Source organism: Elgaria multicarinata, chromosome 2, assembly GCF_023053635.1.
Source record: "Elgaria multicarinata webbii isolate HBS135686 ecotype San Diego chromosome 2, rElgMul1.1.pri, whole genome shotgun sequence".
NCBI lineage: Eukaryota > Metazoa > Chordata > Lepidosauria > Squamata > Anguidae > Elgaria > Elgaria multicarinata.
Window position 1 is genome coordinate 18026771 of NC_086172.1, and position 288358 is coordinate 18315128.

At 43.5% G+C, this 288358-nt stretch overlaps 1 protein-coding gene across 1 annotated transcript; it reads left to right on the forward strand.

Moving 5' to 3' along the window:
* Window positions 1–20130: 20130 nt before the first annotated feature.
* CPS1 (carbamoyl-phosphate synthase 1) lies at window positions 20131–204920 on the forward strand. Its single transcript, XM_063116089.1, has 38 exons — window positions 20131–20256; window positions 38854–38963; window positions 51803–51947; window positions 52352–52441; window positions 54769–54825; window positions 58085–58177; window positions 72995–73084; window positions 74323–74451; window positions 75100–75206; window positions 77048–77189; window positions 79704–79781; window positions 85452–85550; window positions 88840–88935; window positions 93033–93222; window positions 97918–98075; window positions 98910–99038; window positions 102385–102529; window positions 103224–103434; window positions 104796–104994; window positions 107721–107897; window positions 112021–112139; window positions 144945–145086; window positions 150756–150821; window positions 154086–154149; window positions 156176–156357; window positions 157790–157984; window positions 161036–161103; window positions 167198–167273; window positions 170775–170852; window positions 172305–172412; window positions 175354–175443; window positions 177280–177450; window positions 182867–182941; window positions 190325–190423; window positions 198576–198635; window positions 200395–200507; window positions 201493–201622; window positions 204822–204920. The coding sequence occupies exons 1-38, from the start codon at window positions 20131–20133 to the stop codon at window positions 204918–204920; spliced, it is 4506 nt and encodes a 1501-aa protein (XP_062972159.1).
* Window positions 204921–288358: the final 83438 nt, after the last annotated feature.

Consider the following 288358-nt stretch of genomic DNA (forward strand, 5'->3'; position numbering starts at 1 on the left):
GCACCTGCAGCTTTAACTATTGTGATGAAGAGGGAATTTCACCAGATGCTGTATGCATACAAATGACACCTACTGAAAATCCCTTTTCTCTACAACTGTTAAAGATACAAGAGCACTGTCCTCCTTTTCATATGGTCACCCTATCTAAATACATATGAACTAGAACGATTTATAAAAAAGCTCATGGCAAGCGCTTTTATTCAAGATGTATATAAGATACATCCAGAGGCCTTCAAGGGGCAGCTGGACCACCATCTGTCAGGGATGCTTCAGGGTGGATTCCTGCATTGAGCAGGGGGTTGGACTCGATGGCCTAGTAGGCCCCTTCCAACTCTGCTATTCTATGATTCTATGATTCAAGCCCCTACTTATTATTTATTATTATTATTATTATTATTATTATTATTTGCATTTTTATACCGCCCAATAGCCGAAGCTCCCTGGGCGGTTCACAAAAACTAAAACAATTCAAAGTGTAAAGCAAACAGTATAAAAACATGAGATAAAATACACATTAAAACGAATTAAAACATACCATACATGATTAAAACATCCTGAAAACATTCTAAACTTTCACTGGATAGGCCTGCCCGGAATAGATCAGTCTTTATTGCTTTTTTAAACTCTAAAAGACTGTCAAGTTGACAGATCTCCTCCGGCAGGCCATTGCACAATCTGGGGGCAGCAGAAGAAAGGGTCCTCTGGGTAACAGTTGTTAATCTAGTTTTTGCTAGCTGAAGTAGATTCTTCCCAGAGGACCGGAGTGTGTGGGGTGGATTGTACGGGAGAAGGCGATTCCGCAGGTAGCCTGGACCCAAACCATGTAGGGCTTTAAAGGTGATAACCAACACTTTGTACTTTGCCCAGAAACTAATCGGCAGCCAGTGAAGAGATTTTAAAACTGGTATAATGTGGTCATCTCTAGGTGTACCAGTGACCAGCCTGGCTGCCATATTTTGGACTAATTAAAGTTTCCGGACTAAGCACAGAGGTAGGCGGCGTACATAATTCTCCTCCTTTCTGACTCTCCATCTTCATTCCGTGGCTCTCCATCACCATTTCTGGTGGCCATTCAGATTGCCAGGCCTGCTCCTTCCTCCAGTGACCAATAGGAGATGGCCTTCTGCTGGGATTCCCCCCCCACACACACACACCCAGTGTGGCACCGGAGTAAGGAGGAAGAAAAGTCTGGTAGGAAAAGTCTCTGACTTTTCCGCTGTGCATCATTGTTTCTTTGCCCTGTGGTGGCATTGAAACGGTGGTGTTTCATTTAATCAACACAGCGTGCTGATTCGGAGCCACCGCAGGAGAAAGATGAGGTTTAGGCAGCCCCCCCCCCCTTCCGAGCATTAGTGCCAATGGGCTGAGTGGGTTAACAGAATTGTCCACCTGGTTGCCACCCTTGGTTCTACTTGGTAGCAAGGGTTTACCTGTGAGGAGGGAGTCCCAGTTATAGCCAATGAGTGTTTCAAACTTTGTGGACAGATTCTGACTTCCAAACAAACTTATAAGTATTATTTAACAAGACCTTTGTTATAGAGCTCTCTCGAGCAGTAGCGTCTCTCTCCTCAAGCCAGAAGCAGTGGCTGTGTTGCCCTTAACTACTTCCTGGTTCCTCCCAGGAAGCACAACCCATTCAGACTAAATCCAGCAGTGAGCAGGGTTTTAGCATAACGCATCGCACAAGACACTTTAAACCCTGCTGCTTAACCAAAAACTTTAACCAGCAGGGTTTAAGGTGTCTTCTGAACAGGCCCAAAGAAATGGACCAAAGAAACTTTGTTTGCAATTGTTTGCATTTTTATGCAAGAATACTTCTGAGTAAAGCTTTTACTATTTCATCTCTAAAATAGGATGTGGTCTGTCTCTCTCCCTTTCTCTCTCTCTCTCTTAACCTTGTGCGCATGTGGGAATGGTAAATGCTCATTCTGTTACGTCTTTTGTTTTTCTCTGCTAGCTGCCTTTTTAACAGGAGGCAACAATATCAACTAATTCCCATCAGTTTGGTGCTCCCATTGTTGCCTTGAGCCCAAGAATGTGGCCATTAGGATGTTTCCAGGTAACCTGGTACTCAGGAGTATCCAGACAGCTCAAGTGATCACTTCGGTTTGAATTTGTGGCCAAAAGCCTGTATACAAGAGGATAGCCTGTTGTGAGTTTCCAAGCACCTGTGATCAGCCAGGAAGAGAGGTCCTTTGTGTTTAGGGTAGCCACAGGAATTGTCAAAGAAGAAGAAATACATCACCAAAAAAACAGAGCAAGAGAGCAGAGAAATGTATAAAATGTGCATGCTAATTTAAATAGAAATACCGTACATACTTGTTTTGATCAACGTTGACTGTTGTTTTTAAGCTTATTTCCCCATTTGAAGTAGCTAATTTCCCTGATTTTGTTGAAGTACAATGCATACGTGCATGCTATCTATACGTGTGGGAAAGATCACTGGACAGATGCGCATGTATGAATGAGGACATATGGTAAAAAATGATAAGATTATTCATTAGATTATTTGCAAGTGATTCCATAATTCTCTTAGTCAAACATAATTCTGAAATGGTAGTTATTATCTGACAAATATTAACAATGCAACTTTCAAGATTAATGTTCTAGCAGTAGGGAACCCTGAGCTAGAATTGTTGATTCATCGGTTGGTGTACCAAGTTCCTACATTATAAGCTCCATCTGACGAGCATTTTATTCCACGCTCATTACTGGGCACTCATGGAGTCTGCTCAGGTCCCTCACATGACATCGTCCGCCTCCTGGGCCTCTTCTGCCCCTTCTGGCCTTCCTTGCGCAACAAAAAACCTCTCTGTTTAAGTCCGATATATTTTTAAACTCGGAATCGCTGCTCTCTCCTGCTGTGTGCAGGAGAAGCAGCGCCACTAGAGCAGCAGACTCAATGGGCCTCGTGCTTATTCTGTATTTCCTCTTTTGAAAAGAGGAAGTAACTGAGGAACGAAAATACGGGCAGAGAAGCGAAGGCAGGGAGCATGTTAACCCCCGGTGTGATGGAGCTATATAACAATGCAGTTACAACACACACACACGTAAGGATTACATTTAGGTAATGCATGTGAAGTGCCTTGAACACTTGAAAGCACTATACAATTATTGTTATTGTTATTATTTCAGATCATTGTGAAATAAAACCTCTACCCTGAAACATTAAACTGAACAACCCATGAAGACCATTGTATATCATTTCAACATAATATTTAATAATCATGGATTACCTCCTTGTCAATAAAAAAGCCTTTCTTACTCATTCATTGGTTCTTTCCTACTTAAAATGCACCGTGGGTGGGTTGGGGGGAGATCGGGGAGAAAGAGAGAGAGAAAGGAAACCTTTTCCCATGGCTTATTTAGCAACACTGAAGATATTAAACACCTAGACCTGAAATCTAAAGTGGGCATGAGAGATTAAACAAAAGATGTATTCCGTTCCTATTTAAAAATCAATCATAATTTGTTTCACCATATAAAGCCATTTTGTAAAATGGAAACCCTAGCCATAAAATAGGGTAACTGCCTAATCCTTAAAAGAGCAGAATGGCGACTTGCTCCGTTTGATCTCAGTCAAATATCCAGGGCATGCTAGGATCTTCAATATCATAATGTAGATCAGAAGCTCCAAAGATTTAGATGCAGAGTGAGAATTGCATAGTGGAAATTTTAATGGCAAATTTTCATTTAAGACTCTCAGAAAGGCATAGTCAAGACACAAATCTTATCTGATATAAGTTTCTTTGCTCAAAGGCCTTTACTCCATAATAATAATGAAGAGTAAAGAACGCTAACAACTTGTCTAGGTGACAATGGGCTGGTTTGCTTGACACGACCGTGGTTAATAAGCCACAGTCGCTTGTGAACCACCCTGTGTGTGCCAATTGCGTGCCACCTAACTTACCTACTGTAATTACCCACTCCAGGCACAGGTTCTGTGTCATCTAAACCTTGTGAGGGTGGCTTGCTGGTTAACAAATCACCAGAATCCATGGGCTGTGGTAGGATAATGGGTTGATTTGTTCACCACCCCAACAAGCCACCCTCGCCAGCTTTGGAATAACTGAGAAGTCACGGCAGAGGCTTGCATCAGCAACCTGGAATCTGTGGGTGCCACAACCCACCGTGGTGCAGTAATCATGGGTCTCTGGTCACTGCCTCTTACCTGTTTTGCAGGTCGGATGGGACAGAACAGGATGGTGCCCAGTGCAAACTGCAACCATCAGATGTGCATTGGACTGCCTCCAGTGAGGGTCTGGCTACAGAAAAATGCTGGGTAACACATGTCTGAATCCCACAAATCATTATTATTCTTTTTCTAAACCTCTTGAGACTGTTGGCCATTGTTACATTGGCACCTAATTCCAAAGATGAATGGATAGTGTGAAATCAATGAAAACTATTTTTCAGTTCAGGAGCCGAATAGTTTTAGAACAACTAACCAACACGCCCGTCTTCCTTTGCTTTGTTGATGGGAAGCCAGTGGCTGGCAGCATGTGAGAGACTACAAGGCAGCCTCACATGTGCTTGCACGTTTTTGCAGGTGAAAACATGCACGTGCTGTCTCGAACGGAGGTTTCAGTGAGCTAAGAGAAACGGCAGGGTAAGGCCAAGCCTGGCAATCTCAATGGAGTTACTCTTATTGTTATCAGTGTTTTGTGATTACATTTTGGGGGGGGGGGGTATGTGGGAAGAGGAAGGAGACAGAGTCTGGAGGAGAATGGCTACTAGTCCTGATGCTTGTGTGCTATCTCCAGTATTCGAGGCAGTAAGCCTGTGTGCACCAGTTGCTGGGGAACATGGGCGGGAGGGTGCTGTTGCACCATGTCCTGCTTGTTCTTCCCTGGCCGATGGCTGGTTGGCCACTGTGTGAACAGAGTGCTGGACTAGATGGACCCTTGGTCTGATCCAGCCTCAGGGCTCTTCTTATGATCTTACTCCTGCCTTAAACTGAATCCAGACTGGACTGATATCTCTATGCTTGACCTCTGTCTGTTTCTTGATTTGCCTTTGGGTTGCCCCTTAGTTTGTTCTAACACTGACCCTGATCCAGCCATAGCAGGACACTGAACAGACTGTGGGTCAGCTAGACAATAGGTATTCCTTGAGAGACCTATTGCCTTGTATATCCAGATAGAGCTTTGAATTTAGTCTGGAATAAGCTTTCATGGACATTGTCAATTTAGAATCCATAAAAGCTTATGCCAGACTGTACCACAAGGTTCTTAATTGTTTTGCTGCAACAGACTAACATGGCTACTTCTCTGGAAACTGTTCCATTTTTAAAGCATCAATTTCCTTTTTACTTCTCCCTTTTCTCACTTGTCTTTCCCACATTGATCTACTGCAAAACAAAACGAAATGAAACAAAACAAAACACCCTCCAAAACAAAGCTACATTGCACAAAATCTTCTTGTTCTCTTTCTTCCCTCTCACCATCTGTGCACAGCACTTACACATATGATAATCTAATAATTCTATTTTGGACTAAGTAGTCCAGAATAAAAATTAACACCCCTTGTGGCTGCTGTTACATTCACTAGTAAGTTTAAAATACTCATTCCATACATAAATGGACACTGAAAATGCAGGGGCAACCTATCCAGATCCTCAGGGCAAAAGGATGGCGGAACAGTGTTAAGGGGTAGCTAATCTGAGTTCACGGATATCTACTCCTAAGCATACATCTTTTTGGTTTCATTCATAATGTCTCGTCACTTACGGTTGATGCAGCAGCAGTCTGTTGAATGCCTTCTCAAGGGGATTTTTTCCTCAAGGTATCCGTTGAAACCGCCTCTACCCAGCGTGACCCAACTGTCATGGAATTCTGGGCCTTCAGTCGTCTTTACTTGTACTCCTCAGTTAATGAACCATTTCTGCTGAAGGTGTGACAAGAATAGGTTTGCCTGCAAAGTTAAGCTTGGTTATTCTTTGGCTGTTACATCCCTTTCTTCCACCTTTGTCTGAAATGCTCCTAAAACAAATCTTGCCAGGTGCACTTAGGGCAGAATCCTATGGTGATGATTATGGGCCTTCAGATCTGGAGGCTTACAGACATCTGATGCAGGGCAGGAGGGCCGGTGGAGGCGATCTTCACTTCCTTGTCCTCCCACCCTGCATTTTCACTAAATGGGCTTTTTGCCCATCTAGCAAAAGCCACTCAAAGGGGGAGGAAAGGAGGCTGGACAAGACTCAGGGTAGCTTGTATCCTGGTCTCTTTAGTTACCTCCCTCTCTGCCCACCAAAATGCCCCCTTCTCTCATCCTCTGAGGTCCCGATCTTGGAGAGCAGCCAGCGCTGTTCTTTCCATGCCAGCTGCAAGAGGGAGGAGGAAGGAGCTGGAGCTCCAGTTCTCAGCTCTGAGGTTGGAGCGCTGTCTCCAACCTCAGATCTGGGAATTTGAACTATCCTAGGGGCTGTGGGATCATTCCCATAGTAGTTTAAAAACAAATGAGAGGGAAAGGCACAAATTATGTACCACCACCACCACCCAGGAGAGAAGGTATTCGCAAGTGCCTGAAAACAGTGCTTTAATAAGTTCAATATCTTTTGGAAATATATTTCTTTTCCCAGGAGTCAATCATCTTTCTCCATGTATATTTTGATTTATTTGTTTTTGAAGTGATTCAAAGCAGAGGAAGTATCAGTAAGATTTTACAACTAATAAACATATACAATATCAACACTGCAAACAATACCCCAAAGTGACAAACAGAAGAAAACCAAAAATCAAAGATGATAGAAAGTTAAGAATACATACGTTTAATTATATTATATCTGTACATTTACATTATTTTGTGCATCTTTTACATTAGTCAATGTAAATCTACAGATACAATGTAAATAATGTAAATGCACAAATACAATGCAATTAAAACATTAATGAATATAAAATGTTTTACATTTTAAAGGTGATGAGAAGTTATTCTGGCAAACTGAAAGAGTTGAGAAAAATCCCCTCCACCCTGTTGCTACTTTAAGATGATAAATAAATTCCTTAGCAATCGTGAAATCCTGTTCCATTCTATTCAAATATATCTCCATGGATTCCTTTACTAAGTGGATCAATGTAGCTTTCAGAGCTCTGCACTCTTCATCAAACTAACTTAATGTTTCTTAAAACATGAATCACAATGTAAAATTGAACCAATGTGTGTAACTAACATTATTTATTAGCACATGGAAAGTTGTCAATGGCACCCCTTCCCCTGTAGTCTATGGATAAAATAAATAATGTGAGGCAAAAGGGAACTACAGTACATTTGAGCTCATCTTTAGTACATACAGCTAGACTATTAAAACTCTCAAGGAAACCTTGAACCCTAGTCCTAAATCCAGTCCTCCTGCCTTTAATCTATAATAAAAGAGGAAGTACCAGTCCGTATGCCAAGAGCCATTGTGCCATGATTGTGAAACCTAGACACCTGAAACTTCACATGCATTCTAAGGGGACCCCAAGGGTCTGCACTTCAAGGTTATTTCCTTTTTAAAAATACATTAATTAATTTTAATTAATTTAACTTGTTTTTGTGTGATTGAGGCCTGCAGTAATATCTTCTGCCACTAGGAGCACACTCCCTGATCTAGCACATAACTTTGCAGTTCTGCCCCCCTTTTGTGGAGCAGCTCACCATCTAGGGCATAGAATGGACAGAACCATCATTGGGGGGGGTATAGGGGTGCACCATGGCAAGGGCTGTGTCTAAGGAATTTTTCACTCAGATGGGGCAGCCATAATCTGTCCAACTCTATCAGCTGTGTAAGTTTGCTTGAAGGCTTTGCTGTATCAAAGTAAGGGCTATTCCAACCTGTGTGAAGCCAGGTCCCTCCTCCGTTATGGAGATACAGTTGGTAGAGGAAAGTAGACTAATTTCCCCTTTCCTGGGGATCCTTTCAACAGAGAAGTGGCACTCCCCCTCCCCGCTTGTGGGCTGCTCTCTGTTGTGGGAAATATTTCCCAGTATTGTGGGCCTTGCTAGACCTACCAGATAATCCGGCCGGGAGTCGGGGCGACAGCTAGCGCCCTTTTCCAGACATCAGCACATGACGGGGCAAGGGAAAGTGTGCTCCGCGTTTCTCCCCCTTAAAGGGCCATGTGCGCAGGAGCGCACCGCCGAAAAGGTAAGTCTTTTAAAAATAATAATAAAGGGTTCACCGCTCCCCCTGCCCCTGATTCCCCCCCACAATGTCTGATGCCCCCCCTGCCTGCTCGCTCGCTTGTCCTCCCCTGTCCACCATGCCTTGTCCCCCGTTTTTCTCCTCACTCTCCTCTGCCATGCCTTGTCCCCCGTTCTTCTCCCCACTCCCCTCCGCCATGCCTTGTCCCCCGTCCGCTCGCCCATGCCCGCTTGCCATGCCCTGGCTCTGCTCTCCCCCCTCATCTCTCCTGCCGGGTTGGCTCTTTCCTCCGGCCCCCATCTCCCCCCCCATGATTCCCCCCCCCGGCCCGATGGGCACAGCGCTCCTATGGAATGCTGTGCCTAGTCCGTGGCTTCTCCCGGCTACTTGCAAGTAAGCGAGCAGCCAGGAAAAGCCACGGACCCTGCTAGACCTTCCGCAGCCCCGGCCTCAGGCTTATCCCGGCTTAAGGGAGGTCTTAGCCCGGCCTGACCCCGGAATCCGCTGTGCGTCATCTGGATGCACAGGAGGGAGACCGGGCCTCACACCGTGCTAACGCCTCATCTAGCAACGGCCTGTGAGGGAAGAGAAGCAAGGTGTAAAGCAAGTCTGGGCAACTAGTGGGTTTCCAGGTGTTGTTGAACTAAAATCCCCGTTACCCCTCATTGTTGGCTATGTTGGTGAAGGCTGACAAGAGCAGCAACCCAATACCATCTGGAGGGGTCAGAAAGATTCATCCTAATTCAATTTCCTTGCAAAGACAGAGGGTCTGTAAACCCCTACATTTCTACCCTCAGTGTCTGCATAGAGACAATGAAGCTTAGAAATAGGTCAATCCCACACTGGCTTGTCAGGAACCAAGCCCCCACCTATATGACAACAGGATTGCTCCTCATTAAATATAAACCTGAATTTTCATTGATTCGAATCTAGGTAAAGAGCCTCACACTGCAGCAACAACAGCGATTTATTTCCTGAAATTTTTTATAGTGCAGTTATTAATGCGCATGTACGCATTATCACATATACGATGCTATAGAGTAGAGCCGAACGAAGCTATAAATCTTATCTGCGGAGCTCCGCAGATTCATAGAAGAGGAAATGTGAGTGGGCAAAGGAACGAGGCAGCAGATGAGGATGCGAGCAGGGGGCTGAACATGTCTCCTGTCTCTCACTGCCCATTCAGCCCTCTTTGTTTTCATTTTAAAAGATGTATCTGTCCATTCCCCATATAGGACGAAAAGCAAGTAGGGAATGGAATGAGGTAGTACAGGAGGATGTGAGCGGGGGACTGAACAGGTCTCCTCTCTCTCGCTACCCGTTTACCCCTCTTTGTTTTCATTTTAAAAGCTCCATCATAATTCAACATCAAAACGGCGGGAAGGAACGAGGCAGTGAGAGGACGCGATAGGTGAGAAGCCGGGGAATCACCCAATCACTTTGTTCTACCCTCAAAGCTCTGCCCACATGTTAAAATGTGATTTAACTCCCCCGAGGACACAGAACCATAATATGGTACAAACTCGGACGTGATCTAAAAGTTGCGGTAAATTGCGAATGCGAATATGCGCATTATCGTGCTAAAAACCCCGGCGCTACGGCGAATGGACGGCTGCGTCATGTGTCCTGAAATGTGAATGTGCGCATTTAGGTCGGTGTAAACAAGGCGTATAGACAGGCCCCAAGCTAAGCCATTCAGCTACTTCAACAGAAGCAAGTTGTTGTTTTTTCAAGTCCTGCCAGTTGAGGGCACTGTAGGCCCATGTCTTTGAATAGACCTGGTTCCTTCCTAATCCTTTGAAGGAGCATATAGTCACATGAATATCCGGCTTATGCACAAGGTTGCTTCACCTATTACGTTCAAATTCTTCAGTGAGAGAACAAAGATACATTTCTCAGGTTGAAAATTGGAGCAACAATTTCAGCTGACTTAGCGGATTTGTTATATTCCCCCCCCACACACACCCCGGAACATTTTACTGGCCGATCAAAATTCACCTCCTTTCCTGGTAAACAGCATTGTAATGGAATGTAGACAGTAGAAATGTGCTGTCCCATTTAAACAATTGTGTCTTGCCTGAGGCACATCTCTGCCTACAGTGTATTTATGGGTAAGTTAAACTAACAGGCTAGATATATGCAGAGTGAATGGCAGCTGCAGCTTGTTGTTATCAGCGTTATCTGGGGGCAACAAAAGAAAGCAAAGGAAAATGTTGCAATTTTTGCCTCCTCCAAAGCATGAGGAACCAAGCACAGGGTGACATGGTAATTGAACAGTTGCGCTATAAAAACATTCGCACGAAATATTCAATCCACAAAATGGTCTAGCCTACCAAACTGAGCGCTGTGGTGTAGTGGTTAGAATATTGAACTGGGACTCAGGAGGGTTGGACTCGATGGCCTTATAGGCCCCTTCCAACTCTACTCTTCTATGATTCTATGACCCAAAATTGCAGATGACACCAAGTTGGGTGGGATCGCTAATACCCTGGAAGACAGAAACAAACTTCAAAGTGATCTTGATAGGCTGGAGTGCTGGGCTGAAAACAACAGGATGAAATTTAATAGGGATAAATGCCAAGTTTTACAGCTAGGAAATAGAAACCAAAGGCACAGTTACAAGATGGGGGATACTTGGCTCAGCAATACTACAAACGAGAAGGATCTTGGAATTGTTGTAGATCACAAGCTGAATATGAGCCAACAGTGCGATATGGCTGCAAGAAAGGCAAATGCTATTTTGGGCTGCATTAATCCAAGTATAGCTTCCAAATCGTGTGAGGTACTGGTTCCTCTCTATTCGGCCCTGGTTAGGCCTCATCTAGAGTATTGTGTCCAGTTCTGGGCTCCACAATTCAAGAAGGACGCAGACAAGCTGGAGCGTGTTCAGAGGAGGGCAACCAGGATGATCAGGGGACTGGAAACAAAGCCCTATGAAGAGAGACTGAAAGAACTGGGCATGTTTAGCCTGGAGAAGAGAAGATTGAGGGGAGACACGATAGCACTCTTCAAATACTTAAAAGGTTGTCACACAGAGGAGGGCCGGGATCTCTTCTCGATGCTCCCAGAGTGCAGGACACGGAATAACGGGCTGAAGTTAAAGGAAGACAGATTCCAGCTGGACATCCGGAAAAACTTTCTGACTGTTAGAGCAGTATGACAATGGAACCAGTTACCTAGGGAGGTTGTGGGCTCTCCCACACTAGAGGCATTCAAGAGGCAGCTGGACAACCATCTGTCAGGGATGCTTTAGGGTGGATTCCTGCATTGAGCAGGGGGTTGGACTCGATGGCCTAGTAGGCCCCTTCCAACTCTGCTATTCTATGATTCTATGATTCAAGCCCCTACTTATTATTATTATTATTTATTATTATTATTATTATTATTATTATTATTATTATTAATTGCATTTTTATACCGCCCAATAGCCGAAGCTCCCTGGGCGGTTCACAAAAACTAAAACAATTCAAAGTGTAAAGCAAACAGTATAAAAACATGAGATAAAATACACATTAAAACGAATTAAAACATACCATACATGATTAAAACATCCTGAAAACATTCTAAAATTTCACTGGATTGGCCTGCTGGAATAGATCAGTCTTTATTGCTTTTTTAAATTCTAAAAGACTGTCAAGTTGACGAATCTCCTCCGGCAGGCCATTCCACAGTTTGGGAGCAGCAGAAGAGAAGGTCCTCTGGGTAACAGTTGAAGCTCACTGGATGACTTTGGGTCAGTCACTGGGTCAGTCTCAGCCTAACCTATCTCAGGGAGATGTTGTGAGGATAAAATGGAGAGGAGGAAGACTTTGCAAGCTGCCTTGGGTTGCTTGTAAGAGGAAAATAGGTGGGATATAATTGTCATGATAGTAAATTTTTTTAAAAAATGGATGCACACAAAAATGTATAATGTAGTGGCTGTTTTAAGCCTTACCACGCAGAAGTCCTCCATAGCCCACAGCTTTATAGAGAAGCAAAGCATTAGCACGACCATGGTGATGCTCAGCCATTGTGTCAGAATTATTTTACTAGTGGTCACTATGGAATCAAAATGTCCACGAGATTTTGCACCTAGTAAACTTTCAGAGAATGTCAGATTCTGAGCGCATGCTTAGTGCATATACCAGCTTAAGTAATTAACCAGTGGCCTCCTTTGTTTTGGACTTGAGGTAGGTGGGCGTTCTGGATGTCATGGTAGATGAATCACTTCACTAATAAATGTGGATTGAAATAGCAGGAAAACCACACATTTTCTTGCTCTAACTGCCCTGATTATGAATCCAAAAGTGCACTCTAGGATAGCAATTGCTTTAAGGGATTCAGTTGTAGGAAGGACAGGCAGAGGTGCTTTCCTGAACCTGTTTCCCCTCCAGGCTTCTTAGTAGAAATAGTGGCTTATATGAATAAACTATTCATGGCTAGGCCTCCCATTTATTTAAAGTCTACTCAAGGGCAAGATTATATTGTTTCTATATGCTACAGCAAACAAACCAAGGGGATCCTTCATTATAGCCTTCCAGGAGCTTACACACACCGACTTAAGGAAAGGAAATAAAATAGAACAGACCTTGAGCAAGATGTGGGAAGGACACATTATTCTTAAAGCGTCAAAAGGAATGCGTAGCCTCAGGGCAGACATCTTTTTTCTTTCTTTTTTAACCCTGCATACGGAATGCCTCCAATCTCCTGATTTCTTATTTGAGCAAAGTCCTTGTTTCCAAGATAAACCAATATCAGGAGAAAAAGGTCAGGCAAACTATTAAAGCAGAATGCCATTTCTTTTAAATTAATCATTATTATAATCACTAATTTGTCACGATAGTGGTTATCTATTTATTTATAAATGGATTTCTGCTTGGAAAAAGGTTTCACGGGCATCAGGGAAACGTAAATAGCTGGAAAGAGTAATTTAAAGCCCAACGCTCTGCTTCTATGAACGACAGAGGATCTGATGCAAGAGTCCTGGTGCTGGTGCAAAGTAACAACCTTATCTAAGGCCAGGAAGAAACTTTACCAAGATGAGATAGCTGGTGATTTTGTTGCTTTTTGTCACATCTGTATATTTTACTAATGTGTAACAGATTTCAGGAAACAGTGGGTAAAATCCATCATAGGTCCTGCTTAGAGTAGATACATTAAAATGAGTGGGGCTTATGTTAGTCATAACTAAAGTTCCATTGATTTAATGGGTCTAGTCTAAGTAGGATTGATGGTGGATTTTATGAAGTATAATTGCTCATTTTAAAATTCTTCTTATTGAAATTGCACAGTAAATGATGTTACCTGTTATGTCCCATTAATATTTGGATGGCAGCTGTTGGAGGAAAATTCTGAGAGTGCCTTGGACTGCAAGAAGATCAAACCAGTCCCTACTCCAGGAAATAAAGCCAGACTGCTCACTTGAGGGAATGGTATTAAAGGCAAAACTGAAGTACTTTGGCCACATAATGAGAAGGCAGGATACCCTGGAGAAGAGGCTGATGCTAGGGAAAGTGGAAGGCAAAAGGAAGAGGGGCCGACCAAGGGCAAGATGGATGGATGATATTCTGGAGGTGACAGACTTGACCTTGGGGGAGCTAGGGGTGGTGACGGCCGACAGAAAGCTCTGGCGTGGGCTGGTCCATGAAGTCACGAAGAGTCGGAAGCGACTGAACTAATAAACAACAATGTGTGGGAGAATACATTTTTCACAGACATTTGGGTATGGTTTTATCTCGGGGCGGGGCGGGTGGGGGCTGGAATAGAATACATGCTGAGGACCAATTACATGGCCAAGTCGTAAGGCTGAAAACATTGTATGAGTGTGCAGTTTTGGGCAGCGTCTTGGGACCTCTTGGCTTATCATCACAGTAGCCAAGTGCTGAAGGACTGAAAGGACCCCTGGGATGGGCCTTACTCCCATGGTTCTAGACTTTCTAAGAGCAGCACAGTAGCATGAGAATCAGCAGCCAAGCAAAAACAGTCTGATGGTGCTTTGCTAATATAAAGGTGCCCTCAGTGGCAGAATAATAATAGTAATACTATACCGCCCCATAACTGAAGCTCTTTAGGTACACAGTGAAGCAATCTCTCAAGCATTTCACTGAATATTTAATATTGCATTCAGCCACTCAACCCTGATGTGCCAATTTGGGCACATTGGACACTCCAGTTCTATGCAACTCTCTCCCTAGGTACAGCTGGAACTCCTCTCGAATAGGAATTTGTGATTTTGGTCTTCTTAAGCCATTTTGGAATCCCTATGTACACAAGTGTCCTTTAACTATTAGGATGGTATTCCATGTATTTTCTGTGTCAGCTGATTCTGCTAATTCCGTTGGCAATGGAGTTTGACCTATTCTGCTGAAGATAAGGGAAGGCCCTTATCTCTCTAGCATTTATTTGTGGGGAATATGGGCCCTTTGTCTAAGGAGGAGCAATCGTCTTTTACTAATAACCCAAAAGAAGAATATATATTTGAAAATGGATTTTACAAAGATAAAAGGAATTGAGATAGAAAGAACAAAGTTAAGGATTTTCCAGCGAGGTGGCTGATGATTTCAGGTTAACTATCAAATGCCCGTTGCCTTTGTTTGTTTGTTATGAGAATGGGTCCCTCTACATCTGTGAGTAGCAATCAGTGCAGTCTTAGGAAGCTTTCTTGTTTGTACGTGTGCCGGAAACCTGCAATTAGCTGAAGCTTTCCTGCATGTACATTTTGTTTGTAGACTCAGCAATGTGGATAAGATGGGGAGATCTTACACTAATTCCTACAGCGCAGTGCTTTTCCTTGTAGGTATTTTGTAAGAGTAGAGAGCCCCAAACTAAGGGTGAAGGATAAGAGTTTTGTATCTTCTGCTAAATAGAATTGTGGAAGATTCAGTTCCCACACTATTTTTCATTTAGTATTTTGCAGGATTTACACTACTGCTTTAAAATGGTTTATAATGGTATTGACAACTGTTGGGGCCCAGGACACACTCCCTAAACAGTTTTCAAATCATTTTCAAAGTGTTGTATCCTTCTTGGTGTAGATCTGGGGCATGTCTAGATATCCCGGGGATTGTCCCGGGATCGTCCCTGTGCGTCCACATGACGCATAGGGGATCCTGGGAGCAGGGAGGAACGTGGAAACTGGAATATTAGAAAATAAACACCCATAATAGAATTTTTGAAGGGGCATTTGCTTAATAAAAGGAACAATGGAGAACATATCAGAAGCAGGATGGCCATTAGACCAATGTGTGGGTCTGAGAACTATTTCTAGAAGATAGACAGAATACTGTGGGTGGGTATCCTTCATGAAAAGCTTGGGAACGAATATTTTGAAATACAATACGTGGAAGTGAAAGGACTTTTATATTCTGAGAGAGCATTCCTACGGCATCTAGGCAGTGTCTGAGGGTCCATAGGATAGTTTGGATGCCTAGCTCTGAAGCCGGAGACACCACTCTGACCTCAGACCCCGGAGTCTGGGCTCCCCCTCTCCCCGTTGCAGCCAGCAGAGCAGGAGGAGTACAGAGGGGACAATCTGCATCCCATAGGGTTGTGCCCTTAGAATCTTAAAAAAAAAAAGTTGCAGTCTCAAATCCCTAAGAGCACAATCCTATGTCCTACAATTCCCAGGGAAAAGCTAGGAGTTGTAGGACTTTTCTCTGTCTAAACATGCATAGCGTTGCACCCTAATTTCACTATATCTAGGTATGAACTAAAGGGAGCATCAAAATGCATTGCTTCCCTTTAGGAGTTTTTCAGTTATTTGCTTTGAAGGCTCAAAATACTCAGGAAGCATTGCTTGCACTCTGAATTGGCTTTGTTTGGCCTGAGTGACATTGTCGCATAGCAAGATCCACCTGATTATGTAGTATTGGGATATTATCCCATCCACCCCATGGTCCCTGACTAGCTGAGATCACTTATATGATTATTCCCACGAAGAGTCATAAGAACATAAGAACAGCCATGCTGGATCAGACCAAGGGTCCATCTAGTCCAGCACTCTGTTCACACAGTGGCCAACCAGCCATCGGACAGGGATGAACAAGCAGGACATGGTGCAACAGCACCCTCCTGTCCATGTTCCCCAGTAACTGGTGCACACAGGCTTTCTGCTTCGAATACTGGAGATACCACACAACCATCAGGGCTAGTAGCCCTTGATAACCTTCTCCTCCAGGAATTCATCCAACGCCCTTTTAAAGCCATCCAAATTGGTGGCCATCACTACTAGTCAGTAGTTATTAAAAACAACACACTGAAGCAACAGTGGATTAGGGAACAATGCCAGTGAATAAGATCAAGAAAATGTTAACATTTACACAATTCATATTTTGTTCCAGAAATGTTTCTGCCAACTCTTGAAAGCTCTCCTCTTGACCTGAAGATGAAATGGATAAATATTCAGAACAGCCCTGATTTTGATGAGCTTTTCTACACAAGTCATCTTATTGTGCGTTTGTCATTTCTTACTTACGGTTGTTTATGGGTTCTTTAGTCATTGTGACCCTCCAGTTTCGCTTCTGTTCTTCTGTTTTTTTCAGAGCACTTTCCAGTGGGGGAATGAAGTATTATTTCTGAAAGTGAAAGAAAATGTATGTTCTGACCTGTGTTATTCTGCTGTAGCACAGTGCCACCTATATAGCAGAAAAGGAGACACTATTTGTGTAGATCTTGGATCACAGTTCTGAGATGAAACTAAAGGTAAATACAGTGGATTATCAGCCTTGTGCAGAAAAACTCTATATTGGCTTGAATCCTAACTTGCTTTTCCAGTCACCTAAGACAGAAACAATTTCCACCAAATCTCCACCATCTGAAGCCCCCTAACCATATCTCCTACTATGCCCATGGGTCAAAAAGCAGGATCTGTAGGGCACAGGGGTCTGCAGAAGGAAGGGTGATGTGGGAAAACCCCATTCTATGAACTTTTTATTTATCTTATTGACTGATTTCTCACAAGTTATGTAGGAAACATCTTTCTCTACAAGGGAAAGCTAGGTTAAAGTCAGAAAATGTCACATATTTGAACTGTGAGAGGCCTCTTTCTGCAATATTTCGTTTTCAAAAAAGTAGCACGTGTTCACTCAAGAGGTTATGGCTATGGAGGGTTTCCTCAGAGGTATATGTTTGTTTTAGAACAGTGATACTATCTCTTCCTCTGGAAGTTGACCCACTGATAGATTCCGGTAATCCATCCTCATGATCAGTGGTCATACCCAAAGCCTTGCCCAATTCGTTTGCTATGGGTCCAGTACCTTCCTAAAGGGGACAGCATCAGTCAGGTGGTTGTTATTCCAAAAGCCACTGACGCTGATCTAAAACAAAACAAGCAAACAAAAATTATGTTTTGCAAGTTTGCCCATTGGTGGTGAAAACAGGCAAGGCCCTTGGGCTCCAAACGACTTGCCTCAGCAGGGAGGGCACATAAGCACAAAAGCAGCGTTGCCAAATAAATGAATCGGTCAAATGTATGCCCTGCTTTTCTGCTTTATACAAAGCACTCAAAGCAGCTTACAAAACGATTCCTTCTAATAGCAGTTTGGAAGCAATATAGAACCATGCAATAATAAAGGGTTGGTTTTGACACATTTGCCGGGGGGGGGGGGGGCTCTAGGTATGTGGAAGTGTAACATTTGTAAATTAAAATATTCAAAGCAACATAAAAGTGCCCTGAGAAGCACCTTTTAGATCCCAGGGCTTACAGAACGTTGATGGCTGTTGAGCCGAGAGAGCGAGAGCGGGTGGGGTGGGGTGGGGGCTACGTTCGGACAACACAATAGTCAATGGTGGGTTAATAGTAAACTCCAGGGTTGATTATTGAGGGGGTACTCCCCATACAAAATGTTCCTACACAACTGTGGAGTGGTTGGGGCTGGCGTTGAGTGGACTAATAGTCAACCCGGTGTTTGACTGACACAGCCCCTACCCCTCTCCTTGCCCTCCCTCCTCTCTCAGTGCAATCCCAGCAGCCTTTGCAAGTTGTGCTGGCTGTAGCAGAGCAGCTGGTGCGGTTTTGGCCATTCTTGCCCTGGAACTCTGTAGCCAGCCGAGATAGTCAACTTAACCCTGCAAAATAGTCCACTGAACCTGACAGACAGCACACTAACCAACGGTTGTGCAGATAGTCAGCTCAACAAGCGTTAGTTATCTCTTGGTTATTTTGAGGAAATAGTCAACCGTGGGGTGGGTTTTGCCCAACAGACAACACAATAACCAACCGTTGACTATTTAACCAACGGTTGACTACCTAAACCACCATTGGCTATTGTGTTGTCTGAACACAGCCAGAGAGAGAGATAAAAGGGACTAAAACAGGGGTAGGCAATCTGGTGCACTCTAGATGTTTTGAACTATAGCCCCCATAAACTTCAACCAGCATGGCAAATGATCTGGGATTATGGGAGTTGTAATGAAGGATGTCTGGAGGGCCCAAGGTTGCCTACACCTTGTCTAAAGAAACCAGATGATGGGCAGCCTGACTGTGCAAGTTTATCAATTTACAGTGCAATACTATGCATGTCTACTCAGAGGTAAGCTCCATTGAGTTCACTGGGACTTACTCTTAGGAAAATCTATGGTTGAGAGGAGCTGAGACATAAAGACTCCATAGAGGGTTACCAGGAGCGGCTAAACGAACCAGGGTGGCTGTGTCCCTGGTTTGGTTAGTATTATGTCCAAATCAGGAACTCTGGCTTGTCTCTTGCCTGACAATCCGGAGTTGTAATCCAGGGTTTGTTGTTGGGTAGCAGAAAGGAGCTGTCCCCTTTATTCTGGCTTTTATATATGCCTTTGCTCAGAATTCCTGAGGACCTAAATAGACATCATGTTAAAAGATGTAAAAAAAACAAAAACAGCTATGTCTTTTCTTTTTTTATTTTGGGGAATTGGATTGAGAGCACAATGGGGGAGAAAGGATTAAAATGCCCAACCTCACACTAGGATCCCAATTCAGTCTGGTCCCCTGCACTTACACTTGAGTAAAAAAGGATGAAAGATGCAGCTGACTGCTATGTTTTTAATGTAATATCTGCTTGTCTACAAAGGCGGCTAAAGTTACAATCCTAATACACTTACCTAGGTGTTAGTCTCATTGAGCTCAGTGGGGGTCTACATCTGAGTAGGATTACACTGCATAGGATTACACTGTTAAGCTCTGAAATGTCAGTTTAAACCATTGCTTTGGGCAACTTTAACTGATCCCATGGCTACATGACCCTCAATTTCTCTCCCAGTGCCATTTGTTCCATATAACTTAATGAGAGCTATTGGAAACCAAGCCAGCCCTAGGTTCTGTCCCCCACCCCACCCCATCATACTAGAAGAGAGGTGGGCAGAAGGTAGACTATGGTCAACTGGTGGACAGTAGGCCAGTTACTACATCACCACCTAGTAAGGCAGCTGGACTACTTGCAAAAATGCTGGACAAGGTGGTCTAATCCAGAAAGGCATTTGTTATGTTCTTAGGAAAGAGTGCATACTCAAGACATGGATTAACTCCTAATTTGTCCACATTGGGGAACTTTGTGAGTGCTACAAGAAAAGAAAAGAAAAGCGCAAAACTGAAGTCAGTCCATCCCTGCACGTGAGTAGGGCAGTCAGACAGGACCTTGGGAACTGGCCAGAATAGGAGATGGTTAGTGAATTATCTGTCTAAGGTAAGCTACTGTGTGTGACAAAGGAGGAATTCCCTCGTCTTCTAATTTCACAGTTTAATTGAAATAAACCCTAATAATTCCCTGCAGTTTCAGCTGCTTTTCACTAGTAGGAGTGTTTATGGTTGGTACAGCCTTTCCCAAGGCATACATCTCTCTCAGAATTGTGGTAGACACTCCTCTAAGGAGGAGCAGAGAGGGTGGAGTTTAGCTGAAGCCTTTTTATGAAAAAAAATAATGAATGAAAATGCAAAGCAAAGCCTGCACAGTTGAGTCAGTAGATCAACTGCTCCTCAAACTTTGCTCCCATATACATTTGCATAGCTTCTATACCCACTTTAAAAAAGTAATTTTTATTTTGCCACTTACCTCAAGATGACAAGAATTTTGACAACTTGCAAAATGGTGAAAACTTTGAGAGGGGGCTTTCGTGTTTTCCATAGGGCTGTTCAACATAACCGAGATTTTTCAAGAATTGGTATCCGATCACTGAGTATGAAGGTAATTACAACTTTTCATCAACTATTGGATTAATTCTGTGTGATGTGTGTGTGTAACATGATGAGGAACTCTTGGCTGCTGATAACTTTGCATATATACAAGCAAATTCCTGAGCAAAACTAGGGTTCTAAGTTCTAATTTATTATAGTCTGTTGTCTGCAGGATGTATTGACTTAGCAAATAGTTATGTGTACCCTGAGTTATAATCTATAGGATAAATTCCTTAGGAAGGTGAAGGTCAACAAACCCTGTTAAAATATACAGAGGTCTTTAAATGAGCCAGATAATATGGCTTGGTGAAATAACTAATCTTTGCTATACAGGCGTGAAAAGACCTGATTATTTAATCTTAAACCTGGTCTTAAGAACAATGCTGGGATATCAGGCATCAGGGACATCACTTCATTTTACACGTGTGAGACTTTAGCCATTACTTTTATGATGCATTCATGCACCATACTATCTCCTGGCTTACTGAGAAACAACATTGGAAGCGTCCCTACTGGGTGGAGGGTTTGTGTTTCTCTCATGGTACTTTAATGTTACACTCAGTTTAAAGAGACAGGGCAGATGGTTCTAGCACTCAGAGTACACTGGGACAGTATTCTCGGACACAGCCTCATCTTACCGTATATGAGGCCATATGGGATTGCTATGTCCAACCTGAAGTGGATAGCTAATTGGGCATGATCTATGGCCTAGTTCTCAGGTGATAAATTTGTGTCTGCTCGGGACTACACCCAGTGGAGGCTGGTGTCTCTGATTTCGGTGGGCCTGTGAATCCATTCTGGGTTTCAGTCAGAACCAGCCAAAATTCTAAAAGCACTATCCAAGGTGCTGATCCTTTTGGGGGGATATGGTTCAGCACCTTGCATAGCTCCTGTATAGTTCAGGCTCGTTCTGACTGAAACCCAGAATGGATTTATAGGCTCACCAAAATCGGAGCCTCAATCCTCCAAAACCAGAGCCATTACTTCAGGCTGTAGTTGGGGGCTCATATGATGGAATGCTTCTCCATACAATAAATTAATAAATAATCATATTTTTCTCTTTTATTTATTACATTTTATCCTGCCTTTCTTCCAGGGAGCTCAGTACAGTGTACATTTTCCCGACCACATTTTCCCCCCTCACAGCAACCCTATGAGGTAGGCAAGGCTGAGAGTGTGTGTCTGGCACAAAGTCATCCAGTCAGTTTTGGGGCCTGATTTGGGATAGTCCAACACTCTAACTATTACACAGGACTTGCTCTCCCTGCATGCAGTCATCCCAGGCAAAACAAGGAGAAGGCTAGGCTGGGACTCTTCTCCATGACGTTTAGTTTCCAATCTGACGGGATTCCTTTGTTTGTTGGTTTGGGTAATAATAATAATAATAATAATAATAATAATAATAATAATAATAATAATAATAATAATTTCCTACCCGCCTCTCCATTTTGATCAAGGTGGGGAACAACAGTAAATATAAAATACATAAAACTGAAATAATACATAATATACATTGTTAAAACATCCTAAAAACATTCTAAAAACATCCTAAAATTCCACTGGATTGGCCTGCCGGAAGAGATCCGACTTTATAGCTTTCTTGAATGCTAATAAACTGGTAAGTTGACAAGTCTCCTCCGGCAGGCCATTCCACAGTCTGGAAGCAGCAAAAGAGAAGGTCCTCTGGGTAACAGTTGTCAATCTAGCTTTTGCTGACTTAAGTAAATTCTTCCTAGAGGACCTGAGTGTGCGGGGCAGATTGTACGGGAGAAGGCCATCCCGCAAGTAGCCTGGACCCAAACCATGTAGGGCTTTAAAGGTGATAACCAACACTTTATACTTCGCCCGGAAACTAATTAGCAGCCAGTGAAGGGATTTTAAGACTGGTCATTTGAGCCCCCACCTATAGTCTAAAATGCCCCTAGATACAGGTTTGCTACCTCATAGGCCCTTTTCAGACAACACGCTAAGCCACAGTAGTTAAGTATTTTGAGCTACACATTATGGCTTAGCATGTGAACCATGACATAACATGTTGTGTGAACCATTCCTAACCATGGTGGCTACATAAACACAGTTTAAACACGCTCACTAACCATTTGCTGCAAATGGGTTAGCGGCCTAACCATGGCTTAGTGTGTTGTCTGAACAGGCCCAGTGAGTATTAGGTCTCTATTTTAGGTTAGCCATGGATTTTCTGGAAACAACGTTTCCTTTAGATTCTTTTTGCCAAATGGGAAAACCAGGTATCCAAGATTTGTGTTTTAAATTCATAACTCTTTTCCACACAGGCATTTTGGGATGCTGTGATTCTGACAGTAGAAGTGTATGCTTGTCCAATCTGTATTGACCTATAATGTCAACTGAAATTAGAAATTTTGGGGGTGGTTTCTCTGAACCCTCCTGTATTCATATACTGATCCATGATACATCATCTCTCTTGCCAGTTAGAAAAAGTGGATGGCAAAAATAACCACACACTTCTGAAGGTCCACAAGTTCAGAGATGCGCAGGGCTCACTAGCCCCGCCCTCCACTGCGAAATGGAGGTTTGCAAATGGAGTTTGACACCGGCATCAGCCGGCTTTTGCCTTCAAGACACGGGCTGAATGATACTACTTGGCTTCATAATCAAAAGTGCTGTTGCAGGGCGATAAAATTAGCGTGCTTTGCTGGAATTTGTTTATCTGGCACAGGCTGATTTCAGAGGAAGGGCAATTGTCAATATCCCTGGCTTAGTTGCAGGAAATTGATGGAAGGGGTGTAGACTGCACAGCTCCTCGCTGACAGTGCATGGCTGCTTATTCATTAGGTCTTCCTGCTTATTTTGCAGCTTGCTTCCATGGGTCCTCTCTCTGCTGCTGAATGCAGCTAGTAGTGGCTTGTTTTAACCCTACCCTCTTAATACAAAGCAGCAACAAACCCATCAATCCAGTCTGGATAATCATTGGGAGAAGGAGACGCCAATAATCATAGGATCAGCATAGTGTACAAGCCCGGCCCAAGCTCCCATTCATCAGTGGCAATGGCGGTGGATGGGCGGGGCAGTATGTGTATAAACTCCCAGAACTGTTTCTGCAGCTAGCAGTCTCTAACCTACCAGGGCCTGTAATGTCCACTCTCATTTTTCCACACATGGATTAACTCAGTTTGGAAATAAGATATTAGATTATACAAGTCTAGATCCACGATGTATTTTGCAATTTGTTTATTTTGAACCTTTTCTAAAAAATAACATCCCAACTCCCCTTTTCAATAAATGAAGGGTAACATTCATTTGATTTTAAATATTCCTTTTTAGTTTTTGTTTATATTGCTTGCTTTAGGGACAACATCTGTGTTTGAAGTTTTGTTGCATATATTTTTTGTTGAAAATATTAATTATATTTTCATAAGATACATTCTTTGTTTTTATTAAATTGTGTCTTCATATTTTGCATTACTTTTCGCATTAAAATATTATTAAATGTATGCTAAAGTTAAACATGTTTAAAAATACAAACATTAAAACATTAATGTAGCAATGTGTTTTAGCAATAATTCTTATTTTTTTCTTTCCTTCTTTTATTATTTATTATTTATTTTATTTACAATATTTATATATCACTCCCCATTTAAAATTTCGGAGCGGTGTACAAGATAAAATGAAAATAAAAACAGAATAAAACACTTAAAACAGATTTTAAAAGAAGCAAATATAGCAACTCATGGCTGGACATTAAGGAAAGTCTTCCTGGAATAATGATGTTTTCAGGAGGTGCCGAAAGGAGTACAAAGTTGGTGCCTGCTTGACCTCCAGAGGCAGGGAATTCCACAGGAGGGGAGCCACCACGCTGAAGGCTCTTCCCATGGTGGACTCCAATTGGACCATAGGTCCATGTGGATCGACCAGCAACATGCCCTCAGATGACCACAGTGGCTGGGCAGGGTGGTGAGGGAGAAGGCACTCTCTCAGGTAGAATCATAGAATAGCAGAGTTGGAAGGGGCCTACAAGGCCATCACGTCCAACCCTCTGCTCAATGCAGGAATCCACCCTAAAGCATCCCTGACAGATGGTTGTCCAGCTGCCTCTTGAAGGCCTCTAGTGTGGGAGAGGCCACAACCTCCCTAGGTCACTGGTTCCATTGTTGTACTGCTCTAACAGTCAGGAAGGTATCCTGGTCCCAAGTTGTTTAGGGCTTTGTACACAAGTACAAGAACCTTAAACCTGGCCCGGTAGCAAATAGGCAGCCAGTGCAGTTCCCTCAGCAGAGGAATTACATGCTGGAAAGGGGCAGCTCCAGACAACAGCCGAGCTGCAGTATTCTGCACTAGCTCCAGCTTCCGGAGAAGCTTTTAAAAGACACTATATGTTTCAAGTTACCGTGTTCAGTTCATCCAGTGTTTCTACTTGCTTTTTTAAATATATCAAGCAAAGATTCAGAATCAACATAGTGGAAAATGTCCTTTCTGTAAAGATCATCCGGGGAGAGCAACCCCATGGCCTCTAGACAGAATCTGGGGTGGGAGGGTGGGGGCATAGGTTTCCTGGATCAGTACTCTGACATTGGACCCAGGAGTCCAAGCTTGCTTCCTCATTCCCTCCACAGCTGGTGTGAAGGGAAATGGGCCAGCTGGTTCTTCCTCCGAGAGGAGGGAAAGGACTTGGTTCTGTGGGTGCAGAGGGGAGGGACTCGGGAGGCCAGCGTATGAAGAATCCTCCAGCCTCCTCAGCTTCCTCCCCTCCTGCTCCACAAAGCCCCAGCTAGATGGGTGAAAAAACTCGTCTAGCAAAAATGCAGAGCGGGAGGAGCATGGAGGCGAAGATCGCATCTATGCTCCTTCTGCTCTGCATAGGAAGCCCATCATCCTCCAAATTCAGAGGGTGACAGGCATCCCGATAGGATTGTGCCCTAAACGTTGCTTTGCTTCTCTTATAATCTCAATAAAGTTTTTCCTTTCCTTTCTTTCCTTTGCTCATATTGTCTAAAAATGCAGATTGTGCTTGTCATTATATGTATCATATCTCTCTCAATAATGTCTCTTGCTCATGCCTTCCAAGGATGATAAAGTTCCGGATCTTGGGGGAATTAATTTTTTTCTTGACTGCTCCTTTAGCCTCCTTTATTACTTCGCTTCCTTCCTCATCTCAGTATATTATAAATATTGTCATTTTTCTTTTCTTTTCATGTTTAGATTTTCAGCTTATTCAATTTAGTTTATTCTCTTTTCTTACGTTTCAATCATGCAGCTATTCTTGCAGCTGCTCCACACATTACAGTTTTAAGATTTGTTCTGTTGTGTAAGTTCCTATGGATGTGTTGTTTGATAATGAACTATCACTTTTCCTCATCACTTTTTAAACCTACAGTTCTGTGACCTGAGGGTGTGGCATGATAGCTTTTCAATCACTGTCTTACAGTATATATGACCCCAGAATACTTGTTGAAATGGATATTGTCTGTTTTTATCCTTTTTATGGTATATTTGCTTTTTAAGGTTCACTGTTCGAATTTTTGTAAACCGCCCAGAGAGCTTTGGCTATGGGGCGGTATATAAATGTAAATAATAATAATAATAATAATAATAATAATAATAATAATATTTCCAAATAGAAAGTCACTCTCTGTCTCAGAGTAAAACAACAACAACTTATTTTCTTTACACCTGGAAAGTACTTTGTACCTTCAATTCCTTTTCCCAGCTTTTAAAAGTTTATAGCTGCTGATTCTAAATTTGGTGAGAAATTGCCTTTCTTTGACCCATTTCACCAATATGAAATCACCCAGTGGTGTGGTATGTTCTGTCTCTTGACTGTAAACAGCAGGTCTACTTGTTGCAGCTTTTGATTTGTGCATTTTCAGTAGCTTAAGGCACAATCCTATGCATGTTCTGATGACAACAACTGGTCTGGAGGTCCCAGCATGTGTCAGCCAGCATGGCTAGTTGGGGGACGTTGGGAGTTGTAGGGTTTTCCCCCCTGTTTGAATTTATTTATTTTATTTATTACATTTATATACCGCCCCACAGCCGAAGCTCTCTGGGCGGTTCACAAAAGAAAACACACATAGGATTGCACCCTTAATTATTGGTGTCTTTTAAGCACTGGTGGTGATTTGGAGGATGGATGAATGGCATATATACACCAGGAAGCCATGGGCACAAACCTCTGGCTGATGGTAAGCCACCCTGAGTGCCATCTTTGGGAGAAAGGTGAGGTAAAAATCAAATAAATCATCATGATGTGTTAGGACACTAGCTTAAAAAAACTCTCTCTCTCTCTCTCTCTCTGTGTGTGTGTGTGTGTGTGTGTTTGTGTGTGTGTGATGGAGGGTGATGATGAAAGGCGGCCCTGATCTTTTTGTGAGAGCAGAATGCTGGATCAGAATACAGCATAGCTCTTTTTATGGTTCTTGTGTTATGTTCCTACGTTTCTTGTGTTATGTTTCTATGTTCCTCAGTTGGGGGGCGGGGGAAGCATGTCTTATATCAGGAATTTTACAGCCATTCAAAAGTCTTGAGGAAGATCCAGCTATTGAGAACCAACAGCCAATCTCCCTAAAAAAATGATGTACCTGACAGCTTTGCCAGGATTTCTAAGGCAGTCTCCAGTGGTACAGCTGGCTCATCAATTCCCAATCTTACAACAGCATCATTTGATAATACCAAGCAGAGCTGACCCTCTTATGAGGCAGGGGGTGAGTCATGGGAGGGCCAGACCTTGTCACAGCTGATGGAACAGGAGGACTGGTTCCATGCTACCCCCTCCCCAACAAGCCCATCCCCCCACTGGTTGCTCTCCCAGTGTGGCATTTGCCTTTGCCAGAGTGGGAGTGGAGGGTTGGTGGCGGGGTGCTCCAGAGCTGTTGCCCACACAGTGGCACACAGTGGGTGGAGATCCTGGCTGGCTCCCCACCCCCGTCCCCGTTGCAGCAAATGCCACGGGGGAGAACAACCAACAAGGTTTTCTGGATCCTCTCAAGGCAATCCAGAGGCAGGTTGGGGTCCCTGAATAGTCACATGCCCCCCCCCCAAAAAAAGCAGTTGACACAGCTCTTCAGAGACATTGTGAGAAGGATGTCCAAGGACTGTACATGTTTTCAATGTCAGTTTCTACAATATGTAATCGGCCAACTTGCATTTAAAATCTACTCACAAAACCAATCCATTAGCCTGACCTCCATAACATGGGGGCCACAAACTCATATGAAGGAAAAGCAGCAAATTGTGTTTTTCCAGCTCAAAGAAGAGAAGAGGCAAACTTGTGTGTTAGCTGCACTGACGTCAAACAGCTCCCACAAGTTGCTTAGAAGTGACTCTCAGTTTTTCATGTTGCATATTGCAAGTGCTTTTGCCTTACTGAGTCTGTATCCATAACACACAATGGCCTATTGCATTATTTAGGCTCCCCTGCTCCTCCGTAACCTTTTGGAATATCTAAAGAGAGAGAAATGATGGATGGTGACACCAAAGGACTTCGAGTGGGAGCTCGGCAGGAATAGCATTACAGAGACTGATCAAGCTGAGCTATGATTTCCTTAGTGAAAGTGCTGAGCATTATAACAAATTCCGAAATGCTTTGTGACAAGAGGGTTGCAAGTTTAGTCTTGATGTCCACACAGTCTGCATCACAGGGATTCACAGATCAAGTTCACTTCGCCCCCCTCCCCCCAACATATCAGGAAGGACTGGACAGCAGGGGAGGGGGAGATCTGGTTACAAGCACATCACATCCATACCAAGGCTACCAATGTGGCATTTTTGCGGACTGTAGCCCAGAAAGAGGCAGGGACAGGGCCTTCATTAAGCTTAGGCATGCTTGGGCACCTAAACGTAAGACCATAAGAAGAGCCATGTTGGATCAGACCAATGCTCCATCTAGTCCAGCATTCTGTTCACACAGTGGCCAACCAGTTGTTGACCAGGAACCCACAAATAGGACACAAGTGCAACAGCACCCTCCCACCCATGTTCCCCAACAACTGATGTATAGAGGCTTACTGCCTCTGATACTGAAGTTAACACATAGCTATTAGGACTAGTAGCCACTGATGCTCTTCTCCAGGTATTTGCCTATTCCCCAAATTAGTGGCCATCACTACATCTTGTAGTAGTGAATTCTGTAGTTTGTGTGACCAGCTGATGGCCCACACCCCAGCAAAGGTTTACTGATAAGTTACCTCTAGACGTCCTCCTCCTCTTCACCATTGCAACTTGCTTGTTCCCCCGTCTCTCGCTCTGGCCCAGACAACAGTGGTGGTGAGAAGCAGCAGCTGATGCCATGGCCTACTTGCTCACTGTCTCTCTATCAGTCAAGCAAGCAAATGATAGCGATGAGGAGGAGGAGGAGGAGCAATAGCATTTGGTGACAGTGACAGTGAGAAGGTAGACTTAGGGAAGAGGGGTCTCATTGAGTGCTCTCAAAAAACAAGCTGGCTCTGGGAACAGCGGTGAGGTGAGGCCTGGGCTGAGAAGACTCAGCTGCAGCTTCAGAAAGGCCAAGGAAGACACAATAAAGCCTGGTGCCTGTGGGCAGGGTGTCCGTCTCCCTTAATGGCAGGGGAAAGCTTGCCTGGAGAAATCCAGGGCCAGGGTGCTTTGCGCCTTCCTCCTTCAATGGTAAATTTTTCTGGGGTACACCAAACCACCGCATGAGATTAATTTCCCATCGTTGTCTTTTGGGGCTCACTGCTGCTGTAGGATTTCCAAATCCAGACCCTGAATGGGGCCCTGTGTGGAAACTAGAATTAAACCAGGAGTGGCTTTCTTACTATAGCTTTGCAGGCCTTTGCTAGACCTACCTGAATGTCCGGTCAGGAGGAGGGGCTGTTGCCCCAGGCTATACGTCAGGCGCAACGGGTTAAAGGAAAGTCCCGTCGTGCCCGCCATTTTTTTTCATTTTTAAAGGGCCAGGTGCGCAGGAGAACACGATCGACAAAGGTGAGTTTTTTTTTTTAAAAAAAAGGCTCCCCCGCTCCCCCCCTACTCCCGATGGGTGCTGCACTCCTGGGGAGCACTGCAGACATGTGCGCGGCTTCTCCCGCCTATGTGTAAGTAAGCGCGCGTAGGTGGGAAAGCAGTGGAACGGTCTACACCTTCTGCGGTCCCAGGCTCAGACTGCGAAAATACTGGGCTACAAGTGGAGCCCATTACCCTGGGGCAAGGAAGGGTTGACCCCTGCCTAAACCCAGGATCCTCTGTGCATCATATGGACGCCCAGGGGTGATCCCGGGTATCAGCCCAGGCTAACCCCGGGTCTAGCAAAGCCTGCAGTAACAAGAGAAGATGTTTTTCTCACCCTCCTTATGCGTCTGTTGAAGCTGCCCTCTTAGGGTTGGACCTCCCCTCCCCCCCAGCTCTCTTGCCTGTGGTCCCAACTTCAGGCTTCCAAACCTCCCTTGTCTTCATGACTTCTGCTTCTATTTCTGACCCTGCTCCTATAACTTGACCTTTAAAGCCTTAAATGGGTTGGGACCAAATTCCTTGAAGGGTCACCTTCACCCATACCACACTTTAAGAGAGACCCTCCTAATCTACCCCCTTGTGAGGGCAGTTAGGAAGGCAGCGATACAAGAGAGCGCCTTTTCTGCAGTGGCCTCCCACTTCTGGAATAAGTTGCCATTGGGAAAGCCCTGAAAACGTAGTACTTTACTCTGCCCTTCTCCTGATTATGTTTTATTGGACTGTTGTAGCTGCAATGATGTGTTGTAGGTTTCGTCTTATGCTGGTGTTTGCTATTTTTTAGAACATTTGCTGCTGTTGCTGTTTTTATTACCACATCAGTTTTTATCATATCAGTTTTTACTATATGCATTTTTACTGTTGTATGCTGTCTTGGGAGGCTCCTGCCAAGAAATTTTTTAAATAAAGAAATATTAGGTAAAGTTTTCCCCATGACTTTATCTCTCTGCTAGGAAAACCGTCACCTGCTTAATTTCAGATACCTGCCTGGAGAGAGCCAGGAGGAGAGCCAGGAATCTTGGGAACTTAACTACCCCACTTCCTTCTGCCATTCCTGGTTTTCATCCAGCATCTGTTATTGCTGAGCATTAATGGTTCTTCTTTCACCCCCTTTATGTCAACATGTATAATTTTATTTATTTATTTATTTATTACATTTCTATACCGCCCAATAGCCGAAGCTCTCTGGGCGGTTCACAAAAATTAAAACCACGAAGAGCATAAAAACAACCAAAAAATTTAAAACACAAATACAAAATACAATATAAAAAGCACAACCAGAATAAAACCACACAGCAAAAAATTAATTTAAGTTAAAATATGAGATTAAAACAGCAAAGTTTAAATTTAAGTTAAATTAGGTGTTAAAATACTGAGAAAATAAAAAGTTGGCGACGGAAAGAAAACAATGTAGGTGCCAAGCGAACCTCTCTGGGGAGCTCATTCCATAACCGGGGTGCCACAGCGGAGAAAGCCCTCCTCCTAGTAGCCACCTGCCTCACTTCCTTTGGCAGGGGCTCACGGAGAAGGGCTCCTGTAGATGATCTTAAGGTCCGGGCAGGCACATATGGGAGGAGGCGTTCCGTCAAATAACCTGGCCCCAAACCGTTCAGGGCTTTGTATGTTAATACCAGCACTTTGAATCGGGCCCGGACCGATGTCTGCTCCTTATGTCCTGTGTGAGCTTTTCCTAATCCCTCCCAATACTGGTCACTCTTTTCCTCACCTTTTGTACACTGTAAACTTCTATAAACCTTTGTACTAGTTTAACTATCACGGCTTCCCTCAAAAACAAATAGGAATTCCAGCTTGGTGAGAGGCTGAGAATTCCCTGCTAGATTTGTACGCCCTCTTCACAAAAACTACACCATGGACAAGGCATAATTATTAAACTGTGACTCAAAAATGTCTGATCCAGGCTGATCAATACCAATCAGACCAGATATCTCAAAAGAGTTGGATTAATGAGACTGCCTACAAGAGCTGTTCTAATCTTAAACTGATTTATTTGTTCACAAAGATTGCATGTGGAAATCACATTTAAATCCAAACTGATATAGACATGAACTTTTGTCAAAGAATCATAGAATAGCAGAGTTGGAAGGGGCCTACAAGGCCATCGAATACAACCCCCTGCTCAATGCCTATTCAATGATACTGGAGATTGTGGGGTCCCAAGGTGAGCGTCTTTCTGATGTCCTGGGAACTCAGACTGGGACATTTGCTATGCCTACTTTATATACATTTTACCCAGCTACTGATTCACCCAAAGATTCTTTATATTATTTTTCTGCCCTTTAGATGTTGGCCCATAAGTCAGTATCAGTCTTGTTGCTAATGGTGCAAGGCCCCTGGAACGTTGTAGCTGCTATTTCGAGTTGTTATTCCACAGGATGTTGCAACTGCTGATACTACAGGTAGTGAGAGACTCTGGATAGTCTGGCAGGCTTCTCCACCCAGTCTCCAAAAGTGCTAATGGCTTATGGCTTCCTGGGATTCCCATTAGGAATGAGTGAACTCCTCCATGTGCTACTCATACACCGCTCGCCGGTCTCCTGACAGGTGTGTGGGCCAAGCCGTCAGGTGGTCCACAGGTGCCCGGCAGGAGCTTGCAGCTTCCCACTTTTCTGCAAGCTGCCATTATGCACAAGCTATTTATGGAAATCACCACTTTGCATTTTGCACAAAATGGTGGTCGTAAATAGCACTAATTGCACCATTCATGCCTGCAATTTTGGGAAATGGCACTATTTACAGCTGGCATTTTGCACAAAATGGTGGCTAGTGGAAAAGTGTGGAACTGCAAACTTGCCTGACTCATTGTGTGCTGTTTCGGGGAAGCTCAGGAATTTGTGCGCGGGGCGGTGGTGCGGTGAGATTGGCAAAACCTCACCAAGCTCAACAATCAAACCAGATTCCTCCAACTTCCCTATTCCTAATAAATCGTAACTCAGGGCCCATCAACATTCACACCGCTGGAACTTATTTACCTACAATGTGATGCATACAATGGATGCATAAAATGTGATACATAATGTGCTGTCCAGAAAATATGATGCATAACTTCTCAGTTTAAATCGGTGGTGGACCTATGTCCAGAACATTTCCTCAGGCCTTATATATTGTTTACCTCACGTTCTCTTAGGTCCCTGTATCCACTCTACTGTGGATTCTTGCCCCGCTCCTATGGTTCCCTATCCCTGCCCCAAACGACATGTTATGTGGAGCTACCAACCTGTGTTTCTGTTGTAATATTTAATTGAGAAATGTTGTTCTCTTCTCAGCCACCCCCATTGGGTTCTATTGGAAGCAATGGGAAATGCTAATGCCATAACACCATGCTCTCACCCCCAACTACCTGCTACCAGGGGTATATGGGTTGGTTAGGTGCAATATGTCTTCCCTAACATGTAGTGGGGCCTCAGCTTCCATGTCTCCTAGACCTTCTGCTTGCTCATCCTGGATTGCTAATATAGCCCCTCTTCTTCCCAGGATCAATGTGAATGTTTTAGTTCTAGCCAATGTGACCACACACTCTCCTCAGAGGAGACTGTCTCTGAAGATTTTTCATTCCCCCGCCTTGTTATCAGTGAGGTGGGCAAACTAGTGTTTGAGTCAGGTTTCCCAATACCTCAGGCAAGCACACGTTCTGGCAAACTGCATGGGGACAGTGAAACTTCTTTATTGCAGTAAATCTCATGGCAAAGGCTTAATGGTTACACACTTCAGAAATCGTATAGCTGAGGGTCATTAGCTATAGGCTCCAAGAAATTCCAGAGTAGTCAAAAGCTAATCACTACTACTGTGATGAGATCCCCATCAATGTGGTTTCCCCATTGCCATCTTCACAGTTCTGAACACAAGATCAAACCCAGTCTGCCGATGCACTCAGCTGATGACAAACAAAGACACACAACCCACAGCAAATGAGAGTTCAATTGTATGAGAAGCCTCACAGTACTTTTCATGGCAAGCCCTTCGCAATCCAAAATTCCTATTAGAAGGGACCATGTGCAGAGTGCCTCCAGAGTCTCAGATGAGGGTTTTTTCAGCAAATACAGACTAGATGTTCCTAGCAAAGTCTCCTTGCCTTTGCGTCAGCATAGGCCTCCTCTGGACCACTTCACAGAAAGGGCCTTTCAGCAACACCCTTGTCCAAACAGGGCAGCGCTGCTCAGCCCACCAAGACGGCACTTCCAGCTGGGCGTGCCTTATGCAACCCCCACTCCATCCTTTCTCTATCAAGTTCTCACAGAGAGCTCCCCTGCCAAGGCCAGGACAAGCAGGTGGCTGCAGGGAGTAAGGCAACTCCCATTCCCTGCTCTTAGAACGCTGACAGAGATTGACTCACACAGATTCTGACATTCCAGAGGCTGAACAGGCCCAAAGCCTTCCAGACTACTTCTCATTAAATCTTAGCTAAAAACTACAAGCCCCACGGCAGTACCTTAACTATCTTTGACAGCTTGGATTGTTCCTGCAAGTGGAGACTCACATGACTGAAACGCCCCTCCAGATAAAATAAATAAATAAATAAATAAATAAAAACATGCACATAGAAGGCTAGATATTAGGGAGAAGGAGCTTAACCTTCTCCTCCATGTATCCATTCTTCACTAGGTAGCACAATTAATATTTATTACATTTTTATACTGCCCAATAGCCGAAGCTCTACCTTTTCATATATACCTTTTCATGGATCTGTTTACACTCCTCTTTGGCTCAAGATGGTGAGAAACTCTTGCTTGAATCATCCACCCCTTTGACACCTAATGGCTCAATATGTGTAGGGTGACCATGTGAAAAGGAGGACAGGGCTCCTGTATTTTTAACAGTTGCATAGAGAAGGGAATTTCAGCAGGTGTCATTTGTATATATGGAGAACCTGGTGAAATTCCCTCTTCATCACACCAGTTAAAGCTGCAGGTGCCCTGCCCTCTTTTAAATCTGGTCACTCTAGTATAGCTCCTGCACTTTAATTATTGTGATGAAGAGGGAATTTCACCAGGTTCTCCATATATACAAATGACACCTGCTGAAATCCCCTGTTCTATGCAACTGTTAATGTAGGGTGACCATATGAAAAGGAGAACAGGGCTCCTGTATCTTTAACAGTTGTATTGAAAAGGAAATTTTAGCAGGTGTCATTTGTATATATGGGGAACCTGGTGAAATTTCCTCTTCATCACAATAGTTAAAGATGCAGGTGCCCTGCCCTCTTTTGTATCTGGCCACTCTAGTATAGCTCCTGCAGCTTTAACTGTGGTGAAGAAGAGGGAATTTCGCCAGGTTCTCCATATATACAAATGACCCCTGCTGAAATTCCCTTTTCTATGCAACTGTTAAAGATACAGGAGCCCTGTCCTCCTTTTCATATGGTCACCCTAAACATGTCAAAATTTGGGAACTACAGATATAGATATTTTGTTATCAAGGAACATGCAGGAAATGGTTACATCCTTTTCTGATCCTATCTCTTAAATGAAAAAGGCAAAGCTGGCATTTGTTTCCTGATTAAAGAGATCATCATAATTAAAGATAATGATCTAGTATTGCATTCCTACAACCACTAGAGGGCAGGAGAAAGACACAGTTTTAGGAGCAGGAAGAAGAGAAGGCCAGCACCAAAAAGCCAAAAAAGAGTCAAAGTCAGTCAGAATAGTACTCAGAAATGAAAGACTTGAAATATCCAACACATTTCAACAGATAGTCTTCATCGTGATGTCATTTAGCTGGCTTTTTTTTTTCATTCCTGAAAAACACACAAATGTGATGAAATAACAGGTAGGAATATCTCCACTGCTTTGGTCATTAGCGGAGTCACCATCATCAGTTTGACTGTGGTTACATTGACAGGTTTTCCGTTCTGTAGCTTTTGCTTGTACAAACAGTTATAAAAGCTCATGACATACCGTATTTCTTTGATTCTAAGACACACTTTCCCCCCTAAATAAACAGGTCTAAAAATGGGGTGCGCCTTAGAATCGATGGCGTCTTAGAATTGAAGAAATATGGTACATTGAAATGGGTTGGGTACATCGAATATCAGAAACAAATTCCTTCCTTCAGCACTGTCTGAGGTTTTGCTTCTTTTAGGAGCTTTTTGATATTTTGATTAGCTCAGGCAGCAACAAGAGTGGACATCGTTTGCATAGCATATCCAAATAATCCAGGGTTGGGTTATTCAAGGCCTTCAAGAGGCAGCTGGACAACCACCTGTCAGGGATGCTTTAGGGTGGATTCCTGCATTGAGCAGGGGGTTGAACTCGATGGCCTTGTAGGCCCCTTCCAACTCTGCTATTCTATGATTCTACCATGGGAGAAGTGACTCTGGGCTCATGATCATCTGTTGTTTGTCACCTCCTTTGTCACCTTCCCTATTAGCTTTCACCACAGACCCCAAGTGCTGGTAGCTGGTCTGTCTGGCCTGGCTCGTGGGAGAAGGGCAAAAAAGCTCACAAGCATCATTAGCTTGTTTGTAAATTCCTCCAGCAGCAACTGTGCAATTCATTTCTGAGTTAGCTCTACAGGTGATCCAGCCCTTCTGATTTTGTACCTTTTTAATAGCATAGAATATATGTCCATGATGAACTTGGATAAATACATTTAGTGATAGTTTAAACCCCAGGTGTGCAGTTCTGCATATACAGGGGTGCTAGTTACAAGACTGATTCCCCCTTCAATCTCAGGCTGATCCATACTGATTTGGCCAATCCCTCAAGAAAGAGGCAAAGACATCTAATAAAGCCAAATATTCATTTGAACAGGGGCTTCCTTAGAAAAAGTCTGGCTGCAGTAAAGTTTCACTGCTTTTCGGGAAGGTGCAGAAGCCTCAGTTTTTGAAGTTGGCATCATTTAATACACATCTGAAGACACGGGCTTTAAGGAGTGGGTGGGGGACGTAAAGAGAGCAGTGTGAGCAAAGCAATAACTAGGGAGCTTGTAACAGTACAGCCTACTGGGCAAAGGAGAAGACTGGGAGATCCATAAAATCCCTGGGAGCAAACGACAAAATGTAATTAAAGGAAGAGAAAAAATATTGAATGCCGGCTTTGAAGACGATTTCGGTGAACAGTAAAAGGACTCTCAAAATATTTGAAGCACACAGAAAGGAAAACAGAAATTTATTTCACTGGAAGTGGAGAGGCAGAATTGAGTGAAACAGGGAACAAAGAAATTCTTGTGGCCCCAAAAGGAAGGATGACTTCAAAGGAATGGGCACAGTCCACAGAGAAGTTCTCCTGCAAAAGCCCCATTGAAACAAGCCGGGGCTGTGCACCACATGCCCAGCTGGTGTGTTGCACCTCATGTTAATGTGCTAAAACAAAAACAAACAAACACCCAACCGTTTGTTTAATTCTCTTGTACGTATAAGCAGCTGGAATTATTCACTGAAAAATCAACGTCAAATTCTGTGTTTGGAATGGATTTTGTTTACTTGATTTCCATGTTCTACGCAGTTGGAATGGTTTCAGAATTTGAAATTTGGGAGCGTAGAATTTAGAATTGTCAAAATGGATTATATCTGAATCAGCCTTGAACTGTATTGAGCAGCAAACTAAGAAACTCAGGGGATCAAATCCTTAGCTGTAGAAGAAAGATGAATGGAAGATCGAAGCAGGCTGAAACAAAAGAAATGGTATAGATGTAAGGCAATGTGAAAGAGGCCTGCATTTGGGGACCCAGGAACATACAGAGAAATCCATTTGGGACTTAAATGGTTTCTCTAATTAGGGATCTGAAGAACAAGGGAGATATCCAAGTACTCTAGTGATGGGAATGATCCAATTGTGTCCCGGCATAGGCGCTAATTATGTTGCGCTATCCGAAACCAACAGGTGTGCAACGTTAACTGTATATATGGGATGACCAGATAGGTACTGAAGATGATATATTGTTGGAAATGTCATTTCTACATTCTTTCCACACTAATTCATAAATACTGCCAAAAGATATGTTGCAAAGAGGTAAAAACACACACAACACAACCCTCATCCACGTTGACATTCTGAACAAAATTTGGGGACATTGACACCCCTCCCCACCTTCAACTCAGTTAGTAGAGAAATCTACTACGAACCGCCCAGAGAGTTGTGAACCACCCAGAGAGCTTCAGCTATTGGGCAGTATAAAAATGTAATAAAATAAATAAATACTTAGTTTCACCAGGTGTTTTAAACCATATTTTTAGTATGTTTTCTTAGCTATCCTGGAGACTTTTAATCAAAAGGCAGGTTCTAAATATTTTAATAAAGAATAGATTCAGAGGTGTTAGTACATGCCCATGAACTGCACCAGCATAAATAACATGCCATTTTAAAAAAAGAGTGCATCAGTGCATGTTATCAAATATGTCCAGTTAGGAGATGGATCAAGAAATCTTTAATTCCATTTGAAGCTGAAATTGTTCACATTGGGAACTGATTAGCCCAGGTGGCCTTTTCTAATGGTTTGTAAAAAAAAAAAAAAATTGTATTAGAAAGCCATCAGCTGAGGGATGTGTGATAATGTCCACACTTACAAGTCGAGTAAAAATAATTGCTTTAGGAATGCTGCATAAACAAACCTGTTCTTAAATAATGATGATGATAAATCAAAACCAGGAAATACCTGCCTGTCGAAATATATACATTGCCAGGGTACTGTTCACCTGTGCTAGATAAGGCCCTTTGGGCAGAGTAATAATAAGACCCCATAATGCTTGCTGATACCGCACTTTTATACCTTGATTGCAGTAGCCATGTTTACTTAGGAATCAGTCCTGTTGAGTTCAGTGAGCGAACTTCCCTCCGGGAGAGGGTGCAAGGGTTTATTGAGCTGTTAATCCTTAATTTTGATTGTGGGGGGAAAACCAGTATCATTTTCATTTTGCTGAAAGGGAACTGAGGTTAGGAGAGGGACAGGGTGACTTACACAAGGCCACTATCATTGGGGAAGGTGAGGCTGAAATTCAGGTTTCTACAATCTAAGCCTGTCTTCCTGACCACTTTGATAACTTCATTGAGCTGCGATTTGACAAGGACTGTTGTCATTATTTCGATTCATTAATATTGTAAACTACATCAATTCTTTACTGCTCTATATTTTTCTCTCTAGTGTAATTATCTTCTGAAAGAACGGTAAAATATAATGTGTTTAATATAGGGTACCTAGGGGTGGGGGGGAAAGGGTGTGCAGGACTGAAATGGCTTAACCTCCTGCAGTGGGGCTGTAAGATGTTGTATGTTATGAGGATTGATGCCATACCGGTGGGTACGATTGGCATTGCCCCATTCTTAGCTCCATTTCTCTACTTCCACCCTCTTTGGAAGGAGCCTGCAAAGAGCTGTTGTGTCAGACCAGGCGTTTAAAGACCATTTTAGCACAGTAAAGTTAAAAAAATAAATGCTGCAGGAATATAGAGAGGAAGAAGCATGTGATTTGGACCACTAGGCAGTGCAACAGGAATCTTGCATACTATTCACCCCATGGTCCTTGGCCTGATGTAAGAGAATCTCTAGGATGAATGCAGGACCAGCCTCCCATCCCAAGCTACTGTACAGATGATGGGACAGTTAATAAGGGTAGAAGGAAGGAGGGTTTAGATTTTGGAACTGATGACACAGGGTAAAAAGAATGACATACATGTAAACATATAAATGCTGAGTCTCCCAAACTTTTTTTTTAGGCACAGACTGCCAGTTTGGTGCTGGAAGATGGAACCAAGATGAAGGGCTACTCATTTGGCCACCCGTCCTCCAAAGCTGGGGAAGTTGTATTCAATACTGGGCTTGCTGGGTAAGGGGAAAAAACCCACTGTTTGTCTTGTCTTAGAATTTGCTGTCATATTGCAGTGACAAAAATGTACGACTATCTTTTTTAACAACTGAATGAGCTGTTCTTCCTTCTAACCATTTTGAAGTGTTTTTTTTAAAAAATTATTTTCTACAATACTTAAACATACACCATTACAATTAAAGAAACAACATACTACATAAATGTTGAATAACATCAATATCATATCTATATAACATAATCAAACTTAACATATAAGTGCACCCCCCACCTCGGGATCTCATTCCTGATTCCAAAATCTCATACTTTCTTCTGCTGGCGGTTTCCCACTTCCCTTAGAAAACAAAAATATTAGGAACTGTTTCCAAATTCCTTCAAAATCATTTGTTTTAGCTATACCTCTACTCCATTTAATATTACAAGTCAATTTATCATTAATAGCTATATCCCATACTTCTTTATACCATTCTTCAATAGAATACTTCAGCTCTCATCAGCCCCAAGCAGCTGGGAATGCTGGGAGTTGTAGTTCAAAACAACTGGAGGTTAGAGAATGCTGCTAAATGTCTACGTTCAAACTTAGGCCACAGCTAGACCTAAGGTTTATCCTGGGATCATCCAGGGTTTGTCCCTGCCTGAGCACTGGATCCCCTGTGTGTCACCTAGATGAACAGGTTTGACCCCTCGATGATCCAGGGATAAACCTTTGGTCTAGCCATGGCCTTAGTTTGTTCTCTGGTGCTATTATAAAATGATGTGGATAATGTGAATTTGCAGATGTTCTACTGTCAGAGAAACATGCTGAATATGGTAGGGGATGATCCTCCATCTGGAACAGAACTTTTTAAAGATCCAAACTTAATGAAGCTCAAGATTTTAGGTCAATATTGAGTATAGCCTTAGCACAGATCCTGTACAAGCTCTGTTCTCCATATGTATGAGAATCACCACAGCCCAAGAGAGGCTCTTACATAGTTTCACTGGTGGTGCTAACACTACTTTACAGCACGGGAAATCTGCTCACAACGTTTTGCATCTGAAAGCCATTATTTATGCTTTCGACAGTACTAATTACTAGCTACGTTAATATACCTGCCAACAAACAACTGTTTAATATAGATCAGAATGATGGAGGGCACTGGAGTTTTCTTCCCTGTGATAGATTATGGGCAATAAATCTTGTCACATCACAAAAGCCAAGCAGCACCTGATGGATTAATTCCCCTTCAACAGCATGGCTCAGTGTCAGAAACTGTGTCCATTTATTTTGCAGACCATACTTTGAGCTTGTTTTCACATGAATTCACTCTCGGTTCTTGTTGCTTTGACTCATACGTCCATGTATCCCACGAGCCATTGGACTCATAGTGCATCTCAAAGGATCTGATATCAGGGCTCCGGAGACAACATGACAGCACGTGATGATCTCAGACCCTTCCACACATTGGGCGTGCCCAACAGAGTCTTCTTGTGCAGCTGTTATGATGCACCACCGGCACAGCGTATCTCTGCAGCTCAGCCTGTAACAAGTAAACAAAGCATGGCAGGAAGCCCCAAGTCAGGATGAAAGCGGAGGAGGGAGTAGAGAGGGGAGACCATCCAAGCAGGGCCGGTGCTACCTATAGGCAAACTAGGCAGCGGCCTAGGGCGCCAACCTAAGAGGGGCGGAGCGGCAGTGCAGCACTCAGCCAAAGTCCGAAGAGTGCACGCGCGCGTTGGCTGCACGAAGGACAGGCGACCTCCTTTTCACTGCCATCAATGCCTGGCTCCTGTCCGTGGCAGCGCCCAATCCATTCTTCCAGGGGGCGGCAGCGGAGCTGGGCTGCTGTCAGGCAGCGTGGGGCTGTGAGCCGGCCGGGCAGCGGCCAGGCCCGACCTGATCCCACTCTTCCATTTCAACTTCCTGCGCCTGGCAGTGGCAGCCCCTCTTGCTGTCTCACCTGGCATCGCCGTCGCCTGTGCAAATCGCCCTCATGCCTGCCTCTAAGGAAGCGCCTTCCCCTCCCCAGCACCTCCCCTCCCACCTTCCTCTCCATCGCCCTGAGCGGGCTTTGGCAAGGGAGGGAACCGGGCGCAGGGCGCTGCCACGGCCCCGAATCCGCCCCCACGGCCCATGCACCTAAAGGACGAACACCCAAGACCAGGAGCCACCCACTGGAGAATTGCCAGCTCCGTCGCTCACGGTAGTCAGGAGAGTTTGGGGCCTTGGTGGATTCTGAGGCCCAGGAAGGAAGCCGCTGCCACATGGTGATTTTTGTTTATTTATTTGTAATGCCTCTATACCGCTTGATATAATTAAATCTCTAAGTAGTTCACATATTAAAACACACATTTAAAATACAGTATTAAAAACTGTGGTGTGGCTGTCCACTGGTGATGAACTCAGTTCCAGTCCCGGGCCCAGTGCTCTTCAACATTTTTATTAATGATTTGGACGAGGAGGTGCAGGGAACGCTTATCAAATTTTCACTAGAGGTCTTCAGGGGGCAGCTGGACAACCATCTGTCAGGGATGCTTTAGGGTGGATTTCTGCATTGAGCAGGGGGTTGGACTCGATGGCCTTGTAGGCCCCTTCCAACTCTGCTATTCTATGATTCTATGAGTAACGTGTATCAGTATCGCTGGGGGACTGAGTGGAGAGTATGGGCAGAGGGGATTTTGGGTGGGGTGGGGGTGGACAGGGCTTCCATGGGGGGTGGGCACAGTAAAGGCTGCAAACCCCCTGCCTTCAATTCTCCAGCTACAACTTATGTCATGTTATTCCAATCAAGTTTGCAGAACTATGACAATTCAGAGCATAAATGGTACGAGATCTTTTCCATAACCCAGTAACATTTTATTTAGTGCTTAATTTCAAACTGAGGTAAGTAAATGGGAAATACTGTGGTAGCATGAGGGGTTGGTTACGTTAAGTAACCTTAAATAGTATATATACTTAAAGTAAAAGGCTTTAACGTTGTGTTGCCAATGGCAGAGGTATGCATTATACCAAGTACCCCTTAGTTCAAAATGATTTGTGTGCCAAAATATATTTTTTTGTATTTGCGAAAGATAATCAAAGATTGATTATTGCTTATTCTTGCAATTTAAAATAAATTTAGCAGTTTTAAGTTTTGTGTTTTTTGTTTTTTCTACAAAACACCTGCTCTTAAAAATCGAGGTTGGCAATTTTTGGGGTGTGTGTGTGTGTGCAAGTAGCTTGCCTTGCCTAGGGCACAAAATAAACGGCTTGGGGCCAAGCTATCTGAAGGAACGCCACCTCCCGTATGTACCTGCCCGGACCCTAAGGTCATCCTCAGGGGTCCTTCTCTGCGAGCCCCTGCCAAAGGAAGTGAGGCAGGTGGCTACCAGGAGGAGGGCCTTCCACAGGCACACCGGCTGTGGAATGAGCTCCCTAAGGAGGTTCGCTTGGCACCTACATTATATGCTTTTAGACGCCAGGTGAAGACCTTTTTATTCTTCCAGCATTTTTTTTATTAATTTTATTTTATTGATTAACAATACACTAATACAATACTACAATATTCAGAACACAAGACAACAAAAAATACATAATACATATCTTAATTATCCTTATAACATTTCTAATTGATATTTTCACAACATTACATGACATAAAGTGCACCCCCACACCCCGGGATCTATTCTTGTTTCCAAAATCTCATTGATTCTTCTGGAGGTGGTCTTCCACTCCCCCTAGATAATACATATTCTAGGAACTGATTCCAAATTCCTTCAAAATCATTTGTTTTTGTTATCCCTTTCCTTATTTTTATATTACATGTCAATTTATCATTTATAGCAATATCCCAAATCTCTTTATACCAGTCCTCAACCTGATAATCTCCTTGCACCTTCCAGTTCCTAGATATGATCAACCTTGCTGCTGTCAGCAAATTCGTTATCAGTTCTTTTGTTTCTTTATTACATTTTAAATCTTCATATAATGATAGCATTGCCACTGTGGGTGTCTCTTCAATCTCCATTCCCACTATATCATTTATCTCTTTAAACACCATTTTCCACATTTTTTGAACAAATACACATTCCCACCACATATGTAAATACGTTCCTTTTTCTTTACATCCTCTCCAACAATTTGCTGAATTCAGCTTGTTTATTTTATTTAATCTCACTGGGGTTAGATACCACCTCCATACAATCTTGTAATAGTTCTCTTTTATCCTCACTGACATACTTCTCAACACTCTTTGTCTCCATATTCCCTCCCAACTCTGTTGCCCTATTTGTATCTTCAAATCCGTTTCCCACACCATCTTACCCATATTCTCTGACTCCCCCTTCCCAACCAATATTCTATATATTTCCCTCGTTAAACCTTTTATCATTTTATTTTCTCCTTTCTCAATTTCTTTTTAAAATCATCTCAAATTTCATTAACTCTCTACACTCTCCATTATCCTTTAACCATTTCTTCGTCCATTGCTCTAATTGAAAATAATTTAATCATGTTAAATTCTTCTCCTTTAATACCTCTTCTATTTCTTCTCGAGTGTTCATCCTCCTTAACCAATTTTTTAGTTTCATTATATCCTTCTCTATTAATATTTTCCCTAATTTATCTTTTAAATTCCCTGAAAATTTTCCTAACATTATCACTGGTGTTATTGGAGAAATACTTGGAAGTAACTCCTTTTTAAATACTCGCCATATTTCCCAGTGATTTTTTAGAAGGGGGTTCTCTATTTCTTCCCCCCATTTTTTATTATATTCTCTAAAAATATATAATTCCCAATTTCCACTCTTTATCCATTCCTTTTCTATCCTCTAACCAACTTAAATCTCCCACTCCTAACATACTTCCTACTATATGTATTAATCTATTGGCTACATAATATAACTTTATATTTGGGAGTCCTAATTTTTCTTCCAGCATTTTAACAGTCTATAAATAAATTTTAACTTGGTGTTTTAAATTTGTAATTTTGCATTGCCGCTGTTTTTATCTGGTTGAGCTTTTATATCGTATTTTATATTATGGTTTTATACTGTTGTTTTATAATTTGAACGTTTTTAATTTTTGTGAACCGCCCAGAGAGCTCCGGCTATTGCGCAGTATAGAAATGTAATAAAATAAATAAATAAATAAGTACTCTGGCACCGGCCCTGCATCCAAGGGCATGCTAGCAAAAGAGCCTTTCTTTTCAGATGCCTGAGCGAGTTCCTTGTCCTTCCTCTGATTGTGACTGTTGGTCTGCAACCAAGAGTAGCAGACTGAAGTAACTCTGCTCTCGTTAATTGTTCTGGGAAAAATAGGGTGACCATATGACCGGATTTGCCCGGATGTGCCCGGGGTTTTGATGGCAAATCCGGGAGGGGAAGGGGAAAGCCGGATTTTTTTCCAAAGAGCAGCTCTAATGGGAATTAACAAAAATGCTTATAACTCCATCATTTTTAAGATAAAGACATGAAACTTGGCACAATGGTAGCTCTTAGGAAGGGATTTAGTCATACCAAATTTGAAACAGATCCGTTCATCCATTGATTTTTTAGGATTTTTTTAAAAAATTAGGTTTTAAAATTATTATTTTTAAAATCGTCATTTTTAAAGATAAAGAGATGAAACTTTGTACAGCAAAACCTACAAAAGTAGGAGTGAGTGAAGTTAATTTCAGATACATTGAATCTCTTACTTGTTCTTTGTTCTTTATTTCAGTGATTTTAACATTAAGATGTTATGTAGAACAGATTTGTCTTAAATGTATGCTGTAAAATCAGACATGTGACCAAGGCTATGTTCGGGTGCTGGACACGCCCCTTGGGGGCAACCATGTTGTCCTCCTTTTTGGTTTCCAAAATATGGTCACCCTAGGGAAAAACCTATAGCTGTTTTGGAATAAGGCATCTCCAGGTACTTGACTGGCAGAGTTGGGTGCCTAGAGACCTTTGGTACACTTTAGTGACTGCCCTTTGCCAAACCTAGGCCTTAGCTAGACCTAAGGTTTATCCTGGGATTGTCCCGGGGTTGTCCCTGCCTGCTCCTGGGGTTCCCTGTGTGTCATTTACATCCTGGGATAAACCTTAGGTCTAGCTAAGGCCTTAGAAAACCTGAAAGCCATCAGAGCAGCTCCCAGTGGAGGCTGGTGGCTCCTATTTCAGTGGGGCAGTGAATCCGCTCTGGGTTTCAGTCAGAACTCTAAAGCTGCTGAACTCAGTTTGGGAGCTTGGATTCAGCCCTTTGGATAGCTCCATTAGAGTACTGACTGGTTTTTAATGAAATCTAGAACGGATTCACTACCTCACTGAAACAAGAGTCACCAACCTCCACTGGTAACTCCTTGTGTCTTACAGGCTTCTCTTATTGCTTATTAATTGCTGTTACGGCTTCTTCTTCTTCTTCTTCTTCTTCTTCTTCTTCTTCTTCTTCTTCGTCAGTGGATTTTATAGGAACTTCACAGGACAGATAGAAAATTCAGCTAATTCTAACATACATTATTAGCTATGTCAAATTACTTCTGTAATGATATGTGCATCACTGAAGGAAATTTGTACAATCCAGTATCAGGTAGAAAGTGGAAAATAGCTGTATTTAGCTATAAACACATTTACACTTAGCAGGAGCCCATGGCTGCAATTCATAACTGACTTATTTCAGAGTAACCCAGCTGACTTTAATAAGATTACTCTAAAATAATTGTAGCTTGATTGTGCATATTTATGTATGCTCAAGGCTTACAAAAAAATCATACATTAAAACTAAGGACCTCATTTATTTTAGTTGGCGGCAAAATCTACATATTCAAAAAAAACACCACACCGCACTCTGGAATATTTCATAGCAATTGTTTCATCTGACACATAATTTCTCTCAATTGGTTAATACACTAAATCGTTGATATCAGCCTGCAACCATTCTGGATTATTTAAAGAGTTTTTCAGTGCGTGACAATCCATCTTTTCACAGTGATGTCAGCATTCCATAAAAATGCCTCTTGCAACTTGCTGATATTTGAAAAACGGTACGACTATTCAATTATACATAATTTAAATAATAACAACAAAATAAATTAGATTTTGCTTGTTTAAATCATCCTGAAGAATCCCAATGCACTTGGCAAACAACACATTGGGAATACTTCATCCTCTTGCAGTGTGATATATACCCACTGCTGAAGTGAAACTCATCAGTCCTAGAAGCACAACCCACAAAAGTGCAAAAATCCTTTAGCTAACTGAAGAGGAATTTTTATTTATTTATTACATTTTAGTACCATTGGAAGAATATGGTCCTACACCCCCCTTCAGACATTCTCACATCAATCTCCTTCATCTATACCCGGCCTAGGGAATTCTGCATATAGGTGGGGTTTACATTTATTTATTTATTTGCAGTATTTATATACCACTCCCCCTTCAAAATTTCAGAGCGGTGTACAAGATAAAATAAAAACAGAATAACACACTTTAAATGTAAAGTGAACCATGGCTGGTCATTAAGGAAAGGCTTCCTGGAACAATGACATTTTCAGGTGGTGCCGAAAGGAATACAAAGTTGGCGCCTGCCTGACCTCCAGAGGCAGGGAATTCCCTAGGAGGGGGGCCACCACACTGAAGGCTCTTCTCCTGGTGGACTCCAATCGGAAGATGGGTCTATGTGGAACCACCACGAGCAAGCCCTCGGATGACCTCAGTGACTGGGCAGGTTGGTAGAGGAAAAGGTGCTCTCTCAGGTATCCTTGTCCCAAGTTGTTCAGGGCTTTGTACACAAGTACAAGAACCTTAAAGCTGGCCCAGTAGCAAATAGGCAGCCAGTGCAGTTCCCTCAGCAGAGGAGTTACATGCCGGAAAGGGGCAGCTCCAGACAACAGCCGAGCTGCAGCATTCTGCACTAGCTCCGACTTCCAGAGCAGCTTCAAGGGCAGCCCCACATAGAATCGACATTGAATCATTATCATCATCAACAACAATAACAACTTATACTACAACGTACTTTGCCAAGCCACCCAGGAGCTATGATTTCAGATCTCTGAGAATGATCGAAGGTTCCAGTGCTCATATGCAGGGTCATTGAAGTTCTGCACACACATGAATTGCATGAAATTTTAGGGATTTGAGAATTTACCTTTCTGATGCAAAATCCTGTGACAATAATATTGGAGTGCCTAGCAAAGCCCATACATCTTTTGGTGGTTGTGGTGGGGCAGCGTCAACATTACCTGAGGTGAGAGACAAAGGGCCTTACCTAGACATAAGGTTTATCCCGGGATTGTCCCAGGGTCATCCCTGTTCATGTAAATGACACACAGGGGATCCCGGGAGCAGGCAGGGACGACCCTGGGAGGTTTAGCAAGACCCCCCTCAGCTTGTGTAAGATAATGCCCTTAAGCAATCTTACTGGCCACAGTAGGATGCTGGCCTCATCTCAGAAACTCCTGGACAAAATTAGAAGAACAAAGAGGCAGACTTGGGGCTTAGGGATCAAAATCAACATCCTGGAATATTTGGCATTTAAGATTAGGCAGATTTGATATTTGAGCTCCAAAAGTGATTTTTGCAGGGTCTGAACACATGTCGTCAGTATTCGAGTACATGTAAGTATCAGCTGAAATCTGAAAACAAACATTTTCCGGCAATTAAATATTTAAATTATGAATTTGAGGTCCTTCAAAATTGTAGTATTTGTGTGTGTGTGTGTGTGGGAGAATTATAATGTTGAAAATCTGAGTGGGAATGGCTATATGCAAATGTGAAAATCTAGTTAAATTGTTCCTCTTAATGCCTGACTGTGATGACTCATTTATATTTTAAGATGCCTTTTTAATGATGTGCTGCTTTTAATAATGTATTAGTTTTAAATGTTTTAATTACTTAAATGTATTTTATGGTGTTTACATTTGTGTTGTACCCCGCCTCGATCCAGAGGGAGAGGCGGGTAACAAATAAATAAATAAATAAATAAATATATTATTATTATTATTTTTATTGTTAAAACCCAGATGTTTCAGTTGACTTTCATTCAGGTTTCCACTATCCAATGAAATCAATGAAGACTGTTTGCTTTGTCTTGTATTCAGGGTTGGGCAACTGGTGGCCCTCCAGATATTTTGGGCTCCAGCTCCCTTCATTCCTCACCATTGGCTATGCTACCTTGGGCTGATTGGAGTTGAAGGCCAAAAACATCTGGAGGGCCACATGTTGCCCCCACCTCACCCCTGTTGTAGATTATAATAAGTAGCTACTCTGTCTTGCTGTAGTTGTAGCCATATGACATAGTGTTGAGTCTTGTGGTGTTTATGAAGCAGTTCATAGTGGGAGATGTTGTATACACTACATGTAAAATAGTGATGCTGTTCAAAAGCATTATCTTTGAAATTCATTCAGTATTGTGAGCTGTTTAGAAAAACGGAATGAATAGTTGATGCGGCATGATTTGTATATCACAGAATCTTAGAATCATAGAATAGCAGAGTTGGAAGGGGCCTACAAGGCCATCGAGTCCAACCCCTGCTCACTGCAGGAATCCACCCTAAAGCATCCCTGACAGATGGTTGTCCAGCTGCCTCTTGAATGCCTCTAGTGTGGGAGAGCCCACAACCTCCCTAGGTAACAGGTTCCATTGTCATACTGCTCTGTCAGGTTGTTTTTCCTGATGTCCAGTTGGAATCTGGCTTCCTTTAACTTGAGCCCGTTATTCCGTGTCCTGCACTCTGGGATGATCGAGAAGAGATCCTGGCCCTCCTCTGTGTGACAACCTTTTAAGTATTTGAAGAGTGCTATCATGTCTCCCCTCAATCTTCTCTTCTCCAGGCTAAACTTGCACATGTTAGGGTGGAATCTGAAAAACAGACATGAAACATGAAAGGCAATATCAAAACGTACAAATACAAAATGTTTATAGTACATGTATCAATTTAATGCTGCTTTTATTTGGGAGAAACCATGACAGTCAAATTATTCTGCCAAATAATTGTGGCAATTGTAATCTAGTGAGATGGTGATAATTCTCTGATAGAAATCCTGAGCCCCCTATAATTCCCATGATTCTCTGGGGTTCAGAGGGAATTATTGTTTAAACCAGTTGACCTAATAGAGAGGCATATGGTATAGAATATTGCTATACCTGCTGCTAACTTCAGGCTGAGCAGAATATTGTTAAATCTTCCCACTATTACAGCCTTTCCATACATACCAGTTCTTGTTTGCTTGGCTAGAACAGTATGATGTTGGTTACTGAGGGGAACTGCACTTATGAAAAGGTGGTGTCGATGGGGGAAATAAACTTACAATGCTATATTATTAACATGACGAAAGTGACACAATGTTAAAACGTGTTCAGTTTACTTCGAGAATTTGATCATTGGTAGTGCCAAAATTAATGACCATCCCAGAAGATGAGACTAGTAGAGAGAATTCTCCTTTCCTTTCGTTTTTTAATCTGACACATACAGACACTTCAATTATTCATGATTAATGTAGGATAAATAAGTTGGATTCAGAAATGGATACATTGCCTCCTAGTCTGGTCAACAGATCTGTAGGCACCCAACCCTACAGGTCATCTATTGTTGGTCCTCCCATCACATCTGAAGGTTACTATGGACTTCCCTAAAGTTACAAGCCAGAATAGAATTACTTCAGCCCATTGCTCTTGGCTGTAGTCCAACGGAGAAGTTAAATCCAGGGAAAGGCAGAACAAGGAAGGTGTGCTTCCCTGGAAGCCATGAAACCCCTTTTTAAGAGTGGACATGTCTTTGCTGGTTTATGGTCAAACCACCTTTTCACTCTGTGCCCCTTCCTTGGCTTTAATTCTGGCCTGGGGGGGGGGAAGGTTGTCCTGGGGCAGGCCATCCCTGGAATGGATGACATCACGTTACTTCCAGCCTTGCTCTGTTTTCCTCAGGTGCTACTTAGCCCTCAGCAGGCTTACAGAAACCAGAGTACTTCATGCAGCCACAGTAGAATCATAGATACATAGTCATGTCATTTAAATTATTTAAAGATTTAAATCTGGAGTTGAAATTAATGTTAGCATTCCTCTCACTGCATTGTTATAGGCCACAGCTAGACCTAAGGTTTATCCTGGGATCATCCAGGGTTCGCCCCTGCCTGAGCACTGGATCCACTGTGTGGCACCTAGATGAACAGGTTTGACCCCTGGACTATCCAGGGATAAACCTTAGGTCTAGCTATGGCCCTAGTCTCACAGCAATTGCAATTTCAGGTTAGGTCTACCAAGATAACACTACGGCTTATAAGGCCAAACCATGCTTTGGCAGTCAGGAGCAAACGTCTGAGCTCACACGCTCCTTTTCCACCTCTTTTTTGTGTGAGTTCCGTTTTCCAAACCCTGAGTAACCTCCTAACTGGAAAACTATGTGATAACCTTGGAACTATGTTTACAAATTAACTTCAAATGGTGTTTTCAAATCATGGTCTGGAGGCAGGTGTTTAGCCTAGTTTACTAATTTTGACGACACAGCAAGCCATGGTGGGGAACTCAAGAACGAGGAGGAGCAAAGGAGGGGAGCTGGGGAACTTGCAGTGAATATTCCTGATCACCAAACCATGATTTGGTGCTACTTGTATGAACTGAGGCATTGTTTTATATTTCTTCAATGCAATTTACCTGGACTATTGTTTTTCAAGCATAGTTGCTGCTATTCTTTGTTCTTAACAGTTTATTATGGGATGAGCTTCCAAAATACACAGTCCATAAAATTTATAAACCAGTTGCAACCCTATACACTCCATGTATTTATTCACTGAAGGAGCAGGTTCGTAGCTTGGGGGTTCTCCTAGAACCATCTCTGTCACTTGAGGCCCAGGTGGCCTCCATGGCACGGAGTGTCTTCTACCAGCTTCGGCTAGTGGCCCAGCTACGCCCCTATCTGGACAGGGATAACCTAGCTTCAGTTGTCTATGCTCTGGTAACCTACAAATTAGATTACTGCAATGCACTCTACATGGGGCTGCCTTTGAAGACGGTTCGGAAGCTGCAGCTTGTGCAAAATGCAGCAGCCAGATTGATAACTGGAATAGAAGGTGTGAGCATATAAGACTGACTTTGGCCCACTTGCATTGGCTGCCTGTATGTTTCCAAGCCCAATTCAAGGTGCTGGTTTTAAACTATAAAGCCTTACATGGCTTGGGACCACAATACCTGATGGAACGCCTCTCCTGACATGAACCTACCCGTACACTGCGCTCATCATCTAAGGTCCTCCTCCGAGTGCCTACTCTGAAGGAAGCTCACAGGATGGCAACAAGGGAGAGGGCCTTTTCAGTGGTGGCCCCTCAATTATGGAATGATCTCCCTGACGGGGCTCGCCTTGCGCCAATGTTATCTTTTCGGTGCCAGGTCAAGACTTTTCTCTTCTCCCAGGCATTTAACAGCATATGCTGAGTTTGTTTTAACTAACCCCAGAATAGTTGTTTTAAATGGATATTGTCTGTTTCTGCTTGTATTTTATGCTTTTTATGGTTTTAAATTTTGTATATTTCTTTTTAATGTTCACTGTTTTTAACTTTTGTAAACCGCCCAGAGAGCTTTGGCTATGGGGCAGTATATAAATGTAATTAATAATAATAATAATAATAATAATAATAATAATAATAATAAAAAAAATCATACCCCTCCTTTCTAGTACACATGTATTACACATGGTGACTTATATAAATGAAAATCACAATATAAAAATGTAACAACAATATATAAAAAAATCACAATTTAACAATCACAAATTGGAAGTATAATAATATGAGTAAGAGAAAACATAGTTTTCCATGTCTGGCCTTTATGCTTGTTGCAGTGGTAGGGAGCTTTCATTTTGGTTGGCTTACCTCTTGCTCATGAGAGCAATCTTCTAATGTGTTGAACTCAGATACACCGAGAGCCTGACTGACCCAAGCTACCAGGGACAGATTCTCACACTGGTTAATCCAATCCTGGGAAATGGTGGTGTCCCAGATACTGCAGCGTTGGATGAAACGGGCCTCAGCAGGTTCTTGGAGTCTGATGGCATCAAGGTAAGCAGAAGTAACATCTATACTGATTGAAAATACCTCAATTTAGAAACTGGGGCCATAGCTAGACCTAAGATTTATCCCTGGATCATCCAGGGGTCAAACCTGTTCATCTAGGTGACACACAGGAGATCCAGTGCTCAGGCAGGGGCGAACCCTGGATGATCCCAGGATAAACCTTAGGTCTAGCTGTGGCCAAAGTTTCCTGGTTGTGTCAATGGTGAGTATATTGGTTTCCTTTCCATAGGGTGTAAATGTTAAAAGGGCACTTCCGGAATCCTCCAGAAAATTTTTCTAAACCAGTATTATGTTGAGTGTCAAATTCTGTTTGTTTTGTCTTAGAATTGACTTCAGCTTTTTATTTTAAAATAGCTTCTTACAGTCATATTTGCCATCATTCTTCATAGGTTTCAGGTTTGCTGGCGTTGGACTATAGCAATGAATTCAGTCACTGGCGGGCTGTCAAGTCTCTTGGGGAATGGCTGAAAGAAGAAAAGGTAAGGAATTATTAGATAACCCAAAGCATATAATTTCCTGCAGAACATGATTTTTAAAATGCTGGTTGTTGAATGTCTTGAGCATTGTGATAAAAATCAGAGGAAAAATATTATTCATATATTTTTTAAAGACTGTCTTCAAATCATAGAAGGCTTTTTGTGATGCTAAAACAAACCTGGAGATCTTTGTCTTCATCAGGTTCTTGCTAGAGATTTAGTAACAAAAGCAGTGTTTTTATCCTCCTTTTCCCAGTCCCCACAACCCACAGTTCATTTGTTATTGAAATTGGAACTTCAGATTGCATTTTGAACTGGTTCAATTGTCAGCGTTTCTCTTCTTGGCCCTTCGCGATTTCTACAAATGGTAGTTTTGAAGAGAATTCTCTCAGAGGGCAGTGGTCCCCTCCTTTCAGGAAGCCTCAGGAATTGTTGTTCAGGTAGGGCACACAGGGGGAGAAATCTCTTACCTGAGAACTCCCAGCTTCATGCTAGACTACAAGTCCCAGGATTCTTTGAGATAAGCTATGAATATTATAAATATAACTTAACTTGATAATGTAGGTATGACTTAAAGAGCTCTTCAAACAATTACAGTTCCCAGGATCTTTAATAGGAAGTATGACAAGTAATAAATAATAATAATAACCTAAATGTGTTCCAAGAGTTGGAAGACCTAAAGATGGTAGTGCACACACTGGTAACTTCGAGGCTCGACTTCTGCAATGCATTGTATATAGGGTAGGGTGACCAACTGTCAGGATTTCCCCGGATTTGTCCTGGTTTTTGTTCTTTCCATGGTGTCAGGGGGGATTTTCTATAATTTTCAATAATGTCCTGGAATGACACACCTTCCTCTTTAAGGCTGCCATTAGCATGGCTGGAGGGAATGTCATGCTTCCTTGAGGCACATCATTCCCCCACCCTGAGCTCCAATTGAGGTCTTAAAGGGGAAAGTGGGTCATTCCTGGACATTATAGAAAAGGCCCCAATTGGAGTGGATGGTGGTGGTGCAGAATGAAATCCTTTCCCCTCCTCCACTCCAATCGGGTTCTTTAAGGTGGCGGGGGAATAACGTACTTTCTGCAGGACTCAGAAAGCTGCTTCCCCACACACACACTAGGTGTCCTCTTTTTTGGTTTCCCAAATATGGTCACCCTAATATAGGGCTACCTTTGTACCTAGTCCAGAAACTTCAACTAGTTCAAAATATAGCAGTCAGGTTGGTCACCGGTACACCTAGGGGTGACCACGTTACACCAGTTTTAAAATATCTTCACTGGTTGCCAATTAGTTTCCAGGTGAAGTATAAAGTGTTGGTTATTACCTTTAAAGCCCTACATGGTTTGGGTCCAGGTTACCTGCGGGATGGCCTTCTCCTGTATAATCTGCCCTGCACACTCAGGTCCTCTGGGAAGAATGTACTTCAGTCAGCCAAAACGAGGCTGACAACCATTACCCAGAGGACCTTCTCTGCTGCTCCCAGACTGTGGAATGGCCTGCTGGGAGAGATCCACTAGCTTAATAGTCTTTCTGAATTTTTTAAAAAATTATAAAGACAGATCTCTTTTGGCAGGCCTACTCAGTCGAATTTTAAAATGTCTTAAATTTTTTTATGATTTTAATAATGTATTGTTTTTATGTTTTAATCAATTTTATGCATTTTATATTTTTGTATTCAATGTTGTTCCCTGCCTCGATCCAAACGGAGTGGCGGGTAGGAAATCATCATCATCATCATCTCCTTTTGTGGCACTGACCATATAGCTCCCTTGCTTAGTGTCCTGTAGATCACAGGAACTGATGTTTTGCTAAAATCCACAATGGTTTAAGGCCCAGTTCTTATGTTATTCTTGATGTGTTAAAGATTCCATGTGGCTTCATGTCATAAATATTCTATTTGCATGCATCTTCCCTAGATGAAGGGTCTTTGCTATGTCTCACTGTTTCTTTATCCTAAATATCAGGTCAAAAGGATACCTTAAATCAAAAATATTTATTTATTTATTTATTTATTTATCATATTTATATCCCGCTCCTCAGCCAAAAAAGGCTCTCGGAGCGGCTTACACTTAGCAAAAAAAGACACCACATAATAATGACAAGGCAAAATTATCTCATGGTGACTCTTATCAAAGTAGCACAAGAATTGGGATTTGGAGCATTATACATAGACTCTGTTGAAATCTTGGCTCTGATTGAGATCATTATTAATTTTGTTGATTTTGTCAGTATCGTCTTCCACAAAGTGAGTTGGTTTCAATATACTCATGGAATTCCCATTACTTTCCATTTATAATTTATAGTTTTCTTGTATTTTTGTTTTTCAGGTCCCAGCTCTTTATGGTATTGATACCAGGATGCTCTCTAAAATCATTAGAGAAAAGGTAGACAAAAATACATGTTGCCATATTGGCCCATTAAAAAAACCATACAGGGCTACCGCCACAAAGGGCATGTCTACCCCAGCCCTATATCTCAGGATCATCCCAGGATCATCCCTGTGCATCCAAATGACACACAGAGGATTCCAGGAGCAGGCAGGGACAATCCCTCCATCTTCCTGGGATAACCCTTAGCTGTAGAAAGCCCCAAAGCCATTCACAGGACCAACCCCCCAGAAAATCACAAATGTACAAGTTTTTGAGTTCACTGGAACTCCTTCTTTTGTGGAATGTTAAGCAGAAAATCAAAAGCAAAAAGAGGAGGAGGGATGAAAATGATATTTTTCTTTCTCTTCATGTTTTCCCTCTTCCAAATGTCTTCCTCCAAGCTGATGTTTGCCCCCAAAGCCAAACTGCCCCAATCCCCAAGACTCTCAAGTGTCCACTCTAGTGGGGCATACAGGGATAATGACAAAAATGGATCATGGATGGATCAAAATTGCCTTACAGTTTTGTAAACCGCCCAGAGAGCTTCAGCTATGGGGCAGTATATACATGCAATAACTAACTAACTAAATAAATTACACAAGGAAGAAAATTTCAGGCAGGAAAAGTGTGACGAGAACATTTAAAACACCCTTTTCTACCTACTGCTCTGAACCAACTGGAAGTACCCTCTTTGTGCAACCACACTTCCATAAAAATATATGTTAGGAAATAAATCATGGATCTCCCACATACTGTGTAGTTTGGCTTTCTCCTCACCCCTAGTGCTTCCTAGAGCAATCTTGGAAATGAGCCAAAATGCTTGTTTTCAGAACAAGACAGCAGAGCTCTGCTTTCCCCCAGAAATGAGCTTTTTGTCTCCAGTTGCTTTAAGAAGCATTAGGTTCCTATTGCACTATTATTATTATTATTATTATTATTATTATTATTATTATTTATTTATTTATATAGCACCATCAATGTACATGAGTAAAACGGTACAGAGTACTGTTGTACAGAGTACTGCTGTACAGAGTAAAACAGTAAATAGCAAGACCCTGCCGCATAGGCTTACATTCTAATAAAATCATAATAAAACAATAAGGAGGAGAAGAGAATGCACCAAACAGGCACAGGGTAGGGTAAAACTAGCAGTATAAAGTCAGAACAAAATCAAGTTTTAAAAGCTTTAGGAAAAAGAAAAGTTTTTAGCTGAGCTTTAAAAGCTGCGATTGAACTTGTAGTTCTCAAATGTTCTGGAAGAGCGTTCCAGGCACAAGGGGCAGCAGAAGAAAATGGACGAAGCCGAGGGAGGGAAGTAGAGACCCTTGGGCAGGCGAGAAACATGGCATCAGAGGAGCGAAGAGCACGAGCGGGGCAATAGTGTGAGATGAGAGAGGAGAGATAGGAAGGAGCTAGACAGTGAAAAGCTTTGTAGGTCAACAGGAGAAGTTTATATTGGATTCTGAAGTGAATTGGAAGCCAATGAAGAGATTTCAGAAGTGGAGTAACATGGTCAGAGCGGCGAGCCAAGAAGATGATCTTAGCAGCAGAGTGGTGAACAGAAACCAGCGGACTGATGTGAGAAGAAGGAAGGCCAGTGAGAAGAAGGTTGCAGTAGTCCAACTGAGAAATAACCAATGCATGAACAAGAATCTTGGCAGAAGAGACAGACAAGAATGATCGAATCCTGGCAATATTATACAGGAAAAAACGACAGTTTTTTCACTAGCACTAGGCCCTGCTGGTGTGTGGATCACATTGAATAATTCCTATAGTAGGTACTGTATACCGTGCCACTAATTTCAGCTATGACAGAAACTTCGGAGGAAAAGTGTTAGAATTATGCTTTTCATTAAAAACAGCTTGGCAACATTTGCTAAAGCATTGCCTAAGCCATCTGGGTGTAATCAATGTGGGGTATTTATGGTTACTGTTATTATTGTTTATTTGACTCAAACACAGACTTGCACAATCCCTCTTCCCCTTTCCTGCGCCCTTCTCCCTCTCAGCTTCCTTCTCACTTTGATTTAGCGGTAACCATACTTTGCTGTAACATCTAAATTGGCAAACTATGGGCCACTGCTTGCCCTCCAAACCAAAATATAAAAGGCACTTCAAACATTTGGACTAGGTTCATCTGACCTGGAGCGCAGTGTGCAAAATGCTTTACAATTTGCATCACACCTTTGTAACAAATTGTGACATATTGCAGTATGAGGTACATTGGCTTGTCGAATGTCACCCTATCTAAGGCCTTAGCTAGACTTACCTGGTAATCCATGATGGAGGAGGGAAGATCTTGCATTGCGATTAATGTGAGATCCCTCCTCCGTTTACACGTGAGGCGCGATGACCTCAGGAAGAGAGGCATTGCGCCCGCCATTTTTTAAAAAAGGGGACGGAGCACACAAATGCTTGTGCACTGAAGGTAAGGTGGTTTTTTAAAAATAATTTAGTTTCCCCGCTCCCCCAACCCTAACCCCGATGGGCGCAGCTCCAGGATCCGCGCGAGTAATCGCATGGAGCCAGGTCAAACCGCGGAAACGGGCCACACATTCTGCGGTCTCTGGCTCAGCCTGAGACCGTGGAAAAAGCGGTCCCTAAGGGGAGTGCTCTATCCTGGGGCAAGAGAGGGATGATCCCTCCCTGATCCCGGGATCCCCTGTGTGTCATGTGGACACACAGGGATGATCCCGGGGTTCGCCCTGTGATAAAGCCTGGTCTAGCTAAGGCCTTAGTTTTACACTGAACAGCTTTTCCATGACAAGTCATGCACAGATATGCTGAGAGAGAGTCTCAGAAATGTACAGCAAACACCTAATGGGCGCGCATAAGACATCAAGATAGCAAAGCTCTAAATACCCAGCCCGGCAAGAGAAGAGTCAGGGAGATCAGGTGGATCAAGACCGTGAGATTCATCTTGAGAGGTGAATCTTGCGGGAATTTATCCGATCCATTCACACCATCTTATTGCTTCTCTTGAATCACAGTTAGTTGTTACAGCCTTTGGAATTTTGAGATGTGAACTTGGCAGGATGGTAGTTATGGCTGTCACAGGATACTTCTACTACTTCCCATTTCAGTTGTCTTCATTCTCCTTTAAAAAAAAATCTTTAGAGTGACTAAAATTACAAATATGTTAAAAAAGGGAGGAGGGGTGGGTGGGAAGGAAGAAAGTCAGCTATTTCGGTTCCTAAGGGGTTCTGTCCATCAGTACCCTTGGTGTCCTGTTCTTCCTTGCTTGAACTCACCTGTTTAATTTTTATTTCAACAGGGAACTGTTCTTGGGAAGATTGAATTTGAGGGTCAGCCTGTGGAATTTTTGGATCCAAACAAGAAAAACTTGATTGCTGAAGTTTCAACCAAGGTAAAGATTCCATCATTAGTGTAGAGCCTTCTACAAGTACAACAGGTACCTTCGGTTGTTCTACACAATTTGTTTATCTGCATCATGATAACGAAATAACATCTATATGTAGCTGGCTGTGTGCGGTGTTTTGGGGTAAGCCTGAGCACTTAGCATTGAAAGGGATTTTGTAAGTTGCCAAAAGATTTTTTTTTTTTTTGGCAGTGCCAATGTTCAAAATAGTCTTTTGACAGCACATGTGTGCTAGACCACAAAGGCCATGGTGGCTTATGCCAAGATATGTTTGCTAGAAGCATGCCTCGTGAGGAAGGAGAGGGTCAGGTATGATTATGCTCTCATGGTCTGTTAGTGGTCTGGAGTTGGCTGCATTTAAAGGTGCCCCCAAACAGACCTTGTGCATCCTACACGTACTTTGAAAGTGCTAATAATGACTCAGGCTTAGAGGGAGTGGTAGGATCCCCTAACCTAATCGAACCTCCTAGGTCACTTTGATGTGGGAAGGTGGGAAGGCTCAGGCTACTGCTACACAAAACTCAACCTGGTCTTTCCTGGCAGGTTTGAGATGGCAGTGATCACAGCTTGGATCCCTATGTGAGTTGCTTCTGAGGAGGCAGATTACAGAATTGTTTGGCATTGCAAGAGATAGGATGGCCCCCAGTGCTTAGGATAGAGGGAGACTCTTCTCCCTCTCTCTTGGACCCAGCTCATGTACCCATTGTGGATTATGCTGGCAGGGTTCCATTTCTTTTTCCTAAAAAGAGAAGGTGTTGCAAAGCAGAATTAGCTGAAATATTATCAAGAAACATTTTCTACTTGCTAGAACAGTTTAGCATTGGAACAAGCTTCTCCACAGAGCATCTATCTGGAAATATAGGGTGTCTTACTGACACCCTATATTACCTTACTGGCAATGTCCTTTGTCCTTTCTGTAACTTATTGCCTTACTGGCAATGTCCTTTGTCCTTTCTGCTTCTTTTGCACAATTGTAATGGGCTGCATTACATGGGCGGAGAGAGGCAACCACAAGGTTTGACCATGTGGTCTGTAATTTAAAATTCCCCCTCCTCTTGGTCCTCATATACGTGAATGGGGCAGCACCCTCTAGTGGGTGCTTTGTAGCACAACTTTGGCTGCACACAGTATGAAATCCCATGGTATTTCAGAAAAATCGGGATATCCAGGTTTTTTTTAGAACGAAATTACTGAGGGAAGGGTTAGGAGACGTCCTGGAGGTTGACGGCATTGTGTAATGGACCCATAAACTTGTGTAGTAAATCATGAGCGTGCAATAAATTGCTCATGTAGAGACAGCTATAGACAATCCTGCCATGGGAAGGAGTAGGAAAACCTGACCCTCAGGTGGACAGTTCAACATATCGCTGGTCCATGTATGTTTTGTATTCATTCATTCACAAGTCCATTCTGTTTCACTTTCATATCGATCTGTAAATCTGAAGTAAGATGCACAAAAATTTACAATATATATTTCACTAAATACTCATTTCATCTTAAAACACACATATTTTGTATGTATTGCATTTTAAAAAGCCTTTGTTGTGCATTTTACCTTAAACTACACATGCTGGTATGTTTTTTCAACTGAGAACTATATTGCAAAATTCAGAGAAGTGCAAGAAATGAAGGTTATCTGTGTTCTGATCTGCATATTAGTCCAGGAAGTGCAAATCAGGTCTGTTCAATAAAAATGGAGACTGAACAACATCACTGAACATGGGAACTAGACTCTGGCCAACAGTCTGCCTGCAGCATTCTGGACCAACTGAAGTTTTTGAACAGTTTTTAAAAGCAGCTCCACAGAAAGCACATTACAGTAGACCAAATGTGATGTAACTAAGGCATGTGTGACCGTGGCCAGATTAGACATCAAAGACCGCCACTGGAAACAGCCGTTTTGTGTCAAGTTTCATTGCTGCTCCCCTACAATATGGTTAAGGGAAGGGTGTCGGCAGGTTAAAAGAGTCAGGGCATGGATCCATAAGGCTCCCCCAAGAATAGTTATATATGTAAACATTTTGCAAAACTGTCAAAAGCTGAAGAATGCTAATATACTAATTTCTATGTTTAGGTATAATCACTAGAATTTATTTAAATTTCAACGAAGACAAGTCAATTAATTTCCCATCAAAATTACCCTAAATTCTTTAACTTAACCCCACCCTGCAGATCATCCCAAATCAGAAGTTCCTCTTTATTTAATTTACCTTCAATTCACAATCGCCCAAATCACCTTTAGGTTTAAGCTAGAGAAAAGTATGAAATACTTTGGGTGATAGTCAGAGAAATTAAATACTTCCATTTTTTTTTCTTCAAGTGTGAGTGTATGTGTGACAGAGTGAATGAATGAGAGAGAAGTATCGGTTTTGGGGTTGTTGGGTGAGATATGAAGTATAACTTCTCAAATCTGTCTCTCTGTTTCTCTCTTTTTCTCACACACATATAAGCCAGGAACGTAGATATCAGTGACATTTTCTAAAAGCAGATAAGAGAACAAATCTGCTTCCCTGATCCCTGCGGAACCTAGATGCCACTTGCTAGGTCCAATTGTTTAGAACTGTGGGCTACAAAGAACCTGGATTTTTGCACTTCTGATATAAGCATTTTAAAGATGGGTATGACACTCTTGTAGTAGTACTGATGTGTACAGATGTGTTCGGCCTGAAATGTACCAGTTTTTAATATGCCCTTCCAATAATTGCCAAAATTGCCCAAGAGCAAAAAATAATTACCAACCCATCCAGGGTTAAAGAATTTCAGTCCCCCAAATCTCCTTTTCATTTTTTTTTTAAAGTCACAGTTTCTTTATGTAATTTGTGGTTGAGCCCACAGGAATGTTGTTCAAATGTTAAATAACTGAATGTTTTTAGATATAATTTGTGCAGGAGAGAAGATTTGGAAGGCCAGGCAAGGAGAAAGATATTGAATTGGAGGAGGGTTACGCAGGCAGTACTAGGAGACAGGTTGTACAGAAAGGGGCAGCAATTAGGAAGGGTGAACCGAGGGCAAGGCAAAGAAGGCCCCTATACTTTGTACAGCCATGTAGAAAACAGAATTGCTGCAGAGGCAGCACATCATGGTGTGTGTGTGTGTGTGTGAGAAAAGCTGCAGGTTCCAGAATTCCTTTTATCGCACAACTATTAAAGATACAGGTGTTCTGTTATTGTCTTTGCATGGGATGGGAAGGGGGGAAGTGTGTGTGTGTGTGTGTGTGTGAAAGGAAAGACAAGTTTAAGGAATAATGAGGTAAGGCTAATGGCTGAAAAAAACCATGAGAAGAGAAGTATAATGAAGAATTGTTCAAGAGCTTGATGCTCTTGTGAAGTCAACAAGCAGGCCACAAAGGCAACAGCCATACTGCACTGCTTGTCCTTGTTTGCACTGTTTGTCCCCCAGTAACATTGCTTTTGAAAAAGTGGTCCCATTATCAGTGCTAATTTCCTTTGATAATCTTGAACTCTACTCCGTAATCTACTTAAAAAGAGAAGGGGGGGGGAAAGCAATGAAGGCCAGGGCCCTCACAACAATGCGTGGCAGTGAATCCCATTTAATTACTCATTGTGGCAGAAAAATGTGTGTGTGTATATGTGTGTGCGCACTAGGATGCAATATTTGGAAAAAGTGGTGAGAAATTTGTCATAGAGATGCAAAGGAGAGAGAGAGAGAGAGAATGGTTTTGCATTATGGGGCCTTGGAAAGAAGCTCCTCCTGTTCCTGAGATTTGGAGCCCACATAAATAGTTGGGGGCGCAGGCCCCTTATGCTCACCTGTGGCAACACCCATGGCAAAAGGTATTTGATTGGCACACAGTGCTACCTTCAATGAGCATCAATCAAACACAGAACCTTAAAAAAATGCCAAATATCATTTTTATTCAAACATAGTGGGTTGGATCCCAGCAAAGTTAGGTGCACTAATGGACAAGCTACATGTGATAGTAAACACCTCATTAGGAAGCCCGTCACGTTTTTAAATTAACAGCAGCCGTGGGATGAGACCTGATTTTTCGTTGGCACCAAAGTACGCAGGGAGAGAAAGTGTAAACTTTTCCACCCCCTGTCCCTACCCTGACAGAAATCCCCTCCCCGTGTGCTGCTATTAGCCACAAGGGGGAAAAAAGCTTCCACTAGTTTTGTGGGGTTAAGAACCGCGGGCAGCAGGGTTATTTTTATCTGGACTGCAATGGGAAAGGAAAGGGTTAACCTTATACTGTACAATTCTAATCACATTTAGCAATGAATAAGCTCCATTTAGCTCATTGGGACTTGCTGCTGAGTAAACATACTTAAGGTCACGCTGTGAGTTGTATACTTTTCAACCCTTTCGCTGGAGTATTATCTCTTATTGATTAAATTGATATTCTCTTGGGTTTTTGATACAGTACTTGGGCTGCACAGAATAAAAAGTGGACTGTTTGCAGAATCCTTGAGATTTAAAGCTTTGTTTCAGTTTTAACTATTGTAGAGAATAAATAAGCAGCCGGAGTGGTTGCTGTTGATTGTGTATGCCAATAGCAAGAAGGGATTGCTATAAAAATGCTGAAAATAGCATACATAAATGAGATATAAAAAGATTAACAGAACTCCTGTGATCTCATTATCTTTATAACTTTATTTTATAGGCTTATAAAGTCACATCACAAATAAAGCTGACAATTAACTAAGCTCTTCAATGGTGGTAATTATGGGACATGATAATCTATGTCCTAGCAAACAACCGTTTTCATGTAAATCAAGATGGGGTAACAGTCAAGCATTTTCTTATCGATGGTGGGTTAGAAGGGATTGGTGTTGGTTTTTTTAAAAAAAATTCCGTTGGAATTGCAATAGACTGTTTTTGCAGAATATATTGATCCAGTTGAACACTTAGAGCTCCTTTCATTTGCAATGAGTTACATAGAATCATAGAATAGCAGAGTTGGAAGGGGCCTACAAGGCCATCAAGTCCAACCCCCTGCTCAATGCAGGAATCCACCCTAAAGCATCCCTGACAGATGGTTGTCCAGCTGCCTCTTGAAGGCCTCTAGTGTGGGACAGCCCACAACCTCCCTAGGTAACTGGTTCCATTGTCGTACTGCTCTAACAGTCAGGAAGTTTTTCCTCATGTCCAGCTGGAATCTGGCTAGATTCCCACAGGAGATTAACAACACTGCACATTTCCAAAGGTCCAAGAGATTATTTCCATACAATATGCATCAGACCCATGTAAGATGTGATAGGAACAGTCTTGTTGGTTATTTTTCACCAGCCTCCCCTGTTCATGTATAAAGCAGATGGTAGAGGTCTAGAACTTATATCAAACAATGTGCATGGAGGAGGAACCCTTCCCCACCTTAACACCCTGTGCTCCTGGCTGGTGCATCTGTTTATAGGTGTTCACCACTGAATTTTCTATAGTTATGAGTGTCTGGGGGAAAATGTAATTGTCTCCCTCTGCCATTGTGACTGCAATGTTTGTGATAAGGAATGTTGTGTGGACTGTGATTCAATTAGTATCAAGGGCATACATTGGATAGTGCCTGCAGACACAAGTCCATCCACCCACTACCCAGACCATTTGGAATGGTTGTTATTATTATTATTTATTTATTTATTTATTTATTTATTTATTTATATAGCACCATCAATGTACATGGTGCTGTACAGATTACACAGTAAATATCAAGACCCTGCCGCATAGGCTTACAATCTAATAAAGTTGTAGTAAACAATAAGGAGGGAAAGAGAATGCAAACAGGCACAGGGAAGTGTAAACAGGCACTGGGTAGGGTGAAGCTAAACAGTATAGAGTCAGAACAAACTCAATATTTAAAAGCTATAGGGGACAGAAAAGTTTTTAGCTGAGTTTTAAAAGCTGTGATTGAGTTTGTAGTTCTCAAGTGTTCTGGAAGAGCGTTCCAGGCGTAAGGGGCAGCAGAAGAAAAAGGACGAAGCCGAGTAAGGGAAGTAGAGATTCTTGGGCAGGCGAGAAGCATGGCATCAGAGGAGCGGAGAGCACGAGCGGGGCAATAGTGTGAGATGAGAGAGGAGAGATAGGCAGGAGCTAGACCGCGAAAAGCTTTGAAGGTCAACAGGAGAAGTTTATATTGGATTCTGGAGTGAATTGGAAGCCAATGAAGAGATTTCAGAAGTGGAGTGACATGGTCAGAGCGGCGGGCCAAGAAGATGATCTTAGCGGCGGAGGGGTGGACAGAGACCAGCGGACTGATGTGAGACGAAGGAAGGCCAGAGAGAAGAAGGTTGCAGTAGTCCAACCGAGAGATAACCAGTGCGTGAACGAGAGTCTTGGCAGAAGAGACAGACAAAAATGGTTGAATCCTGGCAATATTATACAGGAAGAAATGACAGGATTTAGCTACTGCCTTGATATGAGGAATGAAATGCCTTTGCCATTTCCCCTAGGTTTTTTTACTTCTTCTCTGTTGTTTTGTATTATATCTTCTTGTTACATAAAACAACAAAGAAAACGATATACACTTTGTGAATAAAAGTCAGTGATAGTGCGACTGGGTTACTGGGCCTTTCCTTCCCTCTGTCTTTTTCACAGGGAAAAATCTGTATGGACTCATAGTGTGAATACACCTCTGGCAAGACCCAGGCATACCTCGGAACCAAAGAGTTCAGCCATGGGCCTAATGCTAAGCCTTTCCTGATCATGGATGGGAAATTTTGCACCTTGTCAGAATATTAGCAAGCAGGCCTTCTCCCTCTTTCATCAGGGACCGGGTAGGGTAGCCTTGTTTTACAGAGGGCCGTCCTTTATTGGCCAGTCCAGGTGGGAATCTACACTGGTGTTATTCTAACGTTTTGAATGGGTTACTGTGACGCATAGTGTTACGTGACCCTGGATCTCCCACGTTGTAAATGAGTCGTACTTACAGGTTCTGTTTCTTAGTTCCAGTGTGGCTGCAGATTCATGTGCCTCCTTATACTGGTAATTCTCAACTCGCAACCCAGAGCTTCTGAGTTTGCTCTGCCCACTTCCTGTTCTCCTTCCTTCGCCCCGTTTGCTATCTTATCTGCTACAGCAGATAAATCACACCAGCCTTATACTGTGCAATCACTGACAATTGTATGCAAAGGACTCAGAAGTTTTCCATCTTAGAATCTGCTTTTATTGTGAAGTACTCCCATGCATCCTGCCTTAAAATTTGAATCAAATTGGGTCATCGGTTGATTTTTTATGATTTTTTAAAAAAACATTTCCCCCCTCTTTGCAAAGGAGCTGTAGCTCCCTGCAGGAAAATTAACAAGGGTCCAAAGTCCAAAACTCATGACCAGCAGGGCTTAAATGCGGCTGCTGCTAAAACTTTTCAATTTGGTCTCCCATCCCAACCCTGACCAGACCCGACCCGACCCAGCTTAGCTTCAGCAAAGTAGATAGCTCCTGTGCATTCAGGCAATTCCCTAGGACTTGTGTTAACATGTTTTGGGAGGGAGTGAGTTTGTGTGTGCTTATGACTTGCCCTGCACTGCTAGCTAGGAATGAGGCAGGCAGTGGGCGGAGCAAACCCAGCAACGAAAGGTTTTAACAATGTGCCCTGCAGTAACGTTGCAGCTACAGAGAACCGATACAGAGAACCATGTTAGAAATGGACACTAGCAACGTTATAAGACTAGTGTAGATCCGGCCCAAGTCCAGTTTAAAGATAAAGAGCCATAGGAAGACAGCGCAGCAGGAGTCGAAGTGGCCCATCAACAGTAAGCACTTGGACAGGCAGGCACAGAGGCCACAGAGGGCCAGGATCTCTTCTCGATCCTCGCGGAGTGCAGGACACGGAATAACAGGCTCAAGTTACAGGAAGCCAGATTCTGGCTGGACATCAGGAAAAACTTCCTGACTGTTAGAGGAGTACGACAATGGAACCAGTTCCCTAGGGAGGTGGTGGGCTCTCCCACACTAGAGGCCTTCAAGAGGCAGCTGGACAACCATCTGTCAGGGATGCTTTAGGGTGGATTCCTGCATTGAGCAGGAGGTTGGACTCGATGGCCTTATAGGCCCCTTCCAACTCTACTATTCTATGATTCTATGATTGTCATGGTCTTCCACAGTATGGTGAGATGTACTGCATTTCTAGATAAACTAATAATTATTTTAAAATCAGCATTTAAACATAAATTAGCATATGCTAATTTAAACTACATTAAGGCACAATCCTATCGGATGGGCCGTGGGTACTCATAAGCCTCTGAACTCAGGGGCTTACAATGCAGAGCACGAGCCCCCTCCTGCTCTGCATTTTAGCTGGCCAGGCGATTTTGCTTGTGTAGTGGAGGTTTCGGAGAGGGAAGAAGGCTGGAGACGGCTGGGGATGCCTTGTAGCCCTATGCCCCCAGTCTCCTCCCCTCCCCACCCCTGGGAATGACTCCTTTTCCCTATTCCTGCCCTCCATTTTGCAAGCGCAGATAGGTAGGCAGTGCGGTTCTTTCTGTAGCAGCTACGAGGGGTTGGAGTGGGGAGTGGGGAGTGGGGGTTTCCTGGTTCTCAGATCAATGCCCTGCCTAGTTGCTCAGAGCCAGGAAGCCAAACAATCCTATGTCCCCTCAGAATGATGCTAGGGGATATCATAGAATCATAGAATAGTAGAGTTGGAAGGGGCCTATAAGGCCATCGAGTCTAAACCCCCTGCTCAGTGCAGGAATCCACCCGAAAGCATCCCTGACAGATGCTTGTCCAGCTGCCTCTTGAATGCCTCTAGTTTGGGAGAGGCCACAACCTCCCTAGGTAACTGGTTCCATTGTCGTACTGCTCTAACAGTCAATAAGGTTTTCCTGAGGTCCAGACAGAATTTGGCTTCCTGTAACTTGAGCCCGTTATTCTGTGTCCTGCACTCTGGGAGGATCGAGAAGAGATCCTGGCCCTCCTCTGTGTGACAACCTTTCAAGTATTTGAAGAGTGCTATCATGTCTCCCCTCAATCTTCTCTTCTCCAGGCTGAACATGCCCAGTTCTTTCAGTCTCTCTTCATAGGGCTTTGTTTCCAGACCCCTGATCATCCTGGTTGCCTTCCTCTGAACACGCTCCAGCTTGTCTGCGTCTTTCTTGAAGTGTGGTGCCCAGAACTGGATGCAATACTCTAGATGCAGCCTAACTAGGGCTGAATAGAGAGGAACCAGTACCTTGCGCGATTTGGAAGCTATACTTCTATTAAAAGGAAAGGAAAGGAACCTCTCATGCAAGCACTGAGTCATTACTGACTCTTGGAGGGACACCAGCTTTCGCTGACATTTTCTTGGCAGGCCTTATAGCAGGGTGGTTTGCCATTGCCTTCCCGGGCCGTTATTACCTTTCCCCCAGCTAGCTGGGTACTCATTTTACCGACCTCGGGAGGATGGAAGGCTGAGTCGACCTGAGCCGGCTGCCTGAAACCAGCTTCCGCTGGGATCGAACTCAGGCCGTGGGGAGAGTTTCAGCTGCAGAAACTGCTGCTTTACTGCTCTGCGCCACACAAGGCTGTATACTTCTATTAACGCAGCCCCAAATAGCATTTGCCTTTCTTGCAGCCACATTGCACTGTTGGCTCATATAGGATTGCACCTTTATACATTTAAATTAGCCATATGTTCTCTTGTTTGTGTATAGCACTTTCCCTCTTCTTGGCAATGCAAAAGTGCCTCCCACCCCTGGGAGCAGAGTGTTATGGCTCTTGGCTGGGAATAACTGAAACTCCTTCTCTTAACAATAGGGACATTGCTGCAATGAGTCAGAGTAGCCTTAAGGTCATGCCTTAAGACTGTATTAAAAATAATGTTTTTTTTAATGGTTTTTAATCTTTGTAGCTTCCCAGAGAGCTTTGGCTACAGTGCGGTATAGGAATACAATGAATGAACGAATGAATGAACGAATGAATGAATGAAGACCTGGGTATCTGAGGTTTGATGGGTTTGAGGAAGCTGGACAGTGTTATTTCTGTACACCCCCCCGTGCTATGTGATGCAGCATAGTTGTGGATCAGGCCCTAAATTTAGATGGCTGGAAGAACTGGCGTTTTAATAGCATCCCTGTGCCCTTCAGATCAGTGTTTCCTCTGAGAAGCTTCTGTTTTCCTCCTGAATAGTGGTAGTTCACCTGTGAAATGATTCAGTTAGGAGATTATCATCTTATCATGAAGCCTTCCAGCTGTGAAATATCTGCATGCCAAAAGAGCCTGATTAAAAGGGGAGTTATTAAAAGAATAAGAATAGTTTGCTCAGCAGTAGATCAGACATGGACTTCGGGAAAGTATGCATTTAAAATTGTAGCTGTCTCAGGTTCGGTGGATTTGATGAGGAAGAAGAATGCTGAGTTGCTCATTGCTGGGGAACATTTTTGCTTACCGAGGAGGAGGAGAAGCCAAAGGTGTGAAATGTGTTCACATATAAGCATCTTCAAAGATTCTACAGCAACTTTGGTCAATTGGCCCTGTACCAATGTGGAGCCCAAAGGGTGAACATCAAACCTATAATGATGATTTTATTCAAAGTTGCCGAAAGGGTACAATGTCATAAACCATTGTTAGAAAGGTGTCGAGAAAATGGATAGAAATGATTTCTGTCTCTCTCATAACACTAGATCCTGGGGGCTTTCCTAACCACTGTATAGCTTTGCACTCTGTACAGCAGAGGAGAGGAACTGAGTTGGAGTGGGGGGGGTCAAAAGAACTCTGTAGGCCAGATGGCATGATGGGGCATGGCCATGCCCCCCTGACACCATTGTTCCCCCGCCAAAGTGCCAGCTGGAGCTCCAGCCTGTGCTTTGTGTCGGGACTACGCTGCCTGCATCACATCCTTCCCAATGGGTACAAAGCGACCTCAGCCAAAGCCAGAGCTGGAGCATGGCCTCAGTTGGGGCTACTTGAAAGACCGTATTCTCTAGGGATGTGCTCCGCTCCGATTAGGAGCGTAGAAGCAGTAGCGGATTGGCCTGCTCCGCCTTACCCAGAGGCGGAGTAGGAGCGGACCGCGGACCCCCTAGAAGCAAGGCAAAGAGAAGCGCCCATTTTTCGGAGCTCCTAGTTCAGGCGGAGCGCTCCGGTCGCCATCTTGAAAACATTTCGCCATAGGATTGCATTGCGGCAAATAATCGCGCATAACTACGTTGTTTTTGAAGCTATCATTCTGAAAATTCTTGTGCACAGAGAGTCGTGGATGGGGGTCATTTTGAGACCACTCTCACCTCTCTGCGTTGTCTGGGTCGCGTGCTATATTTTTGTGAAAATCGGGTCAACCGCGCGGCTCAAACGGCGTTTTCGGCTTTTCACTCATAGGATTGCATTGAGGGAAAGAATCGGGGATAACTGGGGGGGGGGTTAAGCTATCAATCTGAAAATTCTTGTGCACAGAGAGTCGTGGATGGGGGTCATTTTGAGACCACTCTCAACTTTCTGCATCGTACGGGTCGCGGGCTATATTTTTGTGAAAATCGGGTCAACCGCGCGGCTCAAACGGCGTTTTCGGCTTTTCGCCCATAGGATTGCATTGAGGGAAAGAATCGGGGATAACTGGGGGGGGGTTAAGCTATCATTCTGAAAATTCTTGTGCACAGAGAGTCGTGGATGGGGGTCATTTTGAGACCACTCTCAACTTTCTGCATCGTACGGGTCGCGGGCTAGAAGTTTTTAAAAAATCGGCGGGAAAAATACCTTTTTCAAAGGGCTGAGGGGCAGAGTCAGCTCCCGGTCATGATGATCCCAAAGTTGGAGGAGGGCATAGGCAAAACAGGTAACTTGGGATTCTGGGAAACTTCTCTTTCTTCATCTGAACGGGCTTTTCCCCGTGTTTTTTAACACAGTAGCCCCACCAAATGCACAAACACAACCTGAAATCATATACTAAGACAAGAATAAGAGATAGAAACACAGCACTGCTCCCCACCCTAACCTTGGTGAACAACTGAATAGATGTGGTGCAAGGGGATGAGCTCCCCTAGGGCATCTCATCGTGGACGTGCCCCCACTCTCTCCTGCACTGGAAGGCCATTAGAGCCTTCCAAAGAGAGTAAAACGGTGGAGCAATGCCTATCATGAGTTGAAGTGAATGGTCACTTTTCAGTGGTGGAGCAATGCCTGTTCTGAGTCGAAGTGAGCGTTTTACTTCTTCTCAGAGCTGTTGGTGGCTGTCAGTGTCTTGAACTGGCAGCTACTTCCCCCTCCCCCGGGCACGTCCCCCTATTGCTGGTAAAAGACAGATATAGCCTTTTTAAAAAAATTCTTCTTGCTGTTTATTGAGCAACACTGCTGCTTTTAATTCCACCCCTCCTTTGTTTATTGATTGATTTATTCCATTTTATATGCATTACTGGCTTATCCTTGGCTCACTTCCTTATGCCCCCAGAAATGCCAGCTGCATGCCTGCCTGCCTTCCCTCCCTCCTCCCCTGCCCACCTCGCAGGGATGTTGTGTGTGGGGTGCCCGATTTTCAAAAATTCGCCAAAAATCAGGGGATGATGGGATTGCTTTGAAACTTGGCGTGCGTGTGTATATCCCCATGAGGTGTCATGCTGCCAAACATGAGGTTTCTAACTTGAACAGAAAAAAAGTTGTATAATTTTTTAGCTTTCAATGCAAGCCTATGGGGGGGGGGAAACGGAGCTCCGGATCCGGATCCGGAGCTCCGGGCGGAGCGGAGCGGAAGTGGGCGGGGCGGGGGCGGGGCGGAGCGGCCCGATCCGGAAAATGGCGGATCTGCAAGTGAAGCGGAGCGGGGGGTCCGTGCACACCCCTAGTATTCTCCCTTATGAAGCTCAGCTAAAAACTTTTCTTTTTCCTAAAGCTTTTAAAACTTGATTTTGTTCTGACTTTATACTGTTAGTTTTACCCTACCCAGTGCCTGTTTACCCTACCCTGTGCCTGTTTGCATTCTCTTCCCCTCCTTATCGTTTTACTATGGTTTTATTAGAATGTAAGCCTATGCGGCAGGGTCTCGCTATTTACTGTTTTACTCTGTACAGCACCATGTACATTGATGGTGCTATATAAATAAATAATAATAATAATAATAATAATAATAATAATAAAGATATTCTGGAGAAGCCCTTCTTTCAGTCCCACCATCTTCACAGGCGTGCTTGGTCGGAACATGGGAGAGGGCCTTCTCGGTGTCTTCTCCAGTGCTCTGGAACTCTCTTCCTGTGGAAGCTAGGCTGGCTCCCTCCTTGATGGACTTTCGGAAGCAGGCTAAAACTTGTTTGTTCCAGCAGGCCTTTGAAGAGTAATTTGGTTCTCCATCTATGTTAATGACTTATAATTTTGTTGTGTATTTTAAACATTTTTTTTTACATTTCTTTTCCTATGTTTTAAAATGTATGTTTTAAACTTTGTAATACCCTTGAGGCCCAGTATTGGGCAAAAGGTGGGATACAAATAATAATAATAATAATAATAATAATAATAATAATAATAATAATAATAATATATTTTGCCCACACCACAGCCTCCCTGATGGGAGAAGGCGCAAAGCACTTAGTGTACCACTCACCTTCCCAATTGGGAAGGCAAGGGTCCCGCTAAAGAGAATCCATGTTACCTCTGATCACAGCTACAAGAACCAGCGATAACAGTGGGGTTCGCCTCCTTGTCCTCTCTGCAAGCTCCCTGGAGCCTACCAGAGTGGCAGCAGGGAGAGGAATGTCGCTGTTATCTCCAAAGAATGATCAAGGATAGCAGGGATTCCTGCCCCTTCCCAAGCCCCCAGAATCTTCTCTGCGTGTGTGGCTTGAAGAGGCAGTTCAAAAACTCTGTGGACTGGGTGGGGGAAGTTCATGGACTGGATTAGGCCCATATGCCAGAGGTTCTGCTCCTCTGCCATACAGTTTGAAACCAGGGGAGATTTGGAAGTTAAAGGACAGAATTATATGTCTGCCCCCTCCCCTGTGCTGTGGGACAGCCCCTCCCTCAGGGGAATGGAGTGGGAAGACCTCAGAGGGATCTAGGGGTGCACCATAGCAGAGGCCATCTCTAGGGGTGCCAGTGGGCTCACTCAGACAGGGCAGGAACAAGGTATCCAACTGTGACTGCTGCATATGTTTGCTTGCAAGCTCGCTGTATCAACATAAGGAGGGGATCTACACTAGTATATGAAACGTTGTTTTCACAGGCATTGAATGTTTTATTCTTGAACGATTTAAAATGTAGCTGGTTTTAAAACGTTTACTTACATTTTCTCTTTCCGTGGGAATGCATTCCTTTTGGCCACACTAAGAAAATACATCTGTTTCTTCTACTTCCCTGTCTGCAAATTTCCCCTCCCACCTCCTCTTCTCTCTGCTTCATTTGCCCCTCCTCTGTATTATGCACCTGCATTTAGAATTCAAACAGTTTGGGCGGGATTGTATTACTTTCACTTTAGACCAGCCTTCCCCAACCTTGTATAGAAGGCATGCCTGACCATTCCTGACCATTCCTCACCATTGGCTCTGCTAGGTAGGGCTGATGGGAGTTGAAGTCCAAGGCTTCACAGAAAAAAACGACTCCAACTTTGGGCATGGAATTTAAATAAACACACCCACCCAGGAATGTGATTGGCTAATTAAGAAGTAAAGGAAAGCTAATTAATACGGCGAAATTGGCCACATCATATCAAATACAACGAGCTATTTCAGAAAAGTTCAAAATAAAAACCAGAGAAAAGACCTCAATAAAATGTCAAAATCTGAACATCATGTGGCGTAATACTACGAAATGCACACTTAAAACTGGTAAGACACGTTCTAACTAGACTAGTGTAGATCCTCTCAAGGACTATTCCCATCTGTGCAAAGCTGGGTCCCTTTGCTAGTGCAATAAATAAGTTGCCTACGATAATGTCTCTCCTCGTCTTATCAACAGGAAGTCAAAGTCTATGGCAAAGGAAATCCAATCAAAATTGTAGCCGTGGATTGTGGATTAAAGCACAATGCGATTCGTTTGCTTGTAAAGGTACATAAAAAGCTGCTTTCTCTTCTATGGAACTAGTTTTATAATTTTGCTTGGAACATGACAAACTAAGTTGTTTACTTCTCAGGGAGTTTTCACTGATGTTGCAACAGTTTGGAGTTAGGACAGTGACACCAAAAATGGGGAGAGCGTTTCATTTGTAAAAACCTGGGCAGCCATGTCCATTCCATTTTCTCATTGGGTTTGATATTGTCAAGCTAAGGAATGGAATGCGTAAAGAGGAGGAACCTCTGAATATGTGCAGAGAGTGTTCATTCATTCATTCATTCATTCATTCATTTATTCATTCATTCATTCTGCTCATGTGGGTCTGCCTTATGGAGAAAGCCAGCAGCCATGAATGCAGCAGAAAGATTGCAAACTTCTCCCACTGTCTCAGAAGTTGTTTACAACTTGTTCCCCCCTCATTTGCATTCGGTCGTCAGAGCAACCTTGTGAAGTTGTTGAGGCTGAATGATAGTTGGGTGAATAAGGCTTTTTGCTTTATTCACCGTGGTTAAAGCCATGGTTTAAGGCGTCTTCTGAACACAGCCTGGCTTTCTGGCTTAACCACCATGGTTAAAGACATGGTTAAGGTGTCTTCTGAACACAGCCTGGCTTTCTGGCTTAACCACCGTGGTTAAAGCCATGGTTTAAGGTGTCTTCTGAACACAGCCTGGCTTTCTGGCTTAACCACCATGGTTAAAGCCATGGTTTAAGGTGTCTTCTGAACACAGCCTGGCTTTCTGGCTTAACTACCGTGGTTAAAGACATGGTTTGAGGCATCTTCTGAATGGGGTCAGTGACATTCTGAGAGCCCCAGGTTGTTGTGGTGATGGCCACAACAAAGCCATGGAAGGAATGATATATCAGTGACTGCTCGCCATGCTAGCTGAATGGAGCCTCCATTTTCAGAAGTGGGAAATCCTAGTCCAGGTGGAAGGAGGTCTCTTCTTAGGTTCATGTGCTTGAGTCTAACCAATGAACATCATAACAGGACAGGGATTTGAACTTAGTTTTCCAATATTCAGATTCAACAATACAGCCTTCCTCAACCTGGTGACCTCTATATGTGTTGGACTACAACTTCCATCACCTCAGCTCAGGTAGATGATGGGAGTTGTAGTCCAATGTATATGGAGAGCACCAAGTTGGAGAAAGCTGCTCTATACCGTACAATCAACTTAAGTTTTTGTTACCTAATCATCCTTTTTGTCAACCTTCTTCTGTTTCTATTCCAGAGAGGTGCTGAGGTGCATCTGGTTCCTTGGAATCATGATTTCACCAGGATGGACTATGATGGGCTTTTCATTTCTGGTGGTCCCGGCGATCCAACCCAGGCACATGAGCTAATTGAGAACGTCAGGAAGGTAGAGAACGTGCATTAGAATAAATCTCTTGCTCGAGACGCTGCTGTCCTCCATTTCCCATGTTGCATTGCGTCCATCTATAACCTGGAGATGTGTATGCTTTCAACCTTAGTGTTCACACATTATGCCTTGGTGGAAAAACCAGGATTGCTTTAAATTAGGATTGATTTTCTATAGATGTTTGAGAGAAAAAGTTTCATTGGTGGGAATTCTTGCCCCATAGCTATTAAATGTATACAAGTGATTGTCAAGAAAGAATTAGCTGGTGATTGGATTTTAAAAGGGACTTAGTATATTTTTAAATAAATTTTAAACACTGATTGATTAGCATTTAAATAACTTATCTGTTAAAAAGCCATCAAGTCAGTGTTCAGCAATTTAACACAATAAAACTAAAGCAATGAAAACAAGAACTTAGAAAAGGCAAAACATTAGCGCTAAGCATTTTAAATCACTGATTTGAAAAGGTGCATCTTTATACCCTTCCTAAAGGACAAGAGAGTGGGGCACAATCGTAGTTCTTGAGGAAGCCCATTCCATAGATGGTTGGGTTGTAGTTGTTTTGTATAGATCTAGAAAGGTTGCATTTCTATCTCTGTAGGTAAAGGCTCATTTGTATAGAACAAGATTCATTGTTTCCCCACCCAGGTTCTAGAGACGGATCGCCAGGAGCCTTTGTTTGGAATCAGTTTGGGGAATCTAATCACTGGCCTAGCAGCTGGGGCTTCATCCTACAAAATGCCCATGGCCAACAGGTACGGTGTTCCTGCCACTTACACCAGTCTGCCCTTGTGGCTATGGCATATGCAGAAACCAAGACACACGGTTGTTTCTCATCTCTTCACCTCATACCAATTCAATTGAGTTGGAAACTGCCAAGGTGTGGCATATTTAGCAGAAATCAATGTATGCCCATTGCCTCGACCATCTATATTGCTAGCTGCTACAGAGGGAGGGGAATTGCCTGTCTCTCTCCCTCCCAAGGTCTAGAGCCTGCTCCACACACGTAGTCCTTCCAGGCTGCTGGGCAAGGAGGTCGAGGAAGGCCCCATAACCCTAAATCACTCTTCCCCAACTGGGTGCCCTTCAGATTTTTGGACTCACTTAAATCAAAGCACCAGAACTGATTGGGAAGAGAAATTGAAAATATATGAATGGTGTATGATAAAAGAGGGGAGAGGGAAAAAGCCCTGTTGCACTATCAGGTTTCTGCTAGCGTAACATTAGACTTAGAATCATAGAATCATAGAATAGCGGAGTTGGAAGGGGCCTACAAGGCCATCAAGTCCAACTCCCTGCTCAATGCACGAATACACCCTAAAGCATCCCTGACAGATGGTTGTCCAGCTGCCTCTTGAATGCCTCTAGTGTGCCTCTCTCTAGACTTAACCTAGAGAGAGGAAACCAGAAATTAAGGGCCCTTCCTCTGGATTAGGAACTGGCTAGTTAAGAAGCAGTGAAGAGGCTAAGCATCAGTAATGCTGCTGCTGTGCTGAACAAGAAGCAATAGCAAGGTCAAAAACTGCAAGGAAAAGCTACTAATTAAAGTTGCAGGGGATCTTTGCTGAATGGGAATAGAGAAGGATCTTGGCTATGAGAGCAGGCACTGCTGAATAATGTAGCTCTATAGAATTAAAACAGCTCTCTACACTGCACTTTATATAGCACTATATTATCCAGCAATGCCTGTTCTCATGGCCAAGATCCTTCTGCAATGTTTTACTGGAAAGAAGTCCTGTTCACCTAAGATTCCTTGCAACTTTAATTAGTATCTTCCTTTTCGCAGCTTCTTCCCTCGTTGTTGCTTCCTGTGTTCAACGCAGCACAGTATCTTCTTATATAAGAATGCCGTAGTGTAAGGCTTATTACTCCGAGTTTTGTTCATTTTTGTTTTAATCGGAAGCTTGAGCAGTGTAGTCATGCAGAAAATGTCGAAAGTTTGGAAAAGTTCAAAGCTCGAGCTTTAATAGCAATCAATTTCCCTGCACCAAAGAGGCAGGGCAGCCCCTCTGCCTGCGGGATGACGGACAGCCCTGTTCAGTGTGCTGTGAAGTTGGGCCCTGGGTGCAGCCGCATGTGTAGGCTGTCACTGCCACGGGCTTCACGCTAGTTACCGGTGAATAACTTCTTTAGTGCAGAAAGGCGAGGCTTTAGCAGCTCTAAAGGGCCCCAGTGTAGAAGCAATCAGGATTGCAGGATCTCTGATCTTTGTTTGTCCCATATTGTTTTGTTTCATTGTACCCTTTGCCTTGTATGCCGTTGTAAAATTCTGCCTGTTGAACAGTGTGGTACTCCAGCTGATATAGTGACAAGCAGTCTAGCAGAAATGGCCTGGGCCTTGCCAGACAGAAGTCGTGATGACACTTAGTACTGCTTCACCACCAGGATTTCCTTGTTTGATCTGAAGAGGTTTAGCCTTAAACTTTTCGTCATCCCCCTGCAGAATGGCAATGAACAGTTCAGTGTATCCCTTCTGCCTGTCCTGTATAGTGTTAACTGTGGTCTTCTTACCTTGCCCTTCATTGCCCCCACACCCCCAATTCCCTCTCCAAACCACCTTTCCTCTTCTCTTGTCTCTTTGCCTATCTCTCTTTAGAGGACAGAACCAACCAGTTGTGAACATGATAAACGGACAGGCTTTCATTACTGCTCAGAATCACGGCTATGCGATTGACAGCAAGTCCCTCCCTCCTGGCTGGAAGCCTCTATTTGTGAATGCGAATGATCAAACCAATGAGGTAAAACTCCCTCTCTCTCTGGGTAGCTGTGAAGAATTTGATGAGACAGGGAAGATGAACTGTGCTCTGCTGAGGTGCACCAAAGAGCATGCTTGTGTCTCCTGTGCCTGGAATGTCCACCTTATACATTCATAGAATCATAGAACAGCAGAGTTGGAAGGGGCCTACAAGGCCATCAAGTCCAACCCCCTGCTCAATGCAGGAATCCACCCTAAAGCATCCCTGACAGATGGTTGTCCAGCTGCCCCCTGAAGACCTCTAGTATGGGAGAGCCCACAACCTCCCTAGGTAACTGATTCCATTGTCGTACTGCTCTAGCAGTCAGGAAGTTTTTCCTGATGTCCAGCCAGAATCTGGCTTCCTTTAACTTGAGCCCGTTATTCTGTGTCCTGCACTCTGGCAGGATCGAGACGAGATCCTGGCCCTCCTCTGTGTGACAACCTTTTATGTATTTGAAGAGTGCTCTCATGTCTCCCCTCAATCTTCTCTTCTCCAGGCTAAACATGCCCAATTCTTTCAGTCTCTCTTCATAGGACTTTGTTTCCAGACCCCTGATCATCCTGTATGTACCCTCCCCCCATTCCTCATTGAACTGTCTTTGATTAGTTACTGGATAATTTACTGGATTTTTTCCATACAGGTATAACAGAACCCCCACCTCCACCCCCAAGGTAGTGCGCAAGCTTTTGAGTTCACCCTCTTCTTCAAGCTAGATACTCAGAAAAAAGAGAGAGGGGGCCATGATGGGAACCCCAATCTGGGCATGATGGGAATCCCAATCTGTACTTGGTTACGGTCTTAATGTGGAGAGGAGAGGAGGTGTTTTTGCAGACATAATCAGGTTAGACTGTTCCAGGTGGAAAGGGAAGTTGCAGCAAGGTGTGTTGGGTCCAAGAAGAGATGACTGCTCTCCCTTTGAATATGTAAAAGCTAGAAGTTATTCAGAACTCCTTCTAGGATAAATTGGAACTCAGAGATCCTATATAAGGCAGAGAACAAAAATAAAGGAAATGCGGTAGTGCTTTTATTAGTACAGATGAGTATCTGCTGCTCTGCCTCCATGGTTTGTGCCAGCGGGACCCACCGCTATCACAACAGGCAGCGAGTGCTGCTTAGAGCCAACGCTGAAATGCTCGTTTCCGGAATGGGGTAGGTCAGCAGAGCTCCCTTCCTCTAGAATCATAGAATCATAGAATAGCAGAGTTGGAAGGGGCCTACAAGGCCATCGAGTCCAACCCCCTGCTCAATGCAGGAATCCACCCTAAAGCATCCCTGACAGATGGTTATCCAGCTGCCGCTTGAAGGCCTCTAGTGTGGGAGAGCCCACAACCTCCCTAGGTAACTGGTTCCATTGTCATATTGCTCTAACAGTCAGGAAGGTTTTCCTGATGTCCAGCCGGAATCTGGCTTCCTGTAACTTGAGCCCATTATTCCGTGTCCTGCACTCTGGGAGGATCGAGAAGAGATCCTGGCCCTCCTCTGTGTGACAACCTTTTAAGTATTTGAAGAGTGCTATCATGTCTCCCCTCAATCTTCTCTTCTCCAGGCTAAACATGCCCAGTTCTTTCAGTCTCTCTTCATAGGGCTTTGTTTCCAGACCCCTGATCATCCTGGTTGCCCTCCTCTGAACACGCTCCAGCTTGTCTGCGTCCTTCTTGAATTGTGGAGCCCAGAACTGGACGCAATACTCTAGATGAGGCCTAACCAGGGCCGAATAGAGAGGAACCAGTACCTCACGTGATTTGGAAGCTATACTTCTATTAATGCAGCCCAAAATAGCATTTGCCTTTCTTGCAGCCAAAGTGCACTGTTGGCTCATATTCAGCTTGCGATCTACAACAATTCCAAGATCCTTCTCGTTTGTAGTATTGCTGAGCCAAGTATCCCCCATCTTGTAACTGTGCATTTGGTTTCTATTTTCTAGATGTAGAACTTGGCATTTATCCCTATTAAATTTCATTCTGTTGTTTTCAGCCCAGCACTCCAGCCTATCAGGATCACTTTGAAGTTTGTTTCTGTCTTCCAGGGTATTAGCTATCCCACCCAATTTAGTTCCACTGACTTGTTCCATTCCAGAAATGAGCATTTTGGCTTATTTCCAGTTGCTTTATGAAGTACCAGCTTCCCATTACAATAGCAGCAGGTCTTGCTGGCACATGGCCAACTTTGGATACTGCCCAAAGATGGAAACTAATGTTAGATGGTGGTCTAAGTAGGTTACCCGTACTGGCTGGGAATGAAGGGACTTTGAAGGGAGTTTCAGAGCAATATCTCTGAAGGGCAACAGGCAGGGGAAGGCTGAATTGCACAGACGCTGTGGCGCTCACAAAAAAGTGAGTTGTTGAATACCTGAGTGGGTAAAACACTGTCCAAAGACCTGGAATAAAATGAGTTTCCACTCTGTCTCTAAATCATAATTGTCCTTTAACCTTCATTGCTGGAAAGATTTCAATAACTCTCTTGTCCTGAGAATGGAGACTGAGGTATCCTCCTCCTTGTTTTTTAACCTTGCAGGGAATTATGCATGAGAACAAGCCCATTTTCACAGCACAGTTCTACCCAGAAGCCAATCCAGGACCAACAGACACAGAGGTACTGTGAAGTTAGTGGGCTAAGTAGTTAAGTTAGTTTATTGCATTTGTGTCGTACTTCACGCAACTGAAAGCTGTCCCAAAGCGATTTATGAAAGGACAATGAAAACCAAACAACATTCCTCCGCACCCTGAAATGTACAGTAATGCATTCAATGAAATACATGTAAGCAGAAACATGCTGTGAAGGTATGATTCTGGGGAAAAAACAACACCCCTTGAATTAGGTAGAGATGGGAGAACCAGGGAGGCTTGAGCTCATTGAAATTTTCTGATCTTCGCTCCTATTCCTGTTTGCAACCTGGGTTTGTTTGTTTTTTTGCTATCGAAAGCTGTCAAAAGTACATTTTCCACCCTTTGGCTAGAGTGTGAAAATATGGTCTGTGTTTTTAAAAGAGCGCATTTTAAAAATGGTGTATTTTTTCATTTATGACCACATGTTAGAGAATTTGCGAACTTTTGCAAAACCAACTCCCGTTCACATTTGAGGTGTTGAACAGGGCATTTTTGAGCGATTTCCGAACTGAAACAAAATTCTCATATGTATCTAGATTTAGGCTTGGTTGAAATAATTTCATTGGGAGTGTAACATTGCCTAAAATTTGGAACCTTACAGAAACATTCCGTAATAACATTTCCCATTTAGAACCAGCCTTGCTCAGTATTAAGTCCCCTGGGCTCATGTATGTTCTCAGTGCTGTGGCTATGTGGTGGGAGTGCCCAAGATTAGTGCCAGTGCAAAGTTGTCCTGTACAACACAAGTCACTGGTTAAACCGGACAGGTAAGTTTCCTATGTGCGGAGAGAGATTACTGCATGGAAACATTCAGCCATATAATCTCATGCCTATATTTCGAGATGTTTAGAATCCGAAGGGAGCTGTATCATTTCTGATTGTGTAGATTGGACCTGAGAATATCTTGGCCACAGCTAGACCTAAGGTTTATCCTGGGATCCTCCAGGGTTCACCCCTGCCTGAGCACTGGATCCCCTGTGTGTCACCTAGATTTATTTATTTATTTATTTATTTATTTATTACATTTTTATACCGCCCAATAGCCGAAGCTCTCTGGGCGGTTCACAAAAATTAAAACCACAGTAAAACACCCAACAGGTTAAAACACAATTACGAAATACAGTATAAAAAGCGCAACCAGGATAAAACCACACAGCAAAGTTGATATAAGATTAAAATACAGAGTTAAAACAGCAAAATTTAAATTTAAGTTAAAATTAAGTGTTAAAATACTGAGTGAATAAAAAGGTCTTCAGCTGGCGACGAAAGCAGTACAGTGTAGGCGCCAGGCGGACCTCTCTGGGGAGCTCGTTCCACAACCGGGGTGCCACAGCGGAGAAGGCCCTCCTCCTGGTTTGACCCCTGGACGATCCAGGGATAAACCTTAGGTCTAGCCATGGCCTAAGTGCCACACAGGGCATCTACCGCTCAGGCAGGGACGAACCCGGGATGATCCTGGGATAAACCTTAGGTCTAGCTATGGCCCTTGAATCTGACTCAAGTAGCTCTATTCCTGAAACTAAGCAGGTCCAGGCCGAGCCAATACATGGATTGCTCTGAGCTTCCTGTGGGAAGGGGCAGTATACAAATGTTAATGAATTATAAATAGCGGGAAGCGGATATGACGATATTTGAAAAAGGAAGTGACATCCACAGTGGGAAAGGGATTGACTCTAAAGGCAGGTTTTTTTGGGGGTGTGTGTGTCTGAAGTCTACTGCAATCATCCATCACAGGGGCCTCACAACACAGGCAGGCTGTACACGACTGCTTTAAAACAGTTTATAACTGTAGTGACAACTGTTGGGGACCGTGACACACTCCACAGACAGTTTTTAAACCATTTTCAAAGTGTCATATCCTGCTTGGTGTAGATCTGGCCACAGTTTGACAAAAACCTGAATTGTTGTAAACTGCCCAGAGAGCTTTGGCTGTTGGACAGTATAGAAATGAAATATATAAATATAAAGAGGATCAAGAATAGGCATATGGGACCAGATAGAACATCCAACTAATTGTTTCCAGGCAACCTGCAAGCAGGGAAGAAGGTGATAGATTGCATCAAATTATTTACTTAGTGCAGCCGTTCCTAACCTTGGGTCCCCATATGTTGTTGGACTACAGCTCTCACCACTGCCCATGCTGACTGGGGATGATGGGGTTTGTAGTCCAAGAGCATCTGGGAACCGAAGGTTGGGGATGGCAGACTTAGCCCTTAGTTCTTGTTATGCTTTGAGTTGTGTGCGATATTTTGTATTGAACTCAACCGTCAAATTTGCAGAGGTTGAATTAGGCCCCCAACAGCTATCTATATAATTTATATAAACGAAAGTGCTCCGTATTACTGATTGGCAGCTATTTTTTTTTTCTTTAAAAGAATGCCTATTATCTTTCAAATGCATTTTGAATACTTTTACATTATTGAAGTTGTCAAGTTATGTAAATGGATTCACATGCACACGTTCTTGTGCTCACATTTGAAAATGAAGCTTAATCCCCTATCTGTGACTTCTCATGACAATCCCTACAGCAACGTATTGAGTAGTTGGGGGAGTGTGACTAAACAGCGTCAGGATGTATAATAAGGTAAAAAAGAAAGCCTGCCTGCCCAGACATAGAGTCTTCAGCATTCATTGCATGTAAACAGAAATACCATTTGTGAAAAAACATTGCATTTTAATTATTGTTTCTTGGTTAACTAATGTAGAACAGAATTTACTAATGGCAAGTGGTTTATGTGCCAAGTGGAACAATTAGGATTTTCCAAAGAGTGGGGAAGTATCTTGTCACTCTTTTATTTTGTTACACAGACATGTTCTTTTAAAGACACCTGCTATAAAGGAGATGAAAGCCAAACATTGATGTACAGTGTGTAGACAGTACTAACCCTTAAGGGCTGAATTGGGGCCTGAGAATCCCAGTCACTGCTGAAGAGCTGCAAAATGGAGGGTGTGAGTTAGACTTTGCCCTCCCCGCCACCGCCTTTCCCTGTAAGACCCCTCCCTCATTTATTTCCCCCCAAGTTAAAGCAAACACATATTATTATTATTATTATTATTATTATTATTATTATTATTATTATTATTATTATTTATATACCACTCCCCACTGAAAATTTCAGAGAGGTGTACAATGTACAATCTACCTGTCTGTTCTGGTGTCTTTCAAACTATTTGTTAACTGTTTCTTTCCATACTGCCCCCTCCGAGATTACACAAATCACAGATACACTGCAAGATGTTATATTGAAAGAAAGAATGCTACATCAGTCGCAGAAATCACTCTTCTGCAGTGGTTTCTTACATCATGGAATTCACTCAAGGAACCCACTTACATAGGGTTCCAAGAGATCTATCACCCAGGCATTAACCAAACCCAGACCTGCTTAGCTTCATCAAAGTGAATAGGAATGAGCCCTGCAGAATTCAATGGGGCTTACTTCTGAGTAGACATGCATAGTTATCAGCAATAATATACATGGCTCATTGGGATCCCTCCTCTTCTCATGGCATGCGATTTGCCAAGCAAGTGGGACGGGTCCTAAATTCCCATAAAAAAGGATTTAATTACTTTTTCTAGGGATTCACTGCTCTTTCAAATATGGAATAAGATTTTCAATATGAAAAGCAACCTTCCCCCCCCCCCCACAAAAAAATCAGATCAGCACTACTCCCATATCAACCAGTTTACCCTAAAAACAATCTGCATGATTTTTAATTAGGATTAGCCTAAAATATACATTCAGCAGAATCATTTAAAATATATACAGGAATTTGTATTCAATTTACTTAAAACAGCAAGGCTCGAGATTGCTCATTATTAAAAATGTTTGAAACATGTCTGGGAACTGCAGCAGGGGGAAATCTCATGGGATTCATGATGGGTAACAACCTGCCCGGTTTCATTCATCTTAATAACCCTTTGAGATAGATGGTGTTTATTCCTATTTAGGGCACAATGCTATGCGTGTTTAGACAGAAAAAAGGTGCACAACTCCCAGCACGCCCCAACCAGCCATGATCTAAGGAACTGAAGCAGGGCAAGGGGGACTTGTCCAAAGTTCCTTAATGGGGTTTTAGGCAGGCTGGTATTCAACTCAAGGTCCCCCAATACGATCTCAACGTTAGGTTTACGCAGCTATTTTCCTGCAACTTTAGTACAAATGAAGTGTGGAGGGGATGTATTATTATTATTATTATTATTATTATTATTATTATTATTATTATTATTATTATTCCGCCTTTTCCCCAGTACTGGGACGTAGGCGCAGTGAGTGCTTTTGGCTGGGTGAGGTAGCAACACAACCTGCCATCACAAGCCCTGACAATATAGCTGGGTACATGGGGATATTGGGGGCAGGGCTTGCGTGCCCAGCCACATCCCCTCCATGCGTTAGCCCTAGTCGTGTGACAGGTGAATGTCTGCATAGCGCTAGTCTGTCCGTTTGGACACGCAAGTGAAATCCAGTTTGAATGGAAACGAGGTAAAAACGTTCTCCACATCAACTTCTGTTGTAAATCAGCGGAACGCCCGCATTGATCTGCGTTGAGATTTTCATGTGGATGGGATTAGATGTGTGCCTTAAGCTTCTTAAGCACTTGTGCATTTGGTTTGTCTGGGATACAATACAAAGAGTGCATTTATTACTTAGGCTAATTATTAATTAGACTAATTAGGCTCGCAACCTATTTAGAGAAAGAGAGTTCTAATTGTACAACATAGGCAAATTCCAGAGGGGTAATCATGGTAGTTCACCGCACTAAAGCCCTTCAAATCCTGTGCTTATGGTAGGAGTAATAGAATTTATGCAAACTGCCTCAATATGCATATTTATATGCAAACCCCAGTATCTGAGTCTTTGCCTGATTGGGTGTTTTTGTGCTAAGGATTTGGAAAAAGTTTAGGAAAGATGGTCTGGGGCCAGGCTCTGTATGTAGTGAAACATGACTGGAGGCCTTGATAGAGGTAGAGATGTAATAGGTAGACACTATGCCTCCTGAAATAGGTTTTTGGAAATACTCACTCTAACCCAGTGGTCCTTTGGGGGCTCAAGGGCTCAATGCACACACAGCACTCCCCTGCCTGACCCACACATTGGCTGACCCATTGGAGTGAATGTAGAAGCAGCCCATCCACAAGAGCTCCACGTGTGCTTCAGATGGAGTTGAGTGTCTGCAGGGTTTAAAACAATTTCCCCACCGTGATGACCAGAAATGTCCTTAAAAACCAGAGCTTCAGGATTCCATCTTTCAGATCAGCTCCTGTACCATACAGCAAAAGATAGACTGTCCTCACAGTAGTGCAGAATGTGGGATCGTAACTTTGCTCTTCATGTACATGATAAATATGTGTTAGTTGGAATCAACATGGCATAACTCAGCCGTCTCCATCCTCTGGATGCGTTGGACTGCAATGCCCATTTTTTCCCAGGGAGCATAGCCAGTGCTGGCTGGGAAGTGATGGGAATTGCAGTTCAACACATCTGGAAGACACCAAATTGGGGAAAGTTGGCGTAAGTGATAGCAGTGGAAACCCATCACAATGAAGGATTTGGCTCTTAAGGCCCACGTGTCGTCCCCCACCCCCGCCGGTCTCTTTATAATGTGAATATAGAGTCTTCCTTTGTATACTGATCTGAATTTTATTTACTTTCCCTAGTTCTTATTTGATTCATTTATTTCCCTGATCAAGAAGGGGAAAGGTACAAGCCTTGCTTCAGTGCTGCCCAAGGCCACAGCTGCAACTTCGAGAGTGGAGGTCAGTGTATTAATGTGCTTTGCGTTGAGCCATCAGTCATACACTGACGGCGGCTGTTATTGAAAGAGATAGGCAGATTTGCTCTCCAGAACTGTGACCTGGGCATTTGCACAACCCAGATGCCTTTCCAAAGAAGTCCTCCTGATTTTGTTATTCATTAAAGTTACATCCACTCCCATTTTGCCTTGAAATAATTATTGAGACACGGGGATGTGTGAGATGCATGCCTGAAGCAGAATTCTTGGATGTTTGTTTAGATTTATTGCCTGCTAGATTGGGAAATGTCACACCTCTTTCTTTCATTTATTCAGGGCTTAATTTGAGCCAAAGCTCACCTGGGCTGAGTTTCTGTACCTGTTTTGAATGCCAGGGCTGAGCTTTGGAATGTGTGAAAATGATAATAAAAGTAGGGTATCTCTGCTGGCCACCCAAGGTTCCCCAGATGGCCACACCACTTCCCCCCAACCACTGATCATTTAGTGGTTTGCTTGCTTTGGTGCAGTTTTCTCCCCATTCTAAAAGGTTGACATGTCTCTCCTAAGGTGTAATCACTGGCATGATGAGCTTTAAGCTAAAGGTTGCTGATATTTCTGGCCCCACCCCTTTGCCTTTGACCTTGCTCTCTTTGCCTTTGGCTCCACCCATCACTAGACTGTGGCCCCTTAAGAGTGTCTCCCAAATTGGATTTGCTCCTCAAGCTGGAGGAGGGATTTGAATCCAGGTTCAGCTTGTATATTCTCAAGATTCTATGTCTCATGGGTCCTCATTTACTAGTGGCTGCAAATAAAACCACTTTTTAGATCCCCCCCATGACTTTTTAGATCCCCCTAATTTGTATTATAACCTCCCACAGAGCATCTGGGCACAGAACTTCAGTTCTGTGGAGTAAATAAAGGGGGCGGCTCACTCTTGATATGTAGAGTTGTATGGTTCTGGAACACCATCGGGGTCATGCAGTCCATCTTTTCAGCTGTTCTGCCCTTTTTGTGAACCGCCCAGAGAGCTTCGGCTATTGGGCAGTATAGAAATGCAATAAATACATAAATAGGCATGGCAATCCTGGACTCCAAACTCCAGGCTCACAGATCTTTAGTAGGAACTGTGTTTGGTCCTAGGTTCCTGGTCTCACCCTCTTTACATTGCTTTCAAGCCCATCATCTGACCCATACATTTTCTATATATGACCCTTATAGCAATACTTGAATCAGTATGAAATGTATAAAACCCATCTTGGCCAGCATGCTCATTTGCATTCCAAATGCCTCTGCATTTCTTTCGGCATGAACGGCAATCAGGCATTCACACAAATACCACGAGAGTTTCAAAGGTGATTGAAGGCTCGCGAACGAAAATGCTTAATATGGATTGTATTGCTGGATTTTCTACTGAGCCCTTCCACTTTGTACCAGGAAAACTGAATTTAATGCCAAGACATGTTCAAAGCACAATCCAATGCATGCAAATTTGCTGATTTAGTCATATATTGATTTGCTTTGTTTGAATTCTTTATTCAGATTATTCGAGGTTTTGCTTTTATACAAAGTACAGCATGGTGCAGTCCTGAGCTGAAGTGGGGGTGAGGCAGTTTTGATGAAAAACTTCATCAGAATTGAAATGGGGGCTTCCCTTTTAGCAATTTTTCAGCGATCACTGTGAAAGAGCTGAGAACCTGTCCGATTCTAATATTGATCCCTGGTTTGCTCATTGACTAGTGCAGGAAGCGTTGCCCTCACTTGAACAGACTTTAATTATCTTTAGTAAAGTTAGAAAATGGCTAACTCTGATTAGCTAGATAGGATTGTGATATCATCCCACTCAATTTCAGGATCCCTGATTGGCTGGGATTCCTCAAGAATGAATGAAATGAGAGTGGGGGGAGGCTGCTAAAGCAGCAGCTGAGAGAGCACACAACAGAGAAGGGTCACGCTGAACAATCAGTTGGATTAGGGCTTTCAAAGGGGGAATTTCAGCCCCCTGAAATTTCTGGTTTTGGTGCAAAAATTAAACCTGGAAAACATTTGGCTCACCACCAGTATGATGCAGTAAAAACTAGGAGACAGGGAATATCTATAGATTTCTTTCTAGAGTAGGTATAGGCAACCCTAATGCTCTCCAGACTACAAGTCCCATAATCTCTGACCATTAGCCATCCTGTCTGGGGCTTATGGGAAGTGTGGTCCAAAACATCTTCAGGACACCAGTTTGCCTACCCCTGTTCTAGAGAAACTTTACTAGAGGAAATGAAGAAAGTCAAGCAACCGTGTGGGACCCAGATTCTGATAACTCTTGCTTTATATCCACAACTATGTGGGTTGATATATTCTGATTTTATATACGAAAGCTAATATTTAATGCCAAAGCACATTTATATACCTACACACCCACACCCACACCCCTACTCCCACCCACACACATGAATGAGTTAAGGAAGCGCATTTGGAAGATACAAATCCGAATTAAACCAAGTTAAAATGAGCTGCTGTAAGGATGTTTGACTGCCAGTGGAGGCTGGTGGCTCCGATGTCAGTAGGGAAGTGAATCTGCTCTGGGTTTCAGGCAGAACTCTAAAGGAGCTCTCCAAGGTGCTGAAGCTATTGTGGAGATAGGTTTCGGCACCTTTGACAGTTCCTTTATTTATTTATTTATTTATTACATTTTTATACCGCCCAATAGCCAAAGCTCTCTGGGCGGTTCACAAAAAGGAACCGCCCAGAGACGGTTCTGGCTGAAACACAGAGCGGATTCACAGTCCCATGACATCAGAGCCACAGCTTCCACTGATGATGGCACTATCTGCTCTTCCTTGGATATGTCCCAACAGCATCCTGAATGGAAGTGCTGATTAGGCTTCCACTTGTGAGCTTTGTCCCTGGGAAGTGATTAGCCCATTTAAGAGGCACTCCTGTACAAGCAGTATTCTTCAGGATTTCTGGGCAGATTTTGCAAGGACCACTTCCATTATTAAACTTGCTTCTTGCTTCAGCTGACAGTCATTCAGCCTGCCAATGCAGGTGGCGGGCTGTCCGAAATCCTCCCTGCCAACCTATTGGCTTTGGACAAAGGGCTCCAGATGGAAGTGCTTAGAAATTCTGAGCTCTCTCTTGACACGTGAACTGCAAACTTGCAGTCAGCAGGAAAGGAACCAAAGAAGGCAAGAGCAGGCCCTTCCTTGTCCTGAGAACGATTTTGAAAGAAAGAACTGGGGTGGATAAAGCTTACTTGATAAATGGGGACTGATCGATCGTGGGCAAGCATTCTGACTTTCCACTGACCCGTCACTTGTTTTTAGGTGTCCAAAGTTCTAATCCTAGGATCTGGTGGTTTGTCTATTGGTCAAGCAGGAGAATTTGATTATTCGGGATCACAGGCTGTCAAGGCCATGAAGGTGAGAATGTGGAATGTGATTTTTTCCCTGTGTATTGCACATCCGTCCTTGCTCCTTCATAAAGCAGTTGGGGCAATCCTTTATGTAATTATACATTCTGCCTTGCTTAAATCTCTGGCAGTATATAGATTTTAGGCAAAACCAGCTGCATTATTCAGTGAGAATCAACCCCGCGTGTCCTCCCTGTGAGCTGATTCCATGATTAATAAGCTTTAAATGAAATAATTCACTTAAATGGTTTGTTTTAAAGAACTTCAGCCTCTCTGGTTTATTGTGAAAAATGCGTTCATTATTTGCTATGTACACTTTGGTATTTTCTCTCAAGTTCTGTCACTCTGTTTCCAGACTGGGAGACCAAGAAATGTTTAAACCAACGTAACAACAAATGACAGGTAACAGGCACCTGGGTGAACCAGAGCATAAAATAAAAATATCATATGAGCTAAAAAAATTGAGACATTCATGGTTTATGTATATTTTTCCAATAAACTGCTAGTCATTCCGGTGACTTAACAAAAACTGTATGTTGTGACCCCATCTGCAACAGGCGTGGACGAGAGCCATATTTGCAGCAGCAAATGTCAGGCTATGAAAGCCTTACATTATTTACAGAACACTGTGCCTGGAAGGGTGCAACTCTACAGCAGACATGATAATTAGATTTTCTGAGTAGATGGGGGTCTAAGGAATCTCTCCCAAATAGCTCATGTGTTAGGGTTATTTTGTAGCATTTTTCCAGCACAGAGGTTAAAACAGAAACAGAACATTATGTGGTAAGGGTACAAAATGTGATTTATTTATTGTTTTGAAAGACAGAACTCATCAGTTTTCTGGTCATGAGGATCAAACATAGTTCTTTTGGGAAAAGATGAAATGGGCATGAACCAGCCCAAGTTAAGTATTCTTTTTTTTAAAAAAAAAAGTCTCATTGATTTCAGTGGGAGAGTTAAGTACATATTTTAAATCACCGTCATTGAAATCAGTGACTTTAAAAGTGGTTAACATAAACCCTGTTTAGGCAAAACTCTAAACTATGGTAGTTAAGCATTTTGAGCTAAACATTGTGGTTGTATAAACCATGACTTAGCGTGTTGTGTGAACCATTCCTAACTATGGTAGCTACAAAACCATGGTTTAAACACGCTCACTAACCATGTGCTGCGAAAGGGTTAGCGGCCTAGCCATGGTTTAGTGTGTTGTTGCCCATTGGCTGGATTGTTTCCATTATATTTTTTAATATAAGGGAGATGGAAAGGTGGTTTCTGCTGCAGGTACATGGATGTTAGCATGTAGAAACATTATTTCTTCCTAATCTCTGAAAAAATACATTTATATAATCAGTCAGTCTAAACAGTTCTAAAGGCTGGAAAGCGCTGAATTCTCTAGGCCACGTTTTTGACCATGTTGCTGTTTGGCTGACCAAGAACAGACATTAGCCAGCCCCTAGAATCGGCGGTGTGTTTCATTAGGCCTTTCTGTGGCCTGGGGCGGATCTACACAGCGTACTGAAGGCGCTTGCATGCGCCTCCAGTGCGCCCTGAAAATGATTGTGTAGATCCCGCCCTGGAAGAGGCGGAGGAAGAGGCGGAGGAGGAGGCAGCTGGGAAATCCGGCTGCGTCCTTGCTGCCGCTGCCGCCGCCCACCTCCCCGCCGGCCTCCTGCTGCCGGTGAAAGAGCCACCCGGGTCGGAGAGCTCAGCGGAAGAAGGCAGGTGCCAGCAGCAGGAGGCCGGTGGTGGCGGCGGCAAGGACGCGGCCGGATTCCCCCTCCTCCTCCTCTTCCGCCTCTTCCTCCGCCTCTTCCAGGGCAGGATCTACACAATCGTTTTCGGGGCGCACTGGAGGCGCACGCAAGCGCCTTCAGTACACTGTGTAGATCTGCCCCTGGTTGATGTAGACCAGTGGTTCCCAAACTTTTTCAGGTCACTGCCCCCTTGGTTCCACAAACTCATGCCCAGTGCCCCCCTACCCTACAGTACAAAAATCATTATTCAGAATAGCGGTTTTCAATGACCCACTAAGGAAGATAATAACAATACAATTCAAAACAGTAACAATGAATTGAATATTTATTCAAAATCCGAAGCACCCGCCACAGGCTTGCCGAGGGAGGGAGGGAGGGAGGGAGGGAAAAGAGAGTGAACGCCTCTGTTTTGCAGCCGGCGTGGCGGGGCACACCAAGCAAAGTATGTCTCTTCATTAGCGTTTTGGTGCTTTTGAAACATTTCAATTCACCGTTAAAAGGACTCTTCTTAAACGGTATTAATACATGTGTGGATTCTTCCACTATACGGTTTGGGACCAAACTACCTTCCCCCATAAAAGTGTTCCTGGGGGTTAAGACCTTCTGCAGAGGCGCTTCTCGGAAAAGACCACCTCGAGCAACCTCCCTGCCATCCCCTTACCTCTTAACACCCCCCTATGCAACCCCAGAGCCCCCAAGGGGGCAGTACCGCCCACTTTGGGAACCACTGATGTAGACTGTAGCCAGACTCTTCGGAAGCATCACTGGCCTGTGATATTACCTGAAAAGCAAAAATGGATTGGAGGCACCCTTCTCTATATAAAGATCGTCTTGATTTCTGGAGAAAAGCGTTTCTTCCAAACATGACACTCTCCCACTCTCTGCTTCTCTTGCCTCCTGCTTTTATGTCTTAAGAGAAGTTATATTTTCCAGCAAATCTTGCCAGCTTGACCTTCCTTCTCACTATCAGCTAGCCGTCTTGATCTTGGTGCTAATCAGCCATTCCAGAAGCGACACTTGCTTTTGGTGACCTTGCCTCTAGCAGCCTGATTTACAATAGGATCTGAAGCCGAAGCAGTTTGCGTCGGTGTAGCATTGCAAGATGTGCCTAAGTATTCACATTGTTGATTGGGGACCAGCTTTAAGGCCAAACATAAACAAGCTATGTGTGCAAGTGTTAATTCACAAGAATGGCTGTGGAAAGAGCAGGAAGGAGAAATATAATGAAATAGTACATTTATAACCCATGTATATAGTACATGGGTTACATGTACATGTAACCATAATACGTGTAAATAATACATTTATAACACATGCTAGCACTTGAAAAATGTTCTCATACCTTTTGTGTTAGAATGTTACCAATAAATTAATACGTACTTTTTAAAAAAAATTGGTTGAAAAAGTATCTTTAACAACATTATGGGTTGGATCCAGACTTAGGCTGTTTCTACACCTACCTTTTTTCCAGGGATCGTCCCGGGATCATCCCTGTGCATGCAAATGACACACAGGGGATCCCAGGAGCAGGCAGGGACGATCCCTCTATTTTCCTGGGATAATCCTTAGGTGTAGAAAGGGCGTTAGTCATCCACAGAGTAGACACACTGAAATTAGTGATTTCAATTGGTCTAATCTATATGTATATGAGTAAGTTTAGGTCCAATTCGATGTATTTTACTAATTCAATGTATTTTACCAAGTTTAGCTCAGCTAAAAACTTTTCTTTTTCCTAAAGCTTTTAAAACTTGATTTTGTTCTGACTTTATACTGTTAGTTTTACCCTACCCAGTGCCTGTTTGGTGCATTCTCTTCCCCTCCTTATTGTTTTATCATGGTTTTATTAGAATGTAAGCCTATGCGGCAGGGTCTCGCTATTTACTGTTTTACTCTGTACAGCACCATGTACATTGATGGTGCTATATAAATAAATAAATAAATAATAATAATAATAATATAATAATAATTGCTTTTGTATCTCCCATTAAAATAGCAAAGAGTCTTGTGGTATATTAGAGATTAACAAATTTATTCTGGCGTAAATGTTTCTGGATTATATTAATCTTTTTGTCTGAAATTCGTATCTGGTGAACCCAGTTATCATGCAGCATTTAGTGCATGTCAAAATGCTTGTAGCTTGTAAATTTGTTTTCGATTTTAATTTTTTAAAGAGTTGTTAAGAGCTGTCAGGCCTAAAAATCGTTTATGTGGACAAAAACAGGTTCTATTTATTTCAAAGAAATTTCCTTCAAAGTTAGTGAAATAAAGAGAGTTTGAGTGCCTTTTCTATGCATATTAATTCATTGTTTGCTACACACTTACTGAAAGTACTGTGCTGTTATTGTTTTTCCAGGAAGAAAATGTGAAAACTGTCCTGATGAACCCCAATATTGCCTCAGTTCAGACCAATGAAGTTGGCCTAAAGCAGGCTGACACAGTTTACTTCCTCCCGATCACCCCACAATTTGTTACTGAAGTCATCAAAGCAGAACGACCCGATGGGTTAATTCTTGGTATGGGTGGGCAGACTGCTCTCAACTGTGGTAAGTTATGTGCTTCTCTTTTCCATTTCACCTCGTTGGTCTCCACTCATGGAATTCCGTTGTAGGAATTCCATATGGCGATACCGTTGTTGCCCTTAAATGAACGTTGGTACCATCTTTTATTGTACTTTATGGATATACAGGTTACAAGAGATACATAATTCTTCATCGGGCCAAATGAAAAGCTGAGGGGCCTTTGAGATTTGCATCTGCCAAGTTTCTAGCTGCAGCTTTCTGTGTGTATGACTTCTACCCCTACCAATGACACATTAAACGCTGCTATGTTACACAGAGATGTGTCAGTGGCCTTAGCTAGATCTACTCGTTATCCCATGACAGAGGAGGGAAGATCTCACATCGTGTTTAACATGAGATCCCTCCTCTGTTTACACACGACGAGCGACGACCTCAGAAGGAGAGGCGTCACTGTTGGGTACCAACTGTAGCAGAGTTTAATCACCCAGCATTCAGATTAGCTTCCTTTGAAGAATTAATACTCACAGACAGAGTTCTCTTCAGTAATGCTTTACTGAGGTATATTCATAGGTACATAACATCTTCCTTATTTACAGCATTAGCACAGTCCAGAGACATACAGTATCACAGCAAGTCCATTTTGTAATGACATACACACACACACACACACACACACACACACACATATATATATATATATATATATTGAGCTTCTATATTGTATTTTATATTATGGTTTTATATTGTTGTTTTATACTTTGAATGTTTTTAATTTTTGTGAACCACCCAGAGAGCTCCGGCTATTGGGCGGTATAGAAATGTAATAAATAAATAAATAAAAAAATAAAAATACATACATTGTCCAGAATTGGATGACTCATACTTTCTTCAATTAACGGTTGATGAGGAAATCTTCCTTATCGTTTTGATCTTTCCAGTTCTATAAGTCACCTGCACCTGGCATTGACAAAATATTAAGTCCAGCTCTCACCCAGAGCTAGAACAAATCTGTGGAAGAAATTCCCAGCCCTGACAGTCACACCCACCATTTTTTTTAAAAAAAAATCTTAAAGGACCAGCAGCACATGAATGCTCATGTGCAAAAGGTACATTTTTAAAAAATTAAATTACTTTCCCTGCTCGCTGCACCCTACCCACAATGGGTGCGGCGCTCCTGGCTTCGCGCAAGGAATTGCACAGAGCCGGGTCAACCTGCGGCACCCAGCCACATGTTCCGTGGTCTCGGGCTCAGCCCAGGACCGTGGGAAAACTGGGGCCAAGGGGAGGGTGAGATCCCAGGGCAAGGGAGGGATCATCCCTCCCTGATCCCAGGATCCCCTGTACGTCATGTGGATGCACAGGGACAATTCCGGGGTTTGCCCTGGGATAAAGCCCCATCTAGCTATGACCTCATGAGCCTCGTGTGGCGCAGAGCGGTAAAGCAGCAGTTTCTGCAGCTGAAACTCTCCCCACGGCCTGAGTTCAATCCCAGCAGAAGCTGGTTTCAGGCAGCTGGCTTGGGTCAACTCAGCCTTCCATCCTCCCAAGGTCAGTAAAATGAGTATCCAGTTAGCTGGGGTGGGGGGAAGGTAATAACGGCCGGGGAAGGCAACGGCAAACCACCCCGCTATAAGGCCTGCCAAGAAAACGTCAGCGAAAGTTGGCGTCCCTCCAAGAGTCAGTAATGACTCAGTGCTTGCACAAGACGAGCTATGACCTCAGTGAATAATGAGGGTTCAGTGAAATAATAATAATAATAATAATAATAATAATAATAATAATAATAGTATATTTATTTATTTCTTACCCACCTCTCCCTTTGGATCGAGGCGGGGAACAACATTAGTAAAGAATCAATACATCTTAAAAATTCTTGATTTTACATTGATCTGGATAGGCCTGCCGGAAAAGGGTAGTCTTTAAAGCTGCCTTAAAATCACACAGAGAGTTAATTTTACGAATCTCCTCCGGCAGGCCGTTCCACAATCTGGGGGTGACAGAAGGAAAGGTCCTCTGGGAAACTGATGTCAGCCTAGTTTTAGCTGACTGAAGTAAGTTCATCCCAGAGGACCTGAGTGTGTGGGGCAGACTATATGGGAGAAAAGTAGTGAAAAGTGTATGTTGATGAAACCCTCTTGCTATATAAAAAGGAAGGATACAAGAATAAACAGTTTTAGTCACATTAGATGAATAGTGGGTCTTATTACACAGAGCCTCTGAGCCCTTTAAACCAGGCAATGTAACTAATCCACAATACTGAGATTCTGACCCATAAAGCAGGAGTCTGTAATAGTTTTTGGTCAATTCCATCACTTTCAAATGTTGTGCCTGAAGCTTTATCAGAATTTTTGCATGAGAATCTTTTGCAGAGTGATTTCATTTGCGTAAGCATTTTGTCAACAATTAATTAGATGTAAAAAGATGCATTTTAGTTGTGCGTCTGTGTTTTAAGATGGCCTGCATTTTAATTCCTTAAAATGCTTAGAAATAAGTGATACCATCTTTTTTTATAACTTTTATTTTTATTTTGCAAATACAACAAAAAGACAGCATCACTTCACAATAACACCTGTATCTTAAAATGTACATTAATGTAAGTAGACAATATAAGGGAATAGGTATCCAAACAAGATTGACGACTGATGGATAAACATTCAAATGTAGAAAGAGCATTAAGATCCTCAGGCCATTGAATGGTAGATCATAGAATCATAGAATAGCAGAGTTGGAAGGGGCCTACAAGGCCATTGAGTCCGACCCCCTGCTCAATGCAGGATGCTCAATGCAGATGGTGGACGTTCATCCTTCCAACCTTGCAGTATAAGTCTCTTTGCAACCATAAAGGGCTCTCAGAACCCACCAACCGTAAGCCTTTTGGACAGAATAGTATATAAATTGAACTCATTGATTGGACAGCGCCCAATGTCCTTTTGTCACTACAGAAATAATTACTTTAGCCTTTGCCAGCCTGGCTCCCACCATAAGTGTTGGACTACAACTCTCATCATTCACAGCCAGCAGGGTAACACTGGCTTGGAATGAGTGTCATAGTCCAACACATCTGGGTGGCATTGGGTTGGGGAAGGCTAAATTACCAGTACAGATACTAAATGAATAAACAAATGTCCAAACAATGGCCTGGATATTTGGGAGCTAAAATAGCAGACGGAGCATCCCCAAGACTGGAGAGCTTGTCTACTGATATATTTATATATCTACTGATATATATATATATATATATATATATATATATATATATATATATATATACTGTCTTTTTTGCTAAGTGTAAGCCGCTCTGAGAGCCTTTTTTGGCTGAGGAGCGGGGTATAAGTATGATAAATAAATAAATAAATAAATAAATTAGGCCTGGTTCATATGCCTACTGGGTTGGCTCAGTGGAGGAATATATATATACATGTTGTTCCCCATCACCATGGATTTATATACTTTAATGTGAAGTGGACACTTTGGGTGGAGGGCTTGCACAATGTTTTTTGCCTCAGAAATGTTGGTGGACGATTCATGTCACCCAATTTCACGTGCATAGAGCTTCCACACAGGACACTGCCTTCCAAGCTACATTATGTGTGTGGGAAGAGGCACACGTTCGTTTCTCCACCATGTCATGAGGATTGCTGGCCCAGTGAAGTGTATGAACTGGGCTTGAGACATAGGATGGCTAGGGGACAAACTTTACAGAGGATAGTCCTCTATTTTGGAGAGCTAGCAGAGGGCAGTCCTCTATTTGAAGGAGTCCTCTATTGAATGGATCATCCAGCCCAAGTCTGGTTTAAAGTCAAGGCGAGCAGGGGCCTTGAAGGAGTCCATCAACAGTTGGCACTTGGATAGCAGACTCACAATGTACAGAGGTCACCTGGCCAATCTTCCTGACTACGGGGAGATGTACTGTATTTATATGTAAATTATTATCATTATTATTTCTAAGGGAGAGGGCCTTTTCAGTGGTGGCCCCCCAATTTTGGAATGATCTCCCCGATGAGGCTCGCCTGGTGCCAACATTTTTATCTTTTCGGCGCCTTTCTCTTCTCCCAGGAATTTAACAGCATTTAACAACATATGTTAAGTTTGTTTGTTTGTTAATGCACCCCAAAACTGTTGTTGTTTAAATGGATACTGTTGTTTTATACTGTTGTTTTTATATTTTTGATGGTTTTAAATTTTGTATACTTTTTTTTTAATGTTCACTGTTTTTAACTTTTGTAAACCACCCAGAGAACTTCGGCTATGGGGCGGTATATACTACTGTTACTTTCTACTGTTAGTTTTTCCCTACCCTGTGCCTGCTTACCCTACCTGTTCCTGTTTGCATTCTCTTCCCCTCCTTATTGTTTTACTATGATATTATTAGATTGTAAGCCTATGCGGCAGGGTCCTGCTATTACTGTTTTACTCTGTACAGCACCATGTACATTGATGGTGCTATATAAATAAATAATAATAATAATAATAATAATAATAATAATAATAATAATAATATAAATTTAATAAATAAATAAATAAAATTGCACCCATAAATATAAATTTTCATTTGCAAATGGTTGTCTTCTTTTTTGGTGACGTAATTCCTCTCTTTTTGTGATGAGCATTTGGCCACTCTACTGAGACAAGTGTGAGATAATCTGCCTTAGCTGGATGGATTTCAGAACGTGTTCTTCTTCCTTTAATGCTGACCCTGCCAACGCATTCTCTGTACAGGAGTGGAGCTGTTCAAGCGTGGCGTTCTGCAGGAGTATGGCGTTAAGGTCCTTGGAACATCAGTTGAATCTATCATGGCCACAGAGGACAGGCAGATATTTTCAGACAAACTGAACGAAATTAATGAGAAGATTGCTCCCAGCTTTGCCGTGGAATCGGTAAATTAGCTGAGCTCAAGTAGATTTAGCTGTGTTTTGAAATCGTTGAAATAGATAACGTATATGTGTGGAGGACGTGCCATACTAAGTTTGAGAGTCGGTTTTATTCTCCCACTTGTTTTCCCTGTCTAGGGCTGTTCAAAATTTCTGTAATGCAGGCTGGCGAAATCAGCAGTAAGACAGGACTCCAGTGAAGGGGATTTACAACAACCCATCGGCTCTGTGCTATTTTCTTTTTTCTTTTTAGTGCACGTCCATTTTCCCTAGAGAGAAAGCGCCAGCTGGTTGTGGTGGCAGGGCCCTCCTTTTCCCCGCCTGCCTCTCCCTAGCCCTGTTCATACGGTCTTTACACCTACAATGCGTGTGCACGTGGCATTATGAACAGGCTCTGCCCCCCACCCCTACCTAGGCACACTCACTGTGAAGTCTGAAAAGACATCATCCTGAGACACAATTGTGAAATTGGAAAGCTGGAAGGTTTCAGAATGCAACGTCTAGCCTCAGACTCAAAAGATAGGGCCATCCACCACCATCCGCCACCCCCCCCCCCTTCACAAGCTACTCTACATAATTCTGAGCATGCTGCATCACTTCTCATTACTTTTGACAAACCGTGATTTCTAAGGGGAAACCATGACAGTTAATCCAGCCTAGTCTGTGCCCCAACATCAAGATCTCAGAGCATTGAGCCCAAGCCTGATTAATATCCATGGCTTTTCTTGTGGCATGTTGCATTCCAACCTGGATGATATTGACAAGTGCAGACAGATTTAGAAATGTTCATAATCTTCACTATTGCTATGTCACTGTCTATTTGTTCTTCTATCATTTCAGATAGAAGATGCTTTCGAAGCAGCGGAAAAAATCGGCTATCCTGTCATGATACGCTCTGCGTATGCCTTGGGTGGACTAGGGTCAGGTTTATGTCTTGACAAGGAACAGCTGCTGGATCTTGGGACCAAGGTATTGCTGTGGCTGCTCTTTAATGTAAAGTAATGTAATTTGTGAGGCCCAGTATTGGGCAAACGGTGGGATACAAATAATAATAATAATAATAATAATAATAATAATAATAATAATAATAATAATAATGGTACTTCTGTACACATCCGGTGCCCTCACAGGAGTCATAGCAGAGGGGTAAGCCTGGGAAAAACCAACCAGGGATGGAGTTTATGGCACAGCAGGCAGGCAGGCAGGCAGAAGAGCAGACACACAATGCAGAGGAAAATATACTGTGGAGCCATGAGCAAGACGAGCCAAACCAGCAAGGCCTCAGTCAGAACCTGGGATGCTATTCTAGGACTGGTCTGGAGCCTGGTAAAGGCTGAGGTAGTCCTGTGTACAGTTCTGGTCACCACCCCTAAAAAAAGATATTATAGAGCTGGAAAAAATGCAGAAAAAGGGCAACTCAAATGATCAAGGGGCTGGAGCATCTCCCCTATGAGGGAAGGTTATACGACAGCTGGGATTGTTTAGCTTGGAAAAAGGGAGGCTAAGGGGAGGCATGATAGAGGTGTACAAAATGATGCATGGCGTGGAGAATGTGGACAAGGAGACATTTTTCTCCCTCTCTCAAAATACTAGGTGGGAGATTCAGGACAGATAAAAGGAGGTACTTCTTCACACAGCATATAGTTACATTACGGAATTCCCTACCACAAGATGTCGTGATGGCCACCAATTTGGATGGCTTTAAAAGGGGGTTGGATAAATTCCTGGAGGAGAAGGCTATCCATGCCTCCTAGCCCTGATGGTTATGTGCTATCTCCAATATTTGAGGCAGTAGGCCTGTGTGCACCAGTTGCTGGGGAACATGGGTGGGAGGGTGCTGTTGCACCATTGCCCTGCTTGTTGGTCCCTGGTTGAAAGCTTGTTGGCCACTGTGTGAACCAAGTGCTGGACTAGATGGACCCTCGGTCTGATCCAGCATCAGGGCTCTTCTTATGTTCTTATCCGGGCCATCAAAATCACCCTAAATGTGGTGATGATGATTAATAATATGCCAAGCTGCCCAATCTTGCCAAAGCGCATGAACTTATTCCAGTTTCAAGCCTATATTTGTGTGGTCCTATAAACTGTGGCTTAGCTTTTCCTTCCCAAGGAAAAAAATCTTGATGTTCTTTAATGATCCACCTTCATATTGCTTGCTATTGAGTTGGGTAATTTGAATGATTAAAGTGACATGGTATACTGCAGCAAAAATTTGTCAGAAATGGCTCTTAATTTGAGCAAATGATTTAGCAATTTGGGTCAAAATGAAATGTAAGAGCCTATATTTTCTTTGCTCTCCGAAACATATCAGGAGGGGAAATGTCACACAGAACTGTCCTGCATTGGGCTGAGAGACAGCAATGCACCAAGAACAGGATGGAAGAAAGCACAGGCAGTCTGTAATGGGTTGTCTGGGCCGATAGGATTGGGCTCCAGTGGTTCCTTTGAACTGAGCAGAGTTAGGCATTTTCAGTCATTGTAACCTCTGCCCATGTCACTCTTCTTAAAAACTGAAGGCATCTAGAGGCCTGTGTCGTCGTCCCCCCACACCGCCCCTGCCCAATTATAGATCGGTGTCCATTGTGAGCATAGCCAAATGGTAATCATGTATCTGGCTGTTTTCTAACCACCCTAGGTGCCAACTCTATGGAAAAGACACATGCAATCAGCCCTATCTATGTGTATTCATTTTTCACAAATATACCCTTACAGCATGGGATCACACAACACTCAAATGGCTTCCATGCTGCTGACTGTACCATTCTCAAGCTGATCACCTGGCAAGGCTACAGAGAGAGAGGATGTACTTGATCTACTACATAGCCATGGACCAGAAACGCACAGACTCCTGAGCTTTCAGCGTTTAGATGGACTGTGTGACCTTCTTATCTTAGTTGACTGAGGCCTTAGCTAGACCTAAGGTTTATCCCGGGATCGTCCCTGCCTGCTCCCGGGATCCCCTGTGTGTCATTTACATGAACAGGGATGACCTTGGGACGATCCCAGGATAAGCCTTAGGTCTAGCTAAGGCCTTAGTTGATTATATCCATTTTATTTTTTATATATTTTATATCCATTCCACTGTACTTCTGTTGGCATCTAAGAGCATAACCATTGCTCTGTTCTGGATCAAAAACAAGGTCCATCTAGATCAGCGTTCTGTCTCCAGAAGTGGCCATCCAGATACTTCTGGAAAGATCAATGGGGCAAGAAAGGTGATGGTCTACCACTGTTGTTTGTCTCTAGCACCTGGTATCCAGAAGTATGCTGCCTCCAAATATGGTGTTTCCATTTAGCCCTTATGGCTAGTTGCCCTTGACAGACCTAACCCCTCTGAATTTGTCCACCTCTTGTTAAAAGCCAACTAAGGATATGCCATAATATTATGCAGTAGTGAATTTGGAGTGAATTTTAACTGCATTTTTTAAAAGAATTCTACATTTATGGCTAAAACTAAAAGCAGCGCTGAGCATAACAGAATCTGGTGGGCATGGCTTGATGCCCATTCCCAGAATCCTCTTTTAAGCCTTGGATACATTGGTTTTGCTTCATTAGTGTTGACGGAACTCTTGTGGACATATGGCCAATTATCACTTTAATAGAAAGCAATTATGCTTCTCACTAAACCAATGTTCTATATGGCCATATGCCCTAGGGAAAAAAAAGACCTAAATTAAGGAACCAACAATGTAAGGGACAGAAACTTCTCTTTTTCTCTATACCCACTGCAATCTTTATCTTTTTTTCTTCTTCTTCTGGCATTTCTTGCCCCACCATCTCCTAAAGGTATCAGGGAGATAGCAAATGATGACTAATATATACTTGTTAATTATTATAGTAGAGTAATAAGTTCATTTGGTTAGACCATACATTATAACACAATTACAGTTTGGAAAAATGACAAAACACATACACACATTTATCATTAAAGCAATCCACTACATTAATTTCAACATTGCATATGCTGCCACAAAACAACCTTTGCTGTGACATTGCTATCTAAATTAGCAAGAGGAAATTCCATTTTTTGCGTGTGGATTTGGCCAAAAAGTGATACTTACTAAAGAGGTGCTCTCAATGTTTATATCTCAAGTCCTTGCAAAGAGCCCTCAACAAATAAGGGGGAAGGTCTTCTTCTATGCCCTCCTCCCAATAACAGCCTCGCAGCTCATATGGAATTTTCCTCTAATTAACTATTCAAAGGACCAATGACATTTGTTGAAACAAATGTCAGTCTTGCAGGAAATATCAATCTTCCAGAGTTCACCTGCTTAATGAAAACTTTCTTTTGCTCTCTTCCCTTTAAACCATCAAGGCATTCGCGATAACCAATCAAATCCTTGTGGAAAAGTCAGTGGTAGGGTGGAAGGAGATTGAGTATGAAGTTGTAAGAGATGCAGCTGACAACTGTATTACTGTCTGCAACATGGAAAATGTTGATGCGATGGGAGTTCATACAGGTAGGTTTGCTTAGATCACTGTGATGTTGATACTTGAGAAGGTTGATAGATATTGTCCAAAGTTGGGCTGCCATGGCACTGATCAGCCCCCAAATGATCTGAAGGTGCCTCATTCAGCTCTGGTTTCAGCTGACTCTTATGCCACATCCCTAGTTTATAGCATAAAATAAACTTGCAGAGAGCTGCATATATATAAAAAGGAATTAAACATTGGTTTGGTGCTCGAACGCAATGCAAAGACTCTCGAACAAATATAGAGTGCAGCTGCTTCTTGCAGCACAGATGTTAAATCCAGCTAATCACAAATGTGTAGAATTCAAGATGAGTAAAAAAAACTGGTGTGTGTTCTTTTATAAAATGTCTTTATTTAAAATACAAATATGACAAATTTTAGCATAATTTCTGCTTAATATTATTTTATTTCTATTCTATTTAATTTCATCATATTTGGTTATTGATTTAGCTTTCAACCCTAAACACACTTTCAAGGGCGTAAATCCTGTTTAACTCCAGTGAGACTTCGTTCTAAATAAATGTGGATAGGATTGGGTTGTCAGTCTAATTACAGTATTTTTGATGACTTCGAAATACATCGATAGCCTTTCACACAATCCATACTTTTGACAATGTGCTAGATTAGCTGTGTCTCTGATAATAATGTTTTGTTTTTACCATTTTTTGCTTTCACAAATAGGAGATTCTATCGTAGTGGCGCCCAGTCAAACACTTTCAAATGAAGAGCTGCAGATGCTCCGGGAAACGACCATCAAGGTGGTCCGCCACTTGAACATTGTAGGAGAATGTAACATCCAGTATGCCTTAAATCCTACTTCTCTGGAGTATTGCATAATTGAAGTTAATGCTAGGCTTTCTAGAAGCTCTGCCTTAGCGTCGAAGGCCACAGGGTAAGGCATGAAAGAGCACTGCAATGGGTACATGTTGCAAGGGAAGCATTTGGAAGCAGAAATAGTTGTTGGTTAGATAAGCGAAAAAGGTCTCTTTCAGAGAAAACTTCCAGTATCTTTGTATTGTTTCAAATATAGAGTTAATGAAGATCTCTCCACTAATTTGAAGAAAACAGTATTGCTAGTTTTCTTTGATTTGTTGGCTAAATCATAGTTTAATAGTAACTTGAGCTCTTTTGAAAGCTGGCCAACAGTGGAATCACTTCAGCAGCATCTATCGAGTGTATACGCTTGCCATAAAGATAAAAGCAATAGGTCCCCCTGCCCATTGATCCATAATCCCAATCACGTGTGGGCCTAGTATCAATCCCCTAGTTTAGTAATAGTAGTCTTGTACTCCTTGTCAGTGAGGCGGTGAATCTGTTCAGCTAGAACCAGTCAGAACTCCCAAGGAGCTATCCAGGGTGCTGAACCTAGTTTGGTGATAGGGTTTAGTATCTTGAGCCATAGCTAGACCTAAGGTTTATCCCAGGATCATCCTGGGTTCGGCCCTGCCTGAGCGCTGGATGCTCTGTGTGGCACTTAGATGAACAGGTCTGACCCCAGGACAATCCAGGGATAAACTTTAGGTCTAGCTATGGCCTTGGATAGCTCCCGGAGTGGATTCACCACCCGATGACATCCCGTCACCAGTCCCCACTACTCCTTAGCAAACCATAGCATCTAGAAGGGCTTGAGACATCTATGTTGCATATAGACTAGTGATCATATCAACATAGCTTGGAAACAAAGGGTCCCCTTATATACCTCCATTGCAAGATGCAGAGCATGGCCTTTCGTAGATTTAATGGAAAATTAGTTTCTCTAGAAGCAGGCCCCATATTGTACGTTAATCTAGATTCTCATTCCATATGGTTCCTTTCTTGAAGAATTGTATGGACTTAAGTGAGCTATCTTCCAAACAGACTTTTGTAGCTTGAAAACATCTATAGTCTCTCCCTGAAGTTTCTCAGAATGTGAGGTGAAGGCAGGTCCCTATATGTGATTTGAGGTAGTTACCAAGGGGGCCAGCCAACTGCTTCTCAGTTACGTTACAGCAGGGATCAGCAAGTGGAGACCCCAGGCCAAATCTGGCCTCATGAAGAATACCACCAGGTTATTGCCCCAGTTACCAATGTAGAGGCAAAAAGGGTGTGTGGAGGGAATGGTGGAGTTTTAGGCAGGCTACTTCTTGTTAAGGAATGAATGCTCCGCAAGGTAGTATATCTTCAAGAAAGGCTTCTTAGGGATTAAATATGTCCTCATGATTTACAGCTAATTCATGCCACTTTGAAAATGTTCCCCTTTCTCTTTGATGCCAGGTACCCTTTGGCATTTATTGCAGCCAAAATCGCCCTCGGGATCCCCTTACTGGAAATTGAGAATGTAGTATCAGGAAAGACAACTGCCTGTTTTGAGCCTAGCCTGGACTACATAGTAACCAAGGTGCCCCGCTGGGACCTTGACCGCTTTCAGGGTGCCTCCAGCAAGATCGGCAGCTCCATGAAGAGTGTGGGTGAGGTGAGTCTGAGGGTTCCCCCCATTGTTTCTCAAAATGCTCTTAAGCCCATTAATGTTTTAACCTTAGGGTGCTGGGATGATGTTGATGATGAAGAATGATAAAATCAAAATCATTATCATCATCATCACCATCAACATTGATGTAGCACTTCAGAGTGTTCAAGAGAATATATATATATATATATATATATATATATATATATATATATTCTTGCCATCAGATAGTCAGTATTATTGTCCCCATATTTCAGATGGAGTACTGAGGCTCAGAGAGGGCAGCATGCCTCCAACAACCACTTAGTGAGTTCCTGGCAGGGGCAAGATGAAGTAGGTATTCCATCAATGCCCTGTTCCATGAGTGGAAGGGAAAGCAAGCAAAAGCAGCCACAGTCTTTTTTTTTGGCCCTTTCCTTTCTGTGGCCTTTTCTACTGCCACCAGGTAGATTTGTCCCCCTTCTGGTTGTCTCCAGCTTTAAAATTCTCTGGGTTTCAGGTATCTGCTTTAGACCACAACATTTCAAATAACAATGTTCATATTTTACTGAAGAAAAATGTCACTGGAACAAAATTTTAAATCTCAGTGGATGCACATAACAGGGATAAATGCATCCTGCTAACCTAACTACACTACCTCTGTATTTTATCCAGATCCGTTCCAAGCAACACCTTGCTGTTTTTAGTACAGCCCTCACAATCAGTTCTCCAGTTCCAGCATTTCTGACTCTTTCCTTTAGGACTCTGGGTTTCTTTCTTTCATCCCTTCTCTCTCTCCCCCTCTTCTTCGTCTTTCTTCTTCTTCTCCTGCTCTCTGACTTCTTGCCTTAGATTTTTATCTCTTAAAATTAGTTTTCTCTCTCCTCAATTCCAATCAATCACGAGGGCACTTTCTTGTTGATTTCCACCTACTAAGTTTCTATTTCCTGTGTTAAAAACTTTCACTTTCCCTTCCTCTGACCTTTTGTTGGACTTTATAATCTCCTGGCAGATTTGCTGACCTCTATATTCTAATGAACAATTTGATCTCTAAACTATTAACTTTTTGGCTGATCAGCGTGCATACAAAATGATGTATCCCCATAAAATTCTGAAACCAAACTAAACATAAAAATGGAGGACTGTTCCTTCACTCTGGTTTTAGAACTGAACCATCAGTCAATTTATATATAAATGTTCAGCCTAGTCCTATGCCTATTTATTCATAAGTAAGCCCTGCTGAGTTCAGTAGGGTTTTCCCCCCCCAGGTAAGCATGCATAGGTTTGTGGTCAAAATGCCACAGACCATAGCCAGCCATTCTAGTGAATATCGATCCATTTTTCTTTCAACCATTCTCCTGGCTACTGTTTGAAGGATCCATAATAAGATGACTCACATAATAAAGTATTAATAACGTAATATAATCATTTCTGGCATCATGGAAATCATATATCTAATAACGAACTGAATGTTATCTATCCCTTTCCTCCCAAAAGGTTGAGTTTTGACCTAGGGGGGATCTACACTACTGCTTTTAAAGCGCTTTAAAGCACTTTGAAAAGGTTTTGAAAACTGTATATGCAGTGTGTCCTGGGCCCCAACAGTTGTCAAAACTGTTATAAAGTGCTTTAAAGCAATAGTGTAGATCCCCCCCAGGTGTCACAAAATATGCCAAATTAGCATCATTAACAGTACAGTACATCTCCAGCAAATGTTAGGAAACAAGGTAGATTTCGCCAAGTAAAACAGATATAGAGTTCCACTGATGTAAAGGCTTGAAACAATGGGCTCATCTACATCGAGCACTATGAAAGCGGTATATAAAAGGCAGGAGCCACACTACTGCTTTATAGTGGTATTGAAGTGCACTGACAACTGTTGGGGCCCATTGACACAGACCATATACTGCTTTCATACCACTTTCATAGCTTGGTGTAGATGTGTCATGGGCCCCAGTGCACTTCAGCACCACTATAAAGCAATAGTGTAAATCCTGCAGTGCACTTCAATATGACTAAAAAGCAGTAGTGTGGCTCCTGTCTTTTATACACTGCTTTCATATATAGTGGAATATCCGCTTGGTGTAGATGAGCCCAACATCTCCCTTTTTAGCTTTCGAGGATTAAAAAGTAATTGTATTTTTTTTATCTATTTCCACGTTATTTGCTGTGTTTCTTAATTATGTCATTATTTGCTTTTCCAATGCTTGGATTGTTTCATTGTTTTGGAATTTGTAAGCAGCCTCAACCAGAGAAAGAGGCAGGACATGTGCAACTGAATGCATAGACAAATGACAGCACAGGCAGGAGACAGTGTGCTGTCTACATTCGCCTTGTTCAGACAACACACTAAACCGTGAAGGTTAAGCACTTTGAGCTAAATAGTGTGGCTTAATGTGTGGTGTGAACCATTTCTAACCATGGTGGCTACATAACACACTCCATAACCACTTGTTGCAACAGGGTTAGCGGCCTAACCATGGCTTAGCGTGTTGCCTGAACAGGTCCTTTGTGTCCATCAGTGTTGGTTTGCTACCCATGAAGCAATGGTATAAATTCCAGAGGGGCCTCTTGCGGTGGCTTGAAATGAGCTGTGGTCTGCTGCAGCCTTGATTTCTTTTGCATGCTGAGGCTGTGTGGGTCACTCTGCCTGACCGTTTCTTTTTCATTATGCTTGTAGAGGGTTTGAGAAACTCTGAAGCAGAGAGGGGGATCTTCTGTGCATGCCAATAAAAGGGCTTTCCTTATTGCAGGTTATGGCTATTGGGCGCACCTTTGAAGAAAGCTTTCAGAAAGCCTTACGAATGTGTCACCCCTCGGTGGACGGCTTCACATCATGCCTGCCCATGAACAAAGACTGGCCTGAAAATGTGGATCTCAGGAAAGAGCTGGCCGAAGCCTCCAGCATACGGGTGCATGCAATGGCCAAGGTAGTGTTCTAGGAAGGAGATGATCTGATATAAATTGTTGTTATAGGCCTTAGCTAGACCTACCTTTTGTTCCGCGATGGAGGAGGGAAGATCTCGCGTTGTGATTAACGTGAGATCCCTCCTCCGTTTACACATGAGGCGCGATGACCTCAGGAAGAGAGGTGTCGCGCCCGCCATTTTTTTTTTAAAGAGGAAGGAGCTAGTTTCCCCGCTTCCCCCCACCCTAACCCTGATGGGCGCAGCTCTCCTGTGCACAGCTCCTGGCTCCGCGTGAGTAATCACAGAAACGGGCCACATGTCCCGCAGTCTTGGGCTCAGCCTGGGACTGTGGAAAAAGCGGGCCCGAAGTGAGGGCTCTATCCCGGGGCAAGGGAGGGATGATCCCTCCCTGATCCCGGGATCCCCTGTGCGTCATGTGGACACACAGGGATGATCCCGGGATTCGCCCCGTGATAAAGCCCGGTCTAGCTAAGGCCATAATCTCCTTACCTGCTCTAGTGATTTTCAATGGGTCAGAAACGGCACCTGTTCAGATTTTTTTTTTATTACCACCAGCCAGATGAGGCAAGTCTTTTAAAATTAATCTTCAAAGTAACTCCACTTCTTCAGGGAGAAGATCAGCTCTAGATTCTTCATACATTACGTGGTCTGTACCTTTTTGAGCAGGAAGACCTAGAGCGGATCTACACAGATATATGAAACGTTGTTTTTTGAGTCATGAAACGTATTATTTTATTACGATTTTATACATCCCCGGGCACGTGTATTTATTAATACGTTTCTTACCGTTGTGTTGTCCGTAGATATGCGCGGATCTGGGCCACGCAATGTATTTTTTATTGTTGTTTTCTCAAGTCCCCGCCTGCTTATTGTTCCTCCCACTTCCTTTTTTCTTCCATTGTCCTTCCTCTGAGAGAAAGGGGGTGGTGGAGGAAAGATTTCCCCTCTTTCCACACCTGGGAGCTTTTCCTAAGCTGGAGCCATGGAGGGAGGGAGGGAGCCTCCAGGCAGGGTGACGGGATTTACTTTACTCAAAAGTAAATCCATTGATTTCAACTGTTAACGTGACTTGCTGCCCCTTGGTCTGTGCTTGGAGGGGACAAGGGGGCCTGGAAAAAATTCCCCTCTTTCTGCACCCTTTTCCTAAGCACAGACCAAGGGGCAGCATGTCATGTTAGCAGTTGAAATCAATGGGATTTACTTTTGAGTAAAGTAAATCCACTAACCCTGCCTGGAGTCTCCCTCCCTGCTTGCTTGCATCTTCAAGTTCATGAACTACAGGCGTGCTGGGTTCCCTTACTCAAAAGTAAATCCCATTGATTTCAACTGCTAACATCACATGCTGGCTTACCTTTGAGGAAAGCCCATTAAACAGAGAGAGAGTCTTACTTCTGAGTAAACACATATAGAACAATGCCCATACATGGAAGGGGGGAGGGAGGTTGTGGCTGCAAAGAGGAACATGAGGCAAGACTGAAAAAGTGGCGCGGAAAGAAAAGGAGCACACCCCTAGGAAGCCGATTGGCTTTAAAAAAATATATATATAGAAAAAGAAAGAACGCTTATTAACGATACAATCGGGCCCATAACAGATCATACTACAACTTATAAGAATAACATCACAAAATAATACGACAGGAAGGGTAAGCGATAAAACGCTAAAAGCTAAGCGTCATGTGGCGGAATAAGACGGAAAACGCCATTAAAAATGTTTAGAAGTGGTTTATCCACTTATGTGTAGATCCGCTCCTAAAGTACTCTTTTGGGAAGTGCTGCTGGCTTATTATTGTGGGCTAAACTGAGGTAATGGGATATTCCCTTGTTGAAACTGCTTGGCAATGGCAGAACTTTGGTTTTAGTAGAAACCCCACAAGTGCCAAAGGAGCCGTTTGATACAATTCTCTTCAAATGTTCTGTGGTGACAAATTCCACCAGAATCTCCTCTAATTCTGTGTGTGTGTGTGTGTGTGTGTGTGTGTGTGTGTGTGTGTGTATGGTTTAGGGCCATAGTAGACCTGGTGACAGCCTTACATTAAATCTTCACTAATTAAGAGGTAGGAACCAAGCTACTGCTAATTTTGCCTCACAGGAATGTCAATTGGCATTCTTTCCTCATCCCCAATTCTCAGATTCCCTATTCAATTATATAAGGTCTTTTTTGTAGCCTCATCCCTAATATTCTTCAGCCTAAGGAGAACAGACACCTATTGTTTCAGAATATGAAATTATTCAAATGTGTCTTAGATATTTTCTCTTTTAACATTTCTGCTTTCTTTACCTGTTAAAATATAGTTCAAACAGCTGAGTCTGTGCCGGTCACAAATCTCAAAACATTTTTCTGACAGTTAAAGAAGAGACAATTTATTCCTATTAGTGCAATTCCTTGTTAAGTCATGTTGTGAGCCTTGTCAAAAGTCCTTCTTTAACCCTCACTCTCCCCTCAATATGTCTTTGTTTTTTGTTTTTTTGGAGTGGGGCTAAGAAGAGTTACGACTCTTTGCATTTGAAAGACACTCATCATAGCCACAACTGCCGAAATACTGATGATTATTTTTTGCTCCTTGAAAAAGGAGGCAAGAGCAGAGATGCTGAGGACAACAGAATATGTGAACTGCTGAGTCAAACTCAAATGACAAGGAGTTCTACTTCATTTTGTGTATTTGATGAAGTACGGTATTGGCCACAGAAACTCATGCCAGAAGGGAGGGGCCGTAGCTTTAGTGGTAAAGCTCCTCCTTTAGATACCAAAGCTCCAGGTTCAATCCTACAGGTAGGGCTAGAAAAGCTCCTGCCTAAAACTGTGTAAGCCACTGCCAGTCAGTGTCAACAGTAGACTCAATGAGTTTAGATGAACCAAACAGCTGACTCATCATAAGGCAGCATCCTAAATCTTTGTTGCCTAGGGTAAAGTTGGTAAAGTTGCTTCTGGGCAGTGCCATTTCAGACTGTAGATGCAGGTGAGTTAATTAGGGTGACCATATGAAAAGGAGGACAGGGCTCCTGTATCTTTAACAGTAGCATAGAAAAGGGAATTTCAGCAGGTGTCATTTGTAGATATGGAGAACCTAGTGAAATTTGCTCTTCATCGCAACAGTTAAAGGTGCAGGAGCCCTGCCCTCTTTGCCCAGGCATATGGTGGCATATCTTAATCACCCACAAGTTTAGGTTTTTTTTTAATGGTTTTTAATGCTTTATGTGTGTACGTTCTGTGTTTTAGAATTTTAAATTTTGTATACTCGTTTTTATCTTAATTAGAATTTCTGTAAACCGTCTTAACCTGGCGCTGGAAAGATAGCAATGTTGGCGCCAGGCGAGCTTCATCAGGGAGATTGTTCCATAGTCTGGGGGCCACCACCGAAAAGGCCCTGTCCCTCGTTGCCACACTCCGAGCCTCTTTCGGAGTAGGCATCCGGAGGAGGACCTTAGATGTTGAATGTAGTGACTGGGTATATTCAGGTTGTAGACATGCTCATTGTTTCTCTCCTTTTCACTCAACTCCTGGATATTAATCACAGGTCAGATGAACTCATGGAAAAGCCCCCCTCCCCCCAGCTGGTTTTGAAGGCATATGTGAACTGTGCAGTCCTTGAGTTAGAACACAGGGGGACAGCTCAGGGAGCAAAAAGAATGGGGAATAGCCTAGCTTGTCTGTCCAAGCTTTGGCAAGCTCGCTTAAAAGACGAAACTGAAGCTTAGAGAGACATTATTTTGCAACCCCCTTTCACTCTATGTGAATGGTATGTATGCCTGCGTTCATCCAGAGTCATATGGACCCGTGGCAGGGAGGGCTTACGACTGTAAAACTCAGCCCCGGGGACTTCTGAACAGTTCTTTCTAGCGTCCAGAACTCAGATAAAGAAGAAATACAATTTCAAAGGACATTAAAATAAATAAATAAATAAAGTTCTTTTCAACAACAGTGAAGGCTGAGTGAGAATTAAATTAATCAAAATTAAAAAGCAGCCCGTATTATCTGCTGTTGGAAGCCTGTCTGAGAAGATGCCAAAGGAATTGACCTCGAGGTTGGAAATAAGTCCTGCAGATTTTCAGCTAATTAGGTACTGGTGAACAATCCATTTCTTTGTCCATGAAACTATGACTAATCAATACCTCTTTCTGGCAGGCCTTGAATGACAACATCTCTGTTGATGATATCCATAAACTTACAGCCATTGATAAATGGTTCATCTATAAAATGCAGGACATTGTGAAAATGGAGAGGAACTTGAAAGCTCTCAAAAGGTAAGACTACCCAACTCCTTTCTTTTAAAGAGAGCTCAGAAGATTACACGCTTTAACCACTGCCAGCCACTCTCCCATACCCATTTTTCATGTTTGCACTAGTGGGATGTCCACCAGTGATGGGCGTGCATATGGAAATATGGCCATAAAGGCAGGCTTTGGGGAGTGGGAAGGTTGAGGTCCCACCCTAATGTCTCCTCCCAGCTGGCTGTGGCCCACCATTCTCTCTCTCTTCCTGCTCCTACCCTCACCTCAGTCCCGTGGCTCACCTGCTCCCTTGCCTCAGGTGCTTCTTTACTCTTCAGGGCCTGATCTGCAGCACCCTGCAGGCAAAGTTGTTTAAGAGGAGAGGGCAGAAATGCATGCACAAGTGTGGGATGTTACGATAGAAGAAGACTCTTCTTAGGAGTTAGAATGTTTCACTCTCCCAATCCAACTGTGGAAACAATCACAGGAGTGAACACAGCCGAAACAAGAACGCATCAGAGGGGTGGGTGGGTTGGTTGGTTTTCCAAGATTCAATTTGTTGCTAAAGTGGTGAGAGACGGAGAGAGTGGCAGAAACCTCTCCCCAGAACACCGAGGTTCACCCAGTTTTTTGAAAAAGGCTGGAAGTCCTGGCTTTGATTAGCTGCCAGTGGAAAACACTCAGAGCTTCTGATTAGGATCACTGGTAGATAATTAGTAGCTCGACGAGGCAACCACTGGCAGACAATCATGGGAAAGATTTTTAACCTTGAAAAAAAGAAAACTTGATAATAAAACTCCTCCCCCCACCCAACTAACAGACTATAGGATTGTTGCTAAGGCTGAGCCAAGTTTCTCTCCTGCTTGCTTTCAAAGGACAGTTTGTCCCCTGCAAAAGTATGTCTCTCTGTGTGTGATATTGTTCACTTTTAGGTGGTTGGGTGAATTTAAAGAACTTTTAGTGGACTTGCCTTTAAAGATGAGGTGACTGAGGTTCCCCCTACCCCTGGGGTTTTCTTGTTTTTACAGAGGAAAATGCCTTTGCCACAGTTTCAAATGGTGGCTTGGCTGCCCTTGGCTAGGGTGACCATATGGAAAGGAGGACAGGGCTCCTGTATCTTTAACAGTTGTATTGAAAAGGAAATTTCAGCAGGTGTCATTTGTATATATGGGGAACCTGGTGGAACTCCTTCTTCATCACAACAGTTAAAGGTGCAGGAGCCCTGCCCTCTTTTAAATCTGGTCACTCTAGTATAGCTCCTGAAGCTTTAACTGTTGTGATGAAGATGCAATTTCACCAGGTCCTCCATATATACAAAGGCTCTATCGCATTGTTAAGTCACAATTAATGGAGTCAGTTTGGAGTCAGTTTATCTGGGTTCTATTGTGGCTTGCTTGTTCCAGAGAAGGGGAGGAGACACCAGATCAGTGGTGGCATTTGGCTGAATCTCCTCTTCTAGCAGCCCTGTGTCAGCATTCTGTTGCTGGCTTCTTCCTTTTCCTCCTCCCCACGAGCCTTCTGAGGTCTTGAACTCTGTAGTGCATGTAGTCGATTACAGCTGAACACAGTGGAAACAGATCTCCTTCAGCGTCATTCAGTGTTTCCCTGGGCCTGGCTGCTCTACCCTAGTGCTGTAGTGTCTCCTGGTCCATAGTCAGTGCTGGGATCCCCTCCCCATTGCCAAAAGCCAAAATGTTGAATTGGATCACCTGGCAGCTGAGAGTGGGATTTCATGCTGTGGTGTATTTATTGTGGAAAGATGGCATAGAAGTGAAATAAATAAATATTAGCTCCACTTTATGTTTGTCTTACATCTGCTTTTTGGCTTGTGGTTTAAAGATGTAAATGGAACTTTCTGATGGTGTGTGTGTGTGTATGCTAGGATTGAAAGTGCTGTAGAATGAGTGGAGATAGATGTGTGAGAAAGAATAGGAACAGCCGTGGAAAGAAACTCTGCTTCTGGTGTGCGTTTTTTATTTATCGTTTAAATGTTATATAGTGTTTGTCCTCCAATGTTTTTCCCAAGTCTTCGCTATTCATTACTTAAATTATGAGACATTATTTATTTATTTATTATTTATTTATTACATTTTTATACCGCCCAATAGCCGAAGCTCTCTGGGCGGTTCACAAAAATTAAAACCATAATAAAACAACCAACATGTTAAAAGCACAATTACAAAATACAGTATAAAAAGCACAACCAGGATAAGACCATGCAGCAAAATTGATATGAGATTAAAATACAGAGTTAGAACAGTAAAATTTAAATTTAAGTTAAAATTAAGTGTTAAAATACTGAGAGAATAAAAAGGTCTTCAGCTGGCGATGAAAGGAGTACAGTGTAGGCGCCAGGCGGACCTCTCTGGGGAGCTCATTCCACAGCTGGGGTGCCACAGCGGAGAAGGGCCTCCTCCTAGTAGCCCCCTGCCTCACTTCCTTTGGCAGAGGCTCATGGAGAAGGGCCCCTGTGGATGATCTTAAGGTCCGGGCAGGTACATATGGGACAGTGATAGAGTTGAAGGGTTTTTATTTTCATGAAATGGCTGTAACTGACTCTGGCCCACTGAACAGTGGCAATTAGAAATAGCAACAAGCTATTCATTTTTAAAATAATAAAATACGTATTATTTTAGCACTGAATTCCAGTATGGAAAGATGAAATCTACCACCTGACAATTTATGCTGGAAAAATACCTATATATTGCACTATGACAGGCTTTCCCTTCTCTCTTCAGAAAGGTATGATTGTAGAGGCATTTAAATGTAAATTGATGCCTTCATTCTCTAACATGACTGTATGAAATAAAGGTGCAAAAAGGGGAGAAACGAGTTCTCAAGATGCTGAACTTTTTATTTTTCTATATTAGGTTGAGAAGCCCGAGCGATGTGTTTCGGCCTGTGTTTTTGCTTACAGGGGGCCGTAAGCAATTAAAATGCATATTGTAAATACATATCGTAAAACATGAAAGGAACAACACATAGCAAAAATATACAATAAGAATATATTTTTACTATGTGTTGTTCCTTTCATGTTTTACAATATGTATTTACAATATGCATTTTAATTGCTTACGGCCCCCTGTAAGCAAAAACACAGGCCGAAACACGTTGGGCTTCTCAATCTAATATAGAAAAATAAAAAGTTCAGCATCTTGAGAACTCATTTCTCCCCTTTATGCACCTTTCTTGGGTGGTTCTCTCCTCTCCCATTTTTGCTTTTGTATAAAATAAAGCACAATGAATAGCGGTAAATTGAAGATCCAGCTTGTTTATCAATCTTCAAGCTGTGCTGTTGCGGGTATTCTCTTTTTTGTATTTTCTGAGGGCAGCAAAAGTTCCTTGTTGAATTATTGTCTGCACCATTAGTGCATTTGTTCGTTCCTTGTGCTTGTGGGTTTGAGCAGTTCAGCCACATGAGGGCACCAGAAATTCACAATTTGCAAAAATGCAGCACAAGGACAGAACTTGACATAAAGGTTCAGATTATTGTTATGAAAAGGGCTTTCATCTAATCTTCGTTCTGGTCCTTTGACAATCTGTAAATTTTTAATTGAGTAGTTTTCATTTCACCCAGAAAGTCAGCTGGAGTTTTAGCTAACCAGAAGCATAACTGACTATGGAAGAGGGTTGCTGTAGATTATTTACAATTTCACACACCTGTGGGGTAATTTCCCTCTGTCGTCCTTGTAATTTTCATTTTTATTTGTCTTTCTGATTTTGCTCAAAGCAATTGATTACATGATTACATGAATTTAGAGTTACTGTGGTTGAAATGAACCAATATCTCCCAATAATTTTATTAGATACAATCAAGGCACTTCTGGGTTTGCTTTTAAAAAATCAACCTACTTTCCTATGGATTTACACAGCAGATTTTCTTTTATCGCACAGTGATTGGTGATGTTGGTGCAGTTAGCTTGTTTCACTAGCCTGGTAAGCTCTGTTTTAGTCTCATAAAAGGATGAAATATGTGATTATTAGGGGTGTGCAAAGTGGGTCTTCTCTGCCTCAAAATTTGATCTGGGGCTCTGTAGATGTGTTTCTCTGCCTCATTTCTGGGGCGGGTCCCTCTCTGCGCCTTGTCGAATTACCCGTTGAAGAACCGTTCAGTATTCGGGTAACTGGTATTAACAGAAATGTTTACAGCTCTGTCATTTTTTAGATAAAGAGAGAAAAATTGGTACGTTGATAGCTCCTAAGGATGGCTTTAGCCCCACCAAGCTTGAATCAGATTGGTTCATGCTTTGATTTTTTAGGAATTTTTAAAATGGGAATTTAAAAAATGCTTGCAACTGCATAATTTTAATAGATAAAGGGATGAAGAATGGCTAGGTGATAGCTCTTAAGGAGGGCTTTAGCCATGCCAAATTTGAATCAGATCCATTCATGCCTTGATTTTTTAGGATTTTTTTTAAAAAATCCCCCACTCCAGCCTTCTCTAACCTGGTGCCCTCCAAATCTATTGGATGGAGCACACACGCACTTGCACCCAGCCACTGAAAGTGCCTGACTCGGGTGTAGAAGCTTTCTCACTCACCATGCCAGCCCGCTAGCCCAGCAGCACTTTCACACTGTGGAAATGTGGATGATTGACATCTATGAGTTCAAGCAGAAATGTGCTCCCTCACCCACCCCATGGCCTGAATCAGCAGCCAGTTAGTGTTTCCCACTCCCCTGAACACTGTGATTGGAGGAGAACATGGTCCCAGACAGTGCTGTGGCAATTCCTAATTGGTTAGCCACAGAAGTCAATATCAAAGCTACCCCTCACTCCACTCAGAGTCTTCCAAATATGGAGATATTCAATTTAGTCACACACACACACAGCAGGATAATTCCGGAGACTTCAGAAGCTCCAATTGGGCACGTCTCCACTCTGATATTAATGAATGGGTTTGGAAGCGGCCAATCTCTGCTCTGGAAGATAGAATGCTCCGGGGTGGAGTGCACTAGTGATTATGGAATCGTAATTTGTTTTCATTTCATGGTGGTAGGGTAGTCCATAAACTCATCATGAGTAAGAGTAAGACCACATTCTATGTGGATATCCAGGTTAGGAGGGGTGAACCGCTAGCATCACTGAGCACAGATACTTTTCGCCAATTGCGTCAGATATGAAAATCAAGGTCTGGTGTGGGGATCAGACTGGGGAGATCCCAGTTCTAACCTCCACTCGGCCATGAAGCTCACTGTGCAACTTTGGGCCAGTCACCGACTCTCAGCCTAACCTACCTCTTAGGGTTCCAATGTTCCGATCTGCCTGGAGCGCTCCCACAGATAGAGGAGGGAGCTTCCCAAGATCAGCCTCACGTGGAGTTCAAAGCTATGCCATTGCTCTCACTCATATGGTGTTCAGAGCCTCTCCTAAACATCCCCAGGGAGCCATGCACAGATGCGGGAGGAGGAAACGTTGGACAGACCAGGGAGTGAAAGTCAATACAGAAATACAGAAGCCGAGTTCCACCTTGGCACTTTGCATTAGGGCATATGCTGAGGGGAAATGCAAATGCATTGTGACCTCAACGAAGGGGATAGCCCTGTAGTGGATGCCACATCAGGCAGCACTTCTAAATGATTGCCAAAGGAAAGTTAGCTGAGTGATGGAAATGGGTCTTGGCACTTTTATGCTACCCCTGAAGCCAGATGTTTCCAGTCACCAGCCCGCTCCTCTCCCGCCCCCCCTCCGCGATGTACCTTTTGTTCTACCTCTGCTGCAGAACTGTTTCCAGCTTGAAAATAACCCCCTGTTTCACTGGAGATCTCTCAGCAGTGCTTAAACGTGACCAAACGCACCGTGCCAACTTCCAGGCTCCTTGCCCCCCATCTCTGCTAACTGCAACGTGGCTCTTCCATTACAATTATTATTAATTGTTTGCATTATTGAAGTGCCGGGAGGCCTGACCGCAAATTGTTCCACTGGAACATATAATCCTTTTAAAATCCAAATGCTTTATTTGGCTTGATCTGTTAGGCAGATAAAGAGACGATGGAGTGATTAAACCCTATGAAATGAATTGCAGTTAGAAGGGGGGGGGGGCTGTAAATTGTATAGCGAATAATACATGTCCCATGCTAAATGGGCTTACTCAGTTGATAGTCTGCAACTCACTGAAGATCAACTAGCTCAGAGAATCCCTGCTGGTGCCTGGGCTCCCCTGGGGCACACCCAGACCCCTACGGCCGCCCACAAAAAGCAATTTTCTTTTCCAAGCCAATTTTATCTGCTGTTGTGAGGCCTGTCCAAATGTCAATAAAAGTATGGGAGGAAGTTTGTCCACTCTTTCACTCATCAGGAAAACGCGCGCCTAGGGGCAGATCTACACTAATGGTTTACAAGGTTAAGGAAGGGCTCTGATAACTTATTGCTCAGTTTCTTATGTTTGATCATCGTTATATTCTCCTTCGTTCTTTCGTTTTATGCATTCCGTTGTTACATTTAAAAAACGTGGGAAGTGTTCGTATGTGGCCCCGTACGTCGTAATGGTTTTTGCTGAGTGGCTGTTGCATCGTCGCTTGTCAGCCAATCGCTTCCAAGGGGGCGTGGAAACTACTTTTGGCGTCTAGATCAAAGTGTAGAGATAGCACAAATGAAGGAGAATGGAGGAGAAGAGGAATGGAGGGGCACAGAACAAACAACGCTGGGAACCTCAAAACGGACAGCGTTAGAAGACACAGTGTGACCTGGCTTAATGAATTGATAATAGGAAGGAGAAAGGCAAGTAGCGTTCTAATGACTCTGTGTGCCCCGTGACGTTTTAAACTGGGTTATAAACACTGGTGTAGATCTGCCCTAGCTTTCAAGAACTAAAGATATCTCTCATGCTCACCTCTGGGTGGTTTTCTGTGCAACATGTATGTAGCATGCAAATGTGTAAGTAGTATTATGCCTGAGTGCATGCACTCCATAAGGGGACCAGCCCTTTATAGCAAGATGTTGCCAGCTTTACTATGCAGCATGACCACCCTCTGGGGGGTGGGGGGGCAGCTTGTGGAGCAAAGATACATTCTTGCATCCTGCCCTGCTGTCTAGTCAATAGAGTGACTCCTGAGAAGCTGGATATCCAGTGCGAGCAATTGCAAAGTCAGGCTGGATAGGCACATTTGGGGACTCCTGGTGGTATTTCGGAGAAGGCAGAGTTAAAGAGGTGCATATTGATGAGAAGAAAGGATTTCCTTCTTCAATCTTTCTCTCTTTCTCAATGTGTGTGTGTGTGTGTGTGTGTGTGTGAGAGAGAGAGAGAGAGAGAGAGAGAGAGAGAGAGAGAGAGAGAGAGAGAGAGAAGGGACACAGTTACATTTTCTGATGTCATTGATACCCACCTGTGCCATAACCACTGAATCCCATCCAGTGCACCGCACAGATTGTGCAATGATTTCTCTGAGTCTGGTGATGTTGGCAGATAATCATAGAATCATAGAATAGCAGAGTTGGAAGGGGCCTACAAGGCCATCGAGTCCAACCCCCTGCTCAGTGCAGGAATCCACCCAAGGTGATGGCAGATATGATTATTTGGGGTGCGTGTGTCAGTATTGGATTAATCAGAAGCTTCAGTCGCTCAGTGAGAGGGGAGCAGTGCTAGGACAGAGAAATGAATACTTGTGGGGAAGAGATTATTCGGGTATAGGAATGAGTGGCGAGGGTTTGGCCATTCTTACATTTTTGCATTGCTAATTATAACACCTTTAACTTCTGTGTTTCCCTTGTTATTTTCTTGTTTGTCTAAATCACCGTTAGGCACCTGGTGTCCTCCAGATGTGTTGGACTACAACTCACATCAGTCCCAGCTGGCATAGCCAATGTTGAAGGATTATGGGAGCTGTGGTCCAAAACCTCGGGAGGGCCACTGATTCGCTATCCCTAGCCTAAAGCATTTAAGCTTCATCACACTGCTAGAAAAGCATTATGGACTACTCTGGGGATAAGGAACAAAAAGATAATATCTAGTGTGTATTTTCATTTTCTGTCAGCTTCTGGGTTTAATAATGGAGCAGCGTCGTTTTTCCAGAGTCCCAGGGCAATAACAATTTCCTCCATCCCTGGAGCCTGTTGGGTAGTTTAATTTCCACTGCTCTCATTTCCTCCACACCACTCTTTTACTTCTGGGTTTGCAATGAGGAGGGCAGGGCCCGGCAGGGCAGGATCACTTTACCCGAGAGGGGCAGATTTTACACAGGAACCACCACTTGCTGATTCCTAATTTACCTAATTCAAATAATACAGAAAAATGTAGAGAAAAGAGATTTCTTTCTTCACTGATACTGATGGCCCCCGTGATTGGACTATTCACGTCATCTCTGCTTCTTCTGCTTCTCTCTTTAGCTGGCCTGTAAATCACACTGATTGCTAGATGGCAGGGGGTTGGCTGCTGTCATTGGTTTATGGAAGGGAGGCTTCATATTCTTGTAACTCTCGTTCAAATGCTTTGTACTACTTCTGCTCCAGCTCCTTATAGCTGACGTTTCCACAGCCCTTTGTAAACCTGAACTCTTAGACCCTTGCAGTAACTCACTTTATAAAAAAAGGAAATTGTCCTTTTCAGAAGGACAAGTCAAGAATTGCCCTTCTATTGTTTGTTTTGCATTAGCTATGGAATCTTTGGCTCAAAGATTAGAAGTAATGAAAGACTAAAAAGTATACCTGCGGGAGATTGCACACTGGCATCATTATTCTTGCAGCCTCTAAATCATTAGACTCTTTGGCTGATATGTGTTCGAAACCCCGCAATGGCTGTGAATTGGCCACGGCCTCCGTTCTATGACGAAGCAGCAGTTTTGCAGCCACCGCTGGGCTTTTCTGCAAAGCTGCGCTGTTAAAGAGTTGGGGACTTACCCCGAATTTTCGGTTGGGAGCAAGGTCATCCTGGCTCTTCCGCCATCTGACCTTGCTCTGTGGTTGATCCGGGCGGATGGCGACTGGCGACTGGAAGCCAAGAAGAGGGTGGGGTGGCACCTGGATGACCGCTGGAACCCACATGCCCTGTCACTGTATAGGGATTACCCGAGGTCATCCCACAGGAGCGAAACCGCCAATTCAGAGCTGTGAAGGCAGGGCCTCTCTCACAATTATGGATATAAAAGGGAAGCGTAGCTAAACCTCAAATTATAATAATTGGAGTATAAATAAAAGAAGGGCTAATAAATAATATGTTTTGTGCATGGCGAAACTGTAATAAGGTGTAGAAAAGATGACTGTAAAGCAGGAAAGAAAACATACACATGTGAAAATACAAACTCTGTTATCCAAAAAATGTTGAGGTTATGCTTGTTTTGCACCTTTAAAGCCACGAGTCCCCGCAAGAAAGAAAACCCACTATAATACCTTTCCTTTATGAGTTCGTTTAAAGTAGCTGGAAAGGGGAAAGAGAAGATTGGCTATAGATAGGAACTAACTGGCAGAGGTACGAATATAATCCAAAAGCTCCTCAAACACACTAATGATAATGCCACTTTAATGTCAGCCTCTACAGTCAGTAGAATAATCAATAGGTTTGAATCCTCTCATTCCCCTGTTCCTCTCTCCACCTCTGGCTACTTCAAACAAACCTGTAAAGGAAATGTTTTGTAGTGGTCTCTCCTTCTTCTGAGAAAGACTCTTTGGTTTCAAAGGTGAAAAAACAGCTGATCCTGCAAATGTATTTCAGATATATATTTGCTCTGTGTCCAGGGACATGAGTTGAAGGTGGCTGAGGTGACACAAAATCCATCTCCAGGTAAACAACTGAGACCAGCCTTTTAAAATGGCAACTTTCCCGAGAGAGTTTGTACATAACATTGCTGTGCAGCTGAGGGGCATGGAACTGAGAGGGCCATCCCATGGCTTTCATTTCACACTTGCTTCATTTTCCTAACTAAACCGAAAGTGTACTGGAAAAAAAATATTTGCACTGCAACTAGATTAATTTTTTATAGACATTTGCTGTGCTGGTCCAGAAATATGAGAGATAAAAAAGAGGGATGTTGCTTTCCTTCATTTTGGATTTTATTTTTGCCTTTTGCTTTCATAGAATCATAGAATAGCAGAGTTGGAAGGGGCCTACAAGGCCATTGAGTCCAACCCCCTGCTCAATGCAGGGATCCACCCTAAAGCATCCCTGACAGATGGTTGTCCAGCTGCCTCTTGAAGGCCTCTAGTGTGGGAGAGCCCACAACCTCCCTAGGTAACTAATTCCATTGTCGTACTGCTCTAACAGTCAGGAAGTTTTTCCTGATGTCCAGCTGGAATCTGGCTTCCTTTAAATTGAGCCTGTTATTCCGTGTCCTGCACTCTGGGAGGATCGAGAAGAGAACCTGGCCCTGCTCTGTGTGACAACCTTTCTTTTATTGTTTGCACTAGACAGGGGTGGGCAACTTGTGGCCTTCCAGAGGCTTTGAACTACAATTCCCATCAGGCCTAGCCAGCATAGCCAGTTGTAGGCCAAAACATTTAGAGGTCTGCAAGCTGTTGAACCCTGTATGTAGGGTTTTGAGTTATACAGAATTTTTCATCAGTCATAAGAAAAGAGTAGCTATTTTTTAAAAATAGAAAACCAATCACAAACTATGTAGTGCCTTTTCTCCTCAGTTTCTTTAGAAGAGGAGTCTTTGTTATTGATATTGATTAGTAGGTTAATTAGGCATCAGGTTGTACAGAGGATAACTAAAAATATTTGCATTAATATGCAATCTTCATTAAAACAGACCTGCCAAGTCTTCCATCTTTTATCAGAAGATAATTGATTTCCATCCCAAATGTTTTGGAAATCCAACAGTGCCCACGTTCAGGCCAGTTTAAGCTCATTTTGTTTTCCTACACAACATGAAGGTTGGTCAAAGTTAGTTTGTCCAGAATTAAGCTGAGCTTTCTAGATTTAAAACTGCTCAGCTTCTTTTGCAACGGTTGCAATTTATTTGCAAGTTACTTTAAATAACTTCCCGAAATCTCAGCTGCGAGGTAGCTCAGGACAGAATCACACGTTCCTGCTCTGCTGAGAGCCTTTGTAGTCCGGCCAGTGGTCCACCATTTCTCCTTCGCAATGCAAAGCCCGAAGTCCACAATTTCCAGCAAGGAATCGGTGGCAGAAGGAGGTGCTTATGCCTCCTTTCATCCATTGCTTTTCCTATACAACCCCTCCCCCCTTTTCCTCAACCCAGGTTGTATTTGTAATGCAGACTTGCCTGGAATCCCTGTGGATGGAAAAGTAACCGGAGGTGAATTAGAGGGGGAAAGTAGTGGGTGAGGGGCCTGCCTACAGCTTTTCTGCTGGAAGTTGTGGTCTCCTGGCCTTGCTTAGAAAAAGAGAAGGGCAGCTGGGCTTTGAAGTGGAGGAAGAACATGAACGGTCTGCCTCTAGAAACTTGTAATTAGATCTTGGGAGACCTTAACTTTCAGCTATATCTAGCTGCCATGTACCTTATGCCATACTTCTAGAAGGGGTTAGAAACGGGATACGGCCCAACAATGTCAGTCAGATTTGACAGTCTGGAATAATGTTCACTATTCCCCAACAGATACGGCTTGTGATGAAACAGGCAGTACCTTATCACACAATTACTGGCCGCAAAAAGGGTATTTTTTTTCGAGGGGGGGAGGTGCCACCCCCTAAACTAGGGTGACCAACTGTCAGGATTTCCCTGGATTTGTCCTGGTTTTTGTTCTTTCCATGGTGTCAGGGGGGGATTTTCTATAATTTTCAATAATGTCCTGGAATGACACACCTTCCTCTTTAAGGCTGCCATTAGCATGGCAGGAGGGAATGACATGCTTTCTTGAGGCACATCATTCTCCCACCCCGAGCTCCAATTGAGGTCTTAAAGGGGAAAGTGGGTCATTCGTGGACATTATAGAAAAGGCCCCCATTGGAGTGGATGGTGGTGGTGCAGAATGAAATCCTTTCCCCTCCTCCACTCCAATCGGGTTCTTTAAGGTGGCGGGGAAATAACGTACTTTCTGCAGGACTCAGAAAGCTGCTTCCCCCCACACACACTAGGTGTCCTCTTTTTTGGTTTCCCAAATATGGTCACCCTACCTAAACACTAAAGCAATTGTGCATAAGACTGACCCCAAACTTTGTACGATGTCCAGATAGTCAAACCTCTTATGCCTTATGATGTAAATATTTTGACCTGGACTCTTAGACTCTTTGAAAGGCCGCCCTGTTCGAGTTTGGTTTAAAGTCAAAGAACCAACAAGGAGGGTCGTGTCAGGGGCCTTGAAGTTGTTCGTCATGACCAGACAGCAGGCTGCATGAGCACACAGGTCACTGGCTTCCCTGCTATGGTGAGATGTGTTGCATTTCTATTTGAATTACAACAATTCTTTCCAAATTTGTATCTATACATATAAATTAGCAGATGCAAATTTTATGCCAAGCTGTGTCCTGTTTTTTTGGTGACACTTTTGGTCTTTTTTGGGTGTTAGACAACACCCAAAGTGGCTACTCTATGCGGAGAAGGCTAGGTGAGAATTCTTCCTGACATACCAAGTTTCCAAGCTCATGAGTGTTTTATTCTTTAAAATTATTTTTACTTAGAACGTTCAGTTATGGGAATGTTCCTTCCCAGCAGTTTGAAATATTGCAGTCCAAGAAGAGTTTTGCATCCTCATTTGCTCTATGCTCTGAAACAGTTGACCAAAGAGGAGTTGCTGGAAATCCCCAGAAATTGTGTTACTTATTTGTTGTTCAATTGAAAGACAGCTTCCACATCTTGATTGGGCGTCTTCAGACGGGCATTTTTCATGTGATCATCATAGTTTGATCACTGGTTTTCCCGCGAGCGTCACACGACTCAGTCGCCATGCAGTTGTTATCTCCTGTCTCCCCCACCCTCTTTTCCCGTATTATTTTGCTATAGGGAAAATATGGTATTTGGGGGGGGGGGTAATGCGATGAAACCGCCATCATTTCCCCATGCAATCCTGCCATTCCGCTTTGTCTTGTTTTGTGTGGACGGGTGCTGGGTGGTGCAGCATTGATGTCAGTCCTGACGAGGATCAGTTGGGAGGGTCTCCCGCCCCCCCTCCCGCCCCTCCACTCCTGCTCAGCTCCGTATTTCAGGAATGCCTAAGCAGATGGGCAATAGGGAGGGGACAGACGTGAGCCAGATTCCAGCTGGACATCAGGAAAAACTTCCTGACTGTTAGAGCAGTACAACAATGGAATCAGTTACCTAGGGAGGTTGTGGGCTCTTCTCCCACACTAGAGGCCTTCAAGAGGCAGCTGCACAACCATCTGTCAGGGATGCTTTAGGGTGGATTCCTGCATTGAGCAGGGGGTTGGACTCGATGGCCTTGTAGGCCCCTTCGAACTCTGCTATACTATGATTCTATGATTCTAGATGCAATCCTTTTCCATTTAATCCCCTGCTCAAATGAGAAAAGTGTTACTGTTGCTTACAGAGTGTTTTCAGGTGTGTGTGTGTGTGTGTGTGTATGTGGAAATCACATGGCTGGGAAGCCTGGCCACAGCTGCAAAGATGCTCTTACAGGGACAATACTGATTTACACGTGGGGTTTGGGGAGGCGGAGCTCTGAAGCTACACACTTCTGAACATGCAGACTTCTGAACTTGCAAAGAATCAGCGCTTAGCAATGGGACGGGGGCTGTTCTGCACGTGCCTCCTGGGCCGGATCTACACTATTGCTTTAAAGCACTTTATAACAGTTTTATAGCACTTTAAAGCAGTTAAAGCGCTTTATAACTGTTATAAAGCGCTTTAAAGCAGTAGTGTAGATCCGGCCCTGGAAAACCTTTAGCCCTTTCTACTAGGGTGACCCTATGAAAAGGAGGACAGGGCTCCTGTATCTTTAACCATTGCCTAGAAAAGGGAATTTCAGCAGGTGTCATTTGTATATATGGAGAACCTGGTGAAATTCCCTCTTCATCACCACAGTTAAAGGTACAGGAGCTATACTAGGGTGACCAGATTTAAAAGAGGGCAGGGCACCTGCAGCTTTAACTGTTGTGATGAAGAGGGAATTTCACCAGGTTCCCCGTATATACAAATGACACCTGCTGAAATTCCTTTTTCAATACATCTGTTAAAGATACAGGAGCCCTGTCCTCCTTTTCATATGGTCACCCTATTTCTACTCAATCCCCGCATGCGTGCACACAGGAGAGAAGTGGACCCCCCTTCAACACAATCTCCTCTCCCAGTGTATAAGTGTTACTGTTGCTTTTACAGGGACATAACTACTTGCGTGTGTGTGTGTGGGAGGGTATCTCTTATGACACAGACTTCTTGTGCAGAAGTGTTTCATTTCACACTGAAAGAGGGGAGGGGCTACACCGGAGGAGTGGACAACCAATAAAACTCTGCCGGGCTCCACCACCTTTGCAACCGGCATATAGCATTATGCATAAAAATAAAAAATTGGCTGTATAAAGACCCTGTTTAAATCCCGAAGAGAATCCAGAACAGGAAGAAGTGGTAAATCATGGGAGAAAACACCCGTTTGAAGATGCCTTATGTAGAAAGAAATTTCAAGACTGGTCTGCAGGTTCATTCCTTGCTTCAGCCATGGTACTCACCATGATGACCCCCATCAAGTCCTACTAGGGAGGCAGTTCACAATTTTTTCTACCTAAATCCGTTCAAGCCTCAATATTTTCAATTATCAGGGCCAGGCAGATTTAGAGCTCCATCCGATGAGTCTTTTATTGCACACTCATTACTGGGCCCTCATGGAACTTTTGCAGGACCCTCACATGACGTCATCCGCCTCTCTCGTGCCTTTCGCCCTGTCTGGCCTTCCTTGTGCCGCAAGAAAAACCAGAAAAAGTCCAGTTGCTGCTCTTTCCTGCTGTGTGTGGGAGAAGCAGCGTGATTACAACGCCCGACTGAATGGGCCTCATGCTCCTTGTTTACTTCCTGTTTTCAAACAGGAAGTAACTGAGCCACGATGGAGAAGCGACAGTAGCCAGTGTTTGTTCCCAGGTGTGATGGAACTTTCAGACGATTGAGTTTGTAACAAAAATGCTGTTTAGCCACTTCTGGAAATAGAGGGGAAGATTTTTATTTTTTTAAAAAAAAGAATTCTTTGTTCCTGTATACCTTGATAGAGTACAAAGGTGTATTTTGAAAATAGTTTTTCTTTCTTTCTTTCTGGAAATAGGACTTTAGTGCAAAGTCTGCAAAGATACAAGGACTGGAACAGAAACCTTAGATCCAGACTTTGCAAGGTGAAAAAAGTGGAACGAAAGAAAGATCAAAAGGCCATCAATAAATCATTGCCTCTTCAGTTGGGTGTCACACGTGGTTTGCAATACCGCTTCCAGATCTCAAAACATGGGACTAACATGTATGATTCTCCCAAGTTTTTGCCCATGGATAGGAGACTAAATGCAGAATACTCTTGTACAAATTAGGTCCCAACTGGTGAAAACAACGGCAGCGCTGCAGAGATGCAAGGAAACTGCTTAGGAAAGCTCTGACTCTGCAAGTTAATCCAGTTTTACATGAGTACATTTTATTGTTACAGCCTTCGGATACAACTAGGCAAAACAAAAATAAACAAAGAACATGAGAAAAGTACAATATGATGAGAGAAATAAAAACACATCGGTAACAATAGTTCAAAATCCGTAAAACTGATTTACCACTTCTCATACAGAGAAGTACTTAGAAACTAACGGGAAAGCCCTTTCCTCTAACTTCATCTGAAGCTTAGAAGACATCAGGACAAAATGTTTTCAGCAATGACATTTCAGGGGTCCTGCTTACTCATTATTTTGGGGAGTGAAATTTCAACCTGGTAACAGTCCCAGTTCCTTTCTACACCTAAGAGTTATCCCAGGAAAATGGAGGCATCATCCCTGCCCACTCCTGAGATCCCGTGTGGCATTTGGATGCGCAGGAATGATGCCGGGACAATCCCGGGATATAGGGCGGGTGTAGACATGCCCCCAGGCTCATGTTCAGTATTGACTTTGCAATCCAACTGCATGTGGTTGAAATAAATGCAGAGAGCCAATATGGTTAGAATGTTGGACTAGGACTTGGGAGATCCAGGTTCTAGTCCTGACTTGACCATGAAGCTTGCTAGCGTTGCTGAGCACTGATACTAATGTTAGTTTTTGACAATCAGATATGCAAATCAAGATCCATTGTGGTGTAGTTATTAGAGGGTTGGACTGGGGAGATCCTGTTTCTAATCTCCTCTTGGCCAAGAAGCTCCCTGGATGACTTTGGGCCAGTCAGTGACTCAGCCTTACCTACCACACAGGGTGTTGTTAGGATGAAATGGAGAGGAGGACCATGTAAGCTGCCTTGGGTTCCTCACAAGAGGAAAAAAGGTAGGATATAAATGTAATAAATAACTCAGTGGTTCAGGTCACCGCCCCCTTGGTTCCACAAACTCATGCCCAGCGCCCCCTACCCTACACTATAAAAATCATTATTCAGAATAGCAGTTTTCAACGACCCACTAAGGAAAATAATAACAATAAAATTCAAAACAGTAACAATTGAATACTTTATTCAAAATTCAGTTGGTATGCCCTGTCACACTGGCTGCAAACAGAGGTGTTTGCTCTCTTTTCCTTCCCTCCCTCAGCAAGCCTGGGGTGGGTGCTTCCCATTTAGAAGGGATTCTAGGAGTTGAAGGACTTTTTTTCTGTCTAAACATGCATAAAATTGTGTCTTTAACTTATCATGTCACACTAGCATGAATACAGGAATCAAATAGGATTTCCTTCTTCAGTGGAACACACTTACTTAGGAGTAAGCACCATTTTGTTATAGGAAAGGATAATATATTTTAGTTAAAATTATAAAATAATTATCTGCCACCTGGTACAGAGTTTTCCTATGGAAAACCTGGCTGGGATTGAAGTAGAGGGGCACTAATTTTACTGTACTTATTGTCTTTCAATATGGTTAAATATCCCACAGTTACCTTGCTATTCTGTTTCTACAATTCATTTTCTCCTGTCTTTTCTTCACCCTCTCTTCGTTTTCAGGCTGAATCCTATGCACATTTACCTCAGAGTAAGTTCTATTGATCTCAGTGGGGCTTACTTCTGAGTAGACATACTTAGGATTGTGCTGCAGCTCTGTTTTTATGGTGACACAAGATGCACACATACCTTGTTTACCAAAAGAACGCTTGAAAAAAGGGGGTTGGACACCCTGAAATAAGCAAGGGCAGATAGGAATGGTTTCAGCAAGCATTCTGGAAAAAGGTGCTGCTGAATCTTCTTTAGCCAGGAAGGACCTGGGGAATTGCAATTCTCTCCCCCTCCCCCTTTTCTTTTCTCTCCCAATCCTGTTGTGGTCCAGATTTTTTGGGGGGTGGGAGCACACACACAGACACACAGCATCTCTCTCTCTCTCTTTCCAACCCCCCCTCCCCCCAAGCCTCACAATAGCTGCCGGGCTGATTAGGACAGGAGGGCAGCAGTTCAGAGGGTCCCTGGTTTTTAAGACCTTCTGGAGAGACCACCTCAAGCGCCCACACCGCCCCCAAGGGGGCAGTACCGCCCACTTTGGGAACCACTGAAATAACTAATAATAAGATTTGAAGGCACGGCCATAATTTCCCACAGGCATCTGGCCTTCAGTCACTTTAAAACCGAAAAGGCTAGCGTTCTTGCTTATTTAGATTAGTTGGAGAGATATGATGAACATTTTTTGCATGACATTAGTTAGAGCTACATAGGCATGTATCCTAATCCAGCAATCTTTGGTGAGCATAGAAGGTTTTATCTGCATGCAGAGAGTTCCCTGCCTTTTCCAAGGAAGTTCTTCATGCTCATTGCAGATTGTGGAGGTAACCAGAGCTTTACCCTTTGGAGTTAGCTCTGAAGCAACCTCCCTGCCACCCGCTCTATTTCCTCAAGTTGATTTTCCATTTAAATTTAGAAAGTACACAGAAATGTTTATTCCTTAATACAACCATCTAAAGCACCCACTATCTTAAACTGGAATAACTAATCATGTTTCACTAACTGTACCAATCAATCATGGGACATTGTCTAACATCTCAAGTTCTATGTGATAATCGGATTGCAATGTGCACAATACATAGATATAGATACATAATCAGCCTTTTTTGGTCTAGATGGAAATTATTTTTGTGGGGAGGATTTCTTTTAATGCTTCTCACCTGGGTAAATTTTAAAGGTTCTTGTGTGCGGATCCTATTGTGATTCTGGAGGTCATTCTTCCAAGTTGGGCCTGTACTGTCCAGTGCTAGAAATTTACATAGTTCTATTTGCTCTGTTTTAGAGTGAGTTTGCATGGTGCAAGGAAGCATGGAAAAAGATGCAAATGAGTTGTGTTTCCTGCATTTGCACTTCTGAGCTAATTTGCAAAAAATAAAGCTCCATGTGTATTTTCCATGGTGAAATGTCAAGTGCTGTAGAGACAGGTCATACATCTCATTGAAGGGGGTACTTGTGAGTTCTCCCTTCCATGTTCTCTCCACCTGCCTTCCATTTAAACTGAGCACAGATCACAAAACCTATGTGTATATATTGAATATGGCATATGTAGGTATAGTGGAATTATGGTGTCAGGCCTCATCCCAAGATACTGTATACGCATTCAGTCGACTGTCATAATAGATTCAGTGTGCATGCTAATTGTATGCACATCGACTATTCACATAATCCTGAACCCTGAAAAAATGCTTATTTGGTTGGATAGACAAGCTTCCATGCACACAGTTTGTATAAAAATAGATCTGACAGTCTACTGAACGTGCATAGTTCAAGGTGGGGCATACTTGTTTGTTTATTTATTTTATTACATTTATATACCGCCACATAGCCGAAGCTCTCTGAGAGGTTTACAAAGGTTTAAAACAGTGAACATTAAAAGCAAATATAAAAAATTTAAACCATCAAAAGCATAAAAACAACAATATCCATTTAAAACAATTATTCTAGGGTCAGTTAAAAACTCAGCATATGTTGTTAACTGCCTGGGAGAAGAGAAAAGTCTTGACCTGGCACCAAAAAGATAACAATGTTGGCGCCAGGTGAGCCTCATTGGGGAGATCATTCCAATATTGGGGGGCCACCACTGAAAAGGCCCTCTCCCTTGTTGCCATCCTCCGAGCTTCCCTTGGAGTAGGCACTCGGAGAAGGACCTTAGATGTTGAGTGCAGTGTATGGGTAGGTTCATGTTGGGAGAGGCGTTCCATCAGGTATTGTGGTCCCAAGCCATGTAAGGCTTTATAGGTTAAAACCAGCACCTTGAATTGGACTCGGAAATGTATTGGCAGCCAATGCAAGCGGGCCAGAGCTGGTCTTATATGCTCGAACCTTCTAGTTCTGGTTATCAATCTGGCCGCTGCATTTTGCACGAGCTGCAGCTTCCAAAACGTCTTCAAAGGCAGCCCCATGAAGAGTACATTGCATCAGTCCGCTGGTCTCTGTCCACCACTCTGCTGCTAAGATCATCTTCCTGGCCCGCCGCTCTGACCATGTCACTCCGCTTCTGAAATCTCTTCATTGGCTTCCAATTCACTCCAGAATCCAATATAAACTTCTCCTGTTGACCTTCAAAGCTTTTTACGGTCTAGCTCCTGCCTATCTCTCCTCTCTCATCTCACACTATTGCCCCGCTCGTGCTCTTCGCTCCTCTGATGCCATGCTTCTCGCCTGCCCAAGGACCTCCACTTCCCTTACTCGGCTTCGTCCTTTTTCCTCTGCTGCCCCTCATGCCTGGAACGCTCTTCCAGAACACTTGAGAACTACCAACTCAATCTCAGCTTTTAAAACTCAGCTAAAAACTTTTCTTTTCCCTATAGCTTTTAAACTTTGAGTTTGTTCTGACTCTATACTGTTAGCCTCACCCTACCCGGTGCCTGTTTACACTTCCCCGTGCCTGTTTGCATTCTCTTTCCCTCCTTATTGTTTACTACAACTTTATTAGATTGTAAGCCTATGCGGCAGGGTCTTGCTATTTACTGTGTGGTCTGTGCAGCACCATGTACATCGATGGTGCTATATAAATAAATAATAATAATAATAACAGAGGATGGACACTGCCATGGTCTCACTCCCCATGTACAGTTAGAAGTTATACATTGGTACATGAACAACATAATATCTAAAGTCCATTTCAGAAGTGGCACATGCTTAGTTTTTCACAGGTTTTGGTGCATGATTTTCTTCTTCTAACAAGTACTTATTGATAAAAAACCTGCATCAAAAGGACTCTTGATACAATTACATGATTGCATAGAGCTGTAGTCAATGTGCATCAAGTAACTTGTATTTAAAAAGGCATCAATAGTAGTGTGTAAAATAGTAAATAGTAAAAATGGAAGAATGTCAGATTTCTAAGTCACCCGTGCCACTTAGTGAACAGGACCACTTTATTTGGGACCCACAAATGTGGGGAGAAATTCAGATGTGGAGAAGTTTGTACTTAACATATTATTCTACAAGCACAAAAAAAGCAAGCATGAGGCATCCTTAGAAGGATTCTTTTTACTTAGTAAAATGTGAGGTAGAGACCCCGAGAAAACGTTATACTATACTCCATGATGCTCCCAGTTCACCCGTTATTTATTATTTATCTGCTGTTTGGCTTCTGAGGTAATAATTTCAGCTTCTTTGAATATATTTTGTTGACCCACACCTATATAAACATCATAGCATTGCTTGCTGAAAGGAAAGAGTGAGGATTGTTGTTAGTTTACATCTTGCACTACTTTAATGGGTCCTGACACATCCTGACAAGTCATCTTTCGAATAAGGTTCCTCTTGAGGAAAGTAGTTATAACCTGTCTCCTTGAGGCAAGGAGACAAACAATATTTGCTCCAATCTCATTACTGTAATTGTAGCTTACTCTAGAGCTTGTGGAACGTCAGAAACAATTGAGTAAAACCAACATGAACCTCTGAGGAGCAAACTTGGCAAGGAGAAGAAGAAGGACTTGCCTCTCGCCCCCACTGTCCCCTTCGGTGTGTCAGTTAGGCCATAGCTAGATGAGGGCTTATCCCAGTGATTGCCCCGGGATCACCCCTGTGCATCCAGATGACGCACAGGAGATCCCGGGATCAGGGAGGGATATAGCCCTACCCTTCTAGCCCGGTTTTTCTATGGTCCTGGGCTGATCCCGAGATCGCGGAATGTGTGGCCGGGCATCACGGTTTAACCCAGCTCCTCGCGAGTAACCACAGAGGAGCTCTGCGCCCATCGAGGTGGGGTGGGGGAAAGTATTTTTTTTTAAAAAAAAAACACCTGCGCACAAGCGCTCGTGCGCTCCGTGTTCTGTAAAAGAACAAATGGCAGCCACGATGTCGCGTACCACGTGTAAACCAGGGCGACCATCTCGCGATCATAAAATTGCGAGATCGCCTCCCTCCAACCCCCCTCGTCTAGCTGAGGCCTTTTTCTAGTTTTAAAAAAATCAAACTGGACTGATAAACATTGAGCAAATTCAGACCAACTGCCATTGTTCTATGATGTGTGTGTGTGTGTGTGTGTGTGTGTGTGAGGGAGAGAGAGAGAGAGAAACTCTGTTTCTGAGATACATGTAGGAAGGAGTTAGCTTGTGCTTCTTCTCTTTGTTCCCTGTATTGGGGTAGAGCGATTACCCAATTTACTTCCAGGACCAGCACCAGCTTTGAAGAAGCCCTGGGCAATGTTCCTTCTGAGGGTCCCTGCACCACCCTGGTGGGCTCCTTGTGTAATCTGGCATCCCGTCCCCAAGAGCTTCCAAGGCCATGAGCAGGAATCTCCATTTCCTCCCCAGCCCTTGCTTTTATATTTTTACAGGGCAGCAGAGGCACTGTCAAGCAAAGGCCTGGCCAATGCTGCAACCGTCCAACATCTTCATTTCCCCAGAATGCCTCTGGAGCCGGGGGTCTGCTGGGTTAAAGCCCAGGACAATCTCTGGAAAAGAAGAATGGCCAGTGGCCATTTTGCAGTGTGCCTTCTGGCCAGTTGAAATGTAAAGAAACAAAACAAAGTAAGGGGATGTCAGTAATGCTGATGGGCTCTCTTGGAATCTGTGGCCCACAGTATTTGCCTGACCAGGCTGGATGTTGATCCCAGGTTGGCTTGCTTCCAGTCCAGTTAGAAATGCTGAGCCCTAGGGAAGATGATTCTGATGGGCTCCACTTCATCAGCCTGCACATATTCCCCACTCCTTGCTCTACCCTTCTTAGTCCTTCACATAACTAATACCTGAGGAGTTAAGTTAGACAAGCAGAGCCAGTTAGACAAGCAGAGCTGTACCAAGGAGGGAGCATTCATATGCCATAGGTAGCGAGTGTGGAATTCTTTATGGTCCCGTCTACACCAGAAACCTCTATCAATTTTGTACCGCTGCAGCTGTCATGGCTTCTTTGTGATTTGGCAAGAATTCTATTAGTGATCCCTCGCCTTGCCCCCACAGAACTACAATTCCCAGTGTGCATTCATAGGTGGGAACAACTGTTAAACTGGTATGAGTCAGTAGTATGGCTCTGCCCCATATATACTAATATTAAATACTTGGTCGTGCATCTGGGACCCTAGAGAAAATGCATTCAGACGCAGACAAGCTGGAGCATATTCAGAGGAGGGCAGCCAGGATGATCAGGGGTCTGGAAACAAAGCCCTATGAAGAGAGACTGAAAGAACTGGGCATGTTTAGCCTGGAGAAGAGAAGATTGAGGGGAGACATGAGAGCACTCTTCAAATACTTAAAAGGTTGTCACACAGAGGAGGGCCAGGATCTCTTCTCGATCCTCCCAGAGTGCAGGACATGGAATAACGGGCTCAAGTTAAAGGAAGCCAGATTCCAGCTGGACATCAGGAAAAACTTCCTGACTGTTAGAGCAGTACGACAATGGAACCAGTTCCCTAGGGAGGTTGTGGGCTCTCCCACACTAGAGGCCTTCAAGAGGCAGCTGGACAACCATCTGTCAGGGATGCTTTAAGGTGGATTCCTGCATTGAGCAGGGGAGTGGACCCGATGGCCTTGTAGGCCCCTTCCAACTCTGCTATTCTATGATTCTATGTGTGGATTTCATCGCACGGTAGCTTGCATCAGGAGCAGGGAAGCATTTTCAGCACAAGAGCAGAACTGGCTTGGGGCAAAAGGTTTGAGGCTTGCATGCCAGCAGCGGGCAGGCCGCAGCCCAAAGTTGGCCCTCCCACCTGCTTGCCCAGGCAGCCCCCTCTCTCTCACACCCACCTTTCTCCCTCTCACTCACACTGTGTATACACAGACACACACTAAGCTTTCTGGGTTTCACAAACTCCATTCACACAGACACGCACGCACGCACGCACGCACGCACGCACACACTCACTGAACTGGCTTCCCTTGCCCCTTTCCTTTCCCCATCAGGAAAGACAACGGGTGACTGAAGCCTTCAGGAGCCACCATCTCAAGGCACTAGGAGCATCTTGACGTCGTGGCTCTGGGCTGAGCAGTCTTTGCTTGCTGTAGGGAAAGGTGAGGGCTGAGTGAAGCCCTGGGGAAGCGGGCCCGGAGAAGCGCCATGTAAGTTTTATATGCCTTTGCAGTGCCTCCCCTTACTGGTAATAACTTTGTAAAGCCCTTCAGCTAGCAGGATGCTCAATTGCATATTAGACAGGGTGCTTTCCAAAGGCACGTTAGTTTGGTATTACTTATGAGTCAGTAGATCAGATGAAAGCCAGTCAAGTGGAAGAGAAGGCCGTACTGAAGTGCTCCGGTTCCCCCTGGTAATTGTGATGCTGCAGGCGTTCCTTGAGTCAGTTAATAGATTTCCCCAGTTCCTCTGTGCCAGGTGGAAATTTCCTCATTAAGGGGAATTTATTCCATTTCCTTTTATCATTTATTATTGAAGAAGAAGCATGAGTGGATGGAGTTTCAGAGATGACAGGGTGGAATTTTAAACAACAATAAAACACACGCACACACACACACACACACGCCATAGCAACGAAAACCCACACGAGAAGCTGTAGTGCAGAGGGAATAGCTGGTATTGTTTATAAACTGGAAGACACGGGAGACGTTATTTTGTTAGGAACTAAGCGGCACCGCCTAACTATTTAATGATTATGGCAGTGCGTAAAAAGGTTGATTGTCTAGCTTGAAGACAAATTTTCTCCCGCTTTAAAACTTCAAACTGTCATTTTGCCCAGGCAAATATTGGGAGTAGAACAGCTTAAAAGACATTAATCACTACCTCTTAGAATTTCAATGCTTTAAATTTAGTTACAGGATTGAATTTAGTGAATTTAACCTTACAAAGATTTTTGAAGGGCATGTGTGCGTGTTTATAAGTAGAACGTAGTTAGTAGGCCACAGAACTAAGACGTGCGGGGGTGGGGGCAAAACTGGATGGGGGAGATTCCCCCACCTTTTCGGCACATTTTGGACTGGTAACATGACTTATCTATGCCTTAAAGAAGCCATAGCTCAAAAAGAAGGTCTGACACAGCACCTGCTTTGTATACAGATGTTTTCCAGGCTCAGTTCTTGGCGTCTCCCTTGAACAGGATTACAGGTAGAGGCAGGGCTAGGAAGGGTCCCTACCTGAAACCCTGGAGAGCCAGGCTGACTTAGGCCGTAGCTAGACCTAAGGTTTATCCCAGGATCATCCCGGGTTCGTCCCTGCCTGAGCGCTGGATGCCCTGTGTGGCACTTAGGCCATAGCTAGACCTAAGGTTTATCCCTGGATCGTCCAGGGGTCAAACCTGTTCATCTAGGTGACACACAGGGGATCCAGTGCTCAGGCAGGGGCGAACCCTGGATGATCCCAGGATAAACCTTAGGTCTAGCTGTGGCCTTAGATGAACAGGTTTGACCCCAGGACAATCCTGGGATAAACCTTAGGTCTAGCTACGGCCTTGGTATATGGCCATTTCCTCTGCTGTGTTTCCCAGTGCCAAAAATGGTTATATAATACTACTGCCTTGTCGTTGTGAAAGACCTTGCAACTCACTTGAAAGGAAGATGGCAACAGACAAACCTGAAATGAGAGTGAAATTGTAGAAGTGTGTTTGTGCAGAAACCATGTGAGGGCTGGACTAAGACATTTCAAGTGGCAGAGGGAGGGGTTGTATATGTCTGTCATAAGCTTGAGTGCTAGTAGGTTCTAGTTACTGAAGTACTGGGTTTGGGATCTGGGGGAGAAGCATTCAAATCGCAGCTTAGCTCACATAGGGCACGGCTAGACGGGGTGATATCCTGGGGATTGTCCCGGGATCATCCCTGTGCATCTACATGATGCACAGGGCATCCCAGGAGCAGTGAGGGACAATCCCTCCCTTGGCCTGGGATATAGCCCTACCCATAAATTCCAATTTTTCTGTGGTCTCGGGATGATCCTGAGACTACAGAACGTGTGGCCCGCCATTGGTTGTTTTATTATGCTCTTCATGGTTTTAATTTTTGTGAACCACCCAGAAAGCTTCGGCTATTGGGCAGTATAGAAATGAAATGAATAAATAAATAAATAAAAATCGTGTTTTTGTCCCGACTCCTCGCGAGTAACTGTGAGGACCCGGGCACAGGGCATAGAGCTCCTCAGGAACTCTGTGCCCATTGTGGGTGGGTGGGGGGAGGGTTTTTGTTGTTTTAAAACAACCCTCACATTTTGTGCAGGAGCGAGCTCTTCTCCGATTGAAAAACAGAAACAAAATGGCAGCTGCAATGTCCTCTTCCTCCTGGGACGTTGTGCGCCACGTGTAGACAAGGGGGACGATCTCACGCTCATAAAAGTGTGAGATCATACCCCTCCAACCCCATTGTTTAGCCATGCCCACAGACTCATTGGATGGCACGTTTACTGGGAATCTGACTCAGATGCCTAATTTGCGATAGGAGAAGAGCTGTAGAAAGTCAGTGGAAGAGCTTTGCATGCAAAAAGAGACCCTAGGTTTAATCTCTGGCATCTCCTGATAGGACTGAGAAAGACCCCTGCCTGAAACCCTGGACAACTACTGCCCCTCAGTGTAGAAGATACTGGCATAGATGGACCATTGTTCTGACTTGGTATAGAATCATAGAATAGCAGAGTTGGAAGGGGCCTACAAGGCCATCGAGTCCAACCCCTGCTCAATGCAGGAATCCACCCTAAAGCATCCCTGACAGATGGTTGTCCAGCTACCTCTTGAAGGCCTCTAGTGTGGGAGAGCCTACAACCTCCCTAGGAAACTGATTCCATTGTCATACTTCTCTAATAGTCAGGAAGTTTTTCCTGATGTCCAGCCGGAATCTGGCTTCCTTTAACTTGAGCCCGTTATTCCGTGTCCTGCACTCTGTGAGGATCGAGAAGAGATCCTGGCCCTCCTCTGTGTGACAACCTTTTAAGTATTTGAAGAGTGCTCTCATGTCTCCCCTCAGTCTTCTCTTCTACAGGCTAAACATGCCCAGTTCTTTTAGTCTTTCTTCATAGGGCTTTGTTTCCAGACCCCTGATCATCCTGGTTGCCCTCCTCTGAACACGCTCCAGCTTGCCTGCGTCCTTCTTGAATTGTGGAGCCCAGAACTGGACGCAATACTCTAGATGAGGCCTAACCAGGGCCGAATAGAGAGGAACTAGTACCTCACGTGATTTGGAAGCTATACTTCTATTAATGCAGCCGAAAATAGCATTTTCCTTTCTTGCAGCCATATCGCACTGTTGGCTCCTATTCAGTTTGCGATCTACAACAATTCCAAGATCCTTCTCGTTTGTAGCATTGCTGAGCCAAGTATCCCCCATCTTGTAACTGTGCCTTTGGTTTCTATTTCCTAGATGTAGAACTTGGCATTTATCCCTATTAAATTTCATTCTGTTGTTTTCAGCCCAGCACTCCAGCCTATCAAGATCACTTTGAAGTTTGTTTCTGTCTTCCAGGGTATTAGCTATCCCACCCAATTTTGTGTCATCTGCAGATTTGATAAGCGTTCCCTGCACCTCCTCGTCCAAATCATTAATAAAAATGTTGAAGAGCAGTGGGTTGGCTTCTTAGATTTCTTAGGATATTGATATTATCCAAAGCATTGTGAGATAAGAAATTTTGTTGTCTTCCCCGTGCATCATGGAGAGAACATCGTATAAAGCTACAATTATAACAAATTTATAGGAAAAGTAATCTTTAGATAGGAGACTTTTCTCTTTTATGATGGATTTTCCTTTCCTTGTCCCTGGGTACATGCTATACTTGTCTTTCCTACTTGGATACTTTCTGTTTTGAACCACATTCCTGTGCTGTTCGCACCCGGACACCTCCATGCCAAAGGAATTCTGCCTGAAATGATTGAATCATTAAACTGCATCATGGTTTCTAGCCCAGAGAGTGAATAAGCCGTTTCTTGCAATGCATATGCTTCCTTCTTGGCAATTATTTTAATGGTACACTGAAGATCTGAATTGGAATAAAAGAACTGCAGATGAAGGCCAATTTCTTCCTTTGGCTGGGATGAGATGGCAATTGACCCTGAATCTTTCAGAGGCAACTGAAAGAGAGAGCAAAAGATGGCTGTTCCTTCTCCCACCCTGAGGTCATGCTTAGGTAACACACAACCATTAAAAATGAATTTAACTCTGTTAATTGCAGATGGTGGCGAGTTGCAGTTGAGGCTCATACATTGGTTGCTTTTTTCTTGTATTAATTTGTAAAATACGTTATTGGTTGGAAGTTTGGAAAGTCAGTGACAAATTGTGCTTTCACAATAGGGAATCTGGAATACTCCACTAAAAATACAAAATTCGGTGACTTGAAATAACCATGCAAACTGGGAAATTCAGAATGAACAAATTAGGATTTACAACCCAATTCAAAGCATGCTTACTCTGAAACAAGTCCCCCCTGCATTCAGTGGGACTTCTTAATAAGCATGTTTAAGATTGCAGATTTAATTACCTATTTGCTAACACAAAAGGTTATTTTGTCGTTTTAATAAGGACATGACCTATTTTCTCACCTGTGTCTGCAGGCTACAAGTTCCTTGCCATGGTGTCTAGAGCAGAAACTCTCTTACATTTTTCTAAGAAATCATAAGGGATGGGACTTATTTTAAGACTGAAAGCTAAGATCTTGGAGCACAAATCAGATTTAGCATTTGTTGCCAAATTTTAGATTCCTAAAGTCCCCCCTCTTCTGTCTTCAGAAAAAAAAAGTATTTACATGTGTATAAGGCTACAGTCCTATTCAGCTTACTTGGGAATAAGCCCCAGTGAACACAGTGGGATTTACTCCTGAGTAGGTATGCATACAATTTCATTGTACAGCTGTGATCTTATGCAAAATTACTATGCATAGTGGGAGTTACATCTAGGTAAACATATATAGGATTGCACAGTAAGTGTGCTTTCTACACACTTAATTTTCTACAGATGTGTAACCCTGCAAAATTATACAAGAGATATGTACCATTAGTGTAATATGAGTGAGTCCATTGGGAAGGTTTTTCAGAATATGTGCATTTCCTGCAAATCATTGGAGGTATTTAATATTTAATTAAGGGAGTCAAACATGCCTATTATCTTAATCTTCACCCATTTTAATGCTGGTTGGTACTCATTAATTCTCTGGGTCATGCGGTACTTTTACTCTATTCAACAATGATCTGACCTTGCTAGCTCCAAATTATATTCAGTGATATTGTTCATTCTTTCGCAGTTATTTATGAGCTGTATCCATACAGAAGAATCATGGAAAAGCTGTGTGAACAGCCTGTTCACTCTTGCTTGGCTCCCCTTTCTAGCACAACTGGCTCAACAAACTAGGACTTTTTTGTTGTTGTTGTTGTTGTATATTCGTTCAGTCGCTTCCGACTCTTTGTGACTTCATGGACCAGCCCACGCCAGAGCTTTCTGTCGGCTGTCACTACCCCTAGCTCCCCCAAGGTCGAGTCCGTCACCTCCAGAATATCATCCATCCATCTTGCCCTTGGTCGGCCCCTCTTCTTTTTTACTATATTCCAATATGTGGGCCTGAGTTGTTCCTTCCAAACCAGCCAGGTTCCATAAGCCAAGAACAAACCCTAGTTTACAATCCTGGCTTTTACGTGACAAGTCAAGTACCCCAATTTTGACAACATGCCAAATCATTCACAATTTGATTAGTCAGTGAAACTATTCGGAGGAGCCAATGAGTCACATGCATAGCACATAGCTCATTCATGATAAGCCAGGCTTACTATCTATTTGAATATGGCCATTGTCTATTAAATGAGGTAATGTGTTATTTTTGAATCATATACCTTGTTTCAATATGAGAGAGCACAAAACCCGGAATGACAATTCATCGCTGACATCACAGGGACAATGTACACATTCCACTAAATAATATGATATAGAGTTCATAGGTATTGGGATTATTTATGACGCCTCCTGCTAGAAAGGCAATTAGCAGAGAAAAAACAAAAAAGCAATGAGCATGAGCATAGCACCCTGCTATGACCTAACTAAGTGCAACATTTCCCCCTTCCAGGAACTTGCTGGAAAATTGGATGAGGTCACAATGTTCTAAACACTAGGACTGTTGTATTTCAAATGGCAGACATTTGAATGTTTTCCTGCATAATGTTTCCCCCTGGAAAACTAGCATCTCAAGGAAAAGAAATGATATATGCTAATTTTAGAGGGCTATGCTAAATTGTTCTTTGTTAGTATGTTAGTTTATTGCATGCAGACATTGCTTACATGGGGAGCATTCACCTCAACAGTAGCCTGTGGTAGTACAGCCCTGAATTCAGTGGCCCTATTCAGTATCCTGTGGAGTTTGGCTCTAAGAGAATGAGTTGTCCAAGGCCATTCAATAGAGTCAAAGGCCAAGCTGGATCTATAGCACAGATTCCTTTTATGCAACTCTATCTAGTTGCTGTATCTCAAAACTGCTCCACCTAGCTTTCTAAGTGCAAGTGCTAACCAGATCTTGCCCTTCTTAGCTTCTAAAATCCAGATTAATCTAGGCATTCACCTGGTCACGTGTAGAGCAAAAGTGGGGAGGGGTACTGTGGTGGTGGTGGTGGTGGTGGACTTACATCTTACCCCAATGTCCTTGAATGCCCAGCTGGCGGTTAAACCTTTGCATGTTGAGTGTGAAGGTCTGAAAAGTCTTTGTAAGTACATTTTGCTGTTAAAATAGTATTTGCCAGTTGCACAGGGACAGTGAGCATGGGGCTTACATGCGCAGTCATGTCCCCTCTCCACTTTTGCCCTACATGTGAACAGGGCTTGAGTTGAATCCCATTATGGTGTTCTGCTGATGAAAGCAGTTCCATCTGCGGAACAGGTAGGGGGAAAATTCCCCCTGCAGTAGTCCCCCAACCCTCAAAGACCCTCAAAATCGGAGACACCCAGGCATGGAGGGTTGCTGTGGAGGAGGAGAGACCGAGAACCCCCCCCCCCCGACCCTGGTCAAGCTAGTGCAATCTTTGTTTCAAGCCTAAGGTTGGTTTTAGCATAATATGTTCCATAGACTGCAAGGCGTCCTGTGGTGGTTTGGGATGCTCAAAGTAATGAAGCACAAAGCTTCGCCTTCTAGACTTGTCTCACTAAAATTCAGCTCCCTAAAGTTCAGGGCACGAGCATCTGGCCTACAGACTGACTTGCGTATCTGCCTTGGTGTAATTCAGACATTTCCCTAAAAATGTTGTGCTTTTTAAAAGCTCTGTGAAATCCTACATTTTAATTTCAAATGTAGAATGGATATGCTTGTGAGCTTCTTGGAACCATCTGTTTGGTCTCTGTGCATGCTGGACTAGTTGGTGATCCAGTAGGGCTGCTCTTATGTTCATAACATAATTCATCGTCTCTGGTTTAGGAAAAGAATATTATTATTTGTTCATCATCTTCTCCTTCCTGATTCAGTGCTTGCTTGCACATAAAACATTGATTTATTAGACAAGCTAATCAAGGATGCTCTTAACAGTGAGAATAGGAAGTAGAGGAACTAAAAATATAGGCAGGCTCTTCCATGGTTTGAGTAAAGCGCAACTCCAGAAAAAGGGTGGCCTTAAGAACTGGGGAGAGAGAGGCAGAAGGTTGATCAGGGTGAGGGGAGAGGCAACAGAAGACTCCGTATGTAGCAAGTGCTTAGTACAGAAGGAGAAACAGGAACTGAGGAGATGAAAAATGCATAAGGCGAGCTGGGAAGAAACACTTAGTTCAGCAGAAGGCGGCCAAAGATGGCAAAAGAGCAAGGCAGCGAGAAGAGAGACCAAGATTTAGATTGACGAGGGCGACGCGAATAAAACAAAAATATAGGAAGCCTTGTAAGTACTGGCAGATGTTGCTTGAATTAGGAAGCTACCATACAAAGCTGTGGCTTCCAGTCACTGGTCTACAATTTGGGAGCAGCCTGAGGCTGTGTTCAGTAAGGGATGCCTTCCTTTAGATGTGGGTATGGATGCATATTCTTACTGGAATATTGACCATAAGCTTTTAATCTCTATAAACAGAAAGTTCGCTAATAAAAGCCCTTAGTTCTGAAAGGGAGGGGTTGTGATTGATGGAAGAAATGTAGAGCACCATCCCCCCAAAATGAAGCACTTTAAGTGGGGCAGAGTTAAGAACTTAAATAGCCCATTAACATTGAAACAATTCACATCCTTTCTTACCACTCAGGATACTTCACACCAAAATCCTTAGCCTGCTCACAGCACCCAATGACAACGGGAAAACCAGAGGTTGAAATCTACCAATTTATTTTGGCCAGAAAGGATGAGAAAGTGGAAGCCTTGCCTGGCACACTCATGCAATTGAGCATCATATCCAAAATACCTTGTACAGTTCACACAGGCCCACTTCATACCTAACAACATGATGGGGTGGCCATGCCACTTAGTGTGCTACGGAAACACACAGATTCTCCTAACCATGCAGGTAGAGATGGTGCATGTTATCAGGAGCTGTGCGGACACAGTCACAAGATTTTAGCAATCATGCCACAATGGGTGATGTATGAAGCTCACCATACTCATACAATGGCCTGGTTTGTATGACATGGCGATAAGCTACAGCACATGCTGGGCACATGTCACTGCTATTTTGATTGCGCAACCCCTGATTGGGCTGAGTGACTAAGTTGTCCAAAGCTGGTCATCATGGGTTAAATACCCCTCACGTAACCCATGATTTGAAGTAGGGGTTAGGTGAAGGTTGTTTAACCATCGAATAACCCATAATGACCAGTTTCGGATGACATGCTGCAACCCCCAATCACCCCGTGCAATCAAATTGGTGGTTGTATGTGTCATGTGAGCCCTGTGAATGGTATCGCAGAGAGAAACTGCATGACTGGAGGGCATGCGTATAAGTGATGAGGAAAAGTGTGTGCAAAAGACTTAAGTTGATAGGTTCTTTAAATATTGTTGTAGACACAAGCAACTCAGAGAGAATAACTGGGTTAGGTTTATGAATAGTTAAAGATGTCAGGGGTTATATGAAGTTGTTGGATAAATGTAGTATTTGTACTCTTATTTAATATATATGAATTGGATTTTTGTAGCCTGTGGTGATGTTTTATGAATCTTTATTTTTGTACCTTGTTTACACTCTTAATAAATAATAAAATCTATGTCAGGAGAGTAAAATGGCTGGTAAATATAGTCTCTGTATTTCTGGATAGGGGGAGTATAATATTACCGTCTAATGACTCCTTATATACATGCTCAGTTGTGACAAGTAGTTGAGGAAGTTTTTTGGGGTGCATGCCAGACTTGACCTCAAAGGCAAATTCTTGCATTCTAGGTAAGTGTGCTGTCAGCCAATTATTTTAATTTCATTTTGAATCAAGTGTTTCCTCCAAGGATCATGAAGCAACTTTTTAACCTCACAGCGGCTTATGTTAGTCAGAGTTAGGCTTCCAACGGTTTCCTGCTTTCCCCATGAAAGTTACATTCTTGAGTCTGAACCATATCTGAGAAGTACATCAAGCAAACAGTATCCGTAATGCATTCTTTTTATGTTCATCCATTCAGCGAGTCCATTGCAGAGGAAAGCCTGAGGAGAGCCAAGCAGATCGGCTTCTCAGATAAGCAGATCGGAAAATGTCTGGGAGTGACGGAAGCACAAAGCCGCGAACTGAGACTCAAGAAGAACGTAACTCCTTGGGTGAAGCAGGTATAATTATTCATTCATATGTGACCTGCTAGGATGGTCTCTTGGGGCCTTCCTAGACGGGGCATCCAGATGACGCACAGGGTATCCCGGGCTCAGGCAGGGGTGAACCCTCCCTGAGCCCGGGGTAACCAGCACCGCTTGAGGCCCAGTTTTTCCTGCAGTCTCGGGCTGAGCCCGAGACCACAGGCATGTAGCCAGGTCTGCTGCTTTTCCTGGCTACTGGATTTACTCCCGAGTAGCTGGGAAAAGTGGTAGACAGGCCGCAGTGCTCCACAGGAGTGCTGCGGCCATCAGGGCTACGGTGGGGACATGGGGGGGGGAATCGCGGCCCAAGGGACATTGGGGGGGAATTGAGGGCGGGGGACATCGGGCGGGGGATCAGACATCGTGGATGGGGGGGGGCGAGCGGGGGATTGGACATCGCGGGCAGGCGGGGGAAGGAGACCGTTTTATTTTCTCAGTATTTTAACACCTAAATTTAAACTTTGCTGTTTTAATTCTGTATTTTAATCCTATACCAATTTCCGCTGTGTGGTTTTATCCCGGTTGTGCTTTTTATATTGTATTTTGTATTTGGGTTTTAGATTGTTGGATGTTTTATTATGTTCTTGATGGTTTTAATTTTTGTGAACCGCCCAGAGAGCTTCGGCAATTGGGCAGTATAAAAATGTAATAAATAAATAAATAAATAAATACGGGGCCAGGTGGGGGGAGATCACAGATTTGGGGGGGGGGGGGAAGGAGAATAAAAACAAAAAAACCCTTACTTACCTTTCCTGGCTCCTGCGCTGCTGCTGCCGCTTTAACAATAATAATAAAAACGTGGCTGCGACGGCTCTCCTCCAGAGCTCGTCGCAGCTCGCGTGTGAATAAGGGCGAGATCTCGCATTAGTCATAACGTGAGGTCTCCCCTCCTCTCGCCCGGATTTTCCACGCGGTCTAGCAAGGCCCTTGGTCTAAACATTCAAGGCTGACATGCAAGTAAAAAGGAGTACATCTATACAAATGAAAAGGAGTACATCTAATCTTGAGAGATAAGAAAGCAACATTATTTCCATTTTACAGATGAGAAACTGAGATCCAGGCTACACATTGTACTCTTAGCTTGGTCTAAACCAAGCTGTGATTCCTGAGAATTCTTGGTGACCAGCAGTGAAATTTGGGGATTACAGCATAGGGTGACCATATGAAAAGGAGGACAGGGCTCCTGTATCTTTAACAGTTGCATAGAAAAGGGAATTTCAGCAGGTGTCATTTGTGTATATGGAGAACCTGGTGAAATTTCCTTTTCATTACAGCAATTAAAGGTGCAGGAGCTATGCTAGAGTGACCAGATTTAAAAGAGGGCAAGGCACCTGCAGCTTTAACTGTAGTGATGAAGAGGAAATTTCACCAGGTTCCCCATATATATAAATGACACCTACTGAAATTCCCTTTTCAATACAACTGTTAAAGATACAGGAGCCCTGTCCTCCTTTTCATATGGTCACCCTATTACAGCACCAATGACTGCCTTTTCCCATCTGTTGTTTATGCTTATCCTATTTCTCTTTTAGGTGTTTAAAAGAGGATATAACACCAAGAGGATATAACACTTTTAAAACGGTTTGAAAACTGTCTAGGGAGTGTGTCCTGGGCCCCAACAGTTGCCACTACTGTTATAAACCACTTTAAAGCAGTAGTGTAGATCCTGCCCTAGAGTCTTCTTTTAAAAATCAGGTCTTAATTCTGTAGCAAGGCAAGTTTGAGAATTAGTGCCAGTTTCCACTCGCTTATACAAGAAAGGCCTGCTTTTCCAGCCTGCCTTGGATTAAACCATTCTCTCTGCTGCGGTTTCGAGCAGGGAAGTATAAAATGTTGAAAACGTTGGTGTTGACCCATCACGTTGTGTGACCGTGAAACGTGTAGCTCTTTTTGTCTGTCTCTCAGCCATAAATTTTTATAGGGTAATACTTTATTTTAAGTGTCCCATCATTGCAAGTTCATTTGGTATTCATTGTGATAGCACAGAACATAATAAGTTCATCTGGTATTCATGACGATGTCACAATTGCTTTCATAGGTGTTCCATAGTCATTTTGCTGTTGGATTAAGGGGTGCTGACATGAAAGTTTTGCCAGCTGCCCCCATTCTTTTTAAAAGACCACTGACTGCTCCTGAAATTGCTTAAAGGGACCATCTGCACCCTAAAACACTGTTGACCAACTTATCACACCTTTTCTTTTTGCTGGCTTTCTTATATATTCTGATGAAAGGCCTTTCTACACCTCCCAACGTTCAGGGAGGGAGGGGGAGGCTCTCCCCCAGTGTGCACATGAGATGTGCAACATGCCTTTCTTCCCTTTCCCTTATAAGCAGTGGGGCCGATCACACAAGCGCGAGGCCCCACTCCACCGAAAACGTAAGTTTAAAAAACAAAAGCAAAACTGAAACAAAACTGAAACTGCTCCCCAACCCCCTCACTGCCATTCCAGGGGTGGAGAAATTTCTGCCAGACCCTCCCCTGATGGGCATGGAGCCGCACCGCGTGGCTCTGTGCCCATTTCCGGTGCCACGCTTACTTGTGAGTAAGCACGGCACCAGGCGGGACAGGTGCCCACACCTCCCACAGTCTCGGGATGATCCTGAGACTGCAGGAAGAATTGGGTTTTCCCAGGGTTTCTTTATCCCTGGGAAAACCCGTTTCCATCCCCCCTGACCCCAGGAGTCCCTGTGTGTCATTTGGATGCACAGGGACTCAGCGGTGTCCAGCCCAGACTGTTGGGCTAGTGTAGAAACGACCCTAGTTTAGGCAAGTGTGTGTCGTGTTTCTCAGAAAACTCCTGCTTTCGATGGGAGGCAAATGATGAGGCTTGCTAAGTAATCCACAAAGCTTTTATTAAGCAACAAACGTCTCTTCTACCTGAGGAGACTCTAACTTCTTGGAAACGTCCCCCTAGGCAAAACTATGCAAACTAAGCAAGACAATTGTCTGCTCAAGAAGAATAGGAAACCACTTCCCAAACGCCCATAACTTCAGAGAGCCTGGTGCGGAGGCAGGTTCTGGTGTAATAGAACTGACTTTCTCACTCCTTCCTTCCACCCCATACGTTTGAGCTTTTGGCAGACCCTAGCATCAGCTAGCTTGTCGGGACGCTCACCTCCGGAAGAAAGCTCACTTCCCACTGAGTGTGTAGGATTTGGCCTTGAGGAGATAAGCTCTGGAGAGGGCTGACTCCCAGCTGGGGCATCGCCTGTGAGAGCTTCCTGCCCCACTGGTACAGGCTGGCTGGTGTCTGGTGCTGCGTCTTCTAGTTCTGAATCTGCTTCTGATTGATTACCTGAAACATCTTCTCCCAAAACAGGGGCAATAGGGTTAGACATGACAGTGTGTCAGTTCTGTCAGGGCTGGTGTCAAGGGTAGGCCTGGTCAGGCACCAGCTGACAGCACATACTCAGCAGGGTCCCAGTGATAAGAACCCCCTGTGCTTGCCTCTCATCTTCATCATTGCAACCTGCTTGTTGACCTTGCTCTCACTCTGGTGATGGTGAGGAGCAGGAGCAGTGGATGCCACTGCCTACATGCTCATTGGCTCTCTGCCTTTCAAGCAAGCAAGTGGTAGCAATGATGAGGAAGAGGAGGCGGAGGAAGAGCAGCTGGTGACAATAGTGGTGAAAAGATAGATTTACTGAGGACTCCTCCACACAGGGCTTTTATCCGGAGATGGAAGTTTGTTACTCATGGAGGTTTGCGGTTCCTTTACATGATGTCATCAAACTCCAGGGCTTCTCCTGTGCTTTCTGACCTTTATTCCGGTTGGTTTTTTTTAAGATTGTGGATAATGAGCAAAAGTCCCGGAAAAGTTACAGGATAAAAAGCCTCTCTGTAGAGAAGCCCTGAGGGAGTGAAGCTATGGAAGGTGTTTTGCCCAAAGGTCATCCAAAACCCAAAGCCAGCACTGAATTCTGTGCTTCTTTGGTTTTGTAGTCTTAGGCCTTAGCTAGACCTAAGGTTTATCCCGGGATCATCCCAGGGTCGTCCCTGCCTGCTCCCGGGATATCCTGTGTCATTTACATGAACGGGGATGACCCCGGGATGATCCCAGAATAAACCTTAGGTCTTGCTAAGGCCATAGTGAGAGTGATGCCTGTCTTCTACCTGAATTGACTGTCATTCGATTTGGGATAGAAAAGGGTTTCCCCAAGACACAGTGGAGCTCCTCTCTGCTTCCCTGAGGTACTTTGAGAAGATTTATACTGAAGGGCTAATTTGGTATGTGCTCCCAAGAGTAGGTGGAAAAGAAGTTGGCGAGATAATGCACACAGTGAGGTGAAAGAAGGCCAAGCAAATCCCAAAAGCAACAACAGCAGATCATGGATAAAAAGGCAGTATGAATTGCACCCTAAGGCTGCAATGTGCTCTTAGTTGGGAGTCCACCTTTGCTGAATTCAGTGGATCTTAGCTCTGAGGAAATATGGATAGGGTTAGGTGGCCCCAAGGATATCTGCATTTTATCCAGAAGCTACATAACGGATTCGTCAGACACCACTTTATTAATTCAGGCAGTGCCCAAGGATTTGGACATGAACACTCTAATATATTTTTTACTGTTCAAATTTGGCTACATACTTGCATACTATATCAGAATATTTTTGAGAGTCCCCTCAGTTTGGAAAAAAACAGTTCCTTTGCGTCCTGAGGGGTAACCGTCTGAGAAGAGCTAGCACGAAGACAACCCCACCACCACAGAGGTGCAGAATTAGTTGTGTGAATATAACTGCCCCAAATACATCAAACAACAATAATAACAACAACAACATTGATAATAAATGGTTAGTCTTACATCTGTTTGGGAAGAAAAGTGGAATCGATTTTTAAAAATGCAAGCTGCAGCACAATGTTGCAGCATGGAGTGCTTCTGTTCAGACTCAAGCCAGCCAGCTATGCCCTCTTCCAGGATACTCAATTCCATTCCTAATCTCTCCCCCACTCTCCCTGTTGTGTACATATTTCTGTACACAACAGTCAGGCAACATTCTGGGTCTACTGGGCCTGCTCAGTCCTCTTTAGGCTGTTTTGGTTCCCCCTTGTTTTTTTCCTAAAGGGTGTTGCTGTTGTTTATTTTGCGTTTCTGCTAATCTTGGGGTTCCCCACAGTCTGCTGTTACCTCCCTCTTGCATAAAGGTAGACAAGACATGGCCACAACCTGCTTACTGCTCCTCTCATCTTTATTTGCGCCTGCTGCCACCACAGAATTGGTGGTGGTGGCAGCAGGCGGCAGCCAAGAAATTAACAGAATGTGCCTTTTTCAAAGTAAAATCGCCCCTTTTTGCCGCCGCTGCACTAATTAATTTCAATGGCACATTTGGTGACGAGGCAATGGAGGGCCGGGATTCAGCCCCACCCCACCCCCAAACATCGCCCACGCCTGCTCTGGTGCATAGGTGGTGCCATCTTGGATACACAAGGATTGCACTTAGAAAACGAATTTGCTGTTCGTATATCGGTTGAAATGAATAAATTAAATCACGGTCAGTTGGTGGTGTGTTGCCCATTAGTACTTCAGCCAGGAGGCGACAGGAAGCAGTGAGTGTGGAGAAGAATGGGATGGGAAGTAAGAAACATTGAAGCATGAGATCCTGATAAATAGTTTGGGTTCTTGTTGACCATTTCTCCCCCTCCTCTGCAGATTGACACACTGGCAGGAGAATACCCTGCTGTGACTAATTACCTCTATGTCACTTATAATGGCCAGGTAAGTGCTCTCGTTTACTACTTTATGGCTACAGCGTATTATGATGTATTTTCTCCCATTAGTATCTATTGACCTTGCAACTCAAATTCACTCAGTCTAGAGACAGCTATGGTTTAGAGCAGCTGGCAGAGGCATAATCCCATCGGAGTACAGGTGGAAATGTTTTTCTACTATTGTTACTGAGAAAGTGAAAGTATAGCTGGGAGCGTTAAAGGCCTTTTGAGCAGGAAGAGCAGAGATACAAGCAACAAAAATTTACCCACAGTGCCACGGTTTTGTTCCCCAAATCCCAACATCTATGAACAACTAACATACAGCATTTGCTCTTTGCTATGGACTACCAATGAGAGCCGTATTGATGTAAGTCTTGCTTTGCCGATTTGCGATTTGCAGTGTGGGAGATCGTTTTTTTCCTTGTGAAATCTAACCTCTCAGTACCAAATTCAATTTGCGTAGTGCAATACGTTGCGAGAGCACAGTGGGTAGTTCTGTCCCATCCCATTTCACACCACTTATTGACAATGAATTGTATAATGAAAATGTTAACACCCTGGCAATTTGTACAAATGAATTCCAAATAGACGATGACTTGCAGGGAGTCTGTGGGTATTGGGGCAATGCAGCAGAAATCGCTATCGGTGAGAGTATATGAACCAGATAATTCTGGCTTAGGGGTTGGGGCTGACCCCCTAAACAAAAACAAAGTTCCACTGGTGGATTTGGGACCATTGCTGCAGGCATGCCATTGAGTCATAAGGCATAGGGTGACCTTATGGAAAGGAGGATAGGGTTCCTGTATCTTTACCAGTCGTGATGACGAGGGAATTTCAGCAGGTGTCATTTGTATGCATGCAGCACTTGGTGAAATTCCCTCTTCGTCACAACTGTTAAAGATACAGGAGCCCTGCCCTCTTTTGTATCTGGCCAAGACAGCAAGGCTCTGCAGCTTTAACAGTTGTAATGAAGAAGGAATTTCACCAGGTGCTGCATATGTACAAATGACACCTGGTGAAATTCCTTCTTCATCACAACTGTTAAAGATACAGGAGCCCTGTCCTCCTTTTCATAGGGTCACCCTAATAAGGCATGAACCAAGAGAGCCAAAGAGCCATAATGCCAAAGATTTCTCTTTGGAAGAGTTGAAGTCCAAAGGGAAATGTAAATGTAGGGAAATGAGGTCATTCAGCAGTGAAAGCACAAGGAAGAAGGAGGGCTGGGCTTAGCTAAGCTGTGAAATCCAACCATGACATGGTACAGAATGGATGAACTATGATCAAAGGCAGCAAGGTGGATAGTGAATTGATTTTCAGGGGGGGGCAATTGCTGTGGCGTAAGTAGCAATTCATCTGAGTCAAGGCTAGGTAGAATGACCCTGATGCTTAACCTGTAAAATGTGACATTTTCTTGGGCTAGCTTCACGTAAGAAACAGATGAGGTATCTAGTGGGGAGGTCACTTATTCTGGGAGGACAATGAAAGAGCACATGGCTTACCTGCATAAGGTCCTGGGTTCAACCCCCAGCATCTCCAGTTGAAGCTGCATTTAAGCTGCAGTCCTATATACATTTACCTGGGAGCAGATCCTATTGGACTCAATAGTGTTTACCTCTAGTAGACATGTATAGATTTGTGCTGCTCATCTGACTCATAAAGGTAGCTTCAAATACAGATAATCTCAGCAAGGAATTTGTGTAGGCCTTTCACAACCCCACTGGTTATATGAACTGGCTTTCAGCTTTTATTATTATTATTATTATTATTATTATTATTATTATTATTATTATTTATTTATATAGCACCATCGATGTACATGGTGCTGTACAGATAACACAGTAAATAGCAAGACCCTGCCGCATAGGCTTACAATCTAATAAGTTGTAGTAAACAATAAAGAGGGAAGGAGAATGCAAACAGGCACAGGGAAGTGTAAACAGGCACCGGGTAGGGTGAAGCTAACAGTATAGAGTCAGAACAAACTCAATATTTGAAGGCTATAGGGAAAAGAAAAGTTTTTAGCTGAGTTTTAAAAGCAGTGATTGAGTTTGTAGTTCTCAAGTGCTCTGGAAGAGCGTTCCAGGCGTAAGGGGCAGCAGAAGTAAAAGGACGAAGCCGAGTAAGGGAAGTGGAGGTCCTGGGGCAGACGAGAAGCATGGCATCAGAGGAGCGGAGAGCACGAGCGGGGCAATAGTGTGAGATGAGAGAGGAGAGATAGGCAGGAGCTAGACCGTGAAGAGCTTTGAAGGTCAGCAGGAGAAGTTTATATTGGATTCTGGAGTGAATTGGAAGCCAATGAAGAGATTTCAGAAGTGGAGTGACATGGTCAGAGCAGCGGGCCAAGAAGATGATCTTAGCGGCAGAGTGGTGGACAGAGACCAGCGGACTGATGTGAGACGAAGGAAAGCCAGAGAGAAGAAGGTTGCAGTAGTCCAACCGAGAGATAACCAGTGCGTGAACGAGAGTCTTGGCAGAAGAGACAGACAAAAATGGTCGAATCCTGGCAATATTATACAGGAAGAAACGACAGGATTTAGCTACTGCCTCGAGACGTGGGTAACATATGGAAGGCTACTGTCTTCTCAAATAAAACGTGACAGTGGCAGAGATAAGCCCACATCTGTCACAATCACCAACATCATTTGTCTTCTGTCTGGGCTATGAGACCAGATGAGCCTGGTGGGGACAAAACCTTTGGGGAGAAAAGCTGCAGGTAGTAAACAAGGCTGGGTGAACATTTCTGACTCATCTATGAGTAACTGTGGCCCTGAGTCTCTGAAACCTGTCTTCACAAACGGGAGTCTTTGGTTTAGGTATAGCACTTTGCATTGGTCCAAACTGTATTGTGAACCCACCGATCTGAGCTTATAACCTCTGATTTCTTAGCATTCATTAGGGCTACTTGTTTTGTAAAATGTTTTGTAAGCCAACATTTATCGTTGGCGAGATTAGAAGTGTACTTTAAGTCTGTATATACTCTACTTCAATATGGGATCTATCCTGCCAACAGCTTCAGCAGGACATAGAACGTATCTCAAGAGGAAGCATCATCATCATCTTTAAAATGGTCCTATAATTAAGTTAAAATAGAGTTTCCAAAAATCTGTTTATTTCAATGGCAGGAAAGTAAGGTAAATGAGGTCAAACCGCAGCCCTGAGAGGCTTATTTTTGGATAAAGAACTGTGAAGCATAGATGGTTTATTCTCATGAGCACAGTGGATGCTGTTGAGGAAGATTCCCAATGACTTCTCTTATTGTGTTCTATTTTAGGAGCATGATGTAAAATTTGATGACCATGGAATGATGGTGCTGGGCTGTGGGCCGTATCACATAGGTAAATCTTCCTTACGGTTTCCCCAAACTTTTTTTCCAGCCTGGCGGCTCCTTTTGGTTTGTTTCATACCCTCTTCTACAATAACATTTCATCTTTTACTGGAATTACACAAGCAAAACTTGCATTATGCTTCTGCACTGAATTTCGTAGCTTTAGAGCCAAAGATTTTATTTTGCAGCTGAAGGCTTTAAGCTGCTTCTAATAATACAATTTAAAGATTCAGGGAGGGCTGGTGCAGGTCTAACTCTTCACCACAGTAAAATATGATGACGGTGAATGGGCTTGTCTTAATTGCGGCTATGTATAATGTTGATATTAATGGGTATTGACATTACAGCCAGTTTCATTAACTTTAGGCAATTGGGGTTGGAAAACCACTGGGTCTTTTCTCATGCCTTTTCACCAAAAGTGTACATTGGGTGTGTGGGACTCTTCGCATTGCATGGACAGTGAGGCAGACTCTAGGGATGGTATCCAATGTCAGTCTAACATTTGTTTCAATGGGTCTACTCTAAGTAGGACTGACATTGGATACAACTCTATATGTTGTATAGGATTGAGGGGAGACATGATAGTGCTCTTCAAATACTTAAAAGGTTGTCACGCAGAGGAGGGCCAGGATCTCTTCTCGATCCTCCCAGAGTGCAGGACATGGAATAACGGGCTTAAGTTAAAGGAAGCCAGATTCCAGCTGGACATCAGGAAAAACTTCCTGACTGTTAGAGCAGTACAACAATGGAACCAGTTACCTAGGGAGGTTGTGGGCTCTCCCACACTAGAGGCCTTCAAGCAGCAGCTGGACAACCATCTATCAGGGCTGCTTTAGGGTGGATTCCTGCATTGAGCAGGGGGTTGGACCGATGGCCTTGTAGGCCCCTTCCAACTCTGCTATTCTATGATTCTATGTCTACAACTGTATGCATGCAGAGCCCATTTGCACGTTCCAATGCACAGAGTTTCAGAGGTGGGACCAATGGCCATAAACAACCTCCACACCTTTGTGAATGTATGAACAGAGTTTGATAACAGGATTAGTAATAAACCATTATTTCAAAACTGAGTGATGATTTCTTAGCTTTGGTTAAAAGTCCATAGACAAACATTCTCTCAGAATATATATGAATGACTCCCAGACAGAGCCATGAGCTGTTCAATTACTTCCATGAAGATGCTACTCAGTGGATCTTCGGCAGTTCACAGATATGGCTGAGATCTACTCCTTTTAACAAGATGTTGTGCATGCGCTGGTAACTTCGAGGCTTGACTTCTGCAATGTGCTTTACATAGGGCTACTTTTATGCCTAGTCTGGAAACTTCAACTAGTTCAAAATATGGAAGCCAGGTTGGTCACTGGTACACCTAGGGGTGACCACATCACACTGGTCTTAAAATCTTTTCACCGCCTGCCAATTAGTTTCCGGGTGAAGTATAAAGTGTTGGTTATCACCTTTAAAGCCCTACATGATTTGGGTCCAGGCTACCTGCGGGATGGCCTTCTCCCGTACAATCCGCCCCGCACACTCAGGTCCTCTGGGAAGAATTTACTCCAGCCAACAAAAACAAGGCTGACAACTATTACCCAGAGGACCTTTTCTTCTGCCGCTCCCAGTTTGTGGAATGGCTTGCCAGGAGAGATTCGTCAATTTAACAGTCTTCCAGAATTTAAGAAAGCCATAAAGACTGATCTCTTCTGGCAGGCCTACCCAGCTGAATTTTAAGATGCCTTTTTAAAATGGTGTGCTGCTTTTAATGATGCACTGGTTTAAAATGTTTGAATTAGTTTTATGTACTTTATGGTGTTTTTAATTGTGTTGTACCCCGCTTTGATCCAGAGGGAGAGGCGGGTAACAAATAAATAGATGATGATGATGATGATGATGATGATGATGTCTGCACATCTTTTCAGTGGGAGTTGAAGATGCTATGGTTTCAGATGTCTAGGCTTACAGGCAACGAGATTCCTTGCCCTGACCTTGATGCATCCTCTTGTTTTCCAACCTTCCTAGCTGTGTCCTTTTGTTGGCAGGGAGCAGTGTGGAGTTTGACTGGTGTGCTGTTTCTTGCATCCGCACATTGCGTCAGCTGTGCAAAAAGACAGTTGTCGTGAACTGCAATCCGGAGACGGTGAGCACTGATTTTGATGAGTGTGACAGGCTCTACTTTGATGAACTGTCACTGGAGAGGATCTTGGACATCTACCAACAGGAGGTATATATATATATATATGTATATTTTAAACCAAATAGCTTCAAAAGAATCAAAACCACCCAAGCTCTTGTAAAACAAAGCCAAACCATTTCCAAAAGTCAGCCTTGTTGTCACCTTTGGTTGGGCCCTTGAGCAGCTTGTTTTAGATCCTGACATTACATTTTGCAGGGCATTGCTATTCCTAGCAACTACTCAGCAATGAATGCCAAATAAATATAGAATTATTTTCCAGAAATGACATATTGCACAATATTTACGAGCTCGCTTAATTTAGCTCTCAATTATTTATCACTCAAATTGTCCTGCCCTTGATGAGCTTAGTTTTAACCTGTGGTTGTGAAAGCAATTACACACATGCTTAATTTTATGCACGAGGACAATGCCATTGAAGCTAACATGATTTTTCAAATGCTAAACATAAACATAAGGGTGTGTGTGTGTGTGTGTGTGTTTCATCACAGTAACTCTTACAAGTTGCTCTGACAGATTTGCAGTAATTTTTGAAGGTGTCTGTCCTGGATAAGGGTGCTTGCTATAATTGTGTTTTTTTAAAAAAACTGACTGCAAAAAGCCTAAAAATATGTTTTCTTTGCCACATTGTTCTTAAAAGGTTCTAAACCCTGACTCCATTTCCTTTGTGGGCAAGCCAGTATAAATTGTAATCCAGTTAATATCACCTGTCCAGTTCTGTTCTTTGTCTTCAGAGAAACCTGGTGAAAAAGCTTCTACATTGGACTCTATGGCCATAGCTAGACCTAAGGTTTATCCCTGGATCGTCCAGGGGTCAAACCTGTTCATCTAGGTGACACACAGGGGATCCAGTGCTCAGGCAGGGGCGAACCCTGGAGGATACCAGGATAAACCTTAGGTCTAGCTGTGGCCTATGAAAGAACATCTGTTTTGGGAAACAAGACCAGCTGCCCTTCCTAGACCAGAGAAATGGCCCATTTACTAATGGGTCAGGGTTCTTGACCTGTTTAAGGAAACAAGGCTCCTTTGGAGGGTTTGTTTCTTAAAAAATTAAACTGGCTACACAACTTAGTCCTGTCAAAAGTTGTGTCTGACTAGAAGAGAGGGAGGGTTCTGTCGTATTGTCCTGGCATTTACTAGGAGAGGAGAGTGATTATGGGGCTTTGACAACCAGAGCTGTTTAGCAACAGTCCCTAGCACCAGCATTACATATAAGGTGCTGCTCTGGATAACGCCAACCTTTTGGGTGGCTCTTTTTTTGTATGTGTGCAGGGGACTACTGCCAGATGGGAGAAGCCACCCTTTGAGAGCTAAAGGAACCTCACGCTTCTCTGGATCGAAGCACTTCTCCTTTCCTTGCTTCGAAGCATGCTGATAGATACATGGTTAATTAATGAGCTACATTAAGTTGGTTAGCCTGTTTTGTGTCTAAATAGAGATTTAGGCTTCTCATTTCCTCTAGGAATGTGATGGCTGCATCATCTCAGTAGGAGGGCAGATTCCAAATAACCTGGCCGTGCCACTTTACAGAAATGGAGTTAAAATTATGGGTACCAATCCGCTGCAAATTGACCGTGCAGAAGACCGGTCTGTATTCTCTGCTGTTCTTGATGAGCTGCAGGTGGCTCAGGCACCCTGGAAAGCAGTTAATTCCTTGGTATGTAGATGTGCATCTAATCTATGCTTAGTAATAAGTTTAAGACAATATTCACAATTTAATTTCTTTTGCACATTCATCCTTCACAAAGGATGCAGGAGCAAGCACCCCAAAGAAGCACGCACCGTTATATTCTACTTCTTGCTGAGATGATAACTCTGTGTTTGGGCTGATTCGACTTCAGAATGCGGGTCGAGGCTCACTTGATTGTGTTCTTCAACCCTCTACATAGAAAACTAGATGCCAGGGAGAAGGCTGGGCATGATTGCTTTCCTTGGTTTTTTATTTGGAGGGAATCTTTTTAGGAGGAATATTTATCATGCGCTCCCCTATCTGCCCTATGAATTGGTACAGCCCAAACCCAACTTTATCACCTCAGTGAGAACTAGGCCATTATGTCTAGTTACTACACTGACTGCATAGGGCTTAATAGGCATAATACATTAAACACATTCTTTGCTTGAGGATGCCAAGGACTACATCGGTGGAGCCAGTGGTATTTGGTACGGGCATTTGCGATTTGAAGTCTATGTTTACATTTGCTGTAGGCTAGAGTAGTGTTCTTCATTGCAAGGCCCACAGGCTGCTCATGGGCCTTAATCAGCTGTACTGTGGCCCTCTACATCTGCCCACCTCATGTGGCAGGTGAGAGGATGGGGAGAGCTCCCCCCGTCCACCGCTGCCCCTGGCTGCCCACCTGACGGTAGCTGTCTCCCACCTGGTGCCCTCCCCAACTGCAAAAATGAGGGGACTGCCTACCCAGCCATGTTCCCATCATTGTCACATTGCTTTGCTTTTTGCAGCTGGAAGAACGCTCCCCTCTTCCCTCTCTCATTTTTATTTTATTTATTTATTTATTAGATTTATATACCGCCCCACAGCCGAAGCTCTCTGGGTTTTTTTTTACAACAATTAAAAACAGTAAACATTAAAAAAGTATACAACATTTTAAAAAACATCAGAAACATATATAAAAACAACAGTATCCATTTAAAAACAACAGTTCTGGGGATCTGTTAAAAACGAACTTAGCATTGTTAAATGCTGTTAAATGCCTGGGAGAAGAGAAAAGTCTTGGCCTGGCAAGCCTCATTGGGGTGATCATTCCACAGTCGGGGGGCCACCCCCGAAAAGGCCCTCTCCCTTGTTGCCACCCTCCAAGCTTCCCTCGGAGTAGGCATTTGCCATGATTGCCGTCGCCATAACTCATTGACTAAGTGCTTTCCCCAGCCTTTTACTCCACCTGGCGGCCATGCTGGTCTGTCCTCCCAATCTTCCAATTAGTGTGGTAGGAGAAGAAGGGATGGGGTGCAGCTTACAAGCAGCGAAGGGGAGGGAGTTAGAACAGCAAGGCTGTAGCTAGACCTAAGGTTTATCCCAGGATTGTCCTGGGGTCAAACCTGTTCATCTAAGTGCCACACAGGGTATCCAGCGCTCAGGCAGGGACGAACCCGAGATGATCCTGGGATAAACCTTAGGTCTAGCTACGGCCCAAGAGGAGCAAATATTTTGGATTTCCTTACCAACTTGCAGCAGGTAAAAAGTTGTGCTTTTTGTTTGTTTGTTCCGAGTTTCTTTGGGGAAAGGAGATTAGTACATTATCAGCCTGCACTGTCACTCTGGTATTATGCTTTTAATTAATACCATCTCATTGGCAGCTGATAAGGAGCTGTGGTCTTGTCCTGGCCTCTCACCCCTAACCTGACCTCTTCCCCTTAATTTAAATGAGGTTGAATTTCATAACTGAAAATTACACAAGGTCTAGGCATGCTCAATTCGCCCTCCCACATGCAAAACCACACTCCACTACTCCTCAGAAACGGCTGCTTGATTTGTTTGTTTCAAAAATATTTTTCTAGAAAGTATCTGAGATTTCTTCTATACATATACAATTGAAAATACACCCGTTGTGGCTCTCACATTTATTTTATTTTTTTGCCAATGTGGCTCATTCCTGAAAAATAGTGTAGATGACTGGGCTGGAGGAACATTTTTCTAACTTTGTGAGTTCCAAGCGTTCACAATTCTTAATGTTGACTTTGACTGGCTCACCCACCAGTTTCTAATCTGTGTCCATTTTGCCTGTGTTCATTCATGAGTCCATGTTGCAAGCTCTGCTGTATCTTTTTTTTTAACACCTTTTATTGGTGTCCCTTTAAAAACTGTTAAGCAGGGGTCCCACACTCTTTTCTCTGTTTTGTTTTTTAAAAAAACTAATTGACTGGGACAGGCGGCACAGTGAACAGAAGAAGGGATGGTGAAGAGAGAGGCTGGTCACAAACCTGCTTTTTCACATGTGGGAGAAAAGATATAAGGAAGAATTGAAGAGCAAAGATAATCAGCCTCTTTTTGTGCGCCCTTCAGTTCAGATAAACCCTGATGCCCAGGATGGTTTCAGTTAAAAAAGAAAAAAAAATGTGGAAAGAATGAATCATGGAACTCAGCAGAACAGGTAGTTTGAGCTTCAGCGAGACAGATGATGCTACAGCCTTCCTCAACCTGGGGTGCTCCAGATGTGTTGGACTACAACTCCCAGAATGCCCCAGCCAGCTGGCTGGGGCATTCTGGGAGATGCAGTCCAACACATCTGGAGCGCCCCAGGTTGAGGAAGGCTGTGTTAGAAGGTGCCAGGAATTGTATAGCTGCAGCCATCTTGAGAACATCCAAGTTAAGCCAGATATCCAGGGGGAGAGTGCAAAGTAGTCAAGAATATTGTCAGAATTTACCTGCTCATTGTGTCCTGGACAAGGAATCCAGAGTGGTAACATAACAACAACTTTGGCTGGCCTACAGAGATTTTGATCAGTGTGACAGTTAACCAGATGCTCCACACGCAGCATTTTTCTTTGTGAGACTTCTTTCTTGAGCTATTGTGTGTTAGATAGTTTCATTTAAGTAGGTTAGGAGTTCCCTGCCTCATGTGCAAAACCTGTAGGGAAAATATGGAAAAATTAGATGATTCAGATAAACTATAAGCTGAGAATGTAAGCAATGTTCAAGTATAGCAGCATTTTTTTTTTTTTAAAAAAAAAATTTTCCCCAAATTTTTAGGAAGATGCTGTTGAATTCGCAGACTTGGTCGGCTACCCATGCTTGCTGAGACCTTCCTATGTTTTGAGGTAAGCAAGCTTTTTCAATACCAACTTCCCACATTGCCTGCACAAACTGAGTCATGAGAGGATGCTAATGCCCTATATGGAAATTCCCCAGTTTTCAGACCCGGCAACTGCGACTCTAATAGAGTCAGTGAAAAAGTATTTGTCCTGTTGGACACTCACTTCTTCTTCATTTTTTTGCTCCTTATTTTTATTATTTTCACAACAAACTAACAAACACACAATACAAAAGAGACTAAAAACCACAAAAGTTTTGATTAACTATCCCGAATAGGCAAGCAGAATGCTGATGGTCTAAAAATGAATCTCTTCTCGATCCTCCCAGAGTGCAGGACACGGAATAACAGGCTCAAGTTACAGAAAGCCAGATTCCGGCTGGACATCAGGAAAAACTTCCTGACTGTTAGAGCAGTACGACAATGGAACCAATTACCTAGGGAGGTTGTGGGCTCTCCCACACTAGAGGCCTTCAAGAGGCAGCTGGACAACCATCTGTCAGGGATGCTATAGGGTGGATTCCTGCATTGAGCAGGGGGTTGGACTCGATGGCCTTGTAGGCCCCTTCCAACTCTGCTATTCTATGATCATTGGACTCCAACACTGAAACTTCCTCAAGGAAGTTAGTTATTGGGGCCCAATGCCACCCTCACTCCATCCTGGTCCCCAAGGACCAGCAACTCCAGTGGTGGACCTTCTTGGATGGGAGAGGCCCCTCTCCTCACCCTTTCTTTGCACATTTTTTTTTAAAAAAAAAAAACAACTGAGAAAAATGCGGTTCATGCCACTATGCGATCAGCGTTTCCTCCCAAATCTGGGGTACAACTTCCATGGCCCCTGGTAGAAAAAGTCACTGGCATTTTCCACTGGTGGTCTTAAGAGTTGTAGCTTAACTCCCCAGTTCTGCTCACAGAAATTGATCAGAGATGTTTGCCTGTTCCAGCACCCTACTTAATTTCTTGTGATTTACATCCCTCATTTCGGCCAGTCACAGACTCTTAGCCCAATCTACCTCACAGGGTTGTTGTTGTGAGGATAAAATGAAGAGGAGGAGGATTATGTATGCTATCTTGGGGTGAGTAACTTGTGGCCCTACAGATATTTTGGCCTATAACTCTCATCAACAGTAGCCAGCATAGCCAATGGTGAGATGGTGTAGTGGCTAGAGTGTCGGACTGGGAGTTGGAAGATCTGGGATCTAGTCCCCACTTGCCATGGAAACCCACTAGGTGACTTTGTGCCAGTCACACACTCTCAGCCCAACCCACCTCACAGGGTTGTTGTTGTGAGGATAAAGTGGAGACGAGGAGGATTATGTATGTTGCCTTGGGTTCCTTGGAGGAAAAAAAGGCAGGATAGAAATGTAATAAATAAATAATTTTATTTATTAATTTTATTTATTTATTTATTTATAATTCCCAAGGGATTTTACATAGAGTCAAGATTCACTCATCAATGTATTTAATTACAGTCATAGACCAACCATTAGTCAAGATTAAAAAATGGGAAAAGAACTATCAAACAACAGAGCAGCAGACTTTATGAAAAAGTAGCAAGAATCAAACTGAACTATCCCTCTACCTCTTCAAAAGCTGTCTTAATCTGTTTCCTGAAATTTAAGAGTGAAGAGACCAGGCCAGTTTCCCAAGGGAGGATATTTCATAATCTAGGAGTCACCAGTGAAAAGAGCCCGCTCCTGTAGACCCCCATTTTGGGACTACAAGCATTCGGGGCAGAACCTTCGATGGCCTGAGTGATCAGCAAATTCATAATTAGGCAGATAACTGTCAAAAACAAAGTCTATGACACAAACATCTCTGACGTTTCCTGCTAGGCCTCCTGGAACCTTAAGAATTACCAGTAAATGTCAGCATTCTCCAAAGTTCTGACATTTACTGTAGCATGTTATTTATACATTTGGTTAGGCAGGTGGAGTGGAGACAAGCCCTTGTGAATATTGGTAAATTGGAAATGACCCTAAGACTATGAACAGCATTCCTTTTGCCCAGCTCCGTTTTCACTATCTACAGAAAGACAGACATATCTGCATTATTTTGACAATATCTTCAGATACGCACTTCGAAGTGAAAAATGCTCTTTTTAGCTTCATCCCACGTACCTGTTTCCCTTGAATTATCCCCTCCAGCGCTAAGCTGTCGGCATTGTTGCTAAATCACAGTGCTCCTAAGATCCTTTGCAAAGGGTTTAAGGGGGGAAATGTTAAAAAATCATAAAAAATCAATGGATGACCCAATCCGATTCAAATTTGGTATGCTTAAAGCTCTCCTTAATATCTGTTACTGTGCCAATTTTGAAGTCTTTATCTTTAAAGCTTACGCAGATGTAAGCATTTGTTTAATTCATATCAAATCCTGCTCCTGCGCCCCAGTGGCCGCTCGGAAAACACGCTTGGAAACTAGTAGCAAAATAGGGTGGGTCTTTTCCCTTTATAGCCCAATTAAAGCAGGATGCCTGGGAGTACTTCACAGTCAAAGCAGATTATAAACTGGAAAACTTCAGAGTACTTTGCACACAATTCACAGTGATTGCACAGTATAACGCTGGTGTGATAAAGCTCTTTAACTGTAGCTACTATTTTATGTCAAATAGGTACCATGGCAGCTGCTTTTCTTTCAGGACATGGTTGACAAAACAAAACAAAGAGATCTCTGTAAATGAGTTGAATCAATGTTCGGGGATGTTCTAAATACTCCCTCTCCAAAGCTTAATGCAGCGAAGTGCTTATTCACAGATGAGAGGATAGGGAGAGAAATAGAGTTTGCTGAGCACAGTTCGCAAGTGCAAATGGAAATTGAGTTGGAGCCTTCTGATAATAAAAGAGAGGCAAACTATCAATCTGAGGGATGCAACCCTGACACTGAATGAAGCAGAAAGAATGTTTAAACAGGGGGGAAAAGATTTCTGGTGAAGGGTAGCCATGAGCTCATGTGCAAAAGGCCTTCATGATGTAATTAACTGTGAGTGATCATTAAATAATTCAATCACAACCTCTTTTCAATGCAATTTTTAAAGCAATCCACAAGATTCTCAAACGTGGAAGGATTCTTTGATCAGACCTGTGGACTATGTAAGAGTGTGTTGAAAGAAGGGAACATCTTACAAAAGGAGTTTTAGTCTTCCTTTGAAGGTAATTGGCACATGGAATAACTTCTCCAGAGCCAAGCCTTAATGGTTTCATCCTCATTATATCTAGTAGGACATTAATAACAGCAAATAGCCACACTACATCAGCTCTTACACAGTACTTATAAGAGCTGATGTAGCATAGTGATTAACATTGTGTGGTGTGAATCAGAGAGTAAGGAAAAACTTTTATCCTCACAACAACCACCCTGTGAGGTAGGCTGGGCTGATAGTCTGTGACTGGCCCAAAGTCACCCAGTGGGTTTCCATGTCCGAGTGGGGACTAGAACCCGGATCTCCTGACTCCCAGTCCAACACTTTAGCCACTACACTGGCTCTATATAGGGGAATAACATTAGCTTACTTTACAGTATTAGTGAGATAATCTCTGTGAAGCACTTTGGATACTCAAAAATGCTATATAAATACAAAGTATAACTAACAATAATTTCAGATAAGGTACCCATTGCATGATGGCAATTGTTCTAATTTCTAAATGTTAGGAGTTCTAATTCTTATACTAAGCCGTCACTTCGAGGTTACCCATCTGGATCTATGAGGGTTGGGAGAATAAACAGTATTGCTCTATTGTGAACACAGTCTGTATGCACAATACATCATAGAGATCATATGCTTTAGCTAGGTAGTTCGAAATGAAGCATGACTTTGAAACATGGCTTCCTGTTTGTTCATGAATAGGAAGCTTGAATCCTGTTCACATAGACATTTTTAATGATGGAAATCCATCATAAAAGAGACTTTTCTCACACTTAGTGTGAGTGATATATTCTTCCGAAGGCATTCCATATGGCAAGACAGAACATTTCAGAATTTCTTTTCTTAAAGGAAAATAACAAACCAACTATGTAAAGAAAATGCATAGTGTGTGAAAAATAAACTGAATCCCAACTTGCTCATCTTATTCAGTGTACCAAAACTATCTTACACATATTACAGTTGTTGTTGTTTATTAGTTCAGTCACTTCCGACTCTTCGTGATTTCATGGACCAGCCCACGCCAGAGCTTTCTGTCGGCTGTCGCCACCCCTAGCTCCCCCAAGGTCAAGTCTGTCACCTCCAGAATATCATCCATCCATCTTGCCCTTGGTCGGCCCCTCTTCCTTTTGCCTTCCACTTTCCCTAGCATCAGCCTCTTCTCCAGGGTGTCCCGTCTTCTCATTATGTGGCCAAAGTACTTCAGTTTTGCCTTTAATACCACTCCCTCAAGTGAGCAGTCTGGCTTTATTTCCTGGAGTATGGACTGGTTTGATCTTCTTGCAGTCCAAGGCACTCTCAGAATTTTCCTCCAACACCACAGTTCAAAAGCATCTATCTTCCTTCGCTCAGCTTTCCTTATGGTCCAGCTCTCGCAGCCATAGGTTACTACGGGGAATACCATTGCTTTAACTATGCAGACCTTTGTTGGTTGACAAGTTGCTAAATACAGAAATGGACAACCTGACAAAGCAAGGAACATTTGTGTTGATACGTTGTTTTGATGGTACAAATGATAGGCCCATATATTCTTAACTTTCTCTGACATGGCTCCTATGACGCTGAAAAGGGATTGGTTGGTGTTGTGCGAACTGCCCCATATATCGGGGTGAGTAACTTGTGGCCCTCCAGACATTTTGGCCTATAACTCTCATCAACAGTAGCCAGCATAGCCAATGGTGAGATGGTGTAGTGGCTAGAGTGTTGGACTGGGAGTTGGAAGATCCCCACTTGGTCATGGAAACTCACTAGGTGACTTTGGGCCAGTCACAGACTCTCAGCCCAACCCACCTCACAGGGTTGTTGTTGAGAGGATAAAGTGGAGAGGAGGAGGATTATGTACGTCGCCTTGGGTTCCTTGCAGGAAAAAAGGTGGGATATAAATGCAATAATAAATAAACAAACAAATAAATAAAATGATGGGAGTTGTGGGACAAAATATTTGGAAATATTTGGAAGGCCACAAGTAGTTCATCTCTGCTCTACATGGAAGAAGACCAAATATCGATGCTGTTGGCTCCAGATTTGGATACATGCAAGTGGACTGGTAGAAGTGGACTTCTCCATCCCCTTTGCCCCATGGCAGCCACTCCAGCAAATACAGAGGATCAAGGGACCCTGCTGAATGGAGTGAGTTGTGGGAGGGGGGGGATCCCTGGAAATCCACGAGCTCGGCTCTTCTGCCAATGGAAGGCAGATCTTGGATTTAGGGACGGGAAAATCAGCAAGGCTTCAAATCGCCGAGGTTCTCCTTGAAACTTGGGCCACCTTGTTCCTGTTTCCAATAGTGAGATTCCCCTGCCCCATTCGAATGGGAAAATATGTATTTGGGTGCACTTTTTTTAAAAGTGAACTCCCAAAGGCATTATTTTCCTCATTGACAAAACCATGAAAATGTGCGCTTTCCCAAAATGCACATTTTAAAAGTGTATATATTTTTTTCTGAAGCATGCATTTTGCAAATGAGCATTGCAAACTTGGAGATGTGCAGGCTTAGCTTGCAAACTGCTCTCACGTTTGCAGCTGCCAACAGGGCAAGATCTGGTTTTAAACAACCAGAAACAAAATTCTTGAACATCCCTACATGGAGTCAACTCACAGTAAACTAAACTGAAAACATATAAAGCATTTCACACACAATTATTTTCAAGTACACCGTGATGTATTTGAAACCCTTTTAAAGGAGTGAACAAGAGAATATCTTTGGAAACATTTACTGCAGAGCCAAAAGTTTCTTTTTCTTTAGTCAAGAACTTTTCCCATCCCCCCCTAGTATATTCTTGGGGGCACTCACCTTTTAAGGCAAAGTACGGTACTGATTCTCTTTGGTGAACAATCCCTGCATCCTTTCCGCTTATGAAAGACAGCAGCAATGATTTGAATGGGAGAGAGATTCTGAACATGAAAACTCTGAAAGAATCTTTAACCTAAGTTTTTTTTCCTCTTTTTTCTTTCCTCGTAGTGGCTCAGCAATGAATGTAGTATATACAGAAAAAGAGATGAAGAAGTTCTTAGCAGAAGCAACCAGAGTTTCACAGGTATTATATCATGATTTTCTTCACTTCAGATGTTTACATTTACCTCAGCACTTAGTCCTTGTTTTTTTCTACTCATTTGGTGTTCATTTGTTTCAGGAAATGAAGTAATTTGAATCCAAATAATTTTGCTTATCCACCTTTTTAGTGCCATATTTTACTAGACTTTGCACTTACTATTGTTCTTGTATATCATCTTGATAATTTACCTCACAGGAGCAAACAGTATCTCTAAATTGTTCCTTATTGGGGGTGATGTGAAATCCCATGTTTCTATTATTATTATTATTATTATTATTATTATTATTATTATTATTATTATTATCCCGCCTTTTGCCCAATGCTGGGCCTCAAGGCGGCCTTACAAAGTTTAAAACATACATTGGGGGCGGGGGAAACAAAACCATAAACGTTTAAAATACACAACAAAATTATAAGACATTAACATAGATGGAGGGCCAGATTATTCTCCAAAGGCCTGCTGGAACAAAAATGTTTTAGCCTGCTTCCGAAAGCCCATCAAGGAGGGAGCCAGCCTAGCTTCCCCGGGAAGAGAGTTCCAGAGCACTGGAGCAGCCACCGAGAAGGCCCTCTCCCATGTTCCCACCAAGAGCGCCTGTGAAGATGGTGGGACTGAAGGAAGGGCTTCTCCAGAAGATCTTAAAGCACGGGCAGGCTCATAAGGGAGAATACGTTCTTTCAAATAACCTGGACCCGAGCCATATAGGGCTTTATAGGTCATAACCAGCACTTTTTAGGCTGGTTTAACTTCCCTTGCATTCTTACCAGTCTACTAGTGGAAATTTTTGAAGTTCAAGAGTTCATCCTGATAGCCCTTATAACCACACTCCCAGGGGGAATCCACAGTCATACTCTTGAGTCCATAGCCATGCTTCCAAGAAGAGTCCAAAAATGCAGATTCAGAAGTACCACAGCACACCTATGAACTAAGAACTAAAAGTGCATACGAGCAAATGGTTTGAAGTGATGAAAGCATTGAGAAAAGCTCTACGTCAGCATATATATTACAAAGCTATATTATTTAGAGGATATTGGTCCCACTTTATATCTGAGGCATAGCAATGAGTGACTAGCCCAAGATATGTATAGATATGTATGTGTTTGTATGTGTTTGAATATGCAGGGGCGCAGGAGTGTATGTGAAGTTGTCCACTCCTTGTCTGGCATATTCTTGGTGGAAGGAGTAGATGACTACTCTTCCTGGTGTCTTTTAGTCACACACATGGCCTGAAGAATAATCTTGCACATGCAATCTGCATTGCCTATACACCCCAGACCGAAGATATGAAACACTATATGGGATTCAGGAAGAACCATGGTTTTCATTGATTTACAAAGATCTGAAATGATAAGAAATGGCAGAAACAATCTTAATGCCACCCCAGCAGGGTGGGCTTCTTTAACGCTTAAGCTGAGAGCGGTCAACCCACGTCCTGCTCAATACCTTATGTGAGCAGGTACACCTAGCTCCAAACTCCAGATCCATCCCTTAACTGATCCATGTTTTCCCTTATCTGCTCACCTTCATCTGAGGGAAGAAAGTTTACTGAGGCCTAATGAGTCTCCACACTTCAAACCCGTGATCTCAATAGCAGCACTGCTCGGGAGTTGGGCTTCTCACACAGAGGAGATGAACGGAACAGTGGAGCCCCTGGGAATGGAGGCACCTTGCCACATAGTATGGAAGCAGTTCACTTCTATGGAGGCACCTTGCCACATAGTATGGAAGCAGTTCACTTCTATGGCAGAAAACAAACCGTCGCTCTTGGGAAACAAAACCTGCATCCTGCCCTTAAGTCTAGGAAAGATTTTGCCTCCTCTCAAAGATGTCTCTGAAAACAGTGTTTTTCTTTTCCCCATCCAAGTGAGTAACAGCCAAACATTTCTGTGCCAGACCATAAAAAGCTGTTCTTGGGGACATCGTTTGGCTGGGGATTAAAACCTGCCCTTCATCACTGACAGACTCAGAGTATATTTTTTTCCATTTGGAGAAAGTGAGGATCAGATGAAAGACTTGGAGACTCACCCGTTTTCAGGGCTGAATTTCCGTGTTCTCAGAAGTCCCAATTTTCAAAAGTGAGTCAGCCAGGAGCAGGTCCTATTAAGCCACTTAGACTAGATTTTCAAGAGCTCAGCATCCAACCTACCAATCACTTTTGGATACCTGGTTCCAGCTGGGAGCTCCGTCCTTTTCAGAAAATTTGGTGCTCTGTGATTTGCTTAGTGCCACACAGTGATTGTGTGTTAAGAATCAGAAATACTGTTAAGACTTATTGACTCCTCATTCTGTGCCCAACTCCCTGGACCGTGAGAGCTCCACCATTGCTTTCTAACTTGAGCGGGGTCTGGCTGGTGCGGTGCGGAGATGTCAGTGTCTGTTACAAAGAAAAGTAGCAAACAGGAAAAGACAAACTGTTTTCAAATTACTGTATTTTCTGGTGTATAAGACTACTTTTTAACCCAGGAAAATCTTCTCAAAAGTTGGGTACGCCCAGTATAAGATGACTTTTTAACCCAGGAAAATCTTCTCAAAAGTTGGGGGTCGTCTTATACGCCCAGTTGTCTTATACGCCGGAAAATACGGTAATGTAGTTCTGAAAACTACTGTATGATAATGATAAGTGTAAGTGATGAGAATTCATAGCCAGGGTGAGGCATGCTTGAAGGACAGAGGGGAGGGAATGGGAAGTCTGTTCCCCATGCATTTCGCTCACTCCTCTGTATTCCCTCTGGCTCCCTCCCATTTGTAACTCTCTTGTGTTTGTTTAATGCTGCTTAGATCTTTTAATTCTTACCACAAATATATGTTCAGGAAGGAAGGATAGCTACACAATGCCTTTTGACTGGTAGTGCCAGGAACCTGCCATCTGGAAGTATTCTTAAATACTGCAATCATAGAATCATAGAATAGCAGAGTTGGAACGGGCCTACAAGGCCATCGAGTCCAACCCCCTGCTCTATGCAGGAATCCACCCTAAAGCATCCCTGACAGATGGTTGTCCAGCTGCCTCTTGAAGGCCTCTAGTGTGGGAGAGCCCACAACCTCCCTAGGTAACTGATTCCATTGTCGTACTTCTCTAACAGTCAGGAAGTTTTTCCTGATGTCCAGCTGGAATCTGGCTTCCTTTAACTTGAGCCCGTTATTCCATGTCCTGCACTCTGGGAGGATCGAGAAGAGATCCTGGCCCTCCTCTGTGTGACAACCTTTTAAGTATTTGAAGAGTGCTATCATGTCTCCCTGAACATGAGGAGTGCTATCATGTCTCCTCATGTTCAGCATTATTATGGCTGCTTTCTGTACATTTTCAGATGCCAACTCCACAGTCATGAGGGCTAGGAAGAATTCTGACACAATAAACTTTTTAAAAAATACCCCTTCTTTCCACCCAAGTATTTCCAAAAGTGGAGTTTATAACAGCCACTGAGCACCAAATATATTCACACAGGATGTATACTTTTTTTTCTGTCTCATTCCGGTAACAGGAACATCCTGTTGTATTGACGAAATTCATGGAGGGAGCTCAAGAGGTGGAAATGGATGCAGTTGCAAAGGATGGAAAGGTATGAATGTCTTCGTGGTTCTTCTTCGCAGAATTTATAGAAGGGATTTCACCAGGGCTTGACATATGTTCCATTTTAAGGTTTAGATAGAGGTGCTGTACAGCTGGGCTAAACAAAGGCAGCCTTAAAACAGGTTTTATAAAGATATCTAAACCTTGACAAATCTTCTGGTTTTTTCAAGTATGGCCTTCTTTAAAATAAAGATGTTATCTAGTTTATTTTCATTGTTCTCAGTGAGCAGAGAACAGTTCATTTATCAACTATAGTGTGTAATGTATTTAATAACTGTGACCTTTGCTTATCTGTTCTTCACCTGTGGTATAACCCGACTATAGAATACTTGTCCTAAGAGCTTCAAAGTCCGTTAAATATGATAAACATCCTCCCCTATTTTAATGTATTAATGCACTATTGGAGACTAGTCAGACCATGTCCTCCAGGACAAGGCACCTATCATTGCCAATGTCCATAGTATTTCTTGGATTCTGCTTTGGGTCCATCTGGATCTGACATCCCTCAATCTAATTGGCTCGGAGACTTCCAGCTCCTCGTAGGGTCATCAGTGTGTGATAGGGCCAGGAAGTAATAATAATAAGCATCCATTCATATACCGGTATTGGTGTTTGAAGTGCTTTGTATACATTATCTTTGTATGTTATCTGCCCTTGCATCAACCGTATAAGGTAGATCAATATCCATATTGATGGTACTGGGAGAGCCAATGTAGGATAATGGTTAGAGTGTTGGACTGGGGCCGGATCAACACTATTGCTTTAAAGTGCTTTATAAGAGTTTTATAGTGCTTTAAAGCAGTAAAACTCAGGAGAACAGGGAGCTAATCCCGACTCATCTATGAAGATCACTGGGTGACTTTGGGCCAGTCACTGATTCTCAGCCTATCCTACCTCACAGGGTTGTGGTGAGGATAAACGGGAGAGGGGGACATTTTAGGCTCCTTGGGTTCCTTGAAAGAAAAAAAGGCAGGATATAAATGTAACAAATAAAAATAAATAAATAAATAAATAAATAAAGTTGATGGGGGAATGAGAGTGACTTGCCTCCAGATGTTTTGGCCTACAACTCCCATGACCCCTCATCTTTGGCTATGCTGGTAGAGCTGATAGGAGTTGCAGCCCAACAACATTTGGAGGGCCACACATTGTTCACCCCTGATGCATTGGATTTCAGCTGTAATTATCTAAATTGGAAGAGGACCAAGAAGGGGAGAGAGAAAATATTTGGGAATTATAATGGTTCACAAATAACCTCAAGCATACAGTCTAAACATTGCAGAACTTAACTGTAGAGGACCTGTCTAGTTCTGAGCATGAAGTACTGGCTTATTATTGGCTGACATCCAATTTCCCTACCACAGTTTGCATATTTGGAGCCGCATATCAAAGATTTCAAAGATATTATACCTGGACACTGTTTCCCTGGATTTTTGTGCAGGTTATCTGCCATGCTATTTCTGAGCATGTGGAGGATGCAGGAGTTCACTCTGGAGATGCTACCTTGATGTTCCCTGCACAAACGATTAGCCAAGGAGCCTTGGAAAAGGTCAACTTTTTGTTAAATATGATAGAAGAGAGGGCAGCATGAAACCAAAAAGGCACTCTTAACCCTAATTTAAAAGCTGTTAAGCCTCATAGATGTGTGTGTGTGTGTGTGTGTGTGTGTGTGAGTGAGTGAGTGAGTGAACATGGCCACTAGAGTGGAATTCTGTAATTCCCTCTCTGTTTGTTTTAAAAAGAGATAAATTGCTAGAACTTTGCATGTTACCTGACAAGACACTAGAGAGCCCCAGAGAAAGTTCCATCGGAGAGATATGATTTGTGTCTTCTTGATCCACAAAAAAGTGCTAATTCATAGACCTGTTAGTTCTGGAGGGTGCATAGCTTCCTGGTTTACTGGGGAGTAGGGGCAATGACGCAGACTGGGGAATGTCTAATATGCAAGTGGCGTAAGTCTCATAGTAACTGTGATTGAACACAAGAGCTCATTATTGAGTTGCCTTTTTGACAGTGACGGCACTGAAAAGGTAAGGACATATAAAGAGCTGTGCTGGATCGGATCATATAGGGTGACCATATTTGGGAAACCAAAAAAGAGGACACCTAGTGTGTGTGGGGGGGAAGCAGCTTTCTGAGTCCTGCAGAAAGTACGTTATTCCCCCGCCACCTTAAAGAACCCGATTGGAGTGGAGGAGGGGAAAGGATTTCATTCTGCACCACCACCATCCACTCCAATTGGGGCCTTTTCTATAATGTCCACGAATGACCCACTTTCCCCTTTAAGACCTCAATTGGAGCTCGGGGTGGGAGAATGATGTGCCTCAAGAAAGCATGTCATTCCCTCCTGCCATGCTAATGGCAGCCTTAAAGAGGAAGGTGTATCATTCCAGGACATTACTGAAAATGATAGGAAATCCCCCCTGACACCGTGGAAAGAACAAAACCAGGACAAATCCGGGGAAATCCTGACAGTTGGTCACCCTAGATCATAGGCCTAGCTAGTCCACCATTCTGTTCACACAGTGGCCAACCATCTGTTTGTGGGAAGCCTACAAGCAGGACTTGAGTGCAACAGCACCCTCTCACCCATGTTCTCCAGCAGCTGGTGTACATGGGCATACTGCCTCTGACAATGGAGGTAATATATAGCCATCATGACTAAAAGCTATTGATAACCTTATCCTCCATGTATTCGTCTAATGTTTTTAAAAGCCATCAAAGTTGGGGGGCATCACTACATCTTCCCTCCTCCGATGGCATCCTAGGAACGTTGTTAGCAGAGCTTTCCTGAGTGGTTAAGGGGCTTGTGCCAGCTAAGGTCAATATATGAGAATGTTCAGAGGATGAGATGTCTGCAAGACATTTTGTGGATAAATTGCTTGAGTCACACTGAACTTGATATCACAAACTTCGATGAGGAATTCAGAAAACCATTCATATAGAATCAAACAATTATGGATTACCCTCCCCATGTATGATTGAAACATATAATAATAATAATAATAATAATAATAATAATAATAATAATAATAATAATAATATTAAAGTAAATCAGTTTCAGTTGTTGTTGCCCAAGGACAAAGTACTTGGAGGGGTTAGGTGACTGCCTATATTTCTTGATTAATTGTGTTAATTATGCCTCGTTTCACTGGATGGGACCAGGGCGTTATTAATGCTTTCTTGAGAGGAATTGGTCTGAGACATCTTGAAGTACCATCAGAAGCTCTGATGCCCCTTGCTATCTGAACTGGTACCTGGATTCAGTAATGGGTTGGATGAGGGCCAGTGAACTGAAATTGAATTCTGACAAGATGGCAGTTCTGTGGGTAGATAGTTCTGTCAACCAAGGAGGTGGTTGGGGCAGCACAAGTTCACAGCTTGGGGGAAGCTCCTAGATTCAACCCAAGTAGCCTTTTGCCAGCTGTGATCATGTCCAAACAGAGAGATTCTGCCTACAGCAATCCATTCTCTGGCTATCTCCTGATTGGATTTTTCCAACGCATTAGAATGTGGCTGCCCTTGAAGAAGTTCAGAAGCTTTGGTTAGTATAGAAAACAGCAGCCAGAATGTTGACTGGAGTAGCCCAGTTGTGTGATATTATGCCAATTTTAAAAGAATTTCATTGGCAGCCTGTTTGCTTCTGGACCCAGTCCAAGGTTTTGGTTCTTGAAGATCTCTCTACAAGAGAGAGGGCTTTCTCTGTGATAGTGTCTAGGTTATGGAATGCCCATCCTAAACAGGCACAACTGACACCATCCATGTGATCATTTAGGCAAAAACATCATGAATTATCCAGGCATTTTAATGTATTTTACTGTTTTAATTGAGCAAGTATTAGTTTCTTTTTAAAGTTTTCTTGATTTTTTAGAATTGGTTTTATACTGCACACCTGGATTGAGTAGAAAATAGACTTCCTGATGTTTTGGACTTCAACTCCCAGGAGCCTCTGCCAGCATGGCCAATGGTCAGAAATGCTAGGAGTTGATGTCTACTAGATCTGAAAATCTACTTTCTGCCCATTCCTGCTGTACACAGCCCTGAAATCTGATATGAGGAAGGGTGGTATAAAAATGGATTGAAGAATGGATAGATAGATAACATCCAAAGACTTAGGGCTCATCTACACCAAGCGGGATATCCCACTATGAAAGAGGTATATAAAAAGCAGGAGCCACACCACTGCTTTATAGCGGTATAACACTTTCATAGTGTTATGTCCTGCTTGGTGTAGATGTGTCCATGAGCCCCAACAGTTGTCAGTGCACTTCAGTATCACTATAAAGCAGTTGTGTGGCAATACTGCTTTCATAGTGGAATATCCTGCTTGGTGTAGATGAGCCCTTATAACAAGAAGAGGTCTAGTTTGGTCTTTTAGTGGACCGAGTGGTTTGACTAGAGTTGGGCTTTGCCTTTTCCCTTTTTGGGTGGGGTGAGGGTGGGTCCTTTCCAATTTGATGATTGTTTACATGTTTTATCTGTTCTCACAGGTGAAAATTGCAACCAGAAAGATTGCAGATGCCTTTGCTATTTCTGGACCATTCAATGTTCAGTTTCTCATCAGGGGAAATGATGTCTTGGTGAGACCTTTTTTGAATGTAGAAAGTGGTCAATGATAATAATCAATGGGATATTTTCCTACACATCCTCTTTTTCCTGAAGCACACCTGGCAAAAAATAATAATAATAAGCAAGACTGTTGCTGCCATTTGCTGCACCGCATGGGGCAGTGCTAGGCAAAAAATACCTGCCTTGCTTGCTCCCACCTGGGTCTTTGCACCACTGATGCTCTTTGCCATTCACCACTTCATAAGGCACTCAGTGATACAATTTTGAGAAAAGAGCTCTGTCTGCCCACACAATGTAGTAATTTGAGGATAAAGCAAGCTCTGTAGAATTGCCGTCTGTCAGCAAGTGTGTTAGCTCAGCACCAAGCTTAAATAAGATCAGCACTAAATAAGATTTGTAAGAATGTTATATGCGACTCATCCTATTAGCACAGTACAAGTTTGGCTCTACAAATCATACCCTGCTATTTTGCTATCTTGGGTCATTATGGATAGCTAGGCAGAGCAATAGAAGGAAACGTAAGAGGAGGATGTGCCTTCAAAGCAGTCTTATTGATAGGATAGCATCAGCCCACAAGAAATCTTGTAGCTAACCTTACTCATATCCCTCACCAACTGCACCATCTCGGGGCCAAATGTAGATGCATGGTTGAGGAGCAGCGTCAGGACTGAAAGGGGTGCGAAGGGAGAATTTTGCTCTTTCCCTTCCGCCATGGTCCTAATGACGTCACATACAATTTGCATCAGAAGGGAAAGCTCCTGATGCAAATAGCAGCATTGTGATGAGGGACATTCATCAGGATCACAGTGCTGGGGTAGCTGGGTGCGTTAAACTCTTCCTCTGAAGTCCGGAAAGACAATTCAGCTTCTCTTCTTGCTCCTCACAAACTCAGCCTCTCATACCACAAAGTTAAAGTATTAGGATCACTTGGACAATTCTCCCTGCCTCCCCATAATCATAGGGTCATGGCATCTCCTCCTTCTCCTCTTCTCCTTCTCCTTCTCTTCATCCTCTTCCCCTTCCCCTTCCCCTTCTCCTCCTCCTCCTCCTCCTCCTCCTCTTCTCCTTCTCCTTCTCCTCTTCTCCTCCTCCTTCTCCTCTTCGTCTCCTTCTCCTCCTCCTTCTCCTTCTTCTGCATTGATCGTAATTACGCATGTGTGGCTGCTTTCATTCATATATGTAAAGGAATTAAAGATAGCAGCGCTCATGAGAGCCTGATCTTGTTTGACTTAAAAAGGTGGGTATTCAGAGTGATCACAATGAGGCCAAAGCTATCAGAGAAATTCACCTTAAGTTTTCATGTTTTTCCTCTTTCGTCCACAGTGCCTTTGGGAACTCTGATCCTCTTGCACCTTTATTGCCCCTGGTATTTGGTCAATCAGCTCTTGTTGCTCTTCCATATAGCCCTCTTGTGATTCCTCTGAACTTGGTAATATTTGCTGTGCCTGCAGAAGGATATAATTTGTCCAGACGGATCTGCAGTGTACAGAATCACAATTTTTTTGTCTGTGCCGGAAAACATGATGTTCCAGATGTAGTTAACAATTTGGGTGAACATATTGACTATCTTTAAATGAGCTCGATCTCTGAATGTGTCAAGAATTGCTAGGACCTTTTTCAAAACTGCTGTATGTATCTCCTTTGACCATATGTCATACATCCTATCCATTTACTATGTGTGTATTCAAATATGATCATAGGGGGGTTAATGAGGATTAAGTTCTAGAAATTTCCGGAGTCTTTAGACATGTCAGTGGTTAATGTTACAGTGGAGGCATTTATCTTTCTTCACAACCAATTCAACCAATTCAGAAGATTTAAAGATGCTTGCTCTCTCTTCTCTGTAGGTGATCGAGTGCAACCTGCGAGCTTCACGCTCATTCCCATTTGTGTCCAAGTCTCTTGGTCTGGATTTCATTGATGTCGCCACTAAAGTGATGACTGGGGAACTAATCCACGAGTCCACCCTTCCTGCACTGGCAAACCCCATGATTCCTTCAGATTATGTGGGCATTAAGGTATGTATATTTATTTATTTATTTATTTATTTATTTATATTTATGGGTGCAATTTTATTTATTTATTTATTTATTAAATTTATATACCGCCCCATAGCTGAAGCTCTCTGGGTGGTTTACAAAAGTTAAAAACAGTGAACATTACAGAGTATACAAAATTTAAAACCATCCAAAATATAAAAACAACAGTATAAAACAGCAGTATCCATTTAAACAACAACAGTTCTGGGGTCCATTAAAAACAAAAACAAATTTAGCATTTGTTGTTAAATACTGTTAAATGCCTGGGAGAAGAGAAAAGACTTGACCTGGCACCAAAAAGATAACAATGTTGGCGCCAGGTGAGCCTCATCGGGGAGATCATTCCATAAATGGGGGTCCACCACTGAAAAGGCCCTCTTCCTTGTTGCCATCCTCCGAGCTTCCCTCAGAGTAGGCACTTGGAGGAGGACCTTAGATGTTGAGTGCAGTGTATGGGTAGGTTCATGTCAGGAGAGGCATTCCGTCAGGTATTGTGGTCCCAAGCCATGTAAGGCTTTATAGGTTAAAACCAGCACCTTGAATTGGGCTCGGAAATGTATAGGCAGCCAATGCAAGCGGGCCAGAATCGGTGTTATACGTTCGAACCTTCTGGTTCCAGTTATCAATCTGGCCGCTGCATTTTGCACAAGCTGCAGCTTCCGAACCATCTTCAAAAGCTGCCCCACGTAGAGGGCATTGCAGTAATCTAATTTGGAGGTTACCAGAGCATGGACGACTGAAGCTAGGTTATCCCTGTCCAGATAGGAGTGTAGCTGGGCCACCAAACAGAGTTGGTAGAAGGCACTCCATGCCACCGAGGCCATCTCAGCCTCAAGTGACAGAGATGTTTCTAGGAGAACCCCCAAGCTACGAACCTGCTCCTTCAAGGGGAGTGCAACCCCATCCAGAACCGGTTGAACACCCATCATCCGGCCAGAAGAACCACCCACCAGCAGCATCTCAGTCTTGTGTGGATTGAGTTTCAGTTTATAAGCCCTCATCCAGTCCATTGTCGCAGCCAGGCACTGGTTCAGCACATCCACAGCCTCACCTGATGAAGATGAAAAGGAGAAGTAGAGCTACTGATGACAGCGCACTCCAAAACTCCGGATGACCACACCCAACCGTTTCATGTACATGTTAAACAGCATGGGGGACAAGACTGACCCCTGCAGAACCCCATACTGGAGAATCCACAGGGCCGAGCAATGTTCCCCAAGTACCACCTTCTGGAGCCGACCCGCCAAGTAGGAGCGGAATCACTGGAATGCAGTGCCTCCCACTCCCAGCTCAGCCAGACGTTCCAGAAGGATACCATGGTCGATGGTATCGAAAGCCGCTGAGAAATCAAGGAGAATCAACAGAGTCACACTCCCCCTGTCTTTCTCCCGACATAGGTCATCATACAGGGCGACCAAGGCTGTTTCCGTGCCAAACCAGGCCTGAAACCTGACTGAAATGGATCCAGATAATCAGTCTCATCCAAGTGTGTCTGGAGCTGGCCCACAACATTGAATGCTGATCAGAGAGAAGGAAAATACGCAATTCATTTCTCTTGCCAGTATAAGCTTCTTCTTTTCTTTCCTTTCCAGACGTGTTGCAGAGCACTTAACCAGCTGTGGTTTATAGGCTTGTTAACCTCTTTTTAGCCATTTCTTAATGGAAAGGGAAAAAAGAAGAAGCTTATACTGGCAAGAGAAATAAATTGCGTATTTTCCCTCTCTCTGATCAGCATTCAATGTACAGAAAATTATAGGTTCAAATCAAAAGAGACATCAGAAGCAAACCACTTTTGCATATTGGCAGAGTTTGCACGTTGGGGCAGTGGGCGGGGCTTAACTAATGGCATGTTGCATTAGGCAAACAGGTAACTTGGCTGATTATTTACTTATTTACTTATTGCAGTTCTGTACTAAAGCTCTCTAGGCGGTTCACAAAAAATAAAACCATAAAGTACAACTTAAACATAAAACTTAAACCACAATATAAAACCACAATGTAAAAGTACGACCAGGACAAAATTGAGCAGCAATACAGGGATTTAAAATACAGATTTAAAATAGAAGTACAAAACAACAAAGTTAAAAGATTGGGATGGTAAAATGTTAAAATACTGGGCGTCAGAAATGTTAAAATCTGGCTTCAGAAAAAGTCTAATATAGGTGCCAGGCAAACCTCTCCTAGGAGCTCATTCCACAGCCAGGGTGCCACAGCAGAGAAGGCCCTTCTCCTAGTAGCCACTCACCTCACTTCCTTTGGCAGGGGGTTATGAAAAACAACCTTGGAAGATCTCCTGAAGAAGGCGTTCCTTCAGATAACCTGGCCCCAAGCCATTTAGGGCTTTGAATGTTAATGCTAGCATTTTGAATTGGGCCCGGACCTGGACTGGCAGCCAATGAAGTTGGAAGAGGACTCATGTGATGTGGTCTCGCTGGCCAGTCCCTGTTTGTAGGCGGCTGCCCTGTTTTGGACCAGCTGAAGTTTCCGAACCATTTTCAAAGGTGGCCCCATGTATAACGCATTGCAGTAATCCAGAAGAGAGGTTTTCAGAGCATGGATGACTGTAGCAAGGCTATCTCTGTCCAGATAAGTGCGTAATTGGTATATCAGCCTTAGTAAAATTTCAGCTATGTAGCAGGCCTGCACAACCAAGAAAAATGCACACATGGACTTTGGTCCACCCAAACAAATTCACATTATAGCTGCCTTCTGGTGCCTACAAATACAGGTTGGGTGGGTCATGAAGCCCCTGGCAGGTCACAATGAATGGCTTCTGGGCTATGTTTTACAGTGTGTGCGTGTGTGTGTGCTTGTGTGTGCGTGTGTGTGTGGCGGGGGGAGGTGGCCACATGTTATTTAGGCCTGCTGTAGAGATTAAACATTAAAGTAGCTGTCCTACAAATGTGCATGCTCGTTATCTTGAAAGTGCCACTGCATTTGTTTAGTGTTCAAAATGGATTACAACTTTCCAGGAACATCTGATTTCCCCACCCCATTGAAAATACGGAATTGCCTAGAAAAGGATGAATTCCTGCATTGAGCAGGGGGTTGGATTCCCTCGATGGCCTTATAGGACCCTTCCAACTCTACGATTCTCTATGATTCTATGAATCAGCATTTTTTATGAGCCAAAATATTCAGACCACCTCCTGGTTTTCACAGGCTGAGCCCCTCGGAAGAGAGCTGAAGTCCCCATTGCAAAAGAAGCTCTGTGACATCTCTGTGGTTTTCTTTAGTGATTTGCATGAAAATCACAAGCAGAGTTTATCTCTTTAGGAGTCAACAAAATGCTTTCGAATGCCTATGGCAATAATGTTTATTAAAATGTCAAAAATAATTAAAAGGCTCTCAAGAGGCCCTATGGGATTGACAGAATCTTTTGAGTAATAGGCACATTATTATGAATTAGTTTTACCTTCTCCTCCACATAGAGCAATTTGACTCTTAAGACATAACATATTTCTTACATACTTTACATTAGGGGTATTTTGAACATTATATTCCGGATGAGGATTAAAGAAGCCATAACACTTGGGTGGATTGCGTTCTACTCCGTGCGTCACAAGTTGAGCAAACCTGTTGTTTTTATTTATTTATTTAGCACTTAATACCGCTTGTTATAATAAAATGGCTTACATAATAAAGTGGTTTGCATCCAAAAATATTAATAATCATAGTTAAAAGTACATATATAATACAATCTAATACTAAATAATAATAACAACAACAACAACCATGGTGAGAGATTCCTGCGAATGGGAGCCCTGAAAAGTGGGGGGTGGAGAGCATAGATCTCTCTGAACAGGTTTTGTTGGAGACTCAGGGAAGTGTGGAAGGAAAGCAGAGCACCCACAAGTGTCAGTTCAACACTTAAAACCCTGGAGATCACTTTGCGAAGTGGGTGATCTGGTCCCCTTTTCCCACCCTGTCCCTGTCAACGGCTGTCAAATTAACCTATTTCTCATCTTGTCAATTACCTTCTGTGTTTCTACTACACTTCCTTTTCTTTGACTGCTGAAACATACAAGGGCATTGACAAGGCAAGGCACATATTTGAGAGTGGTAAAGGTACACTCGCACAACCGTGAAAGACCCCTCTCTCCCAAATGGTGAACAAATTTGTACAAATTACTGGGCCCCCCAAAAAGAGAGGTTTGGGCTCATTTGTGCAAATGTCAGGGGTCAATGATTTTCTTCTTCTTTTTAAAGAGGTTTGCAAAGGAGTGACAGCCCTTCCAAAGTGCCATTTGGACATCCCTGGGAGGGCTTGCCACCAGGGCACAGGTGAGATAGCTCAGGAAGCCCAGCAGGTTTTTTTGCTGCTCTTCCCAAGCAGGTGGCAACTCGATTGCCGCAACCCGTGATGGGCTCTCTCTGCTGGCTTTGGATGACACATCAACCCATTGAGGGTTAAATAAGCCCAAGAACAGGCTTATTCATGAAAAACAAGCCACACTGCAGGAAGCACTCCAGGTTCAGATGTCATCACAACCCACCGTGGCTTGTTTAAAACAATAACCCACTACGGGTTGTTGTTTTGTATGAACCCAGTCAAAGTCTAGTGTGGAGCTCTGAGGAGTAGACAGGAGAGGACGTAGTTTGTGATGGGGGAGGGGGAGGGGAAAACAGAAACCAGAGGGATGGGAGGGCAACCAAAACAGACTTCCTTTCCCCACACTCACAAAAACAGAGCAGATGGAGTTTTCCATATAGGAATTTTATCAAATTGCAGAAACATTCGTGATAGCTGGCTGCAGGGGGAGGGGGAATGAGAAGTGATAAGTTTAGTGTTCAGTGCTTAGGATGCTGGCTTATTAGAAGGGCCATGCCCTTAACGGGGCTGTACCTTAGCAATGCTTTGGAGAAGGTAATGTACAGCATTCTTGGGAGCCCTCAGCAAGTGCAGAGAAGCGGGCAGGAAACATGTGCAGATCATGTATGAACGGGGTGTGTGTGCTTGTATATGTGGGGATCAATGGATGTGGTCTGTGGAGTGGAGAGTGTGTGTAAAAAGAGTGAATTGTTGGGTGGTTGTGTGTGAAAGAAATCTGGATGGCCATCATCACCTATACTGCTTCAGGCAGCAAAATCTCTTGGGCCGGCCCTGTCAGGAGGCATTTAAAACATACTGCATTTTCTGCCTCCCGAATCGTATGTAGATGATTGTGAGCCACTACTGAGAGGGCCTGGTTTCAAGACGCTACATGGCCACAGTCCGTTGGTCGTTGAATGGCCAGTAAGTCATTCTAGACAAAAATCAAGAAGTTGATTATTTCTACACATATGTAATTCATAAACCTTTCTTTCTTACTACTTGCAATAGGTTTGGCAGATAGTGGATGTCGCAGATTTAGTGTCTTAATCATTTCTGTATTTATTCTGTTCCTTTTTCCAGGCTCCAATGTTCTCCTGGCCCCGTCTGAGAGACGTTGACCCTATTCTCCGATGTGAAATGGCATCCACTGGGGAGGTAGGAATTTCAGAATTTTTTTTCTCACAGCACCACTGCAGTTTTATTTTTCCCTCCAAGCTGATTTGGGATTGCAGCATAGCCTGCTCAGCTGTCATCCATTCAAGCTGTTGCAGCATTGCAGTTTATTCTTTCTACTGGACAGGCTTCCTCCTGGGCGAACAAGTCCACAAGATGAATCTTATTGGAGGGTGGGCTGCCTTCATAAGACGCTACACTAGTGATCTTATTATTTTCTTCAATTGCTCAGTCCTCAGAAAATCAATCCACTTTTGAGGAGAGAAAGCAAGTAGTCTAGGACTTGTAATTTTTTCCACCTACCTTTCTCATAAAGAAAGCTGAACTGGCTATCCTGCGGAATGTAACTTGTTTGACCACTGGGTGTCCGTCTTCATTTGTGCCTGAGTCCCATCCGTTGGCAATGGTCATTGCAAAAGCATCAACTCTCCATGTATTTTAGCCATCACAGAGAACTGTCAGCTTCTGGTAAATATTTCAGAATGGCAGACAGTACATTTCATGAAATACCTAGCTAGCTCTTGACAGACAAGTATATACAGCTTTCAAAATCCCCATCAATGCAACATCACAGAGACAACATCAGACTTCAGAACGTGAACATTTTGGTCTTTTTAAATGTAGACGTTATATTAGGGTAACACATATCTGGGGTGATACTTTTATGGTTGCTTGGTTACCACTATGATGTAATATGGTACAAGAAATCCAGGTATTCCGCATGGCCACCGAGATATTTTGTCCTTTTGATAGATTCTGGAACTTTACTCCAGTGAATACTGTATATCTTAACACAGGCAGAAATCTAGTTTATGGGTCCAATTTTTTATTTGTCTTAGGGCCTTCCTTCCTTCCTTCCTTCCTATATTTTATTTAAACTACTTCTTGGCCACCTTTAGTGCCAAGCGTGGATTACTTGTGCCAGGGCCAACTTACCTTTTGTGCAACATTAGTAACTTTCTAATGTAGCTTTTGTGAACCGCCCAGAGAGCTTTGGCTGTGGAGAGGTATATAAATGTAATTAAATAAATGAATAATAAATAAATATCTGTACACCAGGACTGCAAGGTGCCTACGGTCAGTCACCGACCAGCTAGGTCCTGCATTTGCATTTTTCAAAATCTCAAGTTCTTTACATTCTGAATATGAAATCCTCTAAATTCTTACAAAAAAGAAACTGAAATTAAATTTTCACATGTCTACACCAACTGAATTCCTAGGTAATGCTATTTCAGCATGGAGAGGACTGTCTTGTTCCTGCCTGCCATGTAGCTGTAAAAGGCAAGGAGACTGTAATAAAAAGAGATGGCAACTCTAATTCAGACCCCCCAAACTCAGTTGAATGGCCAAGGATTCAAAACCAAACTTGTAAGAGCAAAGCACTCAAAACCCTAGCCCTGCATGGCTGAATATGTGTGTTTCAGCTTCTCCCACATCCATTTTTTAATTCTCTCTTTTTTTTCCCATCCCAAATATAGGTAAAACTGTGAGTTTAGGTAAATTCTTATCAAAATCAAACTGAAATGAAATTCTCATCCCTTCTTGCTATCAGCAGCTCCCCTCCTGGCTTCTTAAAGTGGCCATTTTGTGTGGCCACCCAGAAATGCATTCAGCCCATATAAGAATGCTGTGGTAATCTGGAAGGTTTGATGCGTGAACTGGATATTGTCATTCCACTTCTGCAGACAATCCTAACCCTTAAATCAGATTTGATCTGATTCACTCTCTATCAGTGGAAATGCAATGAGGGTCTGGATATGCAAATTCTTGTGCAAGCTAGCCCAAAGTGAGGGGGGAGGATGGGGAGATGGCTGCCTGTAGAAACTTGTGTCAAGCTAGTTGTGCAGTAGTGGCAGCAGCGAAGAATCATTATTGTGTGTGCATTTGGATATGTGTATCCAAATAAGCATCCCATTGAAAGCAATGGAGTAGTTAGACAGCATAGACATCTGGTTGTCCATCTGATTTTCACCCTGCTTCCTACAAGCAGCGGTATCTGAGACCATGGAGTGAAAAGATTAAAAACTCAGCAGAAACAGGTTTTCAACATCCCTAATCCTCATCATTCGTAGACTGTGTAGCTTTCTTTCTTTCTTTCTTTCTTTCTTTCTTTCTTTCTTTCTTTCTTTCTTTCTGCTTCAAAGGCAAATAGGGGAATGGTAGAGGTATATGTGTGCACACAGACTCAGGAGGGGAGAGCATGGGATACAGCTTTCTTCATGGTGCCCACATAGCTAGGACTAGCCCTGGCTTGCATACATGTGGGAATTAAATTTACATGCATGTTAAATCCAATAGGCAGTGATGCATTGTTATAAATACAGGAGAGCATATCCTAAGGGCCTTCCTAGACGAGGGTTTAGCCCGGTGTGAGGCCCCGGTCTCCCTGCTGTGCGTGCAGATGACGCACAGGGGATCCCGGGGTCAGGCCGGGCTAAACCCTCCCTTGACCCAGGATAATAGGATCCACTTGTGAGCCCAGGGCTGCGGAAAGTCTAGCTGGTTCCGCGGCTTTTCCCGGCTGCTCACTTACTCACGAGTAGCTGCGAGAAGCCACGCACTGGGCACAGCGCTGTGCCCATCGGGGTGAGGGCATCACAGGGGGGGGAGTGATGGGGGCCAGGGGGGAAAGAGCCAGCCCAGCAGGAGAGATGGGGGCGAAGAGCGGAGCCAGGGTGGGGAGATCGCAGCTGGGGTGGTGGTGGAGGGGGCATTGGACATGACGAGCGGGCGAGTGGAGGGGCAAGTGGGGGGGCATCAGACATTGGGGGGGAATTGGGGACGGGGGAGTGGGGAACCCCCTTTTTTTTTTAAAAAAAAAAAAGACCTACCTTTTCGTTGGTGCGCTCCTGCACACATGGCCCCTTTAACTTTTTTTAAAAAATGGAGGACGCAACGGGGCTTTCCTTACCCCATCGCATCTGACGTCTGGATAGGCGTGACGGCCCATGCTAATTGTAGCACAAGCTCACCGTGCCTGAAGGCCAGATTCAAAGGTAGGTCTAGCAAGGCCCTAAATGAGGGGTCTCTATACAAACCATTGTGATCATAAACACATGTATGCAAAAACACCTCAACTTAATCTGTGATGTGTGCGGTCTGATCCTGTGACTGTATAATCAGGAGTAAGTCTTGCTGAATTCAATGGGATTTACTCTCCAAAGATGTGCAAGGATTGCAATATAAATATGATAAATATGACAGAGTAATTATGTTCTGCTTTTACATATAAAGTTCACTTATTAAATGATACATTCGATCAGTAGCGTTACAGATATTACTGGGATACCATTGCTTCTGTTTCTTTCAATATTTATTATTATTATTATTATTATTATTATTATTATTATTATTATTATTATTAGTCTGCTCCTCAAATTGTATTCAAATTCACAACTGCTGCAAATTTTGCTTTCAGGCTAGTTAATGGAGAGAGAGAAAGGGCGATTGTCCTTCTAACTTTCTGCAGGGAGTTGACTTCACGAGCAACAACAAAAAAAAAGGAGCAGTAGTTTAGCCAGGGGGTAAGGATTAGTTTTCTGAGTGTTAGATGGAAAGAAAGAATATTTTAGTCGTAAAGGAGAGATTATTAACTTTTATGAGTTAGAAAGATCCATATTCACAATTGCCATAAAACAGGAGAGTTGTGAAGGTCTTTCTTACTACCGGTGAATAGAGGATAATAATTCTCCACTGGTAAAACAGTCACTTGTTCTACAAATGCCTTTTAAATGCACACAGAACCTCTTGTGGATGTGTCAGTATATAGCGAAAATGTGGAATGAATTTTGATTTAAATAGGAATTTCAAGCCATTGATATGATTGCCAATAAAAGCACATGATGTTTCCCTTCCATACCTCAGTACCATATGAATAATTTGGATCCTTCCTATTTAGAACGATGTGTGGAAGGCAATTCAATTGTGGGAGCCAATTATATTCAGGCTCAGGATATTGTTGCATTCATGTTGATCTGTGCTGTGAAACGTCCCACGCTTTGACGTTTTCCATAGTCTGCTCGCTGATGGTGAGTGCTGAGGGAGATGCTCCTTAATGGCCCCCGGGCCATTAGACTCCTTTTTCTTTAAAACCCATTTTGGTTGTGAAGTCGCACCCAAGTCTTGGTGGAGCCTGGGAGAGAGAACGTGTACGTGCGCATGTGTTTATGCAAGAGAACAGCTAAAAAGCAATTTGATCCTGGAGGTGGCAAGTGCTGTTGCTAAAACAACGCCTATAGAAAAGCCCTTGTTTGGATTAGAATTCCAGGGTCCTGGTGTTAGTGAGAGCTGTGTGCTTGGTTTTGTACCCCTTACTACTGGTTTATGTGGTGTATTTGTAAAGAAAACACATTGGGCAGTATCCCAACACACTGAACTGTTGTTCGAGCAGCCCACCCACTGATTCCGTTGCACAAGGGGGACCCACTACTTGGATGGCAGAGATTTAGGGTGCCCTGAAATGAGTTGAAACTCTTGTTTCTGGATTGGGACAAATTGGCAGTGCTTCCTTATTTCTGCTCATTTCCAGAAACGCGGGTACGGCTCGTGTTGCCGTTCCTACGGATACTGATAATAGTAATCTTGGTGCCTTCTGTGTCTCCAATCCTCGTAATAATACGGAGGATACTAGGGAGGTTGCCAATCAGCGTAATAGTCCCACATTCTTGGAGGGAACAGATGTCGCTCGTCATAGGTCTTATATTGAGGACCTGAATGAGCTAAAGCCGGTGAACGACCCCGGTCGCATCTGTAAGGAGGCGTATGTCAGTATCGATAGCCTTCAGTATCGACCAGTGGTTGCTGGTGAGGCGTGTGTCGGTATCGATAGCCTTCGGTATCGACCGGCGTTTGCTGGGGCACTTGTCGGTACCGACGTCCGTCGGTATCCATGGGCTGTAGTTCCTCTCGGTACCGAGGGGAACTAGGACCCCGATCAGGTACGGTATTATCCAGGGAGGAAACTCTAATTTCCCCTTCCGAAATCGATGCTCTTACGCTGGGATCATCTGTCGGTACCGTGATGATCAGCAGCAGAGAAAGTATCGGTGAGCTGATACCGTGCCCTGCCTGGGGCGGAGAATTCGATACCGGCGGTGCGGATGGTGTTGCCCATCTCGGTATCGAAAATGGTCTCGGTAGCGATAGCCTCGGTATCGGGCTTATCGGTTCCGGAGGAGACCTTTGCAATGAAAGGCTCGACATCGGGCTCCTGTGCCCTGTCGGATGCCTCGGTACCGAAGTGCTTGGTACCGGGCTCCTCAGTACCGACGAAGTCGGTTTCAACGGTTTTTTTCTTCCCATTTTTCGTCTTAAGTTTGCTTTTTTCTTTCTGGGGTTGTCAGCCCCAGAATGCTCTCTCACTCTCTTAGAAATCTTCTTTGCCGCCTTTGTTGATGCGGACTGAGAGGAGGAAGGGGGAACCGATAAGGCTTCACTGCGCGCGGGAGGAGGTTGGGGCATAGACTCCATTATAATAGGAGATTTGGAGCGTCGAGATCCTCTCGGTACCTCCACTGCCTCCAACGCCTTTTTTCAGAACAACGCCCGAAGGCGGTCTGATCGGTTTTTTCTCGCTTGCCTTGAGAATTTTAGACAAAACACACAAGATTCCACAATGTGTGTCCCCCAAGCAAAGCAAACAAAGGGAATATCCGTCGGTTAGCGTGATCTTCAGCCCGCAAACGGGGCACATTAGTCCCAGAGGCACTAATTTTCTTTCTTTCTTTATTTATTTATTACATTTTTATACCACCCAATAGCCGAAGCTCTCTGGGCGGTTCACAAAAATTAAAACCATAATGAAACTACCAACAGGTTAAAAACACAAATACAAAATACAATATCAAAAGCACAACCAGGATAAAACCACGCAGCAAAATTGATATAAGATTAAAATACAGAGTTAGAACAGTAAAATTTAAATGTAAGTTAAAATTAAGTGTTAAACTACTGAGAGAATAAAAAGGTCTTCAGCTGGCGCCGAAAAGAGTACAGTGCAGGCGCCAGGTGGACCTCTCTGGGGAGCTCATTCTGCAGCTGAGGTGCCACAGCGGAGAAAGCCCTCCTCCTCCTAAACCTTCATTGCGCATATGGTGGGTCTTGCTTGAGGAACAGAATTGGCGGGGGTGCAGCATCCCATTGGATATTGCCCATTGATACAAAGAAAACCCCTTGCCTATCTTCCAAAGCAACAGACCTATAAATGCCACTTAGGATTTCTTGTTATTCCAGGAAGGGCAAACATGAAACAGATAGCTTGGAGAGCTCTCAACAAAGTATATGTAATTCTTACACATTATTATACCATGAAGGTCTTTAATAGTGCAGTCCCATATGTGTCGACTCAGAAGTAGTTCCACCAAGTTCAAGGGGGCTTCCCCCAAGGAAACGATATAGGATTGCTACCCAAGGCATTAATGTCTGGTTTAAAAGAGCATGCCTTCCCCTTAATCCCTCCTTGATAAAGACCTATATCACCGCAGCTTTCGAAGGGAAGACTTCGTTTTGTCAGGTAGTTAGCAAAAGACACAGAAGCTGACATTGGGCTAAGAATGGGCCGTCCTCTCCCTCCTTATCTATTCTATATTTTTCCTTTACTGGGATCTGTATCATGGCCTCAGTTCTGAGCACTAGTTCTATACTACCATAGGCCTTAGCTAGACCTAAGGTTTATCCCGGGATCATCCCTGCCTGCTCTCGGGATATCCTATGTGTCATTTACATGAACAGGGATGACCCCAGGACGATCCCGGGATAAACCTTAGGTCTAGCTAAGGCCTTAGTCTCACATACTAAATCACACGAAAAACGATAGCTTATTAGCTGATTTCCAGGTTTTTCTGCAGTCAACAATACTCCAAATGGTCTCTCAAATCCTCAGGAAATGCCTAGACCCTCATGCTAAGCTAAGCAACTGTGAATTCCCATTGCAAGTGGTAGCATTCCTTTATGGGCCCAGAGAAGCGTTCATAACCCTTGCTGTTATTTAAGCATTAAGTATTATGAACATTCCGTAGAACACATGCATACTGTGTGTGAACTAGAAACTATGTTTGGCATTCACATAATTCATAGCAGGATCCATTTATGTTGCTCCATGGTGTGCTATTTGAGAGTAAAGCATTGCTTATTCCTTCATTATTGCTTAATTAAAATATAACATTTGTCTGTGCTGATCTGCCATTTCCCTGCTGGCTCCAAACAAGAGCAACAGAGAGACGATGTTTGGATTCCATAAAGAAGAACACGTCTTCCCTTTTCTTCAAATGTGTACTCATTTTTGCTTCAGATGCTTGTTTAAATAGTCAAGTGTTCATGTTTTTACTCTCTTCTTTGTTCCTCTCCTCTATTTTTTCCACGGTTTAGGTGGCCTGCTTTGGGGAAAACATCCATTCCGCTTTCCTGAAGGCAATGCTGTCTACAGGATTTAAGTTGCCACAGAAGGGAATTTTGCTTGGAATCCAGGTGAGCTACAGGAGCTTTGATAGTGGAGCAAAGACACACCAGGCAGTGTTGTAGCAGAGTTGGATGGATCTGGTCCATGTCAGTTTTACATGTATTCATCCATTAGTTCATTCTATCACGTTTCTGCATCAATCTGTACATTCTTTTTAAACTACACAAAAATTAACGTTATTTTTGAGTGCATTTTTCATGGAGTACACAGTTTGCCCTAAATAAGCATTTTTGTGTGCAGATTTATCCTAAAATATGCATATTATTTGCATTTTGGTAAGTTTTCTGAACCAAGAACTGTATCACAAAATTCAGAGAAGTGTGGAAATCGAGGGATAAAGGTATTCCTATCTGCATATTAGTCCACAAAGTGTGAATCAGGTTAGTTCGCTTAAAATTGTGGACCAATCAGAATTGTCGAGCATCCCTATATGGTAGATCCCCAAGTGGCTCTTACTGGAAAGGACCCATAGCTCAGTGAATACTAGAACAATGCTTTGAGTGTGTAAGATTCAGGGTTCCTTATGTGTAGGTAAAGGATAACATTCCAGAATATGCCCTCTACTTATTTGGAGGGTAAGTATCATCAAATCCTCACAAATCAATGTTTTTTGTGATCCAAGAACAATATAGGATATGTAGAAATTCCAGGGAAGGTTTCTTGAAATATCTGTTCAACCTATTGGATTACTTTCTCGATACTGTTAAACTTTGTCTGGTGCGGAGAGATGATAAAGAGTTCCATAGGTAAATAATACCAGAAAGCAAGGATGAGATGTTTTTCTGCCTGAGATCTCAGAGAGCTGCAACTAGTTAGAGTACATGTACTGGGCCACTAGATGGGTGAATTGTTTGACACAATATAAGGTGGTTACATACAGTATGTTCGTCTTTACCCAGTTTTTGTGTTTGTGGTAGGTTGTAATGGAAATGTCCTGTAAGTTCAGGCAAATCTAAGCCCTTCTAGCATCAGGAGTCTGTGTAGTCTGGAGATATGCAAAAGATTCCAAAGGTTTCTGCCCCTGATCATGAAACATAATACTTCCCCACCCTTTACCCAACTCTTGTCCATGATAATGGCATTTCCATCCAATATAAAGAAAACCTTGATGCATTTGGATTTCTAAACCAAGCATGAGAATATATGCATTTTAGGACAATAAAGGTAGCTTGCCCCCTCCCTGCCTCCCCCCACCTTTCCCCCTCTTCCTGCAATGCTTCTTCTCTGCCTCGGGGTAATTACAAGCTGCAGGAGACACAGAAGTGTGATACGTTCATAAATCTCCTCAAGGCCTGCGTGTCTGTTTCCCAAATGATCAGTCACTACATCTGAGATTGGAAAATGCTCGGGGTCTCATAAAAACAATTGATGGCCTTTTACAATCCCCCCGCTGTGCTTGTAATAAGCTTACACCCTGCATAAAGTCAATAAGAAAATAATTAAAAACAATACCAACTTCCCATTCTGTGAGTGATTATTATAGACACTGAGAACAGGATATGGGAATTGGGCCCACACATTTCAGCAACAGGAAGCCAGCCTTGGTGAAGTGCAGAAGCAAACCCCAAAGAGGGAAAATGCCCCCTCAAGGATGCCTAGAACAGAGATGGGCCGAAAGTAGATCTTCAGATGTTGTGGACTTCAACTCCCAGCATTCCTGGCCATTGGCCATGCTAGCAGGGGCTTCTGGGAGTTGAAGTCCAAAATGTTAGGAGATCTTCTGCCCACACCAGGCTAGGATAACTGATTCTACTACAACATGCAATTCAATCAGCTACATTGCTGTCCAATTATTTATCCCTCAGAGAAGCCTTTTTTTTCATTTTTCTTTTTAGGATAAAAGACTTGAGGGGTTAGATCAAGCTTCTAATCCCTCCCCACATATGAAGATCTCTGAGTGATTTCTGTCTAGTCACTGGGCATACCTACACTACAGATTTAAACTATTTTAAAAACCATTCCCACCCCACAGGGAGCCATGTGAGGTATGAATCTGGTAATTCTGCTTGGCACCATCCATCCTTGATGGATTCAAGGCTGCATTCAAGGAGCATTCAAGGAGTCCTTTATTTTTATATCCTGGCCAATTGAGACAAGTTTCTTGGTAACCTTTGGAGTGCACACTCTCGCTTCCCTGGGAAGTTTTGTAGTGTTGTTGTCCTCCAAAGGAAAGTATGTGAAGACACACTTACTTGGACAGTTCATCTTTGTGTTTCCTGTGCAATCAAGTTTCCCTAGATAAAAATAACTGCTCATACATATATGCCTGTTCTTTAGTGTGGGCTCATTCAACACACTCCAAGCTTCTTTGTGCCTCCAACTGAATGGCTCTGTGGTATGTTACGGTGTGCTCCGATGAGGGGATGCTGCTGTCCAAATACAATTGCGGTATACAAATTGTTTCGAAGGCGCTGCGCTTGACCTGCTGCAAGTATATGCCCAATCCCATTGCACGCCCCTTTGGGTAATCTCCCGGCTGGTGATGAATGAGCGCAGCATCTGCTTTCCAAGCTGAAAGTGTAGGTCTTGAAGAGTCACCAGGTCATGGGAAGTGGAAAGAAGTGTCAGTGTATGAAGTCAACTGCATTATTAACTCACTGAATCCTTTTCCTCTTGGTTTAACTGCTCGGCTGCGGTGCGGTGGATGTGGTGACCTGAAGAAAAGAGGGAAACAAACCATTTGTCTGGAAGACGCAATTTGTTTCTTCTTAAAATAATTCAGACATATTTTAGAACAGAAATGGAAAGTTCTGTTCTCAAGTAGAACTTACGCAAGATCCAGCACTTTGTCAGCTACAACTCTGGTAGGATACTGATCCAATATAAACGGAACGAAAGATTTCTGGTTGCTGAAGCTCTCTGTCCGTTTAAAAAGGATTCAGGCCCTCCCTGCCCCAAAGGGCTGCAAATGGAATAAACAGCTCAGAGACCCATAGGACATAGAATCATAGAATTATAGAATAGCAGAGTTGGAAGGGGCCTACAAGGCCATCGAGTCTAACCTCCTGCTCAATGCAGGGATCCACCCTACAGCATCCCTGACAGATGGTTGTCCAGCTGCCTCTTGAAGGCCTCTAGTGTGGGAGAGCCCACAACCTCCCTAGGTAACTGGTTCCATTGTTGTACTGCTCTAACAGTCAGGAAGTTTTTCCTGATGTCCAGCTGGAATCTGGCTTCCTATAACTTGAGCCCATTATTCCGTGTCCTGCACTCTGGGAGGATCGAGAAGAGATCCTGGCCCTCCTTTGTGTGACAACCTTTCAAGTATTTGAAGAGTGCTGTCATGTCTCCCCTCAATCTTCTGTTCTCCAGGCTAAACATGCCCAGTTCTTTCAGTCTCTCTTCATAGGGCTTTGTTTCCAGACCCCTGATCATCCTAGTTGCCCTCCTCTGAACACACCCTCCCGGCTGATGGTATTTTAGAAGACCTCATTGGGACGGAGAAGGCATGCTAGTGCCAGGATGGGAGGCCCAACTAATGGGCCCCCATTACTAATTGGTTACTGTGTTAAGATGTGGAGTAGGGAGTTTGCTTGGCTTAGTGGAAGCCAGGAGTCTTGAGTCTTGGTTAGGCTGGCTCACAGAGCCCTGTGCATTCCATATGGCCCAGCCTTGCTATTGTGGCCACATGGATTGCAGGGGACACTCTAGAAGAGCCTGACCCACTCCCCTCTCCTGTTTCCGGCCTCCAGTAAATGAATTAGGTCTCTTTGGTCCCCTCTCAGTCGCCTTCTTGAATGTATCCCAAAGCACCGTAGTGGTTTGTTTGTTTATTATTAGCCAAAGTTAGGGTTGTAGGCCATGGCAGTGTGGATCCCCCATGCACTCTGCATAAGAGCAGACCACGTGGAAGCAGGAGGGGAAGGAGTCCTTGCCTGGCTGTGTGGAATAACATGGAAGCGGGGAGTGAGTGAGTGAGTGGGCAAGTGCTTATTTAGGGCAAATACAGTTGATTGCTCATGCCCATTTCCTAATATGCTTGGTCATTTAATCCAATTAAATCTCCATGGTACCCTCAAATTTCAGTGAACAGGGGTGTCACTACGTTGCACAAAAGTGATGCCATACTGATTTACTGTAGAAGTTTCCAGTGATTCTATTTTGATAGGAAAGGCGGAAGACTTACAATGCTAATGAAGTGACTTTGGCTAGAGCCCTGCATTTTCTATTAAAGGAGATTAGTTGAATAGCTCTTTTCATTCCCTTTCCTGATTGGGCTATTTAGTAATGCTTGTTGGAAGAAGTGCATCTGTCTTACATCTGTGGTGCAAAAATGCTGAGCATCATAAAATACCGGGAGCATTCAAGGAGTCCTTTATTTTTATATCCTGGCTAATTGAGACAAGTTTCTTGGTAACCTTCTGTCCAGGGCTGTGAGAAGTTAGTGTGTCCATGGACCTTTGGAGTGCACACTCTCGCTTCCCTGGGAAGTTTTGTAGTGTTGTTGTCCTCCAAAGGAAAGTATGTGAAGACCAACAGTAGTTAACACACTTACTTGGACAGCTCATCTTTGCGTTTCCTGTGCAATCTCACCTATTATTAAACAGTTATGAAGCAGTTGTATTGATGGTGCTCAGGAAACAAAGGTCCCCCAGAGCTTAGCATGCTCCAGCATACCTTGCTTAGCAACTTTTCAATCAAAGCTAGGCAAACATTTGGATGCAGTTATTCCTTGTAGGAGAATGTGGCTTATAGGGAGGTTCTATGAAATGGAGAGAGAGAGAGAGAGAGAGAGAGAGAGAGAGATTGTTGTTAGCTTACTCTGAAGAGGAGACTGTTAAACCTGCTAGCTCTGGCTTGGCGCATTCTTTCTTGGGCAAACTAATTGTGATATGCGGTTATTGAAATAAATAGTTACAGGACCTTGTTGAGGGAACGTTCTAAGCAGACCTTCCCTCTTTCCAGCTAAGGATGTTGTGATCCAGAGAGAAGAGAAGACTGCAGTTTACGGCAGATTGAGAACAGACATATAGCACTGTGTTTGGGGCTCTGGAAGCTTTTTAGAGTATTTGCTAACTTCCTAGAGATCTCTTGTGGAATCACTGGACTTAACAGTGGACTTAGGCTCAACTTGTATGTTACAAAATACCAATACACCTCCAGCACCTTTTCCCAAAAGAAACAAAGCTTGGGTAACCAAATTCTCACCACTCACAGAAATGGGGTGTGGGTTGCAGTATTGCAGAATCATAGAGATGGGAGGGGTCCTGGATGTCACTTACCCCAACCTCTGCTCAATGCAGAATCTACAATGCATCCTCAGCAGTCATATATGTATACACACACTCTTGGATTCCATCACAGAGGAAAGGCAGAATATAAATATGATAAGTAACCTTCCAGAAGGCTGACAGCCAAAATGGATGTGATGCTTAGAAAATATGTATTATTTCATTTATTTATTTTATTTGTACCCCACCTTTCTACCAAAAGATGGCCCTATTAAGAGAGACTGAAAGAATTGGGCATGTTTAGCCTGGGGAAGAGAAGATTGAGGGGAGACATGAGAGCACTCTTCCAATACTTGAAGGTTGTCACACCTTCAAGAGGCAGCTGGACAACCATCTGTCAGGGATGCTTTAGGGTGGATTCCTGCATTGGGCAGGGGGTTGGACCCCATGGCCTTATAGGCCCCTTCCAACTCTGCTATTCTATGATTCTATATGCCTAAATACCCTATTTACAATGCAACCCTATATGTTACTCAGAGGTAAGTCCCATTGACTTCAGTGGGCGTTATTCCCAGTTAAGTGAGTAGAAATTTGTCACAACCATTTCTTTGTATAAAGCTTAGGACAAAAACTGCTTTGGATCCTGTTGTGAATAAAGTTCTTAATGAATGTAACAAGGTACAAAGCTCTCTGTTACTTTCAGTATTAACTGAACTGGTAATAGCCCCATAAAAATAAAAATCAGCTGAGGACCTGGGACTGTATTCGTTAGCTGATTGTACAACAGTATGATAAACATGTTGAAGGAAATGAGAAAATCTATTTCGAAACAGAACCCTGTAAGCTTGCAGTAAATAAGGAAGCTTGTCCTACTTTTTTTTTTTTAGTAGCAGGCGCTTTCTCGTACAGGTACTTTCAATCAGTTTTTACATCTGGGGCAGCTCAGATGAAGGTTGACAGCTATAATTTCTTTTCGAGGAGAGCCTGTTTTATATGTCACAAGTGTTCAATACATGTTTGATAGAGGTTTATAATACTGTTGTGAAAGCCAACACCCCTGACCAGAAGGCAGAGTGATTCCATAGCTGGGAAGCTGCCAGCGCTGTCATGTTGGATATGTGTATTTTCCACATAGTGTAGTGAACAAAAATGGCTTTCCAGGATGTTCTTGCAAGTGCCTGTCGACCTTGAAGCTATGGCTTGACTCATTTTTCCATTCGCAAGGTCCTTTCTCTACCCTTTAGGCTTTTTCAGCGTGACCTCTGCGAGGATCAGAGATCCCAAAGCTCTAGCTAGGAAAATAAATGTTTTTGTGAAATCCTGACTCCTTACTTCGCAAAAGTCACGCGGAGTAAAATGTGGAAAAACCTTCCACTTGAAGGTCATTGGCTTGAATCTGACCGTTGTTAAACTTTGTATATTATAGCAGAGGTACGCATCAGCATGTTATTGCTAAGCTGCAGGTTTAATTCACGGAATGAAAATTACATTTCGTAATGTCTGTGCACCTTTCAGCTGAATGCCAACCCTGCATCTGTGCCATCACTTGCCACATTGACACCTCAACCATTCTATGCCCGTCTGCTACAGGGGGAAATGCAGGCACGTGGGTGGCCAAAAATTGTCTGTTGGACATCCACTTCAGCACCGGCACTTGGGTCATTTTGCACCGTGCTCCAGGGGAGGGGATTATTTTCTCCGTTTCTCTCCTTCACTTGTCTCTGGGTTTACAATATTGTGGCAGGAACTTTCTAAGGTCAATGAAGGAAAAATCCCTTGGATAATTTTATTTTCTATAGATAGAAAGCTCTATTAGTTTGCAGATATTGTCGTTTTCCAATTCAGAAGCAAGTTTATTTTCTGAGCTGTCTTAGGTTTTCAAACTTCATTAAAAATAAAGTTTCTAGTTCTCATGATAATGGAGAGAAAAGTGCCTTTGTTTTGTCAGTTTCTGCTAAGTATTTGAGAGCTAAAATAGGGTTTTCACTCAGTGCACCTCTCTTTTCCAGGGATGGGGAACTTTTGTCTTGCAGGCCAATTTGGCCGGCCAGCCCAGCCCATGCAACCTGTGGGGCCTCAGGGTTAGTGGGAGGAGGAGGGGGGGGTAGAAGAACCCCTGCAGTCATTTTGATGGAAGGCGGGATGCAGGTGAACCTAAAGCTACTTTCTGCACGCTGGCTTTCCCCACCTGGAGGAAGCTGGCATGCAGGGAGGCCGGCTCTCCAGCCAGAGTGCAAACACTGAGCAGTCACTCAACTTTTGCCTCCCCTGCTTTCACCAGGGACCTGATGACATCACCAGTGAGCCCCCCCTGATGCCATCCGGCTCGTGATGGGGGAGGGATGGAGCCATTCCAGCCCCTGGGCCAAATGTGGCTCCCCACCCCTGTTCCCTTCTTATACCCCTGCCCTTATACAACAGCCCCTCTCACTTCCGTTTTCTCTAAACCCCAGGACAAAAAAGTAATAATTAAAAAATGGAAATAAAATGTATAAACTCTGCACAAAGTGCAGCAAAGCAAAGCTGGTTAATGTCTATTTATGCAAACTTGCCCAAATTGCATAATTTGCTCTGACTGCAAAATCTGATTTCTCTGATTGCTGAATTTGACATTTTGTTATTGGGTAATCTGCACTCCCTGGCTATAAAACCCTGAAAGGCAGTGTGGTGCGTTACGACCTTGGGGGTTCCGGCTTAGTGGTGAGATACGGACTTCAGTTTCACAGCAAACAGTGCCTTTGAAGCCTGTTAATCTACAATAACTTGCCACCTACAGTAAAGCTCATGCCCTTTATAGCTTTCTGTGACATTCACGTTTAAGAAAAGGGAGGTGTCCAAGACTAACACAGCTTTACCACATACCCCACTCTAATAGCAGAGCTTTACTGTAGGTTGTGAAATATCCACTCTGCAAACACATCTGCGGAAAAGGGATGTTGCTGCTCAGACCAGGGCTTTGATGTCCACTCTCTTTTATTTTACCTTTCAGCATTCTTTTCGGCCCAAATTCCTTGGTGAAGCAGAGCAGCTGCATAGTCAAGGTTTCAAGGTATGTGGATTTGTCTATGAAAGCTCAAAGACCTTCTGTATTCATGGAGGAGGTAAACCTAGAAATAAGCAGGGAGAAGAGACCTTGTATTGACAGACATATCACATGCGTTGTTTTGAGAGCTACATCTGCCATATGTAGCCTAGCTACAGTTACCCATGCTCTGATAACCTCTCGTTTGGATTACTGCAATGCGTTATACGTGGGGCTGCCTTTGAAGACGGTCCGGAAACTTCAACTGGTACAAAACAGGGCAGCCCGTTTACTAACAGGGAATGGCCGACGAGACCACATTACGCCAGTCCTTTTCCAGCTTCATTGGCTGCCAGTCCAGGTCCGGGCCCGATTCAAAGTGCTGGTATTAACATTTAAAGCCCTAAACGGCTTGGGGCCAGGTGATCTGAAGGAACGCCTCCTCCCATATGTACCTGCCCGGACCCTAAGGTCATCCTCAGGGGTCCTTCTCCGCGAGCCCCTGCCAAAGGAAGTGAGGCAGGTGGCTACCAGGAGGAGGGCCTTCTCTGCTGTGGCACCCCGGCTGTGGAATGAGCTCCCTAAGGAGGTTCGCTTGGCATCTACCATTATATGCTCTTAGACGCCAGGTGAAGACCTTTTTTATTCTCCCAGCATTTTAACAGTCTATAAATAAATTTTAACTTGGTGTTTTAAATTTGTAATTTTGCATTGCTGCTGTTTCTATCTGGTTGAGCTTTTATATTGGATTTTATAGTATGGTTTTATACTGTTGTTTTATACTTTGAATGTTTTTAATTTTTGTGAACCGCCCAGAGAGCTCCAGCTATTGGGCGGTATAGAAATGTAATAAATAAATAAATAAATAAATAAATATCAAGCCTAATTTTCTTAGACTGAAAGGAGATATTACAAAGAGTGTGCGGCTGAAAGCCAAAGCCTCGTGTCTCCTCCTCTATCCCGTCAGTGTACAATGAATGAACTAAAATGTATCATTGCATTTTGAATCTTCCAGCCGCTGCTCTCCTTCATTGACTGCCATTCACGGGGGTGGAAAGCTGGCAATGCAATGATTTTATGTCATGCTTTTTAGTTTTTACTTTACTAGATGCTACCAGCAGAGGGGGGGGGGAACAGGATTCATGGGATAGCAGACACACACGCTCTTGGTAACATCCAGTTTCAATCTCAAGTTCTTGAGAGCCATGACTTCTTCCAAATCTTAGTCCTGGGGGTGTAAACATGAGCTAAAGGTCAGATTTAGGGCATTCCAAGGTTCAGATGAGGGCAGCTTCTATACTTGCTGCTGGCATTTTGAGCTTCACGAATAAAAAAGGTCACTGTACATAAATAAAAATGTTGCCATTCTGTGGCCGTTTTTACACATATTGTCCAGGCATGGACTCTGTGGTGCTGAGACTGGGGAACAGAGCCCTGCAGTTAGGGGAAGCAATCTCCTTGACACTGCAGCAGAATGAGACCAATTACCCGGGCAACAGAAGCACAGCCCAGAGCTGGCCTTAGGCAGCAGTGGGCAGGAAATGGTGGCCCTGTGGCCCAGGTAAAAGGGCGGGGGGTATTTGCTGTTTCTGCAAAAGTTGGTGGTCTTGTGTGAGTTTATGGGTTCTTGCACGGCATGTGGAGCCCCCTTTAAAGAGGGGAGAGCGGCTGATCCCTGATACTCTGCTGGGAGCAACTAGCTTGAGAGAGATTGAGGGGGAGAGAGAGGCCATACAGAACCATTTGCTATTAAATGAAGGTGGTTTTTTTTATTATTTCTCTGCAGCTTTATGCAACAGAAGCAACTTCTAACTGGCTCAATGCCAACGGCATTCCTGCATCTCCAGTGGCATGGCCATCCCAGGAAAGTGTGGACCCTCCGCTCCTTCCAATCAGACAGTAAGTGTTTCAGCAAATTTACAATGGAAGAATAATCTTGGCCATCTGGGCAGATCCTGTCTGGATCTCTTGTCTTCCTTCCAACTAGAAAATTGACTTCTGTTTGATGCCCCAAAACCAGTTCTGATGATAGTCGAGCTGGCGCCTTTGCCTGCCCAGGTGTGCGTTCTACTTATGTGAGCGGTATAGCAGTGGAAGAGCAAACTCAGGCGACATCATCACAGCGCCCCCTTCCTCCTGGCAATCTGTGCTTTGCCTGGTTTGTGGAAGGCGTGCGTCGACCCTTTGTGAGTTCCCTCTTCACACGCAAGCAGTGATTTGTATAAGTCAGTGAGGCAGCTGGAATATCATTCAAACTAGCTCTAACTCATGAGAAGCATTTCTTATATCAGAAGAATGTGTCTTATCTACGGCAGACAGAGGACAAAGTACGGCTCTTTTTGAACGTATGTATTATAACCCAACCTTGTGTGGGATCATGTTTGGTTAAACCCAAAGTGAAGATTGAGTGGAATCAGGACCTGCAGGAGCATTGTAGTAAGCCCCTGCTCCTGCTAGCTTTGCAGGAATTTGGACTTCTCCCCCTCCCCTCCTCATCAGTGTCTGTCATCCTGATCGTGCGGATTAGTTTAGCTTAAGCTGCTGCTGTGCTGTTAGCGGCTGTAGCTGAAGCACAGTCCTGTGCCAGGCAAAATACGGTCCAGCACGTTCCACACATTTCTCTTATACTTTAACCCACTGCTGTGCTTATGTCTCATACTGTTTGCTTTTAAGTTCAAACATCTTGATCAGGACTGTAAGCAGGTAGCTTCCAGGTGCTTTAATGCCTTTGGATCTAGCTATAGAGATATGGAAAATGGCCTACTGAGTACAAAAACTTGTGCTGATGGAATATTGAAAAAATGCATTGTTATTTTCTTATTTACTAGACTTCGTTGTTTTATTTTTTTATTTTTGTGCTAACGTTGTGTGTGTTTCACTTCAGGCTCATAAAAGATGGGAGCATAGACTTGGTAATTAACCTCCCCAACAACAACACAAAGTTTGTCCATGATAATTACCTGATCCGCAGGACAGCTGTTGACAGCGGAATCTCTCTCCTCACTAATTTGCAGGTATTCCACTGCCATTTCTCCCAGGAGCGTTGAATCAATTTTTAGCATGTATGGCGTTAAGGCCCCTTTTTAAAGCCTTAATTAATATTTGACCGCTAACTATTTTAAACTGCAGCAAGTTCAATGATATAGGACATTTTCTATCATCTATAGTTTACTTCATAGCCAATTCCCCTCTTTTGTGTCACTATTACAGTTCCAAGACTGATTCTTGAATGAAAGCCGTGTGGCTGGTTTTCAGCAAATTCACAGTTACAAGAGCTAGTGCAGTGGGTAAGACCATGAGGCTGGTGACCTGGAGGTGGCTGGTTCAAATCTCATCACTGGGTAGCTTCAGGCAAGAGCTTCTGTCCCTGAAGCTCAGCTCTCTTTCTGCAATATAGGGATTATGGCACTGGCCTATTTTACAGGGTTGTTGTACGGAATAAGACAAGACAGTGGGGCGGATTGCATGACTACAGCGAGGGAAACGAGCCCAACAATAGCCCATTGGTTATTTGAGGTTTGCTGCCCCCTCAAACAAGCCATGCTGCCTGGGTTCAGATAACAGCAATCCATACCAGCAAGGGTAATTCAGGAAATCTGAGGTGTAGTTAACAAGCCACGGTGGCTTGCTAACCTCACCATGATTGTGCCATCTGAGTTAATGAATGTGAAGACGCGGCAGCAGCCGTGGCGGAAGGAGGGAGGAGTGTTTCCCTTTCCTTGCTCCTGAGCTCTTTGGAAGAGCTGCGTCTGCCATGTTCCCATGGGCTTTTGCACCACAATGCTTCAGAGCAATAGAGGGCATGTCTAGACGATGCCTTATCCCGGGGATCGCCCCACGATCATCCCTGTGCGTCCACATGATGCACAGGGGAACCCGGTGGCAGGGAGAGATGATCCCTTCATTTCCCCGGGATTACCAGGATTGGCTTTTAGCCTGACTGCCCCCACGGTCTCAGGATTGTCCTGAGACCGCGGGAGGTGTGGGCAGCCATCCCTGTTTCGTCCTGGCTCCTTGCGAGGAAACGCAACGAGCTGGGAACCAGGCACAGGGCAAGGAGCTCTTGAAGCACCCCGTGCCCATCGGGGGTGGAGAGGGGAGTGGGGGAGGAGGTTTTCCCCCTCTCTTTTTCTTTAGCGCCGGAGCGCTTGTGTGCTCTAGCTCCTTTTCTTTAAAAAAAATGGTGGGCGCAATGTCCTCCTCCCTCCCAGGACGTCGCACGCCACGAGTGGACTGAGGGGAAGGATCTTGCGATCAGCATATTGTGAGATCCTCCCCCCTCTGCCACGAGGTGTAGACATGCCCAGAATGAAAGAGAAAAAAAGGGGGGGAACCCTCTTCCTCTCCCCAAATGCCACCACGTCTGCTTCCCCCACGCTGCTTGAAAGCTAAAGGAAATGGGGGTGTTTATAGGGGCCTGGCAGTGATTGGCAGAGGGGATAGGAATCCTTCTCTGTTCCAGATTTTAATCTGAGGTGGAGAACAATTTCTGGATGTATAAAGCTGCCTTCCTCTTTCAGGAAGGGTTTTACAATTCTCTGAAGTTAATTTTTTAACTTGACCCTGGAGAACTTTGTCAGTATCCATAAATATGACACTGAAGTGCCTGTGTGTGTGTGTGTGTTAAAAACATGGGCATTACTCTACTCTAACAGCCCCTAATTGCACTCTTCCTCCCTGCAATGTACTCCTTACTTAGCTGTTCATTTCTGTCAATCATTTTTTTTAGTTCTGTTCTTCCTTAGTGGTATGTCTATTTGGTAGGTTTTATTGTAGGGTGAATATTTGCTGCAGGCAGGCAGGGTCTTTACCTCCTTTCCTAGTGGCCTTTCCCCCTCCAGTCGATCCTGTTGCATAAGCCATCCTTAAAGGCAGCACCACTTCCAGTGCTACTGCTGTCACGAAGGGAGAGAGAAGAAGTCAGCCAGGCAGCTGTTCTTTCAAGGAGTGAATTTTTTTAAAAAAAACATTGCCCAGGGCATCCATGACAGCAGCACTGGTGGCAAGAATGCTTCTTTGAACTGGGCAGTGGGGACTGGAAGCATGTTTTGCCCCTTTCCACACAAATTTACTGTCTGTCTGGTGAGTGGTTGGGTTCTACAGTAAAGGCTGTTGCCATTTATTTATTTATTTATTTATTTATTACATTTCTATACCGCCCAATAGCCGGGCGGTTCACAAAAATTAAAACCATTCAAAGTTTAAAACAACAGTATAAAACCATAATATAAAATACAATATAAAAGCTCAACCATCTAGCAGTAAGAGCCATAATTATATTCATATATACATTACATCCAATGAGAGGTGTAAAATACATTTGTTTAGTTGAAATGTATTGAGACAGTTTACAGAAAGAGATAAAAACAACACCACATGAATGGGCGGAAAAGCTCTGTTTCTTATGCCTAATAAAACGTTACAAAACATTTTTTTTTCTTTATGAGTATAACCATGGATGAACCACTTGCCACACCTGACTCAGAGATTGGGTTTGGCCAATAGGCTGCTAACTGGCCATCCATGCATTTAGCAATGCCACTTCCGTTGTCTTCAAATGGTAGCAGGAAAAGAAAGAGTGAGGATGGTGGGTGCAGTTCTGTGGGCTCAGAGTCATAGGCCTTAGCTAGGCCTAAGGTTTATCCCGGGATCGTCCCAGGATCGTCCCTGCCTGCTCCCGGGATCCCCTGTGTGTCATTTACATGAACAGGGATGACCCCGGGACGATCCCAGGATAAACCTTAGGTCTAGCTAAGGCCATAGACACACACACACACACACACACACACACACACACATTATATGAAGTTATATAAAACAGCTTAATATGTATAAAAAATCTTTTATGAGCTGTATTCCTTCTTCTATGTCTGGCTGAACCTTCTGGGAAGCAGAAATTTGTCTTTTTGTTACACTGACTTGATTTAACCTAAGCTGAGCCCTTAAAGTGGGTTAATTGTAAATCAGTACAGCAAATAAACCCCACCCTCCAACCCCAGTATTAGTGACTGGGCTGTATCTAAATAAGGAAAAAGTATACTTTTGCATCAGCAGTAAAATAGGTTTCATTTTAAATGGAGAAAACTGCATAAAACCGCCTACTGATGAGGCCTAGGTGTAGTGTGTCTAATTCTAATTAGCCTGTTTTACAAAATCAATCCTTTGGACATGGTTTGGGAACATGGGCAGAGCTTTTGGATTTTCTGGTTTCAGGTGGCAAAGCTCTTCACTGAAGCTATCAAACACTCTGGAAAATTGGACAGCAAAAGTCTCTTCCACTACAGACGGTTCAATGCCAGCACCGCTGCATAGAAGAACAGCCCCTTGGCAGGTCTTCTTAATACTGAAGGGGGAATTCCGTTCCTGACTGACATGTTTACCCGTTTCTGCAGATTGTAAACTTCATGAATGTCTTTGCATGAAATGTCTCATCTTCAGCTTTGGAGATACTACTACATTGTTGCTACCCCTGCATATTCCAAATGTTGAATGTTCAAAAATGTTTTATCCTTGGACTTCATTCTTGGGCATATGTCCTTGAAAGTGTCCCACTGAATTCAGTAAGACATCCTTCCAAGTACTCATGCGTAGAATTTTGGTGATAAGGTGGAATCTCAAAAAAATAATAATCCGAAATTGGCTTGAACTGTGTAATAATAAAATCATTCTTTCTTCTAAACTTTGGGGTAGTTTCTGAGCATTTTAAATCATATTCCACACATTTTTATATACAGATAGTAGCTATCTTTCTTTTCTTTTTTTAAGAAAACGCAATGAAGAATATGCATATGATGGAATGATTCCAGGACCAAGGCATACAAGTATCATGAGACATTGTAGCATCTCATTACATTTTAACAAAGCAAGCCAATTTTCCCTCTCTCACCCACCCATCCCTGATAGTTAGTTGGGAAATATTGACTCCTTTAGACAGAAGAAAAAGCAGGCTGTTCATGCTGTCTTTTGAGAACTATCCTTGTGCTTTTCTTAAAGACACATTCTGCATCTTCCTTCAATACAGTCAGAAAACTCACATAGTCTAGTTCAAAACCACCATTTACCTGTCATGTCCTCTTAATCTATCTCCTTCCCACTACAGCTCACTCCGAAGAATTGCCTGCCCTGTCCTTTACAGTCAGTAATCAGCCTTCTCCTGCTTGATTTACCACAGCGATCTCACAATCACTTGCTACTGAATATGATGAATGTGACAGGGACTCTTTCAAGTAAAGAGAACGGCAATTCACAGCTTTTCGGTGACAGCAGATGACAGTAACAACGTAGCATCTTTTTGTTTATTCACCATCCCGAATTGGCTTACTGTCTTCTTTTACACATTTGTAGCCAGTTCCACATTGCCTTTTTATGGGACACAGGAGTCCCTCCACAAGTCACTCTCACAATTAAAAAAATGATTCATGTGGGGAAGTTTTATCCCAAGGCAACTAGGGATGCATGACAATTTCATTTTGTTTCATTTTGGATAAGAATTTACCAAAATTCATAAATTTCTTCATATTTGGCTTGGAAAGAACTTGAAATTAATCAAAATTGAATGTAGAGGAACCAAAATTGACAGATTCATTTGAGCTTTTAGCTCCTAAAAGCTCTGGCTTTGAATTCCTGCATGTGCAACCATATTAGTTCTCTTTTCTGACTGGCTCCAATCTTTAACAGTTATGTGGCAGGCACGTACAACATGGTCCGCTCTTTGAACCAACTGAATCTGGATGGTGCAGTTCGGTGAGAATTTTGGTTCAATTCATTCTTTTTATAAGTATTTACCAACATTTACACATTTCTTCATATTTGTGATGGAAAGAAAGTATGTTTTAAGCATTTGGGTGAAAGTAAAACTGATTGATTCGTCCATCTCTAATGGAAAGGAAAGGAACCTCTCGTGCAAGCACTGAGTCATTACTGACTCTTGGAGGGACGCCAGCTTTCACTGATGTTTTCTTGGCAGGCCTTATAGCGGGGTGGTTTGCTGTTGCCTTCGCTGTCCGTTATTACTTTTCCCCCAGCTAGCTGGGTATTCATTTTACTGGAAGGCTGAGTCGACCCGAGCCGGCTGCCTGAAACCAGCTTCCGCTGGGATCGAACTCAGGCCATGGGGAGAGTTTCAGCTGCAGAAACTATCTCTGCAATGCCTATCTCTGCCTTCCCCAAACTCAGCCCCCCTAGATCTTTTTTACTTCAACTCCCATCAGCCCCAGCCAACCTGGCCAATGCTCAAAAAGGCTGGGAGTTGTCATCCAAACATCTGGAGGGCATCTGGTTGGGGAAAGCTGTGCTACCTAAATGTGTCTGGAGTATGAGGGATGACTTTGTAGCACAATGCCATAGATGTCACTGCAACGGTGTACAATTCCAATTCTGCTCCTCCCAGGTTCTTCCCTTTCCCCTTCTGCACATTTAAGGAGTGTTACAAATAGAGACCAAAGTCAGTGTTTGTGTTAGGGTGGTTGCTTATATAACTCCAGAAAAGAAGAAATACCTCACCAAAATAAGAGGACAAAAGAGGATAGTGATTTGTTTAAAATTTGCGTATGCTAATGTCTATGTATCGATGCAAAGTTAGAAATAATTATAATTCAAATAGAAATAAGCGCACAGCTCACCATAGTGAGACGATGTGGCTGTCTGTTTGGTCTACTGCTCAGGCACTAACTATTGAAGGGCGATAGGTCTTATGGTTCTTCATCTTTAAACCAGACTTGGAGACGACAGCCATTCCAATAGGGGGCACCTTCAAATAGAGGATGGTCCTTTGGCAGCTTGTCAGAGGACTGATCTATGTAAAAGGGGATACATGCCCACTATGAACACTTTCTTGAGAGCAAATGCCATTCAGCTGAAGCTTAGTTCTAGCTGGGGGCAAGGTGATAAAGCTTCGCTTGGGTTGTAGTATGTCAGACTCCAGGGAGATGTCTTCAGAGCGCTGGGTCAGCGCCGGCTCTCTCTTCAACCTCATGCTTTCCCTCTCCTGGGGTGGCGTCGAGTAATCCTGATGCTGAGGTTTCTGGGTGACCATCTGGGTCCTGCAGCCACTCCCACCCTCTTCCTGGTGGAAGGTGACCAATCGCTGGTCACTTCCACCAGGCTCCACCACTGCATTGACCCCAGATTGACCCAGGAGCAACGTCACACAGCGGAAGCACTGTATTGATGCCACTCCCTTTGAAAAGGAAAGGAAAGGAACCTCTCGTGCAAGCACTGAGTCATTGCTGACTCTTGGAGGGATGCCAGCTTTTTCTGACGTTTTCTTGGCAGGCCTTATAGCGGGGTGGTTTGCCGTTGCCTTCCCCGGCTGTTATTACTTTCCCCCCAGCTAACTGGGTACTCATTTTACCGACCTCGGGAGGATGGAAGACTGAGTCGACCTGAGCCGGCTGCCTGAAACCAGCTTCCGCTGGGATCAAACTCAGGCCGTGGGGAGAGTTTCAGCTGCAGAAACTGCTGCTTTACCGCTCTGCGCCACATGAGACTCATCAGTTAGTAAATCCCAACTCTTTCAAAATGCAGCATCGCGGGGAAGTCCTGCGGTGGCTGTGAAGCTGCGCTTGCGTTGTCTAACTGATGTGGTGCAGATCCACAGCCACTGTGGGGCTTTCCCCATGTATAAACAGGTGCGCAGCTCACATTTTTTAAATACTTCTCCATGCCAAATAAATGAAGCAATAAATAAATTCTACAACGAAAACTAGCATGTCAGGACTGGGCTTGAACCCTTCTCCCTGACATATTGGTTTTCTACATGGAGTGATATGTTTGTACAGAGGGGCATTGAATCTCATGGGCCCTCACCTGCAGTGGTACAGCCCAGACACAAGTTTACCAGCTAGGCCTCTAAGTAAATAAAGGACTGGGCTGTAAGTGCATGGGGCTAATTCTCCTAGGCCTCCAAATTCTTACATTAAAACCTGTGCCATTGTCTCCCTTACTGGTTCATAAATAATATCTGGAATATTTTAAAGACGCTACAAAGCACTATACGGTGAGTTTTGCGCCTGTCAAGCACGCAGAACGTACACAGTGATGTTTCCTTGATTTTCATATTACTTGCGCCGGCTGACATTCTGCATGGGGAGCAAAGGGGTGGGAGAGCCCTGCTCTGACTGAATGTTCATTTACCTCAGCAGCAGCTGCAGGTACTCCAACCCGTTTCTGCGGTGTCCGGACCCTCTCTTACAATGAAGGAGGAAATTAGCTGAGAAACAAACCAGGATTGAATGCTCGCTAAATGCTTGTTAATTGCATACCAGCATTATCGTTTTGCTCAGAGTGCCAAGCTCCCTCCAGGCACAGGTGCTATCAGCGCACCATCCATACGTAATCACCTCTTTAATTACACGCTGTACCAAAGGCTCCCCGGCAGCAAAGAACTTGCCGCTCACTGTGGCCACCCCTGTTTTTTGTTCTGACTGCATAAAAAGGGTTTGTTCTCTGTTTTCCTTCCTTGTGCCAAACGACGCAATACTTTTGTGTGTGTGAAATGTTCACTTCTCTTTTGATAAAGAACACTGCATAATGAGAAATAGAACCATCTCCTGTATTGCCTTCCTCTGGGCTTGACCTCAAATTGTATCTGCATCCCATGATCCTCTTATGAACAAGGAAAGGATATCAGCATTCTTGGAGAAGACTCCAAGCACCTGCAGCTGTTGGGATCGATGCAGATTGCAAGAACGTAAGAAGTAATTCTCTTCATCACACCCTCTTTTCTGCCTCAAAACAAGCTTGACTTCTAAACATTCACTCTTTATTATTCAACATGGGGCGGTTTCTACAGCCATGATGAGAGATGGCAAGGATGTTTAAATGGGCACTTGCTCATCTATGGAAAGTCAAGCCAATTGTGCATTGATTTAATGAAGCCTGAAGACCAATAAGAGAGAGAGAGAGAGAGAGAGAGAGAGAGAGAGAGGACACAAAACTGTTACTTTAATCAGTATAAAACCCATAAGATGCATTCCTCTCTTATAGTATAGGGAGAGTCTGGACAAACTGGAAGGACCTGTAATAAATGCATTGTAACCAGACAAACAAACTGATGGATATTCTCTACGTGAAAGGGCGATCAGACATTTGAGAAACTGACTGAACGAATAAACAATAACAACAGGGATCCACAAGCAGAATTATGGGGCAAACATGCATGCGTACACACACACACACTGGTAAATTCAACTGTAAATGTGTTATCTCAGAGCTGTACACGCTAGGCTAAAAGAGCTGAATAGGGCTAAACATTGTTCCACCTCTGAAACCATTGAAGGGAAGCCTTACTACCTGGTTGCGTGTTCTTGAACAACCTGCAACTTGAGGCAATGGTGATAGACTTGTTTCTGGGCTGAACCATATCTTCAGACCTTGCTGTTCAATGCAGCAAGGTTGAAAACAGGGAACAACATTGGGGGTGGCAGCATCTTGCACAGCCCTCTGACCCCTACAGAGGGGCAGATTTACTGTTCAGGTAGAGAGAGATCCACAAATAGAAACTTGCTTCTGCCCACAAAACTATTCTGTCACACATGCATTGGGGCACCCAGGACTTGGCTGCTCCTACCTCCCATGTCCACTGCCTACCTATCACATTGTTAATGCTGGCTGTCTCAGAAGCAGGTTTGCTGGCTGTAGCCCTCACCCTCTGGCTTAGACTGCTTCTGATGGAAATGATGCCACCAACCATTTGTACAGATCCTACTGTACAATAGCCCTATTGATGCATTGGCCATGTGAAGGCATGGCCAACGCATCAACAGAATGAAATTTAAAACAACAGGATGAAATTTAATAGGGATAAATGCCAAGTTCTACATTTAGGAAAAAGAAACCAAAGGCACCGTTACAAGATAGGGGATACTTGGATCAGCAATACTACAAGCGAGAAGGATCTTGGAATTGTTGTAGATCGCAAGCTGAATATGAGCCAACAGTGCGATATGGCTGCAAGAAAGGCAAATGCTATTTTGGGCTGCATTAATAGAAGTATAGCTTCCAAATCATGTGAGGTACTGGTTCCTCTCTATTCGGCCCTGGTTAGGCCTCATCTAGAGTATTGCGTCCAGTTCTGGGCTCCACAATTCAAGAAGGACGCAGACAAGCTGGAGCGTGTTCAGAGGAGGGCAACCAGGATGATCAGGGGTCTGGAAACAAAGCCCTGTGAAGAGAGACTGAACGAACTGGGCATGTTTAGCCTGGAGAAGAGAAGATTGAGGGGAGACATGATAGCACTCTTCAAATACTTAAAAGGTTGTCACACAGAGCAGGGCCAGGATCTCTTCTCGATCCTCCCAGAGTGCAGGACACGGAATAACGGGCTGAAGTTAAAGGAAGCCAGATTCCAGCTGGACATCAGGAAAAACTTCCTGACTGTTAGAGCAGTACGACAATGGAATCAGTTGCCTGGTGAAGTTGTGGGCTCTCCCACACTAGAGGCCTTCAAGCGGCAGCTGGACAACCATCTGTCAGGGATGCTTTAGGGTGGATTCCTGCATTGAGCAGGGGGTTGGACTCGATGGCCTTGTAGGCCCCTTCCAACTCTGCTATTCTATGATTCTATGATTCTATAATGTGAGAGGGTGGGGCCTCACCATTTGCCATCCACACATTTGGTGATGATCTGGAGGGGAAGCTGGATATACTTATGTTTGCTTCTCCATGGGATTGGGACCACATAGAGAAGCCTATGATGACAAGCACACCAATAATCATAGCGAGGGTCAATATACTTCTATAATTTTCTTCCCCTTCAAACACGGGGCTTAAAAAAATACAATACAGGAATGAAGTATACAGAAGTTGTGTAGGTAACATCCTGGGAACTGCTGTAATACAGCTTGTGCACAGAGAGCAGAGACGTGGGCTTGCTGTTGTTATACAAACACACAGGAGCCCACCTTCTACCCTACCTTTCAATCAATTTTCTCTCTCAAAGCGGCTTAGAAGAGGTTGCAGTAATACAATCGCTGCCCTGCTAATTGACACACACACACACACCAGCAACCCTTTGTCCTCTGGCTGATAAATGTGTCAAAGTGTGTTTTCCTTCTGCTCTGCAGTCCCCAGAGGGCAACTGTTGGAGCTGAGTGTTCTTTCTGACAGGGAGGGGGAAGCAAAGTTGAATGCAACTTCTCCTTCACCAGCCAAAGGGCACTGAAACTGGTAATGGAGCAGGTCTTCAGTAGCATCCTCTCCCTGCAATTGCAGTGCCTCCAATTGTGAGGGTTTCCCCTTTATCTATAGCCTGAATTGCAGTTTGAATGGGCTGGAGTCACAAAAGGGTACAAAGCTCTCCTGACGGGATACATTTGGTGTAGACACAAACAGAGATATCATAGGTTACACCTGGATAGATTTTGGCCGGCCTTAGCCTAGCAGAACCTGACTCATAGCCAGAAATGCCCAGCTTAGAGAGATGAGGGAGAGAAAGAGGAGGAAAAGATCACACTTCAGTTAAGAGGTAATAAAGACTGAATCCTCAACAGAGTGAAAAGAGGCAATTAGATGACATGTGCCCAGAAATTCAATTGTAAATGATTGTATGGCAGCCTTATAGAGCATCTGTTTAATCCAACAACTACCTAACATTGTTGTTAGGATATATTCGTGCCAGGTAAAGTAATCTTTAAAAGAAAATAGTGTTTCTCTTTAACTACTGGAGAAAGATCCAACAAATTGAAATAAGTTATTGAGAAGAGTCTGTTAAAATAATAGTTAGGTCTTTCATTGTCAGAGTCCATAATGAGATTTTGTCTTATAAGTAGTTCGGGTTAATTGTTTCCTCACTAAGAGTCTAGCACTTTAAACTTGCTTGACAGAGGAGGCATTTATTTTCCTCAACAATGAATTTCCCCCATCAGGCAACGTAACACCAATAATCTATGTATAAATACATAACATAATTACTGGTGTTATGTTGCCTGATGGAAGAAATTCATTGTATGGCCTTAAAGAATTTTTTTAAATGTGTGGGGTGCGTCAGCCATCAGGTTTAATGAAACAAAATATCTTCTCTTCAAGGAAATAACATTTTTTTGACACAGGAAACATTGAATAAAAACATTGAAAAGAACGAAAGAGTACATTTTCAAAACACTAGTAGCTGCAGATGTCATAATGATATCTGAACACATATGTTTTTGACAAAGACAAATATATTTCTACAGATATTACTAGGTACCCTTGTGAAATGGTGGATACAGATGACCATTTACCAAACGTCAACCTGCTGTCACCCTGAGCCTGCAACGACGCGCAGAATTGATAAACTGTGTTGCCTATTTTATACGGAAGGAGATCCACCCATCAGGACAGGGAGGAAGTGGCAGTGTGCTAAAATTGTACGAGCCGACAATGCTGATAACTAGCTTTCCACGTGGAAAGTTCCCAGTGGTAGTGAGAATCTCTTTCCCTGTTAAAAATGGAAAGAAGCATGGCTGTGCCTGTGCTGGGTCAGGGGCCTTTTGGGTCCTGCACTTGTGGGGAAAAGGAGGGCTGGATCAGCAGAATATATCTGCCTCTGACCAGCCTTCTGGGTCAGCTGTTGACTGGTGATAATGGCCTTGCCTGCCTCATTGCCAGTGCAATGCAGCATCATTTATTTATGTATTTCTTACATTTTTATACTGCCCAATAGCCAAAGCTCTCTCATGCCTACTGAGGCCTGCTTTTAGCCTTAGTCCTCACTGAGCCTTTCTGCTCACCTGCCCATTGTGGAGGCTACTGATTCATTGCTATTATCACGCAAATAATATTAATATGTCTCTCTGTGAATTTTGAGTGGTTACTAGTTTCAGGGCTGGAAAGAGATGTTTGGTCAGGTCTCTGTGTAGCGCTGTGCCATGTGTCCCCTCCCCCCCTCACTCCCACCCCATACTTTGGCTTTCTTCAAAATACCTAAGTTCCCCATGCCGATCTGGGGACATTGTTATATGTTGCTGTCACAACTGGCACTTTTGCACCCTGGAGGCTGTTGGGCATCATGAATGAGTCCAGTAAATGGAATGGGAGTCTGTTGAACCCCCTGGGGAATGGCGAAGGGCAAGGGGACCCACTGCTTTGAGCCATTCTCTGGCATTTGTCTTCCTCCCAAATTTACCAGGAGTCTGGCTGGGCTGACGGCAATTAGGTTGGGCAGATGAGCTACGTTTCCAGTCCTCCTACACCAAATCAATTCATTGTGCTGTGTTATTAACCCCAGTTCTGTATGATGTTGATTCTCTCTTTTCTCCTTGACTTCCTCCATGGGGGCAGCTGCATGTGCAAGGCCTTCAAGTGATGTTGCTTCATTCTGAGCAACAGTTCAGATCTGGAGGTGCTTCTGCCCCTGCTGTCTATCACTCTCCTGCCCACTCACTCACTCACTCACTCACCCACCCCCAGAGAGAACAAGCAAGTGGCTAGGAGCAATTGCCACCATAGAATCATAGAATAGCAGAGTTGGAAGGGGCCTATAAGGCCATCGAGTCCAACCCCCTGCTCAATGCAGGAATCCACCCTAAAGCATCCCTGACAGATGGTTGTCCAGCTGCCTCTTGAAGGCCTCTAGTGTGGGAGAGCCCACAACCTCCCTAGGTAACTGATTCCATTGTCATACTGCTCTAACAGTCAGGAAGTTTTTCCTGATGTCCAGCTGGAATCTGGCTTCCATCCAGGAAAAGATAACTGAGCAGCTTCTGTTGTTCTTTCTGTAGCGACTGATTGACCAGTGCAGTTCATCAGGAAAGTAGCAAGGACATAGAGCAGCAGCAGCTGCCGAGGGGAGGATGGGCAAGTGAGTAATGGCCACCACTGTTCCTAGGCTTCCAGACTACCGACTTGCCTGTGCAGGTTGCCAATTGATGGAAGAAGCAGCAAGAATAGCTATCCTCTTGGTCTGAGTGGCACGGAGGAATGGGGGTCCATGTGTCCTCTTTCATAGAGGACTGTCCTCTATATTCAAGGCGACTTCTTTTGCAAGGGCTGCTCATTTCAAGTCCAGTTAAAAGTTCAGCACCTGGACAGCAGATTGAGCGACACCTACAAATCACCTAGACAAGATCTTCACTACAGCTTTAGAGCGGGATTGAAGTGCACTGATAACTGTTGGGGCTCATTCCACGTTCCGTATACCGCTTCCCTCGTGTTATTTCCTGCTTTTTATTCCACATTATCCAAAACACTGCAACAAATGTCATTCTGCGTCCTGCAAGGTATAAATGCACAAGAGGGAGAGAGGATTACCATGATGGGATTGTAACGATTTGACATGAATTGTAAATCTGGCCCTAGTCATGTTCTTCTGCTCTATGGCAAGTATCACTGTAGTTACCTTTAAATCATAATAACTATTTCTAAATATGTGCTGATTTTATTCAAATTAGCACTCTCTTTTGTACTCTTTTTTTTGGTGGTGCATTTCCCTTTTTTTTGGTAATACATAAGTGGCCATCACTCCTCCTTGTCCTCCGGGATCAACGGTGCACCCTACTATATTGATGGAGCCTTGGCTGCAGGCCAGTGATAGCTGCATCTGTTTCCAGCCTCAGCAAAACTAGATCTTTGAATGTGGGGAGTTAGGAACTCAAGGATGTGGTGTGTGTTTTAAAAAAAATAAAAATAAAATATCTGTATATCTGAATGTATTTTCTTATACCATATTGACAGCATACAAGAGGGTGGCTTTAGCAGCTGCAAAAACTAGTTGCAAAATGTGTTATGTTGAACGCAGCAGCTGGCTGCTTGCTTGCTACTTGAAGATCATAAAATGTGAACGCCTTGAGAAAAACAATTCTGTGGATAAGGTCCATGGTTGCTCTCAGAAGTCATTCAGTGCTATTTCCTGTTCTGTCCATCGCCTGCTGTGCAGCCTTCAGCAACTCCCTTCCCAATCTATTGAAATAGAGAGACCTGGGGGATAGTGGGATTCATCATTTTAGGTCCGCTCCAGCAGAAACTGGGCCCTTTTTCAGCTAAGGGTGTGCAAATTGTACTGCAAAAAATTAACAGTCATATAGCAGTCAGTGGCCCAATGGATGTGTTAGCCCAGCCGCTGATGGAAGACAACCTATATATGTAAAGCTGAGGATTTCCAACTGTATTCAAGGACGTTCAGGAATACACAGGAAGTGTATCAGGGGTTTCTTAATGGGAAGATTGGTGCTGGGAGACACTTTCCCCCTCAAAGACAGCCTGCCCACTGGTACTGCTACCTATCTTCTCCCTTCAGTGTGTGGATCCAGGGGATGTGTTGACACTGACAGCCGCTCCGACAAAGGTGCTTATATATGTGCCATGGGGTGCAATGACATTTCATAGTCAGTGTTTTGGGGAGCTGATGGGCTCCTGTAGTTTCTTTGTCGGGCAGTTGTTAGCTGGAGTTTCCAAAGACGTTTCTCTTCTGTTTCAAAGTCCTACAGGACTGCCTTTCTGCTTGCATTTCAGCACAACAGGAGGAGAACCTTGGTCTGAGACAGCTTCTTATACAACTACAGTGGGGACGGGGTGGGGACGGGGACAGAACCATTGCCCTGAAAATCCTGAAAGCCAGCCAAATATAGTTCCCTTGCACGTGGAGGATTCCCTAGACTTATATTACCCCTGGTAGGTGCTTATCTCATCTCTTCTATTATTTTTTTTAAAAAAAACAAACCCAAAACAAAACCTCAAAGGAAGAAGATGTAACAGTTTTTTTGAACCAGTTGTTCCATTTCCCAATAATTTCTGCAGCTGGGAGGCCTGCTGGAGCAGACTAATGGTCCATCTAGTCCAACTGTGGCCAGCCAGATGTTTCTAGAAAACCCACAGGCCAGGCATAATCCTTTGTGGCTGATTCTCCTCTAGCAACTGGTTTGCCATCTGTGCCTTTGAACACGGAGGTTCCATTTAGCTATCATGAGCAAATAACACCCGCTGATAGTCTTATCTGCCATGAAAGAGTCTAATCCACATTTGAAGCCATCAGAGCTTCTCCACACAAGCGATTTATTGCATGCTCGTGATCGGTCACTCATGGAAGTTTGCAGGGCCTTTTGTGACATTGTCGGCCTTCAATGCCTCTTCCGCTGTTTTCAAGCGGGAATCCGACATTTTTTTAAAAACAAACAAACAAATGCTGCAATAAATCAAAATCGTGCAATAAGGCCACAGCTAGACCTAAGGTTTATCCTGGGATCATCCAGGGTTCGCCCCTGCCTGAGCACTGGATCCCCTGTGTGTCACCTAGGTGAACAGGTTTGACCCCTGTTTGACGATCCAGGGATAAACCTTAGGTCTAGCTATGGCCTAAGACTACGCCATCTGCTGCCAGTAAAATGGAAAAATATGGGAAGGAACTGGCAAAAACCATGGGGGTGGGGGTGGGGGTGGTTTTCAGCACTTTGGTTCTGCTGATTGTTAGATCCGCGAAGACAAAGCCCTGGTAAGGCTGTAGGATTTTTGCTTAATGGGGAGAAGCCCTAAGGGACAAAGCAGATGTGATGCAGCAGATCCATGGAGAGGATTTCCTGCAGTGTCAAACCTCTTTCAGCCCAAGGGCCCAAATCAGTTTTGGAGAAGCTCTTGGGGGAGGGGAGGGCGTGCCAGTGGTGGGCCGGAAGGCAAAAGGGAGTGCCAGAAACACCAGCCAGAAACACCAGCCAGAAACACCAACCACGCCGGCATGTTTTAGCTTAACGCTCTAACTGCCAGTAAGGGTCAAGGGACGGATTTCAGCATTTCAGAACAGAGAAAATAACGTGCAACCATCAGGGAAAACAGGGGCGATTCGGGGTGTAATAATATTGTTTAGGCAGCCTTTAAGGGTTAAAATTGCCACACACACACCCAGTTCAAAGTTGCAACTTGCCCCTCAGGAAAAAAACATAAGATTGTGGGAGCAAATTCCATGTCACTTTTATGTTGTGGGAAGACATGTATTTGCGTCTTGCTGTGTGACTGAATGTCAGTCTCCACCAGTTTCCCTCGCCCCCTCCCTGCCTGCCTGCCTGCCTTTGAACTTGTTATGCACGTCCTCTCCATGGTCCTGGAAGGCTGCAGCGCTTCGCTGGCTCTGCAGGTCTGTTTTCCGCCCGTGGTCTGGGGATGCCAATTGCAAGTGGTAATTGAAAAATGCAATATTGTTTATAGTCCAGCCGCTGAGCCAGGTGGGACTTGAAGGCCTAATCGTGAGAGATGACGGCATAGTTCAAGAAGCTGGCATCAAATTGGAGGACGGCCCTCCGGAAGAGGCATGCCTGAGAGATTATAGCCTTTCCTATAGAAATGTTAGGGAACCTATACATCTTAATAAAGGACTTTCCATTGCAAACATGGTAGAAGAGCTATACATCCTGATAAGACACCACAACCTTACTTAAACAAAACTAAAACAGAAAATACCCTAACCTTGAAAATGCATTAAGCTGTTCAAATCCTGTTACAGACTAGCAGGCTATGTCTACTTGACAGGACTCCCTGCTTCTAGCTTGTGCAGCGCTTTTCCACAAACGCCTGGGTGCGGGGAGGCTATTGCGGGTGGCCGTGGACATCGAGGCGGGAAGGCACGCCACCTCCTCATGGTGCCATCAGAAAGGGGAGGGGGAAGCCTAGCCCATATATTTAGCTCCATCCAACGAGCATTTTATTGCACACTCATTACTGGGTCCTCCCAGAGTTTGCTCAGGTCCCTCCCATGACGTCATCTGCCTCCCACGCCTCTTCCACCCTTTCTGACCTTCCTTGCGTGACAAAAAAACCCTCTCTTTAAATCTGATGGTTTTTTAAACTCGGAATCACTGCTCTTGTCTGCTGTGTGCAGGAGAAGCGGCGCCACTAAAGTAGCGGACTCCATGGGCCTCGTGCTCGTTCTGCATTTCCTCTTTTGAAAAGAGGAAGTGACTGACGAACGAAAACACGGGCGGAGAAGCGAAGGTAGGGAGCGTGTTAACCCCTGGTGTGATGGAGCTTATTACCTCTTGCCCCTCCTCTCCTCCTCCTCCTCTTTGAAGCTTGGCTTCCAAGCACCAACGATGTGCTCCGCAGCCAATTCCTTGCCAGGTGGGGCTGCAGCGATGACGCTCGGGCCTCCTTACCTTGCTCAGCCTAGCGAACAACGTCTTGCCTCCCAGTGGCAGCACCTGAGCAAACGCCTGGGCGCAGAGCGGCGGTGTTTCCCGACAGCACGGGCTGCTGCCAGAGGGCGTTACGTTTCCCCACGAGTAACCCCCGGGGTCACTCGCACCTGAGCCGTGTGGATTCCTTGAGGGAAGATCGAGGCACAGGCACAGGGACAATGTTCCAGCCTGATCACCTCAGGCATGGTGCCTTTCTCATCAGCTGGAGGTGGCGGCCGCAACAACACAGAGGCAGCAACCGCAGCAAAGAGCCAACAGCCGTGTCTCTTCCCACAGCGGTGAGCAGGAGAGAGAGGAGCAGCGACTTCCCAGTTGGCCTGGACCCAGTCGTCGGCCGGGAGGTGCTTCTTTGGGCCAAATAGGGCCCAGGTTTGAGGGAGGACCGCTTCATCTCCCTAGTTGTGGAAGGGTGATGTTCTGGTGTGCCAGTTAAGGGCACATGGAACGCCCCCTATCCGCTCATGGCAAAGAAAGGAACATAACAGTAGTGGGGAGTCTTCCCTACTGGCCAGAGTATTTACCTGCAAGGAGCATTTATGCAGAGGAGCTTTCCAAAATGGCATCTCTGCCCTGAGTGGTCCATCTGTTCCACCACCTCAGGATTCCATGACTTCATTTGGCTGCATGTGTAACGTTAGTGGTTGCTGCATGGTAGCGTACAGTTACTCTCTCTCTCTCTCTCTCTCTCTCTCTCTCTCTCTCTCTCTCTCTCTGTGTGTCTGTCTCCTAGGCAAAGGTGACAGATGTAAAGGATGTGCATTGCAATTAACTAGCTACATATGACTGGTAAGCCATTTGTGTGATAAGGCCTTAAGATAAGTTCTTTAAGCTTTGTTCTAGCAATGTTTGCTCTGACTGGCTATGTAACATGCAGAAAATACTGTAGTTGTGGGTTGTATGTGCAGCTTCTAGTTCAGGTAAACTCTTTAATGCACACCAAATCTTCAATGAGTACATCAGCCAGACTTCACTGAAATACATCAATTACAGCAGAAATGCCTCTAATCACACAATTAAGCCACTAAATTGCCCATAGGGAGTTGGATAAGAAGAATCCATAGAAGGATCAAGAAGTAATATCTTGCAGAGAGAAATTAATAGATTAGACCTAGAGCTGCGTCTCTATTTTTGGTATCTCAAAGAGAAATACATTTTAGATAAAAGAATGACCAAAAAGATATGTTGGAAGTCTGTGACACATAATATATAAAGTAAGCTTCGATAAAATTCACAAGACCAGTTTGTATAAAATTCCCCATGGGATAAAGTTTCACTGGATAGCCTGATTGTGAGGGACGAACTAGACAAAATGTTGCAGATCCACAAACCTATATTTTCAATTCTCTCCCCCCACCCCAAGCAGCCAAGGGGGGCAGGGCGGTGAGTTGGAAAGGGTCAGCAGCATTGGGGGAGGGGGCATTTGACCTTTACTGGGTGCCATTTGCCCGATGCAAAAGGTTCCTTCCAAAACTTGCTACTTGCCCTATTAGGGAAAACATATGATTACCCCACAGAGCAAATGCATTCATTCTAAGGTTGCTTCTGCTTCAGCCAACTCCCAGCCCTCTCTCCTCTAAATTCAAAACGCTACTTTAAAAGGGTGGGGAGCATCACCTTCTGGTCTCCCAATACAGGGCTGGAGGATTTGTTAATCCTCCGACTACCCATGAAGTGACACTTCAGGGGAAACCATAATGAAACACAGACGTTGCTTTGAGGATGCTAGAAGACCACTCACTACCACGGAGGGGAGAGGAAATTGCACAAGCCAGAGAATCTTTTTATGGCAGACTGGTGTAAAGTTGTGCCAGCGTTTGGGTCATAGTTGTGGTCATGGCCATGCTTTGAAGAGGTCTGGATATTAGGGGTGTGCTCCACTCTGTTTCCGATCCCCGAATCTGAAGCGGAGCAGGCCAATCCAGACCTCCTAAACCCTGTTCTGGAGCGGATCGGGGAGGTCCAGATTGACTTGAAGCAGTTCGGAATGGTCTGAATCAATTTGGACCATTCTGAAGCTTCGGAGCCAGGTAAGTGGGGAGGGGGGGCTTATTCGGACCCCATTGTGCCCCCCTTCCCCACTTACCAGCCTCTGCCACCCGCCGCGGAGGCAGGTAAGTGGGAAAGGGGGGCAAAATGGCTTCCGAATATCGATCCGGACCTCCGGATCTCCCTCCAGATCCGGTTCCGGAGTGGGCCGGGGGGGGGTCTGGATCGACCTGAACCAGTTCGGGCCCAATCTGGAAGGTCTGGATTGGGATCCAAAGTGGTTTCGTGTGTGTGTGTGTGTGTGTGCATGCATAGCCCTAATGGTTATGCCGTGCTGTCCCTTTCACAGCCCCATCTCTGTCCCACTTTTGCCATCCTGCCACATATTTTCCTTATGTCTCACTGGAAGAGGAGACACACAAGCAGGGTGTTCAGCAAATTAAGCCCTTTTGTTAAAGAATGAAAGCAACTGAGGGAGAGGGCCTGGGAGTCTGCTGCAAGAGTGATACTTCATAGCATGGTTGTCTCCTTCCCTTTCTTATGTGTTTGGGGTGTTCTTGTTAAGTATATGAAAGAAATACTTGCTTAGTCATTAAAATTGTGTGTGTATGGCTATCTCAGGGTTAAACAGAGAAAGTCTATCTGTGGGCAATTACCTTGAGATAGAGGCTGTTCTGGGAACCTTGCCAAGATTCTAAGTTAGCCTCATCACAGCTGTATGTAATGTAGATAAGAATTGTGTAGATCTGTATATAGTTTCTCACTTGTGTAAAATGGAACTGATCACTGCTTACTGATCACTGCTCTATAATCACTGCTCTCTGTGTATGCCTCAGTGTGCTGATCTGAACTGATCTGAATTGAACTGCACAGAAGCCTGAAGGAAATAAACCAGCTCTGCTGTGTAAGACCTGCGTGATGTGTGTTTGTTTCTGAGCACAAACAGAGTTCCAGAGAGAGAAAAGTTCTGGCACAATAACCCAACAAAGGTTATGGGCCCAGTCTAGCCTATGCCAGCCTACGCCAGCCTAATCCAGGCAGAAGAACCAGAACTTGATGGGAACGGTGCAGTATCAGAACCAGGAGTCTGCTAAAACAGAAAACTGTTGATGAAAGAAGACATCAAGCTAAAGCCAGTGCTGCAAAGTGAGGAAAAATCTCAGTCGGCTGACTCTGAGGAGGACTCTGAGCAGGAAGACGGTGAGATACAAATTCCTAAAGCAGAGGGAATGGCAGGAGCTAATATGTCTGGTTTGCATCAATTGTTAGAAAAGCTGAATGACTCTAACTATGCATTATGGTCTTACAAAATGCAAATGTATCTGATTCAGGCTGAACTGTGGTATGTAGTCACAGAGGATCCACCAAATAGAGCAGATCCACAGAATGCTAAATGGTTTAAGGACGATGCAAAAGCAATGGCAGTTATTGCATTAGCTGTGGAAGACTCTCAAATTTCCTTCATTCAGTTTTTGAATACATCAAAAGAGTGCTGGAATGCACTACAAGCTGTATATCAAAGAGAAACAGCGGGCAGTAAAGTAATTCTAACCCGGAAACTGTATGGAATGAAGCTGAAACCAGGGGAGTCTATGTCAAACCATTTGAAAAGCATGAGAGAAATCTTCAATCAACTCAGGGCACGAGGGATGGAGTTTACAACTATACACCAAGTCTATGTGATTTTGTCAAGTCTTGATTCATCGTACGACGCGGTTGTCACCATGATGGAAAGTCAAGAGGAGGAAAATTTAACCCTCGAGTATGTAGCTGGAAAACTACTGGAAACCTATGAAAGAAGACAAGCTTCAAAACAACAGAGCTTTAAACATCCTGTGGCTGAATTTCAACAAAGCCATAAATCTTCTGACTTGGTGGCTGCATTAAAGGCAAGGAAATGCTTTAACTGTGGTTCCACAGGACACTTAAGGCGGGATTGCAACAAGAAGAAAAAGCAGTCGACAGCAAAGTGGAGAGAAGAAAACAACATGAATGAAGCTGAATCAACAAAGAAGTGTCTTCTAGCAAGAGTCAAAGAGACAATGAATCCTTGGTTTTTGGACTCTGGGGCTTCAATAAGTATGGCAAAAGACAAACTTTCATTTGTAACCTTGGAAACTTCTACTTCAGAGCAAAAGTGTGTTACCCTTGCAAATGGAACAAAAATCCAGATTTGTGGTGTGGGTAATGTATATTTTGATTGTCTGGGAGTTGAACTACAAAGTGTTTTATATGTACCAGAATTAGAAACAAACCTTCTAAGTGTGTTTCAGTTAACAGAAATGGGATATGAGGTTTGTTTTACTGAAGAAAATTGTACTATAAAACAGGGAAACAAGGTGTGTGTGCAGGGAATAATGAAAGAATCTTTGTATGTGATTAATACTTGTACAGAAAATGAAGTTGTAGCCAGCAAAGTCACAACAAAAACAATAGCCAATTGCAAACCACACCAAGAGTGTATCCATTTAACTCATAAAAGGTTTGGTCATGCTAACTATAAAACAATTTCTAAGATTCCAGAATTGTGTGAAGGGGTGAAAATCAAACCATGTTCTAACTATGTAGAATGTAATGTATGCAGTGAAACCAAGTGTCATAAGTCAAACATTCCAAAACATAGTGAGAGAACAACAAAAAGAATTTTTGAATTAATTCATGCAGATCTTGCAGGTCCTTTTGAGACAAGTCAAGGAGGAAACAGATTTTTCTTGTCTATTGTTGATGATTACAGTAGATTTGGATTTGTGTATGTGTTAAAACAGAAGAGTGAAACTTTTGGAAAGTTTAAAGCCTTTGTTAAGTGGAGTAAAAATAGATTTAAAGAACCTATAGCTAATCTAAGAACGGACCGGGGAGGTGAATTTCTTAGCAACCAATTTAAAAAATTCCTCAGTGATGAGGGTATACAACATAACCTTACTGCTCCATATTCACCATTTCAAAATGGAGTTGCAGAAAGGAAAAACAGAACCTTGCAGAACATGTTAAGAGCTCTATTGAAAGAGTCAGGATTGTCTAATCTGTTCTGGGCAGAAGCTTTGTCCACCTCAAATTATTTGTTAAACAGGCTTTACCACTCTGTACATGAAAAAACTCCATATGAAATGTTTTACAAAAGAAAACCTAGAGTGTCACATATAAGGGTTTTTGGAAGTAAATGTTTTGCTCATATTCAGAAAGAAAACAGACCAGGAAAGCTAGCTCAAAGAGGTTTGGAATGTAAACTGTTGGGATATGATACACAAACAAAAGGCTATCGTTTGTGGTCTCCATATCACAAAAGTGTAATTGTGAGCAGAGATGTAGTTTTTCATGAACAAATGCAGGAAACAAAACAGTATGTAAGTTTGCCTGTAGAACAGAAAGCTGTAGAAACAGAAGAAATTCCTGAACAATCTCAGCAAGAGAGGGAGGGGGAGGAAACTGTGCCTGTAACTATGCCAAAGCGACCAGAAAGGGAACGCAAAGCTCCAATTCGTTATTCAGATGAATACCAAAGCAAACAGGTTTCTCATAGAGCTTTACTAATAGCCTATGAACCTACTTCATTTGAGGAAATTCAGGAAATGGAACCTACAGAAGCTCAGGGCTGGCATGAAGCAATGTCAGAGGAAATCAGAGCAATGGAAAAAAATGAAACGTGGGAGCTAGTACCTTTACCTGAAGGTCGTAAAGCCATTACCTGTAAATGGGTATTCAAAGTAAAACAAAATGAGAAAGGACAGGTGGAAGGTTCAATGGTAAAACACAAAGAGATGCTTTAAAGCTAGGTCTCAGATTGTAACACAATTTAAACAACATGCGCAAGAGGAGGACTGTTAAGTATATGAAAGAAATACTTGCTTAGTCATTAAAATTGTGTGTGTATGGCTATCTCAGGGTTAAACAGAGAAAGTCTATCTGTGGGCAATTACCTTGAGATAGAGGCTGTTCTGGGAACCTTGCCAAGATTCTAAGTTAGCCTCATCACAGCTGTATGTAATGTAGATAAGAATTGTGTAGATCTGTATATAGTTTCTCACTTGTGTAAAATGGAACTGATCACTGCTTACTGATCACTGCTCTATAATCACTGCTCTCTGTGTATGCCTCAGTGTGCTGATCTGAACTGATCTGAATTGAACTGCACAGAAGCCTGAAGGAAATAAACCAGCTCTGCTGTGTAAGACCTGTGTGATGTGTGTTTGTTTCTGAGCACAAACAGAGTTCCAGAGAGAGAAAAGTTCTGGCACAATAACCCAACAGTTCTGTCATGGCACCTCCTGGTGTAGGAGCACAGGGGGATCATGGTTGGGGTTTTGGAGTCACAAGGTGAGATAATTGCAAGGGTTCTAGGCAGAGAAATGTTCTCAGTCATTCTGTTGGGAGATATGTGCGTGTGTGTGTGTTGTTGTGCTGGGATTGGGTGCTGAGTTACACCGTATCGTATGCTTTGTCATGGCAAGGTTAGCAGGGCAGTCTCTGATGGGAAGGTGCCTTCCGATTTATGCCATCTTCCCATTTATTAGTTAAGTTTGTTTGGTAAGTTATAGCTGCTGTGTCATTTCAGCATGTTGCCAGGCGAATGCTATAGAAACACACACACACACACACACACACACACACACACACACACACACACACGCCACTTCTAAAAAGCAAACAGCCATTGTATTGGGAGTTCATAGCTCCTGGCAACACAAAATAGTTTCTGCAAAAAAAGGTTGAATGCAGCCATTATGGTCGCACTGTACAGACAAAGGAACACTTACTACCATTGAGGAAGGCGGAAGGAGGGAACAAAAGCCTGAGAGTTTCAATCTACACTGAAGATTACAAGAAACAGGGGAGGAAGAAAGCAAGTTCCCTTTTCTCTGTCACCCCCACCCCATTGGTTCAGAAGACTTATCACAAGTGTTATTGCTTTACTCCAAGACTATTAAAGTCAATAGGAGGGGAATTCCTTGCGTCGGGTCCAGCTGGTGTGCAAAAGTTGTGTCATCCTGGGAACCTAGGAAGCTGCCTTATACTGGGTCACACCATTGGTCCATCTCATCCAGTATTGTGAACACTAATTGGCAGCATTTCTCCAGGGCTTCAAGCAGGACCTGTTCGCTCTTCTCCTGACTTGTCTCCATCTCATCCCATGACTGGACTCCATTTTAGCTGTTCCACCAGCATATACCTTCACCAGCAGAGCAGATGCCCCCAATGGGTTGTCCTGCCAGCATCTCTGGGGTGTTTCCCCCAGGACATTTTGCGTTCTGCAAGCTTACTGCAGTTTCTGCCAAACCCTACATCCCCTCAATCGACATAACTCAAATTTTGGACTGAGGTCTAAGACTTTATTTATTTCATTTCATTTTTATAAAGCCCGATAGCTGTGGCTCTCCAGGCAGTGCACAATTAAAACCGTAAATATACAATAAAAATATAATAAATTTAAAATGTTAAAAGCTAAGAGTGCAATATAAAATCTGATAAATTACAGTCCAGGGAAAGCCTGTATGACGAGGTATGTTTTTAGGAGGCATTTAAAAGCTATTACATTTTCTGCCTGCCAAACTGCATGAGGGAAGGTTTTCCAGAGGGTGGGTGCCACTACAGAGAAGACCAACCACCAAGGTTCTTCCTGGCGACATTGTGTTGGTTTCGGAATGGCCCACAGGAACTCCTCTGAAGATTGTAACTGTCATCTGGGTGTATATAAGCAAAGGTGGGCTACTAGGTATGCTGGTCCCAAATTGTTTAGAGCTTTATAGGATAATAGCATAACCTTTTAAATATGGCTCGATAGCTAACAGGAAGCCAGTGCAGTTCTTTTAACACAGGTTTTATATGAGCAGAGCTAGGTGTCCCAGTGAGCCCACTAGCTGCAGCTTCCAAACCACACACCTGGGTAGCCCCACATAGAGCTCATTACAGTAATCTAGTCATGAGATTACCAGTGCATGAAGCTGTCCTCCTCCTTTTCATCCAAGGAGGCTTCCTCGGATGCAAACCTAACGACGGGATGGGAATCAGGAAAGGAATGTATAAAATTGCAGCAAACAGATCCCTGTTACAGTCGAGTTACTTTTGTCTAGGATTTTTTAGTTCCACAGTTGGACCAGATCTACACCAAGCAGGATGTAACACTTTGAAAACGTTTTGAAAACAGTATATGGAGTGTTTCCTGGGCCTGAACAGTTGGCAAAACCACTAGTATAAAAGGTTACAAACAAAACAGTTGTGCAGGAGCTCCATCACACCATAATGTCCCCCCCCCCCAGTTGTCCCCCACACTAACCGCCTCTGTTGCGACAGCATGTCAAGCGCTGATCACTTTCACGGGTGTGCGTTGTTGTGTGATTTCAGCATGATTTCAGCACGTGCTTCCTTTCACCTGTGCAGGCTTGCGTTGCTAACCTACCACCCTGTCTCCTCCTTCCCCTTGCAGTTCATTGGTTGTTGTGGCTGGGAGGGACTTTGAGATGGACATGGGTTCCTTTCCCCACCCTAATTCTTATTTTCCCATGGTTTTTCATTATTATTATTTCTGTGCAAATGCAATTGAATGCAATTCTGGTAGTCTGTACTGAAGGGATTAGGGAAAGTCAACCCCTTGCATGTCTACAGACTGGTTTACATATCCTGGTTCAAATGAAGTATTGTTATACTGTAAAACTTAGGAGAAAGGGGGCAGGGGGAGAGAAAGAACCCACAATGCTTTCTCTAGCATCCTTATAAACCGAGTCATAGGACCAACTCAGCAAACTCCATAACAACGATCCAGCAGGTGTTCCCAAGGAGGATAATGAGGAAAGGAAATTGAAATGGCGACATGGAGGAGAAACACCCCACCTTCTGCTTTCATCAGCGACACTGTCCTACACACACGCCCTTCCACAGACACCCCCCCAGCAGAAAATCAGGATCATCCGAAATAGCATGGAAAAGGAAATTACATGGGAATGGAACAGTGATGTTATCATCCGTGGCGAAAAGAACTGGACTTTCCCCATACAAAAATAAAACGAAAGAGGAGGGGGAAATGGCGCAATCACAGCTAGATCCCAGAAGGATGGGTACAACGTCATGTGAGTGGTGCGCTGCAAAACCAGACGCCAGGCATGTCGAGAGTGCATTAAAATGCTGGTGTGATGGAGGTCTAGAGCCTGAGTTAGTTAGGTGACTAAAGAGGCTTCACTAGTGTATAGCATTTGGTTTTCTTTAGCTCAGGAAAAGGACTCAAGGTATCCTAGGTATTGACTTTAGAACACCCCACCTCCACCAAAATAAGTTTTGACAACTGTTCAGGCCCAGGACACAATCCATATACCATTTTCAAAATGTTTTCAAAGTCTTATGTTCTGCTTGGTGTAGATATGGCCCAAGAAAAGACGCATTTGAACTAAATGGTGTCACTTCTGCAAGAGAATGAAATGCACTAGTCTTCTCACTGCATTGGTAACACACAATCCCCCCCCCCACCAAGTAATCAATTATTTTAGACTGTAATGGCATCCCTGTTTTGTGGTTCATTTGTCCAGTCAGCTGCCGTGAGCTGCGGAAGGTCATGCTGTAAATAAAAAGAAAAGGTTTATGTCCACCTTTTAAACTCCAACCAAATTATAGCTCATCTACTGACACCCCAAACTAATTGATGGTGGCGAATTTTATTGAGCTCACCCTCCTTTTTCATTACCCATAATCACTCTGCTGTCCTTTTGTCTGCAGTGTTTTGGAGGGATGCTCTTCCGTGTTTGCTTTTTGATGTTGGTCCCACTCCGATACTGTATCAGTATGGGTGGAAGAAAAAACCAGTGACACAGGGGAAGAAAAAACCCAAGGACACCAGAACAACAGAAATAGACAGCAGGAAAGATACAAAGCACAACATGATAGTAGAAGAAAAGTAAAAGCACACCGGTAGTAAAAAAATATTTTGTTTTATATACCTTCTGGGTATCTCTTAATTGTAAACAAACATGAACGTAGGATGCTGTAAATGTTTCAGCTCATTTAAATGCTGAGGGATAGGATAGAGTTTGGCACTGGGCATACAGAAAGGCAGGGCAGTTGTTTAAAGAGGGAGAGGGCCTTTTCAGTGGTGGCCCCACCCCCAATTATGGAATGATCTCTCCGAAGAGGCTCGCCTGGCGCCAACATTGTTATCTTTTCGGCACCAGGTCAAGACTTTTCTCTTCTCTCAGGCATTTAACAGCATTTAACAACAAATGCTAAATTTGTTTTTGTTTTTAATGGACCCCAGAACTGTTGTTGTTTAAATGGACACTGCTGTTTTATACTGTTGTTTTTTATATTTTGGATGGTTTTAAATTTTGTATACTCTTTAATGTTCACTGTTTTTAACTTTTGTAAACCGCCCAGAGAGCTTCAGCTATGGGGCCGTATATGAATGCAATAAATAAATAAATAAATAAAAAAATAAATAGACATACATACCTTAATGCCCACATAATCTGAAGGAATCATGGGGTTTGCCAGTGCAGGAAGGGTTTTTAATGGACCCCAGAACTGTTGTTGTTTAAATGGATACTGTTGTTTTATACTGTTGTTTTTACATTTTTGATGGTTTTAAATTTTGTATACTTTTTTTAATGTTCACTGTTTAAAACTTTTGTAAACCGCTGTGGGGTGGTATATAAATGTAATAAAGAAAGTAAGAAAGAAACCAAAGGTTTGTATGGGGAAATGCATATGCTTAGGAGATGTGAAGGGGGTTCAGCTATTATTATTATTATTATTATTATTATTATTATTATTATTATTATTATTATTTATATAGCACCATCAATGTACATGGTGCTGTACAGAGTAAAACAATAAATAGCAAGACCCTGCCGAGGCTGGGTCTTGCTATTTATTGTTTTACTCTGTACAGCACCATGTACATTGATGGTGCTATATAAATAAATAAATAAATAAATAAATAAATAAATAAATAAATAATAATATATTCAAATGAGGGAATGAGCCTTGTACTTGTGTGCTCCCTCCTCCTCTTTGGGCTAATTTAGTTTTTCCTTGATTTGTGACAAACCATGGTTTGCCAATACATCAGAATCAGCAGGCTGTGGTTTACGCTTGCCTTCTATCTAAACCAGGAGTGCAAGCCAGCTCCAAACTGTGAAAGAAAACGGGGAGACCTCAATGTTGTAATTATGGATGAGTTGCCCTCATATTGACTAAATAAATGTATCTTTGGGTCACAATAACAAAGAGAACAAAGGGGGCTTCCACACACAGTTTTCGGGGCGCCCCGAAAGCGCTTCAGGGCGCCCCGAATTCCTAGTGTAGCTACCTGGTCAGAAGAGACGGAGGAAGAGGCGGCGGCGGCGGCGAAAAGTTCCCAGGGCTCAGCGGCTTCCTTGCTGCCAAGCCCAACTCTCCGCCGGCCTCCTGCTGCCGGCAGGGAGTTGGGCTTGGCGGCAAGGAAGCTGCCGAGTCCTGGGAACTTTTCGCCACTGCCGCTGCCGCCGCCTCTTCCTCCGTCTCTTCTGACCAGGTAGCTACACTAGGACTTTCGGGGCGCCCTGAAGCGCTTTCGGGGCGCCCCGAAGACTGTGTGTGGAAGCCCCCAAAGTCAAATATAGATGCAGCAATCCAACCGGGATGGCCTCTGAACCCAGAGGCTCACAGTGATCCAATGCAGAGTGGGAGGAGTAGCAGAGGCAAGCTTCACCTCTGTTTTCCTCCTGTTCTGCATTTTGTCTAGATGTGGTTTTTTGCCCATCTAGCTGGGTCTCTGCATACTGGGAGGGAAGGAGGCTGGAGATATGGCGTAAGCCTGACTTTTGCCCACCGGCATGTCCTCTTTCCCTCCTCTCTGAGGCCACCTTTCTGGGGAGCACAGCTCCTCGGCTCCAAGGTTGGAGCAGTGTCTCCAACCTCGAATCCAGGAATCTGAAGTATCCGATCCCCACCCCACTCAGCGACTCTGTCTGGGGGGCTGTAGGTTTGCTTCCTAAATGATGTTATTTACTTATTTATTTATTCTTACCTTCGTATCCTGCCTTTTTTTCTTCTTGCAAGGGACCAAAGGCAGCTTCTACAGTCCTTCTCTCCATTTTCTCCTCACAACTTTAGCCCTATACAGATATTTACCCTTTACATGTGAGGGCAAAAAGTGTGTAGGGGCCCAGAAATTTGCGTGCCGGCCCCAGCCCCAGCGCCCCTGTGCATGTCGGCTCCACCTTCTCCACTCCTGCCTTTTGTCTTCAGCACTAAAGGTCTGAAGGAAGGTTGGGAAATGCACCTAGTGCTTAGAATTTCCCTTCAGACCTTCATGCTGAATGTGCAAAAGCTGGGAGTGGAGGCGCCTCCACATACTTTGTGCCTTCACAGATTCAGGCTGAAGGCCTAAATAGGGCTACTGTCTTGGAACATTTGGTCATACAACCACTTTAGAGAGAAGATGATCTGGTCTAAATCCTGAGGGGTGCCAAGGACTTGCTTTGACATGGGTTGTCAAATATATTGAGAGTAGATTCCCCAAGTCCTGTTCCTTGGGACGGGATAGTTGTTAATAAACTCTACAGATAAAACTGATAGGGCAGACAAAAGAAAGTACTTCCTCAGTACAAGACAGAATGAATATATAGAATTCACTGTTACAGGACATATGGCTTTTCTACATTAAGGGCTTGCTACTTCCAGATTCTTTGTGGGATTGCAATTGGCTCCATTACATGAGCAGCCCTGGGCAGCTATGTGGTTTGAATGGAAAGCTTCTGCTTCAATTCTCTCCTAGGTTTTTCATTAGACACCACCATTGAATGGCTGAAATATAGCCACTATGCCAATATTACATGCTATGGTTTGTGTACATATTATTTTAATACTTAATTGTCTCTGGTGCTTTTTCTAGTGGGTAAACCTGAAAAGGCACAGGAGGGTCTTGGATGCTGACGACGTTGTGTAATGGACCCACAAAACTTCCATGTGTGGCCAGTCACAAGTATGCAATAAATCGCTGGTGTAGAGAAGCTCATAGTGAGGGCCATTAATAGTTTTAAAAGGACAGTATCCAAATCCATGAGCCCTCTGCATGTGTTCGCTGCAAATGCATAAAGTAGGCAGCAGGATCCTGCATGCAAATCCTGCCACCATCAACCTTAGGCCCATCAGAGACCTTTGCACATTCAGCACAAAGTCTGAAGAGAGATACTAAGAGTGTTCAAGTGTATGTACTTAGAAGTCTCCCTGCAGTCAGGAACCTTGATACAAACCAAGGTTCCCAATCATGGGGGAGAGGTGGGGCGGGGGGCGGCGGCTTCAGCTGAATATGCTTAAAAATTTCCATCAGATTTTGGCTGAATGTGTGAAAGTTGAGAATAGACCAGTGAATGGAGATATTGGGGTTGGGAGGCATTCCTGAGTGGCCCCCATATTGTTCACCTGAATGCTTGGATAAAGCTGTGAACGATGGGGTGTATCAGTAGCTGTTGGCCATGATACAAGGCCTCTGGATGTCAGTTGCTGGAGGCCCGACAGCAGGGGCCAATTACTTTCATGCCATGCTCATGGGTTTCCTGGAGACATCTGGTAGGCCAATGTAGGAAACAGAATGATGGATCAGATGAACTTTTAATCTGATCTGCACAGTTCCATCCCAAAAGATTCACCAGAAACTCTGGGATCCACTCGTTGATCTGTCCAAACTCTACCCAGATAGGCTTACAAGATTTTAGGTGAGACAAAAGGTGAGTCAGAAGGACTGGACTTGGCTTGGAGCAGAGCTGAAAGCTTTTCAGGAGGTCATAACTCATTGGTCTTGAACTTGATCCAACAGCCGGGGCCATGGGCGTGATCCTTTGTACTGTACAACCGAATTGTTTGAATCCTATTGACTCCAGTGGGCTTGTAGCAGCCTATCTATCCACAGGAATGAAAGCCAAGATCTTCTTCACAAGGACATTTCCCTCCAGCAGAGCGAGGAAAAGGATCAGTCCTCTGCACGGCCTGGAAAAGGCAAGTGAGAAACAGGCAGTGTTTGTTTCGTAGCTGCTAATGCCTTACTATTCCCAATGGCTGTCGTGTGAGCATTTTGCACCCGTGGAAGAGATGTTTATCTCAGCTTCAGAAACTTGCAAAAAATAATAATCCCTTTTCTTTGCACAGATTGTCTCTATTTTTGTAAAGTCAGTTTTCTTGACACATCGGATTTGCCTTTTCTGGGCAAGAAGCCAAGTAACGTGAAGAAATATTAAGTGGCACAAGCATTTAAAGGGGATGTTCTTTCTGCTTGAGTTAATTGGCCATCAGTTCCCAAAGGGAAAAACACCTTGGTCGTTGTGGGAGGAGCCACATGACACCCCCACTTCCCTGCAAGGCATCCATATGAATTACTGGGGGAAAGTAATTATTTCTCCAGCAGAGAACTCTCAGTATGATTGCAAGTGTAGTATGTGTAGTATGACTGTCACAGGCACCTTGTTCGTGATGCAAAGATAGCTAAGAGGCACCACCTCCCTCCCTTCTCCTCTGTCCATCCATGTCATTTGGAGACCTTTATGGCTCTTTGCCATTTGGATGATAATATTTATATAGTACTTCAGAGTGTTCCAAATGCTTCATAGACATCGTCTTGTTGTAATTCCTACAACAACCCAATAAAGTAGGACAGTGCAGATACGGGCCTGAGATTAAGAGAATGGCTTGTGTCTAATGCAACCACCAGTGGAGTTGAGATTATTCAACAAGAGATTTGCTGACTTTGTAGTTTACAGCACAACCCTATGCATTTTATAATTCAGAAGAAGTAGAGGCTGGTTGCTTGGATTTTGGTGGGGCTATGATCCATTCCGGGTTTTAGTCAGAACCAGCCCAGAAACTTAAGGTTGCTATCCAAGGTGCTGAACCCTACCTACATCGTGTGTTCAGTACCATGGATAGCTCCTTTTAATTTTCTATCTCTCTTTTTATTGTGAATATCAACAAACAAAACAAAAAAATACATTGTGAAAATGGTGGGGACGGGACACCCATACATTGTGTATATAAAATTATTGTCATTTTCCATCATATATACCATTAAAAAAAAGGGGGGAGAGTTATACAAAGGTTTCAAGAAAAGCAGACCAGATATCTATATATTTATCCACTCTAGAGTTCTGGATGATTCTGACTGAAACCCAGAATGGAATCATAGCCCCACCAAAATTGGAGCCTCCACTGCTCAGAAGTAAATCCTAGCCCATTTGATGGGACTCATTCTCGGGTAAGTGTGTCTAGGTTTGCTATCTCAATCTCTTAGAAGTGGAACGAGAAGAAAATAAGATGGCACAGTACTGATGAGACAGAATGAATTTTTCCAGTTCAAGCAGCGGATCGTATTCATGTTTCGGAATGCTCCCAACTTTGCAGAAGTAAGAAACAATCACAGTAGAGAATGAACTGGACTAAGGCCTTATTTCCTGATGTATTAGTTTTCTATATGAAGGGAGATTTTAAAAAAAAACCATAGAGGAACATTTAAAAATGGCATCCCCAACCCATATCTGAAGCAGTACAATCAGCACTTACCCCTCATTCTGCTGCATGTGTACACCAGGTCTCAGCCATTCCACTACAGCAGCTCCCAGGGATGGCTGGTGCAGGTGTTTGAATGTGGGAAATACAGGAGTCCAGTGACTCCCATGCTGGTCTCACCACCTGTATTTCACTTCTTATGGCCAGCTCAACCTAAATAAGAATATTTCAAATACTTAAAAGGTTGTCACACAGAGGAGGGCCAGGATCTCTTCTCGATCCTCCCAAAGTATAGGACATGGAATAATGGGCTCAAGTTAAAGGAAGCCAGATTCCAGCTGGACATCCAGAAAAATTCCTGACTGTTAGAGCAGTACGACAATGGAATCAGTTACCTAGGGAGGTGGTGGGCTCTCCTACACTAGAGGCCTTCAAGAGGCAGCTGGACAACCATCTGTCAGGGATGCTTTAGGGTGGATTCCTGCATTGAGCAGGGGGTTGGACTCGATGGCCTTGTAGGCCCCTTCCAACTCTGCTATTCTATGATTCTATGAAGAACAATGCTATGGGTTGATCATATTTACAGTGAACTGCCATAAGAAGTAGAATATTTGTCCATAGTTCATCTTGTCAGTTATTTCTCATAAGAGATAAACTCCTAGTTGATAATCGTGCATCTGTCATGAATTGTGACCCAGAGGTTATATGTTTGCTTCCTTCGTAGTATCAGGGTTGCCATTTCAGGTTTTGCGGCAGAGAGGAGAGATTTAAGTAGGGGAGGGGAGATACACAGCAATTGTCAAAATCCTAACTGTGGATATCTTAAGGATGTTTAGACAGAAAGGAGTCCCACAACTCCATGCTAACTGGGAAATGCTGGGAGTTGTAGGACCTTTTTCTGACTAAACATCCATAAGGTTTTGCTAAGTTATATTAAAAGGGTACAAGAATTAGTGCCGGGCCAAAGTATTCAGACCAGCTTTGGGGGATGGCCAGGGGGTATTTTGTGTAGGTGGAGCAAAATGCTTGAATCAAATTTTAGAGGGGTGACATTTTTAGGATTTTCAAGAGAGTGATGTTACTTTAAATATGAGGTGGGCAAGAGGGTGTTTTGATTTGTTTTTTTTCCTTTTACTTAAAACAAAGATATAAAAAAACCCTCCTCCAACCTTTCAGCCACCCTGAAAAATTCTTCACATTTTGGCTGCCCACCTAAAAGATTTCTTAATATCTCCTGCTTTCATGGGGCCAAATTGCTGTGCAAAATTGGTGGGGGAGGGATATTTAGCATGTATTTCATATTAGTAGCATTTGTTATGGTTACACTTTAATGCTTCTTAATAATTAGAGATATAGATGCTCCAGAGACATAGCTGCTTGTGGTTTGAGGGCAAAACTAGATATGATGGGGCGGCCATGTTTGTTTGTGTGTAAAATGGAGGCAAGTAAATGGGCAGCAGTCTAATTTTGACTTGAATAGGGGATAGGTTGAGGGGAACTCATTTAGACACCTACTTCCTATTTTATGTTTTATACCTGAACAATGCAGCTGGATAAATAACAAATGTGCCTCCCTTTGTTATGAAAAAGTAAAGGAGGAAAAAGAACTAGACCCATCAAAAGATACATAGAAGGTTCTAGAAAGATGGGATGATAACCTACAGAGGGCAGTATGTTATGGAAGGTCAAGGAAGAAAGGGATGCAATGAATGTGAAATGTTCAACATTGTCCCACTGACAGACGATGAAGTAAAGTTTTGTTGCTGAGGCCTTTTAATGGACTGGTATTTAAACCATTATCTCTCTGGATCAGTCAAAGGTATAGAAGATGAGCTTCTGCTAGGCAATGAAACCCCTGCTGTTGCTATAAGGATTTAATTACTTGCCACATTACAGGAGAGTGAATGAAGCTGGCATTGGAATAGCTGAGGATTTATTTTTGTCAATGAAGGATAGAAGTGGCTGCAAAAAATATTACGAAAAGGTGGCTAATAAACTGGGTTTTATTAGCTGTACTTATTAAAAGTGTTTATAGGCTAGCATGCTGATGGGCAGTTGGATGGGTTTGCGTTCCTTAATTGTGATCACGCTGGGACTACTAAACAATGTGAAGCATGCCAGAAACCTGAAAAACATAATGCACACATATGTGAAATCAAGATTTATATATCCAGACAGTACATAATCGGTTTGGCAGCAGGCATGCTAAGCTACTGAAGCAGTTGCAGCGCTCGCCTTGTTTAACTTCTGTGTTGTTTTAAAACAGGATTGACTATATTCATGAATCACTAAAGACAATGATTTTTAAATGGAGGTGGTGTAATAGAAGCACCATTCCTGGGTTGTTCACAGGTATTTTGACCCAAGTGGCCTCAGTAACACAGAGAGTGCCTTCAATCATCTTTGCCTGGTGGCCCAGCTCTGTCCCTTTATGGACATGGATAGCCTGGTTTCAGCAGCCTATGGTATGGTAACCTCCGAGTTAGGTAACTGCAATGCACTTTATGTGGGTCTGACCTTGAAGATTGTTTGGATTGTGCTAAGTGTGGCAGCCAGATTGATAGCAAGGATCTGAAGATCTGAGTATATTGCACCAATTCTGGCCCACTTGCGCTCTCTGCCTGTACGTGTCCGAGTCAAATTTAAGGTGTTGTTTCTAATCTATACAGCCTTAATTGGCTTGGGACCGCAATACCTGATGGAGCACCTCTCCCAATATTAACCTACCCTAACATTATGATCAATATCTATGCCACATTTCTCCTCCGAGGAAGGCTTGGAGGACGGCAACAAAGGAGAAAGCCTTTTCAGTGGCAGCCCTCTGTGGGATGCATTGTGGAAGAGGGCAATTAAAGTGATTGAGGGGCTGAAGCATCTTCCTTATGAAGGAAGGTTAGAACAGCTGGGATTGTTTAGCTTGAAAAGAGGAGGCTAAGGGGAGACATGATAGAGGTGTGCAAAATTATGTGTTGTGTAGAGAATGTGGATAGGGAGACATTTCTCTTCCTCTCTCAAAATTCTAGAACATGGGGTCATCCCATGAAGCTAATCGGTGGGCGGTTCAGGTCAGATAAAAGGAAGTACTTCTTCACATGGTACATAGTTAAACCATGAAATTCACCACCACAAGATGTAGTGATATGAGCCAATTTGGATGGCTTTAAAATGTGATTGGATAAATCTCTGGGGGAGAAGGTGTCAATGGCATTTAGTCCTGATAGCTATAGTGCTATCTCCAGTAGCAGAGGCAATAAACCTATGTATACCGGTGGCTGGGGGAAATGGGTGAGAGGGTGCTGTTGCACTTGTGTCCTGCTTGTGGGTTCCTGGTCAGCAACTGGTTGGCCACTGCGTGAACAGAATACTGGACTAGATGAATTCTTGGTCTGATCCAGCAGGGCTCTTCTTTTGTTTTTATGTTCTCTCTCCACTGAGGTCCACCTGGTGCCAACAGACTCATCTTTTTTGGTGCAAAGTTTAGGCTTCCCTCTACTCCCAGGCATTTGGTGGCACATGATGGGACTTTTAATGTCAGCTGTCCCCCACTCCCAGGTTCCAGTATTTTAGTAATGGGTTTTAACATTTTGTATGCTAAAGATTTTGTATTATGTTTTTATTACATTGTATATTTGGGGTTATAATTTTTATGAATCACCCAGAAAGCTTTCACTATTGGGTGGTACAGAGACGAAAATAAATGTAAATGTAAATGCATTGTCAGCTCTTCAGCTTTTAAAACTTGATGTTGTGCAGACTTTATACTGTTAGTTTTACCCTACCCTGTGCCTGCTTACCCTACCCTGTGCCTGTTTGCATTCTCTTCCCCTCCTTATTGTTTTACTATGATTTTATTAGATTGTAAGCCTATGCGGCAGAGTCTTGCTATTTACTGTTTTACTCTGTACAGCACCATGTACATTATTTATTTATTTATTTATTTAATTACATTTATATACCGCCCCACAGCCGAAGCTCTCTGGGCGGTTTACAACATTTAAAAATAGTAAACATTAAAAGTATACAATTTAAAAACACACACACACACACACACACATAAAAACAGTATAAAAACAACAGTATCCATTTAAAAACAACAATTGTGGGGTCCATTAAAAACAAACTTAACGTTGTTAAATGCTGTTAAAATGCTGTTAAAAATGCCTGGGAGAAGAGAAAAGTCTTGACCTGGCACCGAAAAGATAACAATGTTGGCGCCAGGCGAGCCTCATCGGGGAGATCATTCCAATAATTGAGGGGCCACCACTGAGAAGGCCCTCTCCCTTGTTGCCATCCTCCGAGCTTCCCTCGGAGTAGGCACTCGGAGGAGGACCTTAGATGTTGAGCGCAGTGTACGGGTAGGTTCATGTCGGGAGAGGCGTTCCATCAGGTATTGTGGTGCTATATAAATAATAATAATAATAATAATAATAATAATAATAATAATAATAATAATTTCTCACAGAGGGAGTAAACATGTACCTAAACTGTACCACTTCACTGAAGGTGAAAGCTCACATGATTGCATTTATTTAGTTGTTATATATATATTAACTACCCCAAAAGTCTGGGTGGTATATAAAACTATATCAAAATAATAAAACGTCAGATAAAAATGAAACAGTACAGAATAAAATGAAAGCAAAACCAGCACCAGCAATGCCTAAAGAGGTGGTGTTCAACCTGTTCCAGATAGGCTTGCACTCCTCTCAAAAGATCAGGTTGGAATTATGGGATGGTGACAGATGAAGCACTAACATAGAAGGCTCAAGTTAAATCCATGGCACCTAGTACCTTTCACCATGTAACGCTGGCATGCCGTCAAGAGATTGTCCTGAATGTAGATACCTCTGGCCAGGCTAACCTCTAAACTGGATTAGTGCGATGCATCCATTGTACATGCCTGTGAAGCTTCTTAGAAACTTCAGTTACTGTAAAATATGGCTGCTAAGTTATCAGCTGCACTGACAACAGGAGACATATCTCACCAGTTCTTAAACAATGATATTACCAGTCCATGTTCAGGCACAATCCAACATGACCGTCATTACCTATAAAGTAGGGGGACTTGATGGCCTTGTAGGCCCCTTCCAACTCTACTATTTATAATTCTATGATCATGATTCTAAGTCCTAAATGGCTTGGGATTAGAGTACATAGAATCATAGAATCACAGAATAGCAGAGTTGGAAGGGGCCTACAAGGCCATCGAGTCCAACCCCCTGCTCAATGCAGGAATCCACCCTAAAGCATCCCTGACAGATGGTGGTCCAGCTGCCTCTTGAAGGCCTCTAGTGTGGGAGAGACCACAACCTCCCTAGGTAACTGATTCCATTGTCGTACTGCTCTAACAGTCAGGAGTGGGCAACTTGTGGCCCTCTAGATGTTTTGGCCTATAACTCCTATCAGCCTTAGTCAGGATAGGCTATGGTAAGGCATGATGGGCGTTGTAGGCCAAGTCAACTGGAAGGCAACAAGTTGCCCACCCTCCTGCCCAAACCCTTCATTCATCATTGGAGGCCATCCTCTGGGTTCTCCTGCCATCTGAAATTAAGTGGTTGGTGACTGGGAGAAGGCTTTCTCAGTTGTGGCACCATTCATGGCATGCCTTCCCCAGAGAAGCTTACTTGGCACAAATATTGGATGTCTTTTTGGGTTCAGGTCAAGACATTTTTAAAACTTGTCCAGACACTCCAGCGTTTGTGAGCTTTTGATAGCTTGCTGTAGTTTATCATTTTACTTACTTTTACCAGTTCTTGGCTGCTGCTTCTGTGATTGGTATTTATTACATGATGTTATATTGTCTTACTCTTATTGCTTTTATTCTATCCCTGGGAGTTCTTGCACTGAAGGGTGGTCTATAACAAATAAATGCATGTTTCTGTGATGAGATGTCACATTTGAGCTTACAGCTGATCTGCTGGCATTTCAAAGGGCAGGAGCCTTTGCACAGAGTGCCGGGGTACTGGCTTGAAGGGCAAAATCATTGCCAGCTCAGTTTTTTCTTTGGAAGGTTTCCTTGTATGCAGCACTGCCTGGGTCCAATTATTAAAAATGCACAACTATACTATCCAGAAAGAATAAGAGCTTTATTTTAAAATTGGGCTTTTGGAGACCAGATTTTATCTATTACAAACAATGCCAGGCAGCCCTCTCATAATCTCCTCTGCAATTTTTCTGAGTGCCAATTTTGGAATGAATAAGCATTGTAATACTTTTTATCTTCTAGTTTATGGAGTTTGGCAGAGTGGCATGTGCTCATTTAAACAGCTGAAAAGAGGGAAGGTACCAAGCATGGATAATTAGAGACCACTTCTGTCAATCTGAGACTCAAAGTTAACAGAAAAGTTTCTTTCTTATTTGTGTGATTAGTGTGATGGTGATGGGGGCCATATGTGTTAACATCTGTACTGGGAGATCTAGGACTAATCATGCAGAATGAATGAGATTCACTCAATGCAATGCCATCTTCCTCCATATGTTATGCTAAAAATTGCAGGTGGCTACCAGGAGTTGGGAAAGGGACATATGGCACCATTATCTACAAAGAGGTGGCTTTGGATGACTTAGAGATTATGGACAGTTAAAATAAGTCATTGAGAGAAAGCGGAATATATTTAATTGGAGAGTCCTGACTCCAAGTTACCAAGCGTGAGCAAAATCTTCTTGGACTATGACCTACTCATCATGTACAAACTTGTTAGACTTTCCTACAGGATGAATTCAGAATTTGATCTGAATGTTTGTGGCACTAGTAGAGGAAATAGTATGAAATTGCCAGCCAGATTGCTTGAACAGTGATGTTCTAGGGGAGGGTGAATCTGTCTATTTTTGTTCAGTGTCACTTTAGTATTGTATTTACCAATAATTCTGTTCCATTTCCATATTAATCTGTGATTATTATTTTTAAAAAAATCCAATATGTATTTAAATATATATATTTAAAATGTACCTAAACGCGTATTTTCTCTTAAGGTGTACCTTGATATGTTTCCACTGCTGAGAACTGCATCCTAATGGATGATCAGGAATGCTGTCACTTGGGACTGTCCATCAATCATGTCATTCATTGACAAGGGAGGGGGGATTAGCAAAACTGTGTGACAAAGGAAGGATTTCTTATTGGTTAAAATGGGGCAACATGTGTCGAAGGGAAGTGTGATGTTACTTTATGATAGGGTTGCCATACGTCCCAGAAAACCGAGAATGTCCCAATTTCCAGGAGATTCTGAAATGTCCCGACCAGCTGGGCAAGAATCCTGGATTCCTGGTCCAGCTGGCTGGAGAAATTCTGACCTCCGAAATGGTTCCTTGAGCCTGTACAGTGGAGCAGTGGCAGCAGAGAAAAAGAGGCATCAATCCGGCGCTTTTTCCAGAGCATCACTGCTCCTCCACAGGCTCATCTGAGTCACTCACCAAGACTCACCTTTTTGCGCCTGCGGCTGCATAGAGGAGGAACAGCAGTGAGGAAGGGCTCACGTGCTCTCCTCCGGCTACCTGAGGCCCAGGCAATGCAAAGGAGTCTAGTGAGCTTGGCTGGTTGTGGTCAGACCTTTAGGGTAAGCGCAGGGTGGAGTTGCTGGGTTATTTGTGGGGGAAGAAAGGGAGTTTTGTGGAGGACAGGAGGGAGCGAGCGAGTGCGGGATGAGGGGGTGAAGGAGAGGAAAGGAGAGAGGGGAGAAAGGAAAGGAAAGTCACTCCCCCCAAAAATCACCCTTTATAAATCCACCTCCTTGGATTTGGGTTGCAAGCCTCAAATCTGTTACTTGGAAGTAAGATGCAGTTAATTTAAGATGTCTGGTTTTACAGTAGTTGACGTTTTCATTGAAAAATTGGGCTTTGCAAAAATTGGGCTTTCCCTAGTTATTTACATATTGCTCAGGTTTTTTTAAAAAAAAACCTAGCCCCCCCCCCAAAAAAAAAAATGTCCCAGTTTTGTGGATTCAGAATATGGCAACCCTATTTATGAACAATGGAGCATAATGAAAAAACATTTCTGCCTTCTTGAGCAAGGTTGCATCTGATAAAATTAATGTGAAAACTCCACACCCAAATACATTTTGATTAGTCCTGCTCCTTCCCAGTTTAGCAGCCTTTTGTCCATAATGGGCATGCTTTGATCCTCTATTGGGATAATTTTCTTATTGTAAATGGAGTCCATTCAGCTGCAGATAAGATAATCAAATGATCATTTGCCTCCACAGAACAAAGTACAGCTTTCCTCCGATTTTGCCAGCTGCATGCGATTTGACACATCTGCCAAGCGTTGGGGTTTTGTTATAGCAATAGGAAATGGGCGTGAGCAACAGAATCGGAATTGGAACATTCTCTCCACATTGATTTTGGCTCTCATTCATGCCTAATGCAAGAGGAACACTTCTGATTAGAGGGAAGCGGGTTATTTTTTTTTTTTTAACACTTCCCCGTAAACTACCAAGGCCAAATAGTTGCAACACAAAACTCAACGTAAATAATAGCAACAATGAACCTCAACAGGAGATACATGTTTGTCGGTTGAACTACTTTGGAATAAGCAGCGCCTGCCCTACATATTATGGGGCAGTGTTTGGGCCTTGCTCTGTGTAGCCTTCTCCAGATCAACACCTGCTCCTGGTGTTCTTTCTTAATGGGCGCATGCATCTTCCTTTCTGGGAGCCAGCCCAGGTATATCTCCCAGTTCCTGTAGACTACAGCTGTTGTCCAATACCATTCTCAGAAGCGTCGTGAAGCTCCATGTCCACAGAGAGTTCCATGTTCTATGAGCAGGGAGAAGCTTGTACATGCAGGAGTAGAGCGTTATGCATGTAACATTTCTCTTCACATAAAGCAAACAGAGGCCCAAGCAGTCAAAGGGAGTTAGGTGGCCTTTTTCGACTCCGGGAGCCTTCTCCTATCGGAGGTTAGCTATCATTACAGCTTTTCTTGTTTTTGATGCCGCTGCTCTAAATAATTGTGTAAAAGTACACTTATACCATTCCCTCACGTTTAGAGGTGAGTTATGCCACCACTAGGGTGACCATATTTGGGAAACCAAAAAAGAGGACACCTAGTGTGTGTGTGAGGGGAAGCAGCTTTCTGAGTCCTGCAGAAAGTACGTTATTCCCCCGCCACCTTAAAGAACCCGATTGGAGTGGAGGAGGGGAAAGGATTTCATTCTGCACCACCACCATCCACTCCAATTAGGGCCTTTTCTATAATGTCCACGAATGAGCCACTTTCCCCTTTAAGACCTCAATTGGAGCTCGGGGTGGGAGAATGATGTGCCTCAAGAAAGCATGTCATTCCCTCCTGCCATGCTAATGGCAGCCTTAAAGAGGAAGGTGTGTCATTCCAGGACATTATTGAAAATTATAGGAAATCCCCCCTGACACCGTGGAAAGAACAAAAACCAGGACAAATCTGGGGAAATCCTGACAGTTGGTCACCCTAGCCACCACTAAATAAGCATACCTCTGACGCAGGGCAGAAGCTGGGTCAGTGCAGATATAAGGCAGAAAAAGTGGAATTTAGAATGGCTCAGCTGAAGAAAATCATGGCCATTAGTTAGATAACGACTATCATAGAATCATAGAATAGCAGAGTTGGAAGGGGCCTACAAGGCCATCGAGTCCAATCCCCTGCTCAATGCAGGAATCCACCCTAAAGCATCCCTGACAGATGGTTGTCCAGCTGCCTCTGGAAGGCCTCTAGTGTGGGAGAGCCCACAACCTCCCTAGGTAACTGATTCCATTGTTGTACTGCTCTAACAGTCAGGAAGTTTTTCCTGATGTCCAGCTGGAATCTGGCTTCCTGTAACTTGAGCCCATTATTTCGTGTCCTGCACTCTGGGAGGATTGAGAAGAGATCCTGGCCCTCCTCTGTGTGACAACCTTTTAAGTATTTGAAGAGTGCTATCATGTCTCCCTTCCATCTTCTCTTCTCCAGGCTAAACATGCCCAGTTCTTTCAGTCTCTCTTCATAGGGCTTTGTTTCCAGACCCCTGAACATCCTGGTTGCCCTCCTCTGGAGGGTCATGATAGTGTCATGATGCTGCAACAAGGAAGCCATCACAAAATTGCCTTATTAACTGCCCCTAGTGTAATCCTTATGGCTGGAATGTGTAAGGAAATGGCCCTCATTAGGTGGCACATTTGAAATTTTGGGCCAGTTTGAGTAGGGGGCTTGCCTTTGGATGGGGGGTGGGCTTGCCTATTCACAGAATAGCTGCCATTGTAGGCATGGGTGGTCACAAAATACTCATTTCCCAGAAGGCAAATTGGTAAGATGAAAAGAAAAGCAACTTGCCCAAGAACCAGCACACTAGGTAAGGTGTCTGAGCTCCAAAACCACACAAAACCAGTGTTTCAAATCCAAATAAAGATGGTTTGACATAAGTAGTCTGAGTTTCATTTGGAGGCCACATTTTTTTTTGAGCTGAAGGTAGACATATGTACCAATATTGTGGCTTCTCTTCTTTAGAGACAGTTTGTTAAAACATTTCTCTCATTCTTTGGAAAGCTGTTAAAGTGATAATAATGCCAGTTATATAATCTCACATTCACTCTCTTTGGACAGAGAGGGGAAACGGAAATGTTCTCCTGCATGTATGAACCTATTCTAAGAGAAATGGCTCTGGAAATCTCTCACTTTTTGTAGTCCTTATTGTAGCATCATTAAGCAAACTAGATGTGCCTGGCTTGATGCGTGGGTTGGAAGAGCTTTAATTTTATTGATTCATTTAGAACATGTGTTACCATGCCCACTATTTTTAAATACCCAGGGCAGCTTACAGTCCCAATGTTTTTAAAAACCAAACATATCAAACAGTCAAACATTTACTAAAAGCGGAAGCCAAGATAAAAGAGCAGCAGCAACTAAAACAAAAATAGATAACATTATCGAAAGACTGGATGAATCAAAAGGTCATTGTGCTAAAAGAATACATGACTCAGGGCTTTTTAACATGAGTGCAATAAGGCACGGTCATGACTGGCCACTCAGGGAAGTTCGTGGGTCCTTTTGATGATGTCAGCAATTTCCTGCTCATCTCCCGCGCCTTCCCCCGGTAATTCCATTTTTAAAAAACCAAACCACTGTAATATCCCAATCCTGCTGAAATATCTTGGGATCTCCTACTGTGTACAGGGGAAGTTGCACTACAAAGCACCTACGAGAGGGTGCTGTCCCATTCAGCATGATGAGGGGAAGTTTTCCATTACAGAGCATGGGGTCACCCCTCTCCGCTCCTGTAATATAACCCCATTGCAATTGTGCAAGAAAAGCAGGAAGCAAAGCCCTGCTAAGGAAACATGATTTCCCCTTAATCTAAAGAAGCCCTCAGTGCAGGTGAGAGAATTTGACAGACAGGTTGTCACAACAGAGAAGGCCCTCAGGGGATCGTGTTAAGGTCTTGGCAGGTTCATCTGGGAACAGGTGGTCCTTTGGATACCCAGGCCTTAAGCCATATGGGGCTCCAAAGGTCCTGTGGAAAAGCTCATTTCTCAGCAATTTGTGGGTATTTAGGAGAACTCCGAGTGTCATCACCAGCAATGGAACTGTGGATTGCAGCAACTGATCCCTTTTTCTTTAGAAATGTTGCTTTTCTCTCTCTCTAACCATCTCATTGATCAGACATGTTACCTAAACACGCTTTCCACTCTATCTGGAAGATGCACAGAACTGGGTTCAAGGCAACCAGTGGGGGCAATGTGTTCCTTGCAAGGTAACTTTCTCCCTCAGAGACACCCTCCTGCTGGCGTTGAAGAGTTCACTTGCTAAATAGCTAGATCACCCCCACTGCTCGGCTGCTATGAGGGAGTACAAGGTGACAGAAAGCATCCTCTGTAATAAGCAGATCTGAGACCATCCAGAGCTTTGAAGAGCCTGATCAACCCTTCAAATAAAAAAGTATGTATGACATAACCTTCAGTGAAACAGAATTTATTTTAGTCACCACTCCAACAGCTCCTCTGAGAATAAGGCTGGAAAGCATTTTTAGAAAGTGGGGGAAACCGTACCAAAAGCTTCAAAAGCGGAAACTTCTGGAATGAGACTATTATTTGAAAATGGCTGTTAAGGGACAGGGTGAAATACAACATGCCTCCTTCCCTTACATTACTAAATACCCCCTGCTTCTTAGTAAAGGAAGGCTCACAGCAACGACAACAGAGTGAAATAGAGAGAGAGAGACAGAATCAAAGAGAACAAGGAGAAAACACAAATGGTCTTAACGTTATTAAAATCTTCATAGAAGATTAGCAGTGTTTGCCATGAAAGAGGGTTTTTTTTGCTGTGTGGTGGAAAATCAGACATTTCTTTAAATCCTCACCAGCAACAGGACTTTACATTCACACATTCTCCTTAAAAATTCAGAGCAGTTTACCCAGAGACTTATGTATATGTCCAGAGGATGGGGATAGCATGCAGAAAACAATGTGGATTTGAAGGGATGCAAATGTCTCCACTTTGGGTGAGTTTGTTTTAAAGGAGAAATGTCATCATGAGCTCATAGAATAGAGTTGGAAGGGGCCTAGAAGGCCATCAAGTCCAACCCCCTGCTCAGTGCAGGAATCCACATTAATATAATTCTTCTGCAAAGCTCTGCATTCTTCCAATTCAGGGGTGGGAACTTGGGACCCTCCAGATATTGTTGGATTGCAACTGCCATCACCCCCTCCCCCACCATTGGCTATGCTTGCTAGGGCTGATGGGATTTGCAGTGCCAACAGCATCTGGAGGATCACATGTTGCACACCCTTGCCCTACCTGGTGAAAATAAGTTAGCCCACAACAATTGCAATGTGAGGACTACTGTGACCATGTTCCAATATGGAAAGCACAGGAGAAAATAACACATGACACATGTAATTTTGTCACACATTATCAGACATACATTTTTTACTGCATGTACACAATCTAGAAAAGATACTAGTGATTGGATGCAGCTTCTCGCAGTGTGTATTATCTATCTGTCTATCTATCTATCTATCTATCTATCTATCTATCTATCTATCTATCTATCTATCCATCCATCCATCCATCCATCCGCACAATGATTTACACAGAAGTTGTGATATTTTTTATATGGAGGCACATACAAACGTATTCAATATGAACCATAAATTTAAAATGCACAATTACTTATTTACAACTCTTAATAACAAATAAATCCAAAAATATTCCTTAGAGCATCAGATGTTCAAAAATGAAATCCAGTTATTGGTACCTCTTTGATTATACTTATGTCCATATTGAAGACAACTTTCAATATATTCCTTTGGATCAATGCAGAATATTTACCTTCCTAATTAACATACAATAAGGAAGTTTAAGAAATTTCAAAATAGCCTAATGTGATTTTCTAAGATACTAAGGTTGGGTCCATCTAGTGCTATGCTATTAAAAGTATTGCAGTTGTAATTTGACTTCAAAAGAGGAAATGTCTCAAAGATGATAAAAAGAGAGTTGAAAGAGAAAGTCAAGAGGGCCATATCTCTTGGGGGTTATGCAAAACCACAATAATAAAAGCTCAGCTAGAATGTGTACCACAGATCTGAAAATATACAACCAAGGCCAAGAGGATGCCTGCATGGTTAATAAGCAGAGTTAAAGATGTTATAGAGGCAAGAAGGCTTCCTTCAGAAAATGGAAGTCTTGCTCAAATGAGGAGGGGGAATACAGAAACTTGCTCAGAAATGCAGGAAATGGTTAAATAAAGATTTGAGGAATATATTGCTAAAATCCCTGCACAGTATTCTATGCTGTCCACATGCCAGCAGGACTTATCTTGAGTATTGCATCCAGTTCTGGGCACCACACTTCAAGATGGATGCAGACAAGCTCGAGTGTGTTCAGAGGAGGGCAACCAGGATGATCAGGGGTCTGGAAACAAAGCCCTATGAAGAGAGACTGAAAGAACTGGGCATGTTTAGCCTGGAGAAGAGGAGATTGAGGGGATGCATGAGAGCACTCTTCAAATACTTGAAAGGTTGTCACACAGAGGAGGGCCAGGATCTCTTCGCGATCCTCCCAGAGTGCAGGACATGGAATAATGGGTTCAAGTTACAGGAAGCCAGATTCCAGCTGGACATCAGGAAAAACTTCCTGACTTTTAGAGAAGAGGGGGGCTGACAATGGATGGGCAAAGTGTGACCCTCCAGATGCCCAGGCCTAGAACTCCCATAGCCAATGGTGGGGGGGGGATGATGAGAATTGTGGGCTAAAACATCTGGAAGGTTGCAAATTGCCCACCCCTCCCATATCCTGTCTTCAGCATCAGAGGAAGATTGCCTCTGCATACCAGTTGTTGGGAACACGAGCCGAAAAATGCTTTGCCTTCACGTCCTGCTGGTGCATTTTCCATAGGCATCTGGTTGACCACTGTGTGAAACAGGATGTTGGATGAGCTAGGCATTTCGTCTCAGTCAGCAGGACTTTGCTTATGTTACTTTGCTCATTGCTGCGGTGACCCCTGCCTTAGTATGAGAGATGCAAGCCAGCTAATGAAACCATTAGCCCTGGGAGAGGCGGCTCTAAAATTTCAGGAGGATGTATATATCTCTGAGTCAGGATTCCTCTGCTATGACACCATGGGAGGTATTGCTGGTACCAGTGGAAGGTGGTGGCTATGATTTCAGTGGATTTCTGAATCTGATCTGGGTTTCAGTCATAACTGGCCAGAGATCAAAAGGAACTATCCAAGGTGCTGAGCCCATTTTAGGGGTTGGGTTCAGCACCTTGGATAGCTTTTAAAAAAGAGGAAGCGCTGACTGGTTATGTCTGAAACCCAGAATTGATTCAAAATACCCTTTCTGCCTAGGGTATTTTGTATATAGGTGGGATATATACCACCTTCTCAGCTGTACTTCTATTTAATACAGTTTGAGATTGGGTAGGTTGTAGATGTGGCAACTTTCAGCTGTGTTGGCATTTTTAAAAAAATCAAAAGTGTTGTGTAAAAAGAGCAGTAATGCTTCTTCCCTCCGGGCACTGGCATCTTCTTCTCCTCACAGCCAATGAAGGTTTTCCATTCCTAACTATAAAAGGAAAATAAATATGCCATTCCATTGGGAAATCCCAGCCGGCTCTTGGAAGTGATGACCCAGCAGAAAGGAAAATCTCTGCCCAGCCTGCCTTTGGAGCCAGGGCTCAGGGCTGAACAGAGCTGGCTGCTTGGTGACAGAAGCTCTGAGCCACCTTCATGATGATTACTTGATGACAATTTCACAGGCTGTCAGTGACCGTCTTGCCTGAATGGCTTTCCTGAAGGGTAATGGGGTTTAATTGCCCTGTGGAGGAGAGAGGAGAGGATTTTTTAAATTTTTTATTTGGTCACTGTGGGATTTTTTTTATTTTGTTTTTAAATCTTCATGAGGGAAAGCTGGACTGTGAAGGGGAAACGCAAAACAACGTTCTTTTATGCAGGGGACAGGGGGAGAAAAAGCTGTTCTGTAAACCAACCCTCTCCCGGATACATTTGAAAAGAGATCCCCCACACCCCCACTTTTCCAAGATCCATATCTGACAGAAGTTGGTCAAGACCCATCAAAGCTAATCTGCTCTGGCTGAAGGGGGGGGAAAACACCCCCTCGCCTTCTTCATTTAACCCCCTGCTTCCCGCGTCACCATGATCTACAACACGGATGCCGCACAAGGTTAATTGGCTCACACCAATCACCTCCGCAGCCCCACTCTTTCTTTGCTTGTTGCATGGAGCACAGCGAAATGGAAGCCTCACTCCACTTCCTTGCTAGCCTGTTCCCCAAATTTCAAAATTGCTATGGCATTTCACTTGGCACCCTTTGGGTGCTTTCTGCTGAGCACTGGAAATCATTGGGGGTCTTGGCGGGTCAAAAGGAAGCGAGTCCCTGGCAAAATGATTGTGGGGACTGCCTGCCCAGACAAGAGCTGGGCAAACTTACCCTTTGCAAAAAAGAGACTCCCTTCACGCCCTGGAAAATGAGCGCAAGCTTGCCCTTCCTGGGGCAAATGACGGAGCAAGGTCAGCCCGTACTATCACTCTCTGTTCTCCTTGCCTGCTCCTTTGATTGGTGAGACGGGCCCTGGCAAATCCAATTTATCCGTTCATTTTTCATTCTCAGTAGCGCATTTGAAACTCTAACTGGTACCTTGGGAAACGAGCTGCAATCACCAGGCAGTGGAGCCCCCTCTTTGGATGCAAGTTAGCTGAACTGCTGATTGATTGGACAATCTCGCCCTGTTAACCGCCCTCTGTATTTGCCGTTGGAGAACGACTAAACAAAAAACGCCGCTGACATTTGCCGTTCGGAGAAATATGGAGTTTTCGTCTTCTTTTTCCGTTAAAAACATCGGCAAAACAAATAACTTCCATCACTTGTGTTTTAATGTCACCGCCATTTCATTTATTTACTAAATTTCAATATTCTGCCATCAGTCATTCCTTTTAGGTGCTAGCTAAAATGGCATTGCCTTTTTGCTGTTGTGGGAGGGTGGGGAGAGAGGTGTGGGGCGGGTTTTTTTGCCTTCGACTTCAGGGAGTGAATCTTTTGGTCTAAGTGCTATTTAGCTAAGGAAATGGTAGAGTATTTTCTGCACTCCATTTGCTGAAAACTTTTGAAGCAAGCTAAGCTAATGATATGGATAATTAAACCTCATGCTTTGTGACATAAATGATTGCCTTGCAGAAGCTGGTGGATTGTAGTGGCTGATAGACTGACAGTCCAATCCTACACAAATCTACCCAAAAGTACATCCCATTGAGTTCAATGCGGCTTACTCTGAGGTAACTATGTATTTGGCTACAGGCTGTGATCCTATACCCACTTACCTGGGCATAATCCCTATTGAGTGCAGTGGGGGTTACCTCTGACTAAACAAGGGTACAAGTGTGTGTTGTGAGTTTCAGCTTTGAACACCATTGTTGCATGGGACTCTCTAAGGGCTCCTCTAAATGAGAGATTCATTGCACGCTTATGATTGTCCACTCACGAAAGTTTGCAGGTCTTTTACACAATGTTGTCAATGGCCAGGACGTCTCCTGAGGTTTCTCTTGGAAATTCCGCCTTGAAAAAAGCAGGAACTTCCACCACTAGATGGCACTGTCTCAGTGGAACTGGACAGAGGATTCAAAACACGGGATCACACCTCTATGCCCATGTTATGCAGCCCATAACAATCAGGCCAAAAATGCTGGAAACCTAAAAGCCCTGGGTTAAGCAAGTTTAGAGACACTCTGTGGGGGATTGCATTCACGTGGTGGATAGGGCCAAAACCCCAAAAATATCAGCATATTTGAGCTTAAATCTTTTACTGTCAGTAACTAAGCCTTAGGAGAGGCATTTTGAACATTTTAGAATAGGGGAAAATACTGCACTAAAGCTGGGAAGCCACCAAGTAGTGGTCAGGAAAACGAGGCCGTGGCCATCTGGAAAACACCGGAGGCAGTGGAGGCTGGTGGCGCCGATGAGAGTGGGACAATGAATCCGCTTTGGGTTTCAGCCAGAACCTGGCAGAACTGGTTGCAGAGCATCTCAAATGGCTTCTTTACTGTTCAGATGGGTTCTGACTGAAACTCAGAGCTGATTCACCATCCCACTGACATCGGAGCCACCAGCCTTGACTGCCTGGAGGTTCCAGATTCGGACCCAGATGAGCTGGATTTGGCCTCAGGCTTTGCACCCCCGCTCTAAGACTAGATGGACTTCTGCAAGTTGCTCTTGGCATCAGCCTCTCAGTCTCGGGCATGGCAGTATGGGAATAATAATGTCGAACAATTTTACAAGTTGGTTGTAAGGATTACAACAAGATAGCATAAATGAAGTGATGGAAATGCATTCAGAGGGAACTCTGTAAATACCCAGCATTATTATTCATTTAAAAACATATGTTTATTTGTTTCATTAAAACATCACCATCCTGCCTTTTCTTTTAAAAGCTCAAACCCACATGCTATATTGTCCATGTACACTCTTTCCTCTCGTGAAGCATGTGACGGACATGGGGCTTTGCTGATTTATGGGCTGTACTGGCTCTTTAAGTGTACTGGCTTTTTAATTGTATTATTCTTTCTTTTCTGTATCTGTTCTGGTATGTTAAGTGGAGGTGGGAGTTTGGAACTCTAGGCGCCAAGACTCCAAGAGACTTCAAGATCAGATTGGGCCTCACACCTGCAGGTTATCTCCATGGTCGTTAGGATAATTGGGTTTAGTTGTGAGAGAGAAGGTGAGGCCCTCTCTAAGAAGGGAGGGTAGTCAAGAGTCAGGCTGAGTTAGGGGTTGGTTTAGCGAGGTCATGGGGCCCTACATCCAAAAGGGGATAAAAAGGGTATCTGGCTTGGGAGGAGTGTCTTCTGTTCTGGCTCTGGAGGAAGAACATCAAAAGCAGCGTAGGATGGTTGCTTGGAGTAAGCTAGGGTCTTTGTTTATTTTAAATGTCTGGTTTTCCTGAGACAAGGCTAGCCGCTTTTATGGCTAGGGGTGGGTTGCGTGGTTGCAGGTTTTAGATGGAGCGCTGGCTACTAGTACCTTCTCCCTTTGTAATCTTTCCTTTAATTCCCTTCCCCCATCCCTGCCCTTTTATTCCTTCTTTTTATACTTGCTGCTACCTCTGGCCAAAACCGTACGTGTTAGTTTTAGCTGATTTGTATTAAACTTGTTTTGGCCCTTACGCTGAGTGTGTGTGTGTTTTATTCCAGGAATCTCTGGCTCATCCCAGTTGGGGAAAGGGCTAGGGCGAGGGGTGGCTGGGGACAACAGGACGTTTGGTCTGGGGCCTACCTTGCAGGAAGGTCGGATTGACTCCGGCCTTCGTCTACAAAGCACACCTTTCCAAGCAGAATCGTTCACCACAAGAGATGAATCTCAGCTCGGGCTCAGCAGAATGTCGCTCAACCCTCTATTTTTAATGCTAGCCCCCCCCTCACATATTAATGCTGGGACAAGTGAAGTAATGGTAAAGGTAAAGGCATCACTGGGTAACCTGGTTTCTATCAGCTCCTGAACTGTGCCCTCAATGTGGGTTTGATCTGCCAGTGGCTCAAAGGCCACCTGCGGACCTGCGATTCTTTCCTCTGCAATTTTAAACATGCTTAGCAACCGCAGTAGAAGAAGGCTGTGCAGAGAACTCCAGTCGTTTTCCAGCTCAAAATCACTCACAAGGGAAAACAAATATGGATCTCTCCACTTTCCCATACCTTTCTCCCTTCAAGCAGCTTTGGGAAGGTGATTTTCCCCCCTTGCATTTAAAGGACCAGAGGGGAACCGGTCTTGGAGCATTCTTCAGATACAGCCTAACCCCAGGCTACTTTGGGTTATAAAAACACATGGATGCAACATGTGGAGGAACGAATCACAGAACTTGTTTTGTTGGAGCCTGCTAAACTGGTCAGATGCTAATCTCCATGCTGTGAAAAGCTTCTCCCATTGATATAATCACTCCTGTGGGCAATCATGTGAGCTCTGCGCAAAGGTTCAGTCGGTGTACGGTGTGAATCTGGATCACGCCTGCTGGCTCAGCCCCTCTATACTGAGCTTATAAATTCTGCATCTTCCATTTTTTTAATGCACAGGTCATGTAATCTGTCTGAACCTACACACACTTGCCTCGGGGGGGGGGGTGAGAGAGTGCAGTACTCAGCACTGCCTCCCAACACAAACTATTTCTGTGTCAGGGACACACCCTCCCCTCCTCTCTGGTCTCTGTTCATTGCAAAAATGCACAGCAGCACAGTTTTGCTCTTCTTGGGTTTCAGTACCTGGATGCCATCCCAGGCCTTGGCAAACTCCACCCCCCCCCCCCAAACATGCACACACCATATAGACAGAAAAACGCTAGACTAGCAATACATATCCCCTGATAAGTTCTGGTTATATTTTGGACACCTTCTGATCCCTGTGAGAGGAGGAAGAATGCAATGGAGCCAGACTCTACTGCAGGCGGCAGCACCTCTAGGGGTCTCCAGAAGGCCCCCGAGATTAGCCTGAGATTGTGTTGGAAGTTGGAACCAGTCTCACAAAACTACAGTCATTGGTTTCGCTGTGGAGAGGAAATAACAATGAAACTTAAATCTGCAATGTAGATACGCTTGGTGTTTCTCTGTTCCTTTATGAATCAACACTTCAATATTCCCTTAAACTAAAATTGCCATGCAGCACCAAAGGAACTTGCAATCAAAATGTCTCTTTTATTCATTACCTTGTGAATGAGTGGGAACTCTCCCTCTCTCTCTCTCTCTTACACTTACACACACACACACACACACACACACACACACACACAGAGAGAGAGAGAGAGAGAGAGAGAGAGAGAGAGAGACTGCCTGTCTCTTACATTCACCATGCTGACAGAGGCATTAAAGTGTATTTATAACAGCCAGAGATAGCTTGGCCTGAAGAGTGAACTTAATTCTTCGTCTGCCAGGTATTCTTTTATGAATGACAGTGATGTGTCCCTGGTGTTTTCACTCCTTCGTGTGCCCTCCCCAATTTCTCTGTGTAGCTTATAAAGCTATACTTGACAGTCTAATTTCACATAACTAATAACATTATGTGGTAAACTGACTCTTCATTCTTCTCACAGGAAACTATTTGATAAACTCCCCCTCTACTCCATTGTTTTGCTTGCCTCTCTTGCAGCGCACTGACTCTATAGATACACTTGATTTCAAAAGGTACATTTTATCTTCTCACCCGCTGACTATCCAATGGAAAGTCTACTGAAGCAACCACAAATGTATTAGTGGGCTGCAGTGAACTATGGGTTGGGCCTGAAAGCAAAGCTCTGAGGGAACCAGTGGAGAATCTTCTCAAAACAGTGGGCAAGTCTAGGATCTGGACCTAGTATGGCCACTGAATTTTTCCAAAAGTGAAATTTCAAGGCAAGTTTGGAGTAGGGTGACCATATGAAAAGGAGGACAGGGCTCCTGTATCTTTAACAGTTGCATAGAAAAGGGAAGTGCAGCAGGTGTCATTTGTATATATGGAGAACCTGGTGAAATTCCCTCTTCATCAGAGCAGTTAAAGCTGCAGGAGCTCTGCCCTCTTTTAAATCTGGTCACTCTAGTATAGCTCCTGCAGCTTTAAATGTGGTGATGAAGAGGGGATTTCACCAGGTTCCCCATATATACAAATGACACCTGCTGAAATTCCCTTTTCTATGCAACTGTTAAAGATACAGGAGCCCTGTCCTCCTTTTCATAGGTCACCCTATATTATCATTAGTCCCTTTTGCCAATACAGTGACATTACTCCTTTTTTCCAGTTTTTTGCATGTGATATCCTGTGTTAAAGAAGAGTTGTAGAGGTGGATGACAATAGCATATGAGCTTTAAAATGTTATCTTTCAAAGACGGGTTCCCTGATTCCTGTATTCTAGTTGCAGAAATGTCACACTTGCCTCAGCTATGCCTTATTTATTTTTTATGGGGCATTTCTAGGTCATCTTTTGGTAAGACTAACAGGGTAGTGTACAACAGAAAGGATCAAACGATGACATATAATATCACAATAAAAACAGGCACAAAAACAACAAGAAAGCAGTAAGAATTCAGCAAGCAGGTCATGCCAAAGTTAAAACCAGTTCAGCATTATCCGTTGTGATGCCTGGGTAAATAGTAAAACATCTTTGACTGGCACCGAAATGGCATCAGAGTTGGTGCCAGACAAATCTCCCTTTGGAGCATGTTTTGTTAGCGAAGTGATGTGATTGAAATGCCTTTTCCCCAGGCACCATTTGCCTAATTACAGATGGTTGGCGGTACCTGGACGAGAGCCTCACATGAACAGAGTGTCTAGGCAGGCTCATGTTGTAGGAGGTGGTCTTTCAGTACACAGACACAGATATGAGGGCTTTATAAGTAAGCACCAGCACTTTGAATTGTGCCCAGAAATGTACCAGTAGCTAGTGTCTCTGTTCAAGAACTAGTGAGACATGTTCTTTATAGCTGGTCCCAGTTAGTAGCCTAGCTGTTACCAGGGCTGGTGCCAGACTATTTTGCACCCTAGGCAAGGTGAGCTACTTTCACCCCCTACCCCACCCCCCAAAAAAGTGCCAACTTTGATTTTTAAGAACATATGTTTCCTGGAAAAAATAAGAAGCACAAAACTTGAAACTGCTAAATTTATTTTAAAGTGCAAGAAATGCGTCATGCCAATTATAGCAAACAAATTGGAAAGGTATGTCTATGGGTCTAAAATGCATTATTTAATAGGAATATCACCTCCAAATCATCCCCCCCCAACTCACGCGCACACACACACTCAGCATCACTCACTCCAAACAAACACACGTATGAACACTTGCATTCACTCAAAGACCCCCTGCACCCCATTCACCCATACATTCTCTCTCTCTCTCTCTCTCTCTCTCTCTCTCTCTCCCAGGCACGTTCTGGAAGTCTGAACATGGAGCTGCCCCACCCCCACCCCAGCGTCCCTGGCTTCGCTTCGGCTGGGCGGGCGCGGGGCACCATCTCGCCCGCCCACAGCCAGCTGAATCCTTGGGCCAGGCTGGCTCACAGCCAACGCGTGTGAGTGCTTAGCTGTGCCCGGCGCCCCTCTTAGCTTGGCGCTCTAGGCGGCCACCTGAGTGGCCTCTATGGTAGCACCGGCCCTGGCTGTTACTAGTGTATGGATAAATCATGACCAGTGGGGATTTGGGCTGGTGTACCTGCCAGAGGTGATAGGTAGCTCTGCATGTGGGCTTCCAGGGACAAGGTTGGATCCTGCAGCACACCAAACTATGAACTTGGTCCTTTGAGGAAGTGTCACCCCATCCAAAATGGGTTGCACCCCAACCTCCTTGGCCAAATGAGACTGGACCGATCTTTTCTGGACTGAGCTTCAGTTTATTGGTTCACATACAGTCCATTAATGATTCCAAACCCCATAATGATCATTATTAGGAACTGGCAGTCACTAATATTAATAATAAAGGGTACTTGGTTAAACTAGATAATATGTTGAGTCTCTTGTTTCAGCTCTATGCAAATATTATTCTTATAGTAATTTCTAAGGGCCACGATGAGAGAATTGTTAAGAATATGCCATGAGAAATAAATGATTTGCAAAGTTAAAGCATCCCATGAGCACATCGTGCCAACCCACAGAAAAGGATGCCTTTGGCCTGATTCAGTGCTCTTCCAATTGGCTCCTACTAGGATCCTGCTGTGTCTCAGCACCAGGTGTGATTGGGTCATTCAAAGTCCCATCACATCTAGGTCAAATGTGAGGCTCCCGTCCCTTCTCTGCCGCCACTCCGATGTCTCTTCCTGAACGGGAAGTAATTAGCCCCATCCAGTCCAGTAGGGGAGAGCAGCAACCGGACTTTCTCTGGGGTTTTTTGTGGTGCAATAAAGGTCAGAAGGGGCAGAAGATGGGCGAGAGGCAGACAACATGTGATTAATCCTGAGTGCCCAGTAATGAGCGTGAAGTAAAACACTCGTCGGATGGAGCTTCCATACAGAGGTGCAGCAGAAGCAGGATTATATTTATCCCTGGAGGAGGCACACCCACCTCAGACAGAACACTCAGGGAGGTAGACTTCTCTATGTGTAGACATGTCTTACTCTTACACCTTAACAAGATTGGGGTGTGTAAGAGCGAAGCGGTACTCCAAATTTAATTCAGAAGGAAAGCCAGAAGTACCTCCAGCTATCAAAAGTTTGCAAAACACTTCTTTGGAATTTGATCAGAGTGAAAAATCAGACTGTGTAGTATCAAATATTCTCAGCCAAGGTTTGGAAGCGGTTTCTTTTCTTTGTTTAAATAGCTATTCTATACCGACATCATGCTGTTATTTGTAATGGCTTTGCAGTGCCATGTTGACAGTTAGTCATCTTCTTCTCTTTCCATTTAAGAATCCCAGTTGAAGAATCCCAGTGTGTGTTTAGATAAAGACCAGGGGATCATTATTTGTTTATCCTGTTTGCAAGGGAATAAACTACACTCTACCAGAGCATCTAGAAATCCATCCAGTCAGCATGTAATAAAATCAGAGCCAGCGGAGACCCTAATGACCATGAGGCTGGCATTTGTTTACAAGATTTATCTTGCTGAAAGTCAGGAACGTCAGAAGGTAACTTTTACGGCCCAAGGCTAAGTTGCTGCTGAGGAAAAGATGAGGCGAAAGGGCCAGGGTTACTCTGCTTAAAGTGCAGCCTTAAATCAGATGACTTGACCAGTGCTGGTTCAGAGGACTTGGTGGGACGTTCAGCTATAAAACAATAATGGGATTACTATGACAAATAGTGTTTCAGAATCAGGATTTTAAATAATCACTCATTTTATTTTAAACAAGGGGAAAAGATATAAAACCTGACCTCTAAAGACTGGGCCAGAAACCTCATTTGTGGGAAAGCCAGATTTGGGGGTATGTCCAGATGAAAGGCCAGCACCCTTCCAGAGAATATACCTCAAAGTAGGATGGAAGTAGGATGAGTCGGTCAAAGGAAACCAGGAAGCGGGAGAAAAGGGTGACGGCTTTTTGAATGGCGCATGGCCACAGTGCACAGTTTTGCTGGGGTTTTATGCCTCATAAGAAATTAGAAGAGCCCTGATGCTGGCTCAGACCAAGTTCCATCAAGTCCAGCATTCTGTACACACAGTGTACACACAGTGGCCACCCAGCTGCCCATGGCAAACCCACAAACAGCACCTGAGTGCAACAGCACCCTCCCGCCCATGTTCCACATCAAAATTCACTTAAAAATCCACTTCTTAAATGAAAGGAACCATCTATATTCCACCTTTCTTCCTAGGCAGGATTCCTGGACAGTCTGCCCTGATCAGCCCCCAAACTGCTTAGATGAAGCAGTACCTTCAGATATTTAAATTCATGCAACTTCAGACCATAATTTGGTGCCATTAAAAACACTATTTTTGTTTTAAAAATATATATATTCAACAACATACTTATATGCACACACATGGAAAATAGGTTAGAGAGGATAATTGAAGAGACAGGAAGAGGATTCACGAGTGAGGAATAGTTACTTGGGATTATGAAGAAAACAAGTAATTTTACTCTTCATTGAAAATGTTTTTCTCCCTGTGCCTCTTACCTGAGAGCGAGCACTCCTGCAGACTTGAGTTGAATCTTTTTACAGATTGAGTTTGGGCTTTAAATGCTTTGGGCAGCTGCTCCACATCCAAAGGACATGCATCTCTTTTGAAAAACTTCCTTTGAGGTCTTCCAGCCAGTGGAAAGCAGGGCAAAGGGTGAAAAACAGATTATCAGAGACATTTGGGTCTCTAGAAAAAGGGATCGAAGGCAAAAGACCTGATATGTCCTTGGGAGGGCATATCAGGGACCATAGGATAATGAAGACTTCCTCCTCCCCCGTGGACAGAGGGGAAGGTCCACTGTGGAGGCCCTCCCTTAGCCAGAAATGGAAAGCTCCGTCACCATGGCTACCCGCCGGTGGTAGGGCAATAAGAGGGCATTCCATGTGGGCATGTGCCAGCAGGGAATCCCTTGTTCCCCAGACATGTCCCCAGAACAGAGGGGAATTGTGCCAGCCTGCAGTTACTGCAGCCGAAACTCTCCCCACGGCCTGAGTTCGATCCCAGTGGAAGCTGGTTTCAGGCAGCCGGCTTGGGTCGACTCAGCCTTCCATCCTCCCGAGGTCGGTAAAATGAGTACCCAGCTAGCTGGGGGAAAGGTAATCACGGCCGGGGAAGGCAATGGCAAACCATCCCGCTACAAAAAGTTTGCCAAGAAAACATCAGCGAAAGCAGGCGTCCCTCTAGGAGTCAGTAATGACTTAAGTGCTTTGCACGAGAGGTTCCTTTCCTTTTCCACCATTGATAGTTACTTCCCCTGCTATTGGAATCAGTTCCTCTATGCTAGCATTGGGTTTCTTTCTGACATAGACAGTAGAGGGAAAAGTCTCCTAACATGTCCACTCAATGAAGGGACCCCTGGCCAACCCACATCTCATCTGCAAGGTTTGCTTCCACGATGCAGGTGGATGGTGTCCCGAGGAAAGAGGCGCCTGCCAAACGCTCCCCATTGGTTGCCACAATTTCTGTTCCCCGTAGGGACTCAGGGCAGTTGCCAGCTGGATGCGTTCTTGGTCATAACCTATTGGAAGGAGTCATCTCTTGTGCTGGGCCCTTCTGTTTAATAAATAGAGCTTTATTACAAAGCTGATACTGTTTACTTTCCTCTCCTTCAACCCCGCGTCCGTCTTCTTTGTGAAGCTGGTTCTTTGCTTTTTCATCTTTCCTCCCTTCATTAATATACATTTTAAGGCTTAATTGGGAAACTGCTAGTGTCCTTGATCACCTCCCTGCTCACATTTCAGCAACCCTCTCAGAGCATAGGGACTCCTCTTTCTCCCTCTTTTCACATGCCCCCTCCCCCTTCCGTGTTCCGTCACTCTCCTCTGAGATCTGTTTTCAAAAGATCAAGAGTAGAGATGAGACTTCAAATGCAATAAATATTGTAAGAGCTGCCGCTCTTCAGAGACCAGCATCTTTGAGATCGATATGTCTTCCCGGTGGGTGGGGGGCACCAAAGCCTTCAAAGTAAACACATTGGCAACCCTAATCTAAATGCTCTTTGTGATAAATACATACACAAAAATCACATAAATTAATGCACATGGCTGTGTTAAAAGGCATGACATAATTGTAACCCTAATGTCAGAAGATGGCATTCAGTACAAGCCCTATGACTGTGCAAGTCTCGGATCAGTGCCTAACTCAGTAAAGGGCTGGATTTGGGCCAATAAACTGAAGCTGAATCCTGGCAAGATGGAAGCCCTGTGGGTGAATGGTTCCCAAATCCAGAACATAGGCTCATTGCCTGTTCTACTCCTAGATCCCTGAAAGATCAGGTTTGTAGTTTGGGAGTACTCCTAGATCCATTACTGTTGCTGGAGGCCCAAGTGGCCATGGCTGCTTGGAGTACCTTTTAAGAGCTTTGGCTGGCTTGTCAGCTATGACCTCTTCTGTACAGGGATAGCTTGGTCATGGTGGTAGAGGCATTAGTAACCTCAAGACTGGATTACTGTGATGTGCTCTATGGGGGGGGTGCCCTTAAAGCTGCTCCTTCTAATGGGCTCAGCAACAGCAATTGTTAGCTGGATGGGAGAAGGCTCTCAGCTGAAGCTTCTGCTAGCCCAGTTTAGGCAAAGGCCTAAATCTGGATCCAACCCATTGAATGCAATGCAGACATGTAACATTAAATAAACCTTTAAACTAAGGTGACCCTATGAAAAGGAGGACAGGGCTCCTGTGTCTTTAACAGTTGTATTGAAAAGGGAATTTCAGCAGGTGTCATTGGTATATATGGGGAAGGGAAGGAAAGGAAAGGAACCTCTCGTGCAAGCACTGAGTCATTACTGACTCTTGGAGGGATGCCAGCTTTTGCTGACGTTTTCTTGGCAGGCCTTATAGTGGGGTGGTTTGCCGTTGCCTTCCCCAGCCATTATTACCTTTCCCCCAGCTAGCTGGGTACTCATTTTACCGACCTCGGGAGGATGGAAGGCTGAGTCAACCCAAGCCGGCTGCCTGAAACCAGCTTCCACTGGGATCGAACTCAGGCCGTGGAGAGAGTTTCAGCTGCAGAAACTGCTGCTTTACCGCTCTGCGCTACACGAGGCTCATATATGGGGAACCTGGTGAAATTCTCTCTTCATCACAACAGTTAAAGTGCAGGAGCTGTACTAGAGTGACCAGATTTAAAAGAGGGCAGGGCACCTGCAGCTTTAACTGTTGCGATGAAGAGGGAATTTCACCAGGTTCCCCATATATACCAATGACACCTGCTGAAATTCCCTTTTCAATACAACTGTTAAAGACACAGGAGCCCTGTCCTCCTTTTCATAGGGTCACCCTATTTAAACATACTTTGACAAGATTCCCAGGGGTCAAATAAAGCCGCTTGGTTGGCAAATTTGTCTATCTTAATATAGGGTTTGTTTAAGCCTTCAGTCACTCTATAGTGCCTGTTAATTAATTAGTTTGGCCACATTAAAAACAAATTGTTTAAATATTCATTTAATATGTATATGACAAAGTGCTGAGCAAAAGAGAATTATTTTGGATTATCTCTTTAAAAAGTATGTGGCCAAAGGGGTTCAATGGGGATTTAGATTTTTCTGGGTTAATATAGAAAATACAATGTATATTTAACATCAATTGGTAACACATAAAAGAAAGGCTGATTGTAAGTAATAGCAGGACCAGTGCCTGAGCTTAAATGGGGTGTAGTCTAGTTAAGAACCACCTGCATATAGAAGACATGTGGAAGGTTTGCTTGTGGGATGAGGTATACAAATAAAAAAAGAAGAAAATATTGTTGTTCTTGTAGTTAAGGAATTTCAAAAGAACTAAAAACAGGTTGGTTTATGCTTATGGGATCTTGGGAGGATAATCGCTTATGTTTTTATGAATAGTACACAGGATGGAAATTGACGATAATCCTATATATTTAATGTATGGTTTCTTCCCCTGTTTTCACAATGTATTTTGTATTATATTTTGCCAATATTCACAATAAAAAATTAAAATAAAAAAAATAAATATGTGGGGATGAGGAAGATAATGATTCATGTAAGGAGTTTGTTTGTTGAAAGGGATATGTGATTATAAAGGCAGTGTTTTCACTAATGTCTAAAATTAGCTAGGAGTAAAAACATGGGAACAATGTATACTATTTTTGAAGTGGGTATTTACTTTTAAAGGTTTTTAAGAAAAAGTCGTATTCTTATGTAGAAACGCCCCTAAAATTTTGTTTAAAAGAATGAGGCTGTTGTCTATACGATACTACTCTTATGGTTAATTTCATTGTTTGTTTTATTGCTCCTGAAGACAGAGACTTCTCTGAAATGTGTAGAGCACAATAAATTTTCTTTCTTCCTTTGAGCACTGGAGTTTGCCTCCTTCTTAGTCATTAATTAATTTGTTTGGCCATGTTCTACACGAATTGTTTAAATATTCAGTAGATAAGAGAACTGTTAAACAAACTATTGGAATTTAAGAACAGGCATTCATACAACCTTACTCCCAGAATGGGTGTACCCTGAGTTACAACATAATACTCTATGCAAATTTACTCATGAGTAAGCCTCATTGAGTACAGTGGGATTTACATCTAAGTAAACATGCATATGATTATGCTGTTAGTTTGGAAACCAGCAAATAATCCAAAGGCATAATCCAAGATCTACAGATAGTTTAATCAACAGTTAGTTTCAATTTTAATTAAAAACACACTCAGTTCTTTTCTGTTAATCGGAGATGGTGTAAAACCGGGAATGGAATAGTACAGAACAATCCGAAACACCCTCTTTGTTAAAACAAACTAACTAGCAAACACAAAAACGTGCCAGAAACAATGGCATGTATTAGAGACATTTGAGAACAATTCTGTTTAGGGAAATCATTATATTTATCAGTATATAAGTACAGAAATGAATAAATGAAATAACTTTTCTAGAATATGGACCATTGCCTGGAATGGCTACTGAAATTGATGGGATTATTTAATAATGATCCCTCCTGTTAGAAAAGCAGTTAGCAGAGAACAAAAAGGCAAAACAGAATGAACATTTACTAGTCTCTCATGCAGGCAGGCTATCTTAGGCCTTTGCTAGACCTACCTGAAAGTCCGGTCGGGAGGAGGGCGAGCCCGCGCTGCAGCTAGCGCAGGCTGTCGGCCAGTCTATATGTTAGACATAACGGGCTAAAGGAAAGCCCCGTCGCGTCCACCATTTTTTTCATTCTTAAAGGGCCGGGTGCGCATGAACACACCAATGACCAAGGTGAGTTTTTCTTTTTTTAAAAAAAGGTTTCCCACTCCCCCTCAGCTCCGATCTCCCCCCAATGTCCCCACCCCCACTCCCCCTGGCTCCGATCTCCCCCCCCCCCGATCTGGGCATTATGGAGATGATGATAATAATGATATTGCAATAGTTTCAGTCCTAAAATATTTTTCTGAAGTGTCTCTAACACATCTCATTTTTTGGCGTGGTTTTTTTTTTAAATAAAGAGGCCATTCCAGGCCATTCCATTCCTGCTTTTACACCAATCCTGTTAATCAGCTGTTAATCTTCTTTATCTACTTTCTGTTTCATCCCAGAAATGAGATCTGAGCACTTTCCCTGCTTTTCTGCTACATAACCTCTAGGTTAGGGTGACCATATGAAAAGGAGGACAGGGCTCCTGTAGCTTTAACAGTTGTAGAGAAAAGGGATTTTCAGCAGGTGTCATTTGTATGCAGACAGCATCTGGTGAAATTCCCTTTTCATAGCAATAGTTAAAGGTGCAGGTGCCCACCTCTCTTTTGTATCTGGTCAAGACGGCAGGACTCCTGCAGCTTTAACTCTTATGATGAAGACAAAATTTCACCAGCTGCTACATGCATTCAAATGACACTTGCTGAAATGCCCTTTTCAATACAACTTTAAAGATACAGGAGCCCTGTCCTCCTTTTCATATGGTCACCCTACTCTAGGTGGCACTGTGGTATAGGCAGAAGGGCATAAATACACAAGAGGAAATGATGCTTTCTTTCACTTTCACAATTAAATGCAGTATTTCTCCTGCTCTTAAAAGAAATAATTGAAAGTGCTGGTTAGACATAGAAGCAAAATTGGAGGGTCACAACATCTTCTAAAGAACCTATAGGAAGCCAGATTCCAGCTGGTCATCAGGAAAAACTTCCTGACCATTAGTGCAGTATGACAATGGAACCAATTACCTGGGGGGGGTGTTGTGGCTTCTCCCACATAGAGTCATTCAAGAGGCAGCTGGACAACCATCTGTCAGGGATGCTTTAGGGTGGATTCCTGCACTGAACAGGGGGTTGGACCTGATGGCCTTGTAGGCACCTTCCAACTCTACTATTCTATGATTCTATAAACAACCATGAGTAGGGGCTGTTGAACACATGATAAATGCCTCATGTAGAAAAGTCCCCACCCAGTTCTTAACCTCCAGCTCTGAAAATAGAATACATGGTAATGGGAGGCCCCTCATAGTATTTTATAGTACGCCTTCCATCCACATCTGTTCATTAGGTAAATGGAAGAATTCTTCAGCATGATATGATTTCCTAATGACCAGGATAATGTAATTAAAAGGCTATGGGGAAATTCTCATTACCTTTTCAACAGATCGATTTCAGCCATTAGAAAAATCTCCCAAAGAGGAATACCATTGTGCTAAATGCGAGATATTTTTACAAAATTGCCCAGATCTGCATTTTACAGCTTCAACTTCCATTGTTTTGCATGTTCTGAGATCTGTTTATCAGTACGGCGAGAGATCAAACATGCAAGCTAGCAGAGAACAAGAAGAATCTTTGTAATGTCTGAGAAAGATATTGATGGAGATTTGGGTATTAGAGAATGAGATAAAAGAGAATATATAGTGGGCACGATAAGCAAAACCAGTTCTTCTTTGGTGTATTAGGGTATTCCTTTTTTCTCCCAGGCACAAGTGTTTTATACAGGACCGATTCGAGAGTTGTGAGCTATGGAGTACACTCACCATACATTTTCTCCATGTATTTTTTCTTTCTTAATATCAGGGAGCTGTGGTTTAGTAGTCTCAACTGGCTGATGTGTTATATAGAAAGTAACTCCTTGGAATCTATGTTGTGAGTGCTACGTGTGACTACTGCTCCCCCCAAAACACACCTGCTCCTACTTGATATCACTGTGAGTTTGTGTGTGTGTGTGTGTGTGTGTAGAGCATGTGCTCCTTCCTGATCTAGACAGATCCTTTCCTACCACCGTTTTCCAGTTCTTATTATGCAGAGCCTGGCTCTATACATTGCATCTCATTACAAGTGCATGTCAGGCTCTGAGTGTCAAGAATTTTAGAGGCTCCCACAGAGCCAGGCAGAGAAAGCTCTTTAGAGGCCAATAACCCCAGTGTGTGTGAATGGGATCGTGAATGCAAATGTGATGGATTCCTGCCATTGTGAGGTAGGGGGTCAGACTCGATGGCTTTATAGGCCCCTTCCAACTCTACTACTATTGTATATGCAACTGGGCTGGTGGAAACAGGTCTCCCCACCCCTGCTTCCTGCAGCATCCCCTCCAACCCCCTGATAATGCTACACAGAAAGTCAGGGGACTCTGCTGAATGGGGTGAGCTGTGGTACAGCAGGAAGGGGGGTCCCCCCCCCCAAATCAGATCAAAGCACCTTCTGTGAGTGGAGCTCTTCCATCTACACAAGGAAGATCCTGGATCCAATGGTGTAGATTTAAACTTAGGCCCTTTCTACACCTAAGGATTATCTCAGGAAAATGGAGGGATCATCTCTGCCTGCTCCTGGGATCCCCTGTGTGTTATTTGCATGCACAGGAATGATCCCTGGAAAAAAGGCAGGTGTAAAAATGGCCATAGAAAACATAACAAGTGTCTCTACATTAAGGGGAAATCGCATTACTTACCCAGGACCTTTTGTGCTTCCTGCTTTTTGGCACAATTGTTATGGGCTGTGTTACAAAGGCAGAGAGAGTAGGCCACATGGTTTGAATTGAATTTAATACTTCAATGAGACAGTACCATCTAGTGGTGGGAGATCCCGCTTTTTTCAGGATGTTACTACTTTAAAAAGTGATTCTTTTTATGGAGTAGTTCCCAAGGGATACCACAGGAGATGTCCTGGTCATTGATGGCATCATGTAAAAGACCTGAAAACTTTTGTGAGTGGCTAGTCATAAGCGTGCAAGAAATTGCTCGTCTAGAGCAGCCCAATGTATTATGCCCTGCCTAGTTTTACAAATGAATAATCTGCTCCAAAGCATATTGAAGGGCAGACCTTATACATATTTAACAGACTTGTCCAATCGTTGCTACAATGAATGTATACAATATTACAATGGATATATAAATGTTTGTGTATTCCTTTTCCTGCAGATTGTGCCATTATATTAGTGGCTTATTTGAATGTTGGGAAAAGGGGAGAAGCAGAAACTATATTTGTGCGTTGTTATCAACAAAGCCATCAATAGGAAATTTCAGGCAACAAAGGGGTGCATCCCTTTCTATCAGTGGCTAATTAAGATCTGGGAAATGGCAAACACAGTGGAATGAACCTACATGATCACATTTAGAGAGGTTAATAGCAAACCACAGAATATTAAAATCTTGGGACAATTACTCTGAAATGATTACACATTCGTGTTAGTAATTCTTTGTTTTGGTTACTCCTTTATAATGTTTGCTTGTGTTTATTTTTAATAATGTTTGCTTGCTATGTTTGCTTTTATAATTACCTGTTTGACTGGTGCTTTATCTCTCTGGTAATATAATTAAATCGGGGTGGGAGAATATAATATCATATGCAAAGTGGTCTGGCCCAACCCTTCACGTGCTGAGCCATTGGACTCCCAACTGATTGGCCAAGATTTCCATCGGATTGTGCCACTACTATTTTTGTTGGAAAGAGAAAAGTAGAAACGGTGAGGCCTGAGGCTAAAGACTATGAGGCATTAGTGATCCATTTTCCAATTCCGTATTTAATAATTAAATATTACACATTTAAAAAATTAATAAACATTATTTAGTATTCATGATTATGCCATTGCAAGAGCATAATAAAAGTCTATCTATCTATCTATCTATCTATCTATCTATCTATCTATCTATCTAATTTTGGCCCATGATTTGACCCATCAGGCAAATCAACCAGAAGGTCTAAGATTGCAGAGGCCTTCTGACCATCAGAAGATAAGCTGAGCAAAGCTCTTTAGCTGGTGTCATTCGGAAAGTCTGATCCGCTGATAATGTTTCCTTCCAGCCACTGCAAACAAACCAATGAAAGTTATCTCAGGGTAGTCAGAGAAACTATTACATTGTCATGTTGAGGGATTTTAGTTGCAATATGCAACAGTGTGTGTGTGTGTGTTGTCTGTGCATGCATGCTTGCGTTACGTTTCCAGTTCCAGGGATTTTAATAGTTAATGTAGAGACTAGTGATTTCCACTGTGGGGAACAGCTTGAATAAACTCACTGATCGAAATAATTAGGGTCAAGGCTGGGTCTGTTTGCCCTGCTCATGAAGTAGATAAATTGTTGCCCACACGGAGACAATTATGGTAGCAAAGCTGTGGAGAACGGGTTGGTTTTATTGCTCACATAACAGCCGCCTATAGCGTTGGCCTAAATCCTTTAGTACCATGCTGTAGTCAGGTGCCTTTACACACGGCCATGTTATGTAGCTATAGCACTCGTGAAGGATTTTGAGTTTTGTTATAGGCATCTGCTTTTCATTCTGGGTTCTTGGCTGTTTTTCCCTGTGGGTGTTTTATTTCCTTGTAGCTGCTTTAGCCTGTATCAGAGAAAACACCAGTGTTTGTTTCTTTACATTTACAGCCAAAGTGTACCTGATGTTAGCAGTGTTAAAATTGGGTCCGTCAGTGAATTGATATAAAGGGTGTGCGCAACACTTAAGTGTAGTGTGGATGGGAAAAGAAAGGGTTTTCCCTGTGTCACAACTGTGGTGGATGTGCTTTCACAGTGAGCTCACTGTTGAATTTGTGTCTGCAGCCTGATCCAACCACTTTAAGGGGGACTTTTTTGGAGCTGGGTACAAAGCTCAGAAATTACTCTGTGGGCCTTACTTTTCAATAAACGGACACTACTATTCTGAAGCACTAATACATTCACAAATGCTCCTATGGATTAAGGCTCATGGGTATCCTCTCACATGTCACTCATATATCTTTAAAAGCATCAGCAGACTCAACAAAACCAAACAGTGATGCTGTAAGAAACTGGGGGATTTTCTGCAAAAGGTTTTTAATCTGCCATTTTACCGTGGCTTCTGCTTCTGGATTCTTTGTGGGTTTAAGATTGACTCCTTTTCACATTTTTTTCTGGGTTTTTTCTTTTTCTGCCCTTCTATATGTTCCATTACACAACCACTAGGTGGTGCTGTGGTGGAGTGGAATTGTGCAAATACAACAGGGGGTCCATGCCACCATTCACAGAAATACCAGACTTTCCTTATTAGGAAAAAAATGCTATAATGTTTGCAAAAGATGGGAAAGGTTCTGGAAGATGACAGCATTGTGTAGAGTACCCACAAACTACCATAAGTGGCTACAAGAGAGAATGCTAGCCTTTTCAGGGGTAGTGTAGAGGAATAGCTGTGGAGCTGGTTAATTCTATTGTCATCTGTGTCATGGTGGTCAGAATGGAATGGTCTGGAGGCTGAGTAGGTGGGAAAGGTGACAGTTGGGAAAAATCCAGTTGAATACTGGAACTGTTGTGGTTATACTTACTTTAATGTGGGCTCACTCTGTATTAAATAAAACACCAGCTCAGTTCAGACAACATGTTTCACCACCATTGAGAAACGTGTTGTCTGGTGGGAAAACTCCATGCAACAGTGGGTTGTTGTTGTTTTTGGAAAACGCTCCGCGCTGAGTATCCACACTGTGCAGAGGAAAGTTCCTGCACAACCATTGTATTGCATGTTGTGTGGCAGGCTCCATGGAGTTTTCGGATGCATTGAGTTGACTTTTCCCACTGGCTACAGAGGTCTCTGGCAAGAGTGGCGAAAGGAGGGAGTTCTGCTCTAGGAGACCCACTGGGATTGGTTTTTTTTGCAGCAATGGCTGATGGGATACCATCAGGAGGACTGGGGGAGGAGAGAGGGCAGAGGAACTGTCAATCAAATATCACACTGCCTTTTACTCAACTCCATGGTAGCCCACAGTCACACAGTGGTGGAGTTAGAACATGTTGTGTGGGGAGTACCTCCTAAAAACTCAACCATTGATCTACACTACTGCTTTAAAACAGTTTATAACAGTAGTGACAACTGTTGGGGCCCATAAGACAGTCTATATGCAGTTTTCAAACTGCTTTCAAAGTGTCATATCCTGCTTGGTGTAGATCTGGCTGGTGAGTGGAGTTTTCACACTGCGTTGACTAACGTGTTGTCTGAACTGATCCACTCTGGTTGAATCAAAAGAAGTGATCAAGTGTGTTACAGAAGCAGCCGGTCTGTGGAATGCTCTCCTCAGAGACGCTCGCCTGGTGACTACACTATCGTCTTTTTGGTACCAGTTAAAGACCTTTTTATCCTCTAGGCATTTTAAGAACTGTGTTTAGTGCTTTTAGATCATTGCATTCTTATTGCTGCTGTTTTCACTTCAGTTTTATGTGCTGGAGTGTTTTTATTCTCTGCTGCTGTTTTTATCTTGGTTTTATTATGTGCTGCTTTTATTCACTGTTTGGTTTGTATATTATTGTTTTAAGGTTTTATATGCCACCCAGAGAACTGGGGTGGCATACAATACATACGAAAATAAAAAATATAAATACAATATACGTAATTATACACATATTATAAATAAATAGAGCCTCGTGTGGCGCAGAGTGGTAAAGCAGCAGTTTCTGCAGCTGAAACTCCCCATGGCCTGAGTTCGATGCCAGCGGAAGCTGGTTTCAGGCAGCCAGCTCAGGTCGACTCAGCCTTCCATCCTCCCGAGGTTAGTAAAATGAGTACCCAGTTAGCTGGGGGGAAGGTAATCACGGCCAGGGAAGGCAACAGCAAACTACCCCGCTATAAGGCCTGCCAAGAAAACGTCAGCGAAAGCTGGCGTCCCTCCAAGAGTCAGTAATGACTCAGTGCTTGCACGAGAGGTTCCTTTCCTTTCCTATAAATAAATAATAAATGAGACACAAAAGGGACATGTAGGTGCACTCCAGTGGTGTTAAGTGATTCTCTGCACTTCCATTGCTTACCCGTAGTACTTTATTTGTGATCTTGATAGGCTGGAGCGCTGGGCTGAAAACAACAGAATGAAATTTAATAGGGATAAAGGCCAAGCTCTACATTTAGGAAATAGAAACCAAATGCACAGTTACAAGATGGGATATACTTGGCTCAGCAATACTGCAAACGAGAAGGATCTTGGAATTGTTGTAGATCACAAGCTGAATATGAGCCAACAGTGTGATATGACTGCAAGAAAGGCCAATGCTATTTTGGGCTGCATTAATAGAAGTATAGCTTCCAAATTGTGTGAGGTACTGGTTCCTCTCTATTCGGCCCTGGTTAGGCCTCATCTTGAGGCACCATACTTCAAGAAGGAGTCAGACAAGCTGGAGCATGTTCAGAGGAGAGCAACCAGGATGATCAGGGGTCTGGAAACAAAGCCCTATAAAGAGAGACTGAAAGAACTGGGCATGTTTAGCCTGGAGAAGAGAAGATTGAGGGGAGACATGATAGCACTCTTCAAATACTTAAAAGGTTGTCACGCAGAGGAGGGCCAGAATCTCTTCTCGATCCTCCCAGAGCGCAGGACACGGAATAATGGGCTCAAGTTACAGGAAGCCAGATTCCGGCTGGACATCAGGAAAAAAATTGTGACAGAGCAGTATCACAATGGAACCAGTTACCTAGGGAGGTTGTGGTCTCTCCCACACTAGAGGCCTTCAAGAGGCAGCTGGACAACCATCTGTCAGGTATGCTTTAGGGTGGATTCCTGCATTGAGTAGGGGGTTGGACTCGATGGCCTTGTAGGCCCCTTCCAACTTTGCTATTCTATTATTCTATTTCAAATCTTAATATTAATTGCTCTGTTTATTTAGAGCTGTGTCCTCTTTTCTTTTCTGTAACTGTCAGCAACTATGATTCCTTGGAGGAGGATAAAAGAAGGCCTATGCAAAACATCCAAATCACGTAGGGGGTAGGCATATGGGACTTTGGTCCCCCCCCCAATACTTAAGTCAATACGTATCTCCATTTTTATGATTCATTATCAGCTTTGTAAATAAGTGTGAAATGATACTGGAAGCAGTAACTTTTGATCTCCCTAAACACATTATTTCCCCTAAGCTCACATCTTGCAGTCTGGTTGTATACATGGTTTTTCTGTAAATAAATGATAAGGCAAACATGCAAAATGAATCAATCTTGATGGATAATACCTTGGTTGTTCTTGTTTTATTGGCAATGCAACGTGTCGTAGAACAGCAGCTCCAAGCTATGAGTTTGGCCTCTGGAAGACTGGTAGGAAGATCACCAGACTGGCAGTAGCATGTCTTAAGAGAACAATAAGACAAGGAATGCAGTGGGAGGTGGTCCGGGGCCAAGTAGACGGGGGCAGGAGGTAGGCCTGGCATCAGCAGTTGGCATGGGCAGGCAGCTGAGAAGGACCCATGGCAGTCCCTGCTGCACCTGCCCACCTCCTCCTCCCTCCACCCCACCTCACCCCACCGGCAGGCCCCGTTAGCAAAAGGAAGAGCCGTGGCCAAGCGAGCACGCCCTGCGGCAGCTCCATTTCAAAATACATTGCAACTTACATTTTGGCCACTCTGTGCCCTCATTGGCCAACCCCCCAAAGCCAGCATGTGGTTTGGTCAGAGGCTGCTATTTAAAAGATGGTGTCCCCCTTTTAAAAGGGTTCACAGAGCCTGCAACACTTTGCCAGTGGTGCCAGCAAGGCGGAACTGCCACCCTCATGCCAGGTAAACAAAAAACCGGGAAGGAGCTTCTGTGGGTGGTTGAGGGTAGATGGGAGGCTTCTGCAGGTGGGCAGGCATTGGGGGGGGGGCTTTTGGTGGTAGTGGGGAGGCAGGCGTTGGTGGCAGGCATTGGTAGGCAAGCGGGGGCTTCAGGGATGGCAGGTGGGGGTCGGCAATGGTGGGTAAGGCGGAGCTTGGGGGGCTTCTGCTGGCTGGGGGGGACTTGGATGAGTGACAAGCAGGCAGATGAGAGGCTGAAAGGAATTCTGAATTCATTGTAATCTGCAGTGGGAGTGAATTTTGCAGATGGGCCCCATGTTCAAGTTTCCGCTTAAGAAGAAGACAGAGCGATCCTATGGCCTCTTGACAGCCTCTGAGGGCCGTGGGATGCTTCATTATCTCCTCCTCTGAGACAGAGCTCTGACCTCAAAACAGGATTTCCCTCCATACTCAGCCAGGCCCCTCCGTCCCTCCCACTTTGGAAAGCCCCATGGTAGCTCCCCACCCAAGGCCAGTATCATAACCTTGAGAAGAGGGTGGTGACTGAGGAAGGAAAGGGGTTGTGCCCTTGGGTGGGGCAGATCCAAAGCGTCTCAGCCTTGGTCCCTGACCCCAGCATTGTGACACAGCTAAGACAGGCTTAAAGGCAAAGTTTGAATTGACATCTAGCGAGTGGCAATCCTGTAGGGTTGTGCCCTTAATTTTGTTGTGCAACTAGGGTATTTTATAGAAATATGGAAATGTTTATCTCCAGCCCCAGCCCAGGGATTGTGGGATGCAAATCGGGAGGGGGGCGAACAAGCTGTGTGGGGGCAGGCTGAGCGTCACGGGGAGTTGTTAGGAGCACTGCTAAAGAAATAACAAACTGTAGAAAAACAGTCTGCCTAGTTTCTTTGCCTCTTCCCAGAAGTTGCCCCCATTTTCAGATTTTTCTTCATTATCTTTAACACTAAAATGTAAGGAAAGCTGGGAAGAAGATACCCCCTCCTTCTTCAGAAGTTTCTATATTTCTGGGGAGGTCACATTTCTTTATCCTGACAGACTTGCTAGTTACTAAATGGGTTTATGCTTTAGATAGGTATGCCTGACAAAAGTACACATTCCATTGTTGTTGTTTTTAAAAGGGTGTTTGCGTGACTTGTATTTTATTTATTTATTTAATTTATATCCCACTTTTTTCCCTCCAAGGAACCCGAAGCAACACACATAACCCTCCTCCTCTCCATTTTATCCTCACCACAACAACCCTGTGAGGTAGGTTGGACTGAGAGTCTGGGAGTGGCCTGAAGTCACCCAGTGAGCTTCCGTGGCTGAGTGGGGACTAGAACCTGGATCTTCCGACTCCCAGTCCGACACTCTAACCACAACACCACTCTCCTTTTTATGTACTGATAACCTTCTTTTGCTTCTTTATAAAAATGAAATGCCAAAGCGTCAGAACTCTTCATCTTGAAGAAAAGGGACTTCTTCTTTTTTAATGTACCGTGCTAAACTGCTGGTCACTCTAATCTGTGTCTTCTCCTTGGTAATAATTAACCCTTTCCACAATACTGAGACTACCACACAGACTAGTTTATGTGCTATATCAATGAAAAACCAAAGTAGGGTTGGGGCACTGTCCCACGTTGATCACCAGACTAAGCTAAAACGGTTTCGGCAGGAGTGCAATGCGGTCGAATTTGGCCTCGGTGTTTCCACTTGCCTCCCACACCATGCCATGAGTTCAGTCCAAAGTGAAACAGCACATCATGTCTGTCGGGAGTGAAAAGCTGTAAAACAGTAAGGGTTCTCAGGCACTCAACCACGTGAAAAGTCAAACGGTGTTACGGTGCTGCATACCAGCTTATGCTGGAGAGATTCATGCCTGCTGTTTTCACCAGGAGTTAAGCACTGATGCCGTGGCAAAGCCAAGTGGGAATTGCTGCCCCCTCTTAAGGCCACCTGCAGCTTGGATCAATTCAATTTATAATTCAGGTTACAGTACTTTTACACTCCCCCCTTTGCCCTGCTCCTGTTCTATGGATAAAATTACTTTATATCAATGGTCAAGCCCAAAAGTACGATGCAACTATTCAAATTTTCAGCACTTCCAGGCCATAATGTATGAGTAGTCCCATGACAATTTTCTTTAAAAAAGAATGATCTGAAAAGCAGTGCTAAGAGGCGGCCAACTTCAACAGAGGAAGAGCAGGGAGTATTGTTGCTTAACCTTTCCTCTCCCACTGTTTGGACAATCATCCCCCCCCCCTTTCCTCCCCCCCTCCCTACACCTGAGAAAAAGATACAAGAGTGGATGGAAAAGGACTTATCAAACAGCAGGACTGGAAGGCTTAAGCCGCCCCTCCAAGCAGTTTTTCAGTAAGACAAAAACAAAACAAAATCCTGTCAGGACACTTGTAGATGATATTAATAGAAGCCAAGACTGATTAGAGTCTCAGTACACTCTTTGGTCTTTATGGCTAGCTGCATAGTGGTGTCTCATATTTCAAGGTAATTCCGCACTTGACATTATGGTTGTTATAAGTCCCAAATTCTGACTAACAGTTCCTGCTGGGCTGACCAGATATCTTGTGTAACTAATGGCCTCCTTTCAGCATTGCTAGGTCCTCCGTTTCAGACATCTGCTGCGATTCATTTTCTGACTCATGATCCTTGCTCTGACTGAAAAGGAGGCATGTAAGTCATGTACAACACCACAAGTAATAAGAAAAGGTTAACTGTATAAAGGGAAGATGGAACACACACAGGCAGAAGCAGGACAGGAAAAGGTTAGCGATATAAATGGCCTGATTATATAAGACACACTTTGAGCTGCACGGCCCCCCAAAGAGTTCCTTTTATAGGTTTATGAACTCTGGGAAAAGGGCCAAGTTAGCCCTAATTATATTTTGTTTAATCGGCTCTTTAAATAGCTAATCATTTCCTTAGATCTTTTAGCCACACTGTTATTGCTCACATCTTTATTATCTTGACATATTTTATCCAGGAACTTCTTCTGTCTTTGGTTTGTTTGGTTCTTAGAAATCCTCTTTAAAGTATCACTGAGTTCATCCAATGTGGGGAAAAAATGCAACCATCTTTGCTGAGCTGTTCCTGGACCATTTTGTTTTCACATCAGTCTAGGCAAGGACATCGAGGATAGGCAAATCTGTGAATTTATGGTCAGTGTCACCCATATGATTGTTCTATCATCCCATTTTTGCATTCATCTTAGAGCGGATCTACACATGAGTGAATAAACCTCTTATAAACGTTTTTAATTGCATTTTCCATCTTATCCTGCCACATGACGCTTGGCTTTTAGCGTTTTATCACTTACTGTTCCTGTCTTTATATTTTCTGATCTTACCCGTAGAAGTAGTTGTATTTTCTGTAATGTGGTTGATTGTTTCATTAAGAAACATTCCATTATTTTCAAATGCTTTCCCTTAGCCAATCACCTTCCTCAGGGGTGTTTCCTGTGTTTCCTGCCCAAAGTAGCAGCCATTTTAACTCTTGCCTTGTGTTCCTCTTTGCAGCTACAACTTCCCTTCCCCTTTCCATGATCTGCATGTGATGTAAACAGTTGAAATCAATGGGATTTGCTTTACAGTAAATCCCCTAACCCTGCTGGAGGCTCCCTGCATGTGTATGGGCGATGTTCGATATGTGTTTACTCCGAAGTAAGACTCTCTCAGTTCAATGGGCTTTCTTCAAAGGGAAGCTAGCATGTGATGTAAACCGTTGAAATCAATGGGATTAATCCCCTAACCCTGCTGGAGGCTCCCTGCATGTGTATGGGCATTGTTCGATATGTGTTTACTCCAAAGTAAGACTCTCTCTGTTCAATGGGCTTTCCTGAAAGGGAAGCCAGCATGTGATGTAAACCGTTGAAATCAATGGGATTAATCCCCTAACCCTGCTGGAGGCTCCCTGCATGTGTATGGGCATTATTCGATATGTGTTTACTCCAAAGTAAGACTCTCTCTGTTCAATGGGCTTTCCTCAAAGGGAAGAAGGCATGTGATGTAAACTGTTGAAATCAATGGGATTTTCTTGAAAGCAATCCCCTAACCCTGCTGGAGGCTCCCTCTGTCCCTCCCTCTCAGAGGAGGGGCAATGGAAGAAAACAGGAAGCAGGAGGAACAAACCGCAGATGGGGATTTGAGGAAAAAACTATTAAAAATACGTTATGTGGACCAGATCAGCACATATCTACGGACAACACAACAGTAAGAAACGTTTTAATAAATACATGTGCCCGGGGATGTATAAAATCATAATAAAACAATATGTTTAATGACTGAAAAATGATGTTTTATATATGTGTGTAGATCTGGCCTTAGAGACTTTTTTAAATCTGCATATAATTCACATTGAAGTATGAAGTTAAATATATGATTGGGAATGTACCGTATTTCTTCGATTGTAAGACACCATCGATTGTAAGATGCGCACTAATTTCAGTACCACCAACAGAAAAAAAAAGACTTAAGACACACTCGCGATTCTAAGACACCCCCCCATTTTTAGAGATGTTTATATGGGGGGGAAAGTGTGTCTTAGAATCGAAGAAATAGGGTATGTTATCTCACAATATTCATTTTCATACTTTTTTTTTTGGCGGGGGGAAGCATGAAAACTGGTGGATAACTAAATTTGGATCTGCAGGAAGTATGGAACAGCCAGTCATTATCGGAATGCACAATGATCAAATTCTTTGAACCACCCAGAACGCATATGTGGAAGCCTCTTGAAATACCAAAATGCTTTTGGTCAGCCTCAAAATTCTTAGATATTTTGCCTGAGGAGGAACCTCCAGGTACAAGTGAATTTTGCTTTTGGCAACATCTACTGCTCTGCCTCCCAACTCTTGAGAAATGTTAATTGTACTGAAAATGTGCATATTTATTAAGGAACAAATGAAAAAAAATTAAACCAAATATGATCCTTTTGGTTCAATTTTAGTTCATTCATTGAACAGAGGCATGAGAGGACACAAATGGAATTTCGATCTGGAATTTCTGTTGGTACCATTGAGGGTGTGGTGGGGGCTAGCCCGTCCCTATTTTCATCTGTGGAATATTGGAAGGTATGCTAAATTGTTGGCCAGACTGTATACTTGGAGGCTATAACATAGTAATAGAAACTGTTTATAGAGCTGATTTTGCCCTTGATGAGGATGAAATAAACTGACAGGTCTCAAAACCTATTGGCATAGCTTTGATTCATATACATCCCTGTTTGCAGGCACATGATTACTTCTGCTGCGGCTGAAGATGGATCATATCATTTTGCATGACTGGTGCAGTTCACATGATGATCCTCTGGAATGCAGCACTGCTCCAGAACCAGGGTTGCAGTTCCCCGACACGCTGTGAGAGAGATTTACATATATTGCAATGTTGGGGATACCTTTGGGAACAGACGCCAAGCTAGGTGGTACATAGGGGATGTGTGTTATAGTCTCCTGACATTTTGATCCAATCAAAAGCAGTCAGTTGATATGAGCAATGGCAGGGGAGGTATGGTGGGCTGCTTAACTCTTTCCTATCTGGCTGTTTTCTGCTCCAAATGGCCCCTGACTGCTGCTTTTGTTCCTCTGCCTCCCATTCACTGCTTTTCACCACAAACAAACAAAACAACAGAAATTTGGGAGACTGCTACACAGATCTCTCATGCAGGGCCTAGTTCGGCTCACAGAGGAGATAACATGAACATTTGTTCTGTCAAAGTACAGTTTCCATCTATTGAAAGTGGCTTGCTGAAGACTCAATTCAGATCCTCCAAAAGGAGCGATTCCCCGGCGAGGTGAACAACTGAATGATAATAATAAGTGACCTTTAAATTCAAAAGTCTCAGAAAATATCTGTAAACAGCAAGCAGTTAAAACACTGCTCTAGACAGCCACAACAAGCTGACAGCTCCCAGGCGCCGTCTTCTCAGGGCCTTTATGCTATTCAAACAGCCAATGTTCTGATGTTTACCTTAGAAATGAGTTCAGGTCTCTGCATTATTCCAATTTGCCTCTCGGCCATTTGGAAAAAGCCGTTTATTTAGACCTGTGATTATATCTGCCAAGCAGGAGTGACATATGTGGGCCCTTGTAGTGGAACTTAGAGTAAATGTGGCAAAGGTGGCAAAAACAGGAAAGCATATGCATGTGTAGGCACAGTGTGATCCGTTCTGGGTTGGGAGCCAGGCCATCACCTAAACAGAACTAATGATCACTTTGAACCAGCAGACTGGCAAGCTGCATTAGCTGTCCTAAACTTGATTTATCTACTTCAGCTGTAGCTGATTAAAAGGCAAGTTTCATAACTTAGCATCTCCATTTATAGTATGAGTTGCTAACTGGGGCAATTCTCTGTTGCTACTATCCATTTTTAACAATGGGGTTGCTTGTTTATGGAAGTTTAATTGCAAGATGCACCACAAAACTGCCACATCAGATTTCCCGTCTTCCTCCTCCACTTTTTTTAAATGTTAGGCTCTTGTATATTCAGATTTAGGTTATATGTTATAGCCACACACCATGATTGGTAAAGATATTACAAGTCCTCACAGGGTTTAGCCTAAATCTGATTGCACTGTTAGATCTGTTCTTTATGTCCAAGTTTTCTGGAAACTGGCTACTACGTGCAGTGGCTGACCAACAGGATGACCCAATGTGTTCCTAGACAAAATTGATATTAGTGTAAGACCTTCTTCAAGCCAACCAAAAGATCTCTAAAACTGTGCAAGATTTCAAGATCTCTTCATCAGACAAAATGTTATAAAAAGCAGTTTTGGGGGGAGAATAGAGGAGGGGGGAAACTGACTTTATGAAGTCACCATGTCTGCATGATCATGGATTGGGGAAGAGGGGGCTGCAGGTATTCAAATTAGGCTCTGCAGGTCTTGTGATGGTTCCAAGTTGGACCTGGAGCTGCCCATTGAGTTGCTGAGTGCAACAAAGAGAGAAATGTTGGATAGGGTGACCAACTGTCAGGATTTCCCCGGATTTGTCCTGGTTTTTGTTCTTTCCATGGTGTCAGGGGGGATTTTCTATAATTTTCAATAATGTCCTGGAATGACACACCTTCCCCTTTAAGGCTGACATTAGCATGGCAGGAGGGAATGACATGCTTTCTTGAGGCACATCATTCCCCCCCCCCCGAGCACCAATTGAGGTCTTAAAGGGGAAAGTGGGTCATTCGTGGACATTATAGAAAAGGCCCCAACTGGAGTGGATGGTGGTGGTGCAGAATGAAATCCTTTCCCCTCCTCCACTCCAATTGGGTTCTTTAAGGTGGCGGGGGAATAACGTACTTTCTGCAGGACTCAGAAAGCTGCTTCCCCCCACACACACTAGGTGTCCTCTTTTTTGGTTTCCCAAATATGGTCACCCTAATGTTGGATCTTCCATTTTGAAAATATAAAAGCTGGAGTTCACCACCAAGTCAGTCCCCCCGCCCCCCCTGCACACACCCAAACCAGCTTTTTGTAATATCTTGCCTGATGAAGAGTTCATGGGATCCTGAAAGTTTGCACATGTGTGGCCTAATTTTTTATATGGCAAGCGAGCTACCTTTACTTTTTGTCTCCTAGAAAGAATTATTCATTTTTATACTGCCCAACAGCCAAAGCCCCCTGGGCAGTTCACCAAAAAAAAAAATCTCATTGCCTACACAACTATTAATAGCATTCAAGTCTTGCCTAGTCTTTGAATCTGGTCAGCCTATGTATGAGTGTTTCATGAGTCTCAGAAAGGCAACAGTTTTCAAATAGTATTCTGGGTTTCATTTTTGTCAAACCACATATCCCAATGGAGACGTAGGAATGCATTTCTGTCTTTTTAATGCTTGGTAGGAAAAATATACATGCACACATACATTTTTCCCCCCTAGCAGAGCAAATAGCAGCATTGGAAAGGTGATTTTCATTGGAAAAATTGTGTGTATCTGTGTAGGGATGGATTAACCCCTTCTCCCCATCTGCCACAATCCCAATCCAGAACTGCTATTTACAAAAATAAACAGAAGTTCACCAATGAGTAAATCAGTAATGGTGGAAATGTTTCTTAAAGGACTGCTTTCACAGTGCTGCTGATATTTCCCTTCAAAGGAGAGCTTCAGGGGAATGTTGGATATATTCTAGGGTGCCCTCTCAGCTCACAGGGAATGTTGGATATGCGCTAAGGTGCCCTCTCAGCTGGGCCTCACGATCACAGTTGACAGTGAGGTCCAACAGGCCTAGCCAGTGAACTCAGTGTATTCCGTAGAACAGGGCTGGGCAATCTGAGTCCCACAGGATTCTTGCACCCTTCTCTACCCCCTCTTGCAGTCCCCGCCAACCCCATTCCCCCATCTCCAATATTGTAAACAAAATTGGGGGGGGGGGTGGCTTCCGAAAGCTGCTACGGACCACCAGAACGATTAAATTTAACATGCTAAATTAAACATGCTAAATTTAACCATTGTAGCAATCTGTAACTCTATGGAATGGTTTGCTGTGGAACCTCAGCAGAACACCAGTGATTTCAGTTTTCTTCCCCTGGGTGTCTCGAAAGGAAGAGGCATTGTCTTCCTTTCAATAGGAACCTTTCAGTTGGCTGGTGTCCCCCCCTCCCCATACTGTGAAACACAGCAGCAGAAGAGGCAAGCAAGCAGCCCCGTTCGAAATCTCTCAGAACAGTCTCTCCCAAAATCCTGAGTGCAGTGAACTATTCAAAACTACAAACTTCATACTGAATCTTACATAAGGAGACATTTATTAATTTAGATCTGAATGACACCCCCCCCTCTGTATATACATGATAAGATTAAATTAACTTCTTGTGCAAATTTGGCTACTTATTCATAAGCAAAACAAAGGAAGCAAATTCTGAGAGTGCACTGATGTGAAACAAAGAAATGTTTTTGCTCAGGAAGATCCCCCAGTCTACCCTTATTTGCCCAACCTATTACATCTTTCTGTGTGCACAGTGAAGCTTTGCTGCCCACAGCTATGGAAAAGGAAATTGTTCTCTGTGTTTGCACATTTTTCTTTCCATTCTCAGGCAGCGGTGGGTTGGAAACTTTGTATGGGTCTCAGAATTACAGGTGATCTGTGACATTTGAATTAAATTATTGTGGGTGATTTTAACAGCAATTCATTCCCATGCACACATACTATGAGGATTATATAGATCTTTTACTCACTGGTTGTTTCAAAATGGAGAGGCGGGTAAGAAATAAATTTATTATTATTATTATCATCATCATTATTATTATTTATTTATCTGGAGTGTGTGTGCGTAAGGGTAAGAGTGAGTAGACATTAATTCCCCTTAATTGAAACTTTTAAAGAACTAATTTGATTTTTGTGTGAATCTGCAGCATGTTGTGGCAGGAGAAAAATAGGAGTGAAGGAATGTAGGTGAATATGTAGGTGAATGTATTGGTGAATGCAACTGATGACCATGAGAAATGAACAGATAACTATGCCAGGCCTGAAGTACCAATGTTTTTAATAGGCAACGCCTGCCATCCTAGAACATCGCTTTAAAACCACGTGGACAGGATTAAAAGGAAAAAGAAAGTCTGAAATTATAATTTGACTGCAGCAATTAGATGCCACACACACAGTGTTTTGAAAAGAACACAGTAACAGTGCTGTGAACGATGAGCAGATCTTTCTGTGATCCACAATGTCCTGCAACCTACATTGCAGTTAGAAGGAGGAATTTGTCTCTCTAAACCGTTTCTCTTTCCTCACCCCTGTCTTTGCATGAGGGGTTGCACTTTCCCAGATTACTTACGCATCTGATTTTGCCTCAAATAAATGAAATGTAATTAAAATTAGGCTAGAGCCCTTCCCCCCTTCACACACACACACACACAGAGAGAGAGAGAGAGAGAGAGAGAGAGAGCTTGGAGCTTTCCCTGTGGAAAGCTCAGCAAACAGTGAAAGACTATGGAGAACTGTTCCTCAGCACCTGCCAGGCCCCTTTGTTAAGATTAACAGCGTCGCACCAGGTTATTAGACTGAACATAAATACTTTTGAGGCTCCGTGGGTAGTTATGGTATCACGTTTTATTATCTTCCACAGAAATGAAATTACTTATTGTAATTGCTTGTCAGTCACAGGCCAACAAACCTGACAAAGGAAAGCCTATGAGCTGGGTAGAAGAGGGAGGAAGAGAGAGAGAGAGAGAGAGAGAGAGAGAGAGAATGAACGAGAACAAAGTTGTGCTCCTCTGGCTTTATTCGTGTGTGTGTGTGAAATTGAATGTGTGTGTCTGTAATAGGGAAGCTTTAACACACAGACACGTACTTTGCCAGATGCAATGAAGTAAGGATGGATAAATTGTCGGAATAGTCCTTTGAAAGCAAAGCCGGGAAGGAAGAGACAAGAGACAGTAACTTACACCGGGAAGGCACGACAGGTTTAGGGGTGTCGAATGAGCCAAAAGTGGCTCAGCAAAATTCCTCGATAAGATCTAAAATCATTTTCAGACACACTGATGTCTGCTAATGCCAGTCAGCAGGAGGTATAAGCTCAGTGTCGAGAATGAATCAGAGCCATGGAAGGTGGAGAGGGGGAGTGAGGGAGGGGGGATCTTTCCCCCACTTTTTTTTTTAAAAAAAGTTTGGCATTTACATTGAAATCAGGCCTTGGCAGCAGGAAGGTGCACAATGGGTGTCACAGACAATGCTGTGCTTGTGATCCATCCCCACACTAATAAATCAGGCGGTGCAGTGGGAAATGGCCCTTAAAGGGGGGGGCAAGGAAAATAGCAGCTCAGTGATAAGACATCACTTAGAAATCCATTAGGGAGGCTAGAGAAGGTGCTGGCATTTTATCTGAGTGCCACTGCAGCTCAGACAGAAGCTTTTAGGTGTTCGCGGGGGGATATTGCAGTTACCAAGGCGAAAGAAGTCATTCAAATGGCTTGAATACACCGGCTGTATCCCAGACCTTCTGGGGGAGGAGTGATTACAATCAGGACGCTGTGTATATATTTATGGGATGGAATTGTGGTGATAAGCTGGCCAAAGGCCAGAGTGTTTATGTATGCTGAGGGGGCTAAATAAATGTGCTGGTACCGCATTTTTAAGAAGGAAGAAAAGGGACGTCTGCTCTCTCACTCACGTTCATTTCATGTACTTTCACCTGCAGGAGAAGGACGGCACGGGTTTATTATGAGATGTGACGCGCTCACGTGAAAGTGAAATCTTGGATTGGCTTCAGCAACAATTTACACCAATGGATCACACCAGTCTTAAAATCCCTTCACTGGCTGCCAACTAGTTTCCGGGCGAAGTATAAAGTGTTGGTTATCACCTTTAAAGCCCTACATGGTTTGGGTCCAGGCTACCTGCGGGATCGCCTTCTCCCGTACAATCTGCCCCACACCCTCAGGTCCTCTGGGAAGAATCTACTTCAGGCAGTCAAAGTTAGGCTGACAGGTATTACCCAGAGGACCTTTTCTTCTTCTGCTCCCAGTTTGTGGAATGGCCTGCCAGGAGAGATTCGTAACAGTCTTCCAGAATTTAAGAAAACCATAAAGACTGATCTCTTCCGGAAGGCCTACCCAGTTGAATTTTAAGATGCCTTTTTAATGGTGTGCTGCTTTTAATGATGCACTGGTTTTAAACATTTTATGTATTTCATGGGGTTTTTATTTGTGTTGTACCCTGCCTCGATCCAGAGGAAGAGGCGGGTAACAAAATTATTATTATTATTATTATTATTATTATTATTATTATTATTATTATTATTATTATTATTATTATTATCCAAAGTGCAGTCTCACTCCTGGCAAAAGGAATTGGAAATGACCCCACATGTGTTAGATGTACTTGGGCCAGTCACAGACTCTCAGCCCAATCTACCTCACAGGGTTGTCGTTGTGAGGATAAAATGGAGAGGAAGATGATTATGTATACCACCTCAGGTTCCTTGGAGGAAAAAAAGCGGGATATAAATGTAATAATAAATAAACAAATAAATAAGTCTTTCAGGGGAAGACTGCCCCCCCTTCTCTCTGTCAGAGCGACACAAGGCCCCAGCACCTTTTGTCAGTTACTGGAACAACGATTTAGAAAATCTTTATCACATTTGTATCCCACCCTTCTTCTAAAGAGCTTATGGTGGAGTACATAGCGATGACTCCATTTCTCCCTCACGACAATGGTGTGAGGTACCTCAGACTGAGAGATGGAGATTGAAGCTGAGGGTGGATTCCTGCACTGAGCAGGGGGTTGGACTCGATGGCCTTGTAGGCCCCTTCCAACTCTGCGATTCTATGATTCTATGAGCTTAAGGGTAGGCAGTGGAGGCTGGTGGCTATCCAAGGTGCTGAACCCAAACCCCCAAATAGGTCCACCACATTGGATAGCTCCGTCAGAATTTTGGCTGGTTCTGACTGAAATCCAGAATGGATTCATTGCCGCACTGAAATCAGATCCACCAAACTACAGTGATGGCAGGGCCAGCCCAAGACAGTTTGCTGTCTGAGGTGAAAGACCAGATGGCACTCGCTCCCCCTCCCATTTCATTGCACACTACTGATCCAACTGCCGGTCACATCTTACTTCAGCTCTAGCAAAGGAGCCTCTTCCACCACCACACCTGAGGGCAGCAGACTAGCTTAGGGGTCACAGAGCAGGGCCCATGGCACACACAGCTCTGACTTCCAACCTATCTGCTCTGCTCCTCACACCTCTCCGCTGCTGTTCTCTAAGCCTTGTTGAGCTTAATGGCTTAAGTAAAATGAGCAGAGGCCTCTGCAGGGTGTGTGGCCTGTGGCAGTACAGCCCGTCTCCAAGGCTACCTCCTGACCAATGCTTCACTGTGAAGAAGGACTCCTCACAGCCAGGCATTTGGCCCGGTGGGATCTGTGGAGAGCCTCACCAGCCATTTATTTGCAGCCAGTGCAGAATGGCAAGGCCATGGCATCCTTGAGACAAAGGTCAGAGGAGTGTTGCTAACAGCCCATTTCTATCACAGACATAGAATTCCTCAAGCTAAACGATTGCTAGATCTATGTAGGACTTGACTTACAGCCTAAAGTTTCTGCACCTCCTTCGCCCGCATTCTGTACAGTTAGAACAGTGCTGGGCAGAAAGTTTTTCTCCAGATGTTTTGGACTTCAGCTCCCAGCATTTTTTTTTTTACTATTGGCCATGCTGGCAGGGGCTTCTGGGAGTCAAAGTTAGAGTACAGGTGGTGTTTGTCCAGGCTTGCCCTGCACTTCCCTTTTAGCCCATCTTTCTTGAAGGTGAAGATTCCTTTGTGACAACTTTCCTCCTTTGCCACAAGCAAGTTCTCGCTACAAAGAGAGTCCTGCAACATCTAATATCAGCATAAGCCAATGTGCCTCTGAGCATGTGTGGAGTGCTTTTCCACTCGCCACTGAGCTTTTGCAGCCAATCCTCATGCAAAGGTGTTAAAGGTGGTGGCGGGAGCATCCCTGGGCAGGTGCCATGGCTCCCATGCAGGTTCAGATGCCACCACATCTTTTAAGCCTCAGTCCCACCCCTCTTTTCAGTGTACCTTACCCAAATTATTTATTTATTTATTTATTTATTTATTTATTTATATAGCACCATCAATGTACATGGTGCTGTACAGAGTAGGCAGAATCTAGGGCCAGAGAGAACAAGTATTTGTGGACTTAACCTAGTAATTTGAGGAGAAATAGTTTTATGAAACTCCACCTCCTCACAACTTTGATGCTCGTCTATATCATTTCACTGATTCTTTTGCTTATTTACTTGGGAGTAAGTCCCACTGAACTTACTGTGCTTAGTTCTGGTTGCATATGCATAGGTTTGCATTGCTAATTTTGGATTCCCTTCTCTATCTCAGCTCCCCTAACACAGCATGGGATGCCTTTTGAACATTTCGGTCTGCTTTCAAATAAAGTACGTTTCGTACATTCATTCTTTTTTCCCCCATTCTTTTTTGCAAAACATTCTTATGTGTTTAAAAAATCCAAACTTGAGCTTTGAACTTAATAGCAATTAATTTTCTCTACATTAAACAGGCAGCCCAGCCCCTCCGCCGCCAAGATGATGTACAGTCTTGCGTGCCCAATCAGTGTGACCCAACGGCGGAGTCATAGAATTATACAATAGTAGAGTTGGAAGGGGCCTACAAGGCCATCGAGTCCAACCCCCTGCTCAATGCAGGAATCCACCCTAAAGCATCCCTGACAGATGCTTGTCCAGCTGCCTCTTGAAGGCCTCTAGTGTGGGAGAGGCCACAACCTCCCTAGGTAACTGGTTCCATTGTCGTACTGCTCTAACAGGAAGTTTTTCCTGATGTCCAGCCAGAATCTGGCTTCCTGTAACTTGAGCCTGTTATTCCATGTCCTGCACTCTGGGAGGACCTAGAAGAGATCCTGGCCCTCCTCTGTGTGACAACCTTTTAAGTATTTGAAGAGTGCTATCATGTCTCCCCTCCATCTTCTCTTCTCCATGCTAAACATGCCCAGTTCTTTCAGTCTCTCTTCATAGGGCTTTGTTTCCAGACCCCTGATCATTATTCTTTATTCATTTATCATTATTCCCTAGCTCCAGCTGAGAGCCCCCTCCCTCCTGCTGTCAACTGTAACTGCTGAACTTTGCAACTAAGATTGTAGTGCCTGAATTTGCTTTCCTTTTCCCCCTCCTCCTTCTCCCTCCCAATCCCTTTTCCTTTTGTGTCATGTCTTTTAGATTGTAAACCTGTGGGCAGGGACTGTCAAGAAATACTTTTGTAAGCCGCCGTGAGAACCTTTTTTGGCTAAATGGCGGCATAAAAATCCTTAAATAAATAAATAAATAAATAAATAAATAAATAAATTCTGGGAGCAGCCGCACATTAGGCTGTCACTGCCAGTGGGGAGGGGAAAGTTGATGGAGGCGGCCAAGAGGTGCTCATGAGGGAAGGGAAGGGGCTCTGCCACATGCACATTTCAGAGCGGGGATTCACTATGCATGAGCCAAATTTGGATTATTCGTGAGCTCCTCTGTGGTGAGGGAACTAAGGGGCAGAAAGGCAGGACTACTAGTGCCCATGGCAACACGAGCTTTACAGTAGTTTGCAAAGACTACTCATTTTTCCTCTTTTTGGACCCTGCTTATGTCTCTCTCTTGTCTGATGCCAAACATCTCCCTCTGTCCATGCTAGTTTTTTTTACTGGTTTTAACCCTGTGAATGCCTGTTCTTAATTAACACTGTCAGATAGATGCTTCATTTCACAGCCTTTGAATGTATGATTTTAATTCTCCTTAATAAACAAAATTTGCTTTCAGGGTATGTGTCTATAGTCTTTGACTCCGTTATCCTTAAGGCGTAATTTTTTCAAGAGCACCATATTTGTGAGGTTTGCATATTTGGGAGTATATAGTTGTGTGACAACTAGGATACTTGATAACACCTGACCATCTTCATTGCAATGAGGGACAGGGCCTTTTGGGTGGTGGCCCCCAGACTATGGAACGATCTCCCTGACTAGGCTCGCCTGGCGCCTACGCTGCTATCTCTCCAGCGCCAGGTTAAGACTTTCCTCTTTGCCCAGGCATATAGCGGCACATCTTAATTACCCACATGTTTAGTTTTTATTGGCTTTTAATGCTTTGTGTGTGTATGTTCTGTGTTTTAGAATTTTAAATTTTGTATACTCGTTTTTATCTTAATTTTTTAGAATTTCTGTAAACCTCCCAGAGAGCCCTGGCTATGGGGGCAGTATATAAGTGTAATAAATAATAATAATTGCCTTTCTCTAAACTCATTTGAATTTGTCAATATTCTTTTTAAAGTGCAGCACTCAGAACTGGACACAGTACTGAGGTCTAACTTTTGAAGGATAAAGTGGAACTA

Bases quoted from the DNA above. Each gene is read 5' to 3' on its own strand.
- CPS1 (XM_063116089.1), top strand. From the start codon at position 20,131: ATGACAAGAATTTTGACAACTTGCAAAATGGTGAAAACTTTGAGAGGG. The intron at 107,898-112,020 runs GTAGTGTTCTAG...TCTTTCTGGCAG, and splicing joins GGGTGCATGCAATGGCCAAG to GCCTTGAATGACAACATCTC. The intron at 150,822-154,085 runs GTAAGTGCTCTC...GTTCTATTTTAG, and splicing joins ATGTCACTTATAATGGCCAG to GAGCATGATGTAAAATTTGA.